Genomic DNA, 286,118 nt, shown 5'->3' with positions numbered 1-286,118 from the left:
GAGAGGTCTAATGCCACATAGTGGCAGCCTCTCCTGAAGTGGAAATTGACTAGAAAATGAGGATGAGGAAAGATTGTAATTTCCATATGATCTCTGTGCACCTGCATGCATGCACACGCAAGCTGTGTTTACAGATGCGTGGCTCCAACTGCAGTGCCCCAGGCAGAGCACCCAAGGACTGTTCCTGACCTGTGCAGGTCAAGAGAAGTGAAGAAGAAGGTTTGGTGCTGCAGTGAGCACACACTCTACCAGCTGATGGGGGTTGCCTAGTGAACTCCATTCTCCTTCTGGCACAGCTGGAATCTTCAGCCTTCCTAAAGGCTGTAGTCCAGCCACAAACCTGGTAAGCAATGCTAGAACTATTATAAAAAGCAGAAGTGTTGTTGCAGTTACTACTCAATGCCAATTCAATCCTATATTGCAAACACTGGTGTTTGAAAGAAAAAGTTCACTGTACCTGTATGTAAGGAGATAACTGAAGTCAGCCATAAAAGAAAGATTAGCTGACCTGTGAAGCATTTACTGAATTCTCCCAGCAACAGTATACTGTTTTCTTCCATTTAATACCTTAATTGCATCCACATTCTTTGGACACAAAAGGTTAATGCAAGAATGCTATATCCCCTGGTGTGCAGGCTGTTAGTTCCATCTCTTCATCTAACCTTCCAGGAACAAATCAGTTCTTAGATATGGAAGAAATGAAGAAAGATCTGATTAATGCTTGAAGCTGTTCTCTAGTTTCTGTTCTCTTGGCAGAGACCAGAGCAGCAATGTTCAGATCAGTGCCAGTCTTCCTGGATCACACTTTGCACAATCAAAATCCCCAAAGATTTGGTGTAATCCACAGAAATCCTGGAAGACTGTACTTAAATCACTGATTTCTGATGTTGTCTTTCACCTTTAAAACTTCAGTATTTGGGTTTATCTTCCATAAGATCACTACAAGTTAATACAACTGTTCTCTCAGTATACAATGTGCAAACATTGGAACCAGAACTCATCCTGAATAGTTTTCATTCTACTGCCACCCTCTAGTGAAAGATTTCAACCACTTTGCTAAGCACTAATGAAATAGCCAAGACTCACAGCACTCCTTGGAGCTTAATAGGATTCACTCTTACCTTCTCTGATCCTTCCTTTCCTCATGAAGCAGATGAGACACTGTAGTTACAGCTTTTGCAGCCCAGAACAGTAGAATGTTGTCTGTGAAGAAATATCGCTCAAAATGGTAATAGAGACCTATGCTCCAGATACCATAGCTCACACTGACTTGCCCATGAATTAGTTTTAACTTAGTCCTGATAGTTACCACTTGCATGCAGGTTGCAAACTAGACTTATAAAATTAGATACGACTCTATTTCAGTTTATCCATGCTTGGTTTCTCTCTACTTCTAAATAAAGCCTGTGATGTTATTTTTAGACACCAAGCAATGTGTTTCAAGTATTCCATCACAATCATCATTTAAAATGGCTGTTTACTATTTGATGTGATTAATTAATAAAAAAAAAGAGAGCAAAACTGATCAGCAACATTAAAAAGTATTGAAAGCAAGCCTCTCATTCTATTCACATGGAGACATTTCTTAGGACAATTCTTAGCACCTTAGGAGAAGTAATAAAGCAGATTTGACAGATTAGAAATAAACAATTGCAGTAAAGAACTTTAAAATGAAACTTAAGTAAAAGTCCAGCACAAGAAAAAATTGGACTAACGTTGAGGCCATCCGACTAAACTTACACCTTGTACAAAGACTACATTTTTTCCCCACTAGTATAAATACCTGTCTGGATCACTCCTGATGGGAGAATCCCATCCAAGTTAGATGTAGCAGCTTAGACAGGAGACAGAAATTCTGCATCAGGAAATTAGCCAGTTAATTAAGTATTTGTCAACAGGAAAAAACCTACAGGCACAGATGGATTCCCAACTGAGATTTTTAGGCTTTTGGAAGTAATATCATCTTCTAAGCTGTTTATAATCTTTAATGATGTCTTTGAAGTCAAGGGCAGTTAAAACTGAATGAATCTGATGGAAATACTGTCACCTTTAATGAAGATAAACCAGTGAGCCTGTTGCCATTTGCCAAGATATTTCAATACAAAAAATACCTACAGATAATTTGGCAAACAGATTGGAAAACTGCATAAAGCACTTGATTGGCAGAGATCATCTTAGTTTAAGATCTGGCAGGTGGATAACATCTGGCAGCTTATGAATTGAGTTGTTAAAGAAATGAGAGTGACACAAATGCTGAAAAAGTTTTTGTTACAGTCTACAAGGATAGTTACTATAAGCATGACAGATAATGGAGAAAGAGCAGATCTGAACAGCTGGACAGCAGCAAGATGAGGCTGACCATTTTGCATGAAGGAAGAATTCTACACTTTGGAAAGAATGTGTAAGCAGCATAGACCTCTCCTTCGCACCTCTGATTTTCAATCTATTAGAAAAGAACAAGTGCAGCAGATCCAGAGAGCGATAAATAAGGAAACAATAATTAGCAATAATTAGCTAAACCAGATTAATGGATTACTGCACCAATGCAGGCGTAACAGGTATGTTATATTAATGTTTTGAAAAATCTACAGACAAATAACTGCTGATAGCTGACTGATAGCTGGTTAACACTGAAGAATAAGAAAGCTGCCTTTTTTAGAGTACTGGCAAAGGACACAAGTGTGTCCATAACCATAACACGTGACATGGCTGAACTGCTCCATATTGTTTTAGGCAGATGATATCCAAGATACAAAACTGCACAAGTGACTAACTTATCTACTATCTGGCAAGTACATCTTGGCTGCATGCAGCCAGTGTTGTCTCCATGATCATATCTTTCTCATACTCCCAAGTATTTTTAAGCAGCAAAAATAAATGCAGAATTGGGCAAAGAAAATGCTGAACACTTGCTAAGATACTAAGGAGTTTTTGATTACCTTGCTTTAAGAAACAAGAGAATCCACCCTATGGCATTTTCAAGATGTCCCCAGAATCTGTTAGAGGGAAAGAGGTGGGCTGAGATACCAACTGAACTGATACTGGACTAAATACAAATAATGTTTCTTTGCTATTCTGTTAGAGAAAGTCCTTAAATATTTCATACAGGATAAACAGCATTAACTGGAATTTTCAGAGGAACCAAATGAACTAAAGTGTCTAGATACCATTAAATTTTCTGCCTAACTCCATTAGGCTCTAAAAATTCCATCATTTTGTACAGAGAGATAAAAGTTACTCTGTTTTCCCAATTTCATTTAAAATCATGTTGCATTTCAATTGAAATTCTCCTCAAAGAACTTTGGTGAAAGTCATGCATTAAGAATTGAGTTTTCACCAAGATTTAAAGTTAAAACACAAACATATTAGTTACCCTTTAGTCCTTTCCTAAAGAAAAGTACTAGCACTGATATAATGAAGATATGCAGAATTTTTTACTTGAGAAATGGGAATAAAAACCTTAGAGTAAAATATTTTACTTTATTTTTTAATGTTATGGTTGGAGGAATTGTTTTTGTGTTGTTCTTCATATTAAAAAACAAAACCAACCAAACAAACAAAAACACACACCAAAAACTCAACCAAACAATATTTTGAGGACCAAGAATAATGAGACAAATACAGAATCCAAATTGTAATAAAAATTCTTCCTTTTTACTTTAGCCTGAGGATCCAGCAACCTTTTGAACAACTCCCAGGTCCCAAATAACTATATGCCTTCTTTTTTTTTCATAAGTGGGAAAAATCAGTGCTCCAAAGCACAAGAGAATTAACTAAGGGAAGGTTGGATGTTGAGATATCACAAAAGCATTTATATAAAATTAATTTTAAAATGGTGTTATTTCAAACCTCAGAGAAAAGGTAGAGTTTGCAGACCACATGCAGAGGCAAAGAGGTGATAATTAATTCTGTGAAAGGACCACGGACATAATTTCAAAACACAGCAGTGAACCTAATAAGCTTGATACAGGAGATGAAAGTTAATTATAGGAGTAAGTAGGGGAAAGACTTCTGATAAGAAAATTCCCATTGTGTTTTGGACCCCTAAAGTGAAGGAGGTTGGCTTTCTCTACAAGATTTTTTTTCTAGCAATGTAAGAAAATAATTAAAAGTTATTAATTTAGAAGCACCAAAAAAATTTTTCTTTCAAGATAATTCACAAAGATGTGTATCACTGGCTATCAGAGAGAGTGTGGGCTGAAAGGCAGGTAAATTTTATGCAGATTCTACCAGGCCATATGGACTTTAATTGGATGATAAAATGATGCAATATTGGATAAAAGGTAAAATTATCACTTCCTGAATTTAATGCTATAATAAGACTCATGAGTATATGCCATAAAAAGAAATGCCTTTAGCAACAAAATGTGAGTAATAAGCCAAATTTTATTAATTCTGGACATTAAGCATGCATGTTGAAAACCTGGATACATAGATGGCAATTCAAAGCTCTCTTCTAGAGAAGGAAAAATATAAGATCAATGCAGACCTCCTCCAGTATTTTGATGAGATGGTAGCAAGAGGGGTTTTGTTGTGGGCATATGGAATCATTTTGCATTAACAGAAGAAATATGTGCAGTACACCAAGAACTGATTTACCCTGCAGTGCACATAAACACATGGGATATCATGATGACATACACACTACGCAAAACCTAAGCACGTATTGAGACACAGATTGAGCTGACTCAGAGGAGAGCAAAGAAACCAGGGCTATGTTGAAATATCCTAAACTCTATTAAAAATGGGCTGCCAAGAAGATACCAAACACAGAAGCAAAATCTTAGAATTTGGTGTATGCTACAAATAAAAAATATTATTAATGTCACAAGCAGCACTATTTCGTTATTTTGCTTCTATCTTTCCATCTTATTATTTCATTAATGAAAATTGAAATGTGCAGGGAAAAGAATAAAAAGAAAAGAATATATAGAACAGACACCTGTTTTAAAAGTATCTATTGGTCTTGCAAGATAGTTACTGTTTTTTCCTCTGTGGTTCACACCTTTGTCTTCCAAATAAGATTGTTGGTGTTTCACTTCTTAGAGCCAATTTGGAGTGCACTCAAAGAACTCCAGTGCATTCACCAAGCATGTCTACATCTTGTACTTTCTCCACTGAAATATTTTGAAGTGCTCTTACCTTTGGCCTTATTCCATGTTTTCATCCTTCTAAGCTCACTTAATATTTTTAAATGCTGTAGAAGGTAGCACAAAATTCAGAACCAGAATTTTTCTGACAAAGTCACTCTGTCATCTGTACAACCTAGTATTTTCCCAGGAAGTGCAAGCTTCCATTTGTAAAAATCACACTTGAGAGTGATATGCAAGATACTTTTTGCAGATTTTTTCTTGCTCTTTGCACTCTCCATTAGGAAGAGTGGATTGGAAGGACAGGAGCACACAGGCAGCAAGCACTTTGGCCATGCAGGTTTGCTCTCAGTACACTAGGAAGGCTCACGACCAGTAATCAGCTTTACAAACCACAATACAAACTGCACCAATTCCTCTCTTCAACTTTTTTAAAAGCGTTGTAGGCCTTGCAGCACAAGAAGAGGCTCTGGAATTATTACTAAGCATCCCCATTATCCTAATCAACCGCTCTCCTTAAGTTTTCCCTTTACTGGGCTTGCACTGCTCAGCTTGTAGCAACAAATATCCCGTATCATGCTGTTCAATGCTGCCTTGCAACTCCCTGACCCCTAGTCCCAGTCCTCTGTTCACACCTACAGGCTCTGGCTGCTGTTGGTGCTTCTGGTTCAGTTTCATTGGGTGATTTCCCGTGGTTAGAGTGACTCCAGATTGTGGCTGACTCCACAGACTAGGACTACTTGGCCCATTTTATTTTGTCTGCCTTGCTACTAGTGTGTCTAAGCTTCAGCTAATGAAGACACACTTGATAATGGTCTTGCCTTATCAACAAGTCTAGCACACAAAGTTATTTTTCTTCAGCTGATAAACACTGCTTACAGATTAGCAATTTATTCAAAGAAGCCAGTCCATTCCTTTTTTTTCCGTTTCTCTCCTCTTCTTTCCTCTGCCTCTCCTTTTTGTAGTGGATTCCATTTTGCTGGGTACTTCCTTCTGATTTTCAGATGTCCAGCAGAAACATGTGAAACAATGTTTTTGTATTTCAAGGTTAAATTGTTCCTCCTGTTTCTTGAAGCACTGCCTGACAAGTATGTTTCTAAATAGCAGAAATGAAGCTGTTTGTTCTGGAGGGAAGTGAAGGCCAAGCTGATCTGTCCTCTAGGGTTCTTCTTGTCTCTTCCCAAGCAGCTGAAATTGGTCTTCATAACAAGCACAGGCACCAAGACTATTTTTTTCCAGACCAGAAATATCCCAAGACAATATCTGGATTGTGGAGGGAGCTTTCTTAGTGGGTGATTCGTGTTCTGCAGTTTCTTTCCATGATGATAAATGCCAGAAAAACCTTGGGTCACTTGCTGGAGGTCAAGACAACTTTCCTCCTCCTTTTCAACACATGAAGGACATTAGCAGTCTGGAAGACTGTGTGATTGCTATTTCTATCCTCAATTCCTGAACTTGAATAGGAGTTGAGCAGGAAGGAGATACATGCTCACATGAACAGTGAAATTCCCATAGCCTGCAGTCCACATTTCACTCCTTTACCAAAGAGAGAGCCTCACACATAAAAGATGAAGGTATATCCAGAAAAACAAACAAGGGCCCTAAATAAAAAATTTGTTGCACATAATATTTATATTCTTTAACTTCTATTTCTTTGCAGTCTCCTGCACATGGCATCTGCTTTGTAAACAAGCTTGAGACATTGTATAGTGCCTTCACTATCCAGGCTGTAAAGCAATTCAGTGGGGTAACAGACAGTAGCTAACCCTGAAGAGAAATTCTTTTAAGACTCTGTGCTATTCACCACCTTTCATATTTGCTTGTAATACCCCAGAATCTGTCAGAAGTTGTCATAGCTACCAAGGGGGTAGATTTTCAAAGTTAAGTGTGTGCCAACATCCATCTAACAGAAAGACATAGTACATTTTAAATCTGCAGTTCTTTTTACCAGAAGTTAATGATGCAGCCAATTTGAGTATCACAAGGCACACAGACATTAAAAATGTAATGATTTAAAGAAAATAAGTTATGACAAGGCAATTTTTAAAATGTACTTACAATCACCGATCCAACCCAAAGTAAACAAAACCAATCATTTCACAAAATTGAAGCATGCGCCGCAAGCATGTTCTGCTGGCTGGTGTTTTCAAAAGAGTTCTATTGTTCAAAGTAGCTGACACTGCCAAAAGATACAATAATTTTATTACATTTTCTTAGTGAACAGTAAACTTCTCTGTGTACTACAAAATGGAGGAAGAGCTGCAGGGTTTTGAAAGGAAGAAAAATCTGCATACTTAAACATCTTTGCTGCAAGCCCCTGCCATGAAACAGTTCAAAGAAAATACAAAATACAGAAATAAATTACCCAAATTTTACTAAAGGGTCGACATCTAGCTGTTTGTTTCTCTGATTAATTACCTATAGACAGCTATAAGAGCAGAAGTTTATAGGTCTGTGCTTAAGGTAATTGCAAAAAGCATGTAAATTTAGACAGCTAGTCAGTGGAAAAAAAGGAAGACGTGATTAATCAACAGGATTAGAGAGAAAATTTCTTTGCATATAAATGTAAGGAGCAACTGTGCTTTAATTGTAGCATTGAGAGAATATGTCTTTCAAATGTTAAATTATTCATCGTATTACATACTTGAATGATCTTTTCTTAAATGTTCATGTAGGAGGTAAAAATTCTACAGACAATACTTTAAGGAAGACACTGTAGGAAAATTTATATAAAAATTCTAGGAGTCACTTATCTGTGTAGACTGATAAATAGTAAATATGAAAAGATTAAAAAAAAAAGAATGAAAAAGAACTTTGAGAGACATCGTTTGAGAAGTCTGTTTCTTAGAACAACAAATAGTGAGTCATCACAATAGAGAAAGAATTAGTCATTCTTTGCAATGCTACAGTACATCCTCTGCATGAGTTATGCAGAAGATATGCAGAATATGGACTAGACTCTAAATCAGGACATAAATGGCTGATTTTTAACAAAGGTTCATAAAACAATCAACCAAAGGATGAAATCCTGTGCTTTATAGTGTTCTGAAGCTGCAGCATCAAGCCAACAATGGAATGTAAACTGGATTCAGGCAGGCAGCTTGGAGATGCAGTTAATAGCAGAATCTAATCCTGACATGTCACACAGGTAAAGCTACCCTGGGTTATACCAAGAGATCTTTTCAGAATGAGGATGACATGAACAGAATTAGGTATGCCTGGCAGAAACCAGTGTACTCGCAGATAGATGTAATCTATCAGGATTACACTAGTAATTTGGCTTCCTGACACCATTTTATAGGCAAATGGGGCAAAATTGAGCCAAACTATCAATTTTTTTTTCTTTTTAATGTGAGAACCAGTCTAGATTAAAATGTGTAAACTAGAATATTTTATTCCACCCTAAAATATCATCCCACATAAATTCAGAACAAGCACCACCAAAAAATCATGGAGGGTACTAGTTAGTGTTGACCAACAGGCATAGAAGTGGCCATTTTTCACCTGGATAACCTCTCTAGGACAGTTTGCTGCCTACAGAACACAGGTGAGCTGGCATTTGGGTGTCATAAAGAGGATAGCAAGCCTGCTAAAAGCTGAGGACTATCACCCACTCCTACTCTTCCATGCAGGATCAAATGATGCCATGACAAAGAGATTCCAAAATATCAAAAGGTACTTAATCTATTTCAGAAAGATGCTGAAATAATCTGGAGCACAGACAGTATTACCTTGCATCTTCCCAGGTGGGGGGCTGGGACCCAGGCAGTTAGACAAGTGGGTAGGGTGAATGACAAGACCGGTGACTGTTCAGGGCTTCAGGTTCTTTGATCTGGGACACGCCTTCAAGAGAACAGGGATGTTAGCAGATGGGGAACATCTGAACAGTGGGGCATGAGTGTTCTGGGGAGCAAGCTGGCAGGACTCATTAATGGGGCCTTAAACTAGATTTAGCAGGAAAAGGGTGGGTGTCTGTGAGGAACCAGAAAACAACAGCATGTTAGGGAACAGCAGGGAAATACTTGTAGATCAACCCAAAGGAATTAGAAAGGGCTCCTCCCAAAAGATGAAGAGGTTGCCATCCCTGATGAAATGCCTTATCACCAATGAGCATGGGTCACAAGCAGGAGGAACTGGAAACTGTGATACAATTAGAAAATTATGACCTAATTGCTGTCACAGAAACATGATGGAAAGAGTTACAGGACTGGAGCACTGCAATTGAGTGTTACAAACTTTTCAGAAGAGGTAGGCTAGGAAGGAGGTGTAGGGCCATTGCGCTTTAAGTTTAAGGGATAAATTGTGAACAGCTGCCTCTACGAACCAGATTGGAGCATGTTCAGAGCCTGCAGATGGCAACCAAGGACAAGACCAAAAATGGACATCTTGTGGTGGGGGATCTACTACAGGCTGCCTGACCATGGGGAACCTGCCGAAGATATCTTTTGCTTTGGATACAAGAGCCATTGCGTTCTCAAGCTTTCATCCCAATTTCAATTGGGTTTCAATCGCCCAGACATCTGCTAAGAAAGCAATACATCTGGCTGCAAATGATCTTGGAGGAGACGCTTGGAGGAAAACTTCTTGGTCCAGGTATTAGAGAAACCAACAAAATGTGAGGTGATACCTGACCTGCTGCTTGTCAGTGGGGATGAGCTCATTAAAGGAGTTGAGGTTGAAGGCAGCCTAGACTGTAGTGACTGAGCCCTGGTTGAGTTTGGGATCTCAAAGAGCAGGAGCCTGGAGAGGATCCAGAACCTTGAACTCAGAAGAGTGAAATTTCAGTTACTTAATGAGCTCGCAAATGATATCCCCTGGGAAATTGTCCTCAGAGACAGAGAGACTGACCAAAGCTGGCAGCTCATTAAGGGCAGTTAGAGCACAGGAGTCTTCTCTCTAACACAGTGTGTGGGAAATAGAGCAAAGCAGGCTGGAAACTGGCATGGTGGTGCAAGGATCTGCTTCTCACACTGAGGAGTAAGAAAGAAATGCACAGCCAGTGGAAGCAGAGAACGTGACCTAAGGAGAGTACAGAACACAGTTTGAATGTGTAAGGATAAGGTCAGGAAAGACAAGACAAAGGTGGACTAGGACTTGCAAAAGGACTTTCAGAATAACAAGGGTTTCTGTAAGTGCTCAGGTGACAAAAGAGAGGCCAAGGAACATGTACCCCACTGATAAGCTTGAAGGATCAACGGGTGGCAACTGAGATGGAAAAAGCTGAGGTACTCAATCCAATCGCTTCCTTCCCTCAGTCTTTACCAGCAGTCACCCTTCCTATTTGTCTCAAGTCCTTGATCCTTTGTGTGGGTATGGGGGAGTGAAGTCTGTCCCACTAAGTGAAAAGCAGGTTTGGGATCACTTGTTAAAGCTGAATAGCTCCAACTCTATGGGACCTGAGGAGATACATTCCAGAGTCCTGAGGGAACGGGCTCATGTTCTTGCCAAGACAATCTCTTGAAAAGTCAAGGCAGTCATGGGAAGTCACTAGTGACTGGGCAAAGGGAAACATCACTTCCATTTTTAAAAAGTGGAGAAAGGAAGACCTGTGGGCCACAGAGCCTCTGCTCTGTGCCTGGGAAGATCACAGAACATCCTAGAAGATATACTATGGCACATAAAAGACAAGGAAGTGTTCTGTGGCAGCCTGCATGGCTTTACTAAGGGCAAATTGTGCCTGACCAATCTGGTGACCTTCTACTCTAATGGAGTGACAGCAACAGTCAACATGGAAAGGCCAACAAACCTCTTCTATCTAGAATTCTATAATACCTTCAATACTGCCATGTCTTTTCCGGGCCAGAAGCCATGCCCTTGTTCCCAGAACACAAGGAGTCCCTTCTGCCCACCTTCAGCAACAACCTGATGTGGTCCTAAATAACATCTGCGTTCTAGCCATGCCTCCTCCTAGCTACTGCAAAACATTACTGCATTCCCTGTCCTTGGCTGAAAGCAGGACAATAGGGAATGTGTTATATCCACTCAATCCTGGATGGGCTCTCTGGCCCTTGTGTCCCTCGGGCTCCTTTTGAAATGAGTCCCATTAGTCCAACTCAGCTCTTTCTGGGGTGCCATGTTGCTGCAGAAGTTGCATCTCAAGGCCCAGGATCGTCTTTTGGGCCTTGGTGTGAGGCACGGGGTTCATTTCCAGACACCCAGTGGTTGTTTCCACCATTGTAAGCATTTGTATCACTTGCTTTGGTGGGTTTGCAGCAGTGTGATGTAACCAGTTTGCCAGGCTGCCCCATATCTGTGTTTCAGCCACCTGTACCCACCATACCAGAGAGGCCTTACCCTCCTGGCCTGCTCCATCACAGCGCATGTTTCACAGTTATGGTAACTGAGAGGCATGGTCCATGGCCACGTCTGCCCCTTGGTCACAAGCCCGCATGGATGTTGTGTCTCTTCTCTGATAACCCGAGGCACCTTGAGCCCACTGAGCCAGAAATAATTGGCTCTTACGTTGCCAGTGCAGATTAACCCAAGCCTCTTTAATCTTGGTGGCCTGATCCATCTCTCCATCGTTGCGATGCTCTTCAGCAGCCGGACTCTTGGGCACATGTGCATCTCATGATGTTCTACAGCCAGCTTCTCTACCAGAGCAGCTATTTCTTGCCAGGATTCATCAGCCCAGGTGGGTTTCCCTCTGCACTGCCAATTGGCCTTTTTCTGTCAGTCCTGTCACTCCAACACAGCATTTGCCACGATCCGCGAGTCAGTGTAGAGGTAGATTGCTGGCCATTTCTCTCGTTAAGTGATACCTAAAGCCAAATGGATGGCTTTCAGCTCTGCAACCTGATTTGATCCACCTTGTCCTTCAGTAGCTTCTGTGGCTTGTTACACAGAATTTGTCCTTGTGATGCAAAAGGAACTGTCATTTAACAGAGTGTATCACTTCTAATTTTCAGGTAACTGATTTTATGGTGGGGCCTCCTTAGCATGTGTCACCTTCTCCACCTTCTCCTCTGATGATGATGGCAGTCTGAAATTTTCACCTTCAGGCCAGTTAGTGATGACTTCTAAGATCCCTGGACAATTGGGGTTTCTTCCTGTGCGATCAGCACAACCCACTTACTCCAGGTAGCACCAGTGGCATGATGTGTAGAAAGGACTTTACTTTTGAATGTCCAGCCTGGCACTGGCATTTGGGGCACCAGGTGGAGTGCTTCAGTCACCAGGAGGATTGTGCTTCAGTCACAATCACTTCTGAGGCAGCTTGAATCCCCTTATAAGCTGCCAGTATCTCTTTTTCAGTTGGCATGTGGCACACTTTAGATCCTTTGTATCTCTGACTCCAGAACCCCTGGGGTCATCTTCGAGTATTACATGGGTAATCCTCCCTGGGTATATTTTGCCAGAGATTCCAGGAAGGACCATTCTTTGTGGCTGCAGGGTACAGTGCATTTTTAATATCTTGTCCTGACCTGACTGGCCCAAGGGCAATTGCATGAATCCTTTTAAATTTGCTCAAAATCTTCTTGATGTTCAGGAAAACTTAAAATCATCCTTCTTCTACATGATAGAACTTAGTAGAGCTTATCTGGAATATGCATCCTCCAAAAAACAACAGCTTCTAGGAAAGCCTGTATTTCCTTCTTTCCTTCTTGCTGGTTGGTGGAGACATAGGTACTATTTTGTTAACCATGTCCACTGGAATATGACAATGTCCATCTTGCCATTCTATGAATTTTCTGGGCAGGTCCTTTGACCTTAGCTTTATAGCAAAACCAGCCTTCAGAAGGATTTGGGTTGTCATCTCCCCTTTCACAAAAAACTTCCTCCTCTGTGTTTTCCCACATGATGATGCCGACAATCTGTTTCAAGTGTTCTGAAGCCTCACCCTTTCCCAGTGCAGTCTGGATCAGCCCATGGCAAATGGTGGGGCTGTGTTTCCACACATGGAGCAGATGGTTCCAGGTGTACAGGACGCCCCTCTAGGTGATAGCAAACTGTGGCCTGCACTCTCCTGCTAAAGGAAGAGGAAAAAAAATTATCAACATTGATGATGGCACCACCTCACTGCTTTGGGCTCCAGCTCATACTGAAGTCCCAGCATGTTGGGCACAGTGGCACTCAATGGTGGTGTGACTTCATTCAGGCCATGATACTCTATTGGTCCCTGGCCTTACACACTCACCATATAGGACTGTTAAAGGGTTAACAAGTCTTGCTGACCACTCCCTGGCTGGCTCTCCAGTTCACAGATCATCTCATGGATGGGGGTCACAGAGTCCCAGATGGTGCAGTCTTGTCCATGGTGCAGTAGCCATGTGGTAGTGATTGTATCTGTTGTTCTTCAGCCCTCAGCAGTCCCTAAACAGATAGGTCCTCTGAGAGACCAGGCAAGGTATTCAGCTGTCTCATTTCCTCTGTCTCCAGAGCAGCTACCTCATAAATCCCAACAATGCCTTTTTGGGTCCTTGGAATACCCTCTTTTGGGGTAACCTATGCTAAGGATGCACAGGGCCGCTGGGCCAGTCCCAGTGGGGTGTTTTTGCCATTCATTTCCAGTCATGCTCTCTCCACCTTCCAGTGCAGGCAGCTGTTGGGATCCCCGTGGCACCCCAGAAAGAGATGGATTCTGTCCCCTCATATCTTGGTGGCATCCGAGTCCATCATGTGCCAGTGTGAGCTAAAGCCTTACACTCTTGGGTGTCTGATGTGCCCCAGCACTGGATCCACATGGTCCAGTAGATCTGATTGGCCCTTTCTTCTACCTGGCTGGAGTCAGGGCCCCTCTACTCCTGGTCATGGCACTCACTGCTCACTCCTTGTAAATACAAACTCAGGTCCTTTCAAGAGGATTGTAAGCAACATCAGCCCTCCTATTCTGTCTGAGGACTTGCCCACTGGAAACTGGAGTGGCATTTATCCAGAACTTCCCATGGTGGCTTTCAACTCTTCCTTTCAACTCACATACCCATGCTGCAAGAGCAGAGATGGGTTTTCCATTGCATTTCCTCATGTCCTGTCCGGGGTCATGTAGGTAAACCACAGGTTATCTTGTGGCATGGACCCTCTTTCTCAAGCATGGGGTGCTTACTCCCATTGGAAGTGACTCTAGTCCACGTTGGTGGGGCATGGGACATTTTCTCTCAAATTTGCTTGACACTTTCAAATCTGTCTGTGGCATTGGACAGTCTTTCCACAGTTAGGAGCATGCCATTAGGGAGAAGAAAAGATGATCATATTCCCTGAGGAGGGTAGTCATTTGAAATACTGGTTTGGTTCTTCTTTCATTGACATCAATGTCAATGAGCTGGTGTGCAAAAATTGTGCACTCCTTATAAAGTTCTGCCACATGGATGTGTACACTGGACCTCATCTGGATCTACAAGGGACTGCTCATTATTTGAATCCTTATAGATTACCTCCAGCACAGCTCATTCTCTCAGATACCGGGTACTTTTCTCCATTGTGCTCCAACGCCTTGGGTGCACTATAAGATCACTCTTGAGAGAATACCTTTCTCTCATGCTTGACAGGAGTCACCTCCAAAGGCTGAGTGTTTCTGTCCTCTTCCCAATCCCCTTTCTCAATGTCCACATGCCAGAACAGATATCCCAGTTGCTTGGCTTCACTACCATCTAGTTCATATCATGGGCCATGATCCTCCAGCATCAGGGTGGTCAGATCACTCAGGGCTCATTCAACTGGCAGTTAAAATCTATTTGTATCTCTTGGAGATCACTCAGGGACAGAAATAGGGTGATTACCTCGGGTCTTGCCTCTTCCTCTTCATCCCTCACCATGCAATCTGTTCTTGAATTTCTTCTTCTGTCTAGGGGCAGCTGCTACCAGCACAGGTTGTTCCTCTGGCCATGTCTGAGTGGCCATGGTACCTGTTGGTCTCCTTCCTTCTGCTGATGAGGGTACTGTCTAGTGCTCAGCAGTGTCCAATATACAGTAACCAGGGCAGAGTATGTTGCATAACTTTGCCCCTCTCTGGAGCTACCACAGCATTTTTCTTTCCCATTTTTTATCAGTCCAACAGGATGTAAGGCCCCAAATGACTCACTGAAAAGGTGTTTATAGTGCTTCCTGTACTCCGGGTTAAACACACAGGAGAAATATTGACTTGGTGTTCTCAAGAGAAGTGTACTTACAAACTATAGAAAAATCAAGGAACTTCAGCAAAAGGTTTACAGCAACATCCAATCAACATAAAGCATTTCTCACAGCATTAATTTGCCCCATTCAATTAGCAAACTTTAAAACTGTTTAATGTTAAGGTACTCAAAATGTTTCATGAAGAGGGAATTAGAAGAAGAGAAAGACACAAAGATATGGGAAAGCCCACATATAGCTACCAACGCGCAGGTGCCAGCAGTGCTCAGAGAAAAACTCAAAGGGCAAGGTAGGTTCAAGGTGCCCTTAAATACCCCTGGGACTTTATGGGCCCTCCCTCCAGATGGGACTTAGAGTCATTCTGCCCCTCAGGAGCTGGGTTAGGGAAGAGTGGAGCCCCGACTCCAGTGTGCCAGTGATTGGCAGCTCTGCTGGGCTGGGATGCAGGCTCTGGGATGTGGGGATGTGGGGTGCAGGGTAGTTCACTATCTAACCAGAGGAAGGCCTGACCTACTCTGTCACCCCGACACAGGCATCCCAAAATGTGTAGAGACATCCGTCCCTCCAGGCTCTGACACAGGATCCTGAAGATTTTCAGGGGTGAATTCCAAACCACTGGAGGAAAGTCTTCCAAATACTGATCCATGTCCTCTCACATTTCATGCCACTCAGGACTACCAGTCCTCAAGGCAGATCTCTGAAAGGCTTCCCTAAAAATCTCTTCTGTAACTCTAAACATGGTGTGGACAGCACTAAGGAGACCTGGCAGACCTAGCAACAAGAACATGCTTTCCTTAATATCCAAGGGAAATGAAAAGTTCTCAACAGGTGTTGTAACAGGCCTGAGGGAGAAAAAGCGGGTGAAAAGCTGGGGAAAATAATCCTCCCCTGTTCCCCCTACAGACTGAGTATTTGCAAAGGTAACACCTGAGGTAAAGGTACAGAGAAGAACACTGAATATGCATCCCAAATAACCCTCATTGCCCTTCATATTATCATGTTATAAGCTGATATGACACACAGTAAGTACAGCAACAAAGCAATCCTGATCCCTCTCCCTGCTCTGGAAAAGAACAGCACAAGAGGCATGAACAGGAATATATATAGCTTTGGTAGAGCACATGCATGAACAGACCAAGCAACATTGTGACCAGTGGCACCTTACCTAACAGAGAAAATGCTTAGCTCAAAGCCAGCAGATGTATTGTTATCTTAACCCTTCATGCCACGCATTGTGTGACAAATAAGCTTGTAGCAGTTTAGGAATGGTATTCAATTTAGTACTCCCACTAAAACCACACATTTCTTGCTGCACCCTCTGCTTCACCTGCAGCACCCTGGAGAGAGGAATTGGAAGCACAGGAAGGCAAAGACATAATGAATAGGTAACAACAATTTACTGGAAACAGCAATGAGATAAAAAAATGAACAGTAACAGAAACAATGCTAATGACAGAGGGTACAAGAAAAGGAACAATTCACAGGAATCTTCTGACAACAGAAGAAGGATGGATGGCTCCATCCACCACTTTTACTTGCCTGGACTAGAACCCCTTTTCCCCTTCTCCTTGACCTCTAGCAAAGACATGAAATGGTATAGAATAACCTCCAGGTCGTAGACATGACCCTCCTGGCAAAAAATTAACCCTGTAAGCAGGACAGATGAGTATGATAGAGACACAGAAAAGTTTCAAGGCAGTATATTGACCCATAATTGTATTCCTTAACTTCCATATGCTACCTACATTAATTCAGTAAATAAGGGCATTTATACACATACGTTTGTAACAACAGTATCAGAAAAGCATGATAACAAAATACAGGATAAAAAAAACCCAACGTAAAACCCACAACACCCCCCACCTCCCCCCCCACCCAAAAAAACCACCCAAAACATGCTTAAAGAAGTGATTCACTGCCCTGTTAGTGAACAAAAACAGGTTTGTCTGGCTGTGGAACACAGGTTACATCTTGCACTGCAGACATTAACTCAGTAAAATACAATTAAAGTGAATCTGAAATAGACAAAGGACACCCCAGAGCCCCCAGTCTTTTCCATGGAAGAGGGACACTTTTCTCTTAGGAATGTGTTGAAAGATTCTTGCTTTACTTTCACTGCCACTTGAAAGACACAGATTATTCCTTCTTGTCACTCTATGTTAGCATGCCAATGTCTACTGCTTGTTTCCACTAGAACTAACACAGTCAACATACTAAAAGGCTGCTGACTCAGTCTGACATGGGGTGCCTTTCATAAATTACACTTATATTTATGACATGCTCACATTTATGTTGTGCTCAGTATCTGCTCCAAAATATTTCAGTTTTTAAAGAGCCAAGTTTGCCAAAAGAACAGTTTCCCTACACAAAGAAATGATACCTGGAAATCTTGTCAAGTGAGAAAAAGGTCATCCATTTAAGCAAAGAGTGAAGTTGACAAGTATCCCCCTCCTCGCACAGGCCTGTTCAGATCTATCATGTGTAAACTGCTCATCTGAAGAGGCACAAGCTAGCATTACCCTTGACTTGTGTAACATGACCGTTTCACACCTGACTTTTTGTTTTTAATGGGGGCTCATTGTAGACTGGGTATTTTTTTCTTATTTCCAAGGCACTTTATATTCTAACTTAGCTTTTTCTACACACAAAATGGTTTGAATACAAGGGAGGTGAAGTGCCCTTTCTTTAAAATCATCTTATGAAAGACTTCATAATCAAACAAGTTTTCAAAAGCTAGACTACTGGAGAACAGCCAGAGGATTTAGGCAGAGCATCCAAGATGCCAGAGTTTGGGGCTCCAGCTCTGAACCCCTCAAGTCAGACATGAGCAAAGCCTGGAGCTGCCTAGTGCATTCTCTGATTCCCACATTTCCAGGTACCTACAGCAATAACACTGTGGATGGACAAAACCACCCATGATTTTGGTGCCAAATTTAGCTGCTGACCAAAGTAATAGGAAATGAAGAATAAGCTCTGCTTTTGCCCAAGCCTTCTGTGAGATGTACATTACAGTAGGCATTCCTGGAGCTCACCTAACCTTTGGCAACAAGTCACATTACAGTATCCTCTTACAGTGTTTCTCTTGTTCCTAATGCTTCTTGTATTTCTTGTTTTGCAGGAGAAAAGCTTACACAGGAAGGGTGGGGATTGCCTCTAGCCAACTTCAGGACTAGTCTGGTACTGACAGCACTTTCATAGAAAAGAGGTAGGAGATAAGGTTTTTGGCAGCCTCAGGCTGAGTAGGGTAAGTACATACACTCTCCTGTTTCCTAAGAGAACATTCCAGCCACTTGACTGCTACGTTTAAGACAAGCCCAGCTACCATCTTCCTTCTTCTCCATCCAAGTTTCAGTCCTTCTAACATCCACTTTTCTCTGAAGAAAGCCTAACCTGTGAATCTGAGGGGAACAGATGAAGTAGGTGCTTAAACAGCATGCTTTTGCTCCCTGCCTGGTTAGGATTTCCAGCATCTTGCTTTCTGTGAACATTTCTGGTAGTTTTAGGAGGCAAGTCGCTCAGTAGGAAGGCTACAATTTTCCCCAGGTAGTTCTTCCAAATGCCTGTTTCTCAGCATGAAGACCTTAGAGAGCTTATATGCATTATAAAGTCCTGGGTGGTTTTTCCTAGGCCAGACAAGCTTCACTGCTGGGTGGATGAAAAGATCACCATCCCATGTCTCTTCCATCTCCACCCATTTTGCCTGGCTGCCATTGTGCATTTTTCCACACCAAGCCATGCAGTTACAGCTGTGCATCCTTCTCCGTTAGAACTGCAGCTGTGTCAGTCTCTACATTGCTCAGCTAAAATGAGAGGTTTATCCTCAAGGCATTTGTGAATTGCATTATTAGGAAAGTTCAAAATACATTCTTGAGTTCAAAGCTAAAAATGACACACAGAAAAATCCTTAACAAATTAAACTTCTCCTCAGAATGAGTTTGATATATCATACAATTAAAACCACCACCCCTAAAATACTGATTAGACCAAATTGCAGTGATTTGATAGATTTCAGTGGACTTAAAACTGGTAAATACTAGTTCAGGTTTTACCCTACAAAGCATGAAATATTAGGTAGACCACTGTGTTGAAAGCAGCTAAACTCTGTGTGTTTGTGTGTGCAAGCGTGCGTGTGTGTGTGTGTGTGTGTGTGAGAAATAGGAAACATTAATAAGAGTTTGATAATTAGAGAATTGTATTAAATGAAATCCCTCATTGAAATGTTAGTGCCCACTAAGGTCAGGGTTGTATTTCAGATTAATTATCAAATTTAGTACTTTGTACTGACTCCCAAAAGAGGATGGCTCATAACTGAAATCAAAATAATAATAAAGGAGCCATTCACTTGTGGTCTGATTGGGACTCGAAATTCTCATCAAATCAGGAGCAAATACAAAAAATGAATCTGATCACTTCTATTTTAAGAGTTTTTTTGATTTGTATTCAACAAGCAGATATGGAAAGATGTTGTTTTCTTTTTCAAAAACACGACTCGATTTTGTTGATTGTTGAAAATTAGCTTCATGAATATTTCAGTATGGAAAAAGCATTTCATCAAGTATTCACTGACTTCATAGAGCTAATACACAATTGACTTAAAATAACTTCTGTTTACAAGGCTGTATTACATGGAAAATGTGCAATCTGCTTGGTCTAAGACGGGTATTATTCCACCCAGATATCAAATCAAAAGATCTCAGACCATTTTGTGGCCAGTCAGTATGAAAAAAAACTACAAAGGGTGTTCCTTACCAGCCTAGATATTTTTAAGAGTATTGTGTTTGAGACAGGTCCAGAACTTCTGAACTGAGTTTTTCTGAATTCTGAGTTTTGACTTCTGAATGCGTTTCAGTATTTCAGTGAAAGAACTAGATAAACACAGGTAAAATGCTGAGAATTTTTAAAGATTTAATTTTAAACATTTAATATTAAAAATAAAAATCACATATTTCTAATGATTCATAGACTGTAGCAAGATTTGCTTGGGAAGTCACAAATTTGTGACAGAGAACCAGCACAAATTTGGCTGAAAGGGATGACTAGTAAGTAAGTAAACATTGCTGTATGGCAAACTGTCTGGAAGCCCATTTACTAAAAGCTCCTACTATCTTTATGTTGATTTACTAAACACAAGTTTACAAAAATTCACTGTGTGGGGTTGAATTCATACATTAAATCTAGAAGGCACAGAGATTCCAAATACAAAGTGCTTGTGTCATGTACTTACCTTTATTTTGAAGACACATATAGTAGAATTCATCTGTATCATGTTTCCTAGTTTTCTTTATAAGAAAAAGCCATCATCAACTCTACTACTGTAATGGGATTGTTCTGAGTCTAGTTATAAAAGAATAATTTAATAGAAAATCTGAAATTTCCCTTTTATACCTTACATTTTGTCAGTGCATATAAACAGCAAAGTTGCAATGAACAACAGTGATTTTAACTGCTTACTTTAGCAATTTTCACTTGTTACCTCTTAGATTTCATAAAAAGAAGAATGTGCAAGGAACATTTTGCGTGTATACAATGCATTATGGAAGACCAGGGCAGACTCCAGAGATCAAATTGACTAGCGCAGAAGTAGCATTTAGACTTGGGCTTTTGGATTTATGCTACTGAAACCAAATGCAAATATACGTAATTTCATTTTTATAATGTAGGTCATATTACCCAAAGTGTGGCAATCTCACAAAACCAGTTGATCTTACAAATTTTCCTATCTTTTAAAAAAAGATATGTCTAGAAAGATATCCCACTGTAGATAAGTACAAGTATTTTGGTACTCACCAGAATCTGCTCTAGCTTAAGTGAATAGCAGAAAAAAAATCTTCCATTGCACAAAAAAATCCAACACTCTGGGCTAAAAAAAAAAAAAAAATCAGATTAAACCCAAGAATTATTTTAATTTGAAGGCACTTCTTCTAGGACAGCCTTAAGGTTCAGAAAAATGTCAGTTCTTATCAAAGGAAAGGTTACATTGATAACTACAGTATATGTCATATTTGTGTGATACTACTAGGGGCCTCTCTAAACTGAAGGCAAACATGTCAATTACTAATAGTTCATCCAGTGTAGCCATAAGTGCTAAGTTTGTTTAATGGAGTCTTTCTTCTTTTTTTAATGAAGTGCATGCCATGCAGACATTTACACAAACTTCCAAGTAAACATGTTATCCAGTTGATTTTATCTGCTGAAGTTTCAGATTATTTCCATATCAAAGCCCTGCAAAAGCTTACTGATTGATTATCATTGGTATGCTTGACTAGTGCTATATATAAATTCTTGTATTTCTGAAATTATGCTGTGCCAAATTTTTTAAATTTTTGTCTTTGATTAAAACATGATTTTTTTTTCTAATTAAATTTGAGAAAGATTTTGAGGAAATATCATTATTCTCAGTGCATATTTGGCAGAATGATAAAGAAAAACAATACAGTGTCCAAATATACCTCACAAATAGCATTCAGTTGTGTCACATGGGCTCAGCGGGGCTCAGCCACAGAGACAAGTGGTTATCTCCTTTCTTCCCCCACTGCTCCTCAAAAACGAGGGACAGTTGATGCAATCAGCAGTGACAGCATACAACAGAGTTCCGGGTCTTTATGCTACCTGAAAAAATCACACCACTGCTATGTGGGAGCATAGGTTTGCTATGAATGCGAACGTGAAGGTTTTTTGAACAAAAAGAAGGCTATTAAACACTAAAACAGTGCTGATTTGCAATACCATTGAATAGTTTGTGTCACAGAAGTCTTTAATGAAAATCAGTTTCTTTCACAGTGAGCCCTAAATGTTATCAATCAAAATCCAGTTTCCTATGGATGTGGACACCCTTTGAAATAATATGCTATCAGGATAAATAAAGACAATTCCATTTCTCAGCATCAATGGAAAAGTGCTCAAAGCTTTTGGCTGTCTGTTTATGAATTTTAATGAGGCCTGGATTTGTCTCAGAAGGAGGCAGCCCTAATTTTCAAAGTGATTCAGACAAGTCAGTACAATATTAGAAAACAGTACAAAAAAGCATGAGCGATAATATAATAAAGCACTTTGATGAAGCTATGTTGAGGAGGGGAAGGCGGCTTATATAAAAATCACCCCCGCTGTTTCTCCTCCTAAACTACAAAATTACCAACTTTAGATCTCAGTTTCCAATGCAATTTTCACCCGTTTTTTTGCTAAATAGTCTGTGGTATGAAATGAACAGTAAAAATAGAGGCTCATTGTTATATTTTAGTCTCAGACGGAGGATGATTTGACATTTCTCAGCCATCAATTACAGGACAGACACAAGTTAATTTTGGTTTTAGAAAATGTTTGCCTATTTGAATTAATTTACCAGGATATTTATCTGCAGAAATTGATTAATCCTTAGCAGAAGCTACTCCATTATTAGCAAGGCCTTCAAAGTTCCTAGTCTAAACTCTACGCATACATCTTCCAGACACGTGCCCACATCTACGTACCACAGCAGCCTGGCCGGCCCTGTGGCCACGTATGAAGGGAAAAGCTGCTCTGGCAGGGCCTAGGATCCTATTCTAGCCTCCCTCTTCACTGTATTTCTTACATTTCCTATGTGTCTTAGCTGTGGGCAGGCGTATACATTCTTTTCTTACCTGCAAAATGGAGAGCATCAGTGCCCAATGCTGCAATTCTAGCAGGAAGCTCATTTATGTAGCATGCTTGATCTCTTCAATAAAGCAGCTTTCAGGGCACTGTGACAACCTGTACTCTGATTGTGTGGGCTTACACAGAAGAAATAGATGAGAAGACTCAATATTTGCCACACAGAAAAGACCTGCTCATATGTTTTCCACATCCTGGTGGGTCATGTGGATTGAGAAAGGTCACTCAATTCATTACAAACATATGGTTTTAGGTGAATGCTGTGGTGGCTAAAAAAAGATCAGCATTTAGAGCAAAGAGCCAGCTCCTAGATGATCGCTCCCTAAGCCATGGATGAGTTACCAAAGACCGGGGAGATGGAGGAAGGAAGGGTATGTTTCATGTCTGTGTAAGAAAGAGGCAGCCCAGGACTTTCATGAGTTGGAAGAGCAAACTGATTTCTTACACTCGCCCAGCTCAATCACCTCAACCTTCAGTACAAGCAACATGGTCCTATTGCTTCTGCTGGAAAAATGTGGGATGGAATGGTTCCTCATTCAGATACCCTTCTGCAGTTCTTCCTGCTGGATAAATGGCACTTCAGTAAGACAGAGCAAGAGAGCAGAAATGAAATAACCTAACAATTTGGATCAATGATAGAGACTAGAGCATGGGGTTGTTCAAAGTTTCTCAGGAAAGACTTTCCTTTGCTCTCTCATCTGAGCTACTTCAAAATTGCTGTACTTATCTTCAGGATCTTCACTTAGCATTCTGAAGTCAGACCCTTAAATGCAACAGCAGATGGAAGTCCCAGGTTGTTGGAAGCCTATGTGAGTTTTCACATGTCCAGATAAAATTGTCTTGGTTCTTCTGTTGGCCTTACTGCCATAAACTTTTAAAAGCATTTAACATTCTATAGAAAGGAATTAATTCACTCTAACTCAATGCCATTGTTTTTCTCATCTTTTTTTATTTTCCCCCATGTTGCTGTGCTCATTTTCTTCTATTTCCCTGTTTTATTCTCATCCTTACATACTGGATTGCTTTCTTTTCCAACTTTATTCCATTTCATCATAGGCTTGGGGTTTTTTTCTTATGTAGCTCTTCAAAGTGGTATCTAATCTTCTAATATCTATTACCTTTCATTTCCATTCTGCTCCCATTTACTTCAAATTGCTTGCTTATACTGAGGCCTAGCTTTCAAATTCTTTTTAATTCCCCTACACCTATGTTTAGCGCCAGCCCCTCAGTTTATCTATTCCATCTTATTGCATTATCTTCCTCTCTCCCGTATTTCATACAATTGTTGAGAAAGATTCTATTCTTAGAATGGCAAATACATAAACAGAACAACTGCACATTTGCAAAAAACCATGTTCCTTTTAGCCAGAAATGGCAGACTCTAAGTCAGGAATTGTCATGATAACCTTCAAAAAAAGGTGAGAAGTAGGTGGGGAAAATTTGATTTACTCCTAAGTTAAGCACTGGTTCCTACTGCATAAGACCACATGGTATGTTATATTTGTCACATTCAGATAACAAGATCAATTAATGGTAAAAACATTTAGGAAGTGTACATTTACACAATATATAAAATGCTTTATTTTGGCATTGAAACACTACCACACCCAGAAAAAAGGGCTTTCTGCTTTTCTGTCTGGCAATACATTAACTATCAACCCTATACCAGAGTAGTTGTTATCTGACTTTGTTTACTAAATGGGCAGGTAATAACCACACCTATCAATGATGAGAATCCTTAAGATTTTCCTGGAAGGACCATAAAGTAGTTTGGATTTCTGAAACTTTTACCTTTTACTCTTTTACATTTACCTGGGAATTTGTTACAGGCACATAGTATACTTTCAGATCACAACCGAAAAAACCCGTGATCTCCAAATTCCTTCTACCATTTGTACATGGAAAATAGATTAAGCACTGGCCTCAGAACCACAGAATAAGTTGTGCAAGTGCAAAGCATCATAACCAGCATTTGGTCAGACAACACCAAGTAAAGGACATTTTTGGATCTAATTTAGTAGTGGGTCGATTTTATCCTCCTTCTGCTTCTGTAGCCATTGGCATTTCATGACCTATGTTTGGATTCTGCCAGAAAAACTATTTTATAGTCTTTTAACTTAGTTTTTCTTATAGTATTATAGGGTAAATTGCAAATGTGAAGGTCTTAGTAAGCTTTGCAACAGTAAGTCTTGAAACACACAGCAGAGTTTCAGTTTTTCCAACAGATCACAAACCTGGGACATTGCTACAGGACATCTAAAGAGCAAGCCTGAATTTCTTGAATTTGTGGTGTTCAGACTGTAGCTAATAGTCCCTTTCATGTTTTTTAATTCCCATTATTTTTTGCATTGTCCTAGAACAGTCATGGACTTTTGTTACCTATGTGCTGGCTTGGGAAACAACCAGTAAGACAATTAGTCATTGACTCTGAAATGTGAGTATAAGGAAACATGTTCTGCCCCCAGCCTCCCAGTGATACTTTTTGTTGTCTAGGAATGTATACCACAAAGCCTCATCTACTAAGAGAAATGTGTATGTGTGTATATATATATATATTTATATATATATATATATATGTATATAAGATCAGTAAGATCAGAAAGTTCCCTCAGTAAGTAGGTTATCCAGCTAAGACACACGAAAAAGCTGCACACTGGTCCAGGGGACAATAAAGAGAATTTCTATTTATGTGAGAGTCTTTTGCTCAGGATTACTAATCTACTAATAAAACAGCTGCTTAAGAATGCCATAAAGATTACAAAATCAGATAAGAATGCACAAAGATTTCAAGCAAGGTTATAAAGATAGAAATATATTAAAAGACACATTCTCATGCATCTCTGAGCAACCCATCCAAGGAAAACAATCAAAATATTCAACAAGTATGTGAATTTGAAACTCAGAGGTCTGATGCTATCTCGATATAAGAGTGACATTTATTGTCCAGCAGATGAAAAAAACATTTTATATCCAAAAATGGCAAATCAGAGCATCAAAATGCTCATGAGATGCAACGCCTATTTTACTAAGAAGGAGATTGTGGGCATAGTATTTACACAATAACATGACATTTCAAGCCTAATCCCTGGATAACATTGATGGTACCTACAATTATACATTAGGCATTCTTGGTTCCGAGTCCCACAACAGCATTTGGAAACTTGTGTCCATACACTGAAGAGTAAGCAGTAACTATAAGCTTTACCAGAAAGTTCTTGAATATCAAAACAACTGTCAAGCTCTAGCCTCATCATGTGGGAATGAAGTTCAAAACAAAAAAGTATTAAGGAGTACAAGCCCTAAAGCCACGTTCTCTGTCTTGAGATACATGTTATGAACCACAGAAATCCTGTGTCATCAAAGCTCAAATCATGTCAGGCATGCAGGGAATAAAGAGATTATCAAAACTGGGATGAACTAAGCCCATGACGTACAGCCCTGCAAACGATCTGCTATTCAACAGGTGCCAGCAGAGAGCTTTCAACACTGGGGACAGATGTTTGAAATGCTTAATGGGAGCAAGAAGCCCTGCCTCTGCATGTTGAACCTGCTCCTGAAGCATCCGCAAGTGCTTGGACAGACAACTTCATCAGCAGTTTAATTTTCCATTCCCAGAACTATGACTTCCTACACAAGACTTCCTGCTAGATCTAGGTGAAATATTCTGGCTTTATGCTTTTGAATAAGCAAGTCTCTGGCAGGTGCATGAAATTTGACTGTTTTTCATATATACAAAAACAGCAACTCTAAGTATTGCAGCTAAAAGCAAACATGAAAATTTGTTACAGGGGATGTGTATTCACAGAGTAGTGACTACCTATAAATTTAGTCTTATAGTATATTAGGAGAAAATAATGTCTTTAGTCAAGTGATCTATATCTTAATAAAAATACAGTGGTACATATTTCTAGCACTACAAACAAATAATCTTAAATATAGCCTCTTAGGTATTGGGGAATGGTGCTCTTTTCATCATCCCATTTTACTGATGAAAATATCAAGACAGCAGCTTCTTACAGGAAGAACTTGGCATAATTTACATCTAAGAGAATATTCTTTCCAGCTCTAACTTGAATCACTTTTGTTCCTGTTTTGGGTATGCATGATTCTTTCAGGACCTTGAAACGGGAACAGGATTATTTGACTAAGGCTGAAATGATCACCTAGCATTAATAAGTATACTTTCCTCTGTTTGACTGGACACATGAAAATATATGCAACCATAAGATCCTACTCTTTTATTTTATGTGAATCTGAAAGTATTAAAAACTTCTGATCTGCCTTTCTAAATCATTATCATCAGGATAAATTCTTTAAATGAATTACAGTATATAAACAGTAAACTTTATTGGCCTATACAGTCTGTCTTTGCTGCCAACAGGTTTTTCTTTGCCTTATCCATTGCTGGGTTTTTTAAGGATTTTTCTAGATAATGTCCTGTGCTGAGGTTTTCTTCTTTGCCCCATAAGTTCTGCCCCTACAGATTTTTCCTCTTTACTTGGAAAGGAAAATTGAAAAGGCTTAATTTGATCTCAAAATTAAATACAAAATAGGAGGTGGAGAGAACATACAAGTACTGCCCTTCTCTCTACATTATATCTTGAACTGTCTGTATAGCTGCCTTGTGGACACTACAGTTTATCATACAGATGCTTATACCATAGCATTCTTGTACCAGAATAGAGAAATCAGGAAAATATTTCCATTTTCAGAAGATTTTTTACTTTGTACTTGTAAGGCCAGGCTTCCCATCAAAGGAATCATTGGTCACCTTTTCCCCATCATGATAAGTACTAAATGAAAAGGATTCATTATAAAAGGAAAATGAACAGGTTGACATTCTCCATATCTGTATACTGAGCTTCTCTTACAGAAAGCCTTTAACAGTGTTTAGAAAGAGAGGACACCATTAATTCTTTTTGGAGCTTGTCTCCCACAGAAAAGGGCTGTTTGAAAAGCATTGGATTTTTCCTACTGAACTTTCTATGACCTGCCTATTTTAAAATGTCACCAAAGCTACAAATTGCCTTGGATATTCACAGAAAAGTCCAAAAATCCTTCCTCTGGATATTTGAATAGAGGTGCCTAGGGATCTTGAAATTTATGTAGAGACATTAATGTCTGCACAATGAAAATGATTTTTCAAGCTTCCAAATGTTTTTCTAGCTTCTCACATTTCTCCAGACCTGTGATTCCAGACTTCACTCATTCTTTCCCCACCTCTTAAAAACTACCATATTAGACTGCATCACATTCTTTATTCTTTATTACAGGAAAGAAATACAATTGCTCCTGCTTGAAATATTCTTTTTCCCAGTAAGCCACTCCTCCTCCCTGTCCAACACTGAATTTAGATCTGATAAACATGGTGAAGAATAATACATTTTGTGGGATCCCAAGTCATTAGGGAATCAGCAAGTACTCTTCTTGTATTTTGCAGCAGTGCTAACAAAATACATAATTGCTAGAGTTATTTTTTTCTTCTTTGTAATCAAAGGCAATTAAACATTATTTACTGTGTGGTCAGTATGAGCCTGAATAATATGAATTATAATCACAAAAGAGCTTTTAGGTGAGTGGAAAATAGCAGCCATGATTTTTTTTTCTCCCTTAAAAAAAAACCTAACAAGCAAACCCAGGAACACAACAAGCACAATGCCATTTTAGAGCATTTCTGGGAATACTTAATTAGAACTACACTGCACAAGTCAATATTAAAGCTCCATAACAAATTTATACCTTTTAAAAATTTGCTGGGTTTCAAATCCAAACAAAAGCTGCTAAGTGACAGAGAAATAATAGAATTACAGCTGTATGCTAGGATACTGGCTGTAACAAAGAATCACGCCATTCCCTGTTGCCAGTCCCACAGAGGTTCCAGTAGAACTGATTCCTCCTGTGCTCCAGAAGAGAAAAACAAAAATACAAATATTTTCAAACCTGTTTCAGCTGTACAGGTGTTATATGCTTTCTAAATGAAGTGCTAGTCACACAGTTTGGGAGGAACAGATCCTATACTGACAAATATCAATACTTTCAACTAATTTTTCTTTTTAAAAATATAGGGGGATCTTATATGGTGTAAAAATGGCAAGTACCTTGTTGAAGTATACATATAAACTGTTAAAAGACAAAAATTTTAAGACTTATTTGAGCTTTTGCACATCACAGCTTCATTAGCAGCAACACCTCTTCTACAGACATCTTCATTTTCATAATAATTGTTCCATTTTGTTTCAATATATTCAACATATTCAAATTCAGTGAGCTTCATGTGGAGACAACCCAACATTTGTATTACAAAGTGAAATGACCAGCAAGAAATCTGGTTCCAGTTAATCATATCTGCAGTTTGACTTCAGTTTTTTTACATGATATTATTATTACATAGAAACAGTTTTCTCCTACCTATTCAGTCTTAAAAATTATGTCTGGCCTATTTTTTACAGCTCAGCCACTGACAGGTCTTTCTCGTGGCCCTTGACAAATGCTGCAACACATGGTCCCTGTGCATTCACAGCTGCTCCTTCTGACCTGCCTATTTTTCTCACTGACTGTGTTTCACATCTGCTGCAGCTTTTCTTTTTCCCACATGTCAGCCTAAGATGAGCTCCCTGGCTTACCTACAGTCCATCCTCTCCTCATCCCTCCCTGTGTCTGACTCCTGCCTACACACAGCCAGCAACACCAGGCATTACTTTTCCAGCCAGTGCCATCCAGCTTTTCCAGGTTCTCCTCCAATAGATAGAAGGAGTGCACAGGGAAGGGGCAGCAGCCACATCCTTTGTAAAGGATGCTTGGCAAAAGGCTTGTCATGCTTGTCAGCATTGTCTCATCAGTGTTTCTTCTCCAGATACTGCTGACTTGCAAGAGAGACATAGTGTTTGATGTTGCAAGACCCTGCCAAGTGACCTCTGTGTCACCATTCAGTGATTTTAGGCTGGTGGCTGTCCGCAGCCCCATGGGACTGATGATGTTAGTTGGCATTACTTTATTAACAAAGAACCCAGAGCAAGGGTAGCAGCAACCCAAAGAATTCAGACCTGATTTTTTCTTTTTTTAATTCCACACAAATTTTTATTTCCTTTGGTCTTATTAACTTTATAGCATAAAATAAAGCTGGTTTTTAAACCTGATGATATTACAGGGCTGTGAGACAGAACCTATGAAAGTCACTATTGGCTTGCTACAGAGTGCACCAAGTACTTCAGCATGATGTTTGCACAGTTCTTCCACAGTGGCTGGTTAAGAGAAGACGTGACATAAAAGCTACGTTTTTTAAATGTCACGTAACCAAAAATTTTGCTCAAGGAGTTAGATAGCAGAAGCATTAAACAGTTTTCACATAAAACAAAGAAACCCTGACTTTGATTAGCACTTAGAAGTGAAAGCTATCCCTAGGCCACTTTGAAACACAGGCATCAGGAGAGCAGAACAGCATCTTGTTAGAGACAGACTAGGCAAAGAAGGTGCTAAATGAGAAAGACCTTTACAGACCCTTAGTGCCCAGTGCTTACTAGACAACCAGTAAGTGTCTCAATCAGCATACCTCCATGGAGAAAAAGAATTTCATAGTCCAGTGTTAACTATCCCTTCTTCTATATTAAATTTTACATCAGTGGCCTTGCTGGTTTTCAAAGGAAATGTGAATAAGTAAAGGTTTTGCATTCTTGCTAGCATTCATATTTCATACACGCCCTGAAGTCTGAACATGTTTTTAAAAATTCAAGTATAACCAAGATGTGGCAAAAGCAGATCATATGTATTAAAGTGCACTGTGGATTGCATATACTGGAGTCTATGTATCTATCTAGGCACATAGCTGGAAACCAGCCTCTTGTCAGTGATGCTTTGACTAAGCACATGATATTTAAACATTCTGTGGTGTAGATTTTCACTCTTTAGGTTTTGGTGTGTGAATTTAATTTTCAAAATAAATGTTTGTGGATTAGCTTTGGTCTGCAGACTACAATTTAGCACATGGATGAAAATAAGACAGACTCAATTCTAATTCACACTATAAAATGCAGCTGGATGTACTGAAGTACAGCTGGGATGCATAGGCATGGAGTTTTTTGGTGGTTACAAATATTGTGAAGTATATGAGCATTTCCAAAAGCAGTGAATATAACACTATGAAATCACATTTTATATTTTCAGCAATCTGTGTTGAAGAATGAAAGGTAGAAATGCAGTGTGTTTTGTCTTTCCCAGCAAAATATTTCTCCCCTTTTCTATACAATTTATGTTGAAATGATCAACGTGATTTGATTTACTTTTTTATACACATCATATATCAACACAATCCTGAGCTGTATTTTATGTTCCATAATCCTGTCCAGTAATGTTTTTATCATGACAAAATAACTGCCTCCTTGAAATTCAAATCTATAACACATCATTGAGATATTAACTCTAGAACTGTAAGAGGATATGTGGAACTATTTTCAGCTGCTATCAATTGTACATGACTGTGCTTCTGAGGCACTTAGAACATAGGGATTGCGGAAACATTTTGTGAAGGGGATAGGTTTTATAAAATTATTATTTCCATAAAGAGATACATTGAAGGTTTTTGCCTTCACTTTTTGCAATGCAAACAGCAATGCCTGGGAAAGTTAAACACATTTTAAAGAAGGCAGACCATATAAAAAAAGTTGAAACTTCATTTTAAACCTGTTTTACACTGGCAGTGAAATTGCTTTGTATATCAAGAACACAGGATGGGCAAATATTTTCTCATCTGGCTCCTGAGCTGAAGATGACATGACTGGAAAAAAAAACTGCTTATACAACTAAAATTTCATCTGAATAGTTGTGTGTGTGATTCATGCCAAAAGTATAATTTTAGACTCCTTTCACTTGCCCTTGAAAAGCTTTTAGAAAACCTTAAGTCTGAAAGGGAAGGAAAAGACAAGATGTAGAAAAATATCATCATCTTTGTTACCGCTATATTTAAAGATGCACCAAAAGAGTTTATTGTGATTATAGGCCTAGCCAGTAAGAGATGAACTATACAGTAATTTAGTCACCGATTAGGTGTCTAAATAGTAATCCCAAGAGACTTTCCTGTCCAACTCCATTATGTTTCCATTAAACACTCTAATGTTCCATGTGCAAAGCATCAAGCTTGTCTTGTGAGCCATGGTGCAGGATGTGTCCTGTCCACAGCAGCAGGGGAGATGCTTAGGGTAGCACCAGGCTTGGCTGCTCTTTCACATAGCATCAATCCACACTCCAAGAAAAGTAGTGTAGGTGTTTGGATGGAATATCTTTTAAAATAGCAAAGATATTTAAATATTAAAATATCTTTTAATTAAAATATATTTTCCTAGCAAAATGTGGTTTTATGGCTATTGCTCTGCAGATTAAATATTAGATTTCATATATATTCAACATATTGCTGCAGATCAGTTTAGTGAACTTTGCTGAATAGCTGAAATTTTTGTGGTGTGGTTTGATGTTTACAAAATACACACCTTTAACTTTGTAAAAATAGTTATGAATTCTGTAGCATGGACACATTCAGTATGTGGAACCCAAACTTCGTCATTATCTTCATTAAAACAAATTTTTCTCTAGAGATGATCCACCAGAATTCTCCTACAGGTTTCCCTGCTGATGCAGGTGGGTTTTCTTGTTGTTTGGTTTTTGTTGTTGGGATTTTTCCTAACACCTCTTCTTTCCATGTCTCACAATGACCTTTATAATATTGCCTTTAGGCCCTCAAAGTTGCTAATCAATAGAAGGAGTAAAATCCAGCTTGCCAAGACCAGACAAAACTTTGAACCTGTTACAGACTCTTCTTCCACACTGCTCTCCTTCATCTCTTCTAGCAGGCCACAGACAAGGCCTATTGCAACTCCTCAGGGGGAGCTGTGTGTGCTCATGGTACCAGTCCACCTACATGTGCACCTGGACTGGCTGTGCACTTCTGCCAAATATCTTGTGTCCTTGTAGGGAAAACTCACCTATTACAGGGACTCAAGTCTCTTCCCACCTTCCTCCTATGTTGTTTCAGACACTAATTTCAACAGACATTAAAGGAAAAGTCCTTTAAGATGTCTATTCCAAAGCTGATAAAAATTGGTCAATGGATTCAACTTTCTTAAGCAAAAAAGAAAGACAAGTAGAGACTGCATAATGATAATTTCATCAGGAAAATATGTTAAAAACAAGTTCCTGAGTCCTTGGATGTAATAATTACAGTTATTACTACATAATACACATTTCTATAAGCATTAACTTACTAAATAAAAATAACCTTTGGAATTTTCAGGGGATCACACCCCTTTTAGGTCACTTAAAAAAGAACTAAATTTGAGGCAATTGCAAAGTCACTAAACACGGACATCCAGTTTCCAAATCTGAAGGCAGAAGTTAGCAAATTTTCTGTATTCATGTCTTTAAACAATGTGCTAGATGGTACTTGTCACATACCCAGTATTCTGCCAGAAATTTCGAATTCCAGATATGCTCTTCGTCACCTTAATTCACAGAAAGATACTTGTATAGCAAAGATATATCAAATCTGTGTTGGTTATACTGATTCCTACACCGATTCTCAATTTAAGGATCTTATATTTGTCCAGGTATTAAAAACAATACTGCCTGCTTATGATAAAGCATGTAACAGACCAGATAGGGCACATCATAATTTTATATGATCACAAGCAGTGGAAATGTATTGAATAATTCCCTGTTTAAAAACTGGTGAACTTCATATGAAGTTAGTAGGTGGCATTTTCAAAGCAAACAGCAGAAAACACCTCTTCATCCAACATGTATGAGTTCAGTGGTTGAAGTTCTTCTCTCTGGAGATGATCGAAGATGCTATCAGACAAACTGACAAAACCACTAATAGTCTGCAAGCCACAAATTATTCTGGAAAAGTATCTACTTCTTGGGCATTTGCTGCTAACCAGCATTTCCTCTGTTTCTTTTTTTTTTTTTTGTGAAGAAACAAGATTTTATTCAGGCAAGTATCCATGCAGTTGCATGTATCTGTTAAGGATCCCAGACCCCAGACGCAGCAGCAGCGTGGTCTCTGCTCCCATGCCCTGTGATCAGGACCACACCCTGGTAGCTACTTGTTACTGCAGCGTGGAAAATATTCAGCCCATCTTGGCTATCCAGATGTCAGCTTTTAGCAAGCAAACAGAACTGGGGTGAAAGACACCAAAACAAGCTTTGAAACTGTTCTCAGATTCTTGTGAGCTGAGTTTTCAGTCTATTGATAGAGAGGCCCCAGTACTCATGCCATACTGGGACCTGGTGCATACTGATAGCAAACCACAGTATACTCTAACACCACTTTTAATTAGCTATTTTATATTAAAGGAGTATTTTATCTTATTATTAATTTTCGTGCTAATTGTTTTCATTTAATTTCTGTTCTTCAGAAGTCCTACTTCATAAGGTATTTGGTGTATTTTCTTACGAAAGTTAGCACTTCCGTAACTGCTGAAAACACAGCAGTCAGAAGGCATCAAAAGCATTTTTTCATCAGAACATATTTAATTCTTTAAATATGGCTTCGCATAGCCCTTTCACACTAATGCTTTGTAAATTAATCATCATGAAAGGATGCCAAGTAGGTTATATATTTTCTTGGTAAAGGGGAAACGCAAAAGGCCAGTCTTCTATTTGCTCTAAAAAAGAGGCCTCCTGTTTATCTTGTTGCCTACTTAATAGGAAATATTCTGTTTGTATTTTCAAGAAAGTTCCTATGCTATTCGTATGTTGCAAAAATAAGACAAAATTTCCAAATTAAATCTACTTAGGTTGTTCTTGACTTGAAGCATGCTTGCTAACTGTGCATCTATGAATACAAAGAATATCCCATGCACATAGTTTGTTTGCACAAAGTAAACTGTCTTTGGGCAAATGAATGTAGAGTAATACAGTGCACTTCACAGGAAGAAGCTGGAAGTGGTTTTCAGATTTTTTTTTGAAAAATGCCATTTCATATTGATGATAAGTGTGCAAATTACCTCCAGCATAAGAAATACCAAATACCAAAGGGATTTTCAACCTTTTTAAATGAATGCAACATTTAATCGTTTTATCTGGAGAAAAAAATAGCTTTTCTAATTTCAATTACATTTTTAAAAAAATTATTCTCAAAAAGAATATTTCAGTTTAATAAGAATCAATATTATTACCTTGTCCAGATATAAAACTGAGTCAATAATTATCTGTAGAATTTGGCTTATAGGCAAAGTTGAAAGGAGCCATTTGCATACAACTACATAGAACCAACTTCATCACAACCTGAATATTACCAAGATAAACTTCTAAGGCCACACCCACACTAAAATACTCAGAATTTACTTCTGTAAAAGCCTAAATCTTATCTAATGCTCATTGATTTACTTAAAAGTAAATGGTATGCCTAGAGAAGGTACTCATACTTGTCAAAAAATGTATGCAACTTCATTATTTTCTCAGGTCTCTCTAATTTAAGTGATTTATGAGTGCATGAAACCCAGAGCATATGAAATAATTTAAACTTTACTTAATACAGATTACTCTTAATTTTACATCAGATAAAACAATTAATTTCTTGCATCCCCGTATTTGGAAAGGTAGCTTTTATGTATTGCAAAATTAAAATTATATAAGAGAATATCAGAATTGAGTGGAGATCCTATAAAGACTTGCAAATTAAAACACAAAACCTTTAAGCTCACTAAATTTCCTTTCTCAAGTAAGAAACAAGATCTGTTTTCCACCAAGGTTTTAAAAACCAAATGCAGAGCCAGGCAGTTCCCCTAGTAATACTGGGATGGTGAAAAATTTTTCTTCCAATAAAGAGAGAACATCTTATTCAGTTTATCCAACTAATTCAGATCAATGCACTATACTACTGATACCCTGAACGAGACATTAAGAAAAAAAGCAACACCACAATCTAGAACTTTTTCAGTTTATACAAAAATAGGCTACTGAACCTTAGATCTTCTAGTAGGAGGTCTTGGTGATGAGAACAATTCTTTCATTTTCATTTCTGTACACACCACTTAATTGCTTCACTAGATACATTCATTTAGTGTCTAAATAATAATTAAACTTTAGAAAATGCTTTACATAACCAATACATTTATGATAGTGTTATTACTTAATAGAAATACTTTTTTAAACACTATTTGTGTTAATTTTAAGTGAAATTGTGCTGTATTCAGAAGCAATTTGGCAACAGTCATAAAAAAGAATAATCACGGAGTAACTTAGAAATGCATCATTTATTATTTTAAACAAAATTATCTACAAACTGTTTAATAAATATGCACAGGTGCATAATTAGGTTTTTGTTAGCCTTATAAATAAATCTCAAAACTAAGTTCATTAATTTGATAATCAAAATATTTAGGTTCTTACCAAACAATAACAATTTAATATTCTTGAAGAAATCAATATTGCTATTTTTAAAAAAAACCAAACAAAAGCAAAAAAACCCCAAACCCACAAAACAAAAATACACCCCAAACCCCACAAAAAACTACCAAAACCAAAAACACTAAAAGCACTTACATCAAGTGTGCTTGTTTATTGATCTAAATTAATCTATCTGCAAAAAAATGGTTTGTACTGCTTTAATGTCTTGTGAGCTGATCCCTTTCTTTCTGCAAAGAAAGATATTAATTTTCAGAGAAGCCACAACCATGCAGATTTGTTGTTCTGTAGGTATAACAAAATGGTGTTGACTCTCCTGTGCTTTAAAATGGGACTATTATTTGGAATGCTTTCTGATGACTGAATCTTTACAGATCATCATAACATGTTGTTGGAATTGAAAATTACATCAATGATTCTGCACCATGCATTGTACATGACCTGCATACTGAGGGAGAAGAGTACAAGCAGGAAGGAATGCTTTTTGCCCTTGCTGAAACTCACCTCATCTCACTACATCCACTGTGTTCAGTCTAAGTCACTTTGAAGACAAATGTAAAATCCACATTCTACATGCTGTTCCTGCTTAAGTTTTCAAGAAATGCTGAAGTAATGATGAGATAACCTGAAATATACTGCTGAAAAGCTCCAGAAAAAATACTCTGCCATAGATTCAGATTTGTATGAATGCTCTCAAGATATTTAAGATTCAAGCTAAAGTTTCAGATGTGAAAAAATGCAAGTGAATTACTTAAGCAAAATTGGCATGATTTTCAGAGACACTCAGCAGTTTCAGCTCCCATTTAGTTCACCTCTAAAATTACATAAAACAATCTATTTGTGTAATCTACAGCCTTGGAAAAAAAGGTCTCCTGTGATCTTTCATAAAAGATTCTTGGCAGATAAATGTGAGTAACAGAAGAGACATTGTCTCTTTCCTGAAAGTGAGTGCTGAAAGTCCAATAGCTTTTCCAAACACATTGTTATAAGCATTTTATTCAAAGAGGATGAAACTATAACACTTTTAATGTTCTTTTTGCCTCAAAGTGTGTTTCTGTTTGGTGGCTTTCCTCCAAGTTTTTCCAAGTTGTGTTGTGATGAGGAATGCTTGATGGAAATAGGAATAGCAAATACTACACAGAAAAGAGAGCAATGACTCTGAAGTGATTGATAAAAGAAGTCAAATCTGTTCCAAAATAGAATTTTGTTTTCTTTCTAGTTAAAAAGAGCAGTGATGTTCTGCTTCAGAATGTTTTGTCTAAAAAGGACATACTATTTCTTCTGGGTGAGCAACTGGCCGGCTTGAAACACACACTATACCAGTGTGTATTTATATGTACACATGTCAACAGACATAAACACTGATATCATATATCAGTGTATATTTAACTGCTTCCCACTGAATGCATGAACAGTTTAGTGCTTCACAATTTTTTATTTTCATTCTTACTTCCACATTTTCGTTTAAGAAACAGAAGCCATGGTCTTTGAGCACAGGTAAACTGCAGACTCTGAAACTAAAGAATATGTTTCCTCTTGCCATCATTAAATGACCTGTCATTAATTAAAGGACTAGGAAATTATGACATTGCCTACTAGCTACATAGATCCTGGGTATCAGTGCACTTCCTCACTTTCAAATGCTCTCCCCTTGGAGCATTTCTGTAAAGGGGAACAGCAAATTGGAAATGGAAGTGCACGTACCTCACCAAGGGAAGACCTCATGGCAGTTCAACAGGCAAGCCCTGTTGTACATCCTCCCGGGGCATTGCAACATTTTGCAGGGCTCAGGAGCAGCAAAAGAGCTTGGACAATGCTCAGGGTGCCAAAGTTGTAGCATGGGTGCCAGAGATCATGAGCTAATGTGCTTGTAAAATCTCTTCCCACACAATGCCCAGGGCTATGGGTTTACCTCGCTCTTGTGATGTGACATAGAGATTACAAACAAGCAGTGCTGGGCAAGAGTCACCTGGGCAGTAACCAGGTCAGACCACAGCTTGTCATCACTACAATTATGGTCCCCTTCTCATAGGATGGGCCAACACTCCCACCAAAGCTGTTCCCAAAGATCTAATCTTCATTCTGCCAGTTGATAAAATTAAAAGATAAGTGTAAAGAAATTTGCCTAACAGATCTTAAATGTGTTTTAACACAAAGTGCCCAAGAATATTTAACTATTGATTGGTACCCTTCCTGCAGCATCTGGAGAAAAAATCAGTTCAGAGTAGACTTCAGGTGAGAGCTCCCCTCTGGGCTGTGGGAGATGAAGGTCAGATGTAGATCACAACAAGCAGGGGAGCAACTTGATCCTAGGTGTAGCAGGTCTCATTATTCCTGTCTGTTATAGTGGAAAGGGAAGGAGCACAAAAGAATTCAGTTTTGACATAATGCAGAGGGGAAAGGCCAGAGGAGAGCAAACCCTTGCTTCCTTTCACCCTGCTAAGGTCATTCACATCAGTGCATGCACTAACACACAGCGCTTCCTTCCTGCCAGTTCTGCTCTCAGACTCTGGAATGTAACACTAGTAACCAATTTCATATTAATCTGTATTGGAGCATAGTAGCATGTTAGTCTCATTTACTTTTTATAAACCTTTAATAACGGCATATAGGAAGACTGGATGAAAGGTTAATGTTCACAACTGCCCTGAGCCAGGATATTCTGTGCCCAGCCAGAACAACACCCAGCTTGCATGATCTAAACCTTTGAAATACAGATGGAATTAACAAAGATTGTATGTTCTTATTCATATAGTCACTTCAGAAGAAAATACTTTTAATGGAATGAATCCCAAGTACAAGATAGGATTTCCCCAATGACTACCTTCAATCTTTGTTTACAACATCACCAAAAAAACCCCTCAAAAACATATGACTCAATTATTTATCTACCCATTATTTATTCATTCTCCTAGTAGTATCTCAGTAAACTAGCATGTGATTTGGCTGCTCAGTTATCCCCTAAGGATTCTGGCCAAACACTCCTGCACAAAGGAAAACCGGAGAGTATTTTCATTTGAAAACACAAAGAACACAGACATATCTTTTCTAATCTCTTTCACTAAAGCTTTAACTGGTCGTGGACATATTCCAGACAGTCTAATTCAATCTTGGGTAAAGTCTTCAAATATTTGGAGACTTCTGAAGTACCCTTGTGCTCTATTGTGTCCCTGAAAGCAGGTCCTAGAAAAAGTCCTTATCTCTGAAACACACTGAAAAGGTATATTTGGTTACACATTCCAAATACAAAGAAGAAGAAATGAATGTGGGTTTACACACACACACATACACACACACACACAACCTTGTTCATGTAAGCTGAACTGGTTAATTTGAGGATATTTTTATTCTCAGAAAGTGTACCTTACAACTCCAGTGGGCTTGCTCTGTCTCACTTTGAGTTCCTCTTTTTTGATTTTTGCCTGACAAACATAGCTCCTACCCTAACTATGCAAAACCTGCTGCTTTCACTTCACATCATTTCCTCAAAATTCATTTCTCTCTCTACCTTATTTCTCTTTAGTGAAGAGGAAGAAAAGATCTGTCACAATAAATGAAGTGTCAGGTTTTGTATCTCATCATTGTCAAAAAATAGCAAAATCTGTGGGGAAGGACGGATTTGGATAAAATTTGGTCAGGTTCCAGCAAAGAAAAATGTTCAGAGATGTGGTGAAATCCTTCCATAAGCCTGGGCCAGTCTTCATCATTAAAGGATCTCACATCTATAGTCTAACTACACTCTTTTGTAAACAAACCTCTTATAAGCAGAGTTCAGCATGAATGCATGAAAGCTCAGCCACCACAGCAACTCCCTATTAGAGTGAACAAAGAGGGGAAAAAACAAACCCCCCCCACCTCCCCAATACATCTTCAGACAAAAAGAAGTCAAAAGCTGGTGGCTGGAGAAAGCCAGCTTTCAGTGTAATAAATGTAGTGGGGAAGGTCTGAGGGGGAGTGACATGCCCTCCATACTAAAGAATAGAGTTGGTAAAAGGCAGAAAAATCTAAATAACCTGAGAAAGCATAGAAAAAAGCAATTTGGTGAAAGAATGAGACCTGGGTTGAGCCTGACCTGTAGTCAACCACTTAAGCAGTCTGTATAACTTAAGCAGTCTGTATTTTAAACATAATTGGTATGTTCTGAGAACTATGGTTCACTAAGACTATATTATTTGGGTATCTAGAGGCTCTGAAGTATTAGAAAATTCTGTCAGTCACTTAAGTATGCAATAAACGTTATCTGTTTGATAGGTTATAAAAATCCTGATAAAAAAAAAGTTATAAATTGTACTTAGAAATTAAAGTCTTCACAACACAGGAAGGAAGAGTAAGACAGCTAACTATGACTCTGTAGGGTATGGCTAAAAAAAAAATGTGTTTTTCAAGTCATCACCTTCACAGGAGGAGACAGCAAATATTATGGGAAGGCACACAGAGATGTTTTCATTTATAGCAAGACAAACGAATCCATCTACATTTATTGTGACTCTTGACAGTTCACTTCCCAATCCCAAGGTTTAATTGTAAAGTTCCTTGAGATCCCAGGAGATAGGGTAAGGCACCCAAGTCCAAAGCACTACAATAGTATAAAACCGCAGTGAAAATAAATTTCACCACAATGATAATTTAAAAAAAAATTTAGCACTGAGTGCCATTCTTGTGGCAAGATGGTTTTGTCTTGGTTTTTTGTCCACTGCTGATATTTACTTACTGTAAATTTATCAGAACAAAAAGACTATGTCTAAACACCTGAAAGAATTTCAGGATTTGTAATAAAACAAAACTTCTCTGATGACTCTGCAATTAATGTAATGTAATTCAGGAATTCAAAAGATCTAGAGATTTTAATAAACTGAAACACTTCACTGCATTTGCTTTTGTTCAGGCATGTCTTGCATTTACTTTCTCATAAATCCTCTTTAGACCAGCAATTTACCTAAAACTAGCATAATTGAGCATATTTGTAATAATACACATGGTAATGCTTCTCTCTAGGAGACTAAAGCCTAAATTTTCTTATTTCAAAAAAGGAATAATAAGTGAATTATTTCACTTCAGAGGATGAAGCTTTTAAATTTTACTCGTGCACCTCAAAACATGACACCATAGTGGCCAGATATAAGCCATGACAAAATTAACAAAATTAATTTCTAGAGAGATATGCATTTTTAGTGTGCACTGGAATGGCATGGGCAGCCCATTCAGACTCTGCAAACAGACCAGCAATACAGGACTGGTAAAGAATAAAATGGTTTGCTCCTGGATCACAGAACAAAAGGGAGGTAGATTTGTTCCCTTGCCAATATGACTTTTGTTTTTTTTTTTTAGTTAGAACAGTTACAATAAAATTTTGATGCTCTAGTGTTTCCTGTAAAAGAAAAAAGGTCCTTTCACAACCTGGAATATGCAGAGGTGAAAACTAGCCTGCAAGGCAGCAAATAGCCCAGTGATTATCTCTCTCTGAAGAGAAGGCTCAGACTGTGCTCTTCAGAAAGATTGGACAAAGCTTGATCACAACTCACTGTGATTTCTCATAGTTGTCATTTAGGCCATGCTTGCAGTTTGTCAGTTGTAAATTGTACTCTTATCATATTCTTTATTATTCCTTCGAACCTTATCCGACAAGGAAAAACAAGAAATTTCATCGTAGCCAGCCAAGAAAGTATCTTTCAGTGGAACTTACATAGAATTTGGATTGAAACTGGTACTACCTATGCCTTAATTTTTTTTATTCCCTCGTAAATTTATGATGTATAAACTTATTATGCTTAATATTTCAGAGACTCCACAAGGGATTTTTACAAATTTTAGTATCTTAACCACATGAAGAGGGATTGGTTTGAAAGGGTTTTTTTAGATGTCATTTTCTAATTGAGCATTAAGTGCCCATTGTAGCACTAAGTCCCTCATGGTGTAACAGATGCCTTTGTGTTTTAATTCATGTAAGTTCCATGAATATTTATGTATATTAGTTAAAAACAATTCAGCTACAGCAATACTATTCTGTGTTCCCTCATCAACAAATAAGAAGTGCTCCCCTTACCACATGCTTATCTCTCAGTTATTAATGTACAATAACAAATTCCAAGCTCTCAGCTGGGAACATTATATTGTAATTGCTTAGTAGGCTATTAGGGCATACCTGTCTGTCAGAATCAAAATACAGGAATTAACTCTCCTAGTATGGGTAGAGAAAGATTGATTTCTTCTGCCATCTCGTGGAAAAGTTATTAATTGCAAGACAATCTTAAACATTTCACACAGTTCTGTATATTAAGAAACCTGAGGAATGTGGCTCAAGACAGTTTTCTTTCCTACACCAAAAAGTCTGCTGCTTATGAAGTAGTAATCTGGTTCGGTAATGTCTTATAGTCAAATATTTTCAATTAGTCGACCTAAACTCAGTGGCTGATCTTTCTGAATGCTGTGTGGACTGTGCATACAAACTATTTTTAGATCTTCCTTCATGCTCACATTTATACAGAAAGATACTGTGCTTCTTTAAAAATTCATTGCACAACAGAAGCATTTATTTTCACCTGGACTGCTGGCTGGAATCTGATTTTTTCCCCAGTAATTTTTTGAAAATCACAAACTGATTGTTCTGAAAATAAATATTCACTGATTGCTTAATTAAACTTATTAAAATGCAAATTAAAATCCCAAACTAATGACAATAATTAAAAAAGAACACATTACCACAATGATGAAAGATCAGATTTAACTTTTTCCATTATCCAATACAATGTCAATTAAGTATAATTGGAAAATGAGAAAGCACAAAAGAAATCTGAAAACAGCTTTTGCCACAGAAACTAAACCAGGAGTGAGTTACCTCATACATAGCTCAGAAGAAGGTGATAGGGTGTTATTCTGCAATGAGGTTTGGATACTTTTGGGTTCTAAGTCCACTTGCAGTCCATGAGAGTTTGAAACACAGGCTGAATCTTCTTTCTACCCTCTCCCCTCCATCTATAATATTTCAGCTGTAGGAAACTGAAACACTTTTCTAGATTCCATATCTTTGATCTATAACCACATGCTAAACTACATTCACAGAAGAATACAGGTGATAAGCTCCAGGAAACCCCAGTGTGTGTGTGTGTGTGTGGTGGAATTACAGTAATACTTGAGGATTTAAACATGCAGCTCTTTTTAGCATTAATGTGAGTCAATAAAGTAAATATCTATATTCCATTTTGAAAATATGTGTGCAAGGGTTTGAATTATTTCCCTTTTTTTACGGTTATCCTTTGATATCATTCAGCATGTGAATGCTAGCAAACAAGTGGAGTTCAGCACCATTTACTCGTTGCAAAAGAAATTAAATAGAATTGCCTGGGGGAAATCTAATCCAGCAAACATTTCAGTAACTGCTCCATCCCACTCTCAGAAGCAACAGGCCATTTTGCTACATTTCTGATTCTTTCTAGAGTAGATATTGCTCTCTTACACTTCTGAATTATATTTCAATTGGTCAAGAATCCTCTACAGACAACATCAAGACCAACGAATGGAGTGTTTATCTAAATAAAAGCCACTTGACATGCAAGCTACTGCTAAGATATTGCTGCACAGACCTCCTTCAAACTGTACTCTTTAAATTCTTCTGGCCTCTTAAATGCTGTTTTGAGCTTTGATGCTGCTGCAATACCTGTGCTATAAAGCACAGTGGACTCTTCAGTGGGACTTTGGAAGAGCTCTTGTGGAAGAGAGCAGTTATTCTGATTGTGTTAAGCTCTATTTTAATGTAGGTCAGTCACAATAGGATGAAACACAGAAGCATCAACAGTTAACCCACTGCTGGGAGTGTCTCAGACAAGAAACAAGGTGGTGTCTCAGCCCCTGTTATCCTGGTCTCAAGCATGTGGTACATTAGGAGACTATACAGCCCTAAGTTCCTACCCAAGTGCTCTCACCACCTTTATTGCATGCTGCTGCTTCCAGAGAGTTTGTGATCTCAATCACAAGGTTGCAAACAGCAAAGTGTTGAATTACAAACTGTCTGTACAGGCCTAGTCCAAGTCACACCAATTTAAGAGTTGACATGAGTCAGTTTTACTCTGACACAAATAATTTGCTTCTTAACATGGGTCACTGCTTACATACTGCTCCCCATACCATAAGCCTATGGAAATATTTGCTCCAGTACCATCTTTCACGTCACTATCAAAATTGGACCTGTTGTAGGCGTTTATTGTTGACTTCTTTCCTAATAGGAGGAGAAGTGAAGTCTTATTCCAGTCACATAAAAATTAATGACACTATAAAATTAAGTGCTGACAAAGTACAAAAGATTATGCTCTCTTCCTTTCAGAATGTGTCACGTATGTTCCTTTGTAGCAAGGGTTCACATAAGCATGCTTTCCTATTTGTATATTTTGCTGCTATTGTACATCCATTGCAAATAAGATCATTTTCTGGTCAAAATCACTCACCCATTATTCGATTACTATAGTAAAACCTGCTGTCAAAACATTATTCCTGATATCTCCTGAAGAAACTGCCCTGCCTCAGATGTGGCCCCAGATCTATCCATGCTGAGGATTCCTACAACACTCAGCATAATTTCCAGACATTGGATCCATCTCTTGACCACATGGACTCAGATGGCTTATGGATTAGGTAAGAGAGCTGGCTACCTGGAGTTTCTTGTGTTGATAGCCCTAAGCATACAGAAACACTAACCACTGAAAACAAGAGTCGAAAAAATGAAGTTGATTCTGGGGAACTTTCTTGGGTCTGAGTTTGAAAATCCTGTTAAATCTTGTCTTCCAAGCTGTCTTTGAAGGATTAAGTACCTTTTCTTCGGGTACAGTTTCTTTTCTTCAGGTTTCAGAATTCTGCCAGATACTATGTGCAAGACTTGTTAAAACTGTAGCTCCCACAACCCATTAAAAATTAAATCTAAGTACCCTTAACACAGTGAAATCAATGAAGATTTCTGAGGTCAGCTTGAGTCAAAGGACAATTTGGTAGCTATGTTAATGGACCCATATTCAAGGAACTCAAGTACATAATCAGCAGTAATAACAATTCTGCAAGACAAATTAGACGGTTAATAACATGCTAATAGAACCACGGTATTCAGATTACGTCATTAGTAGTGGCTGTGCAACTGCAATGTCGTCAGAGGGAGCGCAGACCTAGATGGAAATTGCCAAATTGTTTTGTTGATAGGGAAGAAAGGGAGGAGAGCTGGATTCCACCCTCCCAGCTGTGTCAGTTGTACAAGGTTAACAGAGCGGAAAGTACTACAAATTTAATTCTGCCTTGGAAAGCCTGCCAATTTTCCATATTCACACTTCTTTTATAGACAATGCCTCACGCTTCCTCACTATTCTCTTACTTGCTGTTAGGCATTTCCTTTTCAATCTATTATTGCACTTCTTCTTGACATGTTTTGTTTCTTCTATTCAATCTCTTTGTAAATAAAGCTATGGTGCATGCAAAATGTCATCACTTGACACAGAGAGGATGTGGAGGTGACATATAGCTCCTCTATAGCTCCTTCCACAACAAATCACAACTCACTTTGGTGTCTAACCTGTGTGAATAAAGAAGAGGATATGACCACCTATGTTCCCATGGATATGACATTGGCCACAATGCCCTTATCTGTTGCAGTGGAAATGGTGTCAGCTTCAAAGTTAAACATTCTTGTTATTATAAGCCTATGCAGTGACAGGACAGTAATGCATATTTACTCAGTGTTTTGGTGATCCTTTCTCAGACAGTTATAAATTATTTCTTAGATGAGAGCTTTTTGTACTTGATGAATAGCAGATGATTGTCACTACTTTACTGTTTAATTTTTAAATTAATTTGAAGTATAATTCTTCAACTATAAAGTGCTCTGAGACTACTAAGAAATTAATCACATTAAATGAACTTCATTATAAATCATCATCCTTATATGACTCTCAAAATCAGGCACTGGAAGAAATTAATGCATCAAAGCAGGACTCATTTAAACAGAAAATGCATTTTAGAATTGAGAAAACACTGGGTATGTATTAAAATTGTGGAATTGTGTGGAACTCCTCTATCAAAGTTATGTAAAACCCAAGTTTATACATAGTGAGAGCATACAAGTTTGTAACACCTCTAAAATTTAAGCTTATGCATAAGCTCATATTATGAAAAAAAGTTTTTAAAGCATTATAGATCTGAGCAGTGACCTACAGTCTCAGTCTTATACCACTGTAAAACTTCCAGTAATTATGTTTAAGAACACAAAAAGCCAGTCATGCATGAATAAAAGCAAATACAGTGCACTTTCTATAAAAACCAAGACATCTTCATATTGAAAAGAAAAACACCAAATACACAAAATATAGTTATTAAACTTGTAAAAAACATACAAAATGTTTAAAGAGACCTTCAAAGATAAAATATGAAGCACATATCAGAAGTTACAGTTTGTAACCATGCTTTGCTTTTCTGATAAAATCCAATCCTTTGAAATGAGAAAGAAAAAGGAATAAACTACTTCTGAATATGAGACTGCTGATTTTTATAACCATATAGATATTTGCAAGTCTTAAGTGCAATGTCTGAAAGCAAAGGCAAGAGGCTAAATATCCAAGCTATTCATCTGGGTAGCCATACAGAATATTCAAACTGAAACAGGAAATTACAAATTATGAAAACATAACTTTCTTTTTTCAAGTACAGTTTTAAATTACATTTAAGCAAAGTTCAGAGGATTTGAATGTGAGTAGGAGGCTTCTTGTGTTAGTCTTTCTGCTAAATGCTCAACTCTCTAGAGGTACTATCCAGTGGCCTACACTAAACTCTGAAGACCACTATTATGATTAGTTTAGGAACTTGCCTCTGCTCAACTCATGTATTTTTTCTAGCACCTGCTAGGCTGTTGGTTTTTTTTATTTTATTTTACCACACAAAATATGAAAGGAAAATATAAGCCTGAAGAGCTAAGTTTGTAAAATTTTGTAAAATTTTGTTGGAACAACAAACAATTGCTGAGAATGAAATGCTACAGTGAAATGTTGTAATACAACACAAATTAAATTTTAGATACTTCTCAGCTCTTCAGAATTATTTTAAAGAAACTGATATATAATACACAGATTCAAACCTGCAACTGCAAATTTAAGCTTTTTTTTTGCATGAAGCTTCAGTGTCTTAATTGTAAAAGATATGCTAAGACTAACCAAAGGGGATCTATTTAACACATAGAAAACAGAATGCAAAACAAAAATTATCTAAATCCACACAAACTAGATTTAAATTTAATATGCAAAATAATTCTTAGACTTCAACAAGATTTTAGACTCCATAGAGTTTAAAATTTTTATCCAGCTGGTTTTTGAAATTTCAAAGTTTTGGGAAGTTTTGGAATTACTAACAAACTTTCCATGAAAAGCCAAAAAGTTTCCTCAGTCTGAGTGAACTCCCTAAAGTACTCTCATTTTAAAAAGGCTTAGGGAAGAGTGGAGTTAATTCTTCTGCACCCTTATTTTTCTACACAGGAGCAGACATTCCACGGTCAAGAGCTGAAAGCACAAAATACTAATGCATAGAGTCCAGACAGCATACTCTTAAAAGGTTTGTTTTTCTTAGCTGGTTTATGCCTACTTGATGAGGCAAAGGTCTACAAAATGAGTATTTTACGACCCCAGACCAAAAACCAAAAGGCAACTTTGCTACCCCTGACTCTATGCACCAGAAAAATAGAAGTAAGAAAGAAAAAAAAGTGTGGTAGAGGGGCTGCCTTTATTTTGCTCCAAAATAAACATTTACTTGCTTTTTAAAGGAGGGAGGGAGGAGGGAAGGAAAACATTGACTTAATGGAGCATAAAAGAAAACAAAGTTTGTTAAGTTCCTTTGTCCCTCTCTAGAGAATTACCTCATTTAAATGCAAGACCCATTTATGGATAATGGGAAAAATAAAAGCTTTGTGAATGTAGGCATGAAAAATTCTTATACTTGCAGAAAACATTGATGAGTCAATATCTGTTTATTTGAAGATTTATTTAGTGTAACAGATAAGTACTTTAATTAAAGCCTCCATCTGTGGAAGCTGACAAACACTGCACCTTTACTATTTCTGACCATGATAATGCTGAAGGGGAATGTTTCTGTGCAATAGTGTCACCAAGGTCATTATATAGTATTTAATGACTATGTTGAAAAAACGGAGCATCGCACACTTATCTCTGATGTGAATGTAAATGTGACCTTTTCTAAAACTAAAAAGGACATGAATATAAAGAAGAAGCAACATATTCCACTTATTTCACAGCATTTCAGCAAGAAGGCAGATCTAAACCAAGAGTTACAAGTGAATATGATGCTGCTGAAAGTGTACTTCAATTTATAAAAAATAAAAACCACAGATACCAGCTGTATAGGTATATGGGTATTGATATCTCTGTGTGTTGTTTTGGATCATATTTTAGTTATTTAGTTGATTTTAGTTTAGCATTTTAGGTATAAATGCTATGTGTACTGAAACTGCTCAATAGAATGCTCCTTTGTCACCAGAGAAAGTGTATCATCAAGATGCAGAAACAAAAATTCTTTAATTAAACAGAAGTAAATGGTAAAAAAAAATGCTTTGTAAGTAAACCTAATTGAGATACAAGGAAAACTGCAGAAGAAACATCAGGTATAATAGATTCTATGTAAATTGTAAAATGCGTACATAGGATGCTAATGAAATTTATGGGACTAGCAATAAAGGTGAACATATACCTAAGTGTCATCTGCAATAACAGACCACTGCCACTAGCATGAGAGACAAGGTGCAGAGGTGGAAGACAGGAAGACTGGTGTACAGGTAAATCAGAATTACTTCTCAAGCAACTGTATTACCCAAGAAAAGAGCTTCATTATAGAGGAGACAAACTAGGCAGTAAACGATCAACAAAATTACCTAGTTTTCCATAAGGTTGTCATACAATTGTCAACACAAGATGTTTTGTTACATAACAAAGGATTCCAAATAAACTCATAGTTACAGTGCCATCATGGGTAACACATCTTAATACTCCGCTGTTGGCAATGCTATGCTCCTATAACACTTTAACCAAATCAATAAAAATCATTGAGAAAGTGTGAAATGAAACATATGGGCAAATCTGTCTTACTATCACAACTCTGGGATATTCCAAAAAGCATCTGCCTTGTTCAGTGCCCTTCATTTTATTAAATCCTAGAGGTTCCAAGTGTTCTTTTTCATAAAGACTGTGAAATCAATTGACAACATATAAACATTTATTTAATTGTTTTTACCAACAGTGTCTACTTTCACGATTACTGATAATAGGCTTAAGCTTCTGAGAAAAATGCATGAACTTTGGTCTGTTAGAAAATTTACCAAGAATCTGCTGATGGATCAAGGCACAATGATGCACAATTATAGAAGTGGTTTTATCCCATTATGGAACATGGTGTTTTAAGTTCTCAATTATATGGAAGTACCTGTGCCAACTGAATTTCAAAAGTACAACCATGAAACATCTCACAGTGTATCTTGCTTATTGTATCTCGCACTTGCAAAAAGAGCTGGTATATTTCTTAGAAGTGTTTCTGTGATTTATGATTTCTAGAATCACATCTTCTTCATTGCTTCTACAGTTACCCAAACAGTCCTTTTGCAAGCACACTTGCAAAAGTCTGCCCCTGCAGACATATAGCAATGTTCAAAACCTATCTGTATTTCCATGAAAAATAGTTTCAGTGAAACTTTTCCCTTGTTGCTACAACTGCATATTAGTGTTTAATGTTTCAAAAGCAATTACTTAGAGACACCCACATTCCTACTTCATTTGATAAGCAAAAAATGCTTATCCTCTCCAGCCAAAAAAATCACAGGTCAAAGTTGCACTAATGATTGCAATCACATCCTTGAGTGATGCCAGCAGAAAAATAAAATGTTGCTACAAAGGCTGTTACTGTCGCTAGCTACACATCTTTTACCCCCTGCTTGCTTATGTGACCAATGGCCCATGCTGCCACCTGTGACACAGTAAACAGGAAAGGCCAAGAAAGCATGGCCATTACCTTTCGAGAGATGTAATTTCTGCACTGGAAGCAATATTCAGTAATGCTCAGTAACATTCCAAGGTAATGGAGAAAATTAATTTTTTAAATAGGATGCTTAGGACATTATCCCCTCTCATTTCATCATAGGTCTCAATTTTGAAGATTCTGTTTAGAATTCGTGGCACGAATTGGCACCAATATCTAATTTTTTGTCTTATGTTAAGCATATACTTACAAGTCTTACCAAATGCAGGCTCATATGGAAAAGAATAGCAAAGAGTAAATGTGAAAAAAACAAGGAATCTCCTTCATCCTAATCCATTTTCTTGGAAAATGAGACCTACACATGGTTTTGGTGGAGCACCAAGGTTAAGTCTTTAAAGTGTCTTTTATTACATCTTTTAGTGTTACTTTAGGTCTGATATGCCATTTTTTTTTCTGTTTTGCATAAACTGAAAATCTCACTTCTCTTACCTAACAAGACCTTTATAGGACCTGGACATCTGTAGGGTTGAAATGTATGATGTCTTAATAACTGTGGGCCTTTATAAAAGATGCATTTTGAAGTACTGCTGTAGCCAAGACAAGGAAGGGGGCAAGGTCAGAGTCCAAGACCAAACCAAGTTTTACACTAATTTTCCTTTATCTGATTTTCACTACCAGCTGGAAATTGAACTGCAATAAAATTAACCAGCATAGCTTCTTTCTACTGTTTTCTTATAAAGGAAAGTCAGCTGTCAGAATTGGAAGATTTTCAAATTATATCTTATTGACCAGAAATGCCAAACCTTGTGACAGTCAGGATTCACTCTAAAGAACTGGTGGTACAGCATCTCTCCCTGAATTCAACAAAACCAGAACAGTTCTGGAAAAGTTTATCAGCACAGTTCCCTGCTGCTTCTCATATGCTGTGTCTAATGTGACTGGCACCTCCTTGCAGGGATGAGACCGTGGCATAAGCAAAACAATGCAATACAAAAGAAAATTATTCTTGAGGTTGGTTCCTAAGTTATTCTGGAAGTTGGTTCCTAAATATGATTTTTTTATCTTCTACTCAATATCAGTGCAGAAAACTACACGGAAAAGAGAGGTTAGGATATATAAAAGCAAAAGGCCAAGTTAAAAGTTTACAATTTCCATAATCCATAAGAATTTATAATGCCAGGTGAAATGTCAATATACTGCTCGAAACACAAGAAATTCTTTGCCAATAGCTCACTGGATTTCTTTCTTGAAACTTACAGCTCACTCTTTTCCTTGAAACTTTTCCAGGGACTTGTTTAATTTTTATATAAATTTTTAAAAGCATTTGATTTAAAATCCCTTTTAAAAAGTGCTGAAAGTGCATCCTTTACCAAAACAGAATTGTATTGGACTGCGTTTTGTGAGAATTACATTCAGTTTTTTAATATCACTTCTAAAGCAGTTAAAAATATTGGCCAGTTTTGCAAGTATGCATTCATTCAATAATCTGCTCAGCCCTGTGAGAGTACACAGTTATGTGCATGTAAGGCAGGAATCTAAATAAGTAAGAATTTAATGGGCAATTAATTTCAAGGTTATGCTTAAAATTATCCTGGCTTTAGCAACATTTTGGTGAAAAAATATTAAAGAGGTTTAGCATTTCCTCAAAGGCTTACCAGAAATATAAAATCTTGACTTGCAACCCAGTATTCACAACAAAACCAATCTAGAAGAAACACTAAGTGAATGTGTGTCCACACGTTGGTTACAGTCTCTTGGAAGACTGTAAGTCAAGGATAGTAACGTAGGCAAATGTAAGGTCCACATTAAGCACTAGCCTAAGAACCTTGTGTATTAAACCCACAAAAAGATCATATAAACAGATTTTTATTTTAAAAAAATCAGGAATTCATCTAAACCCTGCATTTTACTTGCACAAAATGTCTTCTGGGACCCCAGAAAGTGTCTCCTCCCCTCACTGTGTCATGTTTCCCTGCTTTCAGGAGCCTTCCAGAAGCAGAAGTGCTGGAGCAGCAGGAGTGGGTTTGCAGGGCTGTACTTGTGTCATGGAGAGAGGAAGCACCAAAAACCCTACCTGAAGCTTGCTGGCAGAGCAGATTCCTGACAGGATGAAGACAAATATCTCCTTACTGTGGGTGCATTTTCTGGAGCGGGCCGGGTGAAATGTCAGGAGCCTCTGAGATGGGGTCTGTATCCCCACCCAACAGGACGCCTTGCTGCAGTGCTGGAGCGTCAGCATCCACCACTGCATTCCCTGGAGCCACACAAACACAGTGCCCTCGCAGTGCTCAACTCTCGGCGCCAGGGGACACACACCAGGTATCAGGCCCTTGGAAGGAAGGTATAAAGGCTCTAGAGACCCCCTCCTCCAGCAGGGGGGTGTCAAAGCTGGCAGGAGATACTTGGGTGGGTGGGATGTGGCCGCTGTTTTATCCCTCAGGCTCCCTGGCCCACAGACTCTCCTGTGATATTGTCTGTTTTCAGCAAATGCTGCCATGGGACAAAGCAAAACCTTACTATCTCCATTGCTTGGGCATAATCTGTCAGAGCTGCACCTCAGACTGGAGGTGGACTTCTTCCAAAGAGGCAGAATTCCAACTCTCCCTCCCCCTCCTCCAAAAGACCCTCTTATGTTAGCACATTTTAATATGCATGAACAAAGCAGGTATATTAACTCACACTTATTAAAATCAGATAATTGCAAATATGTATGTGGGTTTGTGGGTTTCCAAGCAAAGTCAGAAAAAAAAGAGGTTTTCATGAATGTTATTTTGGCAAATATTTTTCCCATGGGCATGGGCTAGTGAACAAAATGATTACAAGAAATTACAGTATGTACCATGAGTACTTTTTGGTATGCACAGAACAATTTAAGGCATTATAATGTCACAATGCCACATGAAAAAAAAAACTAAAAAAATACCCAAAAAAACCCCAAAAAACCCCAGACTTTTTAATTTATTCAGAAAATTATACTCTCTTTACCACCTGATATAGAAGCTTTTAAAAGCAAAATAACATTTTTAAAAGCATGCTTTAAGCACAATGTCAATTACAAGTTGGAGAGTGTTTATTTAAAAAAACAAAGTGAAAATTTCTTATGGCTTTAATCCAAATCCCTTTGAAGCTGCAGAGTTTTTCCCAATGACTTCAGCTGGCTTTGGTTCAGGCCTCAAACCCATTTGTCATTATAAGATACAACCACACATTTCAGACCAGCCCACCCCAGAGGAAGTGCTACACCTACACATGATGCACCCACAGCCAGGCAGCCTGCACCAAGCCCAGGGATGCCAGCAGCCTCTTAATCCACTGATCTCCTGGGGAACAGAGGATGCATTTCATAATGCCTTTGTGCCATGTCTTGCATGAAGCCTCACCCACCATCAGGGTGCTGATCTTGCCTGCAGCAAGAATTCCCTTGTATCCCATGTGTTTCCCTTCACAATGCCTGTAGAAGCACCCACAAATTTTCTGTTTACAGGAGAAACAACAGAAACCTAAACAACTTACATGGGATCCCACACAGTGCCAAGTGACAGATATGGGCATTCAGTCCAGAATTAACCCCATTCCTCGAACAAAAATGATTAGGAAAAATACTCAGTCCCAGCCCCCTGCCCTCATGCAGCACTGTCTTTGTGTCTCAGCACCTCCAACACAGTCGGCCAAAATGACTGGCTTGAGGCTGAGGAGAGTAAGGAGTATTCACACCATTCCCTGCTGTGGCTTTTGCTGGGTGTCCCAGAGCAGGAGGAGCCCTGAGATCAAAGCATTCCATCTGTTTTGGAGATGAATTCCTCATTGGTTTTGTTGGATTTTTTTCTTTTAAACTGGGGAAGCTATCTCCACAAAAGTAGCAGACATTAACAGCAGAGGACTGCTACAGCAGATACCTGGATAAAAGAACAGGTTAAAAAAATCACAAAAATAGTCACTAATTATAAGGAAAGACATGAAAAAACATCAGTGAACATCCAGCACTTACATTTAATAGGATGCAAAATAGCAGGCCACAGCAAAGTCAGGAGAAAACTTGTGCTGAAAACCAAAGATCCACACACCCATTCGATTGGGAATGTTTGAGTCTACAAGTTAGTGAACAACAAAATTCTTACTCCACTGGCTTTTCAAAATGTAGGACTGAGTCTATTCATAAGCATATATATTTATAAATATATAAATTTTGTCTTCTAGTCTGCCTTAAGAAAACAGTATTTCCAAGTAGAGGAGATGTAATGGTGAATAGTGCTGTGATTGTCCTCTGAGAAATATCTAAAAGAGGACAAGGGAGAAGGATATAATAAAGGCATAAGGAACAGAGGAAGTACAGACATATGCTTCCCTTCATAAAGAAACAAATATCTTCAAACACATACCTTCCCTTCACAAAGGAACAATTTTTTTTTTTTTATTTCTAGTGCTCTCAATGTTAGCAGTAAACAATTTGAAAGGTTTCCTCAGTATTTTGTTGTAAAATTATCAGCTGAGCTGGGAAGAGAAGAATTCACTGAGGAGACATGCATTTGGTGTGGACACAAGATGATGGAACAAAAATGGAGCACATCATCGCTTCCTTGGTAAGAAAAGCACATGGCTGCTAGCAGTTTGCAAGATATTTCTCCCACCACTTCAGGTTCACTCTCATAAAAATATTTAAATCTGATATGAAAGTAATTAAATGGAAAACCACATCAAGTTATGAAAATGTATCTGTAGGATTAACAACAGAGCAAGGCAATGATCTTTATCATAACTGTAAAGCCTCAGACTACATTTGAGAATAATCAGCCTCAGCTGAAGTAATATTATATCTAAATTAAATTATTGTACCTTAAATGTTTCTGGTTTAAGCTACTTAGATATTCACCTCTTTAGTTTGCTGTTTTCCTATCCACCACCCTGTCTGTTAATTATTTTTTCATTCTGGAAGGAATTTCTTTTGTTTCATAATGCTGGTGGTTATCAAATAGCTACTTCAAAAGCAGACTAAGAATTAAAATTTTTGATAAGATTTTAAAAACTAATTGTTATGAATCAAAACTACAGCAGCACCAAACATCTCCAGTGACTAGTTTATTAGTTTGAAAATAAATATGCAAGAAGTCTATGTGGAGGGTGATTCCTACAAAAAAATTATTCTTCAGTAACAGATATAAAATATGGAGCAACAAGAACACTTTCTGTAATTCTACATGATGGTTTTTTATTACTTGGTGTATGGAATAACCAATTAAATTAAGGTAGTAATTTTAATTTAAATTCCCCCCTCTAATTCCACTGCTTTAAAGTTAACAACCTACTGAACAGATGGATTATTTCAGTTTTAGACAGAGGTTTTAAAAAGGACAGTTAAACCATCAGGTACACTGTAATAGAGATAAAGCAAAGTTCCTCTTTTAGATCAATAGAAATGAGAAGTAGCTACATGGGATTCTGCGTTCCCTCAGTATTTTATTATTTTAAATTCCGACTCTCCTGGAGATTTACAGCCCTCAGAACCCCATACTATTTCCAGCTCCTGCCATAACCTCTGTTACATTACTTCCCCCTGCTTGTGCAATCTTGAGGTATTCAGCTAAGATTTAGAACCATTTTCTTTTTTAATTTTAATCGAAAATGGGGCCTGGATAGGACAAGAGGGACACAGTGACAGTGGAAACCCTCTCGGCAGTTCTACATGGAGGCAGTGCTCCATGGGTGCTGCTACAGGATTCCTCACTAGAATTTGTCCTGCTCTCGCCACAGCCTCAAGGAGTGTGACTGAGTGGAAGCAGGTCCCAGTACACACCAGGAGAAATTGGATTTGGATTCAGAGCTGCACAAGATCTCACACAGCCCTGGGACAACAGCACATCACACGCAAATGTGTTTGTTCATTTCATTTGATGCTGAACACAGAGCTGTGGCCTTATATTCCAGATATTTTTTCTTGCAAAATCAGGCATGTGTGCACACAAACACATGCAGGGGTTGCCTTTTATTTGAGGTCACAAAACAAGCCAGGTGGCCAGTCTTCTGCAGTGGCAACCTAGAGCTAGGAACTCCCACTGTGTGGGGGTTTAAGAAGGAGAAATTGTTAGAGTCTAGACACTACAACTTTACAACATCAATCATAGTACAAGCCAGGAACAGTAGGTGAAAAAGTTTTTTACAGCATTTTTCTGGAAAGGAAATCCTGCTGAACCAATTTTTCTATATTTTATCACAGTAGACACAGTACATTTTGGTCTAGAGAAAGATCTGACTGACCCAGATAATACAGACTTGGTTTATCTTGCCAAGTGAACATAATTTAGTATTTCTTAACAGTCCTAAGATTGTTTAGAATTCATATTGGTGATTGAAGGAGCCCATAATTGTCATATCTGGAAGCTGTACAAAGACTACGCAAGGCCCCTTTTGAAAAACTAGAAACAAAATTCAGTTTTCTGGTAAGGTGGAACTAAAACTCATACACTGAGTCATGCCATTGCTTGTGCCATATGCTACTATTATTTGTATGTTACTACTCAGTTTTCCATTGTTTGAGCAAATCCCCAAAATTTGATTATTGTCATGGATTCCACTAATATTTATAGATTTATTCATAGAAAAGAAACATATATTGTTGTCCCTTACAATATGAATTTAGTCCCTTTCCTCAAAAAGAGGATGGTTTTGCCAGTTGATTTTTTCTTCATATTTTGGGTAACTGAAATGCTGGTTTGGAGTACAGCTTGCAGCATTTGCCTGTCTAGAAACAGAATTACTTTCTACCCATTGTGAAACCACGACTTAGGGTTTATTTGAAGATACATGCAGCTCCATGCAGCTGGATGTTTCTCTCCTTACATCTGTTTTGTCAAACATCTCAAGGTCCGACATCTTTTGAGATTGTCCAACTCAGGAAATATTCTTGACTTCTCTTCCAGAAAGTGTCAGACCTTTTCCCTTTACTCCCACATAGGTGAAGTGAAATGATTCCTCTGAACACAAACCCAGTGAGTGACATCTAATGAACTCCTTAGATAGTAAGTGAGAAAAAAAAAAATCAAATTCATCTCTCTAATAAAAGTTTGAGGTACTTTTGCCATGAAGAAAATTCCCTATGACTCACTGTGATGCTCACAGCCATGAAAAATACAAAAGCAAAGGATTCATATGTCAGCAGGGAGCTTGTTCCTCTGGATGAGTCTTTAGGGAAATCACTAGATGAAAACTAAGAGTAGAGATGTTTAGATGAAGGAATGAACCTGCCTATCAAAGTTTGTATTAATAGTAGTAATAAGCCTGCCTAATCTGTTTGTAGTTAGCATTGTAGGTGAATCCTCAGATTTTATACAGCTGCCTATACTGCACTCCTTATAGCTTTGTCTTCCCTATAGTCTCAATGGGTAAAACAGAAGAAAACCCTTCAGTAGTGTAGATATTGGACAGTATCAGAGCAGAAGTCAAACTGGAGCTAGTGACACATCTATAGTCAGTTTCCCCACTCAGACTAGGAACCATTACCATTTTCCTGCCCTGTGATTGCAAATCCATTCTCCATCTGCCCTATATGTTTTCCCAAACAGGGACCTTCCTGCCTCACCAGTGGACTGCTGTGCACAGTATCAACACCCAATCCACTTTTTTAATGTCAGAACCAGTCTTCTTATGAAAATCATACAGACAGAGTGGGGTACTAGAAGCAAGAGAAAACTTTTGAACCAACCTCACAGTCTTCTCAAAAATACCTTGCCCTTTACTCATCCTCCAGACATGTATTTGCTGCTAGAAAAGCTGTTCTGCCCTCAAGAAAAATTCCAGCTTTGCTAGACCTGCCAGGAAGAAGTACCTTTGCAAGTCCAAGTGGGCAGTATTGTGCTGGTTTTGTTTGGACCAGCCCCAGCCCTTCCCTCACTTATTGCCACCTTACCATCTTGTCCCATCCACTTACCTCCTCATCCCTTCCCTGATCTCCCTTGGCCTTGCTTCCAAGTCTTGGGGAGGAAAGGCAGACTTTGACACTGGCTGGGACTGTGCAGCAGATACCACAGGCAAGACTAGTCTGGGAAGCTGCAGAACAAGTAGTTACTGCCAATCCATATGATTTAGGAGTAGCCACTAACACGCTGGTGGCGGTCCTTGTGCAGAGGTGCTCACCTGAAGTGCATAGAAGGTGTTTGCATGCCATCATGGCTCCAATCTTGGCAGCTCAGATGAGCCCACCCACATCACCAGAGGGGGAATATCCCTCTCCAGTACTGTGTGTCCTGCCAAGGCTGGCCTAGGAAATTATGTATTGCTCCTCGACCATCTCTTTGAGAGCACAACCACATTAAGAGGGATGGGAAAATCAGTATAGAAATCTGACCTTTTTTTCTGTCTGTAGTGAATTTGTGAGGCTTAAATAAGAGAAATAGGAGTTTCCCAAACAATATTGAAAACACACAAAGTCATAATGCTGACTACTAGAAATAGGCTGAACTTCAGACAGCACTGTACAGAAGCTTCCACTGACTGCCATTCATTTGCTTACTTATCTTTTCTCTCACTGACAAATCTGTGGTATAACTGGACCCTTTTCTCTCAATTTACCCTGAAGTAAGTTAGCAAAGGAACAAAGAAAGACAGTGTAGTTGATTAATCAAGTTCATTTATCTGAGATAAGGAAATCTAGAAAAAAACAAAGAACTTCATGTAAATAAATGTCACCTTTTTTTCTTTTTTATTTATCCTTTATTTAGTAAAAGCACCCAAAGCTGCATTATATTAACACAAGTAATAAAGCTTTCATATTTTATTCCTACCAGTGCATTTCCAAGTCCAGGTGAAATGCCGGAAATAAGTAATGTTGCCATACCTTGAACACAGGGTGTAGATCACAATGATACATGACTTACAAGTGAATCCCAATTTCATAAAATAAAAACTTGTAGTTTAAAGTGTGAAACCTGTAACTTAAGCAATTGAGGCCATTTCTATTTCCACAAAGTACCATAACAAAAACAGTGCCTGTAGGATAACATACTTCATCATACCTCTTGCACCACTTTATTGAATACTCCATGTTGGATGTAGAACTTACAGCTATAGTGTGTGTTGGCTACAATGCTACAATGAGAATGTGTACCGCTTGTATTACAGAAAGGAGTCATGAAATGAATGGACCTGTCTGCATGTTTAACAAAATGGAACAGCAATACCATAAAACTGCACCACATGCGAATATTGTGAATGGTTAAGTTATACAGTCAGTCATTCAAAAGTCCAAATATTTCAATGAAAAAAATGTATATAAAATGTAGTAAAACATAAATTACATTTAAAGGTCTGTACACGATTCATCCTGCAAATAGAAGCACAAAAACAGCACCTTGTATATTACTGCTTATTTTGGTCTTCTAAAGTTCAGAGATCATTTCTACTAAAAAGTCGGGAAAAAAACATGGTATCGCATGCAATCCAGCAGTAACTGTGGTAAATCAAGTCTGTAACCCCACACAAAACCCAACACTTTTACAATGTAGGAACACACATGTGGAGCCCTTTTCTATACTTGATAACCATTTAAAGTTGGATTTATTAAGTTAGTGCACACCTATAATATCCCCTACAATATCCCCATTTTTGGTTAACAGTGTATTAAGGCTGTTTGCTGTTGAAAATACACAGCAGAGAAGGAATACTTTCATCCACAAATGCAGTCAGATGATCTCATTTGGAAGCTTCTGTCAGTCATTCACCCAAACTGATGAAAGAAAACCATCCTTTCTCTTCTCATGTTACTCCACAAGCTGTTGTGGATACTCTAGCTCTATGTGAGTTCAAAATCATTTGGATAAATTCACGGTAGAAAATTCCATCAAAGGTTATTTAACAAAAAAAAAATTCCACTTCTGCCTTGGGAAGGCCCTTTGTCACAAATTGCTGGAGGCTGGGACAATACCCTGGGAAATTTCTGCGAGTGAAATTGCCTTTGCAGTCTATCCCTTGGCAGGCATTATCGATGGTCTTTCAAGACATGCTACTGGGCTGGGCCCGTGGTCTTACTCACCACAGGCAATTTTATGTTCAGTTTCCTCCTTTCCTTCTTATTGTAATACAAACACAGATCATTATTCTCAACTTAGATCTTCAGACTCAAAAAGCAAACAACAATCTTGTGTTCATTATGTTGAAAAGATAAATACTACAAACTAAGCTGTCCATCACATCCAGGGCACTTCTTTATGCTTAGAGCAATTCTGCAACCATAGCTGGATTCCTTTTTGTGTTGTTAGCCTAAGCATAATTCACTAACATTACACTCATATATCATGATATACATGATGTGCAATGCCACTCTGCAACATGTTGCACAGCAACAGTACATATTTAAAAAGCAGCTCCTCTCAAGAACTCTAGGACAGTAAAAAAGATTAAACCCAGCAAGTCTATACCACCATATTTGAAAAATCTGCTGGTGGCAATGGTCATTAGACCTGGTATGTCATTACTGCTGCACTTTTAAATGGATGTTGCTTTTTTTTTAGTTTTGTTTCTTTGAGTCAGATCAAAATCACTCTACTAAGCCTAAGGATATACTGTCTCCGTGCATGGAAGCGACGTGGAATTCTTAGCAATAGGCCAAATTCCTTAGGCTACTGATTGAATTTCTGCTTCATCCATCTGAAGTGTGTCATTATCACCCAGCAATTCCGTTTCAGGCACCGAGCCCTCTTCCTCCTCCTCCTCCTGGACAGGGTTCTGGGCAATATCTTCTGTTCCATTGTGTGTGTCATCTGTGCCTTCTGACAGCAGAGCAGCCCTGTCGGCCACTGATGCATTGGAAGGTGCTGTTGTTACATAGCCTGTGCTGGTGGATCCACTCCCACTGTGGTGGGAGCCTGGCTTGGGAATGATCTGGGGAGGTATCTGCTGAGGAGCCATTTGCATTGGAATTTGGACAGGATAAAAATTTGGCAAGTAAGCACCATAGGCAGGCATTGGCTGGTAACCATTCACTGGAATGTAGAGCTGAGGAGGTGGGACCATTGGTCTCATCTGGCCTTTCATTTGTATGAACTGAGGTTGAGGGAAGGCTGGAGTTTTCTGCTTTGGTCCAATGTATCTAGCATTGCTGACATTGCTAACAGGGCTTGTGCTGAGAGAACTTGTTTGTGTGGTGTTGCTTGCCCCAGAAGTTTGTGCTGAGCTGTTGTAATTAGAAAGGTTCCCCCATGTTCTTAGTCTGTTATGTATATCTTTAAATCTTGGTCTTCTGTTGGGAAATTCATTCCAACACTCCAACATCAAAGTGTATATCCACGTGGGGCAGTCATCGGGACATGGCAAAACTTGTCGGTTCCTGATCATCTCAATGACATCCTGGTTGGAATAACCACAGTAAGGCTGCAGGCCATAGCTGAAAACTTCCCACAAGACAACTCCGTATGACCATATATCTGAATCAATAGAAAACTTGCCATACATAATAGCCTCAGGGGACATCCACCGGATAGGAAGAAGGGAATTTCCCATCAGTTTGTAGTAATCAGCAGCATAAACTTCCCTGAAAAGGCCCAAATCAGATATTTTCACATTCAGTTTATCGAACACTAGTATGTTTCTAGTGGCCAAGTCCTTGTGGACAACATGGTGGCTAGAAAGATATTCCATTCCTGCAGCTATCTGAGTCACAATGTGAAAAAAGTCTGCCGGTTCCAGAGTGGATTTTACTGTCTTGTCATCATCAGTGCTGCCAACATCCGAGTGGGGAGATCTCATCACCAAGAACTCATGGAGATCACTGTGGGAACAATAACTAAATATCATACTTACAGGTTGTTCCTTTGTCACTATTCCCAGCAAACAAACTATGTTTGGGTGCTGTAATCGTGATCTCATCATTGCCTCATGTTTAAATTCTTCCCGAAGAGCCAGTTCTGCTTTGTCTTTAAGTGTCTTAATGGCAACGGCTTGTGTCTGTTCACCTGGTGCTGTACCAAAGAGATGCCCCTTGTAGACTTTTCCAAACCTCTCCTCTCCTAGTTCTTCCATAAATCTCACAGTGGACAGATTAATTTCTTTAAGCTTAGCCTGAAATGAAGAAAAGACAGTCAGTAAAAAATATCACAACATTTTCTGAACATCAGGATCTCTTATTAAAGATCCCCAGTGGTTAGATCTCCAAATGGAACAAAAATTGGGCCAAAAGGATTTTTCTGGTTTTTTGTGTATTTTGTGTATAATAAATCAGTATATTGATTTCACAATTAACCTTGAAATGAGTTACACTATTATCAGAAGTATAAATTGCATTATACTGCAGGATAATGGATAGAATTATTTTTATAAAGGAGTGGCCACACTTTCTGAAACTAAATGAATATTGGGTTCAGAGTAAATCTTGCAAGCAATGACATCTATTAACTGCAGCTGTACTTTGCCTGCAGACCAGCCTCGAGCTGCCCAGGGGATGTCTGTCAGAAAAGCAAGGAGGCTGAGGAGGTGGCAGTCTCAGAGTGAACTGAAACATCCTTTCCAGCAGAAGAAGGAACAAAATCTCTCTCTTTCAGCTCTGCAGAACCAGATAATGCCCTTTCTTTCTTTGTTTCAGTACAGGAATGGCCCCTGCCCATGGGCAGCAGTGAACAGTACCAGTGCTGAGGAACCTTGAGCTAGCTTCAATAAAGACAGGGGTGGAATTGGAGAAGAAAGGAGAAGGAATTTCTCTTTGGTACTTGGAGAAAAAGGTTGCAGATCCAAGAGTAGGAAATCCCCAGAGCCCTCCCTCTGCAGCTGGAAGGGAAAGCAAGGCAGTTTGTGATGGTGATGTAATGCATCTGTCCTGACCAGCACGGGATGGAGGAGTCCCTGACCAAATGAGGTGCAGCTGGCACAGCTTCACATACAGGACACCACAGCATGAGGGAGCAGGGCAGGCTGAGAAGATATTTTAGCAGGTGATTTGGGAACAACTTCTCATTTTAGTGTCCAACAGCCTATAGACTGGGCTGGAAAATTTCCTTCAAGTGTTCAGATTAACTCACAAAATCATCGCAATTAATTACAATTGGTAATATTCATCAAATACTCTACAGTTTCCTGAACAGGTGTTGCCAACTTCCAAAGTAAGCACTGTTTTTTAGAGCTTGCATCTTGTAAATGTTGTGGTTAAAAATTTGACATTAGGTCTGAACAGGATTTTAGTTCAGAGATCAATTAGCTGACCTAGAAAATCCTATGCAGGAGCTGACATATGTAGACATGAGTTCAAAGCCATTTTCCTTTCACCATCCTTTGTGATTCACAGCCTTGGAAACATGTTGCATGCCATCTCAGCTCTCAACTTACTTATGGATCAGAACACCAGAGGTCTTGTGCTGAAGGATTAGAACAAGAAACCCCAGGGTGCATCATGCTTTAAACAGGCAAACAGGCCACGTCATTACCAGGAGCAAAAATGAGCTGCAGGCTGAAGACTGGATCAGAAATGACCACTTTTCCAGTCACTTGGACAACAGGCAGAATGGCAATTGATGGGTAAGGACAAATGCCATTAAATACTGTGTACTGAAAGCTGTTGTCCAAGGTCAGGATTTATAGAGACACCTACAAAGTGCCAGACCTGGTTTTCCCTGAAGTAGATGGCCTCAACACTATGAAAATTAGGTCCCTGACAACATGGGTCAATTTGAACACAGACAACATGAGATGCTGAAAATCACTGCACTTTCAAAATACCTGGGCCTAAGCAAACTGTGTAAGAAATACCTGTTTATGTTGATTAATGAGTGGCATTTCCATGTCTTGGCTGGGAGATGCCATCAGCTGGCGGCGCTGTGGTGTAGCAGCAGATGCCTTCTGCTTGTTTCTGCACATGCAGACCAGGAAGAAAAGGCAGGCTATCACCAGAGGGATGGCTATGCTGGGAACAAGGATGTAGAGGATTCCCATTTTGCTGTTGTCACGTGGACCTGTCAAGCACAGAAATGGTTACAGTAAGTATTTTTAAGCTATTTGATAGTAACACAAATGATTATTAATACTATATTTTAAATCAAAAGTAAACTATGCCCTGAAAACAGAAGTCACATTACCTTCTCTCCTTTCTTCATAATTTTTCATTATATATTTCAAAAAAGCTTGAATGGACATAGCAATCGACAGTTTGAAGATAAACTAGGGGCCCCATATTTAATGTGTGGGCCATAACAGTATGTGATTAATTTTACTTTATTTTTGAGATTTCCAGTTGAGGAAACCATAAAATACAGACCAGATATCACTGCATTATCCTGTTCAGGGTATAAAGAACAAGTGAGCAAACTCCATCACAATATATAAGCCAGTGAGTTCAATGTGCCCCAGAACAACAACACAGTCTGACCCATTCTCATAGATTCAGTCATTTCATCAACACTTGGCCCATTCTTTACCTCTACTGGTGCTACTTCTGCCCAGAATAAAATAAGTTGCACTTCTCATTGGTAGAGATATGATTTGTTCTGTACTTAATAGAATTGCAGAGCTTTTATGTTAGAGTGAGAAAGACATGAAAGAGCCACCAATACATCTAGGTCTGGAACCTTCCTAAAATATTTTTTCACTTAATACTTAGAGACTTTAGGAAAGCCTAGTGATGTCAAAAATGTTCACTGGAACTGCCTGGGATGTTTTCTGTAACCTGTGGTTTTGCTATTTGTGGCAACTGCTTTCACCACAACCACGTCCTGGTGTTATCTTTACCCTACGGTACATGCAATGTAGAAATTTATTATAAATGTCAAATCATGTTACTGCAAAAAAGTGAAGTAACTACAAAATTTTGTATTAGTTCTGAGCAGTTTTAGAGATCCACGTAATCCACTTTTATGGCCTCCATGACATATTTGTATCTTGCTGCAGGAAGCATGCTTTTCTTCCTAATGAAGTACAGTATTAGCTGTCATATCCAGAGACACTGTCATATCCAAACACAATTACCAATGTGTGAAGTCCAGTATGTGTGTACACCAACACTGGGAAAATGAGCAGAACAATCTATCAGAGCTGTACTTTTTATTTTTGCAAACAGTTGTGCTGTACAGAGCCACTAGCAGCTAGTGTAGGACTTTTCTGATAAGATCATCTGCTTTATGTACTTCAAACTGCTTGTTTCTGCACTTGAAACTGTTTCTTTCCAACCAGGCATGGTGCTATATCTCCCTCTATAGGATTTGAAAATCTTTGCTGCCTGCAAGATGTCATACAGAGCAAGAGAATGTACCCTTGGAGCAGCGTGAGCAAACCAAGCACATACTGGTGATTTGCATGTGCAATCTGTCATTTGACAAGTCAAAATAAAAACTGCAGCATCAAACTGAGACTTAGCTCAGACTAAGTAAGCATCCAGTATATAATAAAAAATGGTCAGAATATCTTACAAACTCATTCTCCAGAAAACATTAAACAATTACAACACAAAACAAAGTTGCTGCAAGTCAAACATATAGAAGTATAACCCTCCTAAATTAATTGTACTTATAATAACCAGGAACATTCAAAATTACACAGGATTCAGAACAGTAGTAGGAGAAAAAAGAAAGAGAATACATACTACAAGAAGGTATGTCACACAGTTCCATGCGTACGTTTTTATTCTTTGTAAAACACCACGGACCATCCATTTGACCTCCAGGATTTCGACAATATGCATGTCCTCCACCTAGCTCTGGAAACTGTGTGCTTGTCAGATCATGGTTGTGGGGACTCTGTGAGTCCCAGAGTTGGCAAGTGTGGCCTGACTTGGTAACACTGACGGTCCCTCTGTAGTCAGCTCCAGAGCCATTGTAGCACTGATGATCTAAAACACAGGGTTTGGGAAAATGTTAGAAAAATCAAAACAATCAAGGGACACAATGACCAAAACAACTGAAGAACGTGTATGCAAACAAGTACTCAAATTTAGGTACCTTGAGATTTCATTAAATCTGTTAACTTTGAAATTTCAGTTCTGTATATATCTGTACTTTTACACCCAGTTATTTCTGGATTATGTCCTGGAATGGACATAATCTATGGTATACACATGAGTACTCTCAATTCTGAATTCAAATGGAGACTAAGAAGCATGTATGGACCTTTAGATACAGAACATGATAAGGTAAAGTAAATCAGAGATATGAGTTTCCCTTCAGTAAAAGTCTCCAGATATCAAAAATAAAAACTTTTGCTTCTCATAATCTTCCCATTTTCTTCACACTGATCACTTGCTATAGAAATCAGTTAAAGCCTCATGCCTCTGTTTCCTTATTTTCATGTTTAGAAAGAAAGGATTCAGGATCTTCCTCTTTTTAGAAGCATCATTTTCATATTTGCTGGACCCACATCTTTGTTCTTTGTTTTGCTGCTATCCTCTCTTCATACTTTTTGAGTGCTTGTCTTCTATATGCATCATCCGAGCTGAATCATGCATTTTTGCAATATTATCTTCTCCATTTTTCTGTTCTCCCCTCTCCAACACTCAGGAATCCAGCTCTCTCAAACCCCACAAATACTCAAGTTGCAGCTGTTCCATCAGTGGCAGCACCACTGGCTCTGAGAATCACAGACAACTTTCACCAGATGTTTTACTGATTTTGTTCTCATGCCTTTTGCTTGATATCTCTTCCCTGTCTGATTTGTCTCTGTCATTGTATTCTCAGTTACTTCTGTTTCTCAACTACACTACATTATTTATATAAAAGCACAGAACTAGTCTTTTATGTCTACCATTATGCCATGGCTCCTGCTCCTAACTGTGGATTCAGACAGAATCCACAGATAGTCAAAATAATCTTATTACACATTGTACTTTAAACATCTTTGGTCTCTTTGAGTTTTCTTATTGAACAATGTAGGGGGTTGTGATTAATCGCTATGAAATGGAGCAGTGAGAAAGACTGCATACAAGTAGTATGCAGAACAGAACAGTCCTTCTACTTTTGGATGTAAATACAAATTCGTGATCAATACAAGATCAATGTTTTCACCCATCCCATTTGGGTAAAGAATGTATTTACCATTTGGGTAAAGGGGTAAAGGAAGATAATTGCACCCCATGTTCAATTTACAGGATTCATATTCCTGTGGGTTCCCATACAGAAAGAATGAACACTAGGTGGTTAGTTTCCTGACAGATCTTCCAGTGATGCTTCAACAAACTGTATGAACTTAATCAATAGGTAAACAAAACTCTTAAATAGATATATGGGCAGGCTCACCCAAAAAGGCAAGGACTGAGCCAGGTGGTGGCAACACTCTGAAAATCTGCATCAAATCAGCCAGGTGAATAGGAAGTTTTATAGCCCTGGGTGGTTGATATAAAACATTCTGTTGGACAAGCAGCATCCTTTAGGCTTCCTTGCCATCCTAACTCTACAACACTGCAAGATTATGGTCAGTATTAACAAGATAAAAATGAGTAGTTCACCACTTTCTTTACAAAAAGAATGGCTGATAAATATTGTCTCTCAGACACAATCAAAAGAAACATCAAGCTGTACTTTTTCCCAGTGATGAAACACATGGACTTACATCGGCTCAGTCTCTCCACAGGGATCCCAATTCTTATGCAGTTGGCCGCTTCCAAGGTGTCTGGTCGTGGGAGGTCCTCACACTTAGGCAACTGTAGCTGCATCAAGATGAGGGGGTTTGACCTAGCAATGTTGTACTCCTGCCTACAGAGATCATTCTCCAGAACTTCACATTCATCCCGGCACAGCTCCCGTGGCTTAGGGGTGCGAGAACGCTCATCGCACAGGGGAAACACAAAGTGGCAGAAGGATGGTATAGCGAACTGCGAGCACTGGTCAGACAAATGCGTCGAAGTGCCAATCATGGTAAACGCAGCTGCAGAGGAACAAAAATACAGACGAGTATTGATTCATAGCATGAGAAAAAAACTTAATTTTCATGTCATTTGAACATCTTTATTCTTTCCTTAAGGGTCTGAAAGCCTATTGGCAAATGAGGTAATTTCTGCTGTAAAGGAGGGTTGACAAATGCAGCAAGAAAACCCAACATCCCAGTGTCCCTCTGACATCTGCACAGAGCTTGTAGGCCTCAATTCCCAGAAATTACAGTTCCCAGTGCTCAGACTACTGGCTAATTTTAACTTACACGGATCAAAAGCAAAGAAAAGCAAGATACACCTGCCAGGATACTGGTATGTATTTCCAAAGTTCCTAATTACAGAAAATCTGAACAAGGATTCTTCCTAACTTCTTCTTCCTGTAGACATTTTGATAAATAAACAAGTATTTTTCAAGGCTTGTCAGGCAAAAAGAAGTGTATCATTGATATTTGGGAAGACATGGCTTTAAACAGACATGAGAAGCCTAACATGCAGCAGCTTTGTGGAGAATTAATGTAATCAGTCTCAGCATGCTGATCACATTAAGATGAATGTCATAATGAGCTAGGAATGTAATTCTTCCCTTCAGCTCTCAGCACCTACACGCTAACATTTAGCTCAAAATTTTCTTACACATTGCAAAGGAAAGACAAATGTGTGTGTGCATCATGTATCTGCTGCTGAATCAACCTTTAAATGTAGGAACATTCACTCCCTCAGTAAGGCATCATTCATGAGTAAGAGTTGCTAGACTGCATGTTCCACCAACTCACACTGTAAAAAGAGAGGAAATGCCATTCAGAAGTCTATTTACAACCTACAAATAAAGTCTTTCTCTCTTGTCCAGCTCTCTCCTTTCAATCACCTATTTCCTGTAGACACATGATACCACAGAATCTCTTCCTGAACACCAAATATGCAACAAGCAGCTGCAAATCTAGCTTTTTAGACTGTTTACACCTTTGCTTATTTTAATTCAAAAATATTAATGCAGGAATACAACCACTTATCAGTCATACTGGGAACACTGCATGCAAGCAGACCATCAGGCCTCAAAGGATAGTTGTAACATATGCTTGTCGCAAAGACTAAAATGGAAAAAAGAAAACTGAAGGACTGAAGTAGTCACTCTCAGTTGTTTGAAACTCCACACTAAGTTTTGTGAAGGCATTGCATTACAGAATTTAGATCATCGTGAGAGACGAGTGCACAATTTACAATTATATCTTTATTTTGATGGAAGCTGCAAAAGCCAGCAGTACTGTGTGGTAGCATCTAAGGGGTTTATATTTTATTTATTAAACAGATGTTAAACAGCACAGCTGAGACCTTGGTAGCCAAACAAATATACACAGGTCAGGCATCAGTTCTGTGTGTTATTCATTGTCCTTCCAGTCTTCCAAGCCACATCTAAAGATTTTCTCCAGAAATGTAATTATTTTTTTAACCAAAGGTTGCTATTCTCACCCAATCACATGGCCAGGACCAAAAAGCACAAGGGGCCATGGAGACAAAGAATATATATTTCTCACAAGAGTACAGCAGGGAAATGAAACTCCAGAATGAAAATTCCCCATAGATGTAACCTGGCTAAATGCTCCTTGAGTTGGACAGTAGGTGTCCCCACTTCCCATGCACATTGCAGCACACCATCAAAAACTGCAGTTAGGAGGTATGAGCAAAACTATCAGCAAAATCTCAGCAGCAACTATTCAGCTTTTTTCAACTATTTCCTTTACCTGACAAGTTACTGCAATTTCAAAAGTACCCTGTCATATGGGTATAGAACACCCCGTCTCACAATACCTGCTTTATATATAATATGGCTTACAAGAACCAAAAATGCTATTAAATCCTCAGGGTACTTTTGCATAAGATGTCTGGTATGACCTTCAAAAGTGTACCATTTGAAAATGCTATATTATTAACAGACTGTCATAACTGCCTAGCGAGGCACTGGGCAGCTCTATATGGTGTTCTCAGCATCTTCCTGAAAGACAACATCAGGAATTCCATCAGGAGTTCTCCTCAACTGCAAAACAGAGCGTTCCAACACCCTAGCTTTGTAAATCTGACAGATAATTGGTAATACTAGGAAACCAGCAGCCAGGTCATCAGTGCCCATGTTCCATATCCCAGAAACAAGTACAGCTCAATCAATGAACATTTTCTGGGTAATATCAGTTGAGTTTGGTTTTGCTTTTTGAAGAGAACATTATGAACCTAATTCACAGAATTACAGATTTAGTAATTCCAGATAGTTAAACACTTCCATATTGCTGAAAAACATCCAAACAGGACAGAGATTATGTAGCTGGTGAAAAAAGAAAAAAAAGTATCAATATGTATTAATTAATAACATAATGTTTAAAGAGGCTAGAGTTACAACAGAGTACAGGAGAAGGGTGGGAGGAGAATGTGTTGTAATAGCATAAGTAAAGGTCAGGACCTGCATTTTGCCAGTCCCGGAATCTGGTCACCATTTCAAGAACAGGAAAAAAAAAAAGGACTTGGATTCCTGGATTAACAATGAATCTTCAAGGATTCTTTAGGGAGTTAGTCTTTAGGGAGTTAGAGCTGACAAGTGAAGTTAAACTCCTTTTGGCAACTAGTTATGCTGAAGTTGGAGAGTCCATTAGTGAGCTGTATCTGGCCAGATGCAAATCAGCTCCTGCTGGACTGACCTAATTTGCTATACGCTATGACAAACAGTTTGCTCTATTCCATGGTTTCATTTTGCTTGCTCTACTTTGTGTACATCAGAGTCACAGCTGCTAAAATCAGCTAGCTGATATCCAGTGAAGAAAATCCATGTTGACGTACAGCCCATTAAAAATCATTAAGGTTTTGGATGCATGTTTGCAACTCTGCACAAAAAGTACGTTCAAAGATTAAACATAGGCAGAGCACAGGAAGGTCAACTCTTGTTTTATATAAATCAATGTGAAATCCACACTCGGCCAGAATTATGCAAAAAGGAAAGAAGCCCAAGGGAAAGGCAACCATACACTTTTCAAGAAAATAAAAGATCAGTACTTTTACACTATATCACAAAAGCATTTAAAGTATCAAAATCTTCTTTTTCAATCCATCATGCAAAAAGCTCCAGTATAAACTAGAAGCTGTTAAAAATTCAGTACTCTGACATTTCACTTAAGGACATGGAAGAAGCTTTACATATTACCACAGATACTCATCTTCCTTGCTCCAAATTTTACTAGATGCTCAAGTGGGAAACAGGCTCACCCCCTCAAAACCTTAATATAAAGATGTCTTCATCATTGGCTGACAAAACGAGAAGGATGATAGCACTGTTTTTACCTGAACTGGATACTTTTATGAATGTTTCTCCCTGCTAATGAGATGTGTAAGCTTACCAGTAATTCGGTTTTCAATTTCCCCTTGCATCTGGAGGGAGTCCACATAAATGGTTCTGTTTCCAATGATCCGTGCACACGCAATTCCCCTATATGGCTGACAGAACCCATCTTCATGGTAATCTTCTCTGCAAAAGACATGTTAGGATTTCATATGCAGATGTCTCTATGCTGCCAATGGATTTTTACAAAACATATTCTTATAAAAGTGGAAAAAACTCAAAATACTGTAAACCTGAAATTGTCCCATTCCTAAGGTGCAGCTTTTTCCTTCAATTCTCTCTTACCTTGGAAGTCTTATGAGGGATCCTGTAAACAGCTCATAACAGAAAGAAGAAAACAAAACCCAACATTAATTTTAAAATAATAAACTAATAATAGAATTTGACAGATGGATCTCTTAAAAAGCCTTTAGACTGAGACAGCAGCATAGATCTAGTTACATGTCCCCATGCATTTTTGGCATCCAGCTGTACTCCATAAAATTAGGCAGTTTGTGCTCTTCTCCCACTTCTCTCTCCCGCTCTTCATTTCCTGTAGTGGATAGCAGAAGAGATCTTGCCAAGCTCGAATTAAAACATGGAATAAGAGTAATCAAGGCTATAACCTCTTTTCCTCTTCTCTCTAGTGAAAGTCAGTGCCAAATTTCTCTTTCAACATGTATTTCAATATAGTTTTCAATTCAATGAAGCTTTGGGCCTTTCACTCCCTTACATTAACATAAATATTTTGGCACAAAAGCCCTAGCCTAAAGGCTCAGTGGTTCAACACTTCATCCCCAAAACCCCTGTAAATAATACAGAGCCAATCTGCAGATCATAACTGTCAGAGCACTAAAAAGGGACTTAAGAGAGAGAGCACTCTCAGAATAAATATCCGGTATGTCATGTGTTTCCTCCAGTATGGCATTGCCTCTGTGCTAGGATTCACTAACCCGATGGTCATTTACATCACCCCATATACTGCATGATGGACCAGAAATAGGTTAAAAAAAAAATCTAAAAAGAAATGTGTCTCTAGAGTAGGGCATCTAAAAACTTAATTAGCTTTTGTAACTAAACAGTTAAAAAGTCTGAGATACCTCTCCAATACCAACAACATTTGAAGTATTACTTCAATGCTCCTCTGCATTTTTACTTTATTGTCATGTTTGGATATTAATACCTCTTTTGGTCATGTAGGTTCCCCATTCCCTTACAAATACTTCCACCCTTTCTTTGGATACCACAAGAGCAGGAAAAAACTGTCAGTGACTACATGTAAAATTTCATAACTTCAGCTGTGAGAAACCAGCATGAAAACCCTCACTCTGACAACGGCTAGCCAACATTGCCTGTGCTTACTGCAGCCCCTCACACTGATACCTTACTCTGTCTTAGGAATCTTCTCATTTTTCCTCTGCTGTGTCTCCCTGATAAAGTCCACCTCTTCAGGGGAATGGTACCAATATTTCTTACACTTTGGCCATGGAAAGTTGGGCAGGACTGTCTGTACAGGTAGCCAAAAGGTGGAACTAGCAGTCACCACTTGAGCTGCATCTCTTCTTTGCCTCCCAAAAAGACAATGATTTAACAGGACTCTTGAGAAGTCATGGATATAAAGCATATCATGCAGCTGTTATCCAGATATGGTCTTTATTTCCTATCACACTATTATTTTTAGATATTCATAAAGCACAATTTTTTCTACAAACTCTGAAACAAGTTCTACTTCCTCAAAGATACGTAAGTTTTTGATTAGGGTGGATGAAGTAAAGGAGGAGTCATAGGATCAACTACTCCCTGCAGTGACATACTTTCATTCTTACAACAAAACCTGTAATTTTGCAACAATTGCATCATGCCTGAAGGGACAAAAATATCAAAGCATTTTGTCTGTGCCTGTTTTATGATCCTTGACCACCTCAGTAGGAAGTCAGCAATTCCCAAAAGGAGCTGAATGAATATGAAACCTCTATTCGACCTCTTTCTAAAGAGTAAATTCATACCCCTATCCTGCAGAACAAAGTCTGCAATGTATCTTCCTGAAACTGTATCTCACACTTCAGGTCTCAGTTCAGGGCTCTCTTGCCAATACCAAAAAAGAAAAAAAAAAAGCACACTCCAAACAGCATGGGTTTGGGGACAAAAGCACTGTGACCTCTTACTTAGCTCTGTTTATTTATTTTTGTCAAGAACTTTAAAACACAGCTCAGATATTATAAATACACACATATGCTCCCCTCTCCCATGTTATAGCCAACTGCTGATTGTACTAAACTAGATATGACCATTACCATGGACACAAGCAAAAGTAAACAGTAACCCGATGTCAGTTAACTCTGACGGAAGTGTGGCTGTTATTCTACATGCATCTTTGTCAGGTCAGGAAACTCAGTGAATGCTGTTTGACTAGTAGTGGTACTGAGAGAACAAAATTACATTAGTCTTCTTAGGAAAAAAACTAATTTCAGCTGCCGAAGTGGCAACAGTGAGAGTCTCCTGACAAATTATTCTGTCCTTCAGCTATACGTACCCTTGGGATGTGGCAAAAAATCTGCAACAAAAAGCAACCTGGGGAGAGTCTGACAGAACAACGTAGGAGTGGTATAATGCGCAGTTCAAACGGGAGCCCTTGGAACCATGTGTGGCTTTGAATCATGCTCCAAACAACATGCCAGCAATTTAGTTGCTGATCAGAGCATTAATTAAAAGCTGCTGAAAACAGACAGAAATACTGACTCTTCAATTTCCTGCTGCTTGAACTATAATGTCTGCTCTGACCAAGAACCCTGGTGAAAGAGAAATCTGACTCCACAAAAGGAACTGAGAATAGTTCAATTTGTTCCACTTGCAGAAATCTTACAAGCTACCCACCACAGGTACTTTTTTACCTTTGTTCTTTAGTTTGCACATGTTTCAAGATAGCATTAACTTTTCTCTCCAGTGATTTTCTTCCATTTTTAAAGGTTTTTTTGGCTTTTTTTACAAAACAGAGTAAGACACATGCTAAGTGTTGGTCTTTTTTGCACCTTTGCTGGAAGGCTGAATCAACTACATTGCACCTGGAAACTGAATTTTCTCAGCACTCAGTTAGAATGGAGGTAAGGTGTTCTCTTACTGAGTGAACTCTCCTCCCAATTACTCAACATATGTTTGGCCAGAGTTTGGATTTAAAAATAAAATTGTAAAGAATATGAATAAACAGACTTTTATTCATAAAATCCCAATTTCCATACTTCAGGTTCAGTGTTATCAGTTTTCCAGACCCAAAAGGTTACCTTCTGCCAGAACAATTCCATTAAGAACTAGGGTTTCTAATCAAAAGCAAAAGTAGAAGAACCTACTACTTCAGTCACTCAAAAATAAAACCAAAATATTGATATTATTTTTATGTACAACATGGAACTTGTACAAGGTCTGGAAACATCTTGATAAACCAAGCACTGGTAAGCATTTACAAGTTCCTTATCACACATGCACTGCAACACCTCATAAAATACAGCTTGCCTTCAGGTTTGTGGGTAGAAGTCCATATGAAATGGAGAATTAACCAAGCAAGCAGTGTAGAAGAAAGATGCAGATTCAATCATACAATGCTACTCTTCCTGTTGTTAGAAATCACAACTTCCAGGAACATCTGTGTCTATAAAGGAAGAACTGGATGAACCAGGTGCCTCTGAAGAGGAATAAAACCTAGCATGATGAATAGAAAACTCTCTAGATGGAGGTCATGCAACTCTTCTGTAAGATAGCTATCTGCTATAGAAATACATAAAGGGACTTTTAGATGTCTTGGAAAAATCATAGTGGACATCACTACCCCCACCCTCTCATTAAGCATTACTTTAATTTCGCATATGACACAGAAAGCACACCAAACAAAATACTACAGAAGGAAACACACTGGCAACAAAGATGCTTTTCTTCATGGAAAATTTGAAATGTGGAAAGGATATGTCTGGGCACAATACACTATATGCTATCTCTGTAACACCACCTATTGTTTGCCACTGTCACAGCTGAACAGACTAGAGGGCATAAGAAACAAAAAAGTCACAGTAAAAAAAAAAAAAGGCAACCATGGAAACTCTGTTCAGTACTAAAATCACCTTTTGAAGCACCTGAATTTGAGGCATGTTTTCAGTATGTATTTAGTGCCCCTGAAAACACAGTAAATGCAGACTTGTGGTTTTCCTTAGAAATAGAGAAAACATATGAAGCTCTATTTTTAGCAAGGATTCACAAAGAGAATTATGAGAGCAGAACTGAGAGGTACCACATATTAATTTCCTAGTGAGACACCTCTATTCTGATTGCATACCACAAGTTTTACTTACAAAGACAGCAGAAACTTCTAAGTTAAAACTATTTTCCTGAAAATAGAAGACAAAACACCATGCACCAGCCATAGAAAGAAAATCAGAAGTTCTCAAGAAAATTCAAAAAGAGTAAGTTTTTCAATTTAATACATGGGAAAAAATCTCATTTAATAACACCCAGCAACCTACCATAGCAGTTATACGGACAGACGTATTCACAGCCAACACTTTACTGAAGTAAACAACATAAACCAGTTCATAGATTATAATAGTATATTCCAAAGGTTAGCTATCAAAAAGTAGTAGAAACTTTGTTATAGAAGCTTCCCACAAACAAACTAAATGCAATTAAAATTTCCTATAAATTTTCCCACAACAAATAAACCTGAAACTTTGACCCTCTTCCATGCTGTCCAGGGATTAAGCAGCTTTTAATCAAGAATTGTTAAATACTGAGACCTCCCACTAATGTTCCATTATAAACAGAATGGCAAAGCAAGGACATACGCACAGAAAACCACAGACTATGATAGATGAAGAAAAAGACAAATTATATATGTCAGCCTATTTGCTATTCTTAGAGAAATACAACATTTGGTATACAGTTGCTTATCTTAACAGGATGTCTCAGGATTTCTGATAGTTACAACTTGATAACTAATGTCAGAAGCTGTATAAAGAGAATGATCATGACAGACAGCAAGATCAGAGGAAAAAGGATAGGCATCATATTTCTGATTATGAGTTTGCTTAGCCTAGAGTGTGGCTACTTCATAAATATATATCACAGAAATTTCTTGACCTGCAACACTAAAAAGAATAAAGGAATAAAGGAATAAAGGGCCTATGTTTAATCAAAGAGAGGCAAATCTCTCTGATGGAGAAGGGCATTATAAACGGCTGCAGTAAAAAAAAAAGTTATTTCTGTTTTTTACATATATATATCTATATCTATTTATATATATATATACATATGTATATATGGTTTGTTTATACTGAATCTAAAATCAGGACATCTTAAAATGCTGAACTATAGTTTTTGTAATTTGTTACCCCTACTCTTGATACAGTGAATATACACTAATGTTATCATAGAAAAATATTTGGTACCCTCTGGCCAGCTTTGTATATTTGCCTTTGAGAAAATATCAAATATAGCACAAAATTTCTTGTTTCACCATGAAGAAAAATTTTTCAAGAAATGTCTTTTAAACAATGGGCTTTAAAATTGCTCATTCTCATAGGCCTCCCATTGTCACAAGATATCAATGTAAGTTTTACTACTGACATTCAAGGCAATAGAATTGAAGTGTAAATATTTGAGAGAGAAAAATAATATAATTTTCTTAGAAAGGCTGGTTTGAAATATTACTGTCCATTGAAGGGCTGGGCCAATGCCAGGTGCCTCTGACATCAGCCATAACACAGGGCAGAAATTCAGTAACACACACAAATAGGTATTTGCTTTTAGTGTAGTTTTGAAAACCCAGGTGTACAGGAAAACCTCAAAAAAACCCCAAACCCACAATCCATAAAACACCCAAAACTCCACACATGCACATTTGTACCCTTCCTGCTGAAGCCAAGAAACTAATGGGTGGCAGGGACAACCTGACTGCCGTATTGGGCCCTTGCCTGAATGAAGGCCACCCTGCACAGGGATATCATGGGAGAAGAGCACAGGCTTCCTGCCCTACCTGTATCCATTCTCTGAACAAACAGTTTCATCCTCTGACCAAAGGTTTCTGCAAATAACCCACCTTTCCGGCACTAAAAATCATTGTTTGCACATCTCAACCTGTGTCTAAAGATCAGTGCTCCTGGGATATCAGGAAATCCATTCTGATGTACTTAACTCCTCAAAGAGAGACTTAGAATATGAAATATTTAGAATACAGTAAAACTTTTCTTTTGCACTAAAGGAACCTAAGAAATACTATCAGAAAAGAAGGGGAGCCTAGTGTTAGAAATAAAAACCTAACAGGCAGGGGAATTTGTATAAATAGTCATAGCTCAGTTGAAGTTAATGGGCCTATGACAATTTACACTCACAATGGATATGGCCCGTGACTTCTGTTACCAAATGCTTATTGAGTGTAACAACAAGCCCCAAAAGAAAGATTCCCTTTACATTTAGAACACAACATGGACAAACATTTTGAGCTTGTTATCTGAAAAGTAGTACATCACAGAATCCGTTAAAGAATTTACTGAAATTTCCAATTACTGAACAGAACAATTGAGTTGCATTTGATTTAGATATTTATCTACTAGTTACTGAAAAATACAGTGTGAACTGAAACTCCATATTCAATGCCTAAAATCAGTAAAAAATAACTGTTGATTTTTATTCTACTGTTTCTATTAGATGATGTATTTGTTCATATTAATCATAGGACCTGAGAGAGCATTTTAAGCCAGCTTATAGATAAAGGAACTAATTGAAATGTCATCAGTAAAAACACAGCTAGAAATGAAACTATTGTTTGAGACAAACTAAAGAGAAGACAATTGTCAAAGACCAACTTGTAAACTTTAAAAACAACCTAATATGTAAGCTACTGAAAATATTGCCAAAATGGATTTTGAAATCAGTATTTTTAAATACGAAACTCAGGCTCCAAAGTCTGTCTCTAAAACATAGTCTAAATAATATTTTAAACATATTTTCTAATTTTACTTTGGAAGGACGAGTCTTTTGCTGCTAAATATTTAAAAATCATTTAAAGACAAGAAAGGGAGAGAACAATAGGGTTTAATCATAGGCCTTCACTGACTCATGACCCAAATTGGTCTCTTCAGTGGGCATTGCCTTAAGTGGGTGTCAGCGCTCTTAGCTGAGCTGGGTCCTTGATAAAAGATACTACGATCAATTATTTAAGTGGATTAAACCAAAGGAAAATGCTGTTGCCTTCCTTTCTTTCACACACTCATCTGTTATTTTTCCTATAACATGAAAAACAGCCCTCACAGGCAAACAAATACAAGAGAAAGAAACACATGAAATGGTGGCAGGTTGCTCATTAGAGAACTCTGCATGCTGCTATGGTTTCTTGTTATCATATCTGCAGGTATTTATTACTGCTTTGCACCTTTAGAAGAGTTTTCAGTGTACCAAAAAATGTAGTTCCCAAGTACAGCACATACAGAAGTATACACATAGGTGGCAGGGTTGCTTTTACTACAATAACCTGGGTAAAACAGTCGAGGAAGCAAAGCTAAACAAGGACATCAATGTTCTGAATTTCTTTAAGAAATAGAGGATTGTCCCTAGCTGTATAACCAGCCACAATCCTCTTGATTAACACATGTAACTTCAAACAGATGATCTAATATTCTGCCAACAACATTCTACCCTCTGCCTACAAACTCTCTCTTTCAGTTAACTCAAAGGACATTTTTGTAAATTCTCCCTCTGCTTTCATAGGTGTTAGCATGTTGGGCTGAAATCTTGAAATCACATGAGTCAGCTGGCAGTCCAGAGAAGGCTGCAGATCTGTTTTGCTGAATGTCAGGTACTTTTAACAGAAACATTTCTGTTACAACCATGGTTAGTAAAAATTTGAAAAGAAAAACCTTCAGAAAACTAATTTCAACACATGGGAACACAAACCTGGCCATGCAGCATTCCACCTTCTCACTCACCAAAGAAGCCATTATGAGCCCTCTTCCCCACCCCTTTTTTTCAAGGCATGTTATCCCCCTCAATGTGTTATGACTGTCTAATAAATTGTCTTTCTCTGACATCTCCAAGGAAAGTGAGCAGGGCCAACAGACCCTCTCTGAAGAGCCTCTAACAAGCAGCTCCCTCTTCCCTCTGCTGACAGAGGAAAGCAAAATTCTTAGCTGTTTTCCATCCTCCTCCTGCCATGCCACCCTGAGTGAGTGAGTACACATAGGTAAGCTCCAAGCAGATCTTACGCACAAACAGGAATTTTTTACTATAGTTCAGTTGGTTTAAATCTACTGATAGACCTATATATATATAAGCCAGGAAGACAGGCAGGAAGTAGAAAGTCTTGAAAGAAAAGACTGCAAGCATGGCTGAAAATTGCAAGTTATAAAAATCCAAACAGGAGGGAAGGTTAAAAGAAGGACAAAGGAATCATTTAAAACATAAAAATTAAATCCTGTGGAAATGTCTGAAAGCTTTTCATTTCGGTTGGCTTTTTTTCTCTTTTTTTTTTTAATTATGGGGAATATAAGCTTTCTACAAAGTACTTTCTGCTGTTTTATAAGAGGTTAAAAAGTTAGAACATTTTTGTAAAAAGTTAAAAAATCAAAATTCATTATTAAATGTTTTAAGTGTCCAAGCCATTAAAAATGTGATCATTTCTGGAAGAATATGAGCACATGAAAAAGTGAAAATAACTGTACTGTCATAATTTTTTTTCTTCTTTCTTCTGTTTTTTTAAAAACAGAACAAAGATGGATTTTCTATCTCAGTTACCATCTGATACAGATGGTATTAGTTACATCAGTTACATCTGATAGCAAAGAGCTTTGTAAAACAGCTAGAAATGATCACAGCATCAACTATAAATTTGCTATATAATTATATGTAGAAATGTGCATCTTCAAAGTCTTTTGCAGAACACTTTCATTCAAACTACAGAAACATCAAGTATTTAAGAACTTATAATACTGAAGTGTCAGTTTTCCAGTCTTAAGGAAAAATTAGCATATTCTATCTGCTTGAAAAAGTAGACATCTTTTAAATTATGTTTTTAAAAACATCTAAGTGACAATATGATATATTTGTTAGTTTCTCTGCTACTTTTTATGGATGCAATACGAGATAATTCTAGGCAATGCTGCAGAAAGTTAGAGTTTGTGAATACTTCCCAACATTACAAACAATTATCATACCTTCCCTTCGATATGGCTTATTTGAAATTAAATTTTCCACAGTCAAAAGATAATTTTTGCCTTTTTAATTTTGGTAACTTTTAGGAAAATTGTTAGATGTTTTACAAAATAAGGACATGGATTTTTTTTTTTTATATTTTATTTCTCTTTAGAAAAAAAATAAATTAAAGCCCCAAACACAACCACTACTAGTAGAAGAAGCAGCCACTTGGTTGTGATGCTGTCACATTGTCTTGCTACTGAGCAGACACGAGACATGGAACAGACTTTGTCTCTTCCCATGAAACACTGCCTGAATTTGTCCAGCCTTTATGTAATTTCCACCTAAATGCACTCATAAGCCCAGTCTACAAGTGCACCTGCTATTCTCCAAACACTGTGCTTAGAGCAGGCTTTGCACCCTTTGTGTGTGACACAGGAAAACTGCTTGGCACCCACGGGTATCCCCTAAGGTAAACTGAGGCGCTGCTGTGAGGAGTTTGCCTTGGGCCCTGGAGGACAGGGACAGTGGAAGCGGGATGAAGAGTCAGGGCAGGGATGCATACCATGGCTACCACCAGGGGAGCACGTCTCCCTCAAATCAAGAGCAAAACCTAACGATTTTTGTGTCTCGCCATTTCTGTCTGTCAATGGATGACTAAGGGTGTGTCTCCACCTCTGGGCTGGTCTGTACTGCAGACAGCAGTCTATTATTAGTGTTATCCACTTGTCATCTGTTCCAGCAGCCGAGGTCTGGCTAGCATGGCTAAGGAATCCAGAACTCATCAAATAATTTTTGTGTGTCGTCAAAATTTCACATAATAGGTTTGTTGTTTTTTTCCAAATTAGGAAAATTAGTTTTTTCTCCGTAGGAAATTCTATGACAGTTTCAAGCAAGGCCTGTAGAGTTCTCAAAAATTAAAAATAAACAGACACACGTCTGCTTCAGCCACTAGAAGAAGGTGAAAATGAACAAACTTCGGGTCTGTAGCTTGCCTTTTCTGGAGCTGGGGTAAGAGTGCCCTGAATCACCCAAAATTGCTGGGATGCTGGAGTGCTTGTCCAGCCTTGACATAATGCCAAAGGTAACTTCCCCCTTACATTTCTTCCTTTGGACTTGAAATTACTTACTGAATGTTTATCAGACTGTATTTTAAAGACCCCTTTCCTCTTTTTCTTTTTTTTTCTGTGTACAAACAATCCTGACTGTCACATTTTTCCATTAAAATATTTCTGCATTTAAATCTTTCTACATTATAATAGTGGATGCTGGCTGCATTGTTCCACAGGCAAAATACCTCATACTCTGAAGTCAGAATTAATTTATTTTCAGATGCCACACCCATGATGCTATGCAAACATCATTAGCTTGATACTCTGTGAGTAGCAATTGTGCCAAAACCACAGCTCTGTAAATTAATGTAATTGGGTTTAACATTAATAAACTGTTCCCAAAAAACATGTGGCATACTCAATTAGGAGAACAAATGCTTCCCCAAGTTTCCTGTTTCAGCATTTAGTTCTTAATGCTTAAAAAGTGAGATCCTTTATATACTGATACACCTGTCAGTCTGAGCCATAGAGTATATAAAGCTACAATGATCACTCACAGCACATTCTTGATGGAGTATCTGAATCCTGAAACTACTGATGTTGTGTTACGTTATCACTTTTCTCTCTATTCCCCAACCCCGTAAAAAAATATGCAGCTAAACTTCATTACACACTGAGGTTGTCTATAATTACCAAGTGCAGTGTAAAAATGCTACTTTGCAGCTATCTACAAATGAGTAGAAATCTACAGCACCTCCAACCTGAAAAGTGACTACAGCTTCAGCTCTGTAACAAGGCACATCTACAAGCATGCCTTAGCTACTAAGGCATGCTTGTAGAGGTGCCATGTTACAAATTCCTGCATAATTTAACAGATATTTGAGCTGAGAGTATGCCTTTATGTAATGTAGCATTTTATGGTTGGACTCAATGAACTTAAGGGTCTTTTCCTACTTAAATGACTCTATGGCTGGGAAAGCCATAGAAAAAGGGATGCAGCAGGACCCCCAGGCCTGCAAAAGGGATCTGGGGGTGCTGGTGACTCAGGGTGAGCCAGCAGTGTGTGCCCGGGCAGCCAGGAGGGCAAACCCCATCCTGGGGTGCAGCAGACACAGCATCACCAGCTGGGATTGGGATCACCCTGCTGGATCCAGCCCTGGTGCGCCTCACCCTGAGTCCTGTGTGCAGTGCTGGGCCCCATGCTCTGAGAAGGGTGGGAAGGAGGTCCTGGAATGGTGTGGAGGAGGACAGCAGAGATGGTGGAAGGGCTGGAAGGTATGTACCTGAAGAGTGGCTAAGGATTTTGTATTTGGCTGCTTTTGGAGAGAAGGAGGCTGGCGGGTGACCTCACTGCTCCCTATGGCTTCCCGAGAAGGGGAGGAGGGAGCTGCATCAGGGGAGGTTCTGAATGGACAACAGGAAACATTACCTTACCAAGAGGGTGGTCAAACTTAAACAGGCTCTCTAAAGAGGTGGTGAATGCCCTGTGCCTGTTAGTGCCTTAAAAGGAGGCATTTGAACAATGGTCTTAATAATGGGCTTTAACTTTTGTCAATAGGGTGATCAGGAAGCTGGAACAAATGATCATTGTAGGTACCAGCCAACTGGAGCTACTGTATTTTATTGTGCTGTATTGCTCTGTATTATACTTTATTGTATTGTATTTTATTATATTATTTTCTATTATGTGTGTTTACTCCTCTACTAGTTAAGATTAAGCTTTCTGAGGAGTATGAGAAACTGATGATGACACATGCTTCTTGCAGCCCTACTTTTAGAGTAGTAATACCTCAAATACTTCAGACTTTAGACTTAACAAAACAATACCAATTTAAAAGAACAGATTTTTCTTAATGAATTTTCTTTCGCCTTCTCCAAAAACAATTCCCTCCATCACTGTTAATGTTATTTAGTTTTGAGTAGAATTATTCAAATATTATTGGTTCGTACCATCTGTTTGACTTTTTCTCAAGTACACTAGATTAGCTGCATCTAGGTTTTTTGGCTCTTTCAAACTGAAATAGAGAACATAATAATACAGAAGTAGGGAAAAATCTAACCATAAAGCCATAAAAATTGAAAGGATGATTTATGGTATGGTGTTCCAGCATTATCTCATTTTGTTAAATTACCTACTTTTCATTAGAATAGTGTTCCTTTATCTTTGTGCCTAACTAGAACATTCACCCTTTCCTTATATGCACTTAAAGGCTATTCAGCATCCTAAGGAACTCTAATTAAACTCAATGTGGCATCAAATGCCTACAGGAAGTCTCAGGGACATATAACTGTCCTTTTGTAAGACATACAATAAATACTTTGAAAGCCATTTAAGCTACTGAACAAATGAGAGTAGGAGAGGGATAGAGGGAAAGAAGTAAAATCTAAACACACTAAAGATTGCTGGTTATATCAGGGATGTCCAACAGCTGCAGTAGCTACTTGCCAAAACCCCAAGGGCCATTACTACTTTGAATATCAATTTACATATATCCTTTAAGGGAATAACAAGTGTTTAACTTCACTTGCAACTTCTTTGGTAGTTTAATATAAACTGTTTTTCTGAGCTGATAAAACCTAAGCACCTGCTGCTGATCTGGAATTTGCTGGAAGAGGGCGTGTTGGGGTCACACATTTACAAAGAGCGGTAAACTGGCTCTTTGCCATGTATTGCACAGCTTATGAGTCACACCTTACAGCTCGCCTGATATGACAGCCTGGGCTTTTTTGGCTACCAAAAACCTAGCCACTATTCCGCAGAGTAGGAAGCAGGTTCTCCAAATAAACAGAATTCTCACCCACAGAAAACATCAGCTCCCTTAAATGCTTATATAAAGCTAAAGGCCTAAATTTTTGAAAAAGAACCCTCAGGAAAGGAAGTGCTTGTGTTGTTTGGTGTAGTGCATGCTTGTAGCCCACATATAATGAATTACATTCCGTACAATGCCTGAGCCAACCCATTTAAAAGTATTTAAAAGTATCTTGACAGTACTGCTAATAACAAGTGGGCAAGCACTTCTGACATTTAACCCTAAGTTAGCTTAACTGTAAGAAATATAACTAAATACTACTTCTTCCTAAGGTATTTAGAAACCTTGCCCAAATACAGGTCAAGTCCTGTAGGGTTGCTATTTTGTCTTTGACACCAGTCTCTCTCAGTAAAGCAGTGCATCTGCATTACAGTTTAATTCACACAAGGGCATTTGATTTATACAATAGCAAAAAAGAGGGTAAAACTTTCATGAAGATTTATTTTTAATCACCTGTGCATATGCTTGGCTTCCTTTGTCTTTGGGGAGTTCTGAGCAACATGGGTTAGTGAGCATAACAGATTGAAGCAAACTATTATAATTTGTTCTGCCTATATATTCCCTGTAAACATCTTTTTTCAGTTCTTCTCTCCCTCTCACAGAAAGGAAGAAAACCTACCACTTGTAATAGTTTCCCCAGACAAAAAGTGGCAGAAACACAGACACTTGTGTCTAAGATGGTATTTATATTAGTTTAAATACACATCTGGCTTTTAAAATTCATCAACTTTGTAAGCACACTGAATTTCTACTTCTATCCACTAAATAATATAAAATGCATTAGATTGTTCATCATTTATTTACTTGTGATTAGAAAGCATTTAAGTGGAAGATTCAAGCTGAAGTAGCAATGTCGTGTGGGAAGAAGCTGTGATTTGGTGCGGTGCAAAACAACCCAAAACAGTATTTCCACTGCTCTTTAACTCTGCCTTGAATTACACAAGTTCTGAGGTTTAAAAAGAGTGGGGCGGGGGGGAAGTAATTTTTGAAATGCATGAGTAACATTAGATTAAAAAATCGGTTTTATTACAAGATAGACTGTCAGCTTCCTCTGAGCACACCCTACATCTCCGGGCAGAATAGAGTATAAATTTTAGTTACATGTTAATTTGTGATGTCATAAACATCTGAGCCTTTCTAGGCTGTATCCAACATAATTAGAGGAAAAATGGAAAAATTGCACTCTAAAATAGATAAAAGAGAAAAAATTTACTGTAACCTTGGTTTTAGTTCTGTCCTTCCTCCAAATTTCCTGTCTTGGCCTGAAAGACTGTCAAAGGACATTTAAAATGATGAAGTCAAAAGTAGATCTGAGATTGTGGATCAAAATCCCCTGAAAGGAGCCCCAAACCCACAGGAGGGTGAAATACAGCCTCCCCCTCAGCCTTGAAAGAAAAAAAGGAAACTGACACACAGGGGCTAGGAGGGAATTGCAGCATGTTTCAGCCAGATCCCCAAATTGGATTGTCAGGGAGTCAGGAAATCTGCCAAGACAAACACATGCTGTTTAATGTAGACCAGCCCAAGAAAATCTGTGCCTCAGTTCCTCACTCATAAAACAGGATAACATTCCAAACTTTATGGGGAGAAGAACGTACCCAAAACATTTTGAAATAATCTGATCCCATAGCAGAAGAAGGCAAAAAATTCCCAAGATCCGCCATCTCCATTTGATGTACAAAACATGGAGAGACAAAGGTTAAACAACTTGCTGCAATCACACACAGAGACAGGAGTACAGTCAGAAATTAAATCCAGACCTCTGAAATTACAGTCCTGTGTTTTAATCACAAAATTCTTTTTTTTCCTTGATTAAAACAGGAAATGAAAACACAAGTATGAGCTTATTCTGTAACTTCAACATATTACCACAAGCATCTTAAAAAAACATACATAGTTCAAATATGGTTGTCTCAGCCACATGAATATCTTGATGAAACAAAAGGCATGCATGTCATTCTGGAGGAAGCACATCATCAAACACCTGGTCCTTATGGGCCTGAATAAACACTGTAACTTCTGAGTTGAAACAACCTTGTATTGTTTTAAAAAAACATCTGTTTATGTGAATTTTAAGATAATCTTGTATAATTTCCAAGATTAACAATGTTATCTGTGGCTAAACTATGTTGAGACCAAAGAAATTTGCCACACCACCTAAGGAAAGGAAGAAGATATAACTGGTGCTGCTATTTGACTGTAAGGGAAGCGTATTTTCTTAGTATGATGTTAGATACCTTTGGCTTGCCAAAGAGCTTTGGGATTCATGAAGATTCATCACATGATAAAAATGAGTTTGTTTCCATCATAAAGATATACGAGTGCCCCTCACATCATGCAGAAATTTCCTTTTGAGGTCACAGAAAAGGTGTGCTTTGGGATATGTAGACCATGGAGAATAAATTGCTCACAAACCCAACCTCCTCACTGGAGTTTTAACAGAGCCACCTTACTGGTTTTATACATTCTGTTTTCCACTCTTTGAAAGAACTGTTTTTTTCTAATACAGTTGCATCATCAATTTTCTTCATTGGCCCGAATCTTAAAAAAAATTACTGCTATCCCAAACCACTTGAAAATCAGACATAAGTACAGTCAAATTTATTCTGAATAATTAATATGTCAAAAATTCCTCCACAAAGTAATGATTGCTTCTATTTGGTGGCAGTGTTTCTTCTCACCTACTTTTCCTAAGCATTCAATATACAGGCACCAAAAGTTGCGAGCCCATAACAGATCTTAGTCATAGTTCAATAAAACAGGGACTTCTCAAAGTCCTTTAAAAACCCAGTTCTTCTGCACAGGGCTCAGCTCCTGGCATCCTAAGCAGATTTCAGAAAGGTCACACAGGGAAAAGTGCAGCAGTGACAACAGAGCTGTTTCCCCATACACTTGGCTGAGCTTAGGGGAATTTCTTTCTGCCTGCATTCTGTGTGCCTTCCTCACTTCACAGAGGCTTCATCAAATTTTCCAGAAGCCCGTAAGAGCCAACAAAAGGAATATTTGAATATTAGATATCTTCCATCCCAAGCTCCCTTCAAGATGGCACTACTATAGTTTAACTGCTTCAAAACCAGAATTTGCCCAATGGGTAAAATTTAATCTAATCATTCAATTCAAAAGAAAAATATATTAGACTAGAGAACATGCAGTCTTTTAGAATAATGTTATCTTCAAAGAACAACACTTCTAGAAGGAAAGACAACCGTTTCTGCCCTTCTGCTCTTAAGACTTCAAGATATTAATGCCCATTGCTTTGTTTTAAATAATGGTAAAAAAACCATTCTCTGGTATTTGTTAAACATTTATTTTATATCCACACACCTGTATCTTTCTGAACAGACAGGATGTCTTTCTTTTGAGAGGCAAAACTAAAAATACTAATGATGCAAAAAGTAAAAGCATAATGCAGTGAGAGAAAGGATTGCTAAAGGGTTGTACTCTAGTAAAACAACCCTTTAGTAGCACAGTCCTCTGGACAGCAAAGGCTAATCAGAAACTATTTTTTTGACCATGTTTCAAATTTATTTTCTTTGTAAATTAATCTGGATTATCTGTTACTATTTTTGGTAATTTTAATATTTTTGATAAACAAGATAGATTGTAATTCTCAATTTCTCCAGAAAAATCCCTAGAAATTTTTAGACATGTGGATCTCGACAGAAAATAAAGATGTCTCCAAATAACCCACAGCAATTTAAGACTATGTATTTGATGGAAAGATTTTACGTTTAGATTTTTATGAAAACGCCTCAACTTCATTACCTGAAGGTCAAGATGCTTTTTTGCACTGGCAAGTCTGACGGCATTACACACATTTTCTCTCTGGCAATCTCTAATTGCCAATTAATTCTAGGAATCCACAGCATGAACTGCATAAAAATACCTTGCTAGATGGTATCTACATAGATAATGTTTCTTATCCCTTAATATTCAATAGGTATAATCTTAAACCAAGTTACAATGGTTTTATGTTTCAAGTTTCCACTGAAGCATGTCTTTTTTGAAGCACTAATACCAGCAGCAATGGCTCTCGTGTGGCTCAGTGTGAGGCTGCACTGTGCAGACAGTGAATGGAAAGAGTCCTTTGTTCCATGAGACCTCCTTCCAAGCAGTTAGGTACTCCTTTGCCTTTTTCCACCCTTCCTCTTTTCTGGCTTACAAACTGACCCGCATGATTTTATGCAAAATATTCGATTTTTAAAAAATCAGGGTCAGTTTCTGAAAACAAAATAATTCTACCACCAAAATATGGCATTTTATTTGAAGAACTGATTTTTTAAAAAATTGAAACAGAAGTAAGCATGCAATGAGGCAAAGATCCTTAATCCCTGAAAGCTCCTGGGCCTCATATGATAAGACCCTCATGACTTACTAGACCTTTGACCTGACCTCGTTTTTTTAAAGTATCAGGTTTCTGTCCAATCTAGTGGATATTAAAAAGAAAATAATCTACCAGCAGCGTACTCTTCAGTTCGTCTTTTAATGGCAGGTCCAGAACAATGATGGCACACTACTGCTTGCAATACCAATGGTACAAGACACATTGTGAAGTGTCAAAAGCCAAATGAAAGGATTTTTAATTTTTTTTTCCTAGTTATTTCTTTATTTTAACTTAGTGTTCAAAACTAGCAAAGACTGCATAGCAAAGCATTAAAAACCTAGGAAAATAGGATAAGGAAACCTAGGAAAACCCAGGATAAAGGACGTCTTGGGAGCCATAATTTACTTCTACTTGAGGAAATCATGAAGTAATTATTTTTTTCACTGTATCAGTCAAAATGTTCTATTTAAGTTGGTATTTGTGAAATATTAACAAGTTCATTCTCAGTACAGGAAAAGCACTTGGAAAATACTAGGGAAGCCAAAAGAAATAAAATTAATTACTTTTTCTATAACATAAGTGAATCAATGCAAAACTTGTTTCCCAGGCTTATTGGTATGACATAGGCCAGAAAGGAAAGGCAAGAAGGAAAAACTGGGAGAAAGATGAGTTATTCAATGATTTCACTGGCAGTCACCATTTCCATTAAAGTCCATGATCTTCCATGTGGGTATGGGGGAGTGAAGTCTCTCCCATTAAGTGAAGAGCAGGTTTGGGATCACTTGATGTAGCTGAGTAGTCCCAAGTCTACAGGACCAGATGAACTATGTTCCAGAATCCTGAGGGAACTGGCTGATGTTGTAGCCAAAACAATCTCATCATATTTGAAAAGTCAAGGCAGTCAGGTGAACTCCCTGGTGACTGAAAAAAAGGAAACATCACTTCCATTTTTAAAAAGAGGAGAAAGGAAGATGTGAGCAACCACAGACCGGTGAGCCTCACCTGTCTGCCTGGAAAAATCATGAAGCAGATCCTCCTAGAAGTTATCCCACAGCATATAAAAGACAACAAGCTGACCCGAGGCAGCCAGCACTGCTGGTATATAACATATTATGTTATATAATAACATAAATAAAGTATTTTGACTGATACAGTGAAAAAATTATTACTTAATGACTTTCTCAAGTGGAAATAAATTAGGGTTCCCAAGACATCCTTTAATAAGGGCAAATTGCACCTACCTCAAAAAGTTCCACAAGATCAAGTGCCAAATGCTGCACCAGGGTTGGGGAAATCCCAGACATGAACACAGACTGGGAGATCAAGTCACTGAGAGCAACCCTTTGAAGGGGTTTCTTGTAGATGAAAAGCTGGAAGTAACCCAAGAATGTGAGCTCTCAGCCCAGAAGGACACTTGTACCCTGGGCTGCATGCAAAGCAGCGTGTCCAGCAGGGTGAGGGAGGGGGTTCTACCACTCTGTGTGGCCCTCATGGGAGCCCATCTGGAATCCTAGGTCCAGCTCTGTTGTCCTCAACACAAAAAAGATGTGGACCTCTTAGAGTTGGTCCAGAGGATGCCATGAAGATGATCGGAGGGCTGGAGCACCTCTCTGCGAAGACAGGCTGAGAGAACTGGGGTTATTAAGCCTGGAGAAAGAGAAGGCTTTGGAGTGATCTCACTGCACCCTTAAAAGGTTCTCATATAAAGGAAGCAGGGGGATTTTTATACTGGGAGATAGTGCAGGACTAGGGGCAATGGCTTTAAACTGGAAAACGGCAGGTTTAGATTACATGTTAAAAAGAAATTCTTTACTCAGAGGGTGGTGAAGAGCTGGAACAGGTTGCTCTGAGAAGCTGTGGATACTTCAATCCTGGAAGTGTTCAAGGCCAGGCTGGATAGATCTTGGAACAACCTGATAAAGTGGAAGGTGTCCCTGCCCATGGCAGAAAGGCTGGACTTTAAGGTTCCTTCCAATCCAGACCATTCTATGATTCTCTTTTCATCCTTACAACTGAATCAGCAGGTAAACCCAAGCATCTTGTGGAAATCACCAAACCACCACTAAAGTCAAAAATCACACTAACAAACAGCTACTTAACTACAGGATTTTAGTATTGCTTTACCTGGCTCTTCCAGTTATAATCGTATAGCATGGGTAAATTTGCAACCACAGCAAGCTAAGCATTTTACCATTCATTTTTAACCACTCTTCTAGCCCATACTTGCCCTGTAAACAATTACTGTTCCAACATGACTTTGTGGTAATTTGTTTGTTCAAAACATGAAATAAGCAAGCAGAAGTTGCTCAAGAATAGTCAATTAAATCAAAACCCATTGTAGCCTCTGTCTAAAAAAGTTGCATCCATTCTGAGAGTTTTTGTCAAATTAGATACTTTTAGTAAGAACACTGTGGTTGCAGGCAGTGTTTACTGAGTTTATGAACTAAATTCTGACAGAACAAAAGTAGTCAGAGCACGTTAAGTAATTTTCCAAAGAGTACTTACTGAAGATTGTGATTTGGGCTGTTTGTTGGACCTGCAAACATAAAACAAACAAGTATTGCTGACAAGTTTAGCTCAAGGACAACATAATAAAAAAAGTCAATAGCAATCTAAAGGAAATTGTCTCTTTAAGGAAGGTTTATCTCAAGATCCAAACAAAACCCTCTGCATTCCTGAACATAATTATATATTGTTATTTTCAAAGCCACAAATAAAAATCACATGAATCTACTGTCTGTTCCAGCAGCAACCTGAATGGACTTAGTTTTTTTCATAAAATATTTTCCACCATAAAGACACAGGTAGTTAGACAAGGTGTTATTTTAACACATCGTTTACCTTTTAATAAGCCCCAACTGTGCCTTACTATCAGAATTTAGGATGTGGCAAGGGGATGATCAACTTTTGCAACAGCAGGAGCAAGGGTCAATACTCAGCACTTCAATACTCAATATCTACAAACTGAACTGTGGAATCCATTATTTACATTACAAAATAAGAAAAAAAATTAGAAAAACGCATCTAGAATTTTTTCTCCCATTGCTCCACAGGTAAGCTAAATAAAAGACTAGCTTCCAGATTGGACTATTAAGTCTCCAAAATGTCATATAAGCACTTGTTCAAAGGTGTGGTATACCTTTACATGTCAAAAGACAGAATTTGAGGCCACGCTCACATAGCAGTACAGAACTGATATTCACAAGGATAGGCCCAGAACTATGAACATCACACAGAAAACCCCTTGTCATTCTTCTCATCAGTTTTTGTTTTTTTCACAGACTGAGTTCAGCAGTAGAGTGAAAACTCCAGGCAATGAAATGTTACCTTTTTGTACTTTTTACCAGCACTTCTTTAATTTTTTTTTTTCTGTGTATTTACAGACCTCTACATCTGTATTTACTTTCTTTTATTACCACTAAAGAGGTATCAAGTTCAACTGAGAAGTTCTGTGCTGGGAGAGAGGCCCCAGGCACTGACTTTATTTTCTTTTGTGTTGAGAATTTTTCCTAAAAGGTTAAATTCATTTCTCATTATGCTATGGTTAAAACTAATACCTAGTCTATAAAGCAGTCTGAGCAGTCATAAAAGCCAGGAACTCACCAAGCCTGACAAACAAAACTCCTGTTGCAGTTATTGTCTTCATCCCATTTGAAGCCACGCACTGGTAGTATCCTGTGTCTGTGGTATCTAGATCCTGGATTCTTAGACGTGAACCATAATCTGTTTTTCTGATGATGATCCGTCTTGGCTCCTGAACCACGGGAGCATCATTTTTTAGCCATCTGACATTCGGGGATGGATTTCCTGCTACCTTGCAGTGGAGGATTGCTGTTTGCCCCTGGACTACAGTGATATTGTTTACTGGTTCCAAGAAGGTCAGGAAATAACCTAAGAAGATAAAAGGTCATAAAAGATCAAACTTTACTTGGGTTGAGGTAAAAGCCTGCTCAAAGGTTCTTTTCTAAGAGAAAGCCCCGGAAACAATTTCAGTTTTCTTTCAAGATTAAAAAAAATGCAATTCACTGTCCTAAGAACACCACAGCATCACACTCCAATTTATGTTTCCTTGCTTACTTCATGCTTGTGTGCAGGTAGGTATGCAGATTCAAAGGTCAATCATTAATTGATACTATTACACTCCTAATGTCTATTTGAAGCAGCAGTGACTTTTTCTACATCTGACATGCTAAAATACTAACATCCTAACATACATATAGTGCTGTTCTGTTCCAACAGCAAAAAAACCCTTGCTCCATGAAAGAATAATCCCAGTTGTTACCATATTGGAATATCATGGTGATTTTACCACATAATCTTCTTACATGATCACAGATTTGTCTCAAAAAGAACTACAATTGGAAAAATTACTTTTAGATATTAATTTGACTTTTTAGTTACTCAACAAAATCTTAAAAATTAGGTTGATTTGGACAGGCTTATACTATAATAAATTTTCAAGATTATATGTTTTACATTCAATTTAAAGAAATAATGTCTCAATTGCAGAAGTAAACTGTGATAGAGAGGGGACACATAAGCTGATTATAGACTGCCATTTTTACATCAAGTCAAAATATATGGCCAAGGAAACATCTGTATGGATAGTGTGTAATAACCTTTTGTAGTTATTTTGTAAGTGAAAACTACAAGTCCTAATTAGTGGTTTGTTAAAAGCAAAGGGCTTGTCAAGGCTGTGTTTGTGATCTCTAGGGATGACAAAAAAGAATGAATTGATGAAGAACACTGTCAAAACCTGACAATCAAATCTTTTGTAGGTTATTATTTATAAATTTAATTTGATGTTAGGAGTCCTGCAACTGATACACATCACATTCTGAAAGCTTGACAATATGTAATTCCACTGAAGCAATAATGTTGTTATATTACCTTAGAGAACAGGTAAGAAAAGTATCTAGCTGTCATGCTCATGTGTTTGTTCCAGTGAATTTAGACCTTCTAGACATAAAGCATCAGGAATTCAAATTACATTTTATTTTTATGGCAGCTGGATACAAATATCAAATAATTTTGATGGATGCTCACATGTAGACCTTTCCTATCACTCAGATTATTTTTGTCTGTTTAATTAAGTAATAGCATATTATTGTACATAAATCCAACACTAGTAAAGAAATGGTCTACACTGACAGTCCAATTGCTGAAATACCTTAAGAAAATTGATGTTCTGCTTTGATTTATATTTGACAGGGCTGTGAAAATCAGCTCCTCTATTATAGCTAAGTGTAACATTGGAGAAGGGAGCAGTAGAAATATCAGAATATAATAAATGTACAAGCCAGATGTTGCTGGAAAACAGGGTTTTCCTGTGTGTTACATTGTTCTCTACCACTGGCCTTTCAAAAGAAGTCCTGTTATAATTAATAATATGAACATACAATGTAGGCAAGTGCAAATTTAGTTTTTCATTAAATAGAAAATTATTAGAATAAGTCTAAACTGAAAATTAAATAAATCCAAGTATATAAAGTCTCCACACAATATTGAAAATTTACAGGAAAATTGTTTTATTCTTTTTTGTCATGAAATAATAAATTATTGTTTATTTAATTTTATATTAGTTGTCCCTGTTTTTAATTTAAAATCTTTAGCAGACTTCAAAACATTTGACAGAATACAAACAATATTTGTTTTCAAATAACTTATATAAAAGGGAGAAAATTACATTAATGTTTTCAGCAATGTCACACCACAACAATGTAATTTATTATGGTTTTAGCTACATTTCATAGCTGAAAAAATAGAAATACTATGTTGACATTCTGGCAGGGAAAACAAAACCAGTAAATTTACTTCCTGATATCGTCAACTGAAGCCATTGATTAAAACTTCTCTTTAAGCCAATATTTTACATACATAAGCATTTCTAGCAACATGAAAGAAAGCATGATCAGTCCTATCACATGTTAGAAAAGGATTTTCTATGGCTACTTCACTCATAGTTTGTTATTTCACCATTTTTTCATAGTCTGTATGTAGTTTATTCTCATGAGCACCATTGAGATACTGGGCAGCATCCATAGGGGTGTTACCTAGCAGAGACAGAGATACCACAATCCCAACCTACTCTGTGCCTATTGGGCCACACTTGCAGTATTATGTCCAGTTCAGATCCCCAGAATTCAAAAATAACACAGAAAGACAGGAGAGGGTTCAAAGGAGGGCTATCACTATCATCAAAGGCTAGACAACATGTCCTATGAGGAAAGATTACAAGTAGTTATGTCTCTTCTCCCTGGAGAAGAGAACACCTAGGGGAGCATCACCACAGTTTTTCAGTACCTAAAAGGCACCTACAAAAAGAACAGAGACAATCATCACAAGGAGCTATATGGAGAAGACAAAGGGCAGCAAGTGAAAGTAGCCAGGAAATGTTTCATTTCAATAGAATAGAGACATTTTTTGCAGTGAGAACAATCATTCCCCGTAAAATGAAGTATCTAGAGATGGGGTAGGGTCCTCATCGCTGGAGGTTTTCAAGATATGATTGGACAGACTACTAGATTGTCTTGTCTAAGCCTTCTTTCCCCAGAATTGTTGGATTGGATGATCTTTTGAGGTGCCCCCCAGGCTAGAATGTTCTGTAGTTCTGTGAGCCTCTGGTTCAACAATCTGGTTCAACATTCGGACAGGCCGAATGTGCTCATACAAGGGAGGCAAAATAGTTTAAAGACCTTTTTTGCAAAGAAGCTGGGCCCCTTCGAGCATGGAGCCAGCACCAAGGTACGTTCATCTGGCTCAGAGATGCTTCTGATAACCAAGAAATGAAAGAAGCAGAGATCTGTCTAAAAGGTGAGGCCAATTCAAGTCCTGTAAGATGACAGACAGGGATTGTGGCTTGTCCGGCTCTCTAATGTGTTTTTTGCTCTTCACATGCAAGTACATGAGAAGGCTACATCGATCTTGTGACACTGATCAGCTTATACCTTGCTCAAACCCTTGTCATTATTTCACTTTTTCTGATTTAAAATGAGCTGGGTGGAGTCCTCTTTTTGGGGTAGTCATGGATATTAAATTCAAATACATTTGGATGAAAACAGATAGTAAATTTACTCATTAGGACTTATTAACTCAGGATTAAATCCATGTTAGAACTTCCTGTTTTACTAATTAAAACAGAACTACTGCAGGAAGTAATTAGATCCATATCTTTAAGCCACCCAAAATATTTCATATGAATCTGTGAATCTGATCCTAATACTAACAAGAGCAAAACTATTACCATGGAAAGCAATGCCAAAGATTTATGGGTTAATTCAGACCCAGAGCAATTAGATAGACTTTGCCTGAAGTCAGCGACATTGCACCTATTTCCTGCAGGTCAAAATTCAGCTTTAGTTCATCATTACTCTTGCCAATTTTACAGGTATTTTCTGCAGTGTTTTATATTACCTTGTTATTACAAACCAAGTAATAAATATTTTAACCTTATGAACTTCGAAGCATTTGTGTTTTCCAAAGTTCTCCAGAGCAGCCTAAGAGCAGTGGGGCAGCTCAGGGCCTCTTCTCTGCCTCTGTCCACCCTGAACTGCATACTCTCTGTTTGCTGGTTTAATTTCCTCTTTGAGAAGCGATGTTTATGTCCTCACTGGTTCTGAAGTATTTCTATGACAGAGCGGGCAGCCATTTGTTGAGCTGCTCTGTTATTTGGTGTCCACTTTAGATAACCCATAATTGCAATTCTTTCAAACAAAGTGGAAAATTTAACCAACCATGTTCTAAAGAATGTTTTCTTTTTTTAATTTCTGTGGTGATAATCAGCAGTTACTTTTTTGGTAACATATGTCACACCACAAACACAGTGTAGATGCCAGTTTGACAGAATGCTTTGGGGAAAAAAAACAAATTTTCCCAGGATAAATTAGGACCTCAACGATGTGCAAAGCAATTTTTTTCCCAACGTAGTTCTCCTTCTGTCTTAGTAAATCTTAATTTGGACAGGTACGAGGGAAAATGAAATGTGAAAATGCTAGAACTTGTGTTTAACTTGTGTCCTGTATTTTGTGCTAAGCAGTAGTCAAGTAGAATTTTTTAAAACTGGAACAGAATTTTTAATCTGTTTTAATACTAACATAATTTTGAAACAGAGAATAAATACTCTATATAAAATATTTTGTTTCTGTAACATGTTGCCAAATCTGTGAATGTCCTATTGTAAATGTCATATTATAAAGATTTATATTTTATTTGGGAGATGGATAACAAAGATTATTTCTTTAAAAAATACAAGTAAAATGTCCAGAAATTTCCTGTGTTGTGAAATTAATATTGTTATATAATGGTTTTTATACTCCGGCTTGCTTCCAAAGGTCATTGAAATGAAGGAAAATGCTTCCTTTGCCTTCAGTGATCTTTGGCATGGTTCAACTATGTCAAAAGGAAAATCTATCTGGTAGATATTTCTGCATTTGCTGTAGGCAAAAATGCTGTAAATTAAATTTCTCTTTCATTATGGTTTCCAACACAGTCTACAAGCAAGACTAGTATTTATTTTGCTTGAACAGATTAAAAACTGTTCTGTCAAGAAGCTATGAGAGGACAATGCAACTTAATCTATATATTATGTTTTGCTATCATATTCTAGGTACTCTATGAATAACATAGCTTAGGGAAATGGTTGACATGAATTCCAGCAAAACTCTTTCATATTTGGAAAACCTTTGTTAGGTTGCCAGTACTTCATCTTTTTAAATTGAATAAATTTGATATAAATATATCAAACAGAATCCCAAAGCAAATCAACATTAAGATGACAAGTCTATTATTCATGTTTTGGCAAGAATATAAAAATAAGCTTTTCCAGAGTGTGTCAAATCATTGTCAAGATATGCACAAGAATAGATACTAAACTAAAAACCTAAAGGGTGCAACTATCACTAAGACCTCACATGTGTATTATATTTCTTAGTTTTATTTACATTATTCTGGCACTTACATGTCCAAGTTATTGGCTCAAACCATATGTGTTATTCTTGGCATAAACACAATATAAAATTATTGTTCTGCTTTTGTAATTTTAAGATCTTAGCTGTGATTTTGAAGTTCATTTTAAAAAAATATTTTAAGACTCCTTAGTTACTTTAGATTATGTAAATTCTGGCTTAATTGTTTTCAATTCAAGTTTTAGTTCCTGTTCATTTTTTATTGCTTTTATTCTTTTTTTTCTATGTGATTTTAAAAGTATTTATGCATTCGTAATTTTAAAATAAGGTTCAATATGGCAACCATGAATAGTATTTAGTAACAATTTTTTAACCCTTTTTATTTTGGAACTTCCAGATCATTTATGAATATTGAAGTCTCTTGAGATGGGATGATACCATCACACTTATTTCCCAGAAGCAGAAAGTAGAACAAGGGGAGTCTAAGTGATTTGACAATTTACACATAGACTGTGTCAGTATCGATGATACTACACTGAGATTCACATCTTCTTTGTATTCCTGAGACAATGGTACTCTGAGATAATCATCCACTTTGGCTCCTATCCAGGTGGGTTCACCTTTCTTTCTGCAGTCCACAAGAAACACCAACACTGAATGCCCAGTTTTAGAGAAAAAGAAAGGAAAATTTGATTCATAAATGGCTAGATACCTGAAGATACAAGAGTATTTTCAGACCAAGTAGTAATAATTGTGTATATGTTTAATCACTTTTTAGAATACTTATTTCTCCATAAGAGATAAATATTTATTTAATTGACTTTATGCAATAGTCAAAAAAGCCCATAAAGCCAACTGAACACATCACAGTTTACAAGAGTCTCAGTTTGAGATACTCAGAATTTAAAATCACCTGTTAAAAAAAAAGGACAAATACATTTTTTCTGCATAACTACATAAATTTAAACCATTTTCATAATCATGGAATAAAACACTTATAGTGTTCAAAACCCCTATGAAAATACGTATACTCTGACTTTGTGTAAAACACAATGTGGGATTTTTTTCCCTAAGCTATCTTATTTTTCTTTTTTAGCGCCTTCCCAGCTTTTTTCATTTTTGTCTTCAAATAATCTTTTTTTCTTAGGTATAAATAGAAGAGCATGATCTTTCTCACCACAACTCTTTATTATGGCAAATTTCTGCTCTGGCATTTTTAGACTAATATAAACTTATATCCAACACAAAAGGGTTTAGGGGCAATATTCTGAGTAATTAAACTAATGATATTTCCACCATAAGCAAAGTCACATTTTCCCACAATGAAGACACAATTTTTCACCTAAGATACATACTTTGGCTTATGGAACGCTGAGGAAGACACCATTGTTCCAAAATTTACTGTTTTATAGTAAAATTTAGGGTACTAAGCATAAAGTGTTCATGAAATTGACAGGTAATCTATAAAGAATATCCATGAGATACAGAGTTTCCTAGGCTTATAAAATAACTGAAGACTGTAGTAAAAGAAAATGCATGTGAAAGTTGCTGAAATGCAAATTATGTCCTTCTAAAGGTGTGTATGACAACATTGAGCTTAGGGGACATCAATGGCACTGTAACATCTTGGCAGGTGGTGGGAGACCAGTTAAGTGACTCCTTCCACAAGTAAATCAGAATTCCAAATAAACTGAGAAATAGCATCCTACTAAGGAGGATAGACTGAAGCCTAAGACTCACGATTACTTGCACAGAACATTTTCCTAAATAAAAAACAGTCCCCTCAATTCTTCATCCTCTGTTTTATTTAATCCTGATACAAAGATGAGTGATTTACAGTTTATTTGAGTCACATTAGAAAATGGAAGGGATGTTGGCAGATCTCCCAAAATACACATGAGTAGCTAAGGAAACTACACTATTATACATGCCACATAATATTTCCAGATGAAATTATACCTTTACAGCCTAATTTAATCCAATTTGCATCTCATCCTTCATTCAATTTTTTTTCTTCATGTAGAAAAATCCATCCAGAAACATGTAAAATAAGTTGATTTGGTTCACATTCTCTTGAAATTACCTTAGGAACAAGGAATGAACAACTGCCAATCCAGGAATGAAGCAGTATTAGCTTTGTAACATTGTCACAATGTGCACATTGTCCTCTCCTTTGAAATCGGTGGGTTTTTAAGACCCAGTGAGAGTATGTTAGAATGTTTGTGAAAAAGAGAAAGACACCAAGCAAGGCTTACTTGAGAGTAAGATTTGAAACTATCAACTTTACAAGACTGACTGGACTGAGAGGGGACTTGGACTGTGCTCGAATGTTTTACTTTTATTCCAAAGCAGACCTAAGTTCTTCCACAGCAAACACTCACTGCTCTGCACTGGTTTTCAGTGAAACACTGCTCAGACACAGTGCTTTCTAGTCATTCAAGTGTTCACTTAAAGGAAACAATGGAAAATAAATTCTCCTCAAAGGCCCAGCCAAGCTATTGCCCTTTCTCATCAAGTATTAGAAGGCTAGCTTCACTTGTAGGAAAAGACTTGCAACATCTTTGTAAATGAGCATTATTAATAACACCTTTCTTAAACTCATTTTGTCATTGCAGACAGAATCATTTCTCAGGACTTCTGGAAGATTCTAGAGAAGAGGATGACTAATACACTTGGTACTTTTAATGTGGTTTTTAATTTGGGTATTATTAAAGCTGGTTATCCCCATACCTGATTTGGGTCTATTCCAAAATAAGAAAAAATTTAAAAATAGGAGGTTACAAGCAAATCAAAATAACTAAAGATTTCTGAAGGAAAGAAGAAGGTTGATGGGATCGAAGGGCTTAGGAACTGTTTCTAATGATCTCAACAGTATGCCCAAACTTTGAAGTAGAACTGTCCAGTGGCTCTTTGTAACAAAACCTGATTCCTTACTATGACACAGAAAAACCTGAGCTAACATTCCAACTAGTTTTGCTTCTATGGAGAATTTTGTGCCCACATTAAAAAAAAATAAATAAATGGGAGCAAATGAGGTCATTTCCTAGCTAGGTATGCTGGAAACTAACAATTGATTGTATACCAGTGAATAACTTAAGAACATGGGGCTCTTTTTTTTCTTCCTTTTTTTTTTTTTTTTCTGAAGGATATATACAGTTCTTACCCTGTAGAAATGTTTGAGATGTGATTAATTACTCCCTCAGACAGATACTGCCTGTGGCTCTGCAAAGGAAGGAAGTGACCAGAACTCCTTTTTCAGCAAGAAATTAACCAAGAACTGTCACATGAAAAAAAAAAACAAAACCCAAAAAAACCCCTCTCTCTTTTATGTCTGTAGCCTTAAAGGCTCAAACATAACAAAAGAGAGAAGTGGGACCAACTTACCAGGCAAACAAGCCTATCAGATGCAGTTAAAAATTAAACATGGCCCTTTTTCATCAAAAGTAGTGTGTACTCCAGTGTGAATAAAACAACTAGTAGTAATACAGTGCTACTGACAGGAATACTACTACAATTTTTTTTTCCAGAATAAATGTCAATTTCTAAACTTCTAAAATATTTCAGCAGTTTCAGAAAGTAGTGAAGAGTTGAGAAATGGAGTGTACCAGGTCTTCTTTCCAAATAGGAGAGACTTAGTCCCATGATGATAATCAGTAGCAAGGTGGTCACGAGTGCAAACAGAAACATATCTTTGTTTTACTGACTTATGGACCAAATTTAAAGGAAGATTCCATAAAAAAAACCTCCCAATATGCACATTTAGGGTACGAAATCTAACTAATATTCAGGAAGACAATAAGGATTAGATAACCTTGGATATCTATAAGAAGAGAAACTATATTCCAAAGTACCCCCAAAATTCATGTTCCTCTAAGACAAACTGCAAGAAGATCTGGTCAATACCACGGCTCCATAGATTGCAACATGTCCTCATAAATGAAGCTGACATTATTATCTGACTCTTCTTTAGCCTAAGAGTTGACATTACTACAGCAATGCATCCATAAAATATAAATTCAGTACACAACTGAAAAAAATACTGTTTTTCAGGTAGAATACTGAAAATTTCCTGCTTTAGAAAGTTGCACGAAATCGCAATTGGAAGCACAATTTGCAGTAAATATGTGCATCTTCTGATCCAAGAATAGCATTTGGATCTAGAGTTTTAAATGGTGAAGTGTCACAAAATTTATGTTAACTAATAAACAACCAGAAATCCTGACACTACAATCAGTTTAAAAAAACAAAGCATTAATGGTCAGAGCTACTTTAAAAGTATGTATTCTTGTGTTGTAATGGGCTAGATTTAATTACCTCAGACTAAAGACACCAATACTTAACATTTACCTGGAAATACTAAGTGTGGCACTGTACAAAATCAAATCAATTTCATGGCAACAATGTGAAATAAAACATGCAAAGAAGGTAATAATAGCACACTGTGTCTGGATTAAAACATCTAACCCCTCCATGTGGGGGAACTCAACATGCTTCGAAATTAATTTTTATAGACTCCTTTAACCTTGCTATCACTGCCTGGAATCAGAAGTGCTAATTCACAAAAGGAAGGTTGCCTTCTTTACAGACTTGTATTAATAGACAAATATAGTGAACATACTATAAAAGGATTTTGTTGGTCCTTTCTGAAGAATGTTTATACTTTATACTATATAAGAATGTATATACTTTATACTATACTATCACCTTATACAGGGTGATGAAATTACAATTAATTTTACCTTTAGGTGTTGGAATTGGTCTCTCAAGTCCATCCATATGACCTAAGGGGTCGTTTGAATCTGGAATTTCCATTTCACCTACAAAGAAAAGAAGATTTTGTTGAAGTGGAATTGAAGCTAATCTTTCTGTTAAACAGCATTATAACAGTGAGTTCAGCACATTCTCCCAGTCCACATTCTGCCTCCAGAATTGCACATGGGAAACACAGCACACAGGAAACATATATTGACAAGGTCAGGATTTATCCATTGCGGATTAGAAAATGCTACAATAACTACTTTGTGGATTACTTGGTGTTTGACAAAATAGAAAGCATTAAAAACTACATTCCAGTTCTTAGTAGAATAAAGTCCACACATTTTTACAAAGAATGCAAACATTTCCTGGAAGCAATGGTGGCTTAGAAAATTAAACAGTACCTGAGCTTTACTGATAGCCTCAGTTACAAAATGGCATAAACTTGCTTTTAAACTTACACTATGGTAATTCAGATTCCATCTCCAGAAGTCGGACTCATTGTTGCTACTGACTTTCTTATCCTACTCTCAGCCTCATCCCTAAAAGACATCTTTAGAAATGAAACTATAATAACTGTTTTCCAAGGATTTCAAAGTGTGAGGAAATGGATAGACATCTTCTGTATGTGCTCCTTTTTTTCTGTCTAATATATCAGTAAAAGCTAGCACACTGCAGACAGTACTTGGAAGTTCCTTCGCATTTGCAGGTCTTGCAAAACTCCAACCATTTCATATAATCAGTTTGCTCTCCCTTTAAAAAATATCAGGTAAGGAACAGAACTGAAGTTCTAACTCAGATAACAGTATAGATGTGATTTAACTAAAACAGCTTCTAAAATTACACCCCCTATTTTTTTTTTATATTTTCTAATTTATATTCAGTCATCCAAATTCCTTACATCCTTAGCATATCACAAAGATATGTAAATCTAAGGTCATCAAGATCTGAAGTGAAAGATCTGGGATTCATTGCAGGTCTGTTAGGGGTGTTCATGGTATTGTTTTAGGCAAAATGAAGCTAGAGAAAAGACTCTCCTTCTTCCTTTTGTCCCCATTACCCTTTCTTCAAACTACAATACCACTCTGAAGGCAAGTAAAATACAAGTAACCTTATCCCTATCTTACACCATATTATGAAAGAAGAAAATAATTGAGACACTTTTTTGTTTGTTTGTTTATTCTTTCAACCATTATTTGATAAGTAAAACACAGAAATCAGAGACATTCTCTACAGCAGGCTGGATCTGAAAGTATTTCTTTCATCACAGTACTGTCACTTGTCACTACTTCATCCCTACCTTTATCTCCCATTGCTCAAGATTCTTTTCCTGGCAACAGTACAGATTCCACTTGAATTGTGTGCTCATTCTCAGACACCACAATTAGAGGGATGGTGAAGATGGTGTTGTACCCTTGGTAACACACTCTTTCAATTTAGAAGCTAAGGCTTGGGCAGACATTCTCCATCTTCTGCCACTACCAGCACTGGCCAGTAGAAATCATAGATAATATCCACCAGCAGACTGGAGGGAGAAATGGAGATGGGTGGGCAAGCCGGCTATTGCCAATCTTGCCATTGCAAATCCCAAAATGATGCGTCTTCATACTCCTGCAGGCACGGTACAGACTTAGCACCAGACTTTTAGCTGTAGAGAACCTTTGCTGATCTTTTTGATTCAGGGTGAAGTGGTGAATGCATGACAGGTATATTCTGTCAAATTTCAGCAGATACATCACATCTTGTTCTTACCAAGGGGCAGCAAGACAAGTTCATCTCTATCCCTTGCTCTTGCTTGAGCTTCTGAGTCACACAAGGTTTAGAAGGGGCAGCAGCATTTACTGGCCACAAGAAAGACAAATCCAAGATGAGACAGCCAGAGCAGAAAGAGAAGGAAAACTGACCAGTTTTTAGTCCACAAATACCTCTCATATCTTATTCTGGTGATCCTAATCCACCACCATTCACAGGGTGGAACATTATTACAAAACTGTCCTTAAGGTTATTTGATTGCTTAACACTCAGCTATCCAGACTTGCCTGAGATCTGAGTGGCACTTTTGGCTTAATACCACATCTTCAACTTTAAAATAATTGTTTCCATTTCTTCAGTAATCTCATGGGACTTACAACAGAAAAAGACATTAGAAGTTCAGATAAATGAGCACAGAAATGTTTTCCTCTCTCATCTCTCCTTCCCAGGCCCATATCTCTTAATCTTTTTAAGTTTTTCAGAGCAAAGGTGGAAAGAAACGGAAGCACTTGCTGATTTGAAAAATTCCAAAAATACTTTTATGTGATCCAGTCTTGTACTTGATATGTTTCTGTCTGGAAAAAACATCAATCTTCATATGTGCTTGACCAGAAAACAATTACAAACCATAGATGCCACCCATTATCAAAATCTCCAGTACAAAGCAAAGCTAAAATTAAAAACCTTTGCATTCTTTGCAAATCATAAATACAAATCAGGTCTGTCACTTAAACTTGCTTTTATGAAAGAAACATGTATATTTTCTGCAAACTGCAAAATTCCACTTCAACCATATTTATGATGAATTCCAAGCTTTAATCCTAAAGTTTCTCTACCACAACTGAAAACAGAAAAAAATTATTATCAATTTGAAAAATTAAGTTTTTAACACCATAAAGGCAACCAGCAAGTCACTAAAACAAAATCTTTTTTCTCTTGTATTGACAGAATTTAAATATTCTGAAGTCAAGAACTTAAGAGCTGTGTACCCCTCTTGAATATTATTTTCTTTTTTTTTTTATTTTCAGTGCTTTCTGATTTTGCACTAATAACATAGTATGTTTTTCCTGCCAGGAGTGAACCCATGGTGTTCACCTAAACACCTAGTAATTTTTGTCTTTTTTTTTTCCCAATTTTCCTCGCTATAGTACACATGGACCCTGATCATGTCCCATTATCAACTCTCTGCAGTCTTACTCTTGTTTGAAGATGCCTACACAACCATGCTCCTGTCTACTCCTGATTTTTAACTCCCTTTTCTCACTTTGTTTAATCAATATTTCCATAAGGGTATCCCATTTTGCTTTTTTCTTCCTGCTTCCGGTATCTTTTCCTAGAAGAATATTTATGTGCTGTTGCATTCCCTGAAGGGAAAAAAAGTCCATGAAGTAATTTAAGGTGCCCAATTTTCACTGTCAGTTTTCATCAGTAAAAAAATAGTACTAGTAAAAACATAATTGTTCACTAAACTGGTTTTAGATGTCACGAAGATACCAGATAGTCACATTGTTTTTTATATCTATAACAAATGCAGCATTGTCACACAACACTAAGAAAAGAGGTAGACTTGCAAAACACAAAACTGAAAGAACAGCAGCAATCCACTATACAGTTGTTATTAAAAACTGATAAGAAAATAAATGCTCAATGATTGAACCTTACATGTGTCTTACCAACTCACTCTGGCAGTAAGTATGCTCTTCTTGTGTGCTATTGAGTCTCTTTTACTTCAAAAGGGGTACAGAAGAGTTGGAACAGTTTCAGAGAAGTGAGAATATTTATTCATAAACCAGTTTTTGTACTGCTACTAGGATTTGTTGCTTTGAGAAGGGGATGTCTGAGTTCAATGACTGTAAAGCTCTACAGAGTCATGAGAGTCTACAGAGTGGATGGACTCTCTTGCTAAAAATGGCAGTCCTAGAAAAAATAGTAACTATCAACTTCAAAACAAAGATAAAACAAGGTAACATTTTCTCAGAGGAGATGTAATTGGACTGAGTGCAGAGTTCAGAGGACCCACAGGTAAGACTGGACAAGTTCAGTGAGACCTCTCTCACAGAAATCCTGTGTGGTCATATTAAAGTCCCTGAGTTAAAAATGGCTAGAGACTGGGTAAATACCCAGCACAAAGTAGGACTATGCACTTAGATCTCTTCTTACACTTTTACTTCAGCATTACCTTTTTTGCTGCCATCAGAGCCAAGACACAGCACTGCACAGACCTCTCATCTGCTCCTGTAGAGTTATTCTCACACTTTTCACTAGCATATGTTCTCTCCACAGACATTAAGTGTATCACAGTTAATTTCTAAAGACTCACTTCTTTAATTTATGTTTGCTGTAGGAGTGGGAGGTAGAAGAGATCATGAGTGCCCTCTTCTCCTTCCGCATTGCATGACCAGACAAGACTTCAACAGAACCAGAACTCAGCCTGAATGCCAATGGCCAGATGTGCCACTTGCCAGATACTAAGGAATACCTTATTAATCCTCTTTTTATGGAACACACAATCAAGTAAAACGCAGATGCTGTAAACAGTGACTCTTTTAAACTGCTCACCCACACAAAAATGATTTCTTAACTTTTCAAGGCACTAAAGCAAGCCATTTCAACTTATGGAAAATCCCACTCCAAAAGAAAAACCATATTTAAAATAATATAATAATCTATATTTTTGATGTAAAAAATGCATTCAGTTCCTTTGATTCACATAGTGAACTGTAGCAAGAAAACACATGTTACAGAAAATTCTTTTCCAACATGTATATAAATAATTATCACTTATTTTTTAGTTTCGCTTCTCCTGAAAACATGAGGACAACTTTCTTACTGACAAGATTCAACACAGGTAGGCCCACTGCTCCATTTTATGCACCAATGACCAACGAAATACAGAAGCAAATATCCAGAGTTATTGGGGCAGGAAGGCTCTTTAACACTTTTGAAAACTAAGTTGACCAGGTGATCACAGTATCAACTCACAGGGCACACACCACTCATCATAAAATAACTGATTTTTTCCTCTGAAACGGTTATGACTTCGCAGATCATTCATTACTTGAGCGGTAAGTGCAATAAACGGATTCCAAAATGCTCATGGCCATAAGCAGACATCAAAACAACACATTAATCTTCATCAGAAAGCCAGTCACAGGGAGGGGGTTACCATAATTGATACCAGGAACAAAACAAGGCCTCAGTCTCCCACAGAAAGAGAAAAACAGTATTCAGGTATTTTCAAACAGAGTGGGCCTGATTGATTTAGAGCAGTTAAGGGTTGGCTGATGCAATACCATGCAATGTTATTAACTGTCTTTCATTATTTGCAGAGCAGAGATGAGATCTTAAAATATGAGAAATCACACGAGTGTTTCCTATTATTTATTAAAAAGAGTAAAAAAAGGTGTGCCAGAGAATTATAGAGCTATCAGCTTAACTTCAATTCCTGGAAAAATAATGGAACAAAGGAGTTATTTTTAAGCATTTACGATAAAGCAGAGAGAAGAGTAATAACTAAAATAGAAGCCAAAGTTGACTTGGCTGACGCTGATTAGAATCAGACATAAGTCAACAATCACAAGGTACTGCAAACAAGGCAGACTTCAAAAATAAAAAGCAGTAATCTTCCCCCTTTACTCAAAGCTAGTAAGGCCTTAGACTACTTTCTTCAATTTTCTGTGTTCCATTTCAAGATAGATGAGAGTAAAAGTAAAATACAATTACTAGCACCATGAAGATAGTCTACAAAACATGATTAAGAAAATCAAAAACATAATGATTACTAAGCCTGCTTGGTCTGAAGAAGATTAAGCTATGGACTGAGAACAAGTTTTCTTCAAACACATAGGTCTCAGTAGATGAAATTTTCTAGTGTGGCAGATTTGGCAACAGTCTAATGCATATGATATTGCACAGGTAATGGACGCTTCTTCTCCCAGATGAAACAGGATTTCTTAGGATCTTTTCCAATCTTATGATTCTATGAATGAACCATCCCTCTACCATTGTATTTTAAATCCCAAAGCCTACAAATAAATCCTTCAACACTAAAAATTGCACAGCCCTACAATTAGCAAAGCTGCAGATTTTTGTTCTGACATTTCTTCCGCTCATCAATAATCCTCTTTCTGTAGCTGAAACTATTTTCAGATTTAAACATCAATATACAACCTTTGCTTCCTGCGGCTGTAACCTTTTAGTCAAGTTCTAACTTTCTTCCAATAACGCAAAACTCCCAAACTCTCTCTCTCTTCAGCCTAATACCCTCTAATATTCTGTTCTTTTCTTCATAAAACTTTGTTGACCTTCTGTCAATTACTAGCCTCTGGAGCTCCCAAACAAAGGGCCCACTGTACCCTTTGATTCAGCTGCCAATCTGATTACTTTGGCTGGGGGAGGCAGGCTGCTTGGGTTGCTGAATCAGGGTCTTTCATTGAAATTTCTCTTTTCCAACATCTGCAGCCCCTGGCAACCAATTGCAGAGTGGGCTTGGCAGACCTGTAAAGGGTGGTGAATAGGCTACAAAAGATGCAGTTTGTAGCATAAAATCAGTGCACCCCTTCTGCCTTTCATGGCAGATTAGAACCTTCACAGCACACATTTCTTAACTGCTGCAGCTTCACATAAAAAAAAGCTGAAGGTGAGGAAAATAGCCTTCACTTTCTCTTGCAGTTGCTCTACTGAGACAACGGCAAAGTCTGCAAAACAGTCACTTCTTAGCTGGTTATCAGCTCACAAAGCATACTGTTCATAGGTTAGCATGTTAACTTATTAAATGTGTGCTTTGGCCATCCAAAACTCTTCCAAATTACTTTCAGCTAAATTCATAGTAATAAAATGTTCTCACCACGAGACCATTAGAAAGGGAGTAAGTTCTTCTAAGCCTGCTCTGTTATAATATCAAAATAACATTTAAAAAGTATATTTAAAGTAAAAGAAATAGCAGCCTAAAAGTCAGAGAACCTTCAGAAAGCTGGTATATAACAAGACAAGAAACCTTTTAAAAAAGCCAGGGTTGACTTATACAGAATACATTCCCACAATTCATAGGCATTCCCTGTTAAAGAAAACATCTTGTTTCATTAGCTTGGATTTTTCCCCTCTATAAGCTTTTTTCTATTTTACCTAATAGCTATATTGAAATGTTTTCATTTCAGTAAGTATGAGGAAAAACATTCTACTGCAAAGTGTGGGAACTACACTACAGGACAAAAGACAGACACAAGGTTTATGATCTGTAGCAATAAAGAGTATCAGTATTTGGATGGAAAATACATCTATTTTGAATAAAATATTAAAAACCCATAGACAATAAATAACTTTCATTCTGGACAGTGAAGACTCATTTCTCAAACACATGTTAGGAGACATTCAAAATTTTGTATTTTGTCATTTAAGGCATAAAGAAGGAATCTTCATATTGCATTAATCTCTGTTGCTGTGAATGTTTGTTCACAGATTTATCCAAGACAGACTAGTAATCTGTTTCAGAACACTTGTTGTTAAGTGCATAATGAAAAAAACACTTTATAAATTTTACAATGTTCCTGCAGGAACTTCTTCATTTAATTCTTCCATCAAACCACTCTAAAACACCATAAAAAAGATCAGTTGGTCATCAGCACAGAACTATAGAGGACTGCTTCTTGATTTTCACACAGAGCTGCAACAAACCCTCAAAACAGAAAAAGTATACTGAAGATGCAGTTTATCTTCTTAATCATCAGCCAGGCGCCTTAGAAAGTACAATGAAGTCAGTGTGAGAAGAACGAAATCAGATAAGTAATTTAAAATATTATTAACAGGGATTCAAAAGCAGACTTCAATGAATACCTTGATTTATTTCAACACCTCATACTGTTAAAGCATATTTTACATTAACCACACAGCTGCATTTTCAACTGCACTGTCAATCTTTATCCTTTCATTGCACAACTTTCATCATAGAGCTTAGCTATTAAATAATTTAGATTCTTCCTCCTGCAGCTCCTATTTGCCACTTAAAATGAGAGTTCAGAAATGCTAGTGAGACAAACCAGAGGTAAAGATTTGTTCTGATTTCAGTCACAGAAGAAGCCTCATTAACAGCTGTCAAAACATTACAGTGAAACAGACAGAACCCATGGAAAAGAAGATACTCATTTCAAGTCAATATTTTCAGTGTGCAGCTAAGTTTTGAAGATGTTAAACTTTGGATTACAAATTATTCTATTAATTCACAGCCAAAACACTCTGATAAAGTTACAATAAAGTCCAGGTCCTCTTATTTTACAATGTAAAGTGGAGAACATTTAACAGAAAACAGCCTACATGATGAAAGAAAATCCAAATCCTATTTTCAATTCTTAGCACTTCCTGCAAAGTCCTGGCCAAGTCACCTTAGGCCAGATTAGTAAAGAATTTGATGCCAAAAGATGCAGACAGATGTCTACCACGGTCTTCAAAAGCATGTGGGCACCTGAATCTCATGTCTGCAGCAAATATCCGTTAATCTTTTGTACCTCAGTTGCCCAGAGGCTGAGAGGGGAAAAGGTTAGCTCCCTGATGTGGTTCCCAGTGCAGCTGCACGAGGGTTTCAGTCAGCACAAAACAGGGAGAAGCATGGAAGCAAGAAAACTAAGACAGAGGAAAGGAAGAAGAGAGTTTTTGGAGGACTGTTGTGATTTATATCACTACAGCTCACCACAGAATTTCAGACAAATCTGTGAGAGAGGAACTCCACAGTCTCCCAGAACGGTGATTTTGCAAGAAAAGCAAAACATAAAGCACTCTTTGGAAACAAATTAAAATAATAAAACTGTTCTGAGTGTTTAATAAGTAAGAATTAGCTCCATTATATTTACACTGAAAAACACTTGAGGTTTTTTTATGCCACAAATGGATTTCAATGTGATTTCTAATTTAGCAGAAATGTAACTAAGTCTACTAGCTATCACAAACATAGCTTTTCTGTACAATTATATGCTGAACACTCAGAGACAATATACCAGGGAGCATATAAAAGCTTTGAATCAAAGGAAAAAAAACCCAAAAGTAATTATAGATTTAATAATGAGTGGTATTTGTTGCTAGTGCATTATGCTTTGGGGGGAAAAAAAGCAAAAAAAAAGCAATTGTGAGTACATTCCGAAGTTCTTCACCACCTCAGTTGTAAAGTCACAGTTTAAACACAACCAGTAGAGGCTCTGAACACACCTGCAGTAGCTCAAAGAACACCAAGCAACATGATAATTATCCATGGCATTATTACATGATTGATTATTTTACTGCTTCTGGCTGTGAAAACAAAATAATCTCAACCAAAAGGTTGAAAATAATCATGATTTATAACACTCCATCAACTGGGATAAACAACAATTTTCACAGTGCTCTTTTTTCTGAAAGAAAAAAAAAAAGGAGTAGAATCCAAAAATGCCAGTCCTGTCTGCAGCCTTAGGCTGAAATATTTCACACTTCAGGAAAACACCCCAAGTCAGAAAAACACTTGAAAATGGGCTTATTTCTAAGCATCCTCTAAAATTCTTTCCTATATTTGAAACAAAGCAACAGTAATTATCTCCATCGGCCTACGAGGCAAAATAAAAATAGCACAGATCACAATGAAGTGTAACAGAGTACAGTAGAATTTATCACCTAGTCTAATAATTAATCTGACTGGGTTGACAACAGCAGAGGAACTGTCATAAGTGCAAAAAAAACCTTCCTACAGGTTATTTAGTTTCCATTCTGTAATTGTACTTCAAAAGCAGGAATTGCAGCACCAGTCTTTGATGGTAGGGAGGTTACAGCTAGCCACTCTCCTCTGTGGAAAATAGTGAGATTAAATAGCCTGCTCATATTAATCAGAGCACTTTTTATATTATTTATGGTAAACATTATAAACATCTCCCTGACCGAAAGGATACCATGAAAATCAAAGAATAATTAATTCTCAAACACTAGGAGCTGACTAATTTGAGAAACCTGGGCACCTGAGCATGACATTTGGGTTATCAATACTTTAAGAAACCAAGGCTGGCAAGTGAACCGATGATAGGGCTTTATTCATCCTTCAATAAAATCATTAAATAGATGCTCATGCTCCCTTCTACCACCAACTATCACAAATAGATGTCCATGGTCTTTCCTATCACAAAGCATCAATTACTTTTTAAAGACCCAAATAGAACACTATACTGGCTATCTGAAGCTTTACCTAATTACTAGGGGTTTGTCTGCCCTAAGTCAGAGCAGAATGGAATTCTACAAAGTTACACTACTAGAATTAACATCAAATACTGTTTTCAGAGAGAAGGACTTGATCACAAGTAAAGTTTATTTCTTACAATTGGTTTGGATCATGACCAGTAAAAAAAGTTAATTATACCAGATTGAATTGTTAGAGAGGGAAAACTTCTCCTCCTCAGAAAGTATTTTGGTTTTTGAGTTTAAAATTCACAATTTTCCACTGGAAGTTCTCTTCATAATGAGTAATTAGCTGTAGTCTGTATACATAGAAAATATTAACTACTGTCCCCCAGTAAACAGTACAGCTCTGATGGCCATGGAGCAAATATGGAGAGAGAAAGTTGATGGGCGGCTGGTGTGGCCAGGGAGCTCACAAGTGAGCACTCCCAGCACTTCTGACCACATCAAGTATTGCTGTGGCTAAACATTACTGTGTGCACATGTGCATGTGCATGTGTGAATATTTGCCTCTAGAAAAGGGAAAAAAAAAGATAAGAAAGTGTGCCAGACTGTAAAAGAAACAAGCACCTGATCTATACTTTAGCCATTGAAAAATGCAAAACAGTTATTCTAATTGGAAGTTTTAAGATATGTTATTCATTTGTTTAGTAGGCTTTGCTATATTTCCCAGTATGGGGTTATTTATTTAAATAACACTACTAGTAAAGTTTAAGTAATACTTATAAGGTCTTCATTTGAAAGTAGATATCTAAACCACAGATTATTTCTGTTGACAGGTTTTGTCCAGTCTACATTGGAAATATCTTCCTACTGCATTGGTTTGACTTCTTGGATTACAACTGAATGCCTACAGTGAAGTCAGAATAGTTGTCTGCTCTGAAACAAACTCCCATTTCTCTTCCTGCTTTTGTTTAAACTATCTTTTCTTCTACAGAGGAGTGAAAAAAGCTCAGATGCTAGGTGGACTTTGATATGGTTCCTCTTTATTATTTAATTAACAGAGCTAAGCAACAGTCTTCTGGACAAAAAGAGATAGCATATTATTTGCTTACATTCTTCTCAAGGCAAATAATAAAACAAGAGTAGAGCCCTGAGGTGAAAAAGAGTGTGTTCAGAATGCTTCCAGATGTGGATATACACTGTTGTCAGTGAGCGGACAGTGAAAGAACTCAATGAAAACTTGGGTTTTCAAAGTCCCACTGACAATACCTAGCACAGTCATAAGGATGCACAAGAACCCCTTTCTGCTGTGCCTACCTGAAAGCAAAGCAAGCAACAGCTTCATTAACCCTGCAGTGCAGGTAAGCCCAGGCATATACCCATGAGCAAGCGAGCTCAAAGCACGTAGCAGTTTCTACCCAACTTACCTCTTTCCCTATACCAGGAAGGAATTTCCTGAGCTCCCACTATCATGCTCATTACCCAGTTTAATAACTGTAACTGGTCACAAGATCTGATTTAACCATTGTAATAGTATTTTGTTTCAGCTGCAACATCCAAGGCTGTCATGCTGCCATTTTAATGTTCTGAAAGGAACACTTGGGTACAAGTGCAGTGCACTTTCAAAGTTTTATCTTCTCCATCAAAGAGCTCTAAATCTTACCTCTATAAACTCTTATTTTGCAACCTACAATGTTTGCCACCTTTTTGTTACTCTGACAGCAGGACTGACATTGGTTTTTGTTCATCACATGGTCAGCCTTGGTTCTATGTTGTAAAAAATACTGTGGCTGTAAAACACGTGTTTTCATGACATGCAAGTGAGAAGCAATTTTACATTGTAAGGTTAACTCATGGCCCAATGCCATGACCTCAAATTCATGCCTACACATTGAAAAAACTTGTCAGAAAATCACATACAACCACAGCTGAGGTATCATTAGATATGTTTTCAGAAATGCACTCACTTGAAATGATAGCCTTTTATTTTGAATAAATGCAACAAAAAGCTCACATGTCTGATCATGCAAACATGATCATAGATGGGAGTGCAACAAGCTGTGTGGAAGCAGCAGCAGCAGCTACCACTGGAAAATTGGTTGGATCCACCCCTAAAGTGCAAAGTGCACAGAAGACAACAGCAACTGCATGCAACCGCCAAATATGATGGTCTTAATTCCTAACACTTCTGAGCCATAATGATAATTCTAGCAAGAAGGAAAGGCTGCTAGATGCAGAATATATCTGATTTCACAATAATCAGATCAGCAATTGTAACAGAGAGTAGCATTAAGAAATTACATGATTTTAGGTACTTGTAGGAATCTGAGAATTTGTTGATAATGAAGCTTCAGTGAAAGCATCCCATTTTGTGTGATGTAAATGGAAGTAACATTTGCATAGCTGGCACTTACTGTACAATGTAAAGACAGAAAACTTCTAAGCTTAACAGGCAACTTCTTAATGGCAAATGCTCTTCTTTATTCTCAATACTGGATATTTTGTTAAATACCAAGTGGGTTTTCTCTGGTTTAAAAAAAAAAAAGTATAATTAACTATTTCCATCATTCCTTGCACATATAGGAAAAACCACTTTGTCTGTGCTCTGTGAATTTCCCAGGTCTGGCTGGTACAGAGCCCGTCAGATAATCACCAGCTTGTGATTACTCCTGTGCAGGCTGTGATCTGTGGTATTTGGCACAGCAGCAGTTCCAGAGAGGGAAGTGCCACAGATGGAGAGGACAGCATTTTGAGCTCACCATGGACAACTGAGGGGCTAAGTCAAGACTGGGAGGAGCTAAGCTGTAGGAGAGTCAGTGGCATGCCCAGTCAAGCAGGATGGAAGAGAGAAACTCACCACAGTACAAGACAGCTGGCTCGCAGGATGACTTGAAGGCACAGTGCATTTCTTCTCATTCATCTGACCATTTTGCTGCCCACACAAGTCAAAATTCATACAAGGGGAACAGTTGTTTCCTATCAAAAGTATAAGACTGCCTGATATGAAATAAGACCAGTCACCTGAGTTTAATCTGGCAAAGGGTCACAGCAATGGAAATAGTTATCTAATTGTTGCCTGGGGCACTCTGCTTCATTTGTGGTAAGTAACCTTTACATGACAAAAGACTACCATAAAAATTAGCAACCACTAGGTATCTTTGCTAGCAGACCAGTGATGCCATTATTTAAGTGGTCAGAGTGATCTGTCATGTTCTCTAAGACAGAGAAACTTTATTACATGTTCATCGGTTTAATGAAAACAAAGCTTTTTCTTCTCTAATATTATCAGGCATTCATTTCTCATCACTTACCTCCTAAAAATGTTTTGATATTTTCTGCATTTTTTTCTTTTGTGAACATATACTTTCTCTCCCTCACTGTGATTTGTGAGAATATATATCCTCCTACAAAAAAATTCAACTACAGCTAAAATTTTACATCTTGATGGTGTACGTGCATTAGGTAGCAGTTACTGTGTTAACAAATTGTATGGAAGTTTATTTTTCCTGGTACGTATGCATATTCTCATGCTTTGGGAAAACATTGGGAAATTTTTTCAAAGCAGGAAGTGAGATGCTAACCACAACCTAACCATCAGCTGTCTGCTGTGACAGTGAAGAAAATAATCTTTGAAAAGTCTGGAGTGGTTATTAGCATGTGCTACACTTTCTGTTGGTAGATATGAAATTAAGAATACAGTGCAAAAAAAAAGCTCCTGCAAATCCTCTACTATGTCCACTACCTACTGCCTCTCAGACTTTCTACAAAGCAGCCAACTTGAAAGAGACTGGGTGATTTACAGTCCAGCTCCATGAATGTAGATAAGATCTGGTCGAAGATCTAAAACAAAACAAAGAACTCTGTATTACTCTTGGAACGGATTCTCAAATATTTAAAACTACTGTGACCCAGAGAGCCAAACGAGTGATATATTACCCTCGACCTTGTCATTCTTGGCTAGTCTGTTTTGCTCTGCTCTGTCTCTGTATTCTGCTTTGTATATATTAATCTGAAATATCTAACCTCTCTTGTTTGATAAAGTAAGCACTGTAGAGATAACTGGTTACTAAGTGTTCTGCTCAGTTACTTGGCTGTCTATAGGTATCTCCTGACTATACAATACAGCAGAGACATTTTGTTAGCATCACTATTCAGAAGAAAAATATAATTAGAAAAGCCTATTACAATTCCTTGCAGGATAATGAAAGCAATACATAAAACATATTCTCTGATTATTTCTTTCCATTTTGTATATTGATTCAATGAAATTATACATTATTTCTATTTTCTCCTACTGGAAAAAATGTATGGTGAATTAATTTATTCATCAAAAAAGAAAATTCTCTATGTATTTATAAACATAACTATCTTGAATAATACTAAATGCTAGTCAAACTGAAAGAAATCTTATTTATAACACAAGGTAAATTAACTCCATTTCTTTTTGTGTTTGCCTCTCTAACAAAGTGGTGAACTTGAACATGCAAACTTAACATGGCAACCTAAATATAATGAATGAAAAAAAACCTCATGCATATGGAAGAACAAAATGGACTGCATTACATATATGTTTCTTCCTCCTGTTTTTCTCTTCTTCATGAAAATAAGTACACAACAAAACCCCAGCCTTCCCTGAAAAACCTGTGAAAGAATCTAAACTTCATACCGCATGCAGAAATTGGAAAGTAAGTCAGAATTGCATATTTGGCACTGCAATTCGTGCATGTTTATAACTGCTAACAGGAGTTTGAGAAAAGACCAATAACAGATGAAGTCCTTAACTAGCATGAAACACTTTTCTGGGTTTCCTGGGAAAGGTCTACCAAATGGTAAAAGTAAGATTAAGTTACAATTATGAAGAAGGACATTCACAGACTGTAAAATTCAGCTTTGAAGAACACATATCCTGGCCACAGCACTGCCACTCAACTTTTGGTAGTCACAGAAGGACTGAATTAATTTACCATAATCCACTTTCCCACCCACCAATTGCCATGAGACACAGGCTACCACAAACTTTCAAGCATTTGGCTTGGCAGGAGTTTGTGAAATTACTTCATATACAAAAGAAGTAGGATACAGACAGTATTATGTTACTGTAACAAGGCTTCTAAGCAGATTTTAAGTGACCTTATTGGCCCAAGTCATAAAACAGTAATCCTTAGTGGACTTAAAATTCATGGAGAAATTTGACATGAGCAACAGCCCCTTGCTGCTGTAGTTAGTAAAAAAGGCTATAGCACATTCTGATTTATTGCATTCTAATGCATTTCAATTTATTTTTTAAAAGAGATTTGTAAGAATGTTATTAATAGAACTTCAGTTGAATAGCAGCAAGCAAACCAATAACCAAACAGTTTCATACACACTTTGCTTTCCAAATAATGAGCGCAGCACTCAACACTAACCTCAAAGTGCTAGCATATCAGCTGCAATCATTGTATCAGTCAGATCATAAGGTCCAGTTATGTCAGTTCACTGCAAGTGCATCTAATGAGGTATATTCAGCAAAATCTTTTATTACAGAATTCAAATGTTATTAAAATACCTTTAGCTTTTCCACATTCCAGTGACAAAACTTTCAAAAGTAAATGCTTAGGAGCATTTAACACAGATTAATAACATCAGGTGAAGCCTTTGTGTTCCAGCACTGGGAGAAACACTGAAGAGAGAGATGTGAAGAGACTGAAAAGAATCTGCGACTAGGGTCACAACCAAAATGTTGCAGCTTTTGACATCAGCAAAATATCTCCAAAAAATTAAAGGGGTGTTTCTCTACAAAGCTGACATGGCCAACTGCCCTGCTGAAGTGTCTCTACACCAGTGCATGAAGCATGAGCAGCAAACAGGATGAGCAAGAAGCCACTGTGGTGCTCAAAAGTTCTCACCTATTTGCCATCACTGCAGCTTGGTGGGACGAATGCCATGCGTGGCTCCTGAGTGCAGCTCTCAATGGCTACAGGCTGTTCAGAAGGGATAGGAGAGGAAGGAGAGCTGGAGGGCTTGCTCTCAATGTCAGGAGGTGGATTGAGTGTGAAGAGACATCTCAGAAGAACAGCCATGAGCAGGCTGGAAGCCTGAAGGTAGGCGTCAGAGTCCAAGGCAGCAAAAGGAAACTTGTGGATAGCTCTACTACAGGCATTTTGTGGATGAAGCCTTCTTGTTCAGGTTATGGAAAGCATTATGCTCAAAACTCTTGTCCTGCAAGGAGACTTCAACCACCCTGACATTCACTAGGAAAGTAGCAAAGCAAGCTTTAGGTAATCCACAAGCCTCCTGGATAACTTCTGGAGCCAGGTGATAGAAAGCCCTGCCACAGGGGGGGAGATACTGGACCCACTCGTCACCAACATGAGCAAGCTAACTGGGGACATTAAGACTGAAGGCAGCCTGGGCTGCAGTGATCATACACTGTTGGAGTTTGCCAACCCAAGAGATATGGCAAAGATCAGACAAAAAATAAAGATAGGACCCTGAACTTAAAGTAAGCAAGCTTCCATCTTTTCAAGGAGATAGTCAATAGGACCCCTGGGAAACTGCCGTGAGGAGCAAGGGAGCAGAAGACAGCTGCCAAATCTTTAAGAATGTCTTCCATAGAGTGCAAGACCTCTCGACTCCCAGATGTAGGAAATCAAGTCAAGAAGGCAGGAGACTGGCATGGCTGAGTAGGGGAGCAACTTCTGGTCAAACTAAAGGGCAGAAAGTGAATGCACAGGCAATGGAAACATGGGCAGGTATCTGGGGAGGAGTACAGGGATGCAGTCCAGTTGCATAAAGACAGAGTCAGGATGACCAAGGCAAGGCTGGAGCTGAACTTGGCAAGGTATGCAAAGAATAAAAAGAGGGGTCTCTACAGGCGTGTGAGTCAGAAAAGGAAGGTCAGAGAAAACACATTCCCCCTGCCCTTCCCCAGCGCTGGTAAGCAAGGCTGATAAAGTGGTACCAATGGAGGAAGAGAAGGCGAAGTAACTTAACAAATGTTTTGCCTCAGTGTTCACTGGCAACCTTTCTTCCCACAACACTTGAGGCCAGAGAACACAAGACAGTACTGGGGGACCAGAAGTCCCTCCCACTGTAAGAGAAGATCAGCTTTGTGGCCACCTGTGACCAGCCTGCTTTAATTCTGTACCTTCTCTCAGTAACACAGCACAGCACCTTGGTAGTTTACAATTGCTTGTATGGCCATTTTCAGATTAACCAGCAGTAAAGGCTGTAGCCAGGTGAGGGTTAGCCTTTTCTCCAAGGCAAGGTACAACAGAATAGATGACATAGCTTCAAGCTGCATGAAGGGAGCTTCAGGTTGGACATCAGGAAGAAATTTGAGGGGAGCTTCAGGTTGGACATAAGGAAGAAATTCAAAGGGAGCTTCAGGTTGGACATCAGGAAGAAATTCTTCACTCTCTGGGGGTTGTCAAACTATTGGAATGTGTTGTTCAGGGAGGTGGTTGAGTATATATCCCTGGACATGGCACTCAGTGCATGGTGTACTTGACAAGGTGATGTTCAGTCATGGGTTAGACTCAATTTTGGAGGTCTTTTTCAAGTTTAATGATTCTATAATTCTTTCTATAGACATCTGTGTTTCTGTAAATATTCTGGACAAGAGCCATAAAAATGGACCATTCTCTGTGTATTTACAAAATTCCCAAGGGTAAGGATACATTTCACCTTGGTAGGCTCATGGTCAGTCAGTCCTCTCTCCCTTTCTGTCCATCTTTCCCACTTTTCCTCCCCCTCTTCCTCCCTTTTTCCTCCCACCCAAGGAATGTTCTTGATTTTCCTCACATTTTCACCTCACCAATTTAAGCCAAAAGAGTTGCATTAACCATAGAGAAAAATATATATGTTAACTGACATAGAAAGTTTTATTCTCACTATAATCAACAAAATTCTAAGGTATGGTTAAGCCATTTTCTATTGTACTTCCCTTGGGCAACAGGTATGTATGTGATTATTTTAGGGTAGAGGATAGGACTGGCCTGCCTCCCTTTATGTCCTTAGATATGGGGTATTAAAGACTCAGATCCAAAGGTCTTAGATCCCTCAATTTTCAAAGCATAAGGAATAACAAACCTGTTATATTATGATTTAATTTGATGCATAGGTCTGACTCAACTAGTTTTTAGAATTAATTTTAAATATTAACATGCCAAGAAATAAATTTCAAATAATATTTTCCCCTCCTATTTTATCCAGGAAAAAGATGTTTATGACCAGACTTCTCTAAAATGTTGACTTGTTACTCATCAAGCAGTAGAACATTGGGCTCTGTTTACACTACTGCAAAGCTTAAGGCATTTTGTGGAATTTCTTCTGCCAGATGTTGCCCTATTCAAAATTTGTACACAGCAAAAGAAACATAACAGTCAAGACCTGCCTTTTGGCAAAATGACAAAATAGACATACATTAAATGTCAGCTTTCTAGAGTTTACATCACTCACACCCTTCAGTCTACAAGGACCTACAAATTACAGCTGTCGAAGTTTTTGCATAACCTAAACTTTCAGCTCTAGAGAACCCTTACTTGCCTACATTTATTTATATTCTTGGTAATGGAGTGGTTCATTATTTATACTAGCTGTTTAAACAGTAACTGGGTTGTTTTAGGAATTGTGCATTTATGCAGAGATGGGCTGTGCATTTTATGTGTCTGAAGGAAATCAAGATTCCTTGACAAAGAAAGTAGAACTAAAATAGTGCAATCATAAGAGTGAAATATTTTTCCATAAAATCTTTTGCAACAGTTTTTGCAAGGAAAGAATGTACTTCTCACATCCACTAGTCATGTTTTTTGACTGCTAGGATTTAACATTTTTAAATCTATAAACAGACACTGCTACATTTTCAACTCTCCTTTCACTTTTAGAAATGTGTAACTTTGCTCATGTATAAACAGCTCTGGAGACGTGTTATGGAAGAGCTATTACCTACACACTAAACAATCTCCTAACTGAACTTAAAACCGAGACTGGTGCACTGCAGACCTTCAAAAATAGAAATGGGTGAACCTTTTCAAATAGGGAGCCTTTTGATCTTGATAATTCAAGAGTCCACAGAAGTAGAAACTCTTACATCTCTTATCTCCAAGATTTTCATTGCATGTTTCCTTTCAAAATTGACAGCATCAAGAGAATTGATCATTATTTGTAGGCAACTGGAAACCTGAAGAATGTGTGAATGCAAGTCAGTATTACTTTGCAAAGAGAGCATTAACATAGGTAGGAACAACCTGCATGTGCATAAATATGCATACAGTAAATATTAATTCAGAGTTTTTTTCTCTGCAGTCCCACTCCTCCAGTATCTTTTAAGCATGCACATTTTAAGACATATTCAACAAGGTAGAGATTTGAGTAATTTTCTGAAAACTAGCTCAAAAAATTAATAACACAGCATTCTGGATTCCACATTTCAGACCTTACATGCACTTAACAAGAAGTTAAGGGTTTCATGATAAAACACTGGTAGTGACCATGTACCTCGCACAAAGGTGAGTGTTTATGACCTTGGTGAGATGGGATTTCCATTTCCTTTAATGAGCCAAGACATCAGACTTGCACTCTTAACTCACGCAAACACAGAACCTGCCCCTGGGACAATACGTCTGTTTCTGCGGAAGCACAGGAAAGGAGGTGTGGAGAAGGGGGGAGGAGGGGAGATGAGGACTGTGACCTGTGTAACCAAACCAAGACAGAGATGGCATCTGTAGCTTAGCTGATCTTTGGGCCAGAAAGAAGAGGAAGAAAGTACAACTGTGAAGTTTTGCATTGGGAGTTGATGCTGGCACCCCTGTGCATTTTTGCTGCAGAGGCTGACACCATCAATAGCTCTGATCACTGCAACATACTCTTTTCCAATTTGCTCTCTTTGGAACAATTGCTCTCAAAGGCACAAAGCACAGTATATTTTTCAGAGCTGTTTGGGTTCTGAGTTTGGTGGGATGGCAGATGCGTGTTTCCTCAGCTTCCCTGTCAAAACATTTAATACTGGCAAAGACAGTAAAACCAGATGCCAACTATACCAGAAATCATCTGCAGTATTTAAAAGCATCTTCTTTATTCACTTGCTTCTTCACAAAGTCAACAGAAACATATCAAACCTACAACATGTGTGGGGAAAGTTAAAACTCTGCCTTTCCCCACTGAGATGCAGAATGTGGTGTTTAGCCAAAGGATCACAAAGCAGGTAAATCTGATGGGCTAGTGGAGCTTGGTTGTTGAGTGAGGAAGAGCTTATCTGCCAGCTGTACAGTCCACATCTGGCTGAGCAGCCACACTCCTTGTCCAGCAGCATGTACTGCAGCTTCACTCTGGCAAACCAAACAGGGCAAGGGGAGAAGTCCATATGGAGATGAATTAAAAGACAGGCAGGATGGAGAGACTGCAAGACTCAAGAAGAACAGGTCAGATGTAGTGATATATGGGAAGAGGGGAAAAAAAGTTCCGTCAGGGAAAAACAGCAAGTCAGCTGAAAAACAGACTTCTAAGCAGAACACCTATTCACATGCCTAGTATAACATAAACTCCTTTAACCATACCACCTGAGCCTCCATTTCTCACATATTAGAGACATGAAGGCTAAGAGTAACCCAAGTCTTGGAAAGCATTTTAGAAAATATATGAAACCAAGGGTTAAGGGAAAAAATAAACTGTGGCATTTGAAATATAATCTGGAGTCACAAATAGAAAGCTCTTGATGGATAAGACATAGATCAAGTGCACAACTTCTTTGCACAAAGACATTCATAATTTGAAGTGTGCATTGTTTTACTTTTAAGCACAGGCTGAAAAGATTGAATATGCGTGAACACTAACATTGAGATGGTTTCTAGAAGAATACACTAATAGTCTAATTTATAGATGATAATGAGAGATGTTCAGGTAAAATACTTTTTAACTACAAAAACAATTAAAGGTTGAAAGGCTAATCCTCTTCCAGGAGCTTTTCAATTTCTTGATATCTGTGAAAAGTTACTAACTGAAACTCATTTGTTGCAGCTGTAAAGTGCCATTAAGTGCCAGACTGAATCATATCATTAACTCCTGTTTCTGAAAGAACAGCTTGCTAATTCTATAAGTCATTCAACTTCCTGGTAGCACATGTGAGGAAATACAAGCCAACCCAAAGCTTTCCCAGCCACTCTTTCTGAGAACAGTCTGGCAGTAACAGAATCAGAACCAGGGAATGGGGAAACCGCATATGGCTTTTATCTGATCTCTCAGCCTTTGTCATAAGGAAATGTAATCTGCACATAGAAGAAATGACACTCGAGTCTAAATGCTTGTTTATGTATCCACCTCAGTTTTAAGCAGGGTTTTAGCTGTAGTCTACGAGTTCATGAGACCTACACAAGCCAGTTGGTTCAGAATCAGAAAAATGGAGCTTATGCTGTTACAAAGACTGAAAGCATTGTTTTGGATAAAACAGCCAGGTAGGCACAATAGTTAATTGTCTTGTTTATACCATGTAACCAAAATGCAAGCAGAGAGCAAGGAAGACAACAGGATTTTAAGGAAGCAGAAACTTTAAATGCTTTAATCCTTAGCAGCCTGTACTCACAACTTAACACAGAGGAAGGAGTTGTGACTGATGTAAGAAACAGGTATTTACTCTTTTTAAATCAACCAGCCCAGATCTCTAAAGCTACACATGCTAGTTTATGTGTGAAAAAGGACTACAAACCTTCATCATCCATTATAATAACCTCACACTCCAGTTATTTTCTTTTGAAAAACAACTTTACAATAAGTAAACAGAATATTTTAAATCCATAGCAGTGTGCCTCAAAGCATCTTCTTTCATTAATAGAGTTTGTCATTTTACAAAAACATACACTAAAGCTATTTGTGTTCTACACAAAGCTAGAATGTAAGACTAGAAACAGAACAATCACCATTTAAGAAAAAAATATGTACATTTTAATTCCAAATGAGGCACTAAATCAACCAAAGCTTGTTTCTGATGGACTAGTGATAAATTATAGGATTTTCAGTCATCTTCCAGTAAACAAAGTGAACACTGTTCTTCACACAGAAACTGCTGGTTAAATCACACATGACATAGATCTGATATTCTTGCTGGAAAATATGACCTTGCCTTGATTGTCAGACAGCCTTCTAGAAACACAATTTTCCAGCTTGCCTCTGTGTAAGCACAGAGTTTAAAAGAAAAATTATGTGATAGAAGTTATAAACATACAAAGACCCTACCTAGCAATCTAGATCTTGAAAGAGTTTTCTATACTCTGGATCAAAGGATAAGGATTTCATAAATACACTGTGAAGGAAGGAAGAAAGATTATATGAAGCTGGAATTATTTTGCAGAAGAAAATGGAACCTGTCATCCTGTTCTAACAGGCTGTAAAGATGCCCAACACTAAAACCAGTGCCTCACCCACAAGGTGTAAGAGTTCTGCATGGTATTTGGAATAAGACCTGCCTTGCCAATGGTAAGCTCCCTAAATGTTTGGCAGGGAAACAGTACCACCTGCAGTACATGGCAAAGCTTGTTTACTTGTGTACAAAGCCAAAATCACATACTCTTTGATGAAACATGTCTATTTTAAACATGTATCTGGAGCAAAAACATGGTGTATTTAGTGCTCTGTGCTTTTAAGTGAAAGCAGGAGTCATTCACAAAATAATCTCAACTAGAACATCTATTTTATCTTCCATACAAAACAATTCTCTTCTCAAGTAAAAATGGCACTTTGACAGAATAAAACTACATTCCATCCCACATCTGTCTGCTTTCAAAGTGATGAGCAGAACTATGTTTACTGAAGCAGAAAGAATTTATCATTCCTTTCTATTCAATTTATTTCCTACAAAATGACACTTTCTCACATCTCTGAGGGATCTGGGCAGGGTAGATTTTTTTTTAATACTTCTGCTTTTCTGATCTTTATTTAAAATAATTTTGTTTTCAAATACTCTATTTCTATATAAATGTTAAAATATTTTATTCTGTGCAAAGCAGTAACCTAGTAAAAACAATTAATTTAAGCTACAAAAATATTCAGTAGTATTTAATAGTTCAAGAAAAAACAGATCTCTGAAGAAACAGACACCAAAGACAAAGGAACTGGTGCTAGAATAAGATGAAAAGCTAAACCAGCTTTTGACAGAAACAGACTATTCCACAGGTGCATTGTGTGTTTTTGCTTCATTCCAAATTTCAACTACTTCATTCAAAGCTGAAAACCAACTGGGATTTTAAAAGCCAGGAAACCTTATTTTTCTCTTACAATCCATGAATAAAAATGAGGTGAGTGGCTGAGATCCAGATTTAAAATCTCAAAGTCCATGGTAACGAGAAACAATCAGTTCAATTCACTACTACAGATAAAACTGCATCTACTAAGTCAATATGTTTCAAATTAAAAACATATTTTAGGAAAGTAATTTTCTCTTCCATATGAATGTTAAAGAGATTTTATTTTACTGGGGTTTTTTCCAACCCTTTTTTTATATACAAATAGCACAACTATGGATAATAAATGCTTACACTAACATTGTTTAAATCTTGGGAAATGAGAAAACATAATAAATGTATATTAAACCATACTACTTATGAAGTGCCTTGCCCCATCAGAAAAAAGGGATACTAGTAACATTCTCATAAACCTTTAAACTGTTTTAATTACCAAAGACAACAAATATTACCCTTACAAAAACAAACCAATACAAAAGAAGATTGAAAGTAACAGTTTTTCAATTTTCCAATTTCAATTATAGTCAGAAGCACTTATATTAATTTTTTTCCACGCTGTTTTTCATCACCTAGAACCTGGAGGAAAAGGGAATGTGTTACACTGCTTGGAGACTGAATGGCACAAGATTTCATTTTCTTCTTTTAATAAAATATGGCAGCATGGAGCTGACAGTGCAATTTGCAAGTTTGCACCACCCTCCCCACTATCTCAACTTGAAAAAAATAAAAGGAGCTCATTTCTGGTTTAAGACACATTTGTTCCCTTTCTCATGGTACAGGGGAAGTATTTTCATTTTATCTTTTAACAGCAAGGCATAGTACAGGCAAGATGATAGAGGGGGTTTCCCCAAAACTGAAATACATCACTAAAAGTGACTACAGAGGCACCAGCCTACCTACTACATCTGAGGCCACAGACTTCACTTGCTTTAAAGCCTTGGGGTAGGAGCATGATAACTGCTTTGATACAAAACAACTCCTCAATAACTATGCAGATTGGATAGTGAAAAGACTTCATCAAGTTGCTTTCAATTAAGTCATTTACTGTTAGGAATTCATCTTCTCTTTCCCTAATAAAAATGAGGAGGGAGTTGAAAGAGTTGATTTAGGCTACAAAGAGATGTTTTCTGCAGCAGTCAAGTTGTCCAGGTGAAGTCAGAACACTTCAAATTGATAGTATGGGCCAGGTGCCTAGCTGGCACTTGGATTCAAAGAGTCTGATACCAATCAATGTTAGAAAACATGTTAGGAGAACCATTTAATGTAAAATAATGACAGAAACTAATGTTTTCCTTTTCCTTTTTTTGTACAAATATCTAACTGCTACAGCTGTGTTTATCAGCAGAAGCAGAAGTAGCTTAGCCACCTTTGTAATTACCTAAAAACCTGTATCACTGGCTCAGTTAATTTGATGCACGCCTGATCCCAATTTGAAGGTCTATATTTTAACCAGGCAGTTACATCACTTAAGCAAAATGTAAGTTGCTTTAGAATGTAAGTGGCATGTTGTGATACAATGTAGGTGTTCTTGACCAAAACCACAGATAAAGGTACTAGCTTTTCCCCAGCTACTTTCTTAGTTCAATCAAGCTTTCCCCCACCAAAATTCACTTCCATGTTAATACTGATTGGTATAAAATTTGAACATATTATTCTGTTGTACTGTTTATTTGCACCCATTTAACAAGAGGTTTTCATCACAGTTTTGATCTGTGATAGCATGTGATATCTATTGTACAGTTTATGTACATTTCCATCAGCTCCACTGAAAATTTTCAGTATCTTCTTAAGATGAAGTTATTTCTATTCAAATGAAGAAAGTCCATACAGACAGCCACCTGGTAAGGCAGAACAAAAAACACCAAAGCTGTATTTACTGTATATATACTCTCTAGATATGTTGTTGAGCCATAAATATAGGTATGTATCATATACAATTGCTTCTTACAATCATATATGAATAAATTTTAATAATTCTATGTTATCAGGGAGAAGCAAAAAACTTATAAAGCCTAATTTGCTCACAAACCAGAATGAGCTACCTGAAAGGTATGAAGCTGATCCTGTTTGGTTATGCTGATATAATTAGCTTCAGTTGCCTGAGCTCTGATACCATATTAGGTAGTAAAAATGTTGCAAAATGGATAAGAGTGTACTGTTATAAAGACATTTGTAGCCCTGATCTCCTCAGGTACCAGTGGCCCTGACAGATATTCTGGTGGCCAGTGGGTAGCCACCCCTTGTCTTCCAGCTATTTGCTCACAGGATCAGCAAAAGAGGAAACTGAGGACATATGAAACTGTACCAAAGATAAATGCAGTATGACAGCAGTAAAAGTTCTTTTTTTGGCTTTCCAAGCTTTTTCTCTCTGCTCTACCATGAGACCCAAGTACATACTAAAATCACAGAAAAACAATAGCCACAGATTAGGCCGAGTCGGACGGGACCCACAAGGATCACTGAGTCCAGCTCTTAAGGCAATGACTCATACACAGACTGAGTCTGTGACCTTGGCATTGTTAGCACCATCCTCTAATGAATTGAGCTGACCTCAAAGAAGTCTGGCTGCTCCCAGTAATAAGCATTTCGCAGACACTGCACAATACCAGGCATTAACCTCCACTAGGGCAGGAGATGGCTCAGCACTAGAACTGGTGTTTTGGGGCAGAGGATGCAGGAGCAGAAGAGCTTAGCAAAGCCCTGAGTGATGCTCTCTGTGAACTCCACCTGTTCACCTTTTCCCCTGTCCCCAAGCTTGCTTTCCACTCATAATCATCTTCCTTTACAGAGACCTATGCATTGGCCTTCCTCGGACTCAAGGCTGAGCAGATGAAACATCAGAGTCAGGAAACTCTGGCTTACTAAAGCTCATGCAGCAATAACATTAGACAACATAGGAGCCTCACTCTCCCATTCACCTTCAGTATCGTGCAAGGTGGCCCCTTTGGGTTCCAGAGGCTGACAGGAACATATTGCAGTGAGTTGGGCACCTACTCAGCTTGCTAGGGAAGAGGTTTGCCCAGTCTTTCCTGGGAAAATCGTGATGGTCACAGCACTGAGAAGTGGTGACACAGCATCTGACCTAAAACTGAACATGGCTACAACTGGTTGGAGCCAGATGCAAGGGAGAACAGCCCTCTTTCAGGTACCCAGAAATCCATCCTTTTTCTCCAGTATCCAGCATAGAACAATAACAACAGAAACGGTCTTCTGTTGGACTGAAAAAAGGAGACAAGAAGAAGAAATATCTGGAAACATCGATCCTGCAACAGCCAAAAGCTGTTTGGGATGGGAAGGTTAAATTCATCTCCAGCTGGGTACAAATTAAATAAATCCTACACGCTCAGTTCAGAAATACAGCCATGTTTTTTAAACACAAATCAGAAGTGATAGCAGTATTTTCCTAATCCCAGACCCTATATAGCTCAGATACATACTGCTAAAGCCAGGTTACTGTGGTTACGCGGCCTGCATTTGAGGCAGTATGCATTCTTCCACCTTCTTCGCATAAAAAAAAATCACGCCACACTTGAGCTGAAATAGAAATGTCTGTGACACATTCTACCAACTAATGTCTTTATTCATATGGGATTTTTTTAAATGTGTTACTTTCTCGCAGTGACCACTGCCCGTGACTTAACATATGGACAGGGTCCACAATGATGTCACACTGGTCTAACAGTCAGTGAAGCATCACACTTCAATTTTCAGTGTTTTGCCAAGCATGTAGGTTCTAAGCATACAAACCCTGCAGCACTGTAATTATGCAGTAGCAACAATATAATTATAATTGCATTAACCAAGCAGGGGCAGTTCTGGGGAAGAAAAGAAATGGCAAAGAACCATCATTATATAACAAAATGGTAAATACAGGATCCAACAATGTAAATGTTGAATCACACAGTATCTATCTTCTGTCATTCAAGCAGAACATGCCATAGCAATCCAGAAGACCTGACTAGAACTCACTTTAAATATACTCGGTTCACTGTATTTACTACAGATTTCAGACTATCTAGTTAAGCAGACTTATTTTCTCTTTCTCTATTTAAAAAGAATGTTTTAAAACACAAAAAGGAAAACTTGATCCTTGGTAAACACTGCAGAAGCTAAAGGCTGGACTTTAAAAATAAGTCAGCTTCACTAAACTCCATTTTCACAGCTGCTCAAAATTGAGAATATGGCAATCTTACCACAGGGTTTTTATTTCCAATTGTAAAATTATGCACTGCATCTGCATCTGTGTTCAGAATAAAACATGGAGGATCTAATGATGCTGTGTAATATGGATTTATTGGCTCGAACTGATGCTAAACCAAGTTTCTTGGAGATTTTGTACTCAACAGTGCCTCTGGTTTTGTTCTCATTTATACCTTTGATTTATGTTTCTATATTCTGAGCAAAGCTTCTTCAAAATTCTTGAATGCTGTCTTTAGCATAGATATGTGGTAGTTACAAGCTTTGGAAACTTTAACACTCTACCACCTCAAGAAATCTCAATAGACAGAAACAGAGTTTTGGTGGTTGAAATGTGTTTTAACTGATACTCAACAATTTTAGAAAATTTATTAGAGATCTTTCTAAAAAGATCTCATCATTTATTAGATAAATAGATTCTTAAAAGTATTGACCAGGCTAATTGGGAACATCATTATTAAATAGTGATTCTGTTGCTTTGTATTTTTAATGAGAATTTTAAGCATATTTCTGCTCATCTATTTTTTAAAGACCTAACAAAACATTATGAATCTACACTCCCTCTGTGAAATGAAAGAAACAAACCAGCTAACTCTTATGCTAGTAGGCAGGCATTTTGAGAGAACCCATCCCAAATATACATTAGAAATGTTCTTCACAAGCCAAGGGCAGGACCCTAGACTAATATGAGGAAAGAGAGAGTTTTCATGCCATTTATCCATCTTTTTCTCCTTATGTCATTAGTTTTGTCTCAGAAAGATCAACTTAATTAAATCTTCAGTGTCAATCAACAGTAGCTATTAACTTGGGTGGAAAAGTGACCTTGAGTTAAAGAAAACTCAAAGCATCTATCTTGATATTGAAGGCTTTCTGTTCTGTTCCACAACTCTGTCAGCAGAATCACCTGAAACAAACAAAACTTGGAGCACTGCACAGCAAGTAGGTGAGGATTTCAGCTGTTTTGGGTGAATAAAGAGAAAGTGCTTTAAAAAAAGCCTTCTGGGAAAGTGACATCTTTGGTGACTCAGGTACCTCAGAGACACCTCTGCTCCCCTGAATTCAGCTGGGAATATTTGATGAGAGGACCTCAGTCCCTGAGAGAGAAGAACAGCAGCACTCAGTTGCTAACACCTATAGGGATCCAAAAGAAAACCCTGTGTCTGAGGCAGGGGAGGCCCTGGCCAGCTCAGGCTTATCTCCTGAGCATCAGCAAAGGACATAGCATGGACACCCATCAAAAGGTAGCCAAATCCCAGGCATCAGAAATTGATGAAAGAAATACTGGAGCCAGCTCTTCTATAAAAGAACAGGGTTAAAAACAATTGTGTAACTGAAAATGTGCAAGGGCTGTGAAGACACCAGGCCTAGAAGAACAGATTGAGACTGCAGATCCAGATCACCCCTTTACTTTGTGAAACAACCTACAAGACTCAAGAGTTGCCTCATGCTTATCCACTGGATATGATCTGCTCCTATAATGAATTTGCTTCTGTAAACAAAGTTGCAGCCTCATTTTTTAGTTCCCTGCTGTCTCTGCCCTTACCCAGTCACTGAAATACAGAGCATGCTTGTAATGCAGGCACGAGGCACCTCTTCACAAAAATGTCATTCAGAGACGTAGAAAAGTTTCTTTAGACCTTTATATCCAAATGATGACAATAAGGTCCAGGATAGCTATCAATGCACCTACTTCTCACTAGCTTTATGGTCTGTTCTGTTTTTTTACAAGCAGTGAAAAACTATGCCATGTTTGCTTTTCTGCTCTTATTTGTTTTGTTTCCTATATTAAACAAAAACAAACAACAAACAACAAGGTGGTGAGAAAGAGGCAGAAAAAAAAAATGTAGTAAAAAGTACCCAAAACACAGTAGTCTGGTGAGAAAATAAGCCACTCACATTAAACCTGGACATCTATGACATGAAGGGTTAAAAAATCTGTTGCTAGCCTTACTTTACCCAAACAGATGTTCCACACAACATTAAACAGGGGCTTGAAAGAGGGGGAGGCAGAGAATGAACTTTGGCGCAATATGGAATTTTTAAAGGCATTTCCTTCTCTGTAAGAGCCAAAAGCTGTGATCACTTAAGTCTTTGCTTTTTTAAATACATATTAATTTTGTAGCTTTTGCCAAGCTAAATGAATCCAGTCTTTGAAAGCCCCTTAAAAAAAAAAAAAAGAAATCATAGTTTCCTCAGTCATACTTGAAGTCTGAGTTTTTTTCCAAGAATGCCACCAAAAATGTATATGAATTTCTCTCTCTCAACAAAGAATTCTTAAGTATTCAGGTGTGTAACAAACCCTGTTACAACATTAACTTAATGTTACAATTCTTAAAACTTCCATATCTAAATAAATTAATTTTACTTAATAATTTGGAAATGTCTTTATTTTTTGGGGGGATTTTTTTGTTTGTTTGTTTGTTGGATGGTTTGTTTTGATTCATTGCTTGGGGTTTTTAACTGGGTTGGGTTGGCTGATTATTTTAATTTGCTAAAGATAATATCAAGGAATGCTAATACAGCTGCCTATTCTGAAATTCAAATGTCACTCAAGAGTACAGAATAATATTTTAAAACTTGATTCATCTGCATTTGGGATTATTTTTCTTAATGAATAATTTAAAAGTTGATCATATTTCCAAACATTGATCCAATTTTCTGACAACATGGGTGTTTGATAGACCTTCCTCTTCCTTTAAGTATAGTCCCTAAATGAAGTAAAAATTATTCAGAAAAGTGGACTCCCAAATGAAATATCTCTTTCACTCCTGAAGAGCTATAAAATATTTTTTAAAACCAGAACTTAAAAATGTTAAATACGTTTAAAATTTTTAAAAATCTGAATAAATTTCGAAAGTCACAGTGTACCTCAGAGACGCTTGTTATGGGAGAAGTTTCTTATTTATTGCAATAGTTAAACATTTGCTCAACTAGACAAATGATACAAGTTAGAAGAGAAGAAATTAAAATAAATATTAAATATGTATGTACATTACACATTGATGGCATTTTCCATGTTCTGCTTTCTCACCTCCAACTTTATGCCTTTTACATATGAGAAAATTAATCCTGAAAAACATTAGCCCATTTTAACAGGCATAATGGGAGGCAGGTGGTAAATGAAAACAACACTGATAAATTATGAATGATGTGATAAAAAAATCTCACTAGGCAGGGCCTCACATTTACGTGCATGTTGAAAGTGTTCACTATAGAAACAACCTTTAGTAAACTAATAGTAGTAATTTAATGGTGGTGAACGGGACTGCAGTGTAGGAGAAAAACAGATAAATAGTTAAATATTCTGAAGTTATATGTTCAAAACAATCAAAATTAAAATAGCATTAAATAATTCCCATTCTGTGTTGGTGAGAACCCTCATGTAAGTGGGGATTCCCAGTGCAGATCCCACCCATGCATAGAGCAGGAGCCACCACAACACTTTTGTTCTAACACAGAAAAGGTACACATGCTGGAAAACAAACAGGAATTCTTCTTCTACTCTGTGTAATGCAGTGGTCAACCCTTTTCAGACAGATTTATTTTTAATTAATTACAAAACATTAATGGAATGAAATTTATTGTTTGTTATTTTCCCTTATTAATTTGTCTAGAAACTATGCTTTCATGTCCCTTAATCAGTTTGCTGTGTGTTGGGAATTGATTTGTGTCCCAAGCTTCTCCTCCAACAAATGAAGTATTTTTTCTCTTCTACAAGGTCAAAGAGTAAAGAGCATTTATTTCTCTTTCTCTGCCTATATGCTTGATTTATTTAGTCACTGTATATCCAATCGCAAAAGTCAAAATAAACAGAAAAATTATCAGACTCTCAGTAAATTGAGAGTAAATTGTGGTTTTCTGAATGCTACATAGTCCAGCACACCAATAAATGCTCTGAAGGTCTGTTACACTACCACAACTTCCAGTTTTCTTTAATGCATCAGATCAGAAACCAAGGCATTGAAGACAGTGAGGAACTTCCTGTTTGTATGTGGAAAATACTTAATATAATAAATAATATTGATAATAAAAATCAACACTATTATGAAATAAATTAAAATAAATTAAAATAATCACTACTGACTTGGCAGTATATGGGACACCAAAGTTCCTGATACTGTAGTGCTACTTCAAACACTAAAAGAAAAACAAGTACACTAAAAAGATTGGGCAGATAGTGATTAAATTAAGTCCTCAGTGTCAGATTTGCATTAAAATTCTGTACTTTCTAGAAATATAAGCAGCATACTCTGAAAACGGAAGCCATTTTATTATAATGGAAGTACCAAGCCTGAAGTCAGATAGAACTTGATCCATACTCACAACAGGGAAACTTTAACATCCAACTCTCAGGAAAACAGGCAGCACAAAGCCAGAATTTCTGGGACTCAGATAAGAGACAGTTATACTCCCTTCTTCCCAAGCTCTTGCATGCCATTTTTCTGTCAGTACCTCAGACCTGAAGGAAATGTGGGCTTTGCTTCTTCATATGCATCACACATGATGAAAAATAACACCAAGGAAGAAAGTAATACCCAAAACACAAGCTGATTCATAAGTCACTCATATTTCTGATTGAAAGCATACACTCACCTCTTATGTAAAACAGGAGACATACCACTTGCCTTTTAATGTAAGGAAATTCAGCCCAAATAGTCAAGATTTTTCATCAAGCATAAAATAAAATGACCCTCACTAAAACGATAACTTGAAACTCTCAAACCCCTTTTTTCTGTTAAGCATGTGTAAGGAGCTTTGTACTTTCTGGTGATGAGAGAGGTAGCTGAACAAATGCCAAATACCATTAAGAGTTGTTTCAAAATCTCTAATCCTCCGGAGATTTCAAAACTGGTTCCATAGACACCAAAAGGAGGCTGGCTGGCTGCTCATGACAACACCCCAAATTCTGAGTACTTGGTTACAAGAGAAATTACTGGTAATAAACTATGATATTTCTCCAAAAGCTAATGAAAATGGTCTTCAGGATATACTGGAGATTAATAAAAATTTTTAATTAATTCCAAAACATTAATGGAATGAAATGTATTGTTTGTTATTCTCCCTTATTAATTTGTCTAGAAACTATGCTTTCATCTCCCTTAATCAGTTTGCTGTGTGTTGGGAATTGATTTGTGTCCCAAGTTTCTCCTCCAACAAATGAAGTACAAGTACACTACAAAGATTGGGAAGATAGTGATTAAATTAAGGAAATTGTGTTCACTTTTCAGCAGTGCTGTGGAAAAGAAATAGTAACTATACAGCTATATTTTGCTCATCATTTCACATGAAAAAAAAAAAAAACCACACAAAGAAACAAACAACAAAGCCCCCAGCCACTGAACAGTGAATAAACCGATATTTACATGAAAATTACTAGAAACTTGACAGTCCCTTTTTTTTTCCCCCATGTTCTGTTTATACAAACATGACCCTTCTGCAGGAGAACAGTTCACAGGGCAAGAGAAAATGAACTATGTGTTCAGTGCTTTAAGGCTGTGATGTCAGGGCCCTGCTGTGCATAGGCCAACATTTGGATTACAGCCATTACTTATTCTTGCTAAGCACCAAGTAACACTGAAAAGATAACAGAAATGCTCAAGATTTTTGAATTCTCCTCAAATTTCCTCAAACACAGACAATGCACTGGTAGAAAGCAGAAGTAAACTGTCCTTTTTAATTCTTAGCAAGGCAACTGCTTTTCAAAATCTTTTTCCGCTTAGCATGAGCTATTTTCATTGAAATATTTTGGGGTGCCCACTGCCTGCAGAGCAGCTGCACTTTGTCACAGTGTGATAAAGCAGACTTGCTTTGACAGAGAGCAGGGTTACTAAGGGCTGTCATTCATATATGCTAAACCGGAGCAGCAGATCAGTAATTTTTGAGTCCGTGCCCTGCTCTTTATAAATATTTCCATGTGTTTGCAATTAGTTAGTGGGCTATTCTGGCAGCAAAGGTTATTGAAGGCTGTTTTCCAGAAGTGGGTTGTTTCTCTTTTCCCGGTCTGTACAACTAAAACTAAACCTTTGCATGTTTAATAACAACCCAGCCAAACAGTAGGCTCCTGTACATATATATCAAAAAAACCCTTAAATGGAAGAGTTTATCTGCCTTCCCTTGCAAAAACTGGACGTGCTTTAGATCCGGAGGTCTGCAGAATGCAATTGTGAAGCTTTTAGCAACCTGTGAAAAGGAATGGAAGCCTCACAAAGGGGAAAGAAGATTTCTGAAACATGGTTTGAGCTACCATAGTGTTTCGAGGGCACTGAACAGGGGGTAGGACTTGACCCCTGCTGATCTGAAATTTCATTGCATTAATTGTTTCATTAAGAAATTTAGTTATTTAAGACATGTATTTGTCTTAAGACCCTCCAAGACATGTATTTGTCCAGTTAATGATGCATTCGAAATGACATCTCAGAAAAACATTATTTTGTGCCTGACAGAAGTGCAACCTTCATCTTCCTGGAGTAAATCAACACAGCCTTCAGAAACACATGGCATGACATACCACACATACATGAAAATACTGATTGTTGTTCTACATTAGATGTTAACTTATCTATCAACCTGTGTCTCATAAATTGCTTCTTTTATGAACAGTGGAATGACACATAGAAAATATCCTCAACCACACACAGTATTCAGAACTATTCATAGTACACCACTACAAGTCTAGGGAATATGTTGGATTCAGAACTAGCACTGAATAAAGAAATATAACAAGATTAAATACCTTTGTAAACAATACTTGCATTTCAGCAGGCTGATTCTATTCCTCAGTGAAATTAAAACCATAGTGCTTACTTTAAAGTCCTTGGGTACAAAAGGTAAAAATAAACAAACTGCAGAGTAAAGGGCTACAGTCTAAGAGAAAGGTCTCATGGGATTACTGATTTACCATTCAAACCACCCTTTACAATCTATGTGGCCCACAAATTCAGTACAGTAAGAACTGAAGATGTAGCATAAAATAATTGGTTTCTTAATCCAACCTAACCATGTGACTGATTGTCTCATATCAGAGAGTACAGTCCTGCAGTGGCTAAGAGCATTCAAAGAGAATTAGAATAAACCTAATTTAACAGTTAATATAAACCACTATTTCTTGTCCACATCATCCAATTATTAGAGTCTGCCTCTTCACTGCAGCACAGAGAAAGACAACTGAGTCAAAAATAAGCACCAGATATACAGTCAGTAGTAGCAGAATTAACTCATGTGGTTTTATCTCTTACAGGAACTATTTAAACATGTAATAAGCCCCACAATTTTCAGTTTTTATAGAAATAGAAGGAATTTAAAATATATGAGACTAGGAATACCTGTACTGGTGGAGCTATCAAAGTCAGGACAAGTCCAACATGTTTCTCCTTTCATACTCATGCTTACAAGCTAGGCCAGAAACAAGTAACCACAAGAAGAAGAAAACAGGTTGTTCTTGTACAGCACCACTGATACATATCCATTTTAAAGAAAATGATCGTGAGAGAACAGAGTCAAAAAAGTTGACTCTGAAAAGGTCTTTCACATTGAGTTACAATCAGTAGAATTATTCACATGACTACTTAAAACTTATGTCACGGATTAGGTTTCAAATTAAGAAAATGTCAGAATTAGCTAACACACAAGAAGGATGAGAAATAGGCTGGATGAAAGGGAGGACTCTAAAACAATGAAATCCTCAAGCATACCACATTGGTACAGTAAAAAAGTCTGTTTAAAGAGAAAATCATTAGATGATTCTCAAATTCCATACCTACACATAAACCATAACCAATTGCATATAAACCATATCTCCGTATAATATATTTAATACAGATGTGTTAAAAAGCTAGCCTGCCACCTAGTCCTTTTCAGTGCCAGGAAGGAAATAAGAGTTTCATCCAGAAACCAAATACAATCTAATTTTTCCAGTACTAACTCAAATACAGACATAACCTTATGAGATATTTTGGTTTCAAGATGCTTTTACCATTGGGGAATGAAATGGTCTGATAGCAGCTTCCAGGAATTCAGCACAATTAAAGCCAGGCATGATCAAAATCAGGATTTGGGCTTGTTAGAGACTAGACCATAGGTGAAGTATCATTCCATTTGGCCCTTCATTTTCTTCTCCAATATTTATATTATTAAGTACATGACAGGAATAAACCTGACTGGAAATATAAGGACATTACGTGGAACTGAATTTTTAGTAGTATTTACAGCTGCGATTTTTTAAAAAATGCTTTCATTACATAATGAAGGAGAAAAAAAAAGGGGAAAATCACAGTATGTCCCTCATGCACAAAAAGATCAGTCAATACCTACCAGTCATTTACAGTCCTAGACTACCAAGACTGAAGGTACTCCACAGTGAAGAGAAAATCTTCATTCCTGGTTCAGTCCAGGAATGTCCACTCTTTTATAAAAGCCAGAAACCATTTCACCATTGTGCAGGAAACTAGTTGAAAATTCTTGTCTCAAAATATTCCAATTACCAGCAACTCTGTCTACACAAGGAAGATTGCTTTATAAACAGATAGTGTAGCTTCACTACAACACTCTGACCTCTGAAGTGAATTCAACCCTCACTGGAATCCAGCCCAGTATCTCATTCATAGTTGACTGATGCAAAGAAATGCTCGAAATATGAAGGAGTAAGGGCAAGCAAGCAGATAAAAGGTAGTAGGTATGGCCAAAAACATGATTGCACAGCATACTCTGCATCTTGAATTTCCCATCTGAAATGCAGTTGTGGTCTTCAACAGCATTTGCCACCTTTGATTCACAGTTGCTGAGGTGTAAATGTGTAACAGATCACAGTCATTCATCTCTCTGCCAATGGAGAATTACTTCATACAGTACGTTTTCTAGTTTTTATCCAACTCGGCTTCATGAGTTCCAAGAAATTGAACCTCCTTTAAGAAACAATTTCTGACAGAAACAGAAACCTTCAATGCTATGATACATTGCATTCACAGTAAAAACACCAAAAAACCAAAAACAAAACCAGACCAACCAAACCCAAACCCAGATAAGTTTATTGTTATTTTCCATAATTTTACTATAGCCCTTGTCATCGGTGATGCTTACACCATTCAAGTATTTCTGCACTTGCACCTTCCTATGCCACCCTCACTTCCTCCAGCTGCTTACACCAGACCAATCCCCTTCACGCACTTGTACACAAATACACAGATCTGATTATTTTTGCTGCTTTTCTTCACGCTTCTTTCAATCCATATTAAGATCTCTCTATTAATGGCACATTCTCATCTCCAACAACCTACAACACTCCTGTGCAGTCTGCTTGCCAGCCCAGCCCCTCTCAGGGGAGTCTTTATCTCCCCTATCCCAACTCCTTTTTCCCAGTAGGACTCTGGCAGCAGTGTATCAGTTTATCCAGCCATGCTGTGACTTAGGTCAAGCAAGTAACCGGGCTAAAAATAACACAGCAAAAGATTAAAAAGTTATTTTTAATGCAAATCAGTCTTCCAGTCCAGTTCACTGCACGGCTGCACACCCTGTTGTGCCAGTTGATGATGTGATCTCTAGAGACTGGAATAAGTAGTGGAAAGCAGTGGCTGTAGCGCAGAGCAGCACTGCCAGAAAAGGATATAGCTATGAAACTATACAGTCTTCCTGTGAAGAACCTCTTGCCAGGCAGGGAGTGCCTGGAGCTGCACATCATCGCCTGCCCAGCGAGTCCTGTGCTGCGATGAAGTGTGAGGAAACACTCATTGGTGTTAGTGAGATACTGCCTAAATCAGGTCTATTTTTATTCTCCATTCCAAATAAAGCAATGTATATCTTTAAAAGTAGAATTAGGCAGTATATTTTCACCGCCAGTAAAGTTAGTGTAAGAATTTCTATCCTTCCTCTCCACAGAATATTGTCCAGGCATTTCAGCTACACTAATGCAAGCCGGATCACTGATACAATGGCTTAGAAATATCCCAACTTTGAGAAAAGACATTGTTCACTTAAAACCTCATCTTTTAATAACTATGACCTTCAAAACAAAAGAAAAACCTTGAGGAAAAAAAAAAGCCAAAACAAACAAAAAACCCCCCTCCACTATTTCCCATGGATTCATTAAAATAGTTATATATTAATATGTAATTTGTGGTCCAAGTGTCTGTGGACTGTACTGGATACAGCAAAACTTTGGCAGAGATTGTTCTTCCAGTGACAGGACACCAAAACTGTAATAATTCACACTGGATCAATTAATTTCAGTAAATAAAACACAATCTGATCTGAGAAAGACCCGAGAACCTAGAGGTCTTCACATTTCTCTCATTGTCTTAAGGTCAAAAATGTACCCTGAAGTTACACAAAGTACAAATTTATCAGAAGGAAAAGTCACCTGCACACACTGTCGTTCAGGAAGTGGCCAGTTGCCAGTGCCCTTTCTACCTCATGCCCTCATCTGGTAGGAAGGCAGCTACTCTGTACACACTTCCTGCCATGCCTCTCATTCCTTATGCCAGATTCCTCTCCTCTTTTCAGAGGTCTCTAGACACTATGGTCTCCATTTACATCACAGTTTTTTAATTTCTTTCTGCTTTCATTTCACTCTTAACAACGTATTGTTCTGTATTCTCATAAACTCTCACTACAGGGCCCTCATGAGAATTCCTGCTGTGGCCCTTCCTCCACAGCCTTCCAAATGAAGGTCAGTGCTCAGAGACTACTTAACCAGCCAAATTCTCAATGTAATTGAACTTATTGACTGTCTTTCCCACCAGAAAACATGACCAAGATACGAAGTATCATCTTTATCTAGAAAGCTGAATATTTTTTAACTCCACACCATGCATATTAGCAATTTTATTTTTAAAGAATATTATTTTTGAGCATGTTTTCACTTAGAGAAGGACAATTTCATCTCTCCGTTTCAGACTCCCAAAAGTTAGTGACTGAGTTTTAGTTCTGCTACTATGAGTTTTTATATTCATTTCACTACTGTGACAAAGCATTTTACTTTGTGCAGTTGAGAACTACCAAAATTCTACTGTGACTAAGGGAACTTTATTACACACTCATTCAAGAACATCTAACTTCCTTGACAGGATCTTTGAAAAAATATATATTTATAAGAAGAGAATTTCAAGGAATTTTAAAGTATACAATTATAAGTAAATTTGAACAAATACTGATTTTAAATCTGCAGTGGGATCAAAAGCCTTGCTTTAGCCAGATGTCCAATCCAATGCTGTGAGAATCAGAGATTAAAAAGTTAAAAAATAAAGGACAGCACTACAGGAAGTCACAGCCTGTACAAAAAAAAAAAAAAATTATCTACTTGATCAAACATAAATGAAAGACTGATATCCAAGAATTAAAGAACTCTGTTCTGCACCAGCTGAAACAACCTTCAGTTTTGATCCAAGCACAGCACACAGCAATATCTTACCTGACAGGTAGTAGAGGCATGACATATCCTCACCCACCCAAAGATGACAGAATATTATGGGAAGGGCTTTGTGATTACTGAGTACAAAGTAGACTACACCATAAATATATGCCTGTTCTTGCTGCAAACCTTCACCTGTATTATGCGGAGAGCAAAAGCTATGAACCTAATGATGTGCAGGAGGAATCCTGTAGTAAAGATCTAACACATCCTACCCCTGACAAATCTGGACTTAAAAAATACTGCAAAGGCATCATTGCTGATCCTGCAGAGGTAGCTTCTTCATTTCCCTTTATGCTCCTTTTTCCATGTTTTGACAATATTCTTTGGAAAACCTGAAATTCTCATGGTATGCGGATTCTTATTTATGCACTATAAAATTCTGCCTCCTCTATTATTATATTTATCTTAATACAGAAGGTGAAAATCTGCCCTGCAGTTTTCACAGCATTACCTGCATTCCAGGCACCCTCTTTCCCTTCCTGAAGGACATGCGGAAAGGAAAACAGCAATTCAAGAAATAGCAGGCTGTGTCTTCAAAAGACTGCCTTTTGTCTTTTGTTTCAAAAGACAAAACGCAGACAATGCCACAGTACAACAAAACCCTCGCTCTGATCAAATTTATTTTGGAACTCCTATCCTTTCTTTTCTGAACAGGCCGAACAGCAGAGAGGCTCTGCAATTCTCCTGTTATAGAGGCTTGAATACTATAGGAAGTTAATTTTTTGTATGATTTGGATTACCTTTGTGTTTACAGGAAGCCAGCCTTGGAAAGCTAGGCATTACATAAACACGAGCAGGAGAAGAGGCTCACCTCAGCCTGGGGATACAGTCTTCTCTAAGTAAGGCTGACATGACTGACATGAGGAGTTTTACACTAAGCAAAGGGGAAAAGGTTGAGATATATCTCTGTGATTTCTACACCTATTACACAATAAATGGTAAATCTGGCAGATAAGAGTACGGTAATAATAAATAAAAAATAGTAAGTAGAGAAGAGAAAGCAAGTCCTAATATTGATGAGAAAAGCAATCAGGTATGCATAAGGAGTGATTCAGAGTGCTGTGTCTGATATTATAGCTAGGATTTAGGGTGTAAACAATAAGAAGTAATGAAATATGATCAAGGAATTTTCAGACCTGAATTTCATTAATAGGCAAGACTTCAGAAAATAATTTCAAGGAAAGGATAATTAATATGCAGATCAATTGCAAACAAAACAAATCATAACAGGATCTATAATCATTCTATCTGTTTTACTGGGTAGCCTTTTCTAATAAAAGCACTATATTTTATAGACAATATCCTAGTTTTGCTTAAGTAAAACATTTGACAAATGGAAGTTTATATTCAGTGTCAGAAGAATGATAGGTACTACAAGAGCAAGATGAAAAATAGATGCAGTAAGTAACAGATCAAATGACTGGCAGGAGATCATTAGAGAGATCCAACACTCACTGGTGCTTGGTCCAACCTTGCTTAATATTTTTAGTGATAAAGCTAGAAGAAATATCATAACTTTGATGTGAAATAACTTAATCACAGTGCACAGTGATGGATACACAAAATGCCTAAGAAGAATGGCCTTGAGATCTGGATCAGAAAAATTGAATGAATCAGTATCAATATAATGAGATCAATGAATTAGGGAATAACATAAAATTTCACAATTTATTGGGAGCTCATAATTGAATCTAATTAAGGACTGGTCTAAATTGTCTAGTAACACTTACGTAAAACAGAAAAATAAAATTCTTAAATATATCAGGTGAAACACTGCAACACTGCAGAACAAGTAGAAGTTCTGTATAGATCCTTGAATTTATGTCACATACATTAAAGAATTAAACAGAAAATAGAATGATGGAGAAAAAGGAATTGAGAGACAGAACTCACTGAGTACATAAAAACCAGATTTGCTTGTTTTCCACAGCAAAACAAAACCAAAGAGAACTCATATCTGGTCTTCATGGGAAGTTCAGGAAAGGTAAGCACAGGATGAAAAGTAACTGCTTGCACAAAAATGAACAGATAAACTGAGGAGTGGATAAACTTCTGCTCAAAAGTGAAGGTTCCTGTCTGTTAAAGCAATCAAATCCTAGGACAGCCTTTACAATGGGAGTAGCAGAGGCAAGAAAACACTAGCTGGTTTTCATACTGACTTTGATAAGTTTAAGGAAGGAACTGTATGGCACAGTGCCTTCAACAGCAGAAAACGGTTCAGTGATGCAAAAGGTTCCTTGTAGTGCTAGGAAACTTGCTTTTTTCCCCTTGGGTTCAACAGCTCATAAAGAATTTGGACTTCTGCTCTTTCCCTTCCAGCTGATCCCTGTTACAACTTATTGGCTGTGAAAAAGGAGTTCCTGAGACAGTACAGAGTTTGACCACCAAGAACCAGAATGATTAATGCCAGAATGAGGAGGAAATAAGAAGCCAGCAATACGCTTCACACTTCATCCTGCAGATGTGGACTGACCCACGCAGGACATTCCCCAGATAGATCTTTCCTGACTGAGAAGGTGACAAGTGTGTCACCCCAGACACAGGGTCCTGTTTCATATGAGACTCTAGAAAAATGCTGCTCTGAAAACAGCACCAGAGCAAAACAGCTGGGGTCAGAGGGAATGTGATTGCCCCTTCTAGCAGCAGCAATACTAGATCAACTGTAACATCAAATCTAAACATGTGCTGAATGTGGGCTAATTCAGGGCACCATCACCTTGGGTGGCTCTGCTCCATGCTTATAGCACTGGTGCTCTGGGGTATGTCATCTGGAGACAACCAAACACTTCTCTGGAAAGTCACAGCTCAGTCTGGCTGAGGTTACTAGCTGATTTCAGCACTCCTAGTGCAGATCTATGCAGCACATCTGAGGATAAAAAGCCTTGGCTGGATGTAATGACTTTTGGGCCTGGGAGTGAAGAGGCTAAAGAAAAAGGTGATTTTGTGAATCCCAAGCACCAATGTTTTCCTCAGCTAGGCCAGAGCAAGCATCGCTGTAGAGCACATAGGTAATGGGTTTTAGTGTTGTAATAAAATCTGTACACAGGCCCTTTCTCTTTCCAAAAGTGTGCAGCTTAACTTTCAGAGAAAAGCATCACATAACTCTTAAGCTCATCTATCAAAGCAGCGGTAGGCTTCTGAAATGGATTTACTCTTCTTCATTTTCTATATTTTTAACACTTTTTTTTGTCAACAGGCAATTTCTGAATTGACAAGAAAGAGATTTCAAAATGAAATGAAACGTTTCTCCCCAGTCCCATACTTCATAAAGGCAAAACCTTTAGACGCAGCACAAGTGTTTACCTAAAATTTCCATTTCTCTTTACTCCCACAAGGCCCAAGATAAACAGTACCCTAATAAAAGTTGATAGCACGGGCTCTGTTCAAGTGAAACCACTTTATAACTTGACCAAGTTTGTTCTCTGCCAGGAAATGATTGCTTTTCCAGTTCAACCCAAGAATGCTGCTCTGCCTTATGTCTGCTGGCACAATTTCTCTGTTTATGGGTGGGCTAAAAAAGGAGGATTCAAAGACTAAGTTTAGGCTTCAGCTAATGGTGCTATAATTAAGATTTGGTCCTATATTTTACCATACATAACATGCTGATTTGGGAGGATGTGCAGACAAACAAGAAAGTTACAGTAACATACAGTATAGTTCACTATCCTTCTGTTATGCTTTTCTTCTTACACTTACTTCAGTACATCTCCATACAAATCAAAATCAGATCTACAATACAAATGAAACCACTAGCAGATTTGATTCTCCTATACTGCGTTAACACTAGCACCTTTTCTTTTTCTGTCAAAGTCACTTACTTTCTTGCAAGTAAAATCCTTGTACCTTACCGCAGAAGATTCTTCCTGATTCTTCCTTCAATGTAAAACCATCACTGTAACTGGCAAAAGTATTGCAATGTACCATGGCACTGTAATGAGAAGGAGCTCTGTTCCTCCCAAAAGGGAGTTCCTAAAGCAGCACTGCTGCAGTACAGCACGCAGCACCCGTAGCACAGACATGCGGTTCAGCGTGCTGCCAGTATTCCCCACACCCCAACCAAGGGAGTGAATACTAAAATTAAACTATGCCCTTGACCTGCACCCAAAAGCAAAGCACCTCAGCATTAAGCTACATACTTTAAGTGCATTCACAGGAATTGTCCAGGTTTGAGGAATTATGAAGAAAATCTAATATAAGACAAAGTGTTAAAGTTATAATTCCGTGCTTGAAAGTTTTATGTAATCATCAGCTACAATAAAAAAGAAATTGTGTTACACAGTCACATCTCGTTTCTTGTTTTACCTGTACACTGACTTTTTTACTTGGAGAAAAAAAAGAGTAGGTTTTTTCAGAACAAAATTCTGTTACAGGCAAAACTGTCTGCAGTTGAGGAATTGTACTTTAATAATTTATTGCCATGCAACACAAATCTCTGTTCACTGACGAACATAAACTACTATATTTAAGTAAAGAAATAACTTCTTCCTTCCCCAGTACCAACTTACCTGACTTTCACCAGAGATTAAGTTCAACCCATTCACATGGAACTAGTGAAGCAAAAAGCAGTTTAGGAGGTTGAAGGGCTGCACATGACAGATTTAGTTTGCTTCTTTGCTCTTAGAATTTCTGCTGCCAGATGCTAAATAGTTTGTTTCACCTTCTTATTAGTATTTCTACCCTTCTGTTCCTCAGTGCTCTGGCCTCATCATGGGTTGTTCTGGTCTGGCTGTGGGCTGCAGTATTTTGGGGGCTCCTGCTCCATGTGGCCCACCCATGGGCCCCCCAGGAGTGATATGGCACCACTACTGCCCCCTCCTATTTCAGCCTGTGACACATTTATGTCCAACCTACCACCCCCACCACTGTCAAGAACATCTTCAATTCTTGGTAACAGGAGTCAACATCCTAAGAGCCTGAACATGTTTTTATTAGATATTTTTTGGAGCAGAATTATTTTGGGCAGAACTGCCAGAACAGTTGCAAGAAGAGTGATGGATAACAGAAATAATCATCACAAAATACAGCTTCAAAAATATGCACTGAAATGTCTAAGCAACTCCTCTAAGTAGAGGAGAGGGAGAGGGAAACAGCTCAAATGAACTTCTACAAAGAAAAACAAGATTTGGACACATGAATCTAAACGTGTCAATAACTATCTATCAGAAAAATGAGTTATCATTGAGCCTTTTATATATCAGAATCAACTTCTAAAATAATTCCAGGGTAGCGAGGCTTACCTTCAGAGTCTGACCAAAAAAACCCCAAGCAAACAAGCATAATTAGAGAGCTTTCAGCAATTTCAGTAGTTTCAGCAGAGAAAGAAGGAAAGTGAGCTCTCCACAGTCACAGCTCTTCAGGTCTCTGCTTCTGACTGCTCACAAATGAAGCAGATGTGGAAGTCTATCCCTGGAAAGAAATACTTCCTACAATTTATTACAGCTGCAGGAAGACATGTGAAAGTACTCCTCATTAACAATTTATTCAGAACTGAGAACGGTATTAGAAGTAGTCCAGAGATGCATTAAATCAAAAAGAATCAGAATATCTTTATGCCAAATCTGTGTCAAATTACAGAATTGACCTTGATTTATAAAAACTGTGTTTACAAGGACATTGCACCAGTAAAACAAAAGAAAAACCAAAAAAACAAAAAAACAACAACAACTAAAAAACACCCAATTCTTGAAGTAAAACAAAGACATAACAGACATTTGAGAGACATGTCCAACAGGCAGATACCAGCCTTCTTGAACTGATACTCAGAAGCATTCATTTGGCTTAAACTGTTTGCTTACAAGCCCTTCTGCATTATTCAACTTGGTAATGCAGACTACCTCTGGGAAGCCACTCTTATACAGAAAAAGGACTTTCTTTAAATCAAGCCTTGCTTGGGCACACATCTGACAATATCTTGCCTCAGTTGTCTCTAGAATTTTTTAATTGTTTGCAACAGAAATCTTACTATTGCAAATGAACAAGGAAAAATTAGCTTTGAGTAAAAAGACTGTTTGTAGAAGAAAGACATATTATAGTCTTAACCTAAGGAATTTAGGATTTAATAGCAGAAGACACAAGTATCTTCTCAGAAGGGAAGATGTAGAGACCAAAAGAAGGCTCCCCTGTCAAAGGAATTAATACATTGACCATGTGTTTCTAGAAGGTTTACATACAGAATAACTAGGCAAAGTGAAATGAGACTTTTTCAAGCACAGGGACAAAAATATATCAAAAAATATACTTGTGGGGAAAAAAAAATCACCACAGCAGTAATATAATAAATTTCCAAGACATGACAATAAAGACAGAAAAAATAGGGTATCTCTAGTCTATGAAGAGCTTTTAAGGTGAAGAGAATAATCAATCTATTTTTAAAGACTCTTAATGAACTCAGTAAAAAGGTTAAAACATTATAATCTTAAAATTCAGCACCTTGTAAAGAGATAATGTAACAATGGATCTGGAATGTGATGTAGAGGAGGATCAGGAAAAAAAGACAAAACCGAAGAGACGGGGAAGAGAATGAGGGCTATAAAGAGAAATTATAAGGATTTAAGGAAGAAAATAAGGCCTTTTTTTAGACCATTGTAAAGAGCTGCAGATTAGCCATAAGAGATGTCAGAAGCTCCATTCAGGAAACAGTGGTAATCTAATCTGATGACCATACTAACAGTACTGCCAAATAAAAATATTTCGAAATTAACTAGGAAAATAATCAAATGTTTCAAAAGTATTTGAACAGAGCCTTGGGAAGCATGAGGATTTTTAGTTTATTTTATTAGATGCTATTGATATTAATGTGGCTATGTTTGCTGTTGAGAATCTGGACAATACTGCTCCAGATCTTCTCACTCCTCAGTTGCTCTTCAGGCAACTTTAGTATAGTCAGAGTCACTACAGAAATCTGTGGTTATAGGCATCCTATGTTTTTAATCTCAGCTTCTTACTGATATATTGTAAGAGCTTGCTGGTTGTTACAGTCAAGCACTGATATTCCCAGCTACAGAGCTCTGATCTGATTCCTGCAGGAAGCAATTGTGTCAGGATATTACTGTACACCTAAAAGACTTCCCAAGTGGATGGAACAACAATTTTTGTAAGAAAATTAACTTCTGTAAGAACATATATATAAATATTTTGTTTTAATGTCTGTATTACACAAGGGAGTCATCACATTCATATATATTCCTCCCAGCTGAAGGTTGCTCAAATGTATCACTTTATGACAGCAGTTTATCATTTCTGTGATTAATGTGCTTGGTATAAGGAATATCCAGATGATGTTCAGGTCTATAATTCAGTCATCAACCCAGTATCCATTATAAACAGTCTATGTCACAGAGTCCATAAATATTAGCCTAAGGGCAGCTACTCAAAACCTAGGAAAGACAGTAGGAAAATAATTGCTTGGAAGGAAAAAATACTCAATAAATTTACAAAGTTAGTGCTTGTTCATTTGAGAGGTGCTGGAGTGTGTCCAAAAAGCAACAAAAAGCAGCAAAACTGGTGAAGGATCTGGAGCACAAGTCCTATGAAGAGCACCTGAGGAGCTGGGGTTGTTTAGCCTGGAGAAAAGGAGATTGAGGGGTGACTTTGTGGGTCTCCACAACTGCCTGAAAGGAGGGCGTAGACAGGAGGGAGCTGGTCTCTCCTCCCAGGTAACAAGTGACAGGATGAGAGGAAAGGGCCTTAAATTACACCAGAGGAGGTTTAGATTGGATATTAGAGAAAATTTCCTCACTAAAAAGATTGACAGGCACTGGAACAGACTGCACAGGGGTCACCACCCATGGAGGTATTTAAAAGACACATAGTAGATGCAGCACCATGGTGGATTTATTTTGGTTAGGTTCAAAATTGTACTCGATGACCTTAAAGGATTTTTCCAATCTAAATGAATCTGTGATTCTCTGATTAAGCTTTTGTTAAGTCCTGCTATACAGCACACACAAACTCCACAGAGAGCAAAGGTACATTTTCTTTTTCTTTTCTGACAGGGAAAAAAAATTACCTGGGTTCCAAAATTAAGAAACTGTCTTTAAAATTAACTTACATTTCATTTCTATTATGTACTATTTAATTCTGTTTAGCTGAGGATACATACCAGTGAAACTCATCAACCACATTCATTAATCAGCAAGGATGCCTATGAGATCAAAGCAGCTTGAGATTCATTGCCTGCTTATTCATTTTGGGAGGAATTTAAAGTTCTAACTTACACCACTCTCAGTAGAGAGCTCAACACGCACAACAAAAATTCATCAGATCTTTTGTCAAATATTAAATGCTACTTCTAAAACTCTGTATCCCAGCAGATCATACAGTTACATCATGTGCAGATGTAAATACTCTTTCTTAGAACCTTCCTTTATAATGGCATCTTACCATAAAAAGGAAAAGAGAAAAAGTAAGAAGGAAAGATGAAGGAAGGACCATGCACACCACTTGGCACAACTCAACTTTACCTGTAGGTCTACAACAAGATAAAAAGATGCAGTGCACCTTTTGGGCATCTAATAAATACATTGTCAATGCCAGCTGGCTTTTTTGTATGGTGAAATGCATTTGTATCAGTGAACTTCTGTGGAAGCAAAAGACACAGAGATGCCTTCCATATTTTGGATAGTGTGTATTGACGCTTGACTACTGACTTCAGCAAGGCTTATGCCAAATTCATATAACCTGACCCTCCTCAATAATCTTTCCAGCCAAAGAGTCTCACTGCTAAACTGTGACACTGGGTGATGTCAAAGACAAGTTCACAGCAGATGGAATCACCAATTAATCCACTGAACACACAATAAAGAAGCACTGAAAGAAAAGATGATTTTTGCTTTTCTCACAGAAACAGATTTCTTAAATCCCAGGTGATGTAACCAATAAGGAACTTCATGGAAAAGAGATCTTCCTACACAAGACTTTATTTGTACTACAGCAGCTGAATTCTTTCTGCAGAGTTCTGAAGGGCTGATGTCTAGAAAAAGAAACGTAAAACTCTCCTTGGGACTTATGTTTGCAAAGGGTATCATTTCACTAATTTAAAATGAGAACCAACTCAAGGTTAGTTCCTAACAATAGTAAACCCTTTGAACATTCAAATAATTTAAATTGTTTCAATTTGTATGTCTTTAAAGAGCACTTCAACTATTCCACAATAAACAAACTTACAGGGAAAATTTAACACAGAAATATGATTCTTTTTCCTATCTGAATAGTTTAGTCTTCCCCCAATATCTTTTCTACAGTTTTTCCTGGTCCCTGAGCTAGATAGTCCATATATAATCAGGTCTCCAAAAAAACCCCACAAAAATTTAGGCAGTAGTCCCTCTAAATAAATATATATAACTTCAAGCAAATCAGAGTGGAAAAGACTACAAGTAGTCTTTCCTAATCCCACTTCTTTTTTCTTTCTTTGGAAATCATCAACATCATAATTTGGGACCAGGAAAATTATTTTTTGAAAGAAAAGCAAAATTCTGCCATAAAAATTTCAGTCACATTTTGGCTTTGGAAATAAAACTCATATTCATAAGCAATTTTCATCTTATTTTGGTGGCAGAACAGGCTGGGAACAGAAAGGAAGAATAAATTTAGAACTGGATTTAAAGTCCTTCTTTTTAACCAAAAATTGCTTATTTTAATTTCCAGTGTGCCCTCCATAATAAGGCCTTTCTCCTCCAGTATCTATTCACAATGCAAAGGTAACAAAAGCAATTGTTTGAAGAATTGGCACCTAAATTCTCCCAAAAAATTTTTGTACTTTTAGTTGCATTCATGTTTATGTCTTTATATCATGAAGAAGTTCAGAATCTAGCAGCAAGAAAAAAACAGCAGTAAAAGAGAACAAATGCAAACAAAATAGCCATTTTTGCTTACTATGCAAATGAGAGATGCTAAATTTAACTGTATATTGATAACTTCCAACTACCCCAGCAAAAATTAAAAGCATAAGCAATCCTAAAGAAAGCTGTTGTGTTACTGGCAAAAGGCATACATAACTGACAGAAATTACTGAAGAAGGACTGCCTTTTGAGTTATATCTTTTTATAAAGAACATTTCTTTGCTTGAAGAAAAATGTAGCATTCTTAATTGAAAACTCCCTTCATCCTCCTAACACTACTTATGTGATCTCCTTATGTGAACACACCTTGGATATTTCTGGAGATTTCCAAGTTCTTTTAATTTTCTTATTGAAAAGCCTATAGTGAGTTACAGGCTTCCCTCCTCTAAAAGGCAACTACCATCTATAAAACACCACTAAGAACTGAAAAAACATTTTAATTCCTCTTCCTCCCCTAAAATAGGTGGCTGCACTACAGAGAACTGGAGGGAGGAAGCCACAGCATTCAGGATTTTCAGAATACAGGGACTTATTCCTCTGCTTTCCAGTCTTCATTTGCACCCGTGAAGGAGCAGGGAAAATTTCTGGACTTGTGTTCAAATATAAATACTTATCTTTTAAATTGAACAGTCCTCTGGAAAGCTGAACTATATTTGTCTGTAATGTAAGAAGAAAAAAAAGTTATTCAAGGATAACCATTTAAATTTTACTGAAATTCCTTAGCTAGGTAATTTCCCTGTATCCCGTTCTCTTTTTTCCAATGTTGATTGTAAAACTTCTGTCTGGCTCTTTATGTATGATGATGAACACCCTTGATTACAGTCTCTTATCAGAAAGGATTTAAGCATGGCTCTGCTCTAACCTTAACAGAAAAGCATCTGTGATTGCCCCCACAGCACAGAGGACATTTCAATTCAGCAGTTCAGTTCATTGGGTGATCAAAGACATACCTATGAGATAACACAACACAGTGGCCAGTACAAAAATCACACAGCCCAGCACTGCATCACTCACTCTGGTAGAGGGCAGGGAAAGGCTTCTGTTGCCCACAGACATCAGGGCTGCCTGAGGTGTTTCTGTATGGCATCACCTCAGGCTGTGTTTCCTAGGCATGTAATCACAGACTTGTCCCCTCACACTGGTGAAGAACACAAAAGCTCTCGTTTTGAGCTCAAGCTGTCCCCCAAAACCAAGACAGAAGATGGATTTTTTACCTCAATGCCCACCAAATGCCACTGAGTACCTGGTTATAAGTAAAAGCTGCATCAAACATTAAAGGCAGTGGGGATATACAGACGCAGCTGTAGCATAGCACACTGTTCTCAACAGCATATGAAATGTAAAGCACATGCTTCAGTCTAAATTCAAGCCCAACTCACAGAACTCATAGATGTTTGTGTGTCTTTGCATGTGCACATGCACATATGTGTGTGGTGGGATGCTCACATGTGTTTTGGTCGGGGTGTTTTTGAATTCACACAGCTGGGGAGGTAGAGTGGGTTTATGTGTAGGGGGGAGTATAGATGGGTGGTATTTGTAGGTGTGTGTGTGCAAGTATGTGTGGGTATAGGGGTGTACATGTCTGTAACACTGCATGGAGGTTCCTGTGTCGGTGAGGGGATGTAGAGCTATGTGTGTGTACGTGAGACTGTGGAATTATTTGTGTGAGTGTGTGAAGGGATTGGTGAACAAGATATGTAGCTGCATGGATGTGCAGTGAGTACGGGGGGATGCACAGAGGCCTGTGTCCAGCTAGGGGTGTCTGGTGCAGCACCTGGGAATTAAGTGTGCGTGCATAGGTGTGGGTACTGCAGGGAGGTGCAAAGGTGTGTCTGCAGATGGGAAACCACCAGGGCGTCTGTGCTGTTGTGTCCACAGGTAAGAAGATGGCAGAGGTGTGGGCGTATGTGTGCAAGTGCGCACACAACATAACACAAGTACATGTAACAGCATTTTACAGAGCACAGATTTTCAATGCACAAGTCCGTTTTTAAAGAAACATTTTGGACAGAAATTAATTCTATCTTGTAATGACTTATACTTAGGGCTAATTTAGAGTTTACTGTAATTTCTGTGGCTTTTATCACAACTAAAAGAATTGAGTATGCATTTGGAGAAACAATGAGTACACACGGCTGGGTATTCAGAGATTATCCCATTACACTGATTTATATGATTACACATGGGAACTGTGAGCAGTCAATTCCTTTGAGAGTCTTCATAGTCCTGATGCCTTGTTTAGTTTAGTGCCTTGTATTAGCCTTGGATTTATCCAGAAAGGAGAGTCTCTATTTTTCAGCACAATGTCATTTTATAACACAGAATTTTATAATGTACCACCACATTTAAGTGAGGACTGTCTTCTGAGAAGCTGTAAGTTCGTGCCTTCTAGTTTGATTTGTCAGACTGCCATCTATCATGTAAGTGAGAACTTACCATAACTAAGCTGAAGATTTTATTCTCTGTATTATGCACTACACTGAAAGAGAATAAGTTTAGACCATGTATTAGGAGCAAATTCTTTACTATGGGGATGATGAGATACTGGAACATGTTGCCCATTTGTGGATGCCTCTTCCCTGGAAGTGTTCAAGGTCAGGTTGGATGGGGCTTCAAGTCATCCACTTTAAGAGAACATGCCCCTGTCAATTGCATGGAGGTTGGAATTAGATGATCTTTAAGGTTCCTCCCAACCCAAACCTGATTATATAAAAAGCAGTATCTGGTTTCGAATTCACTTGATGATACAACTTAATTTCTAGGCTTTAAATGTATCATATTTAAAAACACAAAAATCACTCTCAAAGCCCTCCCTGTTCAGTAAGAAACTATAGTGTTTTCAGCACAGAAAGGAAATAACTGTGTGACAGCAGGGTTTTAAATAAAAGAGCTTATCTGTATATTCAAAAAGAAAATTAAATAAAATTTTGAAAGGTTTTGAAAAATTTTGAAAAGGTGAAGACAATGTTGAAGGCACTGCCCCCAGGGCCAATATTTTCAAAGGAGAAAAAAGTCATAGCATCTGAAACTGGAGATCCATTTCTGGAAATACAGATGTAAATCCCTCAGTGTGGTATAAGAGGTGAGCATAGGAACTGCACTATACAGCAGCTAATTCTACTTGCATTGCTTTGGTAACTATGAAAACATACACATCTGAACCAAATTGTGCAAGGAATTATTGACCTGGGTGACATAGCAGAAAATTCACTCTATCCTACTTTCAGCTGTCAGGCAGTTCCTGTTAAGTATTAAGGACAAGGACAGGATGTTTACCCCAGAACACATGTCAGCGTTTCAACTAGGGTTACTTCACATCATTACCTCCAGGAACTCAAGGGACACAAAGAACTCCGCCAGCAGTGCAGTGCTGTGAAACCTCCACACTATACCAACTCCAACAGCTCTCTCATAAAGACAAGGGAATGGGACACTGCTTCAGACATGTTAGAAATAAGAGATACTCAGAAGCCATTCTTCTCTTCCTGTGTTGCTGATTTTCTCACTACTGAGTTGCAGCAAGTATTGCAAAGTTAATATTGTTTTCTTACTATATTTTGCCTCATATTGAGGGTCGTGGCTTTTATATCCTGACTATGAGCAAAGGTTTAATATTCAGAACATTCAGAAGGATTTTTTGATGATGAACAAGGAATGAAGCAATGAAAGAACCATAAAGCAATTTTAGGGGGGGAGGGGGTTGCGAAAAAAGAGAGAGATAGATAAGAAGTTAATAACATTCTAGACCCTGTTACTCAATAAGAAAGATGAAAAGGGCAGGGAAACATCACTTCTCCCTTTTGCAACTGTTTTTTCCCCTACACAACCATTTTTGAGGTTGGTTGTGAGGTGGGTGTCCCCATGTTTCGTGGAAAGAAGTAGTACTTTCACCAGGAATACAAATAAATGCTTTTTCTTCTTGCTAGAATGCTTTTCTCCTTCAGCCCATGCATTCGTGATTGGTGTTTATAGATAAATTATTTACAGTGAAGAGTATCAGATTCACCACTACAGAAAGAATATCACTAGATAATAGTGCAGCTTCTTTCACATGGAGGGCAGGTGGTAGCTGCACATGCACAGAATTTTTTTCATCAGAAAGTGAAAATTAATCCAATGTAAGACATGGATTCTTACAATGCAACATAAACTGCTCTCTTTCTGAAAGCATTTACTCCATCAAATTTTGCACCTTATCAATTTGGTACACAACATGCAGTTTCTGACATGCTGATCTTTTTTGCAGAAGATCCTAAAACCTGTCTGAAGATGCTCTTCAATCATAAAAAAAAAAAAAAATCAGGTTTTTGTACTATGGACTACAAAGAAGAGGCATTGCTGAACCTGCTTGAAACCCACGCAATTATTACTACTGAGGAACTGAGGCACTGCCCAGGTACACTCCAGTACATTAAAGGCCAGGCCATGTCAGACAAAGGATCCATGCCCTAGAATACCCTCTCTCCCTCAGTAGTCTACAGCAGTTATTTTGAAAGGAGTATTAAAAAATAAATGACAGTTTATAATGACATCTCCAGTACATTCTCACACCGATTAGCTGTCTACAGCTGAAAAACTTCTGTGCTAAATACGGTTTCTTGTTTAATAGCTTCTGGAAATTCTGGAGAGCCCTTAATGTGCAGACCTGGAACAAAAGGTAAAACTTATTCCAGTTTATATCTATGAAACAAAATCACTAGCAAAGAATGAAAGCATATAACTGGCCACGTTAAGTTAGATCAAATGAACATTTAGCCCTGTGTCTAAAAATAGGCAAAATCAGGTTAATATGTTCATATATGATACTTTCCCTTAAGTCTTCCACCTTCAAACTCTTTTGAGTCTCAGAAACTTCCTGAGGTGGATGCATTCTCAGTAACCCTCAAGGGATTTCTCAACCATAGCCTTGACCAAAGCTTCACTTGAAACTACATTTTGGCAAATAACATTTTCAACATCCTTTGGCGACAGTTTTCAACAGAGGTTCCAACCTCTACTGCCACATGTGTGACGACACATCTCCTGCTTGGTAGGAGATGGTTCCTAACAGCTTTATTTGATGCCTCAGATATTCTGAGCCTAGAATGAACAACACAACTTCACATTTCTTTAAAGTGTGAAGTGTAGAACAAAAATTACATTTCAGATAGAAAAACACCACAAAATTCAAGAAGTGGATATATGGTCAATGCAATTTTGATAATATAAATACAGACACCATATCTGTAAATTGCTTTTGCAAATGAAATATTCACAGATATTATGTTCTCAAACAAAAGAAGTGTGTATAAATGAAAACCACTCAAATACTGCTATATTCTTTACAGCACTTCACTAAAACTACAGGAGGTGAGGTATCTTTGTGTGATCTGAAGTGGAAACTAGATTAACTTCTGTTTCAGTATGAGAGGAAAACCTTGTAACAAAATCACTGGCAAAGAGTCAAAAAATACATTAAAATACAAATACAGAAATCACACTGTGCAGGATCCTGGTGATATCCATAGTCCTCACAAGCAAGGCATATCTCAAAGCCCAAAATGATGCAAATATGAAACAGTAACACTGAAAACATGATTGTAATAAAATATCAAGCAATTTTTAGTGAAAAATACAAAACAAAACAAAAAAACATCTCCTGCCCCCCGCCTTTGGTCTGATTCCTGGCGCCACTGGTTGAACAAGGAACCACAAGCATAACATATTTACAGCAAGCTTTCCCAATTGCATAGCAAGAGCCAAGAAGCTTTTCTGTAAACTGAGGCTTCAATCTACCCCACACACTGCATATTGCAGCTATATGCCTTTAATAAAACTTCACATTCACATTTTTATTTTCTCGTTACATTCTTTATATTACTCTGTATTAATTTCCTCTTTGTAAAATCCCCAAAACTGCTCATAAAACTGCTATAAAAAGAAGTAAAGTGATACAGCTCAGAGATCAATGAAGAGAAGTGGGAATATTTTTCACTGGAGATGCAAAGAACAGAGAAAAAAATAATGTATCACTGATTCCTGTACAAGTCTGATCAGCAGATAAAATTTTGGGCTTTTTCGTTGCAGAATTTGTCCCAAAATGGTACATGATGGTGTTTAAGAGAAGGCAATCATATTTCAGAAGGCATTTCTGAGCACAGGTATGCATGATCCTCATGAAAGTATAGCTGGAGCAGGAAATCCATATACAACAAAATTTTGGTATCGCGTGTTTGAAAATCAAGTCAGACATCCTGAGTTGTCTTTGACAGCCACAAAGGTACATCCCTATGAATCATGACACCATGACAGAATCACTCATATGGAAAATGAGCTAAGGGGTTAGTAAATAACATTTTGAAAAATAAATGCCACCATCAAAAAAAATCAAAAAGGGACAAAAACTTAAAACTTGGATTTATTATAAAGGAACTAATACACAAGCTAGAGAGACAACTGTGTTTGTACAGCTATTCCATATACATATTTATCTTAAAATCCCTATTTTCATAAATCTTCTGTAGTTAAAAAAAATAAAGAAAAGAAAAAAGCTAAAAGGCTTAGGCTGATGACAAGCCCACTTGGCAGGAGCTACTATAAATATTGCAAAGTTTCCATTTCTTTCTATTTAAGAAAAAAAGCACAAATATACTCCTTTTATGTTCCCATTTAAGTAATCACTTCCAGGTTCCATACAGATCCATCCACATGAGTAAGACTTAAAATCTGCTATTATGACCAAAAAGGATAAAACTGCCCTTTGGCAGAAGTATTATTTTCATGTAGCTAAATCTTTTGGATTTCTACCACTTCCCTTTGTTGGCTTTCATTCTTCCACCCATCCCTACTTGCTTACTGGACCTTTAACTTGCACTGCCAAGCAACTTCCCTGCAAAGAGTACATCAGGGGAGAGAAAAAAATGGTAAAAAAACAAACCAATTAAATTTGCTTTCCAATAATCTGTAACAAAAAAGCCACAAAAGAACATTAAGTCAGCAGAAAACAGTAGGCCTATTACTGTTTATCCCCTGGAAGAGTTCTATCTTCTACCCAGAAGGGAAGCTACACCCACTGGAACCCCACCTATGCTGCTCTGGCTTAGCTGAGTCTCCTTGGCTGGCAAGTCACCATAAGCATTTCATGGGAACATTCAAAATCATACCCCAGAAAACTGTTAATCATAATACAGTAACTGAAAACTCATCATAGAACACAAATCATACACTCTGAACCACAGAAGACATTCAAGAGCCAATTATCATCAAAATAAATTACTATCAAAGCTCCATCTTCTGCTTCTGTGCTGACTTACACTAAATTAAGCCATTGGATTCCTGAACTATAATGCTTTTCAGAAAACAAAGCTAACATTTAAAAAATTAACTAGAGTTCACTTCAGATTTGTAAATGTCAATTTCAAAACTATTGATGTTGCACACCTCCATATTTGAATAATCAATGGAACATATTCTAAGGAAAGCTTAGTTTTATAAAAGCTACATCACGAAAATGGGTTCCTATGAAGTATCCCTACCAAGTATCAAAAATAAGTAGATTCTTCAGACAAAATATTGTCTGAGAATCATAGAGGGACAACTGGGAGAGTAACAGAGCAACATGTTAAACACTTGAGATGTTGATACAGAAACGTGAGAAATAAGGAGAATAAACAGGAATAACATTAAACTCTTTAGAATCAACAGAAATTGCCACTTAATCCACCTCACAAAGACTGAGGATAAATCACAAAGCTGGAGTTGGTGAGGAAGGGTGAAATGAACTTGCTGGTATGAGGTTGAAGAAAAACAGAGAAGGTCTTATATTGTTAATCAAGAACACATACACTTGCTCTGAAGTTCAGAAGGAGTTGTGAAGCAGATTACTGAGGATCTCTGAACAAATACAAAGTGTGAAAAGAATGAGGTCAATCACATGTTCTTGAAAATCTGCTATATATCACTAATCAGAGACAGGAATGCATTATGCTTATCCCTTAAGTAACTAGAAGCAGCATCCAGAATAAAACAGATGATAGTGTGGGGTCTTCACTGAGAAATCCATGGATGAGGAAAAGAGACAAAAAAGAATATACAGATAATCCAATATTATATTTGAGGAGATTTCTTACATGAGATTGACTTAAATCTGAGTAAAAGAGAGATGAGTCAAGAAACCGAAGTCAAACTAGTGGCCATAAAATGACAAATTCCTTATTCTGTGGAGACAAAAAAAACCCCAAGATTGACAGATATATTAAACTTTTCTTAAAAATTAAAAAAAATTAAATAACCCAAACCTCAAAACAACCTCCAAAACTGATACAATAAGGAATGTTGTATTCAGAAACACATAGAACAGGATTCTAAGGATACTGTAAGTGCCTGGTGATGAAAATCTTGAACAAAAAGAAGACAGAATTTGTCCCAAAATAGAAGAAACAAGAAGCACAGTATGGGACCAATGCAGCTATGTAAGGGCCTCTTTATAACAAGGAAATATAAAAGGAATATTCTTTTTAAAGTTCAAAAATAAGGACCTGTGATGAATGATTAGTCATAGTATAGAGGAATTACATAAACACATATGGGTAGAATCAGAAACGCCAAAGCACACAATGAGTTAGAGTTGCATGGATACAAAAAGACAGCAAAAACATGTTCTCTATAAGCTGTATGTTTAAAGAAAACATAAAAATTAAGGTCCTTAATCAAGTGGGAAAGAAAACAAACATAAGAATAAAGAGGCAGAAGTTGCTTTCTCAAACAGCAGATTTCTTAATCAATTTTTAAAAACTGATTGTGAGCTGTGTTTTGAACTAAGGAATATGATCAAAAGCTTGAATAAGCAAATGCTATACAAACTGAAGTTACTGTCAAGTCATTATGTCTATCTGATCTGTCATGTCCTGTCCCACCAGATTCTTTCTTAAGGGCCCATCAGATGAGAGCATTGTCCCCAGGTTCCCACCTCATACAATGGACATGACTTCACCTTTATAGGGTTATGGGGATGTCAGAACACAGAAGGATGTCTGAATTACAGTCATGCAACATATCTTTAGCAGCACAGTTTCTGACCTTCTCTTCAAAACAGGCAACAGAAACACAAGGAAGAAGATAAGTTAGGTGTACTCACAGCAAATTGAAAAACTGTCTGCCCAAAGAGTAATTCTGGCTGCTGCAGAAACTAGAAAGGTAGGCTGTAAATGCTTAAGACCTAAATATCCAATAAATTTTACTAAGGTATCATACTGAGGATCTGGCTGGATTACTTTGTTCTACTAGATGCTTATGAGAACTGGAAATAGTTATTCCCCCAATTAAGTGCCAAGGTCCTTGTCCAACACTGGGCATCACTGAAAAAGCTATGATCACCTGACAGCTCCAAAAGCAAACAGGGAACATGAATCTTAAAAAAATGCATGACTAGGACTAAGCATAAAAAGACACAGGTAAACATTTGTCCAATGAACAAAAGGTTGCTATAAGGAATTCAAGAGAGTATCTATTTTAATTTCTGCTACATGAACAAGAAGGTGAAATCAAGGCAATTTGCAGCTTGGAGGATTTGGATTAGCAACCAGGAGAGGATATGCTATTCTGAGGACAGATGAGCAAAGGAACACACAGTTTCTTCTCTGGAGATTGTGAGGGCTTGCTTTTGAAGTACACAAAGACTGAACAGAACATAAGCCTCAACAGCATCGCCTCTTGACTGTTTTAAACTTTCATTTTTTCTAAACCTTTAATTACTTCTTTGTAGTTTTTATCCTGCAGCTTAAATTTCTGTGAAGAACAGACAATACTTTTTAAATTTTATTTTACAATAAGGTGTTTAAGTTCCTAATATTTTTAAAGTTCCTTCCTAGAAAAATCCTAGCTAATTATTATTCTCTTATTCAACCTTCTCTTTCCAGGAAAAAGCTTGAAAGAAATTAAACAGCTACTTATGTTTTTCTTGAAACTGAAGGACGACAGAGAAAAGATATAGGCAAAAATTGCTGGTCACAAAGTAGCCATCTCATGGGCAAGGGAAAAGACAGGAAAAGGAAGGTAACAGAAAGAGTAGGGCTCAACTGTGGATAATTTGAGGGAACTGACAGGTCTGAGGTACCATTTCCCAGGTCCTGGAGAAAAGCTCTGATAGATCACTTTCATTCAAAGGACATAAGCAAAGCAATCAGTAAAAGGGTCTTTGTGCTGCCTGAAGAGACATGAAGCAGTTTAAAAAGCAACAACCTGGAATGTCTCCTTCTTATGTTTGAAGACAGTGACCTTCTTGTATAGACTTTCTTGATTTATCATGCTTGAATTCAGCTTTAATAGCTGTTAAAGAGGTGCTGTCAAGAGGTGTCTTTTTCAATAAGCAATAATCTGTTGTCTCTTTCATTCCCTATCCCTACCTAAAAGAGCAAAACTAATATGCATTTGTTGCCTGTAGACACCCACTGAGCCTAGATTAGGCCTGAAGTCTTACTGGCAGGAGATGAAAGTAAATTCTGGTCACAGTCCAGAAGCAATTTAATCTGGGAGAAGAGAGCAGACCTAAATGAGCATGTTAATTTCAGAACTTAGCTTTCTCTGTTCATCTTTGCAGCAGAAAAGAGGCGAAGCTGGAAGAAGATGGGTGAATATACTGAAAAAAAATGTTTAAGCACAGGAATCAATTTTCAGAAAAAGCATTCAGTCTTAAACTGCAGGCTTGCACAGACTAGGGAGAAGTGAAAAGACACTAAGTCTCTTATATGAAAATGCGAAGGTGGAATATTAATGTCTTCAATGCAGAATTTCTTCACTGACAAATAAAATGATACAACAAGATAAGACAACCAACAGCAGTAAAACAGAAATTAACTAACTGTGATTGTCTTCTATATAAGCAATTATAAATTTGCAAAATTGAATTATATAATTAGATAGGAAAATAATCATACCTAAAGGTACTTAACCTCCACTTACATCAATAAGCATCTGGTATTTGGGTTGCCTCTCCAAAAACCTTGAAAACCTCGAAAAAATTTACTTTCACTACCGTAGCAAAAATTCTATGATTATTACAGAGGGATTATCCCCAAAGAAAATAAGTTAAACCTGAGTCTATTTAGGTTCTGTCCTATCTTCCTGTTAACAGAAGTCAACAGGACTAGTCTATCAAAACTACCTGGTTGGTACATCAGATTCCTCCACAACCTAGTTAATACTTCTATATTTTCCATACTAACAACAAAATACAACTGCAGTTGCAAAAAAAATATTGGTGTTTCTGCTATGCTACTACTTAACCTTAGGAAACTTCTTCCAAGTGATCCAAACATGAAGAAATACATATGCTTTTTGTACTCCCAAGCACACTTTCTTCATGTCTAATTGATCAATGGGTGGTCTAGCTACATGATGGCACATTCCACAACAGTCTGGTGGACAGACAGAATAGGAAACACATGACCTGACACCTACCATTCACTGTTTTTTATACAGTTAATTTCTCTCAGTTGCTGACATATCTCTTATAATGTTTTCCAAGAGTTTTCTTTGGAAACCAGTGAGACTTTTTTAAAAGAACATGGATCTCAATCTGAAAACACATCACTGAAGCGTGTCTATTTCTAAGACATGTCGATTGAAATACAAACCTTCCATGAATCTGAGGACAGGAAACATTTCCCCCCCTCAAAAAACTTATTATTCTCATATGAACCCACGTTAATCCACTTTAAAATTACTGCCAGTAGAAGACTTTCAGTACATATCTAATTCATCACTAAGAAAATTTTCAGTAGGAAAATTCTACTATTCACCCAGAAGGAAGGGGTGTCCATAAATGTGTGGGTGTTACATGGCAGTAATCATTATGCTTTGCTTTGTTTCAAGTAACTGGCTTTTAGCCCAGATTTTCTAGCCATCTAATTTATCAAAGTGGCTAATTATCTCACTGTCATGAGTACTTAATAAACATTAGAAAAATTGCTTTCTGCAGAGTAGGTAACCCTGAAATGATGGCATACTCTCTTTCCTCCCCCAAGATGAATCCATTACTTATCATTTTGTCTGCTAACATCTGATAGCACCATGTAGTTCAAACTACATGTAGTTCAAATCTCCAAACCCCACTCTGTGCTAGACAGTTTAAAAGCACAATTCTCTTCTTAATCAAAAAATTAACTCTACAGAATGCTATGCATTGCAAACATAAGTGAAGCTGGGGTTTTTTTAAGTTATTTCTATATTTGCTGCCATACATATGGAGATGTCTCATCTTCTAATGTGGTGAAGATGAAGGTTACTAAGCTACTACCATTACAGTAGCTATGCCACAAAAGAATGATGCCAGTGTAAGAACACACAAAAGAAATCCAACCTTAAACCCCCATATTCTTCAGCCAAACTCTGTCCAATTCCAGAACTGTGTACAACCACATTACCACTGCTGTCAAGCAGCAATGCTGCTGTGCATGGCCACCAATGCTGAAGTTGTGCCTCACCTCAACTACGCAGGCTTGTCTGGCCTTGGCTTCTGTAGCTCCTCAAAGCTGGGCAGGGGCTGAAGCTGATTATGTCAGAGCAATTTCCCTCTCTGCAGCAAAGAGCCAGTGAAGAACATTGTGCAGTTGAGTAAGCCACTGTGCACTTCTGGTGATGAGCAGCTGAAACTTAGGTTAATAATGAGCTGTAGAATTCCACCGCCCATGGGAGAGAAAACATACCCCAAAGTCACTAGCAGGGCATCTTGGGGAAAAAGACAACCTTATTCCCTTTGTTCACAAGGGAATCAATCTGCGTGGGACTGGGAACCAGTTAACAAGGGACACAGGAGGAGGAAAAGAAGAAATAAAACTTAATTTTCTATCCACCTCCTTCCAGAAACTCATTCACCTCCAAGCAAAAGTTTAATAGGATACCAATCTATTCACGCTTATTACGGCAAGTCCAAATGAAATTCCAATTACCTCATTGCTAAGTCAAATACTCCTGAACTGCAGGGGAAAGAGGCCAGTTATCTTTCTATCCACACCAGAACAAAATCAGGGTCCCTCCTTCTCTTTTCTTTTTTGTTCTCTTTTTATTTATGCAATTTCTGTGTTTACACATTGAGCCAAAGATAAGCCAGAAAAGGTTTCTTCTCCCAAAACTGACTTATTTTATTGCATTGGATCATAACAGAGACTGAGAATACACAATTTAAAAGAAATCCTGAACACCTTTAATTCAAACATCATGACAAACATCACCAGCAGAATATTATCTTTCATTGCTGAACAATTACTACCAGTTATATCCCAATATGATCAGAGTAGCCCTCTATGGCTCAGAGCTCCTTTGATGTTGGTGGAGATCTGCTTTTCAATTAATTCATAAGAAGAGAAGCACATATATTTCCATTGCAATTCCCACTTTAATATCTCATAAATAGTACATACACGCTCTGATAAATGCGAAACAGATGAGCTGTAAAAGAACGTTATTGTTATTATTGAATGCTATCAATATCATTGAGTCTTTCAGTCAAATTGAGAACTAAAGTTGGCCTATCACCTGTCACTCTCTATTAATGAAAGCTGAGTATGGATATTAAAATTGTGCATGTGATGGAGAAAGAAATATTTTTACTGATAGAACTCCTACAAAAATCTAATGACAATTCAGATTTGTAAAGAGCTTTTAGAGCCTTAAAGAGCAAGTTAACAAGAAAAACAATAAATGCAACAACTTTTTAAAATGTTGGAACACAAGAATAGGTGGTTTAAATCTTCTCATTTTGATACTAATTATGGTTCCATTCTGGGCAACTTCATAAGAGGCATCACTTCATTCCAGGGTTATTGTCTTAATGATTTCCAAAGCAATCTGTTCAGTTTACTTTCCTCCTCTGTAAACTTGAATTGGAACCCAATCATAAAACTGAAGAACTTCATCCCTGTATAAAAATCAAGAACGAAGATGAGCAAAATGCTGCCATAGTGACAGAAAATCTACCACCACCATCAGCATAACTGATATTGTATTTGCTGCCAGGAAGCCAGGTGAAAAGATAAAATCAGCTCAGGTGAATGACAGAATTGCAAGTGTAGCTGTTACTGCTCAAGGAAGAAAGAACCATCTCTGATGTTAAACTTCCAGGAGATAAGAGAGCAGATGAGCTAAATCATTACATGTTCTACCAGATCAATCCATCTTGCATCCAAAAAACACTCAGCCATACAAACTCTCAGGAACAAATTGAATATAAGCTACTAATAATTTGCTACTCTTGCTACAGGAAGAAAAGACTGAAGGTACCAAAATCTTTCCTCTTAAGCCAAAGATAAATCCTCAAAAATACTAAAAAAACATTATCTAATCTGTCTCACACGTGCTTTTTTGGAAAAACTTTCTGATCTGTAAATGAATTATGAACTGGAATATCCTGCTGTCAGATATGTACCAAACACCTATGACAGAGTAGAAGGGGGAATAACCACAAAAAAGTATCAACAGTGGTCCTCACAATTAGCCTTGTACTATTCGTACTTCAGTGTTTCAAAAATGCACACATGGCAATACAGATTTGCACATTCACAAGTAGAAACAGAGGTTATTATTTCTTAGAGGAATTTTAAGGTAATGTTATTGCTCAATTAGACTCAATCTGTAATTTCTAATGGTAAATTAGCTCACACTGTGTTGAGAAATACTGTGTAGTTGTCTTCACAGCGCTAGGAGCTGATAAAGCCCTGATAGAGACTAACCATCCTCTATGGTCTGGACCATATCGCATCTCTATCAAACACTGTTGATATATATAAAGAGAGAAAATGTGTAAGAGGTGTATTTATTTTTATTTAAATTTCCAGGTAGTGTAAGTACAAATAATGAAGCCAAAGCTGCATATAAAAAGACTTAAGAATCTGTTATTTGCTCAGCTCTTCCTTGACTTGATAATTGGAAACGGTTTTTCTTTGATAGAAATTATATCAAACTTTAAATTAGAAACTTATTTCAAACTTTTAAAATCAGCAGAATACAAGATTTTTCTGAATTACCAAAAAGAGTGATCAACCATGGAAGTTCTATTACAGTTTGTCAGAATACACCATTTTGCTAGAAGGACAGAATAATCTAGCCATTACTGGCTTACATTTTCTCTTCCCTTTTTAATGTTCTCTTAAAAATTTTTATCCAGTGTGTTACTGCTTGAAAGTAACTTCAAATAGGTGAAAGCTGACAGTAACAGTGGAGTTTTCTCTGCCAGGAGTATATATTAAAATATAAAAAATTCTGCAAGCACACTATGCTGTTTAAAATGAGACTCTAAGGCACCACAAGAAGAAACCTTTTATAAATCAAGAGCACACTGTATACATTAATTCACTTACAGTCCTGAAGAGAGAGATTGTTAAAATCTACTAATCCATTTTTGGCATGAACTGCAAACAGGCAATATAGTTTACAAATACAGATTATAAGCACTGTTGCTAAAGCTGCCATTCTTGTGATCTCAGGCAAAATCTGAAGCATGTTGCTTCCTTTCTGAAAAGCTTAAACACGTTTCCTCCCCCCGCACACCCTTAGTCTGGACAGTTGAATCATTCTCACAGCAGATAAATCTTTCTGACTGCTGATTATTCTGACGGGGTAAAAAAAAGCCACTTTGTGTGACAGGGTCCCTTTTGTTTCACTGCAGGCACAACAATCTGTTTTCCATTGAACAGAGGTTTTAGTTCTCCCTCGACAACATTTTTCTTTAATTATGATAAAAGACAGTAACTTAATCAGGCATAAATCCTGTTCAAGCAAACACATGAAAATAAAGGGGTTAACTTTGGAGGCAAAACGCTAGACATGTGACTTCTCAATACAACTGTAGATAATAAACCACTAAAGCACTAACAAGTGAAAATTTGTTTTTTCCTAAGATTTGCACTAGTATTGCTAGAGAAATTAATTAAAGAAATCCACAATCATGCTTATTTTGTTTAACAGGATTGCCTACAATATAGCTATTCAGTTTTTAAATTATCTTGACTTTTACTCCAATAGCATAACTATACACATAGTTGCTCCCAAGGAAAACATTTTCATTTTAATATTCTATTTCAGAAACTCTGGAGGACCAGCACCTCAATATGCCAGATAAATTAGTTACAAATTAAGATGCTGGGACTGACACCAGGAGGGCAAGATACTGCCTTCATTCCTTGTCTGACACATGTAATACAGATGCATGGGAAGACTAGGATCAGCGTCCTCAGAGCACAGTCTGTATTGTCACCCATTATCAAGTCCAAGGACTGTCACAGTAAACTGCAGCCTTAACTTGGAAGCAAAGTTCCAGCCTTGTTGGAAGCAAAACACAGCTAAACTGCAGCAGGACTGTTCTCTACTGACACAAGTTGTCTTTTCAAGTTGTGAACAGGCTGCCTGTATTTTAACCCATGACAATGAAGCAGGTTGAAGCAGGAGTCCACCTCCACCCATGTTCTCGAGGAACTGAATATTGCAATAACCCAAATGACTCACCTATTAGAATTCTGAACATGGTGGAAAAGGGAGAACATGGTTTTAGCAGAACAAAGTGGGAGGATACACCAACAGACTTGGTGTACGAGGAAGCCTGGGAGTAGGGACAGGCGAGCAGGAGGTATTAGAAAGACATGGAGTGATAGTCACACAAACTAGGGAGTTAGGACACTTTCGGGAGAAAGGCGCAAGGTGTTGTTGTACACAAAGAGGAGACAGAGCAGGAAAGAAATTTGAGAGCTGAAATTTGGAAGCCACTGGAAACACAAATAGGGTGTACCAAATGCATTCTAACTGAACAGAGGCTGGATCTTTCTAGGCAGAAAAGGCCAGAGACAGTTTGTTGGCCCTGAGGACAAATAAAACAGCAGTGATGTCATGTCTATGTTTCTGCAACCTCTCTTCTCACCCCCAAAGGAGCTGGCCACATCAAAGCTGAGCCTGGGAACACACCTTGCCACATGTTCCTCCTCTCCATCATGCAACTGCAGCACCACAGTTAGACCCACAGGCCAGAACCATGGCAGAAATCTCCCCAGTAAACTGCAGACTGGTGTCCAAGATTCAAACAGATCGTCTGTAGTTTATTGTAAGAATGTAGCCCAAGCTGCTGTTCAAAGGTGGTTGATGCTAGGGAAAGAAAACAGGGACAAAAACTCACCACTAAGGATAATCTAAGAGCACAGGGAGTTCCCTAAATATGGTGGAATGGTAGGATCAGACACAAAGGCCTTGGTGGACAGAGTAAGATTTATGCACCAAGGACATAAATAGATTTATGCACCAAGGACACTGGGCAGACCCTGAAAAACACACGATGCTTCATTCCTCCTGTAAGTGCCAGTAACTGTTGCCAGCAATGAACATCCACAATCATCACACTGAGATTTCATTCTGAGTTTCTCTAATCATGTCTGGCTTGTATCTAGTAGCTTCTTTGCTTAATTAGCAGGGAGACAGTTTCTGAGACTTCAATCTCACAATAAAAAAATACGTTTAGTTATTGAGTTAAAAAAATTTCTGAATGAAACATTCCAGATTCAAATTACAGATTGGATAAACCCTTTGGTTGGGCGTGGGTGGATTTTTAGGGGTTATTTTGTTTGTTTATTTGGGGGTTTTATTGTTTGGTGATTTTTATATGGTGGTGGGTTTTTTTGCTTGGTTGCGTTTTGGGGGTTGTTTGGTTGGTTTGGGGTTTTTTCCCCTGACCAGTCTGGTGTGCATTATTTCAGGCACCATGGAACTGCCTCTGGCTATAGATACAGAGTAGATTTTAAATGAAAGCTGGTGTTGGTCTGCACAACATTTGGTGCACCTGGGGAAAAGCATTTATTCAAGCAACAGCCAGATCTGTGGCCACCAAACTTGTTGAGGACTCACTTGTATTATTTTCAATGGAATCTTTGAACACACCAACAGGTACTTGTTGCATTTAAGCAGGTTTCCTACCTTTGAAATATAGAAACCAAAATTAGCAAAAGAAAAATCACATTGAACTAACAATTAGGATATCCACAATGCGATCAAATTTGCTACGCAGTCACTCTCATAGAATGCACTTTCAGTATGAATTTTACAATTACAATTTAGGTTTACAAACATCACATATGTAATTAGTTTTACCTTATTAAGCATTTAGTACCTTTAAAAATGTGAACACGTATTTAGGGGTTTCATATCTTAGTATAAATCTATTCATTTTAAAAGTCTTATACATACTTACTCAAGCATACCAGGGGGGTTTTTTTTCTAGTGCAAGCATTCATGATAAAGCACACCAGCTTTGCAATAACTCAACATCCAAATACTGGGCTTTTTTGGTTGTGTGATGTTGTACAGAATCAAGAACAAAATCAGCATGCTTCCTTATCAGGAAAGCAGAGACTTTAAAATACCAACATTCTTTGTTTATACGGAAAGATTAATATATAAACTAACATACATTCCTCCTATGCTTCCATGCAGTCCCAACTTCTCCCTGTTCATATTAGTGTGTTCCTGCCCCTAACTATTACATTATTTGAGGCAGTGAGGAAGTTTCAGTTAATACCAACTTAATCTGAACCATTTCAAGTACAGTTCACCATCTATTTTTTTTCCTGGAGTAAAATAAAACATGACCACCATTTCAAATACATCCAGAGCTAAATTACAATTTAAGTTGTCCCTCCTCCTACACATTGAAAGAGCTCTCTTTGTAAAAGAACTCTACTGAAGAAAGTGTCTGTTGCACAAATGCATTTAGTTACCTTCCTAATCCTGAGATAATTAAAATCTGCTAAGGTAATAAGGTACTAAGTCTGTAAACAGTTTCTTGGGGAAATGCTCTCTGCATTCTCAACAGCATCTACAAAGTTTCCATTGACATTCACAGGGTTTTTTTCCCAATCAAATAGAAGTACTTCTTCTCAACAAAAGCAAAAGTGGAATTGCCAACGGAACCACAATTTATGCACTAGCACACAGCTGCCTCAAGCCATGTCAAAAAGCATCCTCAGCACATCATCAGCACTGCACTGCTCTTTAGCTACATGCTCCTTGGAGTAACTGCTTTCTGAAAGAGCTCAGGCTATAAATCACCTCTGACAAATTGACTTTCATTTTGTCTCCTAAAGTAATAAGACCAGAGATGCCACTTAAAATTACATTAAAGAGATTATTTCTTCTTCCCCAGGGACCACATTGCCTGGACTATGCCAAATGCAGTATACAAGCCATCTTTTCCTACTTTCTGACATGCAATTTATTTTACATCCACAGGTAACCCAATCTGATATATAAAATTGCAGTGGGCACTTGAAAAGATGGGCCAACAACATTTCTGCTGTGAAAACCATCACAAAAGCCCACTAAAAACATACAAAAGTTTTAGGGGACAGACACAAAAATGAAAGTCATAATTACTCTGACGAAACTTGGTGCAGCAGCAGGTCTATTCTGAAATCAACCAAACAAATATAATTTTCCAGAACATGCAATGTCAAGAATGAAAATCTTTTTTAACTCTGCCATCTACACTGTTAACTGAAACACATCTTTAATTCCAGAAATTAACACTGAATAATAAGAGTAGAAAATTCTAAGCAAGAATATTTCTTTCAAATTTCAGTTCTAATTTACAAAAATTTGTAAGCACTACTAAATTTATGAAAATCCTTTCAGACCAATCCATCTCAAAGTATTTTATCCATTGTATACATCCACAGTGATTTATAAAAGCCTAAAATAAGACTAAGTGGACACTTGAAATATTGATTCTTTTTTCCAGAGTGACAATGCTTTACCAATTGATACTTTTCAAGATGAGGGAGGTGCAGGGCTGGACAACACAGTGAGAAGTAGAACTGTTTTTCCTCCTCTGTCCAGTGAATTTGTACTACCGGATCACTAATGAAGGTTTTGCTGCTGAGCAGAATTCCATTAATCTTTTTCATCATTTATTATGTGGCAGAACACACTGTGTTCAGTACATGCTAGGTCCAAAACACAAAGCACTGACTTACACCTTCTGCTCTTTAGACTCCTTTAATATCAGAGTCTGTCAGTAGAAGAAGGATTCTTACGTTGGCTACTTGCATAGAAGTGATATTACACAGTCCAGAAGTGTAAAGTTAGAAAAAGCGAGGAGATGCCAATGAGCAATCTTTGATAACTCGCTAGGCTAACAAAGCATAAGCAGATTAACGCATCAAAGGTATGGAAAACTCAGCCCTCCCTCACCCATGAGTAGAAACTATAGTATACATATATAATTTTATCTTTTATGGGAATGCTCTAAAAATCATTTAGCAGAAACACTACAGAAATTAAGAGAGCTACAAAGTGAGGGTGACCATTATCTCCACTATTTCACCACCTTACTTTACCTCTCAGTTTTGCTTAAAGGCTGATACTTATCCCTGACCAGATGTATCAACAACCATCAAATGGGTGTTTGCACCTGAAACATCACCACACCAGACAAGATGCATAAAAAATACTGTTTTCAATAGACAGATGAAATGCTGGATTTAAAGCAAAAGGGACCAATGGCTAAAACTGGCAAGTCTGAACCAAAATTGCTGACAATTTATTCTCAAAAATAGTCAGGACAGAAATGTTCTTGAACATCCCTATTGTTTTTAATTCTCCCATCCTACTTCTTACATATTACCATAACTGTTTCTGAAAAAAGAACTGTCCAGTATTATCAGTCTGGTTTGCTATTTCTTATTATAAATTTCTGTCTGCTGCCTTTTAAAATCCTTAATGAACTCAGAAAGAAATATTACAATTACACTTGAATCTGTTATTACCTTTATTTGTTGAGAAATTGTTGGATTAGAAGCAAAGAAAGGTTGGTTGGGGGTTTTTTATTGCCTTAATGATTCATTTAGCAGAAGAAAGAAGCCTTGAAAGTTGGCAGTGAGGAACGCACTAAGAAATCTGTGACTGGCTCAAAAAAGTAACTTCTAGTGCAATAATGGAAAACATAAATGCACTGCTGAGAAAAAAAGCAGCTAAAGGAAAACAACCCAAACAAGCCCCACTTCCTTAAAAGAGGGAATCACATTATCTTCTTTTTTAGAAATTCTTTATATCAATTATGAATGAAGACTAACCAACATCCTATCTAAGTCCAGAAAATATGGCTGGGAGGTTTTGTGGGTTTGGGGTATTTGTTGTGGGGGAAGGGGAGGGTGTCCCATTGTATTTCTTTTTTCCTAAAAATGTTGAAATTTTGTGCTTTCATTGTAAAGTGTATTGCCTGTTCCTTCTCTGTTCATCTTCTGCTTGCAAAATTTCAGTCTTATGGTTGCAAAGGTAGTACTACAAAAAAAAAACAAATGCAGCACTTACACCCCAAATTCACAGCTGCAATAACAGTCATCAGTTAGAGTCTTAAAAAGTTTAGAACTGCTGCCTGCAAGCCCACGTGGTTACACGGCAGTAAAACCGCCATGAACCAAGTCAATTTCCCACCGTTTACAAAAGGTGTGCAAAGATGTGAAATAGGGAGTTCAAGCTGCTATCTAAGAAGAAATACCCAAGAGATACAGGCTGGGACCAGTAATTTTTTTATCTCTGTGAGCTTATCAATATCCTGCATGTGGCAGCTGCATGTATTGAGCTATACAACTTCTAGCTCACCCACACAGACACTCCCTTTCTCCTGCAAATCCTGCAGACAAAAGTGATGTTTACAATTTTATGAGGACACCATCATCCAACAGAAGTGCCCAGATTCATGGAATAGAAAGTGATGAGATTGAGAAAACAGAAAGTCACCATCCCCCATGGTGGGGGATGGCGACTTTCATCATCCCAACACCTCCAAAAATGTTTTCTCTACCTTCAGACTACTTATAGAGTTGATTTTTGATCAAACTTAAACCATTCAGCATTTCAAAATTGCAATTTAAGTTTTCTCTCAAACTGAAAAGAAAATTAGTTAGAAGTATATGCCGTAGGTTTCAATTCTCTAGAGCTCTTAGCACTTCAAGACTAAGCTGGTCTTCTGTGCTGGGGGAAAAACACCAAAAAATTTAAAAAAGCTAATACCCACAAACCACACACCACAAACAACCTGGCAAAAATTTGTATTATTTTTACTAGGTGCAGGAATGATCAACTCTATGGCAATCAACTCAGACAAGCAAGCTTTTGGTATTTATGCTTCTTAGTCCACAGGTATTCAGAAGGAAATGTTCATATAAAAAATAGAAAAGGAGTTGGAGGGAATATGTTTTATTTATATATATATGTATAATATTTATTATTATTTCAATCAATATGTTTTATTACATATTGATTTCATTAAATATATGATGAAATACTTGTATCATGTTGACATATCTGCTTAACTATGAAATATGGAGATAAAATTATTCTTATGGTCTTCCATGCTTACATGGAAAAATATGATAGGTAGACATGCTTAGAAGAAAGCAGTTTGATATGTTGAAAAGAAGAATCTGCAAAATTAAGAAAAATTTTAAAAGTCTAAAACAGTAAATACTCTCTGTGCAAAAATCTTATTGAAGATTTTGCAAGGACAGAATCTCTACTCAAAATAAAAAGTTACATCATGGAAGAAAACTATTTTTGTCAACTACCTAAACCAAACATACCTAATTAGTTTTAAAACCAAAAAGAAAATTATGCAAATTTGCACTGTATGAAAGAACAACGTGCATTGTTTTCTCAAAATGGGTTCAAAATCAGGTTGATAATTTCATTTAAGAAAATAAGTTAATATAGCATGATTTATCATGATTGTATCATGAAGTCCATGGCACTTAAGTTTCAATTAAAGTTTTCAACGTATTTTAAAATTACTGTAGACATGGAGGGTTACAAATGTTTTTACCTCCACCTCAGACAGCATTTAAAACAAAGACACAGATGTTTGTACACTATCATATATACATTTGAATATCATATATATATATATATATGAAATATACTATCATGTATACTTATTGTATACTATCAAGTTTCCAGACCATACTTCAACTCCTATATCCCAAGAATACTGAGTTGTTCACTTTTCAGTTGATACTGACAACTGCCTGCAAGCTGCAGGAGTTTTATAACTCCCTTTTCCCAGACCCAGTAAACTTTCTGAAATAGCTTGCAAACCGTAATAGAGTTATCCAGGAATGTACCTTCTAACTCCATTTCCTGTTGTATTTAAAATCCTGCCAAAGGAATATTTCAAAGCAGAATGCAGCATGTAAGTGTATGATGGAAAGTTTGCTGATGGTTTCCAAAATCACAGAAGTCATACTAATTTAAAAGTGAGATGCGAAATTCTCTATTAAAGAAACACAGACTTTTATTAAAGAAACTTCTATTAAAGAAACACGGACTTTCTATTAAAGGAACACGGACTGTGAATTCAAGTGTGTTTAAGAAGTAATGCTTACAGCATTTCAGCCCCTACAGACTTGTTTTTGACTTTACATAAAAGGTTGTTGATGAAATAGAGGACAAATGTTCCCAATACTGTTTTCTTCCCATCGCTCTGCCCCCTCTAATATCTGGAGTGAAACAAGTTTTGAAGAAACCATCTTTAAAACACTGTTTCTGCAGACTTTGGACACAGCTGTATTTGACTAGTGCTGTAATTCACAACATGTAGCAACACCACAGTGCATCAGTCTGCCTGGTTTGTGTGGTGCATTAAACAAGCAGCTCAGAGAACAACTGGAAACTGTATTTCAGCAGCATCACTTGACAAAGAAGATATCTGAAGGTATCTATTGACTGGCAAGATGTGTTAGCCATTCTCCTCCAGCAGCAGCTGTGTTCTTGGATGTTCATAATCATTCTATGTGAAAAGAGAGCGAGCTTTCAGCTATGAAAGCTCACTCATCAGCAGTGAGCAGTACCTGTGCCTGGCACACAGCTCCCAGCATCAGCTTCTGAAACTGACAGCACTTTCTCTCAGCATAGCAAGGTAGGCACAGAGCTCAATGGATTGACACTGCCACCCTTCAACAGGCTGGAGACTCCTTACCTCAGAAAACAAAAAAACATGTCGATCTATACAGCAAGGAAAGAAAATTCTGTGTCCTTTTATTACCAATACAATTTCCTTCTGAAACCCTCAGACTTACAGTGAGAAGGAACATAAATGGGTCGTATTTGGCAAACCTTTTTTCCAAGTGATCATGAGCAGAAAGATGCATTTAGATATTGGATTCACTGAGGTACTACTGATGGTAAGAAAAACAGTGCAGCAAATGAGTGAATGTAAGAAGCTGCTCTGTTACAGAGGAACAGACACAGGCCAAACTCTTCAAAGTATACAAAAAAGGAAGAAAAAATTATATGCACTGACATTCTGAAAGCATTAAACTTGACAGAACTGAGTACACTGGCTGTCTTAGCAAATAAGAAAATATTCAAAAATACATTTAAGAGAAACTGATTTCTTTTCTGGTTTGCTGTTTTCCACAGTATTCTAATTTACACAGAAATACATGCTCTTCCTAGAATGGTTAACTATGCTTCCCTATTCAGCAAAAAACACCTGTAAAAACTTTTAATTCTGAACTTAGACTAAAGTTTGGTTGCAACCCTTTGGAATGACTGGCAGTAAATATGGCCTTTTAAGTAATAAATAAAAATGCTTCCTTTTTTTATTATTTGGTTTTGGTTATTTTTGTTGTTTTATTTTGCTTTATGTTAGCTGTTACCTGTATTGAAGGAACAAATATTAAAAAAGGAGTAATTTGCTAGGAAAAAAATTCCCCAGGATGGTTAAAGAATTGAATGCAGATGTCAAATCAAAGGTAACACCTCTATTGTAATCACAGGTCTAGTTCTTCTAATTTTCCTACGAAAAGTATGTTTTGAATAATACTACTCATGGCTTCTTTTAAAGAGAATTTGTTTCTGACAGCTGCTTTCATTTTACATACAGGAATATTAAAGTCTTTTATTATTACAGAGAACGCATAATTACAAAAAGAATTAGTATTTGCTTTCAGATGGTCCCCAGATTTCCCCCATCCATCCCCATCATCTCCACTACCATGCTATTTTCGTGTAAGAGGCAAATAAATACTACACCATATAATTTAAAATAGTTCGAGTTTAAATTATACTAACTTGAAAGAATGTCTTTTACAAAAAGAAAAAAAAAAGTTATTTTAATCCTACTGCAATTCTGTTTTCCTTTGGACTTAGAATTGATTAAAACAAAATAAATGCTCTGTCCAACTGCATTCTTTTCATTATTTTCTCATCCTTCCATTATCATCCTAAAATACCATACTCTTACAATATGGAATTCTTTTATCAGTCCTGACATGCATCTACTTTTTGATTGGCCCAGCCCCAGCAAACACAGTTGTGCACTACTACACATCATTTCTCTCCATAACCTGGTTTCCTTTGGGTAACATAATTTATTTCGAACCTTCACTATTCCGTAAGGCTTAAAATTAAGGAGGTTGGGTAACTAATGCACAAGCAGAATTCTGGTTTCATTCAGAAATACTGCTCTCATTCAATCTGAATTTGGGCCAAACCAGCTGCAAAACCAAGCTTTAGTCTGCCTAATCAGTTGCTAAACCTGAAATCTTTGTTGTTTTTTAAAATACCTAAACTCAAGAGTATGTTCCATGATCGATTATTTTTCAGGATCACCAACTCTTATGTGGTTTTTAACAAAAAATATTACAAAACAAATAGACAAATACTAGTCTAAATATTACTTCTGCAACAAATACGACTATTTGAGATTTCAGCTCAACACCACCATAGCAAACATAGGTTGCTACATTTTCCAGTACCAAACCACTGGCAAATCAAAAGATTCACATGTATTTTTCTATTATTGCTAATATATCATGGAATCACTGAATCACTAAAGTAGGAAGACACCTTCAAGGTCATTGAGTCCAACTGTTAACCCAGCACTTTGAAGTCCACCTCTCTACACATCTTTTAAATACCCCCAGGGATGGTGAATCACTGTGCCAAAGCACATCCTTTCAGAAAGCAAGTCTTTTAGCACTGAAGGAAAAAAAAGAGGGAAAACCAAAAATTAAAGAAATCTCATTTCAGAGAATAGGGATACTTAAACCTATGTATAACTTTCCTACACCAATAGGTTTGAACCAAAATCCATTAAAAGGAGTCACTCTTCCTCTGACTTTAAATGAAGTGCCACTAGTCACAGCAACATATTAAATTATGTGAAATTTTTGAGCTCTGTTTTTCATCCTCCAAGCTGAAACCCTGAACTTGAAACTTGAACATGCTCACTGTTCTGGAGAAGAATACTGACCATACATCTGTTTTGTACACAGAGTTTTCAGAAGTAACAGAAATGTCCTCTTCTGCCATCTCCTCCTCTCTTCCTGGATAGCTGTTCCATGGCAGATGAGATAGCATCCATTAGCTCTAATTTAATGATATTTTGCTGTTTCATCTCAGATTAGACCAAGACACATAGATAAAAATACATCACAATAGCTACAAGACTCAGAGAAAGACTCGAAGGAAGAAATTTTGAAAATACCAGTCAAAGTCAGAACAGCCTTAAACAACTGCCTTGGTGGCTGGAAAAAAAAATCAACAACCAAAAAAACCCCAAAAACAAACCTAAAACACCAAAACACAACAAACCAAACCCAATGCAACTGAGAATTAAATTTGTATGGGAGCAGACTATGATGCGACCCTGCCTTTATAATAATCCTTCACATTATTCCACAAAAGTGCTCCAGTCTGGAGCGCATAAACAATCCATACCTTCAGCAGGTCACATGCTGAAAGTGCAATGGATGCTCACAGTCATGAATACACACTGTGTTACTAATTCTTTTTTGCTCTACACCAGAATGTTTTGATGAGTATGTTAGACACAAGATTTACACAGGAGCTCTGATTTTTACAAACAAAGCATCCATAATTCTATTTCTGCATAACAATAATTTTAAAAATATCAATTTGAAATATTTATAAATTCTTAATCCATCTCAGAAGTAATTCTCATGAAGTATTTTTGTGCTTAGAAAAAAATTTAGAGTCTACTCATGCTAACACTTCTACAACGCTTTCGCCTCCTGTGATTCAGGACCAGAGGAAGAAATTTAATAATTCCCTAAGAATTTGTACAAATCAATAAATTGAATGTCTCTTATACAACTGTATTTTGTGTAGTGTTTTTCCAACAAAATATATGGGAATCATTAGAGAAAACGAAATCCTTTTTCTAAGGCTCTAGAGCCTGAAGTCCTTAAAGCATGTGGCTAATATGCTTAGGGCTGTATGTTTCCTCTGCAACAAAAGGTGAAATGCATCAGCAACAGGAAGAAGCATGCACATCTTATGAATAATGCAACAGATAAAACTGACACTACACACTGTTGACGGCAGAGCCAGAAACCCCCTCCAGGCAACAGGGATGGAAACAAGGAGCTCCTGGTTTTTATTTGCAGGTGTCCCTTCTAAAGGTTTCCTTCCTCCTGGATAAAGGATGGTAAGCCACACATGTCCTGTATAGGTGGTGCCTCATTTGCACACTAGACAGAGCAGCTAGCTGAACAAACAGAGCAAAGATGAGTCATGTCATGCAGGCTGCTCAGGTTGGGACACATTCATTTCTTCATACACTTTTTGTATCCAAGTAAAGAACAGAAGACATAGCTCACCACTCCTTACATGTGCAGCATTACTTGCAAAACTTTCCAAGACAAAGTAACTTCGATATTTGGCAAGCCAAACTTTAGTCTGGTGCCGAATGGAAATCTCTTTTGATCACAGCCTTTCCACAGCATAGGTTGTCCTTAAGAAAACAAAAAGAATAAGAAAACTGCTCTCTGCCTTGACAAATCAATAAAAACAAACCTACTGCTAATACTGTTAAGCAATTGTAAATACTTAGGAACATAAGAAAATGGAGATTAATTTCTTTTCATTTGATTACATAAACAGATCAATGCACACATCAATTCTTTCTGTTTAGGAAAATCTTTAATATTTTGTTTGCTTTGTTGACAAAGATAACATTTTTTCACTCAAGTTAAAGATAAACCTTATGGCTCTTGTTCAGATAAATTATCAGAATTCCAAGCCTGATGTTTGACCCTAATCAGTAGGACCAGCCAAGCAACTTAGATATTTAACTTTATTAAAACAATTTATGCTAATTTTTGCTACAAGATTTATATAAAAGCAAAGGTCAATAAGGGCAAGAATAAAAGATCCATTTTATTTGCCCTGAACTCAATGAAACTTGATAAGAATTCTGCTGAAAACACCTTCAAAGCAGAACAACTTCTAACACATAAGAATGTGAAATATAAAAGAAACTAGAGTTTACAATACAATAGGTAATGATCATAAAATAAAAAAATGAGAAAAGCCACCTACATTAAGCTAAAAAATGTTACATTAAGCAAAAAAATGTTTTGTTGTTCTGTTAAATATTTTCTGTACTACAGTCAAGAATGCAACAAGCAGGTTATGAACCCAAGATCATCTTCCCTGTAAGATGTTTAAATCCCAGGGAGAGAGTCTGGCCTCAGACTGACAGTCAGCATGAATCATCACCAATTCCAAACACCTCTCTTGAAAAAAACTTTGTTTCCAGATTTTTGAAAACAAGCTTTTTCCTTATTTTGTAGACTGCTCTGAAGGGAGGGTGATGCTCATCATCTGAAGGCTTAGGTAGAACCAGAGAAGATGCCACAGGAATACCATGAAACATCCTTGCAGTAAGTTTGCATGGCCACCTACAAACTTTTTCCATTTTCAAGTGATCCTCAGGAAAAGTAAAACAAAACACAACAACTGGATTCATTTAGACCTAATCTTAGAGAAACATTAATCTATTTCATTCCATCATGACCCTATATAACTCATCAACAATGTTCCAAAAGGTGATTGAAGAATATCATGCTTCAAAAGCATCTAGTGCACCACATGTACTGCTCAAACCAAAAAGAGTGGAAGAAAATCTGAGCTCCCAGAAGGCAAGCCTTCTAAATGTCTTCCTCTAAGGCTTTCTTTAGAATGTAAGGTAGTAGGCTACACATAAAGACTCTTGAGTTCCCAAAAACTTCAACAACAAAACTAAAAACTGGTAAGTAACAATTAAAGAAAAGTAATTCAGTCTGCAGGTCACAGGTAAACTCCTAGCAGAACAAGCAGTAAAAATGGTTCAACTCAAGTAAGACTCAGGCTGAAAAACCAATCACATGGTGTCACGGTAATATGAGAACCCCAGGAAATGCCAGAGTTGTCAGGCCACCACCTTCTCAATAACAGTTCACCCAAATTAGAAACTGGATACACTAGGTCACTAGCTGGCAAAACTCCCAGCCTCAAATGATGGCCTGTCAAACAAGAGAGAAGGGCACTCTTCCATCTCCTGCACTACTAACAGGAGAGCCTGACAGTCTCTGGCGAGTAGAATCAGCCCTCCACCACAAAAACACCATAGCAACATATTTTGTTTTCTGTTGAGTACTGCATGGCCCAGCAAGCCAAGTTCTTCAGAATACACAAAATTAATCTTCTTTTCAAATTGTCTCACTATTATGGTGATGGACAACTTGATCTATTGCTATGTAATACACTCCACTGAAACTACAAGTTGTACCTAGAAGTTCATTAGGAGAAAAGAAATCTGATTATCATGGTGATAAAAACCTGACAGTAACTCTGTCACGAGAAGATGGTGGAAAATGGAGCATTAATAAATGGTCAGTCACACTTTTTCTAATGAAGTTTGTGGAACAAGAACAATAGTTGATTTTAAAATCAGCATCCAATGTCAAGGGTTCCTTTGCTTACTTGCATCCCTTTCCTTTCCAGCTCTGAAGACAGACCACTGCTGCAAGAGCTTCATCCACAGAAATTATGAGAAACATAGTGTCACAGTCACACATGGACATCCAGTATGTCTTTATTTTAGCTGGACCCTGAAATGTTTATGTAGCTCACTGTGGCAACACAAATGCCCCAGCCCCGACTCACAGGAGGGAGGCCTGATCTCTCTGCATCATGGGCAATGCATGCTCTGCAGAACACTCTGCAGCTGTGAGCACCTCGAGTCAGCAGAGCACAAAATTTCATCTACATCTTCATTTCTTCCCTGCCCAACAATCTTTCCAAAAGGAAACAAAATACACTCGACCAGTGCATATCTAGTCATTGATCTGATCCTGACATTGAATCAAAGCACCCTGAGAGGCACATCAGGAGACCAGAAGGAACACAGATGTCCTGCAATGTGTTTGCTGCCAGGTACAATAAACAACCATTGAAGGCAACAGTGCAAAAGGAAAAGGCAACAAAATCATTTGCACTGCTGAAAATTCAGATAACCTTAACTAGGCTATTTCTACTTATGTAAAATGTGATGTCAAAGTTTAAGGTGAGACTATAAAGCTTTCTGGAACAGAGATTCTCCTAAAATGCTATTTTGCACAAACACACTGTTCCCATATATTTTAAGTTAAACATTTACTACACAACTGAGAGAAATGAAACAATGACAGAACCAGGGAAAAAGAATCTCTTAAATTCTTTCCAAAGGTCACATATATGGACTAAATGTCAAATCAAACCACTGTTCTGATAACCAGGAGTGTAAAAAGCACCAGAAAAAAAATAGCAAGATCCTAACTCACTCTCTCTCTCTAAAATGAAAAACAAACACTCATTTTCCTTAAGCCTGAATAATTCTTGAAATCTATCAAGACAAATCAATGAGCAGACCTCCTTTTGGGAATATTTACTAGGGTTCTTTACCCAGACAAGCTGAAATTATAATACTCAGTACAGCAGAAAATTGTTAGAAACAATACATAGCACAGACTTTCAAAAGTTCCATTACTTATATAGGTTTGGGGGTTGTTTATTCTTTTGGATATAAGCATGGTATCTGCTGTACATTGCACATAAAACAGAATTGATAAAATGTAAAACATACATATATGTAAGCTTGCATTATTAATTCTTTTTAATAACAGTGTCACACCAAAAACTCATGAACTATACAAAAGGTTAAATAAAATACTTAACTTATTCTAATGGCAAAACAATTTGTACTAAGTCTCAGTGAAATTACAGAAATGGCACATGCTCGGATGCAGTTTTTGGGCATCTATAGATCTGATTTTGGGATAAACTAACTTTACCAAAGTCAAAGTGGGTAGCCAAGCCTTTATCTTGCACGAGGCAATTGAAGAGACAGACACACTACTCTGGCAAACCAAAAAACTTACTTTTGGTGAAGAAAACCAGGCTGCTGGAGAAGAAGGTGGGGAAAGGTAAAAGGGACTGCATCAGAGTCATTCTGCTAGGCAAAATGGAGATTGTAAATACACTGGCTTCCTGCCCCAAGATCACCATCCATCATCACAGGGGCAGCTCTGGAAGAAGGAACATCTTCACATAGAACTCTGAAATATGTACAGCACCCATGATTAGGAAAGAATAAAATATTAAGCAATGCTTGAAAATTTATCTCACAGATATCAGCATCTATGACAAGGGATTGCTGGGCATCTTACTTCAGAACAGCCAGTTCCTCCTCTTAGAGGAGGGAAGCAAGGCTGGGAAGTGTAAGGTAAGAGTTTGTGCCACAGTACTGAAATACAGACCTGACGATAAGGTAAAGGGGTGCCAAAAGGGACAACAGGTTAGTGAAATCCTTGAGGTAGCAGAAGTCAATGCCTCACAGGCCACCTGGACCCACCTAACTCACTTTCTCTGCCAGGGGAATCAGGCACCTGAATCAGGCACAGGCCAAGCAGGCACAGTTGGGCACAGGGCTGTGGGCAACCCCCTGCCCAGAGCCAGACGCCACTGTCACCTGTTTGAGGAAGGGTGCAATTTGAACTTGAATTGAAGACAGTGAAGACAGCAACACAAACCCAACCAAACCCAAGATGGCCACCTTCAGCCCTCAGCTGGTGCCACTGCTCGGCCACCTGGTGCTTCTCCTGTACTACTCCCAGACAATACCCACAACGTGGGGCAGAGCAGAACCCACCCCACCCCTTCAGTCTTTCCAGCCTACACAGCACAGACATCAGATCAACAAAAAAAAATACATAAATCAGAAATAAACTGAACACTGGCTAAAGGAACTTTTTTAAACATAAAGGCTAAAGGACAAGCACCCAGGCTTGTCCTTTATGCAGACAAATGATCGCCCAAAATTTGAAAAAATGTTGTCAAGAATTTACACCCTCTCACTACATGAACAAATTTTTCACCCAGTATTTTCAAATTATGACAAACAGAGCTAAGCTTAATTAGCACTACTCTAAGTTATCTTTACTAAATCAAGTACAAATAAGCTCAATTAGTAGACTACAAGCTTCATCACAACACTTAACTTGCATCTCAGCAAAGGCTGAATGATTTTGTATTTCGAAGACATCTCTTGCCACTCTCCAATAATTAAATGTGGAGGCCACTAGAGAGAAATACAGAGAGCCATCCAGGAAACCTTGGAGCCATGAAATAATTTAACTCTTGAAATGTGTTCAAACAATATTTCAGTGTGAAGAAACAGACATCTTTAGTGTGCACTACATTCCTGCCATTCCAACCTGTCCACAGGTTCCTGTTCATGTTCTTTTTCCTGTATATACAGAAAGCCCTCTTTCTGGGAATACATATTGCACAGGGAAGTTTCAGAGCAAGCTACACTTTCAGATGACATGCCTGAAAGTTTGAATTATTGAAAAAATACTATCCTTTAAGACAGGAAAAAAAAAAAAAAGAGCAGGAGAAAGACATAGACCAGATGGTGTGGGAGGCAAATCAAAACAGCACAAGGGTTATTAAATTGCATCCACTTGGAACTATTAACTGGCCAAGAATCCACAAGACAGGTTTCCAAGTGAGCCCTGAATACTCAAGGCTAAAATCCAGGGCCTTTCTGCAAAAGATGGTTGAAAAATCAGTATCAAAACAATGACACTGTTAATACACAAGAAAAAAGAATATTTTGTGTTTAATTTACATGCTTGTCACAGTTACAACAGTATATTGGAACTGAGCCATCTTTCTGAAGGGAGAATATGAATGCTGACTCCTATGCAGAGTACAGTCCCCTACCAGAAATATTCTTCTTGTACATGGTATGTCACAATAGGACTAAAAGCCATGAAAAATACTTTAAAATTTAAAAAGCATGTGTTTTTTCTGAAGAAATCAGATACAGATACTCTGTTTTCTGGAGTTACTTAAAATTTACAAGCAACTTCAAACATCCAAGTTAGAAAATTTTGGCCAAATTTCACCACTGCATACAATGCAAATGTTTCCCAAATTTGCAAATGTTGCTTCCCAAATTGTTGCAAAATGCAACACAAATCACAACACCACACATTTAATGAAATGCAAAGAAGTCATTATTCCCTTCTGCTCTTACACTCTGAACTGCACAACTTTACAGACTGACTGTTGATCACAGAAAAAGGGGAGAAGAAAACTCTTCTGAAAGGCTGAAGAGTAGAGTAATAAACCTGGAATCATTTTCAAATTTGTCAGAGACACACAGGAGCTAGGAGCTAGGGCATCTACCTAAATTATATTAGGAAAATATAATGACAGCTCAGATTCTACTGGTCAAGGGCAATCAGAAAATGCAGTTGTTTAAATATAACAAGAGTTCTTGAGGCGAGACAACACTTTTAAACAATTCCTTTTCAAATATAAAGTATACAATGCAAATAAAAAAAAATCACAAAATGATGCCTTGCCTACTAAAGGGAAAGGGCTTGGGTCGGGTATTGTCAGCAACTACAGCTATATAACCTCATCTTCAAAGCACTAAATAAGGATCTCCACTCCCCACTGACTCAGAGTATCGTTCCTATTATGCATAGAGTAAAAATAAAATGCTGATGGCAACCTCAGGCTGTCAAATCAGTCCTCATGCAGTCAAGCATTACAGGTTGAAATCTGACTCATACTTCTTTTAATTCAAGACACAATTCTTGCAGAGTCAGAAAAAAGGAGATGTGAAAGACAGTGTAAAACATGACTGCCAAAAGAAATGAAAAATGCCTTAGTGATATCGTTTTTCTTTTGTGAGGTAACTTAAAAGGCAGAGTAGCCACAGAAATGTTAGCCCTGCTTTGAGGCCTGGATCCCACGAGGAATTGAGGTCCCTTCCAACCCTAATTTTCCCCAAATGGTGTGTATTTCCACTTCATTTTCCTATTCAGTGTCTAGCCTAACTAATGTTCAATTCTTTTCATTTTCTGTCATTCCTTGCCCTATTATCCATCTCACAACTGAACATCAGTCTCTTCAGGATGACCACACTGTCATCCAGTCTCTCAAGCAAAACTGCACAAATGACCATTTGCTGGGCTGTGTATTCAACTCCTCCAGCACTCTCAGAAGGTCTTCTCTCAGTAAAAATACCAAGATCTACCTGAAGATAAGCAAACTGTTGTAAACTAAAGCAGATTTATGAGCAAAATTTCCAAGGACACTCGATCCAGTGAAATAAAAAGCAAAATCAGGTTCTATCAATAGGATAGGACAATACACAATGAAACAAAGACAGAAAAAAAACATTTAGGCAAATGAAAATTTTCAAACTTCAGAGAAGACTACACTTCATTTATATACACTTCTACATACATAAAAATATACACATCCATTAAAATATCTATCAAGCTACTACAAATTAGACTCACAAAGCAAAATTTTTAAACTTTCTTTAATTTTAACCAGTTTGCCTTCAGAAAGAATCCCTAGCCTACTAGTGGTCTAAAATATCCCACCTTTCTGATTTGCCCTTGGAGGGGAAAAAAAAAAGTGAATGGCTATAAACTATAGTCAAGCAATCCAAATATCATTCAGCCATCATTTAACTAAATAAAAAGGGAAAAACAAAAGAAACCAAAACCAACAGATATCTTGAAATACAACAAGAAGCAATTGCAAAGACATGCAAAAGTGCAAGACTAAATACTTTCCTGTATTTTGACAAGAAGCAAGAGGAATGTTGGTATTTACAGTAACTATAATGTTTCAAGGGAAGGCCAATTTGCCTGAACACAGACTTTCTAAACTAAGATATCTTCAAGACACAGAAACATCATCAGTCAAATCTAAGACAGTCTAAATTATTTAATATTACCCTCACTGTAGTTTCACTGCAACAGAATCCTTCCATTTTATAAGACCTGAAGATGAGCATTACACTTTTTGTAGTATTACCTTATAGCCAGCATCAGCCTTTGCATTCTACAATCATATAAAAAAGGATAAAGGATGAGGGGAAAAAAAGTAACTGCAGACAAAATGCCCTGGCAGTGTTTGGTTCTCCTGTGGTCAGCAGTATCTTAAAATTCACTTTGAGAAAATGAACTGTTCCACCTCTTCCATTAAAGATGTGCAGTTTCTCCTGTAAAATAAAATGGAGAAAAAAACCCCAAACCAAACCCAACTAAAAAAAAACCAAACAAAAAACCCCCAAACAAACAAACAAACCCCCCCCAAAAAAAAACAAACAAAAAAACCCCAAAAACTAAACCAACTAAACCCCCCCCCCCCCCAAAAAAAATTTACCATGAACAAACCCAAAAAACCCTATACACAGTTATGGTAAGTTCTTTCTACAGCATCAGTGTCTGGATGAGGTTTCAGCTTTCTGGTCCCAATAAAACTCTCCACTATTTCACTATTTCAATTTCTTCCTTCAGACCAAATCCCTTCTCCTATGTCTACAAAAATGTCAGTGTCTTCTGAAGCCTGGAAGTCCATCCTTCACAAAAGCACTTTAAAAGCTTGCTACCTGCTTGAGTGAAGGATGGCATATAGAATAATTACTAATAGAAACCTAGTAGATAAAATATTTTAACTTTCTATTCACTGATATAAATTAGAAAAATACTAATTTTCTCTAAACATGTACTAAAAACATAAGTCACAATGATTCCACAAGTCAATTATTCAACTGTTCATGTACATTTTCCTATCTTTTAATAAACCCATTTTATCAAGATATGATGTGAGATTCAGTCACTTTAGAACAGCTGTTGGTTTCCATCCAGTTATGAAATTTTAGTTTCAATATTAGTTTTTTCTATACTTTCTGTTTTAGAAACAGACTTTTATATGTCTCTTTACACTTCTGATTGGTAATAAGTTGTTCATGATGCTACTTGTTCATAAAATGCTGTTAGGTTTTTGCCATTTATGCTGTGTTATCTGTTCTCTCCTTTTAACAAGTAATCATTTTGAATGAACCAGAGAAATTAGTCAAAGTTACTTAAATACAGTAGGGTATGGGTATTCCAGGATATGTAAATTCAGTAAGAGCTCAAATTTTATATTTCCTTGGATAAAAATATAAGCAAGCTAGTTACTTGACTACTTGAATCCAAAGCAAGTAGTCTGACATACCGCTTTTGTTTTAGCATTTTGATCTTTCATTTTCTCTTCACAGACTTTTGCAAGTTCTCCATTAAACACCATATTATTGGCAAATGCACAGTCACGTCTGGTGCCACGTGTGCATGGACACGCTGTACAGAAAATCCTGCTTTCACTAAAACTTCCCTGCTCCCAGCACACTTCACACTTCCTTCTACCCTATTTTTCTCATAAACAAGACTATCTCAGTTTCTCCTATAATTTTAAAACTAAATAACATTATTTTGTTGGCTGTGGCAACAGGAGTTTCAGAAGGTGTTACTGACTCTACAAAACAAGATAGCACCAACAGCTATGACTGTATCAGTGAAATGAGACTCCCTGTTCTGTTTGAGATGCTGAACACTAATGGGTGCAGAAGTAACACAAAAATGCATATCTGGCAAGTGAAATGTTTTTCAGTTCAAATTTTTTGAAGGTAAACTATGATCATTTAGGTCTGACCTTTTATTTTTTAAAGTCTATTATTCACGTTAAAAAAAACCCACTTCATGTTCACAAGAGAATATGGCTGCTTACAGAGAAAGAAACTTACAAATTTACAGACTTTCTCTTACAAACTCATTATTACCTTTTTCAAAGAGGTAAAAATGCTACCTTAATTAATAAAGTTTAATTATCCATCTTATAGAAAAGGTAGAGATTGCTTCCAGAACAGCACTGCTCCTTATGCAATTTATAATGCCACTACCTGAGAGACAAATGAATGTCTTCATCCTTCTGGAAGACAACTGCTTTAGAAGTAAAATAAAATGGAAAATATGCTCATGAAACCAAATCTTTTAAAGATCTTTCATCCCAGCACAGCTGCTTGGGGGAGAAATGGCAGAACAGTCTATAGATTTTTGCACAGTTTTGTGGGATCCTAGGTATGAAAAACTCATGGCTCACATTCTTCCTTAACCAAGCAGTCTCATGGAGTCATAGTTGAGTTTGTCTTTAGATGGTTCAGGTTCACTCACTGTTGTCCAGTTCAACATAAACTTACATTGAACTATAAACCATCTTAATGCAAAAATACACATTAGTCAGGAAATCAAATCTTCATGAAGACTTATTTTCATTCATATGTATAATTATACAAATGAAAACATAAAGAAAGGAGATTAAAGCAACTATTCTATTCCATGTTAGACTCTACAAAGATCTGCCTGTCTAGATGAAGCCAGAAATAGGGACTCCATAGAAATGGCTGTTCATGTAAATTAAATACAAGGAAAATTAAGTTTCTGAGAATCCAATCAAAACTATTTCCACAGAGCTGGGGTGGCACTCTAGAGCTAATGAAACATCATCAATGAATTAGTGATGTAAGTCACTAATTATTCACTTATCATGTAAGTGCTAGTCTATATGTATTGCAAAAACTACTGATACACAGCTGAAGAGAGAAGGGCTCACATACAGTTATTTTAGTAAACATAAGAGACACAGAAACATACCACTGCTACTTCAACAGACATAAATGAAATATCAAACAATGTTGCTCTCAAAGCGGTTTATGGTGAAGCAGTGGTTCATACAGAATTCCTTTTAAAAAGTCCCCATTTACACTGTATGTCTGGGAAACATAGAAAACTCATACTTCTACTGCTTGTGCCTTCACCACTATGGCTGTAATTATGTTAAACACCAATAAAAACTATGCAGAAATTAGGGAAATATCTGCTGACAACATTGTTACATGGCAGACAAAACAATCCCAAGCAAGTATCACAAATAGCAGCTTCAAATACTTACAAGGATTTAGCCCTGTAATTGATAAGCCAGTAAAATAAGTCTTGGGTACCGAAAAAGTGAGCTCAGGAATATGTTCTTAGTCTTTAGCTGTGCTTTACAGTCTGCACATACTATAAAAGTATTAACTTGGTTTCTAAATCAAAAAAAAAAAATCCCTTCCTTGGATAGCTACTTACAATATTAATTCATGTGAAATGCTTTTTCTACAGCAGAGGTCAAATTACTGAAGTTTTGAGCAGTTCCAGACATTCTACATATTTAGGAGGTTACTAAAAGATTAAAATTGTTGCAGTCAACTTTGACATAATTTGAAGTTGAACTGCTTTATTTGCTAGTTAAATAGCATTTTGCCCCACTCTAGAGACTAAATTCACCGCAGAGCAGAGAATTCTTACCACTTCATAAATATCTTGTTAACAGCTAAACTATGACCTAGATAAGACACTTCATCATGAAACAGAACATTAAATCAACTGAACTCATTTTTGTTAAGGCAGCAAAACAAACTGTAGCCTTTTCAGGAGGGAGGATAACCCTAATGGTGAAGAGAATGATGACTAATTGTATAAATGAAAGTATTGACTTTTTTCTCTTGGGACTAAGGAAAGATCCTTTCCAAATTATGGTTTTAAATTAAAGACATTTGGAGGTCTCAAATCTTGTCCCTTTTGGACATATAACTAAATCCCAAAACCACCACATATTTTCTAAAATCTTGGCAGTCTCTGCACAGAAAAGCTCAGAACTGACCCAACTGACTCAGAATTACCAAAGAGAGTGGTTTCATCAGTTCAAAGGGAGAAGAAAGAAAGAAAGAAAGAAAGAAAGAAAGAAAGAAAGAAAGAAAGAAAGAAAGAAAGAAAGAAAGAAAGAAAGAAAGAAAGAAAGAAAGAAAGAAAGAAAGAAAGAAAGAAAGAAAGAAAGAAAGAAAGAAAGAAAGAAAGAAAGAGAAAGAAAGAAAGAAAGGAAGGAATGGGAATAAGAAAAGAAAGGGGAGGAAAGAAAGTAAAGGAAGGGGGGAGGGAATAAAGGAAAAGGGGGAAAATAAAGGAAGGGGGCAGAAAAAAAAAATAAAAGGGTTAGGGGAAATCAATCCTGAACTAGGAAAAGCAGCAAAGGGGGGGGGGGGGGGGGGGGGGAAACACAAACAGTTTTATACATTAGACATTTACAACAATAAAGGATGTAATGATTTTCACGACTTCAAAACTATGGTTTTGACATGCAGAAAAACTAAGCATGTTTTTTTCCTAAATAAACAGAGTCCATTGTTTTTTCTACACTATTAAGGTTCCCAAAGGGGCAGAACCTGATGATGAAATCTCCCTTCACACCTCTAGTCACTTTGTTTCAAATCCAAGATGGTACTTGAAATACAGCCTGGCCAACACAGCAGGCCCAATTTCACTTCCCTTCTTTTTCCTAAGCAAAGCTTGCTATACAAGCAGGGTGAAAGACATAGCCATTGATGCACTGCATGTCCTGAAAAAGAAAAAAAATAACCACAGTATAAGGTAGGACTTTCCCAAAGACCGCACTGCAGCCATGGTGGTGGTGCCACAGCTAAAGTTTCCAATTCCCTGCCACTCCACACTCAGGAGCACATTAAACTCCCCTAAATTTGCTGGCACACATTCTTACAACCCTAACTCCATTTCTATACCCCACACACACTTATTTTCATCATAAACTGGATCACAGTCCAGACACTCTGCTCAGACATGTCCATCCACACCACCTGTTCCCATACCACTCTTTCATAACTTTAGTCTTCTATTTCATGTTAAATTAAGTACAGGTGCTGATACCAGCAGCTTCTCAAGCAACAAGAGTTACAAAGGAGCATGCTAATTGTTCAGTCACAGAAAATCATCTCTTTGGAGGCATTTTTCCTACCTGCTGACCAGGGACATTTTTTCCCAAACAGCTAGGAACAGCCACTGTGGATGACTGAAGCACTTAGTGGGCAACCATAGCACATCTGTGAATTCCTAAGATCTAAAGTGCTATTTAATGGGAGTCAGAAAGAAAACAGTCAAACAACAAAACACCCAAATGTCAGAAGGAATCATGCTATAGACAAAATTATTAAATCAAAGAACAGAAAAATAAGATGAAGGAAGAGGATTGGATGATGCAGAGGAAATGAGGAAAACCCCATAGAGACAATGACAACTACATCTATTTATTCTTACATCAGTTCCAGAATTTTAAACCCATAACTAATTTCAAGTATTAATGCTTAAAAATGAATTTATATCATATGTTTCCAAAGCTAGAGTAGTTTTAGTTAATTGCTTTGGTCTTGCAACATGCAACTACTCACTCAACATGGGACTTTGAAGAGTAAAAGAAATAGAAATACATGACCCCGTGTGAGATTAAAGGGTACAATTTTAGTTCATTACATTGATGCAGGCATGATATTAACAGTGAGAGAGAGAAAACTGTCATTTGAAAATTTTCTATGGGCTTTATGTGAACTCTGAAAAAAAAATCAGTTTCTCAAAATAGGCAGGTATGAACTCTCTGCCTTTCAAATTGATTAATCTGGTACAACATGAAAATGTACATTACCAGAGTTATAGAAATGAAAGTTACAAAAAGCCAAGTTATTTAAGAAGAAACCACAGAAGACTTACACATGTTACAAGAGCTTCTGCTGCTAGAAGTTTAGCTCCTGAGGACCACAATATGACATCTATTATCCTCTATGGAATGATAGCCTGAAGGTGCTAGTGGGGAGGGAGCTGTTCCCTATGATATACTCATAGGTGAAACACAAAATTTTATACAAAGGCAAATAACAGCTCCTTAGAAAACCATTGGAGTTAAGTCTCTGTGGTTAGTGAAACAATGGAGAGTTGCAAGTTTCAGTGCTATGGATATCTGCCTTACTGAACTCCATAGGCAACACCAAGCTGTTATGTGCTGCCAACATTCTGGTCTTAGTAAATGGAATCAAACACCAGCAAAAAAAAAAATGGTATGGAGAGGGTGGGAATAAAGACAGGCAATAGAGTGAAGACAGGCAGAAAGTTTCCTGCTTAAACCATTTCACTGGTACCAAACAGGGACTTGGCAACAATTCCTTGTGAAAGATCTGGAGTGGATCAGAGCTTGAGCAAGGGTATCCTGCCACAAAACAGTCAGGCTTCAATCTGGGAAATAAACCGTCATCCAGTAAATATAGGAAACAATCATCTTCCTTCAGCTGGTCCTGGTACAGCATGAGCTAGAATATACCAGTTTTGATTAGCACACTTCACGAAAGACATTTTGGAGAAGGTCCAGTAGAGAAGAATGAGGACAACCATGAGATTCAGAAAATGTGATGCAAGAGGAAAGGCTGAGAACACAGTAGTGGTGAAGAGAATATTGAGAGAGATATCTACAAGGAGACAAGATAATTTTTGGGAAGAATTTATGTAAAAGTTTGAGGAACTATTTTAGAGATCAGAAAAATAAAATCAACTACAATTGCAAAAAATAGAGGAATAAATTTTAACAGGAAGTAATGCACTTGGATTGCAAACAAGTGTAAGTAATCACAAGCCTGTATGCCTGCCTGTGGAAGTCACTGAATCTCTGCTCTTGTCACCTCTGGAGAATAGGTTATGCCAGCTAAAGTTGACTCTGTCTTGAAGAATAAATAATCCAACCTCTCAAAATCCTTCTAGATCCTATTTCCCCCTTTTTCATACTGTGGTCACAGAAGACCTTGGTCTTCCTAGAAAATATAACAGATGTAAAGGCACTAGAAAAATTTCTACAGAGCCTAATGCCACAGTATTGAGGTTTGATTTTTCTCTACTTCTAGAAATGATAAATCCCACACCAATATGATTTAGTATCAGTAAAGATGACATTACAAGTATTCCACTGATCAATAACACCTTGCCTGCAGGAAGAAAACTGCATCTAGTTTACTCTTTGGTTTCACACTGAACTAAGATTTTCTAATAATTGCCTCTGTGAACATAGTAAATATTCAGTAAATATGAGATAACATTTTCCCGGTTTTGTAATTCTGAAAATATGCTATAAATCAACACCTTTGTTTCTGCAGTTCTTTCCTGCATAAACACATCATCCTCAAGTTCCAGAATCACAGTTGCTCCTGACTTTAAATTTGGCTTTTGGATTACAGACCAGTGTAACTTCTGAAACCTGTCTTTCCTAATTCTGTATGCCCTTGTGTTTGACTAGCATGATCCTCTTCAAAACATTTTCTACATGTGATATGTTCTTAAATAAAACACTAGCAAAATAAGTGTATTTTTTTCAAGAGCAGCATTTTCCAAAAGCTCTCTACACATAACCTTTCAAAGAACCACGGCTGGGTTTTTTTCTGTTGCTTTGAAAACCACAGTATCATGAACTTTGTAACAGTTTCTCTACTACCACTGTTACAAAATGGATTTCTGAATCATATTTCTACACTGACTCAGAGAGAAAAAGATAAATGGGAGATCAGCTTTAGAAAAAATGGATTGGATTACTATCTGTAATTTCAGATATAAACATCCAAATTCACTGAGTTTGCAAAACCAAGTCCAAAGAACAGACTCACCCTTTCAAGGTATTTATTAAGTACTGCTTCTGGTCTGGCTGGAAATACTTTAAAAAAAACCCAATTTGTTGTATTAAATTGTTTCCAGGCAGAGCTATGAAGCCCTGTTATTTTTAAAATTTAAACAACATAAAGCAGATATGTTTTTCTCATGTAGGTTTGGTTCAGATCCTATTCAAGCTTGCAATTTTATCTACTACTACCACTTTTCCCTTTGTAAGGTATTCTGGTCTACCATGGAAGGAGTCATCATTAACCACTACTGTAACTACAATTTTTAAAACATTTTTTTATGTTTAAGCTCATCCTTCAACTACCAAGTTCCTAGAGTATCATAAATTATTTTAATTTCCCACTCCCCAGTAAAGAAAATTCTTATATGAATGGAATTCTCTGTTTTTTCTGCCATAGACTCCTCCCCTTTTTTTTCTTTTCAACTTGCTGAAAGAAATGTTTCACATCTACTCAAAAGAAGCATGATCTGTATTTCTGTACAGTAGTTGTAAGACTTAAAGAACTAATTACAGATAGATGATACAAGATTCTTGGTATTTTCAACTTACAGAATATTCAAGATTTAATAGGTCTTTCAAATTTTCACAAAACTTAGATTCTGTCCATTTCCTTCTTTATTGTACTGAAAAAACTCTATTGTTTTATTAAGACCTTTAATTTCAAAGCTCATCTATTCTTACCTATAATGCAATTAAAAACTCAGTGGACTCCTAAAATGCAGCTTAAGCAACAACTGCTGAAGATTCAAGAGTTCTAACACAAAGACAAACGGCCAAGGTGGTTTGTGGTGAGAATCTGACAACTAATCAAACACCTGTTTGCAGACTAGATTTTTGAGATGGGTGAGAATTTTCTAACTTAAACCGCACAGGTTCAGCTTCACTCTGCACAATCCATATCTTAGGCAGCCATCAATTACAATAATATTGTGGAATTGTCTCTAAAATTTCTACCTCCCACAATAATGTTGATACTTTTGCATATCCAATTTCTGCCTCCAAGAATGAGGTTCCACAGCAATTTAAGCTGCTCTGCCAGGGGTGCCATGTGCTCTCCCTCCCAGCCATTTATCATCTCTTCTCCACACCAATGCTGGTGGATAAGGGATGCATGGGACTGGAGGGAAGCCAATTCAGGGAGCCTGGCCAGAACTGGGTTGGATCCTGCAGGGCTAATTTTTGTCCAGTCAGCTCCCTGATATGCAGTTTCCAAGGTTTTGTATTATTTGACAAATATGCATCAGGGCAGCACATGTCAAAAGGATATTTTATTTTAAAAATGCTCCTCTACTTTGTGAGTAAAATGTGGAAACCAACACATATTTAGAACCAGAACAGAAATAAAAGAGTACATATGATATTATATTTGGGTTCTCTGTCTACAGCCTTCACTTGCCTATTTATACTTTTGGATTTTTAAGAAGGGATAAATTCTATTATATATGGAAACACTGTTGCAACATTAGTAGATCTAGTGTTATTATTGGGTTTTTTCTGTAACACAGTTCTGCTGTGTCACTTTTCCAAACTATAAACAAGCACAGCAAAACCATTTCTTTACTTATCATCCAGAATATGTGCTCTCTTGCTTTAAGTATAAAAAAAATCTCAGCATTCTCTTTACATCCTGTAATTTCTTCCTAAACTTTCAGATGATGAATGACACAGAAAATTTTATACATTGTTAGGGCATCTTAAGCTTTCAAGCAGTTTTATTTTTTATTGGTTTATACAAGAGATTGACAGAACTTACTTTAAAGTTACTTAGCTGCTGTAGTCCAAGACTGTCAAGTAATACCATATTTCTTCTTTTTTTTCCATTTTCTCATTTTTCAGACCTTGCTCTAGTCAACAATACTTTTGATATGCTCATATGAAGAATTTCTCATTCATATCCAAGCAAATTGAAATAATGTTTCTAGGACAGTCCTTCTTGGCTTTTTTCCTCCAGAGACATTTTATTTTTATACAATCAGACCTTTGTTCTGCTTCCAAAGAGAAGAAGAACAAACAAGCAAGGTGCCACAACATCTTCATCCAAGCAGGTGGCACTGCTGCATCTCAGACCTCCTGTCCCTCAATGTGCAATGTTGAGGTCTTCCTGTGAAATTGGCTTCAACACCTGAGGTGCGTGCGCTTTGAGTTAGCCTGCTCCTAGGAATTCCCTAGGCTGCTTATCTCTGCCCCTGAAATTTTTTATTCAAAAAAATCTTTTGTGCCTCCTCTACAACCAAGTTAGAGATATGATATCCATCTATTCTGTTGTAGACATGGAAGAAACCAATCTCCTCCATTTGTGCAGCAGCCTGCCACTCTCACTAGCCTGCCTTTAGTAGAGCTCTGTGATTTTTGGTTTCTTCTTTATTCATTTGACTTAGTAGAGTGTTTCTGACCAGTAGAAATCAAGTTTATTATTTTCAAACCATAATTTTTATACTTAAGGACACATTAATAAAATTCCTCCTGTCTTTTGTGGTACATTTTCTGTTCTCTATCTATACAATAGCTGAATTTGTGACTGTGTTACTGCTCTGGTAAGAACAATCCATTGTTAGTTTCATGAATGATTCAACTAGACAATTTTGTAGATTGTTTTGAAAAGCAAGCCTTCGGAATTTTAGAACTCTTACAAAATTTACCTCCTCTTTATACAACCAGTCAAGCCATTCTTCTTACACAGACAATACCACAGGGGAAAAAAATAATGCTAAGGTTTTAAAGTGTGCAAATCAAGGAAAATAATTTAGAGAAACTACTTCATCTTGAAAACATACTTACCAGATGAACTGCTAAATGAACACCATAGAGCAGTTCTGATGAACACAAGTGGCAAGGGATGAAGACAAGTAACCTGAAGTTACAGAATTAAATGTTTATGCCATTCATACAAAAGGAAGTCTACCGAAGTACAAGACAGAGATTGAAGTTCAGTAGAGGTATCATAGGTACGACAATATACACATGGTGCTTTTTGGTCAAGAAAGAATACTGATTCTATTTGCTGTTGTCTTAAAATCACACCTTGAATAGAAATTTCAGATCCAAAAGGTACATTAGATATGTCTCCCATGGGATATTGATGGATTACTCAGGGAAAAAATGGCAAATTAGGGATCCAGTCTAATTTCCTGATTCAGCTTCTCACACTTGCAAACCAAACTCTGGCAAATTGTGACCCTCAACAGTTCCCCAATAATTTCACTTTGCTGTTTCTGCAAGCTGTACCCAGAGAAAACACCTTTCTGTTGCTTCAACAAAAATAATTACAGTGGAAGAAAGAAGTGCCTTATCTCTTGTGCTAATTCTCCGTCCATGTGTTCTTCCAGTTCTCTATGGCTTCTTTGCAATGGAGCCAGCTTGCTGATTTAGCTAAATAAATCAAGAGCTTCAGGTGTCTGTGAAACTGTGCCCTCACCAACCATGCAGCCTTCTCTTTAGGAGATGTCAGTGAACTCTGCTCTAGACTCAGAGGGACAGGCACACTCATTCTTTAAAAACTTTCTACAGAACCAGTAATACTGTGATACCCTTCCTCTCCCTCAGCTACTATAGCACCCTTCTTCACCATCAAACACAGGCACACATTACAGCAAAACCAGAGGGCACCAATATACATGAGAGCTAATTCAATCAGCACAGAGGAGTATGTTCCCTGTGCTTCATGAACAGCACCCGCTACTACTGATGCATCTGCCCAATGGCTCAAGGAGATAGACACAGACTGATTTAACACCTGCTCAGAAGGATGGAACTGTCTGTAGGATACTCTCACAGGGTCTTCAACGCTGGTGGAATTAATTTACTTATGCCCATCGCAGTATCAGTGCACTACTTAGTGAAATGTATTTCTAGTGTGGTTTCTTGTTCTCAGTGATACTACAATGCAGATTTGTTAGTGTTCTTAAATGAAAGCTTTTGCCCATTGCCATCCAGAAGACAAAGTCACAATTTATAGCTAAGAGATCACCTTTTGACTTTTTGAAAAGTATACTTTATGGCCCGGAAAGTCGTGTACAGACATTTTTAGTTTTTAAAAAAAGATCACCAGCTGGCATCACTTGGAAGAGGAAGTTCTTTCCCAAGCTGGCCAAGGAGGACAAACAGATGTCAAGAGAAAAAGCTTGTTTGTGAGTCACGTCTGTGGAAAACATCAGCAAAATTATCTAGTAGGATGCTGCAAGTGAATATTGGTGTATGGCAAAGGCCCAGAAAAAGTAAATGCAAAAAGCTGGTAAGGGACATGTCACTACTTACATGTAGACAAAACCAAGAGAAAAGACAGTCATTCAAGTAAAATCCATGTTTGTCTCAAATGATTACTAGGAGGCTGTAGCAGTCTTTAGTAGAGTAACAACTAAAAGTAGGATTAACAAACAATGCATCTTCTTTCAGTGCAACAAAATCCTGTCGTTCCTTCTCTTTGAAGCGTTAACTACTTTGTAGTCACTGGATTAGAAGACTTGAGTGCTTGCATGCTTTCCAGACATGCTGAGCCTAATGACAACTTCCTTTATAAAGCAACAGCCTCACAATGAATAAACAAACTTAAATAGCAAACCATTCTTTGCACAGAGAACATAGTGACAGATGCTATAAATTAGATGGAATACTGTAAGTAGCATTTCTTCCTTCTGAGCAACCACACAAGGCAATAGAGAACGTCTATAGAAAGAAGTATTTTTGAAAAAATGAAAAAAAGTTGGCTTAATATTTTTTCTTCATCTGCAATGTTAAAAAAATGAATAGAAAGAGACCTTTAAAATAAATTATCTCAATCAGAAGTACGATTAAAAGCTTGAGATGCTGAGTGCTACTAAAAAATATTTTTATTGAATCTAAAATGTGAATTTAAGACTCTGAGAATAAGCTATGAAAAGGGCTCCACAAGTCTTCTATACAGAAGATTCCCACAGCTATCAAACAAAACCCAGTATTTCTTACCATTCTTTCCTTTTACTCTTCCTTCTCACTGGTTGGTGGACTAAGACTGTCAGTTTCCTAATTAGTGGTCAAACAGATTTCCATGCCAATGCCTGCAAGCTATTCACACCTTAGACAAAGTGCAGTGAGTTTAGAAAAAAGATCAGCTTTTCTGCAAACAACTGAAAACTCAGTAAATAGGATTAATTTGCCTTGTCTGTCATCTTGTCCTTTTCTTCCAGCATCTTGCATTTATGTGCTGTTTACAGCAACAAAGACATTAAGGGGAAAAGTGCAATTCCAGTACAAATGCTTAATTTAATTGAGACACTCAAGGAGGGAAAAAAAACTCAGTGCCAACTCTTGACTCAGAGATAAACTTCATCACTAAACTAACAACTTAATTAATGCTAGAAAGATTGAGATTTGACCTAAAAATAGTTAATGTGGTCAATACAATTTATTAAAAGCTATCTGCGAACTCCTTGTACTCAAAGATGGATTGACTTTTATCAGATGACTTGTGTACAGTTTCCAGAGCTGAATCTCTTGCATTAAAGTCAGGGTGAAGCCATGCTGAATCTTATGCAACTTTTAAGATTTAAGTATTTTACAACTTTTTTCTACTTCAGCATTTAAAGGCATTCAGAAGTAATCCACACTTGGATTAATTTCTCCAAAAACATTGTAAAAATGTTTGAAATTAGAGGGTTTATTTCCTTTATGAAGTTAGGTAGAAGTTTACAAACTTCAGGGCTCTCAAAACCATAGTCATGAGTTACCATTACGTTTTCATTCCTAGACATTCTGCTGACAGTTTTGGTGTTTTGGTTGGTTTTTCTTTAAACGCTGCATTCTGCATATTTCTCAAGTCACATGAGCATTAACTTCCAGTTGATTAAACATCCTTTCCTATTTAATGGCAAGGGGGCAAAAGTCTGTAAGCCGGGTCCATTCTGCATCACCATTTTCAACGTTGCCTCTCACCTGGCCATATTCTAAAAGTGAGCACTGAAAAGGCTGAAATAACATTTTCAAAAATAAACTTTTAAATGAAATGTAGATTAACAAATACTCTGTTTACCATTAAGCAAATCTAATTAAACAGAAGAATACCCCTCAACAATAGAAGTACACAAGAATTTATTGCTGTGATTATGGGCTCTCAACCACTGTGCTGCTTATTCAAAGAAAATGGAGTCTCAAACTTCATGCCCATCGAGTAGAGTGAATCCACACTTTCCACAGGTGGTTGAGACGATTATCACACGCCCGTTTATGAGGTAGCGCTCAAAAGAAAATTATAAACCCCAAACACTCTTTTAATGGTAATTTACGATTTCATGTTGTCTCCGAGAAGGCTGAAACCTGACATGCCTCTGGAGAGCATGGCAGTACATTCGCGGGACGGGGCAGCACATCGCCCACAAGAGGAGACGAAGGTCCTTTGCCACACTGCCAGCGCCGCTCCGGTCCGCTCTCCCGGCGCCGGGCACCCGTGGGCAGCTCCAGAGGTCCCCGGGAGCCCGCACCCCTCCGCCCCGCGGAAAGCCCTGGGGAGGCTCTGGGAAAGCAGAGATAGTCTGGCCGTGAAGAGGCAGCCGTATCGTGCTCTGGAGCAGCAGCGGGGCGCAAGAGAAGGAAGGAAGAAAGGAAAGAAGCTCACGGGGCGCTTGTGCACACCTCCCCGCCGCTGCATTTGGAAAACAGAGCGAGCTGCTCGGGGAAAAGGGGATGAAGCGGGCACGGGGACGGACAGTCCGGCATCTGCTCTCACAACCGCCGGAGGACGACGGCCATCCTCCCTGCGGCCCCGGGGGATCCCCCGGAGCTCGGGACCCCGCAGGAGGGGCAGAGCAGCGGGGCAGCCTCTTCAAAGGAAGCAATAAAGGCTCTAAGAAAAATAAAGGCGACGGGAACTGACCCCAAATCCGCGAGCTGTAACATGCCCGCCTCCTGCTCTCGCCCCGGAAAGCTCACAGACCTCTAGCTTTCTGCTGACCCTCTCCCTTCATGGCAAAGCAACAAATGGCAAGACCTCGGTTCCCGGAGCTGAATAACAGGAAATATAGGCATCTGTCACCTCCCGGGGAGAGCTAAATGGATTAGCGAAAGCAACAAAGGGAAGAAAAGCTCTTTCAAACGTGCAATTGATTAACAAGTCCCCTCTAATCTGCAGCATCACTGTTTTTCCTTAAAGACATCATCGGTCTCCTCCAGCACGTCGGTGCAATTCAGTTAAAGCCAGGAAAGGCGGGGGAGGAAGGCACTGCTAACCCGGCGAACTCCCGCGCTGCCCGGTGAGGACAGAACGGGAAGGGTTACAAACCTGGCATGGAAATGGTGCAGCCTTGTCATCTGCTTCCTCAGTGCCTGGGCAAGGACTCCCGGGAAGGACTTTGAGAGTAAAGTTTATCTGCTGCTAGAGGGGGAGAGGGCAATTTTCCAGAGAATGGCTTCATGAAAGATCAAAGAGCTGGATCCGGCAGCTCCTACCTCGACGGTGCATTTCACATCCCAGAGAAAACGAAAATGTTAAGCCTCCCCTTTCCTGCTCTGAAAGCCCCACACAACTTAGGCGCGAGTGGAAGAGGGAAAAATTAAAAAAAAAAAAAAGTTTATGTGGCTTCTTTTACAGGAACTGTCTTACACCATCGTGGCTCTCCAACCCCACACGTTCCCTTAAGGCCTCTAAATCACGGCGCTACCCTCGGAGATGCCGGACAAACTGGCATCTATTCAGCAGCCGCACCGCTGCTGCCACGGCGCAAGGTCAGATGTTAATAGGGACAGTTTATTCAGCCCTTAAAACAAGCGCGGAGCTCACTGAACCGCGCGTCCTAGTGTTTCCTGAGCCCAGAGTCTGACCTCCTCAGTCCCTGAGGGTCGGCCAGGTACACAGAGAAAATGGGACCCTCTAAAGCCCAAAATGAGCTGCAAGCACGGCGGCTGCCCCCTCGCCCACTCAACTTTAATCCCCTTCTGGTTCCCGCTGAGATTCTGGCAACACTCAATGTCCCAGATAATAACGCATTATTATAACCATTCCGAGGAGAGTGCTGGAAGGCGGGCAGAGTGAAGGAGGAAGCTCCGCTCATTGCTATCCACCCTCGGCAATAACAAAACCCCGAACTTTCCTTTGTTTTCTCCTTCTTTCTCCCTCGACCCTGCCCCCCTTCAGTGGCTACCAACCAGCCTCGGCTACCAACCAGCCCCGGAGCGCTGAGCCGACCGAAAAGAGGCACGGAGCGCCGGTCCCCCGATCCGGGCAGGGGCGCGGGGATGCGCTAAGGGGTAAAAATTGTAGCTGCCCTCACCTCCTGCCAGCCCCCGCCCCCTCGTAAAGAACACAACATCAGGTTTCCATTGTGCCAAGAAGAACCGAGGGGAAAAAAAAAAGAAAGAAAAAAAAAAAAAGAAGAAAAAAAGGATGGCGGAAAGAAAGCGAGAAAGAAGTAAGGAAGACAATAAAATAAAGGGGCGGGGGGGGCGGAAATAAAAGAAAAGTAAAAAGGTAAGAAAGGAAGAAAAAGTAGCCAACATGAATCACCACCTGGGGATGCTGGCGGGTCCGCTGGTCCCAAATGGATACGCGCAATTCTCCTAGGAACAGGAGCAGCTTTCCCTGCCTCCCCTCTCCCCATACACCCCTACTCGAAGAGCAGAAGCATCCTCCCCTGCAGCCAGGGGTGCCGCGCCTTACCTGCGGCGCGGAGGCGAAGGAGCGAGGCGGCCGCCAGCAGGAGCAGGAGGCGGCCCGCCGCCCCCCGCCGTCCCGCCGCCGCCGCGGGGTCCATGCTGCCCGCCCGGCCGCCGCGGCACAGATCCTGCCGGGAGCCGCGGGGAGCAGCGCCTGCGGGCGCACTGGGGTCCGGTGGCAACGCCGCAAACTCGTCCCGGGCTCCGCCGCCGCGGCCCTGCGCTCCCGCTAACGGACCGTCCCCGACTGGGGGCGGAGGAAGCTGCGCTCCTTTCCCCTCCTCCTCCTCCTCCTCCGCCTCCTCCTTCCCCAGCATCCGAACGTCACCCGGGACTCGACACAGGGGAGGGGAGCGGCGCCGGGGGGCGGACGGGACAGGGACAGTCCCATCGCTCCGGCACCCTCTGCCGGGGGCAGCCTCGGCCCCGGCCCCGGCCCCGGGCCAGTCCGCGCACACTTTTCCCTCCGCACTCGACGGTCACCAGGAGCCAGCAGGAGTTGGGCCCCCTCTGAAAGGCGAGTCCTGCTCCCAGAAGCCTCAGGAGCCTGCAACTTTCCTCACAAAAATCCCCAGTAAAACAAAAAGGAGCGGGCGAAAGGCACATCGGCCAAAAACCACTACGGCTTTTCTCCTTTGCCTACTTCCTCCTCGCTGCACAAGTGAAGAGTTTTTGCACCACTGCAGCATTAGAAACAGTGGATTGAACACAGTTTCTCCTGCCCCCAAAGCGCCCAGGGGCGTCAGCCCCGCCGCACGTACTCGGAGAAGCAAGAACCAGTGCGGCTGGGATCTTCTTTGTGCTCTACTGGTTCTCTCATGATGGGGTGTCAAAAGTAAAGTTTGCTTTCTGTCTTCAGCAGGCAGAAAAGATTCTGCTGACAGTTTAAAAATAGTTTCAAAATATCTCCAAATATTTTCAAAAAGTTTCAAAATGTCTCCAAGTTATTTACTACCAGAAGTAAGAGCATTCTAAGCATAATTTAAGTAAGCTTTTCGGGCTGATGTTTTAGTGATGGACGGAAGGAGGAAAGAAGGAGTTGTCCTCGTTTGCATCTGCAGTTCAAAGAAATCAGTATTCCAAGATAATGCAGAACTGTCAACAGGCTCCTTTTAACTGCCAAGGGTACAGTTGGCAGATAATCTCCAAGGATACAGTTCACCAATTAATATCTGCGTTTTTAAAGTTGTAATTTAACAGCATATTAAATTAGATGTCTTCACTGCAAATACATTTCTATTGTTTTAGATTTCATTTGTAAAGATCTGATGCTGAGTAATGCTGAATACGTACAAATCCCTTTAAGTTCTTCTCCAAATCAAGCTCTAAATTCACAATAATTTTAGTGAAATTAATTTTCCATTAAATTTACTTTTTAATGCAAACAAAGGCAAACTTTACAACATATTCTTTCTTCCTTCTTTTGCACTCAGCTTCTTTCCTCTCAAGTTTTCAGTTCCATCTTGAAAATTCTTCTGGCACCTAAGAATGACAAAGGGAGGTCTTGATCCCTCTTTGGCAGGAATGTAGGGACTGACCGATTCAGCCCCTTGCCATCACAACAACACATTTTAAAATCCCTTTTATAAACTTATGAAACCTAAGGGAAAAGTAGTGATGATCCTTTTTATAAACTCTATTCCTTGGGTTAAAGGCTGTTCCAGACTTTGCTTCTTTGATTCCAGAGTATATATATTCAGATAAGTTTATATTCTTTCTCTCTTGTGCCATTACTACCCTTCCCACTTACCCTCTCTATGACATAAAATGACAGATTCACGCCTCAACCTTTATGTTGTTACACTAAAAAAACCTAAATCTTTTAATTTCCTTTGAAATGATCAGTTATGTGTTCCCTGATCACCCTAATCCTTTTTCCTGCCACACTGAATATCCCCTCACTCCTCCAAAATTTTGGGAGTCTGATTTAATTTTTCTGATGATGAGTGGCTTGAGGTTGACACAGTGCTGGAGATGCTTTTTCTACTAGAGCACTTTTAATTTCCTTTCTGTGGTGAAATGATTGATGCATACCAGTGATTTACAGCACCTGGCCAGTTATAGGTATACTATGATGTGTTAGAAAATCTACTTCCCTCTTTCCTTATAATTGTGTATAACTAACAGCAGAGACCTGCATCAAAATCCTGACCTCATTAATCCACCCCAGCCCCCTTTTTTGTAGTTCAATTCATCAAGATCAGTTCCTTCTGCACCTTCCTTTACTAAAAACACCTCTTAGCTCTGCATCAACAAAAAATTTGGTTGCACATTGATAAATAAAATCAATGTGAAGAAGTGTCCCCAAGAAACTAAAGCAGAGACAGTGCTATGACTTTTAAAACAAAGTTTAGGTGGTTAAAGAACCGCAACAATTACTTGCGTAAAGTACAAATTCAAACTCTCTATTCCTGTGAAATTTATGATTGTACAGCTGTGTTACTTGCCTTCCAGCCTAATAGGAAATAAAAGTGTCTGCATAAATTTGTCTACATTTTGCATAATCATTACAATAAATAATATTTTGATTTTTTTCTCTTAAGGTCTGAAAGATCTCACAAAATAACTAGGATATAGATAGGATATAGACCCACTTTTTGCATTTGGGAATAAATTAGCATGTGATAGAAACTTTGGTTGTGAATAATTTTTCTGACATGGGAGGGGAAACTGGTTGTTTCATGAACGTTTAATGACTTGGCCAAGTTAGCTACTGAGAATTTAAGTCATCTTCAGTCCCACAAATTATTTTGTCACTAACCACAAAAACTGCTATTCATATTTCACATTGCAAGTAAAGTCACTACAGTGAAGAAACCACAGCACAAATTCTCACTCTGTATTGTAGAAAAACATGTACAGCAAAGACAGACATGTGGAACAACTGCACGTTCTGAGCTGGTTCCCCCAATTCACATAAGCTATTAGAGAGATCACATGTGTTGTGCAGCATATGGCCTCAAACTGTTTTGTCACTAGCTGAGAAAAAAAAAAAGCTGTGCACGTATTTGTTTGCATGACCATATGGTATGTGCCTGATAGGAGCAGTTAAAAGCAATGAGCAAAGCTGGAATTCAGCACAACCTTCCTGGGGAATCCCTGACAGAATTTGGGTGGATTCCCTATGCCATTTTTGTCTGCTTTCATAATAGATATAACAAAAGTGACTTTAAAGAAAGTGTAAGATTAAATGTGGTTCCAACTTGAAGGTCTCAGTGTGTCTGTAATCATCCTGCAAGCTTAGATAAACTTTAACTGGTACACTATCTTTAGCAAAAAATTAATTCCTCACCAGATCCTTTTATTCTTGCGATGAAAGCAGCACAGAAAACATTGCCTGCATGTTTCACATTTTCAGGATCAGCTCTTGGGCTTTATTCTCCAATATTAAACTACATTACATAGATTGGCCAAAGCTGAAAAAAGGATTTGGGCATAAAACACAAGATTCAGACACTAAAGTCCAAATTTGTAATGCAAAAATGCACCTGTTTAGTCTTGAATATTCATTCTTAGCTGAATCCTGTTAGGTGTAAACATTCCTTGTGTGATCAGTTATACACGTTCAGAACTGCCCCAGCCACAGCAATCGAATGATCACTTCCACAGAGATCCAGAAACTTTTCTGCTACAGCACTTGAGATTCTTGGCTAACTGTGCCTGATTCTGACCACACACACAATTCTGCTCACTGTCTTCTGAAGTGCATATTTTGGAAGAGAACTGAGGTGATTGTGCTCAGTGTTATGTGTCAGCCCAGCAAATACCGGTCCAACCTATGGAGAGCTGGGTTCTTAACCTTTCTTGACATCTAGATCCTCACGGAATGACTTGGTGAATGACTCTTCTACTCCACTTACTGGAGTCTGTCATTGTATGCAAACAAACTGGAGAGTTCTGGATGGAAGTGGGAAGGCACAAGAGAAAGCCCAGCTGGATTGTTCAGACACTGAGCATAATGTAGGAATTTGATGAGACTGTTGGTCGCCTAATAAATGTTACAGTTAGTGAAACAAAAAGAAAATAGTTTGGAGCAGCTATTCAAATAAAGAACTGCATGTTTAGAGTCTATCTGCCTATTTCTGTGGTTTGTTGTTTTTTTTTTAATAAACCAAACCTATTAAATAGGTTAAAATAATTAAATATTTCAAATATTAAATAAAACAAAATTACTGTAAATATTAAAAAACCCCCACAATTTAAAAAAACTCATTAGAAAATCTTTTCCTACAAAAAAAATCAGGTTTTGATCCACATTTTTAGACCATTGCTTCTCATGCTTTAAATATATATGATTTTGAGAGATTTATGTGTGTGGGTGTGTGTGTGTGTACTAAAAGGGTGAGAATAAAAAATTTGAAGGAATTATTTTTACCTCCAGAAGGTAAAACCCATTTCTACCAGGAGAAAGGTATTTCACCCATTTCTTAGGAACTATGTCTTTGCTTTTGTTTCCAGGTCAAGATACACAAACCTGTCAAATAGTACTGCTACAGGAGCCAACACACCAGAATAAACAAATCTGGAAGCATTCATACCATCAACACTCTTATTAAAGGAAGATCACCAAGGATATTTCTCATGCGTAGAACCACAGGAAACAATAAACAAAGTGTTTCATTTGATTCATAAGTCAGGATGCAGACAACACTCCCAAAAACAGAGCCAATTGCCCTAACTTGTAAAATCACACTCACTCACTGGTTTGAGCAACCTGCAGTGTCTTCAGACTCATGCACCCTCAAATCTCTCTAGTCATAAAAACTGAAAGGGGGAAAAAGCTGCATCTCTCTTCTGTATCCATTATTCCAACGTGTGAAACAATTATAGAATGACTTATTGAAGATAAAAGTCTGAATAGGGACTGAGGCTTAGGTTTTCATTATGTAAATTAAACAAGAACATGAGTGTCTGATTTGATTTAATTTAGGATTCAAGTACTCCTTGAAATTGTTATGATTACAGTAAAAGGTGATCTTGGCATTTAGTCTCATGCTCAAAAAAATAAAACCGAGGTTCTTTTATCATACATTTTTCATTATCATCTTGTTAGTTGTACTGAATTACTTATGTGTATTTATTTCAGTCGTTTATGTCAGCCATCCCATGTCACTAGCATGCTACAGTGTTGTAAATAGCATGGGAACAATTAAAATTGTAGCTATTTAACTTATGTAAACTCCAAGGCAAGTCCTGGCTGTCAGACTGGAGCACCAACCATCAGACATTTGACTGACTGCAAAGTAAAAAAAGGCTGACTATTCATCCTTGACACCCTTAGTTACTTCCAGAGTTCATAAAGAACTATAAATATACCACCCAAGCCCACAGTACTGGGATAAAATGCTAAGTGCTGCAGTTTATAAGGCAAGAGCAAAAATACACCATTATGTCAGTGAGACAGACACAACCACGTCAGTGGATCCTACACCAAAGATTTATACACCCTGTAGGATAAAAATAGAGTTCAATTTAAAGATGCATCAGATGTTTGCAAGTCATTACATAGCTTATATTATTTCTTTTTGAAAAATCATCCAGACAGATGTGAAGGTGTCAAAAACCTGAATTGAACGAAGAATTTAAGTCAGCATCCAAGGGGTATTGACTATGGAGAATGTTCTTTGGAGAGCCTGGATGTGCCTGTCAGTTTCTAAAGGACAGTTATGGGGGAAGTTGGGAGAGAGAAAATAATAAAAGATGAGGACTTTTTTTTTTTTTTAATTCAGTGTGGACTGGTTTTGGGGGCATTTTGTTGTTTGGTTTTGGTGGGTTTTTTGGGTTTTGGGGGGTTTTTGTGTGGGTTTTGTTTGTTTGTTTGTTTGCGGGTTTTTTCGAGGTTTTTTTCATTTTGTTTTTTGGGGTTTTTTGTTATTGTTTTACTTTTTAAAGGTAGTCTTAGCTAGGGAACAGGAAATCTTCAGGATTGGAACATGGAGGTTCAGGCCCACAGACAGATGGATATACTTGAGAAAGAGGTAAAATTTGTAAGGAAACCAGAAGCAGTTTATTTTTGTCATCGCAATTTATTTTTTCTTATATTACAGACATGAAGTTTCTTGCAACTCCTCTGCCTTTGGAGTCCGAAAAGGCCCCCAAATAGACAACAAACAGTCTAGCAGGGGCAAGCTAAACACACTACAATACTGCAGTAGGGATCATCCATATGGTAAAACAAAGACCTTCCCTCTTCTCCCCCAGATACATATCCTTGGGGATACATACTGTATGCACACATAAAGGGAGCAAGAGCAGCCACAGAAAGAACTTTAAAGACAGCACTCAAACAGGAACAGGAACATGAATACAGCTACAATCCCTTCTGTGCTGCTGTGTTCTGTGGCACAGAGCAGGTGAGTGCTGCTGGCTCTCAGTACACATTCCCCAGGTTTTTCTATTTGGCCAGCTATTCTGACGAAGACAGTCTGCAACGTTTTCCCTTCTTTTACTGACAGTATGAACTCCAAAACATGTGGAAAGAACATTCAGTATATAGATGAATATTAAAATATTTGGGATACCACATGCTAATAATGTATTCTACAGTGTTCACAGAACATTATGCCTAAAGAATAGGAACCTATGAGTGACTTGGGCTCAAATAGATTTACAAGTTTGAATAAAACTACGTCACACACGCACAACTAGTTAATAATACAGACAATAAAGACTTTGCACTGAGGTACACTAAAGCATATGTGATTATATTGGATTGTACTTTTAAAACATTTTAAAGACAACTTTTCTCCTCAGAGAGATTTGTAAAGCCAATCACCTGGAACAAAACCAAACATTGCATTCCCAGCTCCAACATGAATCGTTGAGGTTCACTTCTATTAAAAGCATATATAGTGCTAACAAGTAAAATTATTTTAAAATTCACTTTTTTCATTATATCTAATTGCAAGGTTTAATTGTGTCTTAATTTTCTCTCAAATCAGTTTTATTTTGCAGTGTTACTACCTTCTTTTTTTCCTTCTTTTTCGTCTGTGCATCAGTCCCATAAATATATAAGACTTTACAAGAAAAAATCCATCAAAACAAAACAGTAAAGTGAGGTATTTCTGTTTACTTAAAGAGGCTCTCTACCTCTCCTCATTCCTTTTACTGGCATTGGAGCAATCGGAATAGTTAGTTGCTAAACAACTCCAAAAAGGAGTTTGTTCCTTTTCTGGCCTGCTTTTAGAACTGCTTTGTTTTCCTTGAAGTGAATTTTTAATATCTAATTGTCCCATCTCTTCTGCGTAAAAGCAGAGAAACTTCATCTAAATATATTTTTCCTTCATGATCTTATCATCATCCCTTTTACATTCTGTATCCTTCATCCACAAAAAAGACACAACAAGTCATAGTTAGAAAAATGATTCATGTTTTGTCTTACATTTAATTGCAAACTCAGTCTGACTTACCAAGGGAGATAGGCAATTGCCTCAACCTAAGGGCAGATCTCTCCTGAGTGCAAAGGCCTTATGTCCATACACAAAAGGCAGAGGAAAAGAGATTTCGGTAAGTTTATCACCTTTTATTAGGGAATCAATAGTTTTGTAGCTGGTCTGATACTTTGATGACACCATGTTCTATTTCACTTCAGGACTTGTGAGAATACATTTTGGGGTTCAAGTCCCAGTTATGAAACTGAATTTCTGCCTAATCTGAGGCTCCGCTTACAGGGATCAGTACCTCTCACCTGGCATCAGTCAACATCCTCACTTTAAGCAAACAGGCAAGGATGGATTATCAGTTCACTCACTACTGTTGTCCCCAACAGCCGTAATTTGACCAAGATCAAGAAGGAGAGAAAACTTAGTTGAGTTTCTATGTTGTTCAGAAATTCCTACATCATAGATTTTGATAGAGGCTTATCTTACTTGCCCCACATCAGCAGCTGTGCTACACAAATGTCTATCTGGCTTATCAGAAAGCCTCTCAAATGAACACTTCTTAATATCTTTCTTTCCCAACCAACCATAGCAGCAGCAGCCAACTTCTTGCAACAAATCTGTAATTATATTAAATAGCACAGTTAAATTAGACTCAGATGCTCTGAGCTATTGCATAGACTTGATGATATTTCTGAGATACCACTGTAATTTTTGTGTAGAGGAGTTCATCTAAAAGTCCCCAGCATGTGCCAGTCTCTGCCTTGTGCAACAGCTAACATTAGGCAATGCTGGCCCAGCAAAAATTAGACCCTGTGCACCACTGTCTTCTGTCAGGTTCTCAGCAACTACCAAGCAGTGTGGGAATCAACCCCACTAAGAAAAATACCAAGTGGAGAAACAGGACAGCTCATTTCCAACTGTGAACTGAAGCCCTCTGAGAATGTCAAAAATAAATGTGTGAAGAATCTGAACAGCACTTTTTCTGTTGCCTGCAAGTTGTGGATAATAGGAAAAGCAAAAGACAGTGGAGGGTAATATTAGTTCTCTGTGTGGTTTGTTCTGAAGTACTTGGTATTTAATAGCAGCTAAATCAAGCAAGAAGGCGTAGACTGATTTGGCAGAAAGTTTGCTCTAGTACGTAACATAAAACATATGAAGGTGATCTATTTAACCTCTTCATTTCTACCCTTGCACAGCTTTTAACTCAACAGGAAGTAGGGAAAGACAGCATATACATATATACACTTTTGAAAGGGTAGGAGAGGAAGTGGAAGATTTTGTTCTTTTGTGACTTACAGGGCTGCTCATACTGAAAAGAACTTCAATGGAGCAGAGGGCTTCTGAGCCACACATGGCAACTGAAATAAAAACAACTAAATAAATATATCTGGTGGAAGGAATAATGAGAAATATTTTTTTCCACTGTAAAATGTGTATATGTGTGTGTAGCTCCAGTATTTTTAGCAAAACTGCAGCCGGTGGAGATGGGTAAGAAATTGACAGCTTTCCTCGGGTATTAACCTCATTGATGAATGTGTCCTAGAACACACAGACCATACACTGGGTATTTATTAATGATGTATCAGAGACATGGTCTTATACTGATGTGTATATTACTGAAATAAAGAATCTTACAATACCTTCTAATGCAACTAACCACCAGTATCCTAAACCCACTTTTTTTCCCTTTTTGTTTAAATTCTTGGGAAACGATGCCATTAAATCAAAAGGAAGAAGACAGCATTAACAGTGCAGTAAGGAGAAGATAACTTAAAACAGAGTTCTGCACATATTCGTTCTACAACCAGTTTCTGTTTACATTTGGAATTTTATAAAATTCTGTTTTTGTATTCCCAGCCAACAAAATTCCCATTAAAAATAGCTGGAACACAAATATTTTCCTCATCTACAATATGGCTGAGTTATTCCTACTCCTTGAAATTAAACTTTTTCTGTTTACTTTTAGTTACAACTTCAATATTTTAAATAAAACAAAAGAAGCAACTGGTGTTAAGAATTCTGGGGCAAAACCTAATAAAAAAAGCCTCCTGTCTTTAGCATTGATAACAGCCAAAGAAGTGTGATGTTTAAGGCTTTAAAGTTAGCCTTCCTATTACCTACAATAAACTCCATAGAGTTTATTTTGTTTATTTTGTGATATATAAGGTTGGGGTGACTTCTGGGATTACTTGAAGCCTACAACTTTTTCAGGTTTCATTAGCATTTGTGGCAATCACATACATGCATCAGTGTCAAGATAAAAGAATTAATCTTTAAATAAGAAGGCCCATTTAAAGAGAGATTTCTATCAGGGCATTTTACATGACTATGAAAGATTTTGATTTCATCCACACTCAGCAGGGGTGCCCGTTATTCAAACCATGTGGTATCTGCTTGGTATGCAGGGCATAAATACTGCTGCTGTCAGCATTTGCTTTAAAATCTGATGCAATATATTACAAAGAAGATTTGAACAATCATAACTAAAATTTGTTGGGAAGACTTGAAACAAAGGTTTGAATAAAGTTGAAAACTTATGGAAACAATAAAATCTGAAATGTTATAAAAAGAAACTTAGTATCCACATGGGAACTATTCTACAACCTTCTTAGCAAATTTTAATCAGACATGCCTAACAAAAGTAATACAACCAAATTCATATAAACAAAAACATGCGTACCTTCCAACAAAGGGATTAAATAGTCCAGTTTACATTACATTTTTTACAACTACCATATATAGGAATACTTGGTGCAATCTGACGGCACTAAACTTGGAGAAAAATGCATAGCCAATTAGCAAAATAGTTTCCAACATATATCTGTTTATCGGGTCATTTTTCAGTATTTTCCACTGTCAAATCTATATTTACATTGACATTCACACAACGTCATTCTAACATCTTTATTCCATCTACCTTTATTTGGTCTTCTTAAACCTTATGAGAAATTCTTGTCTCTAAAATACATACACTCATAAGCATAACCACCACAATCTGCAATATTTAAATTTATTTAAAGATTTACTATCAATGTTGCTCTAATTTGATATTTAGACAGGTCTGTCAGAAGTTATGAAGGAGTTCAGATAAAACAGTTCTTTCCAAAAGAGATCTAAAGTTGTACTATAAATTACACAGCTGACACAGGACTTGAAAATAGATATCTGTGTCATAATAAATATTTTATACTTATTGGTCGAGAGGTTTTCAAAGTCTTATGAAAACATGACAATATACAAGACAAAATTAAAGAAGCTGTGTTAACAACTTTTTGAGATGAAGAATTCATGGGAACATTGATCAACATTTTAGAGACATGTCACACACATTGTCACACATGTGACAATAATAGAAAAAAAACCTGCATCTCTGATCAGGATATTAAAATGCATACTACTTTGACATTCAATCTGTGATTCAGAAGACTGGTTTTCATCTACACACAAAACTCCAAGAAGGGTATTTGAGATAGTAAAACATATTTTGCATTATTTATAGCAATATTAATTAAAGGAAATGAGACCAGCACTGCAGGATTTGACTAATAAAAAATGTTGTTTTGCATATTCAAGATTATTAAAGATTTAAGATTGAGATTATTAAAGATTATTATTTTAGGAAGCAGAAAGGATATTCTTAAGATGACGTTAAAGTCATCTTTCTTATAGGTGTTCCTTAGTCTGCTGTAGTATCAGCAAAATGATAAGCTCCTAGGCAGATAGACCTGGATCCAGTATGATTATTGTTTAATTAACTATGTTCAGCAGAAGTATTTTAGTATCAGATGACTTTACTGACAATGTACTTGATTCAGCTTCAAAACAGATTACAGGGCCTCTTGAGATCCTTTCCAAGATAATTTTTATAAAAACAGCAAGATCGGTCTTATTGTTAATATATGTATAAAAAAATACAAAATCACTCTGTGACCACATTGAAATGCTAAATTCCAACAGTAAAACACCAGAAAAGTGTTTTTCACTGATGTAAACAAACAGTGAAGAATCAAAGTTTGTTTATGAAGATGAATGCAATGAAGTTGAGTCTGAACTAATGACAATCATCATTATTTTTATTTCATATCATTACATGTCACCATCAAGTATGGATTCTATCACAAATCATGAAAATAACTTTCAAGGGACATGTTAATACTAACCAAGGATAAAGGTTCTGATGACAGGATTCCCAATTATTCTGATGGCAGAAGAAAAGTACATCTGAATTGTGCTTTTGTCACTTTTTCACCTCTTCCTTTTGGCTTCAACACAGCCAATTCTATTTGCCAAGATGTGATATATCCCTATGGAGACGTCCACAAAAAGAATACCTCCAAATAGAAAACTCAAATATTTTTGTCAGCTTAACCTATGGCAAAGATTCTACAGAACCTTGTTAGTTCCAGTTCTCAACTCTTTCCCTTCCATTTGTATGGATTTATTATTTATTATTTCTTAAAGAAAAAGTAATGGTTTATTAAAAAGTAATGATGGTGCAGTAATAAGAAAGCAACAATGTAGTAACAGTAAAGTCAACTGCTTTATTCACTGCTTCATTCTCATCACCAGAAGCCAGCTTCCACAACATAAAAGGACTGGCCAGGTGTGGGGATTTCGTGTTTTCTTTTAAGAATTATTTTCCTTGCCTACTGTGTAGCTAGACTACTGGTGTAATATAGCAAACATTTATTTTTGTGTTAGACCAATAAATGACGGTATTAGAGCACAAAGTTTCTTAAAGAGCAATGTTGTAGGGACTTCACCGACCACAAAGCACAGAACCATCTGTCAGACATGGTAGCAGAATGCATAGGCCATGTATTTCTGGCATTAGCTTTCTGTTCTTTCTAAAGATGTTAATCCTACCTCATCACAGTTACCCATTTTGCACCAGTAACAAACTTCCTCTCATTTCCTTGCTTTGATGGACCTATGACATCAGTTTTATCCCTAATACATGACACCTTGTATTTCAGTACCTCACTTCTTATTCTGATGGCTACAATAAATCACCTAGAGCTAACTATTATACCAATAAAAGGAAAAAATTTGAGATGCCATTTCAAAGTCTCAAAAGTATTTCAGAATAACAGTTTGATGAGCCAGAGCATAAAGTTCAGAGAGGGCTTACATCCAGTGGGATTCTGAGGGTATGTGAAGTGGTATGTGGGTACTGGTTAAATTTCCCACTTTCCAGTACTCCACACTCAGATAATACACATTTCTAAACACTACCACCCTACACAAATCCCTAAGCATACTATTAGGCACATATTGGCTAATAATGTGATCTGCATATTCCTCAGTCTTGCCATAATTTCCTATTTACAATTACAGATCTTGTTTCAAATCAGGCCCTCAGGAGCTGGGACAATGGTGGTAGAAGTTACTCTTTAGGTTTTTTAAAATCACAAGAACTGTGAAAATACTACAATTGAAGCCATAGTTTGGGTATAAATAATGACTCAGACAACTGGTTTTTATTTTCATTTTTGTTTTCACTGACTGAGAATGTAAATTGAACTTTAGTGCTATTGTGCTTTGTTCTCCCTCTCTGTGAAAAAATGTGTTCTGCATTAAATTGCATGGATAAACTCCAACAGCTCCAAATATCACCCTTCAGCTTTTGTATGACACAAGAGCCAAGAAAAGATAGAGAATGTGGTTTTATGACCAACAGATGGTGTAATTGGTATCATAGATGTTTTTATGTCAGGGGGTCGTAGGTTCAGTCTCCATCTGGAGCCTTCTCAGATCTGCTGTGTAGCCCAATGATTAAAGAAGCTATATTGGGTCAAAGACACAACCACCTGCCTGAGGGTAAAAGAATTGCTTTCTTGATCTAGCTGTTATACTGCAGTTGCCTCCCATACTACAGTTTTCAAGCCAACCACTGCAGTAGTTAATAACAACAGGACTGCAGAAGATATTCAATACCATTTTGTTCCTATCCTTCAAGTTTCTCAGGATCTTTTGATAAATGTCATAAAAGTAAGTCTTGTCTTGTTTACAGGACTGAAAAGCTATTATAACTCAGGATGATAATTATAAAGGACCAAAACCCAAGGAAAAGGAAACAAGTAGGCTGGATAAACTTTGAGAGATTCAGCATTGTTCAGTTGGCCAAGAGGACTCACACCTCCCAGTCAGAATTAGACACACTTGTACTCTGATGGTAAAATGCAACATCAGTGCTCAGCACAATTAGTCTTAGCTATGGTTTATAGATTAGAGTACTAAAAAATGCTCTAATCCTACAGTGTTAAGTTTGTATGTGGTTTACCTAAAGGGTGTACAGACAGATCAAACATAGTAATTAGGCACACAATGAGATCATCTGTTTACCTCCCTTATGGGCTGAGTTTCAGCAGTAATAAATGCACAAAACCAATGAAACTGGGGCTTCACTGGAAACCAATACTGTCCCTTCTATGAAGCAGGGATTCTACATACTCAGAATTATTACACAGTGCACCAAACTTGCCTGGCATACCTCCTAATTCAGTTGCTCTCTATAGAACTGGTGCCAGAGTATTTACTTGGCTATGACCGAAAATGAGCAAAATATTTCTGTCTAATTAAAAACCATTCTCCAAATTACTAGTTTCATGAAGTTCTGCCACAAAGAATCGTATGACCCTTCACAAACTCTGGACAGCAGTACCCCTGTGCTAGACAGAAACCCATCCACGATCTAAATTTTAAAGATAATGATACAAGCATGAGTAAAATTATTTCATTTATCAAATATCACATACTTACACAAAAAAAACCAATAAAGTCAAACTCTTTCAGAATGTTAAAATATTCCCTTATATTCTGTTTTAAAGATTCTCCCATGCTAATGATAAACTTTGTCTATATTAATACTTTAAAATAAGCTTTAAAACAAAATTAAAGCTAATATTAAATAGACGTATATTTTCAAAATTGAAACACAGTACCTATTATTTTAACTGATTGTAAATACAAAGAAAATATCATGTGATCTCATTACAAGCTTTAAAATTTCTCTTCCCCTATATGACTGAACTGACAGCCTGCTAGATCAATGTAATCACTCGATAAGGACTTCTCTGGCAAACCTACATCCCTGATGTAGGTTCAATGTCACAAATTAAATATCACAAATTTCATCTGTTGATAATACACAAGACTATGTGCTTCTTTTTGCAGATCCATAAACAAAATACATATATCTTTTGAAGACATGTGTCTTCAAAAAAGCAGTTGCAGGTGTTTAACTGCATTTGCTTCAATGTAATATAAACATATATTTGCATGGGGTGTCATTCACATGATAAATCTTTGCTGATATAAAAAAAACTTGAGATGCAGTAAGAGGGGAAAAAGGTATATTTTCTCTCTCATATCACAAAGAAAATGAATGTGCATTTCTATTTATTTTTACTTAACACAAGCAGTGGAATATTTTCCTTTAACACAAAAAAGATACTCTTTCTGCTGCAGAGCGCTCTTCCTAATAGGCTATGCTTTAGGGACGATAACAATTGCCACCTCAAAGTAATAATATATATATTTCCATGCCAGTCACCTCTATGTAGCTGAGACATTTCAAGTAGAGGCAGGACTTATAAAAATGAGTACATTCAACTGACCAAAATATCTATACTAGCAGCTGAGTATATTGCTTAGACATTTGAGTCTAATGGGAAACACCAATGGGAAACACCATCAACATAATCATTCAGCAGCCAAAAAACCAAGCTTGTTAATTTAAGTACTTCTGTGTGAATTCACGTAGCCTGTTCTAATGGGTACATTATGTCCTCTTCTTCCAGTTGTCTCCTCAAATCCATCTAGATCCATCCATACTCCCTTTAAGAGGTGATAGACAAACACACAACACTATGTACTAGCAGTCTAAGATTCTTCTGACACTACTCTTTACTTCACTGAAAGTAAAGGACTGTGTCATTTGGTCCCTTCAGTCACCAAGTAAGATATTAAAATATTAAAAAGCTTGGGCATTGTGCAAATTTCATGCTGCTCAAGAACAGTTCCACAGTAAACTACACCAAAGGCAAGTGCTTTGCTGCCATTTTATCACCTGTTGCAACAAAAACTCCTTCATCCATGAGTTAGGTCGCTAAATATTTCTTCTGCCCTGCTGGCTGCAAAAAGAATCTCTTTGGCTAAAGCAGTACACATGCGCTGAACTTATAGGGTTTTTCCATTTTAAGACTTGAAGTGGTCAAAACTTGTTCAAACCCTGCCATTTGATACCAACTTTTATCTCTGGTCAAAACTGTTAGGAGGTTATGGAGAGGTTTTTTGTCTAGCCGTTTTCAACGGATTTTGTGGGATTACACCAGGCTGATGACTGGTCACTTCTGGGATTTCTCAAGGTTCCACCTTAGGCCCAGCTCTCTTCAATATCTCCATGAAAAGCTTGCATTCAGGATTCAAAGGTACACTAAGTCTGCCAGTGGGAGGACCTGCCAACTCCCACGAAGGCAGAGAGATCCTGCAGAGACATTGACAAATCAGAGGACTGAGCAATCATCAACTGTACGGCATTTAATAAGGAAAGGTCCTGGATTTTGCTCCAGGGAGAGGTCAACCCTTGATATACAAACTGGAGAACAGGATGCTGGAAAGGAGTGCCACAGAAAGGCACCTAGGGGTACTTTTTAAGGGCAAGTTGAATGTAAGTCAACTTGCAGCCAGGAGGGCCAGTTGTGTCCTGTGGGGCATCAGGCACAGCATCACCAGCTGGGCAAGGGAGGGGATTGTCCTGCTCTGCTCAGCCTTGAGTGCTGGGGGCAGTTTTGGGTGTCATAATATAAAAAGAATACAAAGCTGTTAAAGATTGTCCACAGGAGAGTAATGGAGAAGGTGAAGAATCTAGAGCAGAAGCCATACAAAGAGCAGCTGAGTCCCTTGGTCTGTTCAGCCTGGAGAAGGGGAGGCTGAGAGGAGACTTGTAAGTGGAAGAGCTGGGGAAGGCACTGATCTCTTCTCTGTGGTGACCGGTGACAGAACCTGAATGGCCTGAAATTGTATCGGGGAGGTTTAGGCTAGGTATTAGGAAAAGGTTCTTCCCTGAGAGGGTGGCTGGTGAACAGGATCCAAAATGAAGTGGCCACAGCACCAGCCTGACCAGAGCTCAAAAAATATTTGGGCAATGCTCTCAGACATATGATGTAATTCTTGGGGCTGTCCTGTACAGGTCAAGGAGTTGGACTTAGGTGATCTTTGTGGGTATCGTCCAACTCAGGGTATTCGGATTCTGTGGTCTCTTTTATCAGCCCAGCATAGAAAATGTATTTATAGAAAGATATATGAATGCTTAAATCCCCTTGATATCATACACCAAATTCTTCCCCCAGGTTGCAAAACATATATATAACTTCACTAATTTGCTGGTTTCTTTGTGATGCAGCTGCATCTAATTTTGCTGTAAGGTAAGACAGTATTTTATCCTGCAAACAGCTTCTGGTTATGTGACAATTTGCAGTACAAGCTCACCATTCTACAATGTACATTGTTACCTCCTAGACTTTGAAGGGACCAACAATGGGTGAGCAACAATTCTGGAGAAAGAACTGCAGACAGACTTGCAATTCTGCAGACAAAATCTGCTGCAGCTCTACTGCAGCACCTTGCAGTCAACTTACTACTCTCTTAACCAGCATCTAATGAGCACTTGTGCCTTGTATTCAAATTGAAGGCTCCTCAAATTCTACCAAATTCCACCTTAGTAAAAAACACCATCTTCCACCATATTCACCTCACAGTACTCAAAAAATGTTTACATTTTTGACCTGTGATTCCAGCATAACTGACAATGCAGCTGTGATATTCTACTCACACTTAAACTCGATGTTTTCAAAATGGGAAAAATATTAAAATATTCTGTACCTAGAGGTGATCATTGCCACCTTGAGTATTTGTTTCCACAGACCTCAACTTACACTTAGCATTCACCAGCACCATGGAAACAGGTCACTATATTTTCATCAGAATCATCAAATAAATCAAATTAATTTGTACAATCATATTAAAGCAAACACTCACTACTTGGGTAATTTTCAAGCATCTAGCAATGCATTTAGAGTTGGTGTCTATCCTGAAAAATGAAGGCAAAAAAGCAGGAAGATGACTGAAAAACAAAAATGGAGGAAATAGCAAAAGATTAAAGAAACAAGAAAGCAATCTGTTTAAAAGTTCTAATATTTTAAAATCCTTAAACATTTTAAAATTTTTATTCTCAAAATAGCAATCAAGGTTAAGCAGTTTTTAAAGTTGAGCAGGTTATGTATTTAAAATGTGTTTATTAAAGAATTTTAATAAGCAAATTTTAGTAAAATTATCGTGCCAAGTTCTTTTATCCACAGGGAAGTCAGGACATTTATTCTTGCAAATGCTGATTACTGTTTAGTAGTGACTCTTTGTATATAGCCTGTCTGAAAATCTAAAGCTGGAGAAAAAAAATAGACCTATAGTCTTTCACCAAAAAAATATTTGATCAGAACTGTCATAGATAGGAATTTCATTATCACTGAGTACTCCTTACTATCAGCTGCTTTAAAGGCGATTTAAATACTCCCATGCTTCAAGCCCAGAGGTTGCATACAAAGGTAAAGGAATATTGTTGCCAGTTTAGATCTGTAACTAAAGTGAATGTGAATTCACTATTGACACTAAGGCAAATCTTAACTCAGTACAAACATGATACACAGAATGGAGGCTAGTTTGTTAAAAAATATAATTCTGGACAAAGTTAAAACAACAAAAAAGAAGTCTTTGATCTTACATCAATTACCTGTTGAGAACAGGTATTTCTTCGCCTCATGTGAAAGAACAGAAAGAGTCCAAATCACTAAAAATTATGAGAGGAATTCAAAGTCACCACTCACATTATCAGGAAATGCTGATGGTTCCATTACCTTTTTTTATCCTCTCAGTCATCAGCCTAACTTGTACTTACTGTCTTGCTCATACACTCTCTCAACATCTACTGTGACACTGGTAATCAACAAAAGGCTTGCTCCAATCAAAATCCAATTTTAACTAGACCAAGTGTGAAAAATTATTTCCACTTCCTGTTCTGAGTGTCACAGAACAGGAATCACAATCAGAATTACAGTCACAGTACAGAATCCCAGAACAGGCCAACCTGGAAGTGGCCTCAAAAGATCATCAGGTCCAACCTTTTCTGAGAAGGGAAGCCTAGATGAAATTATCCAGCATCCTGTCCACCCACATCTTGAAAATCTCCCATAATCCATGAGGAGGTGGTTTTCCAGTAATTAACTATTCTCCTCACCATAAAAGATGAAATCTTTCCCCATGCAACTTGTACATATCAGGTTCCATGTGACTCACCTTGAGAAACCAGGTCTACCGGGGGTTCATGGGGTCCATCTGTCAGACAAGAGGAAAAGCATCTTTCTTTGCTCACTAGCTTGCCAAGTTTTTGAAGAGGTGCAGCAGACGAGGTTCAGGTTGGCTATCAGCAAGAACTTCTTCATGAAAAGGGTTGCCAAACATTGGAACAGACTGCTCAGGGAGGTGATGGAGTCACCATCCCTGGAGGCATTCAAGAAATGGATATGGCTCTTAATGTCATGGTCTAGCTGACATGGTGGTGTTTGGTCAAAGGATATACTTGATCTCAGAAGTCCTTTTCCAACCTTAATGATTCTATTCTATTTTACTGCCCATGTAATCTGTGGATGCTCCATCCCTGGCACTGTTCAAGGCCAGGATGGATGGAGGCTGGTGCAACCTGATTTAGCTAAAGGTATCCCTGCTCATGACAGTTGGTACTAAAATTATCTTCAAGGGCCCTTTCAACCCAACCCATGAAGAATGGAAGGGCAATATTTTATGATTCTATTGCCTTTCCATTCTTCATGTGGCTTTTTGTGAAGACAGCTTCTGCCATCTTTGTAGACACTGCAAGAACTGGAAAATTGTCCTCCAGTTTTTCTTTCTTCACAGGGCATGTTCTCCAGCCCTTTGGTCATCTTTATGGTCCTCCTTTGGACCTTCTCCAATCTGTCCTTATCCTCCTGGAATTATGGATACCAGAACAGGAGCACAGTCTGACAAAGGCTGATTAGAGTGAGACAATCACTTATTTTTGGCCTACATAAAATGTAAGTTAAACAGTTAAACGTATTTCCAATTCTACTTGTTCCTTTGACTCGAATACTTATACTGGTTTCTGCCAGCTTAGAATCCTCAGCTAGAAAATACAACTCCATTATACAAACAGCATACTGAGCTAAGTGGTAACACCTCTAATAGCAGAGGAAAATAGAGAAATCTTATCCATAAAATATGGTAGGCAAAATTGCAGTATTTTATTCTGTAACAGTGTCTCAAAGTTGGGGCATATGTCATCCTAACTCAAGTTTGTTGATACACCAGAAATTCTATACTGAGTCACAACAAAACTGTATCTGGTCCAGTGTCTAGCTTGCAATAGCGGTTTCCAGCAAGTGTGTGCTACCGAAGTATTAGAAATTGGACATGTATAAACTGTCCTTCTCTGATAAGTTCTCTTCAGCAGATTTAGTAGATTCTGTGACTTCTACTACACATATTTTGCAACTACCTAGTACATAATGAACAGGAAACCAAAATCTGGAAAATCTATCAACAGCAAGACATAGTAAGCCTGTTACCTTATTACCATGAAAACTGCCAAAGAACATAAAAACACTAGAAGAAATGTTATCCAGACATTTCCTTTTATTAGGACATTGAAACAGTTTAATGTACAAATGCTTTGTGTTAGTTGTAAATATTTCCTCTGTTTAAGCAGCATTTACAGCTCTGTACATTTACATGTGCACTTCTCTAGTCATCTTAAGATGCAAGACACTTTTGTGGTAGCAACTTCATAGATCAGTGAATGCCAACACTCCACAACCCTGTTTAAAATAATAAAGTCCAGATGGAGTGACAGAAAGGAGACAGTACACCATTCTGTGCATTGACTGGGTTCATATTTCAAAAGTGAAAAAAAAAATAAAATCAAAGTTATTCAGCCATACGTCTCTTTCTTTCTTAATACTCTCCTTATGCATTTCACCTCCTATCCAAAAATAATGATTACTATAATAAACAGAAAAGGCATCTGTAGTTTTTCCTATAAAAACCATGAAACTACACAAATAGCGATCAATTATTTTTAAATATTCAAGGAAAATAAATTTCTTTGTTTAAAATATGAATATATATTTCATGTAGACATGTTTCTTCAATATAAAATATTTTGAAAGTATAAATTCTTTCCAGTCCACCCCAGTCCTCATATATTGTAAAAAATTGGTTTCATCATGACAATTTCAATAAATGACCAACATTTTACAGTTAAAATGCCCTCCTTCTCAACTATCAGATATTAATAGTCTATTTTAAAAAATTAACAACATTTATTTTTCTTCACTATTTAAAATACTGGATTTATTATCCACTTAACTGAAACTGTGTTCCGAGTATGTGACAAAGTGAAATACATAAATTAATTGAAAAAAAATTTCTTTTCAAAAGATACTTTGAAGTTTGGGATAAAGTCCTTGTGTTTGATTCATCTCACAGTATCCTACTTAATAGGTTTACACTGAACTCCAGTCTCATGCCCACATCTGAAGAAATGTATGGAAAAATACCAATTCATCCAAATGTAACTACAGAGCAACTAACACAGATTTGTTAATATATTTATCAGCCAAGAGCACTGGGCAGTTAAGCACCTTAACAGGCTTCTGATTTTTCAAATGTCAGAAGTTTAATCAGAATCACCTGCTGTCTCCCTAACCCCAATCAACATTTTTCCCCAGAGCCACCCATTTCTTCATCTGCTTGCCATGACAAAGATATTTATCAAAAAAGTCAAAATGAAGAGGAGCCAGATATGCTTAAACTGACCAGGGATTTCCCTCTCCACCAGTTACATCTCGTAAGTGTCTTAATTTCTTACAGAGACCATGCATATCACCTGTCAGTAAAATATATATTACAAGAGCACTTCAGCTGCTATCAACCCAGGCATTCACTTTACTGTGATCTAGATGCTTCCTTCCTACATACTGGTAAACAATAAAAAAGGACAAAGGCATTTTTACCAATGTTTTAATGGTGGGTATGTGTTTGTCAAATGAATCAGATTATGGCATTTCTTAGCAACATTTTTTGACTTTTATTTCATCAGAATTACTTAGTCACAGATTTGAAATTGCTAGAAATTTCACTCTGCTTCTACCTTAGCTGTCATCACTTCATTTAAAAGCAAAAAAACCCAACAAACCAAAAACAAAAATAACAACACAAATCCATGTATCTAAAAATTTTTGTTAGTTCTCTAAGCACAACAAAAATTCTACCCCATTTGCAGACAACCTAAAATAAAATGAGAGAATTAAATACAGATTCTGCAACTTAGGATTTCAATGCCAATGGTTATTTGCTTACCTTCCCAGGCTTATCTTAACTCCAAAACCATTTAATATGCTACACTGGAATCAAAGTACCTCATTTGTTCCAAATTTATACATCAAAGGCTTGACTTCACTCAAATTTGCAGGTTTCAATTATCCAGCCAAAAATGGCTCAAAAGCTCAAAGTAGAGCCATAACATTTAATTTCCATTTCTTTCAGTCTCTGAGGGTCTTCAAGATGACTATTCTGCCCTTCAGTTCCAGTCTATAAAATGGGAGTCAGTCTCATTCTGCACATTTTTTTCTCTTCTAAATTGTTGGCTTCTCACTGGCTTTTATTCACGGTTAACAGAGAAAACATAAATGTCATTGGAATAGAGATTCTCTTTCACACTGGGATTTCTTTTACTACATTACACAGATAATGATTTGACTATTTCCAATGTCAAGCAAAAATCACAGAAGCGCCCCAACACAACTTTAGGTATTCTATCTGAACACACACAGATGAAAAGTTTTGAAAACCAGCATAGAAACAGTCTCTGTGAACTGGAGGCAGCATAGACTATGCTTACCTAATGTAGAATATTTAAAAATATATGATCGACCATGCTACAAAATCCAATTGTGTAAGTAAAAATCTGAATCAAACATGATTATATTTAACAATGATGTTTCTCAAAAATAGTCCTATATAATCCTTGTAGTAGCAACCAAAAAGGCACATAAGTACAAAACAACTTAACACATACTAGGCAGAATACAAAAATTTCAGACAGGCGTTCTTAAAGCAAAATTGTGAGATAAAAAGCTGCATTTTCTGTTTTATAAAAAGATACGTACTTCCTTACCAGTTTCCTGATTTGAAGTAAAGTGTCCATATATGTAATGTCCATCTGTGCTTACTTAAAATCCTGACAGCACAACCTCCAAACATTAATTTCAAGTTACTTGGGAATTGTATGTGCACAGATTGACTTATGTTTAAGTAGTATTTGTACCATTTAAACTCTTAGTAGCTATCTGCGAGTCTTTCCTTCTAAGGCATAGATGTTTACGGATAAAACAAAGCACATATCATTTTTATGCTTAAAAGTAGTTTGATTAAGCTAGTATTTAGTTGCTGTTTCAAAACCTTGGTTCATTTTCCATGTTGCCTATTACTCCTCTTCAAGACTGGTACAAAGCACCCTATCTGAAATACTACACTGGAATTACAGCAGTTTCACAATTCAGACATTTGAATTTAGATATTTTAAAGATAATAGTATGAAAAACCTCACCCATAATATCAAACATGCATATAATTACACATGGAATGCAAAAATTAAATAGTATTTGATATGAATTTACTCTCTGGCCAGGCTTTCTTAAAACCTGGCTGCCAAAAATGGTTAGAGAAAGATATATAAACAAAAAGAATTGAAGGTCCTCCCTCTTATAATTCAATAATAAATGACATAATATAGTACAAAATTATATCTTAATGTGTTATCCTTTTGGTAATATTAGGAACAGTGTATTTTCATTTGGAAGGTGGGGAGGGATAATTGAAATTCATTTGAAGTTCCCACATTCCAAGAAAATGGAGAGAAAACAACACATTTTACATGGTTTGGGCTGAGACTGAATGTTTATACACATTTTTGAGAACATTTAAGGGTTTGAGGAAATAAATTTAAAACTTTGTACTAACTTATGAAAGAGTCATGAATTCAGTAGTGATATCCCATTTTAACTAATGTGAGTAAATGGTAGAGTTTGAACTGGAACAACACTGTCATTCACTAACTCCAAAATTCAGCATTCTTCCGCTCACTGCATTTGTATCACTCTGGAACAATTTTGTTAGTCAGCTTTCAATGCCATCAGTGGAAGAATCTGGAAGTCATTGTACAGTGTAAAACACTTATCCTGATAATGTGGGGAAAGAGGAATCCAAAAACAGCAGTCTAATTCAACACAGACTGTGCAGCTTCCTTAAGAAGTGATGCAGCTTTGTCCAGTTCTTGTTCTGTTTGTTCCACTGTTATCACTACTCGAATACTAGGAAAAAAAAAAACAGAACACAGAGAGTAAACTTTACTCCTAACCTTCTGCTTAGAATTGTATTGTACTAATTTCAACACATTAAGATCACTATCTGTAGGGAAATTACTACAAATTCAAATTCAACCAGGAACAAGACATATGACTAAACAGAGGTGATCAGACTACTTTTTGCCCCCGCTCTGCCACCCCACCATACACACTGCGGAGATCTGTTATCTTTTTTACCTACAGAGTAAGAGTAATTTTCCTCATGGAAATGTGCCTGCTAACAGGCTACATGCTGATCCCCAAGATCCAAGTAGTTTTGATACAGTTATTTCATGGTTCTAGCATGCTGTAATAGTCACTAAAAATATACCTCAAAACTGGAGCCTCTCCCATTTTTCCAAGAACCAACTATTTAATCCACTCTATTGAACAGAACTCTATTGTTGTATGGAAAAGATATGGCCATAGCCAAAGAAAAAAATCATGTAACACGTTTTCTTTCTGCTAACCTGGGTGGAGGAAGACATTTTTCTTCTTTCTCCAAATAGCGAGCCTGTGTTAATGCAATACCACTATTCATGCACTACAAATAAAAAAATACAGCAAGTCAACCTGGGAATTTCTGATAGCATATCCTTTTGATCACCAAACACATATCACTAACTTCTATTAATCTGGTGTAAAGATAAATGCAAGTTATTTCCCAAATGGAGGTTGTGAAGGTTGTGCAAAATCATCTCTTAATTTCAATACAGCTTTAACACATAAAACAGTTTAGGATGCAGTGCCTTTAGTTTTCACCTCCATGTAATCAGGCAAACATACCAGATTTATCAGGCATTTAAATCCTATTTAAGCATATTTTCAAGGAAGTTAACTTCAGAATTTCTTTTTCTAGCGTAGCCTTGTTTACCTGCTACCTGATATATAAAGATATATCCACCCTCACTTCTTCATGTGGGACAAAAATAACCAATGTGTATTGAAGAAGGGAAAAATACTATATATAGAATATGAGATTATTCACACATAAAAAAAGCAAATTCATGGACTAAGAAGCAAAAGTTGACCTTAAATGGTAAAAATGCACCTCCAGAACACTCCTCTTATTAACATAAAAGTTTATACAACAGTTTATATGCAGATTTGAGCATTAAAATAGATAATAGGAAATAACTATTTCCTGAAGTAAATAGTCTAATATATATTTGTAGTCAGGCAAGAAATGGTTAGAAGGTGATCTTTAACAGAGCCATATAATCAGCACAGAAACTAAGTTTCTTGCAGCATTCCTGCAAGACCTTTCAACAAGTTACCCAAGAAGCCTCTCTACCCTTTCTTCATTATTAACATTCAAAGGTATTGATATATTTTAATTACTATGGTGACACTTACATAATCCACAACTCTTTTGAGTAACTTCACATCATTTTCTCGAGATCCAGAGCTCTCCTTCAACTGTAAGTGCAATGCTGGAGAAAAAGATTCTCCTACTACTTTTAAACCAGAAATCCTAAAACAAATAAAAAGCCTTTGATGTACATCCTACTTGAAGACATTTTGAAATTCTAGATAAGCATTTCTCCTTTCTAGGTGCTGATAAAAGATGGATATTTCACTTTACTGATACTAATGCAGACAAAACATATGTGCATTTCAGCTTGCATTACATAAAGTTACCAAGCAAATGTTTTTCTAAGGAGTTTCAGTAAGTTTGTATAACAGTAGTTACTCATCCTTTTGCAAAAAGGATTAATAAATCAGAAATTCTTAAAGAGTCCTTATGAAGATGTAAGAGAAATGTCTGTTAGGCCTGTAATTTGCTGATAAAAACCCAGCTAGCTGGGTCAAGTCACCTTTTTATCACTTCAGATATAACAAAGAATAAATGTTCTGCTGGGGGTTTTGCAAGATTTGTCACGATTTATGATTTTATATTATTTCTTGTAGAAACTCTTTACAGCATCATCTGTCAGTCAGACAGTTCTCTAAATTTAGTTATAGGACTATAATTGTTCCTTTATCTGTACATAAGAACAGTTGTTAACTGGGTTTCTAGAATTTGACTGAATTTGATTGTCATTGTCCTGACACATCACACACATTTAGGATTGAGTTATTCCCATCCAAAAATCTGTATTCAATATCCAAGCAAGACCTCTGGTCCCCAAAATTAACAGGCCACATAAATACATATCAACTATCAGGTGTCATTTTGATTTCTGGACTTTGATAAGCTTGCCTAATATATATTTTAAGAAGATCTGGCTTATTTTATGGTAGTATCATTCCAAAGAAGTTAATATAATCTATCATGCATTACAGATTTGTGTGAGTGTTTTTGAAAGTTATTACTTTCTGTAATATGTAACACAAAATTGTTGCAGAAGAAGAATTGTAAAATACAATTGCACTATTACTGCACATTAAATGGCTGTTGAACATCACAGAAATTTCTGCCATCTTTTTAGTATCAAAACATGACAGATAAAAAAGCTTAGTGAGTATAGTCATCATTTAAAACATGAAAGTATTAGGAAATTTTAAAACTTATTTTTCAGATAAATTCTAGCCATTTTCTCTGTGCCTCCAGAACAATGGGTACTTTATTACATTTTAACATTCAATCAAATATGTAGGAACAGTATTGTATTCAAGGTGATTGAAAGGTGCATTGAGTTCTCTGAAAGAGTATCCGCTAAGCTTCATCCCAAATGCTTTTATTTGTTTATTTTATTTTCAAATGCTTATCAATACTTTGTGTCATTGAGACCTATCACACTCTCCTAACAATTTTAATGTGTAAGAGATTGAAGCCTTCTTCAATAGCCTTAAGGCATTGAGGGAGGTATTGGACTCTTTTTAGTAGCACAACAGGGACAGTTGGGAAAGAATAATTTTTCTCCTTTAATACATACACAATTGAGTGTATATATCCCAGTCTAAACATCTGTAAAACCAGAAACAGATTTGGGCAAGAAGAGTTTCTTTAAAGTTCACATTATAAAGGCATAGCCAAATAAAAGCCAAAAAGCCCCAAACCCCACACTTACCCCTGTAAAGCTTTGTGAATCCGTTCACACTTAGCACGGAGGGTCTGAAAAATGTCTATACACAAACAACAACAACAACAAAACAAAAACAAAACAAAAAAACCCATAAAACAAACAAACAGACAAACAACAACAAAAAAAACCAACAACACAAAAACCCCAAAACAAAACAGAAAAAGAAAAGGCTTAGATTTCCTGTTAATACTTTACATTTCTCGAAGATTTCAAATATAGCATTTGGAACCGAACTAAGTATGTATATCCATTGAACTTAATAATTCTCTTTACTACTCTTCTTAATGTTCCTGATTCCTATTTCTGCCAGGAAATGACAAGCTTTTAAGTCCTGACAAATGCACTACTTCCCTGTATCTCATTACTCCAGCTGCATATGGAGCTGTTGCTGTTCATGACCATATGGAAGGGATGACACAAACACTTTGTAATGGGATTGAAATGGCAGGTCGAATTTATAAATATCCATAAATATAAATTAAAAAAAACCAAAACCGAAAAAACTTCTTTCCCACTAGATGTTCTAGTGGCTGGGATTTGGTACTGCTGTGGTCTGGCCTCAATTCCTGGTCAGCAAAGATTTTTCGAGGCCGGGTTGGATGGAGCTCCTGATCTAGGTATCCCTGCCAATGGCAAGGTGTTGGAACTACATGATCTTTAAGGGCTTTTCTAGTTGACTCCCAGAGCAGAATCTTCTGTCTGCCAACTTTAGAGAAATACTCTGTATCTGGTCCTGCAAGTCAAAGGCAGTTTGCCCCCTGATCATTCCTGAGATTCTTGCCTGAATGCTTAACTAGAGAAGGAGAAAAACCCTAATTACATAGTGCAAGTGGAAAGGAGAGGGTTGCTCTGTCCTGAGGAAATATATTATCATTTGTTTCTGTTTAACTTTCTCTTCCTTCATTTATGCAGAAGAAATATGTTTTTAAGGAAGAGGCAAAGAGGCATATTACTGATCTAAACAGCAGAATAAAAATGTCTTATTTGCTTTTTAAAAACCATCTGTGTCCCTCTTAGCCTCAAATAACTTGCTTATTTTCAGCTACAAGACGGAAAGAGATGGAAACACTGAAGAAGAAAAGCAGAGTGGGAAATTACATTAAGAAAAAACATGCAGGTAAAATTAATTAGCAAAAAAATAAGAGGACATCAGAGTAAAAAGGTGGGAGTAAAAAGTAGGGAGAAGGACAAGATATTAGTTTGGGGTGAAGAAAGACTGAAGGATAACATTTTCCTGAATTAAGTACCTGGATTATCCTCCATAATATTCAGAGCCTCAATAGCAGCAGCAGCTAACAAAGGAGGTAGGGAGGCAGAAAAGCAATAGCCTTGACCAGACAATCGCTATGGGAGAAAAGGAAAAAATAATAATAATGTAGACAATGTTTTAAATGTTAATTCATGTACATATTAAAAACCTCTCCTCCAGACCTACAGGTACATGTAAGGATTTAAAATGAGGTCCCCAATTTATCTACAATATTTCACAGGAACCAGTTTCTGTGTAGAATCAAATACAGCATAATCATCTATATCCTACTTGCAAATGGGTATTAATAATTAACTCTCACATATAAGTAACTAATAGTGCCAGATTATTTATAAAGAGATCTGTCTTACCTGATGGTCAATAATAAAAGATCTTCCACAGCAAAATCCACCAATAGAAGCCAATGAATTTTCCATGTTTGCACTAATAAGATCTATATCATCAATCTGTCAGTTAAATTAACAAATAATTAAAAGATGCTTTTGATTGCATCAAGACTATAAGTTATTAACGATACATCTTGTTTCATGTTACCATGAATACTAGAAAAGATCCACCAAACCATGACATAATAAAGTGAAAGTACAACTGAAATAATCACTTTAATCAATACAGAAAGGACATTTGAGAAATTGAGATTTATGGATCTGTAAAAAAATTGCATACTATCTCTCCCTTCCAGGCATTGCAATGTGAAGCACACAAACAGATAAAATAAATTATTTAGATGCTGGTGACAATTCTACAACGCAGTCAGTGTGTCAGTGTCCTTCAAGAGTATTAGTAGCCCTATGTAGTCATTAAGAGGTAGAATAGGATAAAAATCAGGCATAAATCTAATTAAAATAGTCTGAACATTAGAGACCCAATTGTGTTATTTCACTTGTTAGTTGCAAATATTTTCTTTTGCCAGGCTTCAAAAGATTTTGTCTGTAAATGAATTTAATGTAAAAGTCAATTAATTAGAAAGGATTTAACACAGGTAATTAGCTGCTATCAGCTAATCAGATAGCAGTTGGCATGTATCACAGTAACACGGTTTCCTTTTCTAAATTAAGTTTCTCTTTTCCAAGTTTGGTGTTAAGTGAAAATAACAGGACAAAGGGGAAGACAGAATTAATTTTCTGAATTTGTTGTTTCACTTCCAAGCTGAATACAGACACTGTGAGAATGAAGTGAAAGATGCTCCACACAAACACTGGCAAACAAAAAGCATTTCTCCCTTCCCCCCAGCCCAGGGGACTGTGGTAGTAAGCACCTGCAAGGAATACATTTTGGATTTCCAAAGTACTCCTCAGCTTTATAAACACCATGAAAAGTAGACCCTTGGAAAAATAGTTTGGCTGAATCTGCTGGTAAAGTACTATAATAACACCTTTCAAAGAACCATCAGAAGTTTTATCTTATTTTTCCCCACTGGAGTAAAAGGCAATAGAGCAAAATAGGATGGCTATACACTGCAAGGATTTTTCTTATTTACTCCAATACCTCAAATATTTCTGTGCCAGAGTGACACTTTCAAGTGTAAGTTGCTGGAAAAGACAGTATTCATTATCGCATGGAGTGTCCAAAAAAAGGATAGAATTATGCATTGTAAAAAATCGTTTGTTATCTTTGTCACTTAAGATAAGTAAAACTATTTCAAGTGAGCACATGAAAGACTGCCAAGACCTGAAAGCTCTGGGCTGTTAAAAAAATAATAAATTTAAATATATACAGATTTTAAAACCCCCTATATTTAAATGTTTACTGTACACTGCAAAAGTATCTGTTAATGGCACAGGTATTAGGAAACAATTGCACAACTTGCTTCTGTACAAATCTCTCATTCACAACAAGAAAGTACATACATTTATTCCAAAGTGCTCAGTAATTCCTCTTCCATGTGGTCCAAGGACGCCAAAGGAAAGGCTCTCCTCCAAAAATATTCTAACTTTGTACTTATACTTCAATTTTATCTAAAACAAAGGAATTTTTATAGAATACAACTCAGAATTTGGTGACAAAGTGCATGGGGGAGATAAGGTAAAGAAAGACAAGGATAGCATTCTGAATACTGCATAAAAGTTAGTTCTAGAATTCTGTTCTGTCATTATGACATTTTAAATGCCTTCAAAATTATTCCACCATGTAATACTAAAACAAATTTCATAAATGTTCATATATTAAAAATCCTCTTGTTTTTAATAGGTTCTCAAGTACTTTCAAGACAATGCATTCTTACACCATTTCTTCCATCATCTACAAGAATAAAGCCTGCATAAAAAGCCATTTTATGCTGAATAGCAAATATTTTCCTTGAAGTCACTATTTCTGACATTTCTGTGAAGGTTTCTTTGTATCATACAGTGTAGCTGAAAACACACTATATTTACAGGATAAAAATTAAGACCACAGCCAGACATTATTTTTAAGTGTCAATAGCTTCAGTAACCCAATCAGAAGTTTCAAAACAAGGTTAAGGTTTGGAATCACCATTTCATGAACATGTGAGAAAGCAGGAGGGTAAACAAAAAAACTGACGCAGAACTTTTCTATGTAGGCAACACTACTATTTCACTAGCCACATATTTCATATGTGGTTAAAAAGGCAAACTAAAACCACTTACCAACTCTGGAAGAGGGCAAATGTCTCCTGTGTTCATATACAATCCTTCCACTACAATAAACCTTCGAGTAACACGGGCCTTGCGAGGATTCTTCAGGGAAAGATATGGTTTTAGTTTATATTAATTGTTACTAAACAAGAAAAGCTCTAAATATTTTTTTATAGGGAAGATTTTTCTGAAGGGAATGGCCACTTTTTCAAATAAGTTGTTACTTAAATTTATACTTAGTATTTTTCATCTGTAAGAGAAGTTGAAATTACTCACTGGACTATTTTGTCTTTTATTTTATTTATTGTGTAATAATTTCAAAGCTTTTGACTTCTACACATGATTTAAGAGGACTTGTTTTGCAACAAATCATAACCAATCCATTTGAACTTTAGGAATAAAATTCAACCACTGTAACTACAGAACAAATACTGCAAATCTTGGTCCCTATTATACTCATCATTATTCTAAGCATTTGGAAGACATTTCAACAAGTGTTTTGAGCACCAGGATTCACAATGCAGCACAAACCTCTTACAAGTACTGCCTTTGTAAAACACAATGCAAAAGTATTCATAACACTCATGTTACAAAGTCCTTGTCTGATCTCTGGATACAATACAGACCATTAAAATATTTCTCACTTGTTTCTGCTAAATTTCAATTGGTATAATTTCAGTTTTGCTGTTTTAAATTGCCATTCCTCTGTTATTTACTTTGAAACTTATTATTATTTTCTGATCAAGGATATTTAGTCACACTTCTTTCATTTTTCAGTTCTTGTAAAAAGATTCAGAAACATCTATTTAATTTTTCTATGTGGTAGGTACCAAACTAGTCACAGTAGCCTCTACAGGCCTTACCAACTCTAATGATATGACCTACCCTTTTCTAGTCAGTATGTCTTAGTTAGACACACATGGTCTGTATTAAGCTCATGCCTACCAATTATATGTTCACATTCAGCTAATTACAGTAAGAAACTTCAACCATGTAGCTAACTCAAAGCACTCTGCTTTAACAAACCAAATGTGTTAGACAAATTAGTCTGAAAACCACATCTAAAAACTCATGTAAAGATTATCTGACAAAATGTATTTTCCATTAAGGTACATTAACTAGTACGTTATCTATAAATCTGCTATTAATCAGATCTGTTAGTGATTTACACTGATGTAAAGCTGATGGACAGTTTATCTACTTTACTTTTTCTAGGTCTTAACACAAAATCAACATTCTTTAAATTGTCTGTAACTTGCCAGCATTCTGCGAACAAACCATACAATCATTATAGCTACTCAGTTAATTCTTTTAAAACTCATCTAATCAAGTTATCTGTACTTTCTGATCCTGATCTTAGTAATTGCTTTTGGACATCCTTTTGCATTACTACTAGAATGAGAAGAAAGCCATCAAACTGAGTCAAATTTTTCACGAGAGAGAACATCTTAAGAGTTGAATGCATGATAGGGGAGGACTGGGAAAAAAATCAACCATATTGATTCTATAAAGGACTACCATTTTTGTGCTGATTTTACAGTGTGGCATTCAAAGTGATAGTTAATTTGCATGACATATTAGGTAAATACAGTTACATAAATTTCTCAGAGATACAAAAAAAACTCTTCAATAGTTTTTAAAGAAAAGAAAAACATTATCTCACAATCTCACATCAGTCATCTGCCTGTAAAGATATTTCCCTGCTACTAATGCCTGTGAGCTCAGTTCAAAGAGTTAAGAAGACAAATGCAAATAAATAAATACTTTTCTTAAAAAAATTATCTTAATTAAATAAGCAACATTAACTGCTCAATAGAGACTTATGAAAACCAAGTAACTGCCTTTAAACAGTACATCCATTCAATTACACGACTCAGTAAAAAATGTGGGGGAGGTGGCACAAAAGAGTACAAATATTTCTTCAAAGGAATGGTACCTTTTGATCTTCAGTCTCTTGTTCTTTCAACAGTCGTTCAAGGTCAGCCATATCATTATGCTTAAATAACTTGATGTTACTACGAGATGCTTGTAATCCCTTCTGAATAGCAAAGCAGGCAGCTTCATCTCTGTAAATATAGCAAACCCTTCTAAGTTTGTTAAACATAGTGCAATTATTCAAAGAAAGCTGGCTATTAGGACATGTCTTTCTTTTGAGCAGATATTCGTACTTAGGTGTAGACAAAACCAGATGTTTTAAAGCACTGTATATTTTACTGACATTTTGAAAACTCATTTCAAAGCTTCTCAATTTTATATGAATTACAGACACTAAAAGGAAGCCAGCAGGTTTTTTTGTTTTGTTTTTTTTTTTAAATCTACACTCATCCTTTTGTTTGTATGTGACAGTAGTTTGAGCACGGCATTACATGCACCATGTAAAATACCCCAGTAATCATCCCAGAAATCTCTCACTTTGCTCTGGGTCTTAGGAAAAAAGGGCAAAGATGTGCCTGTAACATTTACTGTAGTCCTCCAAATACTCAAAATGTCCATTTTAATGTCCTTTGAGAAATAATATCTCCATATCCAAAGAACTATCCCCCATTTTTAAGTGCTGGAACAGCAAATTTCCAACTATGCTGGTGTATGCAATTTCACAGCTGCTTAGGTGAATTAATCTTGTATAAGTGGCAACTAAACCAAACCTGTAAATGCAGTAATTTCAACTGCTTTCAAATACAGTTAGATCTTTTGTCAACAAGAAGCTGAAACAGCATGAGAAAACCAAATCCAGGGTGGGTACAGTGGCATCCTTGAGTAGCGTGTGCACAGTCTGGGCATTTGTCTCAAAAACACTGATCCAGAAGATTATAAAAGACAATCAAAAAACATTATTAAATTATGAAAGAACTTCTGTAAAGAGGTCAAATAGGCTTCAAGCCTTGCACTTAGAAAAGAGAGCACCAAAGAGAGATTTTGGCAGACAAATACAAAAGTACCATTGTGCTGTAATTTAACCACAGCAGGCAGCTGAGCCCCACATTGACACTCACTCCCTGCTTCCAGGGGAAAAATGCATGGGGAAAATCCCTGTCTAAAAATCAAACTCATTGATAGAAATTAGTAGGTATTATATTTGAAACTGGTATTTCTTCATATTTTTCATAAAATGTTCAAGCTAACCATTTGCATGTCATAGAAACACTGAGGATATTAAAGACCTAAGGCACTGAAAGAATCAGAGGACACAAAAAATCCATCAACTCTTACTAAATCCAAACCCTCTGTGGCGCAGTAAATTGAGTACTGTTACATTGCTTCTCTCAGCTATTGAATCTTCCCTACACAAATCATGACTAGCTATTTTTAGGTACCAGATACTGGACCTGCCAAATAATTTATTTGCTTTTGCATAGCTATTGTTCTGTTATTTTAATATACAACAATATTTATCCAACTAATCCATTGCAAATAGACATGAGAGGCTTTTCACCTCCAGCTCTCCTGGAAGAAAGGTGAAAAGCCAGCAGTAGACAGGAGAAAAGCAAGTGTAACTGTATCATTTAAGAAGAAAATTAATTATTAGAATTATGTTAGTGTTTGAATGCACAAGTTATTATGCTTCTTTTGCAGCTGAGTGCCCACATCTGAGCTTTCACAATGAATGCAGTAACTCATTTGTAATATTTGGCATAGAAAAAATATTTGAACTTTGTACTACAAAATGTACTACTTGATCAAAACTAGCAATATTTTTACATTTTCAACAAAATGTTTAGCAACCATTAAAATAAGAAGAAAACAATTAGAAAACAATACTTACACAAACACAATGTCCCCTCTCTTTGAATATGCAGGGATAGCACTGGCAATTGTTGCAAATCCATATGAGTATATAATAGCTTCCTCTGTCCTCATGAATTTTGCTAGCCGTTCTTCTAATTCTAAGTGCACATCTATTTGAGAGAAAAATCAAAAATCTATTAGATAGCTATCTTGTTTTCATATAAAAAAATCTGTCATTACTTTTAGAAATCATCTAATTGAAGCAAACAGAACATTTATGTGTAGAAATAGTATTAAAACAAGTAACTTCCCAAAACTCGGTTGCAACCATTCCAGCTTCACTTAAACTGACAAGTCACTTGTTATTAATCACAAGTTTTGACAGATCTGAAAATATTTATGCAACATGCTTCTCTAATGTTCTTACACCAAAGTTGTTAAAATCTACTTGTGACTAGATCAAAAATTTTGCAGCTTTCTTGGACTGCGACTAGAGAGCACAGTTAGTACAGTCAGGAAACAAATTATGTAATTTAGAGCAATTAATGAGGTCCTGTTGGCAAACCATCAGTCCTTCCAAGCTGATGCTTCCCCTACATAAACACAGCTATCATTATAACAGAATACTGCTCTTGTCAGACTACAAGTCATAAACAATTTCCTGAACACACTCTAACCCATTGAAAAGGTCACACCTCCAAGCCAGAGATTATTCACTCTTAAGATACATTGACCCAATCAAACACACACCATTTCCCAAACCAATTTGGTCAAAGTGACGCATATCAAAAATTAAAATACTAAAAATTGTAATACCATATGGTGATTGGATTATTGCTGCAGAAAGTTAACCACAACATTAAGTATTCTGCCAAAGCAAAATAATCTGTATCAGACAAACTGCTATTTTCATTGTCTAACACTCTTGCCACTATCTGCTTCTGCTACCAATAGACAGATAATTATGCCTTTTGTCAACTGGAAATAAATAAGATCAAAATGCAAATAGCGTTCATTACTGTGTGATTTGAAAGACCACTTGTGGCCATGTGTTACCTTTTTGCAATTACTGGAAGTTTACTGAAACTAAAATCAAATAAAGCAACATCAGTTATATGTACAGATTCTTCCAATAGACTGTGGGGCATGGTTATGTCAGTGTTGGCTCTTTCTGACCAGACACCAACAGAAAGGGTGCAGAAACGAAGGATATTGTATAAATCCCAATTTTGCCATACTAAACATATCTAGCATAATCTTTCCCCAAAAGGACACAGCCATCTGACGTATTTATTACTTAAAGGAAAGGGTATTTATTCAAACAACAGCCTCCAATCACAGCAAGAACAATTTTATCCATAGCACGCAAAATATAAATCCTCACAATCCTTTCCTAATGTTTACCTGGGCATTAAAAAATGGACCAGAAAGAAATTGGTTTTGCCACTGCTTTTAAATGAAAACAATTAACCATTCATTATTTGGAACTTTTCTTTTGCACTCTATTATTTTGATACACTAGATATACCAAATGTTCAGGGATATCTAGAATAGCCTTTCCTCTCCAAAGACTTCAGATGGGAGGATACTGACTGGAATTCTCATCTTCTTTTTGATTGAGATTGCAAATAGTCCATTTCCAGAATATTTGTGTCTTTTTCTTGTGTCATTTCTACATGGACTTCAGAATCAATAAACAATCTTCAATCAGGCTTCCAAACAGGTGGGATGACCTTTGATTTATTGAAAGAAAAGTCCAACAAAGATCACCAATAAGAAAATTTTGAAAAAAACACACTGGCCACACAGCATTTAAAATACGCAATATAAACAACATTCAGTCCAAAGTGTTTCTTTTTGAAGCCTCATCAGTAGAGAATAAAAAATCAGGGGAAATAAGAACTGAACTACTGTTTTTTTGTGGTCAGCTATTGATACCTAATGAAGAAAAATGTTCTGAGTGACCACTCACACAATTTAAGTGAAAAAGATGACAAGACGACCACTGTTCAAAATCAGAACGCGCATCCTTCTCACTGAGCCTTACTCAGGAACAACCACCATTACTCTAAGCAAGGTCTAGGTAAAAAACAGTGGGCAAAACAAGTATTGTCAGGAAGGGCAGATAACGAATATATTCAGGTTTGTGCTACAGAAAAGAGTTTTGCAAACCTAAGTAAATTTTGCCAAGGGCAAGAACACGTAAGTTCAAAATGACATGCACTCATTACATATGGGTATGAATGCTTTGTTTAACCATGAGGTTGAAAAGTGCTAAAACAATATTAAGGTTTCATTGTGATAAAATCCAAATACTATCTGACTCTCCTTTATTGCAATGATTTGCTTTAGTCTGATTACTCCACTTCGATTAGCCTAGCTTAAATGAAACTGCAAACACCACCTGAAGTACATTTGCACAGAGGGAGACAACACTGAAACAGCTTTCTGTGCAATTATGAAATGTTAATAAAGCTAATATTGTTAATAACTGTTATGAAATGCCTGTTTAATGCATGCTCACATGGAAGTCAAAAAGAAAAGAAATGAGAATTAGGGAGATAATACCCACAAATAAGCAGGTATATGTAAACACACAAATATTTCATGCTTGTTACAGGATAAAGGCACAGATACATATTTCAGGGATACTAGACAAAATAAAAAATGTCTTACAAGGGACTCACTAAATCTATTCATTACCTTCAAAGTGGCATAGATATGAAGAACCAAATCTCCATTCAAAATAAATTACAACACAGTATCTACATTTCAAATAGAGATCTCTAATATTTACATGAAATATCAGCTCCAAAGAGGGGATAAATCTGAGCAGTAACAACAAACAACCATCAGTTAATTTCCACATAGGAATGTAAGAGGAAACTGTGTATAGTTTTGCACAGAACATGACCCATTTACCAAAGTCCCAGTACATGAAAAAATGTGTGAAATGTTTAAGGCACACAATGATGCAAAAAATGACACAATGATGTTTCTTCTCATAGATTCATAATCCTGCCACACTAAATGTTTTAAGTTAGGTGAAAACAGGAAGACAATTTCAGATTGAACAAGCAAAGCAAGAGTTGGTCTACCATTTAAAATGGAGCCTCCATGATTTTTTGTGTAAAAGATGATACCTCAAATGGGTGAGTATAATACCACTTCTTCTCTACTGATGTCAAGTAGCAATGCCATAGATTAGATTCCTTGCTTTGTGAAATGGAGCACTTACTGAAAAAATTCAGGAGCCAATGAATAGCAAAAGCTATAGTTTACATTTTAGGATTAGCCCTCCAAAGAAGGCAGGAAACAACCCGAAGAATCTCTCACTTATCAGGAAAAAAAAAAATTAACCTGTCTGCTTCAAACAATTACTAGAAACAAGCTAACTGAAAGACTTCATAAAATTTAAAATCAGCTTGGATTCAAAAGGTGATTATTATTCCACAAGGTTTTTTGAGCACTTCACTGTTTTGGAGGGAAGGGAAAGGCCTATATGAATTCCAACAGACCACTGCTGAACTCTCATCACTGAGGGAATCTAGTTTCTATAACCTCTTTCTGTACTAATCGGTGGGCCACCAGTATATTAATTAGAAACAAATTATGGTTCTAAGCTAATGAACAATTTCTTAGATTGATATCAAGATTCAACCCTGTTCTGATAGATAGACTTATACCACATCAAATTAGGCATAGCAACTAGTTAATCACTTTTGGAACTAGTCTGACTAATCAAGAAAAGCTCAAGCTTGTTTTGAATTCAAATCAAGGCTACAGGAAGTTAACTCTATGAAATAATTTGAGTATAGACCCCCTCTGAATTCCGTCATCTCTGGGGAGAGACTAGAAAGTTCACAAACTTGATGGTTTTAGCCTCTAACTGTGCAGCAATTAATGTTTAACTCTTTGGTTTACATGCAATATTTAAAAATATAAGTGCCTGTGAAGAACTATGTCCAGAACTCAATACTTAAGAACTTGCAACTTATTAAAAAGAACAAAAACAAACCCTTTTCTTAGTAACACCTGCACAGCTTATCAGTAGAGGAAAACTTCATCCTGGCTACAGCATTAGTAGTCCCAGAAGTGGTGACAGTAGCTATCACAGAAATCAGACTGCCCCCTTGTGGTGCCCGTAGAAAGTTTAATTCGCGCTTACATTTACATTTCCAGTCACTGTGAATTAATAAATTCTAATACGTTTATTTTCTCTTTCTACTATGGTTACCAGAACTAGAACAGATTACAAACTTTGCAATTCTTTTCAAAGACCAGCATCAGAAAGAGTAAGAAAAGAGATAAAATAATAAGAAACAAAGCCAGAAAGAATAAACACTGCCAATCCTCAACAACTACAGTAAAATGTGTGTTAGAGGATAACTGTTCTTCAGAGCAACAGGAATAACTTTTTGCTTATATATTGGACTATTCTGGCTGGCTTACCAAACTAGTCTGAACGTCTTTAAAGGCAGATCAAAGAAAGTTACTCACCGAAAGTACCATAGAATCCTCTGGGTCCACAAGTGCCAACACCGTATTTCTTCAGAGAAGCCTGGGCTGCACTCTTTAATAGGAAAAAATTATGTGAAATGTTTCGACATTTGTTTTCATATACACTTCACACTGACAATTTTACACTAATGTACAGAGATGACTTTTTGTATCATGTAAGATTACCTGCTTCACAGAAAGTATAATAATGTACTGAATTCTGTAACTAATTTCACCTCAAAACTACTTTAGATGACTGTTTAAGCACCACTCATTCTAATATTTACGGACATTAAATACTAATCTAACTTGATAATCATCTAGGTGCACAGTAAGTACACCGGATTAAACTTCAGTAAAAACAAAACTTGACTAGAACAACATTATGAGATTTATAATCTTACTTCCTGCTATAGCAATATATGTTATTGATGAAGTTCAAGCTTTCAGTATTCTTTATCCAGAAATAACATACAAAGTAAAAGAGGAATAATCACACAAATAGAATAACTGGAAGGAAGAACTCACCTTAACTTTTTCATTATTCAAAAGTCCAAGGAAGTTAAATGATGCAAAGTTTATACATTCCTTGCCATTAACAGTGATTATATGGGTGGGAGGACTGAAAAAAAAAAATTACAGACCTATTGTTATGAATGAAGAGTTTTGGAGGGAAGGGAAAGGCCTATATGAATTCCAACAGACATAAACATCATAAACAGTTAATAGAGGAGTTCTGTTTTCAACAATAGAAGGCACACAGGTTTTTCAAGATTCCCTCTTTCTACGACTTCTGTTGCAGCTGCCAAACGGTATTTAAGTTCAATGTCAAGACACAAATATCTCAACAAAACCTATATTCCTGTAATTTAATAAAGAAACTGTAAATAAGTTCTTGATATATTTAATGATTCCTTGTTGAAAACTTAATTCATAGAAAGATGACCCCTGAAGAGATACATAAAACTTCTCTTCTAAAAGCAAAGTGAAATCTATTTTCAAGAAGTACTAAAAATGAAAAGGATATCTCATTGCTCTTACTTCCAAATGAAAAATTAATTCAAAATCAATGTTTTTGTCATAAAGCAACCCCAGAATACCTATCTTCTACTGATATGGCTATTGAAATATAGGCAGTAGCTGTAAGTGGGTGAAACTATTGTATTAGCTATCATCTCAAGTTTTAAATTCAGTTTAATCTAGAATGATTTGAGTAATTAATGTAATCAGGAAACAGAGAAAGTCTGAAAACACACACTACTAGCAAATGAACTAGCAAATGAACAGGAGTATAATATACATGAAGTAAAGGGCAAAAAATTTCTGCCCAAAAAAATTGTGATTTAGGTAAACAAAAACAAACAAAAAAATTGGAATAAGTAAAATATTCATCCCTTTAAATAAAAGCATCATATCTGTGTACTGTGTTCTATAAGCAAACCTGTTCTGGCAATTAAACACATCAATACAGTAAGTTAAAAAATTTTCATTAATCACTTGGAGTGTTAAGAAGTCTCAAATCTAAGCCAAATACAAAACTCTATGTCTGCCCATTTCTATACCTGCTGTCAAACATAACAGATGAGATTCTATGCTATTCCTCAGACACAGTAATTTCCACATGCTTTTCCTGTGTGGAAAACTAGCATTGGGCAATTTTCTTCAGCAAAATTAAACAGGGCTGCTCCAATCTCAAATGCCTGTGCACAGCTGTTCCAAATCTGGTGGCTGACAATATTTCAATGGGTACATTTGGTGTGCAGAGCAGATAACTTTTAAGTCCAAGCTATTCACTGCAAGTTAAGAAAAACTCTGAACTGCTTGAACTTCGCTTTTAAAAACTCCACGATCTTGGGTTATACCTGTTCACTTGACAAAATTCAGCACATGTTGCTTCAACCAAACAATTGCAAAAGTTTACTACACAGCTTTACAAAGCTTTCTACTCACACAGTGCACGTTCATCTTTTGAATGCTGAACCTGTCCCCACAAAGGAGCTGTCCTGCATTACAGCAGTGCATCTTCTGCACAGTAGTAGCATTATAGAAATGTGCAGCAAACTGTCTTAGGGAACTGACTGCCATTAAAAATATACCTGGATCTGTTCCTCTGTCTAGCTCATCAATGAGCTGTACCAAAGTCTGTATGTCCTAATGAGTGAAATAATTACTTCATTTCACAGATGTTCACCAGGGCAGACCTGTACATATATATACATTTTGTCACTAACATGAGATTCATTATATTCCCAGCATACTATCAAATCTGGTAAATTTACAGCAATTTCCCTCACAGCTCCATCTCTCAAACCTAGAAAACACACCAATGTTCACCAATAACTTGGCTGTTATAAAGCTGTAGCCCTCATGAAAACTTGGCAACCCCTTTCTATCAGAATTTTACCCCAACTTCTAAAGAAACAATAACAAAAACATAAATGGAAAAGGGTATTTCAGTGAATAATTTATATAATATATAATAATATATAAAGCATTGATATTGACCACATCATAAACCCTGCCTTACAACAAGAGTAAGTCTTTGGAAAAGGAAAACCCTGAACCATTTAATTTTTTATCTTTGCATGTATCTCCCTTCCGCTAGTGTAATAGCGCATTAGGTATCATAGTTAGGAACAACAGTTATAGATACTGAATGATCCAGACTAAACAGTAAATTAAAATATAATTTCAAGCTATATTCAAAGAACATGCAAGCTACTCCTCTAGAAATTGTCTTTTAAGGACTGAGAGCATGTCCACTATTCTTGGGCCTCTCACTTAAGTGTTTCATATATTGAAAAAAATCAGTCACAGAAGAAAACAAAGTTATGAAGGTACTGATGATGTGACTTCTACTTTAAAGCAGAAGAAGAATTAGCATGAAAAATTTTCAGATGTATTGTTCTACAAAACAGATTTACATTTTCTGAGTGAGATCTCATACAACTAAGCTATTTCGCATGGATTAGTTCTGAGAAAGGCTACCACAAGGAGTAACTAATTTCTGAACCGCTGAAAGCTGTTGTGGGTACCTTCTTCAGCACTGGTTCAAGATGGATCACTTTTTTGATTAGGACATGTCTGAGGTTTTGGCTTTCCTCTTCATTTGGTAACATTACTTGACTATGCAGAAAGGAGAATATGAACGCAGGGTACAAAATGCACAGCCTGCTGAGGGAGGAGAAAATCTGCCTCACACATACAGCAAGTCAAAATTTTTACTGAAATACTTCATTTTTCTGTAGGGCTTATGAGCTTTTATAATCCCCAAATATTACCGTAAACAAACAGTATTATAAAGATAATGAGAGTTGTGAGGCACTAGAACAGGCTGCCCAGAGAAGCTGTGGATGCTCCATCCCTGAAAGTGTTCAACACCAGGCAGGTTGGGGCTTGGAGCAACGTGGTCTAGTGGAAGGTGTCCAAATGGCAACAGTAGAAATGAGATAACCTTTAAAGGCTCCTTCAAATATAAACTGGTTTATGATTAGGATTTTTGTAAATCACCACTCATTATAGACATTAAGACATGAAAAGAATTGAAAGAAGACTACCTCAATAGATAGGGTCTCCCTAAAATACTGGTAAAAAAAGAGGAAATGCTCTTGATCATCTTGAGATGAAATCTGGATCATTTTTCTTCCTGCATTAACTCTGAAATATGTTTTATGTTTACAGTCAAAGCTACAGTCTACAGCTGTTGAGCAACTTGTGGGGAAGTAGTCAGTTGGCAGCTTAAATATTACAAGACAAATGTCAAGTTTTCCCCACAGCCACTGTTGAGTTTAATAGTCACAACACATTAACATTCTGTCACAATAAATTTCCTAGCCATAAGCACTAGAAAGTTCTAATAATTTAAACATTTTCTGAATAACTCTAAAAGATATATTTGTTCTATTTTTTTAAACAGTCAACACTTCCTTTAGCTCTACAGTACAGCTTGTTTCAAAATTCTGAAAAATAACAGAAGAATTGTTCACATCACAGTTAATTAAAACAGACATCACTTTTCCATGGCACTTTTCTGTGGTAGTGAAACCATCAAAATGTACCTCACTATGACACTAAATTATTTCAAATCATTAGTGAAAATAGAAGGACATTACGAATGATTACTAAGTAAAAGCTAGTGATGTGCAAATCTGAAGATTGTAAAAAGAAGCTTCAAAGCAATTTCTGAAATAATGTGACTCTTGCTTAAGTCATCAAACATTTTAAAAGCCTTGTAACACAAGAAAGCAACACTGAGCCATAAATTTCCTCACAAAACAGCTTTACCATACAGCATTTCCAATTCTGATTGTCCAAAGAAAAACAGCTTTTCATTAAGTGTGTGCTGGGCTTGGGGTGGAGTCAATTTTCTTAACAATGACTGCTGGTATGGGGCTGTGTTTTGCATTTGTGCTGAACACAGGGTTGATAATATAGAGATGACTTTGTTATTGCTGAGTAGGGCTTACACACAGAGCCAAGGCTTATTCTACTTTTCATACTGCCATGCTAGCAAGGAAGTTAGAGGTGTATGGGAGTTTGGGAGGAGACACAGCCAGGACAGGTGACCCAAACTGACCAAAGGGTCCATCCACATGACATGCTCAGTATATAAAGTGAGTGAAAGAAGGAGGAAGGAGGGCACGTTTGGAGTGATGTCATTTGTGTTCCCAAGTAACTGTTATATGTGATGGGGCCCCCCTGCTGACCTGGACATGAACACCTGCCTGCCCATGGGAAGTGCTGGATGAATTCCTTGTTTAGCTTTGCTTGTTTGCATAGCTTTTGCTTTCCCTATAAAACTCTTCATCTCAATTCATGACCCTTCAAATTCTCTACCCAGTCCCACTGATGAGGGAGTGAGTGGCTGCATGGGGTTTTGCTGTTGGCTGGGGTTAAAGCAAAGAAAAGTGCCAAGTGGCTATACACAGAGTTTCTTTAAAGTGATTAGTGATGATGCAAAAAAGTAGTATCCAGTAGTATCCTTTGCAGGTCTAAGTCTATGTTTTCAGGAAATATGAAACAAATTAATACCAAAGAATAGAGAACCACAATGAAGGCAAAGATACAACATTCCTTCTCCTACCCCCAATATTGAAAAAAAAAACCAAAAACAAACCAAAGACAACATTTAAAGTAAGAAAGATTTTCTTAGTAAATACTCTTGATAATGTTACAAAGCCAAGACCTTTTCAGAGGCAAATTCAGTCCTGCTCTCTCAAAGTGCAATTCATTTATTAAAGGTTTTAAGGATATGGAGATGCTTAATGAGCAATATGCTGCTGAATATGAATATCAAGTATTTGAGTCAAAATAAGTAAACAGAATTTATTTTGGTTACATTTACCCTGAAACAATGTTGTAATTGAGAGCTGGGTGATCTTTTGGCACAGGAGGTACAAGAGGCTCTGGCTGCCATTCTTCAATCAACTCTTCTTTTTCCTGATCAGGAGAAAAGAAATACTGTTTGAGAAGGGATTCCCCTAGAAAATACATTATGCATTAATAAACACTTGATAACAACTGTATTAAAAATCATGTATGCTAGTACATGTCATCTTTCTGAGACACTTAAAACTGAATCTCAGAATCTTTAAATGTGAGGCCCACAATTATGAAATCAGAAAGGGAATAAGATATAAAGAAACACAGACCAGATATGTCTGTGTATTAAAGATCTTACACTATAACCAAGAGATGAGATACTAACATGACATCCCTGCCAAATTTTAATCAATACTGTTCTATTCAATCTGTTAAATATGAAAATACTCCTCTACAGTTTATGTAACTGAATATGAATTACATAAAAATTTTATATAGATTGCCTCAATTTACATTCTCAAGTCTTCAACAGTGCTGTTTCAAGAATAATAGCATAAAAATATTTAGCAAAGTAACAAATACGTGAGAAGGATACACTGGAGAAAAACTGTCAAATGCTCAAGAAAAGGTAACAACAACTACTAAACCACATATTCTACACCTAACCATGGAGGAATACTGAGGTCACATTAATTTTCAAAGTAGTACCTGAATTCAGGTTAATCTTAGAGTGGAACCACAACCATAGCCCAAGAAAGAAAATGACATCCTCACAACATTAGTGGGCATCTCTGTACCATATTACTGTCTGTGTGGAAAATAAAAACTGAAAGACATAATTTTACACTAAGGGTGCTAATCCGCCACACTGCAAGCCAGCAGCTGCTACTGTGCAGTCCTCTCCCATCCAAACAGTCCTGTTTCTTGTGCTAGCAGAAGCAGCTAAAAAAAACAGACAAAAGCCTCATTCAGATCCAGATGAAAACTAAGTCAGCAAAAGCAGGATGGGATATATACCTAAACTAGAACCCACAAGAGTCCCAATCCCAACCTAGACTAGCTGATACTATAGGGAAAACACGCCCTGTGCTGCAGTTGTCCAGCAGTATCTTATACCTTTCCAAAAGAGCTCAAAAATACCTCCAACAATCAAAAAGCAGGACATATGCTCATGCAGCCTTCACTCTGCTCCTGCAGTACTTGTCAAAAGGCTCCAAATCCCTAATGTATATTGTATCTAGAATCAAGAGTTTTGCATTCATTTTGGAGCACGGAGCTGTTGGCTGGTGTTGTGCTTCATTTTGGTTTGGGGTTTTAGCAGGGGAGATTTATTGGGTTTTGTTTTAATTAGGGAGCAGAATAAATCAGGTGAGAAATGGGTGCAGCCTGCCTGTCAGTTATGGAAGAATAAATAAGAAAAGCTTTATTTGACATCAAATGCTTTAGAGGGAAAGACTTCAGGTCTTTCAGGACTACCTGGTATTTCTTCTGAAAACAGAGAGCACAGAACATTTTAACAGCTTTAAGGCAGAGCAGGCAACATAAAATTCATTTTCTTCAAAGAAAGCAGAATTAAAAGTGTGTAAGCATGTACTTAGCTTTTTTCATTAAAGTCAAATTTTTGAGCTAAGTGTGCAAAATATCATCAAACAGTTTAGCTGCTGAGGACACAAGCTCAATTAAAATACTTTTGTCAAGGAGTTTAGCGGAAAGAAAAAAGTATGTATAGATGGACACTGCAACTACAATAAATTAGCACATTCCAATTACAGTTAAGATCTATGAACATAAAGATAACAAGCAATTCCTAATTAGTATTCCTATCCTCCGCTCACATTCATTTCTAAGAAGTCTCCACTCTTCCCTTTGAAATCTTTGCTGCGCACAAACTGAACAGCACAGGTTACAAGCCACAGATGAGACATGGCAACATCCTAATTTTTCTCTTCTACTGTATATTCTCTTAGAATATACAGGAGAAATGTAATTGTCCTTTCAAACAACACCATTTCAATAATTCTAGCTCACATTCATTCTCCTCATCCATTACACAGCATTTTGCTTTTTCATGGACATAGACAAACATTTGCATACTCACATCTTATGTCATCTGTTTCCACCAGCTCTTAGCAGAGGAGGGGACTGGAGACATTGATGATTAAAATAAGCACTGCTCTCAATCTAAACCAGCCACCCACCACTGCAGACTAGCCACTGCAAACCCTTTCCTCCTTCCATTCACCAAATACCTCACTACACTGGCCTGCCCTTCTGACTGTTCAGGGTAAACATGACCATCTTCCTCTCAACAAAAAGACATGGCAGAAGCAGACTTTCATGTAGTAACCCAACATCAGAGTACTTTTATCTTTTACCTCCTAAACAGATAAAATTTCACACCAATATTAAAAAAAAAAGTTACTTTTCAAACATAGAGAGAAACCATCTTTTTAATTCACATTGTAATGTCCTCAATATGTATTTGATTTGCATATTTCTCCTTAGTTTGTTGCACTGAAAACATTCACCTGATGAAGAGAATGAACTCAAAACTTTGTTTCCACTTTTTTGGACTGCAGTGTACATGAACTCATCCCCCAACTTTTCCTCTTGCCCTTTTATAATTACTTTTAATTTGTATAAGCAATAAATAAAATATACATAACATTACAAATTGTATATATTTTATTTTATAGCTAACACATAACAAACATGAAAATACAATCTCTAAAATGCTTATAACTATATCTTATAAATTACAATATACATACCTTTTTATACATTTAGCTTTAGGCTTTCTGGCTCTCTGAGCCCTAACCATAATGGAAGCTTGGTGCAGAGGCTGAAGTCCCCACCTCCATGGGAGTCCCATATTAGAATCGTGTGGAGGCAACAATGTTGGTACCTTGCTGTGATCTCCTAGGCATGACTTTTCCAGCCCCAGTATCCCTTGGACTCTGAACTTTCTGGCTCTCTGAAGCCTAATCCTACATGTAGTAGAATCTTGAATTCGTTTGTGCACATTTACACATAAAAACATCTAGAATCTGTTTTTCTAAATACACACAGATACCCACAGATACATATACAATTGTTTGGGTGGTTGCATTCTACTGTGGATTTTACTTTTTAATTGCTATATACCTTGGGTACGGAAAATATTAAGGTGTAAACACATTCAACCCAAATTATTAAAACAAGTTGCCTTGTTTACCCACATTCTTAAGAAAAGGTAGCAATTCTGTTTATGAAAATAGTTCTTAGCTAGCATTAGTGTTCTGAAATGATATCACACGTGCATAATCTACATTAATATCAAAATATTAATAAAACTTTTTATTTACTGGTCCTCAAATAAGTCTTTAATTTCACAGTATTTCTAGACTCATGTTACATAATGGGATAAACTGGCACAAATAATGGGCATGCCAGTTAGAAATTTCTTTCTTTCAAAGTATGTATGTATGCCCATACATAAGAGAAATTGTACCTACCTAGGGAGTCTCAGCTCAGAATTACTGAAAACCTTAACAAAAGCAGACTACTCCTGCTATTCCCTATAGAACAACATCTGATTAGTCTATGCTGTACCTGCAAAACAGCTCTCAAGGTCAATGTATTTCTCAGCCACATATTAAACATTTGTCTCCAATTTTCCAGCCTCCTGACCAGTATCACTCAAATAAAATGCATCCCACACTACTAATGCAATTATTAGTGGAAATTCTAAAACCAAAGAAAAAAACTATTCCTCCTATTTGCAAATGGGAAGATGTGACTCTTAGTTAGTACTTCAGAGATTTTGAGAGAAAAGCTCAGTAACATTATCATTTATTGCAGAGTGAAAGACAAACAGACCTGTAGGGCACCTTCCTTTCACACATAGCTAAATGCTGCCATGCAAACTTCTACAGCCCACTCCAGTCCTCATTGTCACTTTGTCACTTTCTATACATTTTACTTTGTGTGAAAGCCCATAAGAATCTATGTCTAGCACCCTCTGTAGCCATAGACTTATTTATGTTTCCTAAAACACTGAACTATCAGGAACTTACAGTATCAAAGAAGCACTCCATCTTTTTAGTTAAAGATTTGGGGAATAATGTCTTCTAAAAGAAGCAGTAGGAATACTTACAAACACTATTACCAAAGCATAAGAGTTGGCCAGGTGAAAGGTGATTTCTGCACTGGATTTCACAGTACTCTTGCTACACATTTAACTGAACCTAGAATCCACCTTCAGAGTGGATTTCTTCATGATTTTAGAAGCATGACTCCTAAGTGCACTAGGTTGCACAATATATAATTTCCTTCTTGTTCCCCAGGACTGACTTGTCCTAACAGATCACTAAGACGGCTGTGCAGTAATTGTATTCTTTAATATTACACGGAGCCAGCTTTGCTCTGGCAGCATTCCCAACAATAACTTACAAAGAAACTTCCAGTACCATTACATGAATGGCTGACACAAAAGTAGTGTGTGCTCTACCACCTGAGCAGGCCTGTCTCCAGTGGCTGTACCTGAGTAAGCTAGTATTTCTTTCTGGTGTGGTAAAGACCTGGACACCACAGCATGACTCAAACTAGAAGAAGACAGAAAGCAAACCAGTAGCAGTCTCCTTGCTGAACAGCTGGCATGTTTCTACATGTAGATGAACACACACACAGAAGTTTGGCTGTATGGGATCCTGTATTGTATGAACCAGACTGGACTGGGTCTGGCTGTGATGGTGGGAATTTCCTTCATAGCAGCTCACACAGTGCTGCGGCCAAAACAATGTTGGTAAAACACTAAAGTTGTATTTCTTGCTGAACAGCTTTTGCACGGTCCACACTCTCTCCCCACAGTGAATAGAGTGGTGCATGCCTGAGAGATTGTGAAAGAACAAAATCAGGCTTGTACTAATGAAAAATAGATTTCATACTGTATGATGTCACACAGCAATAAAAGGAGAAGAGAGGCTTTAAGGAATTTAGTCACCTTTTGTTTGGGAACTGTCTGATATTGGTCCATCCATTGGAGGTGGTGAGTGTGACATTACTTGTCTTGTTTTCTGTCTTCTTACGCTTTCCTTTGCTTACTAAATAATTCTACATTCACTCACAAGTTTTCTTGCTTTTCCTTTGTTCTGTGAGCAGCATTCAGGCCCACTGGGGTTAATCCACAACACAGACTAGTGCAGATTTAGTGCCAGTTAGGTGCAGATTTTTCATGACATTTAAGGAGAAGGCATGTCTCTCTCTGTGTTCACAGCTATTCCCCTACACAAAATACATGAGCTCTCTTCACAAGAATTATCTACACTGTGGACGGAGAAATGGAATCATTCTGCGACTCTGATGTATCAGTTTGCTTAACTCCTCCAACTGTAGAAGATGTATTCACACTATTCACACTGCTGCATTTATGCTTACCTTCAGTGAACCTGTAAACAAGACTTTCCCTTCCAAATACAGTTCTTCCTAAAGCAACCACTACTTCCATCTTCAAAGATCAGTGATAGTCAGCTACTCTAACTTGCACTGTCTTCAGGGCTAGCCAGCTTGAACACAGGATCAGAACAAAGAGCATTTCACCCATGCTATTTTTTTTTTTTTTTTTTTTGCCGTCAAGATAAAGGTAACAAGCCAGTGGTGTCTAACAGTCAAACCCTTCACTGCAATACCGGTCACCGGCACTCTGTAACTTTTTGCGTCTGTAATCTGCAGAGTGAATCAATGTATCTAGTCTATATACAAGGTAATTCTTGATGTCCGGTTGCATTTTATTAGTATTCACATTCCTTTTCACCCTTTAACCTCAGAAAAGTTTTTATAAATCTCAACAAAATTATCACAACAATAACATATTTGCATGCTTCTATTTTTCAGAAAGCCTGTTAACAGCTGTCCTGACAGAGAATTTTAATGGAATAATACTATTTTAATAATAATACTATGGATAAATGTCATCCTGCAAAAGTAAGGTTATTTAAGCTTAAGCCATTTCCACATTTTTCCTCCTGACACCTTTCTAAACCCTTTCTTTCACTGTAGCAGACTGGCTACATGCGCTGTCTCCCAGTTGTTTACTGCCCTCAGTTAAACAGACACAGAACAATTTTCTTCCCCACACAGCACTATTAGAGATTTGTCTGCGTTCTTTCCTCAGCTTCAGCAAAATGGTCAGTCATGAATTAAGATGATGACCTGCAACTGCATGATAAAATCCAAGAAGCATATAGAGATATATGAGCCAATTTCTTACTTTGTAAGGAAAAGACAGGTTTCATCTTTTTTGGGTCACCAATTATCCAAGAGTTGCAAAGAGCCTTTTCCTGCCTTCTGCTCCAGAGAGAATGACTCTTAAAACCAAAAAAAGTATCCTCCAAAATACTAAAAATTAAAACTATCTGATGCACAAAAACTCTAGTAGATGAACTATACTAGTTTCTGGATGGACAATCTGGGCCTACTTTAAGGCAGCAGCATGTCTTCCTAGATGATATGAGCACTCAGTGTTTCAACACACTGGAGCTCCCTTTGCATTCATTCCTCCTATGTATTCTTATCAAAGATAGCAAACTTCAAGTATCCTGTGATCAATTCAAACTCTTCCATGCACAAAACTGAATCAGCCATTCTTGATTCCTGCTTAGTTCACTTCCTGCCTCCAGTCGTAGAAGCATTTGGGTTGGAAAGGACATAAAGCCCATCTAATTCCAATATCCTTGCCATTGGTACGGACAATTTCCACTAGACCAGGTTGCTCAGAGCCCCATGCAATTCAGCTTTAAGCACCTTCCAAGGATAGGGCACCCAACACTTCTTTGGGCAATCTGTGCCAGTGCCTCACCATGCCCACAGTAAAGAATTCCTTCCTAGTATCTAATCTAAACCTGCCACTTTGAAGCCATTCCCCCTTGTACTGTCACTACACACTCCTGTAAATAGTGTCCCTCCATCTTTCTTGTAGGCTTCCTTCAGGAGCTGGAAGGCTGCACTTAGGTCACCCCTAAGCCTTCTCTTTTGCAGGCTAATCAATCCCAAATAATTCTCTCAGCATTTTCTCATAATAGAGGTGCTTCATCCCTCTCATCATTTTGGTGGCCTCCTCTGGTCTAACTCCAACATATCCATGTCCTCCCTGTGCTGGGACCCTAGAGCTGGATGCAGGGTTCCAGGTGGGCTCTCACCTGGAGAGAGCAGAGCAGAGGGGCAGAATCCCCTCCCTCCTCTGCTGCCCACGCTGCTCTGGATGCAGCCCAGGACACGTTTGGCTCTCTGGGCTGGGAGTGCCCATGGCTGGGTCATGTCCAGCCTCTCACCCACCAGCACCCCCAAGTCCTTCTGGGCAGGGCTGCTCTCCATCTGCTCACCCCCAGCCTGTGCTGATAGCAGAGGTTGCTCTGACCCAGGTGCAGCACCTTGCACTTTGCCTTGTTAAACCTCATGAAACTCCCATGGACCCACTTTTTTGTCTTGTTCCCTCGAGTGTGTCAGCCATAGCACTCAGCTTGGTGTCATGTGCAAAATTGCTGAGGGTGCACTTGATCCCATCATCTAAGCCCTTAATTAAGATATTAAATTAATTAAGATATTAATTGAGATATTAAATAACAGTGATTCCAGTACAGATTCCTGAGGGACACCACCTGTCACTGATGTCCATTGGGACTCAGAGACAATGACCGCTACCCTTTGGGTGAGACGGTTGAATTGCTTTCATATCCACCTACCATCACATCCATTTCTCTCCAATTTGGAGAGAAGGATGTCAAGGGGGACCATGTCAAAGGCTTTACACAAGTCCAGGTAAATGACACCTGTCCACCTTCCCTTGTTCACCAATGGAGTCACTCCATCACAGAAAGGCTACTAGGTTGGTCAGGCAGGACTTGCCCTTGGTGAAGCCATGCTGGCTGTCTCAATGAATACCTGGTGAAGTGTTCTCCAGAACACTCTAACCTCGTTTAATAAGTGCTCCCCAAATGAGGACAGTGCCTGCAGTTTTGCTCACAATTATAGACTTGTGCCTACAGTCCTTGCATCATCCTGTTCATTGATGAATTACACTAAGTGCAAATCCTTAATGTGCATTATTAGTGAGAATAAGATCAAAAAGCATGCAAACACATGATAAAGATGGGAATTACATATACCCATAAACTTCTTTCACAAACTTTCTTTAGTATCATGAAGAAATTTCAGTATTTTATCCTATTTATAAGGGATATCACTACTCTGAGACTAGTCCAGGGACATCTTCAAAACAAACTTTATTCATTTGTGATAGTCTACAGCCAGAAGCCAAGAAGAAATTCCAGTCTTCACAAGTAGTTTTTTATTTTCTCAGGATGACATTGCAAAAGAAGAAAACTGCTGCTAAAGTAGAATTTTTGCGGAACCCACTGTAAACTCTCAGTGGGTACTCATAGACACCACATATACAGCTTGAGCATTTTCCTACCATCTACAATTTTACAGTTCATTTTGCTTGGTGGGCGTTTTTAACATAGCTCTTTCATTTTTAAAATAAAGCCCTCCATTGAGTAGAGCTTATGACAGCTTTTCATAGCTTAACAGTCATTGTCATATCAGTTTTCTTATTTCTCAGACTCTCAAACACAGTGCCGCTTTAAAAGCACAAACTGACACGTTTAAGCAACAAGCAGTTCCCAAGTCCAAAGTAAGCTTAACCTTGGAAGTGAAGAAAAAAAAGCAGGACCATTTATAATGCAGCATTGGTTCAACACCTAATACATCAATTGCTATAAACTGTTTCTCTAAAGAGAAATATTTTTTCATCATACCTTAAGTGTTAGATCAGATCGTTCTTGAAGCTTATATGTCTTGGAGAAAAGAAGCCTGATTATCCATAGTATTAGAATTCCTTCTAAAATGAGATGGTAAGCTGGAGCCTGAAAACAAAAGTACAAAAATTAGTCTAGAGAGAATTCTATTTGAAGCAGACACAACACAACCATTTTGTCCCTACTAGCATACCCAGATAAAACCCAAAGCTGATCATCAGCTGATATATTTCTAAATCAGTAAAATTTTTAACGATATGAAAGTGCAATGTTTTTAAGCTATTACTTGTAGCTATTAACTTAAGTTTGAATGGATTTAGTCTGTTGTTCATACACATAATTTGAATACCAAGAGTAAAGGCTGTTGAGACATACAGGTTGCACCAGCCAGCACCTGTGAAGACAGGCAGCCTTCAAAACAAGCAGAAGTATCCTGAGAGCCTGAAAGTCTGTGTCATCCATACAAAGCCACTTCAAATCTCCATTTTTGTAACCTACAGTCCACCAGCAGGGACAGCCAGTATTTACAAGGAAAGACAATTCTGTTCTTATAGGCAGCTTCTGCCAGTTTTACAGGCACTTTGATCAGGTTTAAAACAACTAGGTCAGCTCAAATAGCTTTGTCCTTGTGTCCTTTACTCTCTTGTGTGGACACAAAGTGTGGGAATACACAAAGCAAATCAGAGTTGATGCAAGTTAAAAGTTATCCTCTTTCGGTGCTTGGGGGACAAAAACCAGTATGCTCTGGCAGCACAGCTAGTTTGAAGTAGATGTGAAGACTGATGATGAGTTTAGTAACTCCATTTCAGAAAGGCTCCTGTCTATTATTTTTAAGAGACTAAAAGTGCACACGAACGAGCACACTCTCTCTTCAAGTCAGGGGAATTGCTCCCACACATCAACATTTTTGGAGGTATCTGACCTATCAAAAAAGCAGAACTCACCTTACATCCAGCAACTAGAGTAAATTGGATGCAAGCTTTTAAAATCAGTAAAGAGTCCTATGGCATATCAAACTGCAAATAACAAATGCTACCTATTGCAGAGTACGTTTCTGTTTACCAAACATATTAAGAATACGTACACAACATGTATGACATGACATCTAAAGGACACACATTATACTCCCACTGAAGTCTCTGTGCTTCTCAGTGCCTACAATTATCCTAGATTCAGTGCACTAGAGCGTGCTACCTGCTCCATTAGCTAAGCACTTCCATATTTGGACTGCAAATCTTGCATACATTCTTTAAAAGTTACCACCCTTTGCCAGAGGAAGGGACACAAAAACACCGCCTATCATCAGGACATCCTTTTTAACATCACGAAACAAAGCCTGGGTACAAACACGCACAGCTGATGTTTTCCAGGAGGGAACTCAAGCCCAAACATTTAAACGCCGTTTCTTCCTTTGCAAACGACATTTCTAAGTTACAAACCTTGACCCCAGTAAAATCCTGTGAACCTTAAGGCTTCATGCTCTGCTACACGCCCTAAATGTCGTTTTATAAACCTGGAGAAACAAGACGTGCGTGTATATTTTCAATATACAGCCGTGTCGCACTCACACATACCCACTATTCAGCGAGCGCATCCCGACCCCGCAGCACCGACCCGCACCCAGCTCGCGATTCACCACCCAGCACCGCCCACCGCCGTCCTTCCCGGGGCAGCTCCGGCGACACCTCCCCGCTCCCTGCGCCCCAAGCCACCCTCAGACCGCTCCGCTCGGGGCGCCTGCCCGGCCGCACCTCGTAGAAGGCCTGGACCATCTCCACCAGCACCCACTGCTGTCCCACGCCCGCCGCCGCCGCCATGGCCGCGCCGCCGCTTCCGCCTCTCCGCCCACGCGCGCCAGGGCGGGCCCGGCGCGGCACAGAGCGCCCCCTTGCGGGCGGCGCGGCCCCGGCTGCCCTCAGGGGAGCGGCGCCTCTGGGCTCCGTGCGCGGCCTTCCCTTGCGCGTCCCGGGCCGCCGTCGCTCCGACCTGCTGTGTCCTGTGGAGAGCTTCGTCAGGGAGCGAGGCTACACTGGGAAGATCAGAGAATCACTGGCTCTCAGAATCGGTCAGATTTGAGCCATCCCAGAGCATGGGGTTGTGTCCAGACAGTTCTTGGATCTCTCCAATAAGGGAGGCTCCATAACTTCTTTGTGCAGCCTGTTCCAGTGCACAGTAAAGTTTTCACGTTCAGGTGGAAATTCCTGTGCTTCAGTTTCCACCCATTGCCTCCTGTCCTGTTGCTCAGCACCTCTGAGAACAGCCTGACTCCATTCTCTGTCACCCTCTTTACTTATATACATAGATGCACCCTTCAGTGTTGACTAAACGAAATTAGCAACAAATTGGACTTGCCTAAGATAAACATGGATGTATTAATATGTACTTCCTCACCACATTTCAAGCCTGGTTGAACTTGCTGGAGTTAGCTTGGTGTTGCTTCCTCCACACACACAGGCTTCCTCAGCCCCACGCTGCCCTAGGTGGGATGGGGCAAAGGGCACATCCTGTGCTTTTGTGTCTCATCCGCAAATATTACGCTTGATGCCTCCATATCTGTAACTGGTGAATTTGTCGAAAGGAACAATTGCTCAGATACTTGGCTAATGAAAGGAGCAGCAAAAGTAAAACCTGAGTATAGTGGAAATAATGGGTAAGTTCAAATAAGAGCAGAAATTACTACATTAAGAGTCTTGCCAAAGTGAGCGGCCCTAAAAGCCAAAGACTGCTAGGGAGAGATAAATGCCAAGAAGAAAAAGAGTAGTGTTGAACTCTCCACACAGATACACCTGGGTGTGGGGAGATGAGTAAGTCACTGTGTGTAGCTGTGCAGGACCTGTGTCATCTAACTGTCTAAAAGTTAGTGGAGAAGAGGGGCAACTGGAAAGAAGACTGCTTGGGAAGTGAGATAGCTGTTAAAGGCAATGTTTGAGAATGGTTTCTGTGGAGCTGCACAACTCTGGAGTGTCTCTGATGGTCATCTTGGACAACACAATGGGAGCACACCCCTTGGGTTTCACTCACAAATCTTCACCGTGGTTGGGTGAGAGAAACCTGGGGCAACAGGTTGATAGCAAACCTGGGGCAATAGTTGATAGCAAAAACCTTGTGGCTGTTGTTAAGTACAGGCAAACAGTAGCTTTCAATTTTACAGTAGTGGATAGTTAAAATCAGTGAACTTCACTTTCATACTACTTGAAATGAATAGTAGTTAATCTCCCTGAGTTTCTGAACTTAATGATATACTTGTCAAATTCCAATCTCTACACAATTAAGAGAAATATATGGTTTGAATCTATCTGAAAAGTCAAGGGAGACAATAAATATGTCTTTTGGCTTTTAGCTGCATGAAGACTCTTGTCTTCACTGTTTAATACTTCTGTGGCCATTGTGTCATGCTGGAGTCTTGGACTCTTGGGAGATGGCTGCTACTACCAGCCTCAAAAAATGTGTCTGGTATGCAGCCCCAAATTGCCCCCAGAAGAGTGGGCCACATGAGTTGTCTTGGTGGGCAGCAGATTGAGTCATATCTCTGCTCTCATCAGATTCCGACTTTCAGTATTTGACATATATATGTACCATTGGGAGACTAAGAAATTGATTTGTGAAACACTGGATAAATTGTTTCCAGCATGAAATGCAGTGAAGTTAATAGCACACTAACTGGTAATTCTTCTGGCAGTGGATTCAGAGTTCCTGGTCTGGATTATCATAGTGCTGGGTCACTCATAATAGTGAGCCTATCCCTATTGCTCAGCAGTTTCATTGTTTCAACACAGTGCCTCTGCTGCTAATCACTTAAGGCTGCTTTACTTCTGACAGTAATAAAGTGAGGGAGGTAAAGGGCTTAAGTCCTTCACAATGGCAGTTTATGACAGAAAGAAAGGGGAGAGGAAAAATATCTCTGAAATTAAGGACCTGATGAAAGCTATTGAGATAGTGCCCTATAAGAATTCCTGGTCTGTATGTTTCAAATTTTGTATTCCCCCCATATTATCCATTTGCACAGTATTTCTAAACCACTCTTATCCTGGATCTTCCTCACCAACCCACTCATTTCTCACATGCTGCTTTGAATCCCCAGCTCAGTTCCCCTGGGTCAACACTGGAATTCCAGCTATCTGCTGTAGTTCTCTGGTCACTCCAGAAACTGAAAAATAGGTCTTAGTGTGGCTATGAATTTAATTTTTTTCCAATCACAGATGTAGCCAGTGCCAGTTATTTTTCTGTCCTCTTTGCTCTAATAGTTCTTCCTCTGGCTTCTTCATTTTTGCTTTTTCAAGTATGACATACACAGTCAGAGCTTCTATTGACCTGGTATCAACTGAGAAGAGGAGAATGGCATTGGGAAGTGGCACATAACTGTGAAGGCATGGTGGTACTTGCTGCCTTCTTAATTGTGTTGCTGTGTCGGACATATGTGTATGGTAGGCAGAGAAATGTGGGAACAGGTCTAAGAAGTTCCTGAGGGTCATTTACTTCTCCCCTGCCTTCTCCAACCACACACACAGAAGGGGGATGATAGTGTTGGAGATTAAGGACATAAAGGGAGTGTTTGCTGCTATTCTGACACATTCTAGGTGATGAAAGCTTAGTTTAGATTATTTTGGTTTTAGTGTGCCTAGTTGTAGCATGCTGGCTTTGTGACTACCCTGAAAAAATTATAAAAAAAAATAAAAAGAAAGTGTTGGGAAAGCAACCCAAAATGGCAAGGGGAATAGCAGGGTAATACTAGTTAGTCTTTTTTAGTCTTTGAAACTTGATGCTCCACTGAGATGATGCTGGCAGCAAGCACAGAAAACTTTCAAAGTCAGTTGAAAGCTGTCGGTTGAGCCAGAAACTGTCCCAACTCCTAGTGGGAAGTTCAAAGATGTTGCAAGAGTACTGTGCAAGTGCCAAGAAGAACTGGAACATCAGGTTCTGTCATTTACCCAATATGTGGAGGAGCAATTGTGCACAAGGCAAGCAGAGCACAGGATAAACTTTGTGTTATCTAAATCTATTGCATCTTGGAAGTGTGCTTAATCCAAGTTCTGTAGTGAATTAGCTCTGAATTAATTATTAAATTAGAAAGCAGAAACCTGTCTCAGGTCTGCATGGGAAACATCTGGAGGTCTCAACCTTTAACACAAGATGTGTGTAAGAATAAGAGCACCTAATGGTCAAAGCACTGGTGCATTCTAGCTGTTCTCAAGTCTTTCATGGCACCTTGAACCACTGTAGTGACTAAGTGGCATAAAGTGGAACTGCTGTAATGTTTTCCTGGCATACCATAAGGACCAAATTTAACCTCAACTGTTTGGACTTAATGACTACTGGAACTATGTAAGAATGACTAGAATCTTCCTTTTAAAGTATATTAGCCAAAGGTGGATCTTTGCAATAAAATCTCACTTGTTAGAGAGATGGATATAGGCATAGCAGTCTGCCTCTATACCTCTTCTCAATGCTTGTTCTCCATGTGGGCTTGGCAGCACTGGACTAAGCATTGAAATGTCCAGTACATGGTTGAACTAACCATCCTAAAATGGCATTTACACTAGGTAGGCCTAGTTCTGTGATAACTAAAGAAAACTTGTATTAGGAATTTGTAAGAGCTGTGGGGACCACTGACAGAATATACATGATTTAAATGAGAATGCTTGCCTTGCAGAGAACCAGTTACCATATGTGGTGTTGCAGTATTTCTGTTGCAGAATTAGATTTTCTGTCCTGTGTGGTTAGATTTCACATATCTCTCATTCAAAACTTCAGACATATTCAGATTGGTATTTGCAGCCAGAACTTCCACCTGGGTTGGTTGTCCCTCCTGCAGAACACACTAGATGTGTGACTCATTTGTTTTTCTCTCTCACCTCAATATGTAACTGAACTGCTGCCCACTCTCTACTTCAAAACCTTAGTCCAAACAGCACATTTTTTACTTTAAATTGTGCAGTCTAATCTCTTATATTTTAGAAACATAAGCGTTGTATAAATAGAACATTTCAAATTTGTGTTCTCTTCTTATCCCACTTTTGCTTATACTGAATTGACTAATTGCTGTTTTTCTTAGCACATTTGAATTAGAAATATAGCAGACATTATAAGCAGACTTGTACTCAAAATCATTTTGATGGAGTTAAAACAGGTTGACCATAATGAAGTTAAGATCACCACAGCAAGAGTAATTCAGCCAAAATAAATAATGCAGCATGTTTTGAAATGATGTCAATCTCATCACATACAAAATGTCCAAACTGACTAGATTCAATATGCAGAGTGAAGAGTAATAACATCATGTGTCTGCATGAGACTGGGGTTTTCTAGGCTGAAAAGTAATTTTCATATGCTATTTCTAAGTGGTATAATGGACTAATCAGATATGAATTTTGGGTAACACATGCAAGATGCACTCTAGGGAAGGTAGAGCTTGAGACCTGCAAGATGAGAAATAAAACCACAGTTGGCACAAATTCTAACTGTCAGTAGGGTGTCCAACAGAAGCTCATGAGGTTTGGCTCCAAAGGTTCATATTCTACATATCTTTTAGCCATTGTCATGCAGGCCTCTTCTCGTAATAATGAAACTGGAAGAGAAGCAAAGGGATATCAATCCTGCGTCAATTACATTTATTTACCCAAAGAATTGAACTCCAGCCTCAAAGTGTCTTAGAAACTCTCTTGTCATGAGTGTTCTCCATACTTACTGTTTTGATGTAGAAATTTCAAAGGAGTATTTCATCTGCTGATGCTCTGACTAGGTAAAAGCCATGTGCTAATGGAACCCAAATAGACATTTAGCCTCTGTGTGTTTACATGAAGGTCACGCTGGTTTGTACAAACCCCTCTACTTTTGCAGCACTGCTATCCACTTGTTGTCTTGTATAAAAGTGGAGTCTCCAATGACTTCTTCTGCAACAACAAACACTGGAACCATTACTTGAAGATTTTTATGGGGCATAGAGCCTGTAATCTCTGTACTGAGAAACATGAAAATGTGATGCATGCAGTCTTCACATAGTTATAGCTAGACGCCTCAGAGAAGAATACACTAAAAATAAGGTGAAATGAAGTGAGAATTTGGTTGTTGTTGTCAGATACAGGTGTCTTTTGAAGCAAGATAATTATTTTTTTTCAAAAATGCTGCAGTGTGTATTGAAGATTTTGTTTGCAAATAATAGGAAGATGCACCATCATATTATTATAGGTAACTACAGTTACAAGAGAACTTACAGAGTCTGTGAAAGGTGGTATCCATATCAGAGACAAGCTCTTTCCTGTACTCGACTGTGATTGCAAGATTGTAAGTGTTCCCTAAAATTAGCTTTTGAGTGTGGTTCAGATGTAGCAAATCTCGTGGGAACTGTGTGTGGATTTAAAGCTTAATTTTTAAGATTAAAGTGGTGATTTTGTCCTCTTGATACACAGAAATGCAATACATTCCTATCTTCCAGAACTAGTCTTAGTGAATTGGTTTGGCTCAGGAACCACAGACAGGCATGTTAAATTCATTCAGTAAGCTGATCATATTTAAATATTAACAATAGATTTAGCCTTCTCATTCTGCCACAGTTAGTTGACAGCAAATCTTTGTGATGAAAAATAGATAAAGAACTATTGAACTTCTTGAGGCCTAGAATATTGCAGAACTCAGATAAAAACCAGGATGAAATTGTGCTCTGTGCAGTGACTATTTTTGTCTGCCTTGGGAAAAAATAGAAAGATGGCAGATGGTTGCAGATTTTGCTAAAAGCAAAATCAGCTTTTGGTCATACCTTCATTGTGGCTCACATGGCTCAATATCTGGTAGATTCTTACATCCATGTAACACTGCAGGGCGTTGAAGCATTTTAGAATCCCATTCTCTCTTAACCACCTCAGGCTAAATGTTTGTTTCAAGTTAAGCACTGAAGCAAACTGTAAATCTTCACAAACCATTTCCTGGAGCTTTGAGAGTAGACAAAGCTGTCTATGATGACACAATCTTTTTCTCCATAATGACTGGGTTTTGCCACTGAAGTAGGCAGAATAATGTGCTCTCAGTAACACCATTGTGCTGATTAAAGCAAGCATTGATTACTAATGCATTCCCTGACACCTTCTACAAATGGTGGGACTTTTGTCTTTGTGTCTTCTTCAGTTCAGCTCCTTTACTGTTTAGGTGGCTCTGTATTTTAATGGTAAAATTGCTGTCTGCAGTGTGTCTTACTAGCATACTTGATTTTAGAAATAACAGCATTCAGGTGATATTATCAGAGTAGAGAGAAGTTAGAAAAGTCATGGAAACTTCAACTTTTTAATGCACAGTGTTCACCACGGAGTTTGCTTCCCTGAAGGTACATATGTAAAAATGCCTGTGGAAGAGGCAACTAAATTTTATCCATAAAAATACAAAGTATTCCTTTGCCAGATCATCATTCTTGCCAATATACTGAATCACAGAAAAGCACTGTATTGTTTGCAGGTCCATGTAATGCATACCAGAGCACTAGTTGAAATTCTTTGTGGTTATAGGTAAAACGTGTGTGCGTGTGTTGGCAGAGTTAGTCTAGTCTGACAGGCAACACCTTGCATATATTTGTTACTCAGAGAGTTGCTACATCTAGAAATTCAGACCAGATGTGGCCAAAACCATTTTTTAATTGATAAACCAATGCCCTTTCAAGCATTGAAATTCTTACCTGGCTTTTAAATCATATGATTTTACCTGAGCAAGGCCTGAGTAAAAGCACAGTTCTGCATTCAACTGCTGTTTCATAGCAAATTAGTGGAATACAATCTCTGTTCTCCATAGTCACCCCAGGTATTTCACAAAACTAAGTAACTGTAAGCTGTCAACATCTAAAAGATAAAATAAACTAGAGAAAATTATAATGGTGGGGAATAAAGTGACTGAGAACCCCTCCAAAGACTTTCCAAATGTAGAGTAATTTGTTGAAATATAGCTTTAAGAGAGACCTGAACAGGGTATTGAGACAACAATGAAGTCCTTGTAAATGGGGGAATGTTGGTGCCCTTATAAGATAGAGTCTTACGTTTCTGACACCTCTGAAAACCTAAGTCTGCTGAAATCAAAGAAGAATATCTTGTTTTTTGAAGCTTTTCAGAATTTCAAAGTGCACCACAAAACAGTGGGTTTACAGCTTCATTTCTGTAAGATATTTGGAAAACAGTTTGCTGTATGCAATTATTTATACCAGTAGCTGAAGCTAGTAAACAGTTTCAAGTGAAAAAAATTGTCACAACATAGCTTGTGCTCCATCTGAATATTCTCCTAATTATTCCTGAATTACCCTGACAGATTTTCCCCCTTCTCTTGAAGAAAATGGCTTCAATTTTGCTGTTGTAATGGTAGGATATTTTCAATATAAATTACCATTTATACCATTGTTTCACTTTAAAATTCACATTAAAAATAGGACTGCTGATGTCTTAGAGTAGTGTTCTGAGGAACACAGTGGACTGGAGCTCACCTAGCTTGTGTCTTTTTGGTTTTGAAAACAAGCAAGCTGATTTTCAGTTGCTAATTCTTCTTTGCAAATTTTATTTCTATACTGCTGAATTAGATTCTGAGTGATTATTTTAAAAGACAACAGTAGTCTTAATTAATATGTAAGATGAAAAAGCAGCTTATAAGCAGTTGGTCTTTGCTTAAACATAGTAAATGGAACAACTCCAGATATAATGATTGATTTTTCCAGAAGACAGGAAAGGACAAACGTGTTCATTCTCAGGGCAGTTCACAAGTGGAAAAGAGCATGAGATGAGAGCTTACTTTCTTCAATTAGTGTCTGTAACAGGGATCACTGACTGATCCAAATGCAAATAGTTGACCCTTTGCGGGAGGCAAAAAATTTGGAGAAATGTCTGGTAAATTATTTACCCTTGGAAAAGATACTTTTTGCTAAATTTCCATACAAAGAAACTCATCAACTCTACCAGCTCTGTTAATTGCTATCAAAACCAGGAAGTAAAGTAACTCAATCACTCTCTGTCTTCCTAAGCTTGCCACATTTTTCCAATTATAAAACATTTACATTTCATCAAAGCCAGAAAACAATTGATAACATTTAGAGGTACTTATAAGCAAATCTTAGCTCCTTCTGTACCTGGTAGGTAAAAAGTCTTGGCATGATTCATTGGAATGTGTTTGTAGTTATGTAGAAAGAAAAGAAAGCCACTTGTTAAATTCTGTGGCATTTAAGTAGTGCCTGAAGATTCCATGTTCAGTTTTGTGGTGCTGTAACATTGCCCATGTTTTTTTCTGCTCCAAGCACAGCTGGTGAAAGAAGAATAACACATTGTTTAATTGTCAATAGTCTTATCATGAAACGGGTGGCTTTTGCAATAGGAGCTTTTACAGTAATTTCACATTTCAAGGCTTTTTGTATATGGATCTCATCAGGAAGTGAGTGAGACAATAAGAATTTGGAATTGTGGCACCAGCATTCCCAGACACATTTCTTTATTCCATATGGAGAAAAAGCTGCTTAAAAACATTTGCAAAATTACAGTACATTTTCCAAGTGATTTTTCTGTTAAATATTTTGACCAAAATCGGACATATGTAGCTAGCTATAGAAGCAAGACTAGTCACTGCCCTTCTTCCCTGCCCTTAACCACACAAATGTTTAAGGGTTTGAAAGAATAAGCAGGGTTTGAAAGAATATCATTGTTGGGTAGATCCTGAGGTCTCACCAACAAATCAATTCTTGATGAGTGCTGTAGACTTCTTTAACCTCACTGAAGTAGCTCTAGCATCTAGCAGTAGCTCTAGCAGCCAGTTGTCTGCAATCACTGACTCAGGAGGATTACTCTTGCTCTCACTATTTTAGAAGAGCTGTAGTGTCCTGGTATCCAAAGTGGAAAACTTTCCTTACTTAAGTAGTGCACACTTGGAAATTTAGCTACTCTCAAAAATGCAGGGTTAAGTAAAAGACATAAAATCCAAACTTTTCCAATTTTTGTACTTGCTTTCTGCTTTGGATCCTTAATCTGCCAAAACCAGGATGTGAGGATGGGTTTCTAGTGGATCAACTACAAAAATTCAGGTTCTGTGTTAAAGATGAAATATACCAACCAAGGAATCCCAGGGAAGAAGATTGACTCATTATTTTTGTGGCAAATTGGAAAAGTTACCTAAAAGTTACCTAAGAATAATCTTCCTTTTTTTTTTTTTTTTTTTTTTTTTTTTTTTTTTTTTTTTTTTTTTTGTGTGTGTGTGTGTGTGTGCTTGTTTGAAAGCATAAAGTGAAAATTGAATTGAGATTTACAGAATTTTAGTATTTTCTCCTGGTCCTTCAGTCTTACATTTACACAAACCTTTTGCCTATTCCCAGACCTTTGTGGAAATCGGTGAAGTAAAAACATTATGTTGCTCAGCAGATGAAAACATGCCATTTTGCAACTAGGCTTTTTTACAAACGCAAAATGTCGGGCACAAGGGGACATCTGCTGCCAGCAAGAGGCAGTGCACTGAAGGCATTTGAACATTAAGTTCATGCAACAATGTTGAAGGAAAGTAAAAGTTACAGATGTCATGAACCATTGCAACTAAATTATCTTTAAAGTATATGGAACTTGTGTGGGATTGGTTAGCAGACTTGATCCAGTACCTAGAAAATACATCAATGGATAAAAGGCAAGAGCAATACTAACATACTTTAAAATCTGTTCAATATGTAAAGTGTGTCAGAGCAATTGTTAGGGGAATTTTAGATTAGGGCACAGCGATGTTTCACTGGAAAAAAATGTACTATTTATTCTTGATATCATGTCTATTTTTAGTTGTGTAATTTTAATGAAACACTGTTATGTTAGTTTTCCATTTGGAAAATCTGTACCACACATTAGACAGCTGCTGAAGCTTCTTTCAAACATACATTTCTCTATATTTATGGTGTTTTATTCTTTAGGAGGCTAATAAGATGCATTTCTGATCAGTAAGAGTATTTCTATTAATTTGGGCCCTTTAGCCTAAAAGTTAAGAAACATAATGTATTGTAAAGACAAAACTGAAATATTAAATACAATTGTGTTGCTCATATCTGTCATAAGGGGATTTTGAAATATTTTTTTACTTCCAAGTGCAGCACATTGTTAGTGTGTTCACTACAAACAACTATAAACATTATCTCATGTGCTTTGTTGATGAAAATATTGTAGCAGTCAGGAGATGCTCAAGCTCAGCTAGTTTGAGCAATTTCAAAGAAGACAAATCAAAATTATCATGGAGATCAGAAAAAAGTGTGAAAAACATATCAGAGCTCTGAACTATATGGACTGGCTCTGTTTAAAGAAATCCAACAAAACAAAAACCAACAAAAAACCAACCAACCTTACAGAAAACCCACAAAACACAAAGGAGTGTAGGAAAAGGCTCAGAATAGCATGCATCTCCTATTTTCTAGACTGCATCTATTATTTAGTGTATTAATGACAGAAAAAATATGCACACACCACAGATTTAGGATACCATACACACTGTACATAGATCTTAGCCTTAATAGTGCTCAGAAATTTAATATTTCCCTGCTTGGTGCCTTGCACCAAGTCCATAGGTAGTTCTGTCTCTGATTTCCACCTGAAACTCTGGCTATTGGAGCTTTTTCTCTGACCCTGACACTGCTGTGAATGGGGTAAGACCATCTCCCACCCAGAAGGTAATACTGTAGTTGCACCTGGAAGACCCTTGAGGTGTGCTGTGCTCTGCTACCCATCAAGGGAACTCTGCTGACTCAGTTTGTCAGGATGAGTCTGAAAAAAATTTCCATTTTTTGGACCAAATCTCAGATAAGATAATTTTTCACCTGGGCCACAAAGAACCCACAATAACAATAAAAGCAAGCCACCTTGAAAACAGAGCTCTTTACATACATTTCCTCCCTGGGGGAAGGATGAAAGTACAAACAACATATGGTTGATGTTAGCCATGCTGTTTTAAGCCCTAGCAGAAGCTCAGACAGCATGGGAATAGGTGCTGAGTGAGAACGCACAAGCAGTAGAAAAGTGGTCTTTAGGTAATTTCTGAGGGGGATTGCAACTGCTGAAATGGAAAGACACACTGATGTTGCAGAAAATATTTTTGCTAGGATTATAAGGAAATAGACTGTTGAAGGGGGAGCTTAACATGTGGTGAATAATCCATTACCTGTTTTTTATTATTCAAGTTACAGCAGTTGGCCCTCAAACATTTATTAGCCGTTTAATGCACTTAAATTTAATATAAATGAAAGGTTTTTCTTGGTTTTCATTGCTGGGCTTTTTGAGGGAGGAGTTTGTGAGTTTTTGCAGGAACAGAAGAGGCTTGATGTTTTTGCTTTTAGCATTATTGATCTATTTCAAGTGAAGGGATTAGTAAATATTTTAGCTGCTGAGGAAAAGATTGCAGTTGTCAAATTTCATTTTTAATATTAAGTGGACACCAGAAGGAAAACCAAAATATAATTCTGGGCCCCGTTTTGGGCTGTTGGACCGTAAAGACAGTTTTCCATTCTTATAAAACATATTTTATATTTTCTTATAAATCAGTAAACATGCAAGTCCTAAGGCAATGAATATCCCTCAAAGGATTATCTCTTGTTATTGCTCAAACTGCCAATTATATTATGCTGTTGAGCAATTTTTCTATCAGAGTTTAAAAACAAAAAGCAACTAATTTGTGGAAAAATATCAAGCCAGAAAGGTTTAAATGTTGACACTATTTCACTGGAAAAAATATAATTCCTGTATATGATACACTATCCTAGATTCTTCCTGTGGCTAGTCACTTATTCCTGACTGTCCTCCTGTGAAGAATGTTGTCTTAACCATGAGGTCTTTCCTCGCTTCTCCACTGTTCAATGTTAAATGTTTCTTCTTTTTGTGATTACCACTCACTCTCTCAGGTTTAATCCAAATGTCTTACTACAGCTTGATCCCCACATGAAAATCTTAGTTTGCATATATGTATGTCTTCCATCTTCCTTCTCTTTGATCTCCTGCAAAACATGAGCCCAGGATGACAGCAATTTCTGTATTCAATTATGCTGTGAGCAACAGTGCTGTGACTATTTTTTCAATTTCTTTAGAAGTGCTGCAAGTACGTCTGACCCAATGCTTCCTAAAAACATCAAATTATATTAGTACTAATCTTACAGTTACGGGATACTACATATGCAAGCAGTGACTTACAAATGTATTAGCTTTGAACTGGCTAGCTAAAGACAGCCTTTTATACTTAATGCAAATTTTTTATTGTTGTGCAAGTGCTTTTAAACAATATTGTGCAAAAGAAAAATTACAAAGTGGTAATATCCCATTGTCAGAGAGTGTGAGTAGAAGTGAAAATCCTTGGTTAATTACAAAAGGTGATGTGTATAACTCAAATCTAAGCTACACCGTCACCTTATGAGTACACAGATCAGCCAGGGAGCTGCAGATACATATGTTTCCTTACCACTTAACTGTCCTGGATAGTCCAATCAGAAAATTAAGGTAACTTTTCTGAACTGTTTTGTAGCAGTGATTCCAAAGGAAATAATCTCCAGATTTTTTTTAAAATTTCAAGTCTCAAACTGTATTAAAAGTTTGTGTCTTTGAATTTAACATCCATCCTGATGTAAATATTTCTGTATTTAAGTTTCATTGGTATCCTTTGATATTACAGTATAACTTTGAGCCATGATAAGTTTAAATTTTGTGCTGCTGGTATTTTTTTTTTCATGCTGGAATATAATATTGTGGGAAATAGCAACACAAACTTGGACGGTGGCCATATAAGATATATCTGGGAGATAACAGCAAGATGTCTGGTTCTTACACAGTTGAACAGCTTGCATCCCCAGGAGCTAGTTTGCCATAACTACTTTTTTTCATTACACAAAACAAAATACCTGTGTCTACTTCACACAGGCCTTTGATTAGCTTTGTACAGCAGCCTTGTCATAACAGAAATCTGCAAGTACTGCAAAATACAAGGAGTTTTATGCAAACATGAAGCAATTTTATTGCCCGCTCTAAGTCTCTAGGGAGAGCATCTTCTACACTGTGCCACCATAGCATGTTTTTGCTAGTTAGGCAGCTGCTGCTCTGTTATGATTTTTATTATAGAGACCATTCTGTCTGTCTCTCTCACCCTGGTAATTATGTTCAGCAATTGATACTTTGGTGCCTTAGATTGCTACCTGTTTGGGACAGGGATCAGCTGGCTTTATTTGGGGGTCTTCTCTAATTATATTATAAGGAGTGTGCAGCACAGGACTATGTGCAGTACTGCAGTGCAGAAATATATCAAGGGGAAAGTGCTAAAGGATCAGCTATTTATAGCTGTTCTTGGTAGACAGTTGCACAGGTTAGTGTGCCTTTACACATGTAAATGAGAAATTAGTTTCTCTTTTGCAAAACAAGAGTCAGGACTTCAGATTATATAAACCTTTTACTGGAGTGCTTAAAAAGAGAACTTCCAAAAGCTCTTGGTCTTCCTTCCCAAATGTAAGGGCTGGCAATTAAGAAAGTCAGCTTGCTCTATGAAATCTCTGATTGTTATGAAGCACAACCTCATTTTTTGTATTCACCCACTTTTTTCTCACTCTTTTTTATTTTCCTTTTACTGAACATCTGAGAAACCCACCAAATATCAATACAACTTCATTGATATAAGGAGAACACCAAATATTTCTTAGAACAGTTAAATCTTCTTAACTGTTTATAAAATTCAATTTTATCCTACCAATATGTTCAATTTTATTCTGCCAATATGCTCTCAAATATCAGATGCCTTGGAGGCTATGGCTGTGGCAGAATTGGTCATCACCCACTTTTCTCTGCCGGTCAAAAATGCACACTTAGCCGCTGCTGAATTTCTGCATATTAAAATGCCCAGTGTTGGGTAGTGTTTACTTTCTGGACTGGAAGCTAGCGGTTCATTCCTCACCCATGTATCTATTTCAGCCAGGTACTAACCTGTGGAAATTGTGGTAAATTTAGTTATTCTGCTGCAGTTTAATCTAACGGTGTTCATAAGTAAGCACACATCCATGTGTGAATTACTAAAATGAAGAATGAAGTAGCTGACAAGCTGGAAAGGGTTGTGCTACCCAGTCTAATCTAAACACAGTCGTGATGTCAGACGCTAATAACAAGGTGTAAGAGTCTTCATAGTGAAATGGGCAGACTCTAAATTCAGTTGTATTCACAGTCTTTCTTCAAAAAGTCTCCCTTGGAAACTTCTGCAAGGAAAGATGTAATTAGGAAATTATTGAAATGATCTAATGACATTGTTATCTCCTATTTCTATGGTTACTTCATAGTTTGAAGAGGAAGAAATGTTACTGACAGGTAATAACCTGCATGTGCATTGACAATTGACATTCCTATCTTACAAGCTTTCAAGCTTGCTGATTCAAATCTGCTAAACTCAATCACCATTCATGCCAGTAGTACATTAGCTTTTCCATTTTTTTAAAAATTTGTTGTATTTCTTCTTAGGATTTTCCACTATATCTCAATTGTATTTTAAGCTATACTAAAAGTGATTGATCTAGCACTGAGAGAAAAATTAACTGGAATGATCAGATCTGAACAGAATTACGTACTCTCAAGTTCAATCACTCAAATATCTAGTTCATTCATTTTTTTCTTATTACCCACTCTGCAAAACAACAATGAATTTACTTAATTGCCTCAGGATTAACTAAGATTTTTTCTATAAAATTGTTGTTGTAATTTTGGCCACTAGAGAGCAGATTTGCACTGTAAAGAGTAATGCATGCTCATCTGAGATGTCAAGGCTGGGAATAGCATCCTGGGAATAGAACTCGGTAATAATATGCATATATTAATATCTTCTTCTGAAAGCTACTTTAGATTCTTTCCTAATTATTATAAATTGTTTCTTTCAGAAGCTATAGTGGTTAAAAGTTACATGAGTTTGAGCACTTCAATAAAATTCTACAATTGTCTTTACATTAACCTGAAATTCAGGAAGGAATAAAACATTAATTGTACTGTTTCAAGTATAGTACCTTGGTAGATGTTGTGTGAACTGATAGAAGATAATTAGCTCAAATTAGTTTATGTCTAATTCTTAAATGCTTCACTCTCTTAAATCACCTTTCCTTTATTTGGACTTTCTATTAAGGTTCATCTAGGAGCAACTTGGACACACCTTTTGGCTATTGACGTATTGCAAAGTACCTATGGTGGGGCAGGGCAGGGCTTTCACATTCTGTTTTCTGACCATCTGAAAGGAGCAAGGACTTGTCAAAAGGAGAAAAAGCTCAGAAACCCTGTTGTGTGTCCAAACACATCACAGAACTGTAATATTCAGGGGGTAATTCCTAGTTTGTTAAAATAAGTAGTTGTGCTAATTCTTTGATGAAATAGGTGTAAACCTAAGATTTACAGTCAGGCAAATACCCTTACGTGTTGCATCCATCCTTCAACTGAGGACACTTAATAGATATCAAAAGTGATATTTGGTATATAATTTGTATATATTTAGAGATACTATTTTGATATATATTTTGACACATTTTTTATAACAATGTTTATTTTTAAACACTTCAAGATGTTTTTATTGCTTCACTAGCACACCATGGAGAAAAAGTGCTGCTGAACAAGGTTACCAACTGACATGGTCAATGTGACAGCCAAGATTCATGGGCAAACAGTGCTTTGTCCCTTACATTATTCTGGTAGTACATACTGGTATATTAGGTAGTACATATTCTACACATGCAGTTTGCTAGCTGAGTTAGAAGCCAAACATACAATATCTGTGATCACTGCAGGATGCTTGAAGAACTTCAACAGTTAATTCTTCTTCTACTCAATTTTCTTTGTTGTGTTCTGTCCACTCGAATGCAAATACTGGTCATAAAAGGCAATATTATAGCTCTGAAGATTTGAAAAAATATCTATATCAGAAGCAGAGAGTGTTTTGAGTGTCCCATGATCTCATTTAAGATTACTTTATAGGTTCTAAGTACAGAAAATCTAGTCTATATAACAGTTGTGTATCTCTTGTGTGGTGTGGCTTAAATGTTAAGAACCACAACAATTTCAAATTAAATTTTAATCACCTCTGAATTATGTGACAGATTCCTTCTGTGAGGGGATTGAGAGAAACATTTATTTCACTTAATCTTGTTATACTCGAAAAATTGATGAATATATTCTTGGACATTTTTACCATATACTTGTTCTCTGTTTTGGCTGAACTGACTGTGGAAAAACAAATTAAACTGAGATGTGTAAAACATGACTAGGAAGAGAAATTCAAGTGCATGTCCTCAGAAAACTTCAACCATAAAATCTTATGTTTCTCAGATATTCTAAAATGCTTCTGCGCTGAATCTGTTCTCCCAACTATACTCTTGCTATTTTTGCCTTTGTGATATCTACTTGCTACTGGAGAACGAGATGATGGGAAACAGAAAACATATCTCTCTACTACCCAGACAGGTACAACTTGTTGGCTGCTGTACTGTACATAGAAATTATATAATTGTTTTTTTAAATACTAGGGTTTAATGATAACCTAATATCATTTAAGCAGGGTTGAAGGTTCCTGTGAGTAAAAGAGAAGAATGGTGAAATCCAGTTCTCTTCAGTGTTTCAGAAAGAAGATATGAGAATGATCAGCTATGGCTCAGTCTTGTCATATGATGTGCAATGATATGATATCTCATTTGCTTTCTTCCTAAATAATCAAACAGCATGTTCCCTTTGTCATTCCATGTGGTTTATTTCTCTAGATCTCCCTAGTATTTCAAATATACTAGGAGATGTCCCTCTCCTTTTCTAGTAATTTGTCCATCCATGATGAGGATCTGAGAATTCCACAACCAGCACCACAACCATAACCCTTGCTGATGTCACCTTGACGATGTCCCCTAGTGTTCACTGAGATAAGAACTGGACCCCTCAACAGCTGCTGGCGGAATCCAGCTCAGCAACTTGGGTCATGGCTGCTTCTATTCCTTTAAGGAAGCTACATTATTATAAACATTAAGTAAGAAGAGAAGCTTCAGCAGAATTTGTGCCTGCTACTATATCCAATTTAGCTATGCTAAGACTCTCAACTGGATATATATGGTATGGTTTAAGTATTATCCCTTTGGTTTATTGCCATGCATTCAGCCCAACTACAAGGAAGCAGAAGTTGGTCCTAAGCATAGCCAACTCATCAGAAACCAGCTGATCAGAAACCAACTGTTGCCATGAAATACTTATCACAGTAGGAAAGTGTGTTAGGTGTAAGTCAAAGCAGTATTTCTTTGGGCACTAATGAAGTAAGATTTATGATGCTGAGTAGGCAGCATATTACTGGGCTTGATTATAATTACGGTATGTGCAACTACCATTTCTTCCCCACTTTATCATTAATGACAAGAAAGTGGGACCAAGAGGAAGTGTTCTCTGATCAGTGGTTTTATAATTGCAATTTTGTTTACTGCCATCAACACAATGGGAAAATCTGATTTTTCGTATCACAGATAGGAAAGAAAAGAAGCAAAACACAACTTCCTCCTTAGTCTGTCCAACTGAATTTCCGTTATTTGCAGTTTTGCAGAAACTAATATGCTAAGCCTTATGTTTTAGTTCTGCTGTCAGAGTACAGCAATTTTTTTAAGACAGATAGAAGTCAGAATATTTCTTCTACCATTTGATTGAAGAAAAAATTCAGGCTAGATTAGTTGACTATTTAGATATTCAAATTTACAGCCTAGACAAGTAGGTTGTTGCATAGGGTGAAATTAAGCACTGAGACACAGTGTATCATGGAGAGTGGACCAGCCTATGCAGTAAGTTTTGAAGATGGCTGGAGTTCTTGCATCTCTTCCTTCTAATCCATATGCAACTTTTTCTATCCTCCTTAGTATAGTATTCCTCCTGTTTAGCATGGAAATGCCAAGCTCATACTCCCACAGATTTTTGAAAAATAGATCTGTAACTAGTCAGAAGCTTCTGCTTATTGCAATGAAGTGTGATTTCTTCCTGTAGTGTCGACTCCTACTGTGCCAGAATGATCTTTGAGATTCAGGGGAAAAATAGTAGGGGCTATTTTAAATGTTGTAATGTTAATCAAAAGCTACCATCCAGTACCTAGTTCCAACTGAGAACAGTATCAAAGTATTTCAGATTCTTTCTAATAAATCCCTGCTTTCTATGTGCCAGAAATATCTAGGACTATGTCATAGTATTGACTTTGTGCTTCTCTCTAGGACATATGGTTTCACAGTGTGAAAGAGTATGTGAAACAGCCTCTGAATAACAGCACTTAAAAATTATAACTCTTTTTTCTTGGAGTAGTGCTTGTCAAGAGTACCTTCAAACAGTGGCTAATATTAAATATTCAAACCAAGACATCTTGATGTATTTCTAGTGTTAAGGTGCCAAACTGCAAAGATGGACTGGCAGTGAAATGTAATGATGTATAAATATTGGAGTGTATTAAATAAATATGTTGTAGATGTTCAAATAAAGTAGAGTAGATAAATTTTAGTTAATAAGATTTATGCAGATTATTTAGGCTGGTTGAAGATTGTCATGTATGTTCATTTCTTAAACTAAGGAAGACTCCAGCAGAGACTTAAGTAAGGATTCCAGCCATTTTTGCTCTTCTCTAAAGGCCTTCAGATTTCAAGCATAATAAATATGTATATTTAGTGCAGTAGCTTCTTACAGCACTGATGACTTTTTTTAACCTTATGTTGATGTTAGATAAAAGAAGGTTTGTTGTATATGTGATACTGCTTTTCATTACTGTGCAGCATTAGCCTGGAACTCAGGAGAATTGAGTTGGATTCTCAGCACAAATGAATATTTCTAAGTGTCTCAATCTTAATTCGCTTTCAAAGTGCAAGAAATTTTATTTCTCTGGTATGATACATCATAGAATTTTGAGGTACTCACATGCTAAAGAAGCAGAAAAAATATTTAATATTGAATGCAAAATTTTAATATTTGCACAGAAGAGCTAGCAGAGGATCATTATACTCTCTTTACCTTGCAGATGTTCAAGGATGTGAAACAAGCCTCCTATATTAATGTGAGAAGAAAAATACCCACACATGATATATTTCCTACAAGCTTTCTTAGTATTCATAGCATGCAAAAAGAAAATTATAGTTTTGTTTATCTGACATACCAGTATATTTTCACAATGTTTTCAAATATTAACAGCAGTATTTCTGAAACATTTCTGTCCTGGGACAATTTCAAATAAATAAGTAGTGTTTTCTACCACTACAAGCAGTCATATTTTTTTGCATTGCTAGCACACTTCTTTGAATTCACTGTTTATTTGCTTTTATTCACTTATTTATATAAGTTTAAATTATATACATTTTCTTCTGAAAAGAGAATTGATGCCATTGTTTTGCCCTGTGTCTTAGACGTAAAACAGTTGCATAGTTTTGAAGTTATTTGGTTCTTTATGTAGAGCTAACGAACTCCTCAGATGTCATGGTCTTTTTCCTTTGAAGATAGTGGAATAGTTATTTTTAAACCAGTAACATAATTAAAAAGCACTGTAAACTTCCTTTCAAATTATTCCAGTTTAATTTGTCCATATAACTTTTCTGTTCTTTTTATCACTTGTTAAAGACACATGATTTACAATACTTATTATCGTACAATGCTGCTTTTGAAGAAATGCATTAGATTTCTGAAAGTGATTGCATAAAATGAAAGACTCTCTGCCTCTTGAGGCTCATTCATAACTAGAACAAAAGCTGAAAAAAATTTTCTTCTTTTAGACACCTCTCAAAATGTCTGTGTCACAGAGTCAGTTCTGCTTTGTCTTGCCCAGTTGACTTCTTCCAGAAGAGGAGGAAGGGCAAATCTCTACATGGGTAGTTTTGGGAAAGTCACTAAGAACTTGTGCTAAGGCCTCTAAATAAAAAAAAAAACCCCAAAAAAAAGAAAATAAAATTTTAAAAAATCCTCATGGACAGTAATGTCCTTTACTAATGAAATGCTTTACATTTGTGCATTGTGAATGATTCATTATCATAATTTCTTTATGCAAACCCAGGAAAGAGAAGATAAATGCTTATTCTCTTACCATTGAGCTCACTTTAACCAGAGATCTCAAATGTTTTAGCTTTTTGGAGAACCCACAGGTCTATGCTTTAGCTTTCCATTACATTTAAAATAAGACATATGTAATCAGCATGAAAATCCAGTGCCTTCTTTATTCTGAATGTTGTGTAAGTGAAAAGCTGACCTCACCTGGATGTTTTCACAATTAAATACTTTGAAAGTAGAATGTGCATTCAAGGAACACTGTGGTGCCAATGGCTCAGCTGGTGTGTTGAAATCAACTGGGAAGCCTGGCTAGTTAAGGCTGTTGAATGAAGTATTTGGGGAGTATGGCAAACTACAGGGTCAGTTCTTTTGAAACTTTTTGTGAGAGGGAGGTCCACCTTCACATCCCCCCACTGTTCCCAAGTCCTGAACTTTAGAACTGTAACAAAAAAATCTTCTTAGTCCTATTTACCTCCTCTGATAAGCACAGAGAGCAAATGAATGAAGTGCAGCATAGCAATACACCCTGAAATACACACCAAACCAGGATATACATCCCAGGCATCAGTGGGGAAGAGGATTCTGCCAGCACAAAAGCAGTGAACCTGTATGGGTTGTTGTTGCTGCTTGCTCTTTTTGTAATGGGTGCTGGTGAATATTGTCATCAAGAAGCAAGAGATACGGGACCAAATCAATTTCTGTAGATACTGGAAGATCAAAATAATCATGACAAACTGAATTCAGAGCATTCATCTTCCACGTTGTCTGGTGCTGCCACTAACAAGGAGGAGAGTTCTACTGCCATAAGAAAACACTAGAACAATCATGGGTGATTGTCTACTCCTGATTTGAAAAGCTGTGGATTAGGGTTCCAGTTTCCAGCCTCTGGGAATTTTTTTACTTGGTTTGATTGAGATTTTTCTTGGTTTATTGGTTTGTTTTTTGGGGGGCAGGGTGGGAGTGTATTTTGTATTTTTTTTGTTTATTTGTTTGCCTTTAATTTTGTTTTTAGAAGTATTTTGTCCAAAATCAAATTTTAATGTAAAATTGTTCTATGAAGGACAAAGTAAGCTTGAAGACATGCTAGAGTCTTCGTGTGTTCCAGAGGAGCTAAGAAATGAGAAGAGTTTTAGTTGAAATCCTACTTTTTAGTAGTTTTTCAGCAATTACAGAAAAAAGCTATGGGATCATCCTTGCATCCTCTGACCTACTCCTTTGAGAAATTATCAAAAGCATGATTTTATTGCATTGCAGACCTGGAGGCCCTTCTTCTTTCTTGAGTTCCAAATACACATGGGTTTTTTTGGCAGCCTTCCATCCTATGCAGGTTTTGAAAGTGTATTTGGCTGAAATTTAATTTTGTCTTGCAGCAGTATTTAATTAACCTTTGTCCCTCTGAGATGAAGATTAAAAACTGTCAGTAAGTCTGTTATGTGTCTCAGTTTTCACAGGTAATTGCTAAATTGAGCTGACAAAATACTCCATCAGAACATTGTCAATTTTGGTAGCAATCTGTGAGGAGCTCTTCAGTACTAGTAAGCCTGTAGAGGCAGTAACTGATAAAAAAACATAACCATCTCACATTGTGTGTTCAGCTTCTACTGATGACTCAAGGCTCTTTTTCTACACAGAATGAAGTCAGGATTATTGGCTAAACTACACATGTCCTTTCCCACCAGGCACAGTACTGTAAGTACTGTTTAATGCATAATCCGCAGCATAAGGTACTTCAAGGAACAAAGCTGCCTCTCTATACCTTATTTTTTCTAGGCAAACCACATAAAAGGATGGATTAAAATGCTGACTCAAGATATCCCTAAATTATGTCACCATTATGTTACAGACTTGTCTCAGCAAAGATGACTCAGCTCTTCAGTGGTGAAGTAATTTCCTAAATTGTAACATAGCTATAGAATGTCAAATAGATTGCCCAGAAATTACAGTGGAAGGCAGAAGGCAAGAGAAGTGATGCAACTGTTTTTCTTCTCTAGATTTCCCCTGGTTTTTTATTTGGTTGGTTTTGGCAGTCTCCTAAGATGTTTCTGTTCAGCTAAACACCAGGTACTTAGCTGCCAGTGTGCAAACCTCACTCAGGCTCCATCTACTCAAAAACTCTGAGGTCAGCAGTCAGCTACTGATCTTGGTGACAAGCGCAAACCCAGATGGATTTTGTCAGCCACAATGGAGCCATTCTAGGTAAACCATGTTTTAATAGATTGGAATCTGGCCTGCTTACTAATTCCTTTTATTACTATAGTATTTGTGGAAAGTGGAAAGAGAAAATGAGAGAACTCTTGTCCAAGGAGAAGAGTTTGCTCAGTTGCCTAGTAAAAATATATAAAGGAGGTAAGTAACAGGACCCATTTTTTACCTCAATTGCAGCACCTCAATGTCCTGTTGCAGGAAAACAACAGAATTAATCACAGAATATGCTAATTACTTTCTTCCAAAAAGATATTTTACTTAAGGACTTTATTTGGTCAGATAAAAATGATTGATCCTTGAATTTATGTATTTCTTCCTTTCCTGGCAAAAAAGGTATCAACACACACATGTTCACATAGACTTTCAAGGTATCTGTCTGTCATAGTTTAAAGTTGATACTCCCAGTACTTTATGTACATCTTGATGCTGCATTTTACACTAAATTTGCTGTCCTTGGAGCATCAAGGAATTCCCAACCACCATGCTGTTCCCCTTGGAACAGGCCACTTTGCAACATGTAAGCCTGGGAGTCCTGCAATTTGTCAACCTCAGCTCTTCAGTCTTCACTATTTTGCAGCAGATTTAAGTGCATTTTTTTTTTACAGCACTTTACTTTTTTTCACAAGTGTCTTTTGGCTTTCCAAGAATAAATCTGGGCAATTTCTGCTGTCTTCTCAAGCTCTGTAGCTCACAATGTGTTACATAGAGCAATTTTAGTTGCTGCATTCATGTCCTGCTTCATTATTCATAGCATGTGGTGTTTTTCCTCACTAGTCACATAAACCAGGAACAGGTGTTTGTTAAAATGTACAAATGTTCTTTCTTAATGAAAATGAAGACAATAGCACCTGTTGGGTTACAATTGTGTGCTCCTTATCTTTGGATACTTCTTAATACATAAAATACATGTGAACTTGAAGGAATGGTAAGTAAGTCTGCAGATGGAAGGCAGACAAATCAGAGGGCTTGACGATGATCAGCTGTTGGAAGTTCAACAAGGGCCAGTTTTGGATTCTGCACCTGGGAGGGGGCAACCCTGGCTCAACTGGCAGAAAGGGGAATGACATGATGGAGAGCAGCATTGCAGAAATGGACGCTGGGGCCCTGGTCGAGGGCAAGTTGAACAAGAGTCAGCAGTGCCCTGGCAGCCTGGGGGGCAACCCTGTCCTGTCCTGGGGTGCATCAGCCACAGCATTGCCAGCCAGGGTGATGGAGGGGATTGTCCTGTTCTGCTCTTCACAGGGGCTACCTCACCTCAAGTGCTGGGGCTTTCTATTTTGGCAGTTTTGGGCAGCAAAACATAAAGAAGGGGCAAAGGTGGGCTACAAGGATGGTGAAGGACTTCAAGGGGAAGCCATATGAGGAACAGCTGAGGTTACCTGGTTTGTTCAGCCTGGAGAAGACTGAGGGGAGACCTCATTGTGATCTTCTACATTCTCATGGGGTAGGTGGAGGGGCAGGCACTGATCTCTTTTCTGTGAGGAGCAGTGTCAGGGCTCAAGGAAATGTCTTGAAGCTGTGCCAGGGGAGGTTTAAGCTGGATATAAGGGAAAGGTTGGACTTGTGAGTCCCTTCCAACTCAGAATATTCTTTGATACTACATATTTTTACTGAGTCCTTTACTGTCTCCATCTTTCCCTTACTTGACACTAAGCTCTGAAGTCTGGCATTGCCCAGTTTGGAAAGCACTCTAATACTTGCATTCTTTAGTAATTTCACAGGTGCACAGAAGGAAGACCAAAAAGAAGCTTAAGGAATAGAAAATGGGAAGAGCAAATAGGAAGCCCTTGAACTAAAACCATTTTAAAGTAACTAAATAATGAAACTAGTAGGTAAGAAATACCTTTTTCCTGAATCTATTTGTGGCAAGAAAATCCCAGTCTGAAATGGTGGTCTCCTCTGTCCCTGCCCCATGCCATTCCCATTGATGCTCAGATAACAGCTTTGTTGATTGTAAGTATTAAGTATGTAAGTATCAGTCTAAAAGCTTCAAAGAGTGCTTGTGTAGCACTACAGGTTTTCTATGTACTGCTATATGTTATGTGGAGTACCAATCTTATGCTAAACCTGATGTATGCCCTACAGGCAGCAAGAATTGTATATTTCAGGTGCATTTGCAAAAAAAAAAAAAAAACCAAAAAAAAAACAACCAGAAAACCCAAACCCCAGCCCGCCCACTTCTCTCTCAAAATACTAATTTTCCATCAAATACCAGGCAACTCTTGGGTGCAGGCACCTGTATGAAAAGCTGGACATTTACAATGGTATGTCGTAGCTTTTAAGTTAATATTGTAAACTTCCTTTCTAATGCCAGTGAATTAGTGTGACAGTGTTCACAGGAGTTTTCAGGTGAGGGAAGAGACAAGAATGTTGACTCCATGTTCAGAAGGCTTGATTTACTATTTTATGATATACATTACATTAAAACTATACTATAAAGAATAGAAGGAAAAGTTTCATCTCAGAAGGCTAGCCAAGCTAAGAATAGAAAGAAATGAATAATAAAGGTTTATGTCTTGGACATAGAGAGTCCAAGCTAACTGGGCTGTGATTGGCCATTAATTATAAACATCCAAGATGGGCAATCACAGATGCACCTGTTGCATTCCACAGCAGCAGATAACCATTGTTTACATTTTGTTCCTGAAGCCTCTCAGCTTCTCAGGAAGAAAAATCCTAAGGAAGGATTTTTAATGAAAAGATGTTTGTGACAAATTAGACTGCCATTTGGGATTTTTTCAAATAATGAAGGAGAAAAAGAAAATATTACAACACAATGCTGAATTTTTATAGCCCTGGCCAAATGTTTTTTCTTCAGATTCAGTTGTCAGGATCACACATGGTGATGTTGTGCTACAGGAGATCTCTTAGCATTACAGGGGAAAAAAATAGCTCTCCTTCCCTGTTCCTCAGTCTGATCAGGGGCAAAAGGATTCTTTACAAGGAGTGATTTGTTACTACAAGCTCTTGTAAGCCATACTTATACAAACTAGGCAGTCTTACATGAATGATGGCAGAGTAGAGGTAGTTCTTTGTACATACATTTTAAATGGGGAAAATTAGGTTTTCTATACATAAAAATCCTGTTCACGTTAGACCTGTAATGACATTTAAGCAACATAGGTGGGAATCAGACCAGGGATTTTGTTTCTCATGTTGTATATGGTATACAACGACAAAAATGTGGCACATCTCTATTCTTGGCAAAGCACATCCACTTAGTGTGATGGAGCACAGAGCTTCAGACTCTCTTGAATGCATTTAGGCTTTACAACCAGAAATTAATTGCCTACTGCAGTGGTATGGATTCTTTTCAATAAACACTTCAAAACAATTTGAAAGAAATTTTGTTGAACTCTAATAGAGTCTTTGTCTGTAGAGAATGAGTTTTTGGGAAACAGGGAATATACTTCTCAGTCTGAGCACAGAACTGTGAACCAGTGTAAAAGATCCAGAGCAGACCATGTAGTGCCAGTTCTGAGGATTTTGTGGGTATGTCTGGCTGAGTTTATGGTGGGTAGGTGTTGATGTTGTGTAACCAGTGATATTGGGTAACCCTGCAACCAATATGAATTGAATAGGTTGAGCAAACTCAGTTCTCCTGAGCAAGACACCTGAGCTGTAAAACTTCCTGAATGACCCAAGAAGAATGATGAAAGAATGAGTAAGTCAGGAAAATTAATATAACCCAGGAAGCTGCCCAGGAAGCTGCTCTATCACTTCCCCTCCTCAGCAGGATGATGGGACAGAAAAACAGATGAAAAAAGCCTTGTGGATCAAGACAAAGGCAGTTTAATAAAGATGGAGCAAAGGCTATGCATGGTAACAAAGGAGAACAAAATATATATTCTCTCCATCTCATCAGCAGGCTATGTCCAGTCAAGTAGGGCTTCAGAACACACAGCACTTGGTCCAGATGACAAACATCTAAAGAACGAATGCTTCCCATCCATTTCTCTTATCTCTTATTGCTGAACAGATGTATTAGTTTATGGATTATTCCTGGGTCAGTTTGTCTCAGCTGTCCTTGTTGAAGGACATCCTTGAGCAAAGGGCAGCCTTGAGTTAAGGGCATCCTTGATTGCTATGGGAGCCCTGCAGTCAAAACACTGGTATGTCATCAACACCCTTCTACAAAGTACAGCATTATCACAAAGTACGCAAAGTACAGCATTATTAGGACTGCTGTAGAGAAAATTAAGTCTACCCCCTACAGACCCAATACAAAGCTGGACATGATACCACAGTGAGTCAGTGGTGGAAGTTTTGCTTGAACTAGTTTTGGTTCAGTTTCCACTCTCCTAGCCTTGTGAAAGAATAAATCTCCCTGGCAGTCCTAGAAAATCCAAAAATTTATCAAAGCCTATAAAAGAAATACACCCTTAAAGGAGAGAGAAATTAGCTGTAAATAGTGCTTTCTACATATGTTATTTGGAGTAGCATAGGTCTGTAACAGGCTGCAAGTGTAGAGGGAAGAATGAGTAGATCCATATCCTGGAGTCAAATGTACCACACTGTAACCAAGTGAGCTCTGTTATTTGTATGAGAGTAGCTCCAAGAACATGGGAAAATTATTGTGGTAAGCAACTAAAGAAATGTTGTGTAATGTGGTGCTATCTGGACCAAATTGCTATCTAGCTGTACAAACTTAATACTGTCCATATGCATGAACACTGAAATAGTCCCCAAGAAATGCAAATGCAGTCTGCATTCAGCAGATCAGGACCACAGTATGCACTGGGGACCTAGAGCTGCAGAGGAACTTTCCAGCTGGTGCATGAGTGAGGTCAAACTAAAAAATGCTGATTTCTTTGGAATTGTCAGTGATCTACATGTTTTTCTGTAGAAAATGCTGGAGTATGTGTAAAAAAATGTGTTTGAAATAGCCTGCAAATTATTGTGAAGCAAAATATTTTGTAACCTGAAGAATATATGTAGAGGTCCCAATTTAATATTTAATTTTAATAGCGGCTTCTTATCTTGTGTCTAAAGCATACTCATTTTGATCTCTCATGACAGCACAAAGAATTTTAAGTGAGAATTTTTCTCACTGGGAGCTGTCAAACAAGCCTTAATAAACTCTGTTAGCTACTCCTTATCCCACACAGTTATATTCTCAAACATGAGACCCTCAACAATCATGCTGAGCCAAAAAAGTTTGAAAGTCTCACTTGTCTGAATTCATCAACTACCCTGTGTGCCAACACAGAAAACAAGTGCATGTTTCAAAGATGTACACTATGTCTTTTTACCCTACTCTCTTTAACCACAGTAAGCAGAACAGGGCCTAGCCTGTTAAGGTTTTTTTCAGATCAATCAATCTTTTGATGCATAATGTTACCTTCTTGTACCAGTAGTGAATTGCTTTAATGGGGAGGAAAGACAGAGCTGCTGATGCCAGTTCTGCTGGCATAGATATGAATAAGGGGCCTTCAGATCAAGTGTTTACCCATGGGAGGTCAGGAAATAGGGAAGGCTGGAGGCTAAGGTCCTGACAGCAAGGACTTAATGTTTTACTGGGTAGTAGCCAATGCTACACCTGCATGAATATATAAAGCTAAAATTCTCAAAGAAGTAGCAGCATTGAGATGTCTCTCCCAGCACCTCATCTGTTACATCTGCTCTCAATTCCTAAACAGCCAGGTACATGCAGGAAGACTAAAGTGATTGATTCCAAGCTGTTAGCAGAGACAAGACTGTGATACCTGATCAGTCTGATTATTTGCAGTTCTCTGCACATACGTAAGGAAAGCTCTACTGTCTTTCTACATTTATAAGCTTTCCAAGGGTGTTCCCTACAAAAGTATCACAAACAGATCACAGTGGTTTATTTCTGTGGTTTATTAGTCGCAAGCAATGATCTCATTATCCCAGCAGAGGGAAATCTGGAGACATTGTCAAAGCAGATTGAGTTTTACAGAAGTGAAAGCAGCTCAATGTCAGAAATATACCAGAATTAGCTAGTGAATGCCTTTCTTTGCAATTATAAGACTGCAGAAAATGATTAGCTGATGTTATTGCTTAGTATGCATTAGGAAATGTTTGCTTTTATGCTGCACTCCCAATGGTAGTATCTGGAACCTTAAATTCATTAGTGGTATCACTTGACTTCCTATAAAAATTATATCTGTAAGTTACTCAAACTACTAAGTTATTGATAGAAGTGTGATATAGTATTTGGGATTTTTTTCCCTTCTTCTTTATGTATTTTACATGTGCCAAAAGTAAATAACAGTTCTTCACAAAAAATAAAGTTATGCTTTAATATATTAAAAGCATCAGGTTTTATAGAAAGGGATGTATATTACTTAATGAAAAATCTTCTGGTGCTTAATAGAAAGTTATGTTGTGGACAAAAAGATGGTTTTTTTCATTTCTTTTCTCTCTCAAGTTTTCATCTCCTGCAGAAACAAGAGAAAATGTAATAGTATCTCCAAAAGAGAATTCTGCTGACCTACCTATGGTAGACAGTAACAAGAACTTCTGATGCCTGAAAAATGTATAAGTGACCAAAGTCTCTAATGTAAAGGTAATCATGAGAAAAAAAAGATTCCTGATTAG

General features: G+C 37.5%; 2 protein-coding genes across 3 annotated transcripts; both read right to left on the bottom strand.

Moving 5' to 3' along the window:
* Positions 1-58,780: 58,780 nt before the first annotated feature.
* On the bottom strand, positions 58,781-202,563 carry ROR2 (receptor tyrosine kinase like orphan receptor 2). The gene is made up of 9 exons (XM_054652539.2): positions 202,251-202,563; positions 102,356-102,433; positions 92,317-92,604; positions 91,219-91,249; positions 71,379-71,506; positions 67,683-67,997; positions 65,725-65,970; positions 63,900-64,102; positions 58,781-62,222 (listed from the first exon to the last, which is right to left on the bottom strand). The coding sequence occupies exons 1-9, from the start codon at positions 202,561-202,563 to the stop codon at positions 60,780-60,782; spliced, it is 3,045 nt and encodes a 1,014-aa protein (XP_054508514.1). The 3' UTR covers positions 58,781-60,779.
* A 19,771-nt stretch (positions 202,564-222,334) lies between these two features.
* On the bottom strand, positions 222,335-257,218 carry SPTLC1 (serine palmitoyltransferase long chain base subunit 1). Of its 2 annotated transcripts, none has more exons than XM_054652094.2 (15): positions 257,112-257,218; positions 255,361-255,468; positions 246,591-246,685; positions 241,775-241,868; positions 241,247-241,319; positions 236,784-236,916; positions 234,957-235,086; positions 233,033-233,122; positions 232,274-232,381; positions 230,774-230,869; positions 230,401-230,497; positions 229,139-229,193; positions 227,481-227,598; positions 226,595-226,668; positions 222,335-226,091 (listed from the first exon to the last, which is right to left on the bottom strand). In XM_054652094.2, exons 1-15 carry the CDS (start codon positions 257,175-257,177, stop codon positions 225,998-226,000), a joined length of 1,431 nt encoding a protein of 476 aa, XP_054508069.1. In that variant the 5' UTR covers positions 257,178-257,218; the 3' UTR covers positions 222,335-225,997. The 2 variants fall into 2 exon arrangements, with proteins under 2 accessions (XP_054508069.1, XP_077027355.1); XM_077171240.1 differs by lacking the exon at positions 257,112-257,218 and adding an exon at positions 256,800-256,818.
* Between the last annotated feature and the right edge of the window lie 28,900 nt (positions 257,219-286,118).

This window comes from Agelaius phoeniceus, chromosome Z (assembly GCF_051311805.1).
Source record: "Agelaius phoeniceus isolate bAgePho1 chromosome Z, bAgePho1.hap1, whole genome shotgun sequence".
Taxonomy (NCBI): Eukaryota; Metazoa; Chordata; class Aves; order Passeriformes; family Icteridae; genus Agelaius; species Agelaius phoeniceus.
The sequence above is the reverse complement of the archived record's forward strand: the minus strand, read 5'-3'. Positions and strand labels throughout refer to the sequence as shown.

What these genes read in the sequence shown, in the direction of transcription:
- ROR2 (XM_054652539.2), bottom strand. Translation starts at nt 202,563, where the DNA reads ATGCTGGGGAAGGAGGAGGCGGAGGAGGAGGAGGAGGAGGGGAAAGGA. An exon ending in AATTGAAAACCGAATTACTG is followed by an intron (nt 67,998 to 71,378) that starts GTAAGCTTACAC and finishes GTTCCTCTGCAG; the next exon opens with CTGCGTTTACCATGATTGGC. An exon ending in GTGTGACATACCTTCTTGTA is followed by an intron (nt 64,103 to 65,724) that starts GTATGTATTCTC and finishes TGTGCTTGACAG; the next exon opens with GTCCACGTGACAACAGCAAA.
- SPTLC1 (XM_054652094.2), bottom strand. Translation starts at nt 257,177, where the DNA reads ATGGCGGCGGCGGCGGGCGTGGGACAGCAGTGGGTGCTGGTGGAGATG. An exon ending in AGGATTCTATGGTACTTTCG is followed by an intron (nt 236,917 to 241,246) that starts GTGAGTAACTTT and finishes TCTCTCAAATAG; the next exon opens with ATGTGCACTTAGAATTAGAA. An exon ending in CTTTTATTATTGACCATCAG is followed by an intron (nt 230,498 to 230,773) that starts GTAAGACAGATC and finishes TTTCTCCCATAG; the next exon opens with CGATTGTCTGGTCAAGGCTA.